The 288,358-nt window shown below is 39.8% G+C and overlaps 23 protein-coding genes, 1 long non-coding RNA gene, 5 other non-coding genes and 5 pseudogenes across 32 annotated transcripts; 17 read left to right on the top strand and 17 right to left on the bottom strand.

Moving 5' to 3' along the window:
• Positions 1-37,768: 37,768 nt before the first annotated feature.
• LOC143669018 (olfactory receptor 2B8-like) lies at positions 37,769-38,707 on the bottom strand (annotated as a pseudogene).
• An 11,139-nt stretch (positions 38,708-49,846) lies between these two features.
• On the top strand, positions 49,847-50,375 carry LOC143668969 (ferritin light chain pseudogene; annotated as a pseudogene).
• Positions 50,376-69,479: 19,104 nt separating this feature from the next.
• LOC143669279 (putative olfactory receptor 2W6) lies at positions 69,480-128,525 on the bottom strand (annotated as a pseudogene). The gene is made up of 2 exons (XR_013168812.1): positions 128,454-128,525; positions 69,480-70,520 (listed from the first exon to the last, which is right to left on the bottom strand). The product of XR_013168812.1 is annotated as a putative olfactory receptor 2W6 (transcript).
• Positions 97,466-98,443, bottom strand: LOC143669021 (olfactory receptor 2B6-like). Its single transcript, XM_077143593.1, has one exon. The coding sequence runs from the start codon at positions 98,405-98,407 to the stop codon at positions 97,466-97,468; it is 942 nt and encodes a 313-aa protein (XP_076999708.1). The 5' UTR covers positions 98,408-98,443.
• On the bottom strand, positions 122,650-164,124 carry LOC143669278 (putative olfactory receptor 2W6). Of its 2 annotated transcripts, none has more exons than XM_077143921.1 (4): positions 163,618-164,124; positions 151,818-151,854; positions 128,454-128,580; positions 122,650-124,168 (listed from the first exon to the last, which is right to left on the bottom strand). In XM_077143921.1, the coding sequence occupies exons 3-4, from the start codon at positions 128,569-128,571 to the stop codon at positions 123,207-123,209; spliced, it is 1,080 nt and encodes a 359-aa protein (XP_077000036.1). In that variant the 5' UTR covers positions 128,572-128,580; positions 151,818-151,854; positions 163,618-164,124; the 3' UTR covers positions 122,650-123,206. The 2 variants fall into 2 exon arrangements, with proteins under 2 accessions (XP_077000036.1, XP_077000037.1); XM_077143922.1 differs by lacking the exon at positions 151,818-151,854 and having other exon boundaries at positions 163,618-163,681; positions 163,786-164,124.
• On the bottom strand, positions 140,554-142,208 carry LOC143669029 (TOM1-like protein 1 pseudogene; annotated as a pseudogene).
• Positions 164,125-164,168: 44 nt separating the features above from the next.
• On the top strand, positions 164,169-171,901 carry LOC143669280 (uncharacterized). 2 transcript variants are annotated; one of them, XR_013168814.1, is made up of 4 exons: positions 164,169-164,180; positions 166,514-166,609; positions 167,728-168,049; positions 171,642-171,901. It is a non-coding gene; the product is annotated as an uncharacterized LOC143669280 (long non-coding RNA). The 2 variants fall into 2 exon arrangements; XR_013168813.1 differs by lacking the exon at positions 164,169-164,180 and having other exon boundaries at positions 166,031-166,609; positions 171,642-171,897.
• Positions 170,895-170,965, top strand: TRNAG-GCC (transfer RNA glycine (anticodon GCC)). The gene has a single exon. It is a non-coding gene; the product is annotated as a tRNA-Gly (tRNA).
• TRNAM-CAU (transfer RNA methionine (anticodon CAU)) lies at positions 171,306-171,377 on the top strand. The gene has a single exon. It is a non-coding gene; the product is annotated as a tRNA-Met (tRNA).
• Positions 171,902-175,565: 3,664 nt separating the features above from the next.
• LOC143669277 (histone H2B type 1-K) lies at positions 175,566-176,068 on the bottom strand. The gene has a single exon (XM_077143920.1). The coding sequence runs from the start codon at positions 176,003-176,005 to the stop codon at positions 175,625-175,627; it is 381 nt and encodes a 126-aa protein (XP_077000035.1). The 5' UTR covers positions 176,006-176,068; the 3' UTR covers positions 175,566-175,624.
• LOC143669276 (histone H2A type 1-D) lies at positions 175,805-176,742 on the top strand. Its single transcript, XM_077143918.1, has one exon. The coding sequence runs from the start codon at positions 176,320-176,322 to the stop codon at positions 176,710-176,712; it is 393 nt and encodes a 130-aa protein (XP_077000033.1). The 5' UTR covers positions 175,805-176,319; the 3' UTR covers positions 176,713-176,742.
• Positions 176,743-177,800: 1,058 nt separating this feature from the next.
• Positions 177,801-178,281, top strand: LOC143669010 (histone H3.1). Its single transcript, XM_077143588.1, has one exon. It carries the CDS (start codon positions 177,806-177,808, stop codon positions 178,214-178,216), a length of 411 nt encoding a protein of 136 aa, XP_076999703.1. The 5' UTR covers positions 177,801-177,805; the 3' UTR covers positions 178,217-178,281.
• Positions 178,282-182,037: 3,756 nt separating this feature from the next.
• LOC143669009 (histone H4) lies at positions 182,038-182,444 on the top strand. The gene has a single exon (XM_077143587.1). It carries the CDS (start codon positions 182,056-182,058, stop codon positions 182,365-182,367), a length of 312 nt encoding a protein of 103 aa, XP_076999702.1. The 5' UTR covers positions 182,038-182,055; the 3' UTR covers positions 182,368-182,444.
• Positions 182,445-183,220: 776 nt separating this feature from the next.
• On the top strand, positions 183,221-184,464 carry LOC143669008 (histone H3.1). The gene has a single exon (XM_077143586.1). It carries the CDS (start codon positions 183,235-183,237, stop codon positions 183,643-183,645), a length of 411 nt encoding a protein of 136 aa, XP_076999701.1. The 5' UTR covers positions 183,221-183,234; the 3' UTR covers positions 183,646-184,464.
• Positions 184,465-186,543: 2,079 nt separating this feature from the next.
• On the top strand, positions 186,544-187,347 carry H1-5 (H1.5 linker histone, cluster member). Its single transcript, XM_077143915.1, has one exon. It carries the CDS (start codon positions 186,607-186,609, stop codon positions 187,285-187,287), a length of 681 nt encoding a protein of 226 aa, XP_077000030.1. The 5' UTR covers positions 186,544-186,606; the 3' UTR covers positions 187,288-187,347.
• A 938-nt stretch (positions 187,348-188,285) lies between these two features.
• Positions 188,286-188,755, bottom strand: LOC143669274 (histone H2A type 1). The gene has a single exon (XM_077143916.1). It carries the CDS (start codon positions 188,712-188,714, stop codon positions 188,322-188,324), a length of 393 nt encoding a protein of 130 aa, XP_077000031.1. The 5' UTR covers positions 188,715-188,755; the 3' UTR covers positions 188,286-188,321.
• Positions 188,756-188,945: 190 nt separating this feature from the next.
• On the top strand, positions 188,946-189,453 carry LOC143669275 (histone H2B type 1-K). The gene has a single exon (XM_077143917.1). The coding sequence runs from the start codon at positions 189,028-189,030 to the stop codon at positions 189,406-189,408; it is 381 nt and encodes a 126-aa protein (XP_077000032.1). The 5' UTR covers positions 188,946-189,027; the 3' UTR covers positions 189,409-189,453.
• Positions 189,454-201,633: 12,180 nt separating this feature from the next.
• On the bottom strand, positions 201,634-203,580 carry LOC143669272 (uncharacterized). Its single transcript, XM_077143914.1, has one exon. It carries the CDS (start codon positions 203,460-203,462, stop codon positions 202,839-202,841), a length of 624 nt encoding a protein of 207 aa, XP_077000029.1. The 5' UTR covers positions 203,463-203,580; the 3' UTR covers positions 201,634-202,838.
• A 6,242-nt stretch (positions 203,581-209,822) lies between these two features.
• On the top strand, positions 209,823-215,687 carry LOC143669270 (uncharacterized). The gene is given in 2 exon segments (XM_077143913.1): positions 209,823-214,280; positions 215,512-215,687. Coding segments are annotated over 2 exon segments (3,792 nt in total). The 5' UTR covers positions 209,823-210,664.
• A 14,916-nt stretch (positions 215,688-230,603) lies between these two features.
• LOC143669007 (histone H2B type 1-K-like) lies at positions 230,604-231,012 on the bottom strand. Its single transcript, XM_077143585.1, has one exon. It carries the CDS (start codon positions 230,994-230,996, stop codon positions 230,616-230,618), a length of 381 nt encoding a protein of 126 aa, XP_076999700.1. The 5' UTR covers positions 230,997-231,012; the 3' UTR covers positions 230,604-230,615.
• A 940-nt stretch (positions 231,013-231,952) lies between these two features.
• On the bottom strand, positions 231,953-232,788 carry LOC143669006 (histone H2A type 1). Its single transcript, XM_077143584.1, has one exon. It carries the CDS (start codon positions 232,760-232,762, stop codon positions 232,370-232,372), a length of 393 nt encoding a protein of 130 aa, XP_076999699.1. The 5' UTR covers positions 232,763-232,788; the 3' UTR covers positions 231,953-232,369.
• A 2,458-nt stretch (positions 232,789-235,246) lies between these two features.
• On the top strand, positions 235,247-235,615 carry LOC143669005 (histone H4). Its single transcript, XM_077143582.1, has one exon. The coding sequence runs from the start codon at positions 235,263-235,265 to the stop codon at positions 235,572-235,574; it is 312 nt and encodes a 103-aa protein (XP_076999697.1). The 5' UTR covers positions 235,247-235,262; the 3' UTR covers positions 235,575-235,615.
• A 5,104-nt stretch (positions 235,616-240,719) lies between these two features.
• LOC143668968 (histone H2A type 1-H-like) lies at positions 240,720-241,575 on the bottom strand. The gene is made up of 2 exons (XM_077143569.1): positions 241,133-241,575; positions 240,720-240,825 (listed from the first exon to the last, which is right to left on the bottom strand). Exons 1-2 carry the CDS (start codon positions 241,573-241,575, stop codon positions 240,720-240,722), a joined length of 549 nt encoding a protein of 182 aa, XP_076999684.1.
• Positions 241,576-248,226: 6,651 nt separating this feature from the next.
• Positions 248,227-248,640, bottom strand: LOC143669269 (histone H4). The gene has a single exon (XM_077143911.1). It carries the CDS (start codon positions 248,587-248,589, stop codon positions 248,278-248,280), a length of 312 nt encoding a protein of 103 aa, XP_077000026.1. The 5' UTR covers positions 248,590-248,640; the 3' UTR covers positions 248,227-248,277.
• Positions 248,641-255,362: 6,722 nt separating this feature from the next.
• LOC143668967 (serine/threonine-protein kinase 3-like) lies at positions 255,363-264,089 on the bottom strand (annotated as a pseudogene).
• Positions 264,090-264,749: 660 nt separating this feature from the next.
• Positions 264,750-266,994, bottom strand: LOC143669268 (histone H2B type 1-K-like). Its single transcript, XM_077143910.1, has one exon. The coding sequence runs from the start codon at positions 266,971-266,973 to the stop codon at positions 266,593-266,595; it is 381 nt and encodes a 126-aa protein (XP_077000025.1). The 5' UTR covers positions 266,974-266,994; the 3' UTR covers positions 264,750-266,592.
• Positions 266,995-267,253: 259 nt separating this feature from the next.
• On the top strand, positions 267,254-268,027 carry LOC143669004 (histone H2A type 1-H-like). Its single transcript, XM_077143581.1, has one exon. It carries the CDS (start codon positions 267,264-267,266, stop codon positions 267,648-267,650), a length of 387 nt encoding a protein of 128 aa, XP_076999696.1. The 5' UTR covers positions 267,254-267,263; the 3' UTR covers positions 267,651-268,027.
• Positions 268,028-269,639: 1,612 nt separating this feature from the next.
• Positions 269,640-270,065, bottom strand: LOC143668966 (histone H3.1-like). Its single transcript, XM_077143568.1, has one exon. The coding sequence runs from the start codon at positions 270,063-270,065 to the stop codon at positions 269,640-269,642; it is 426 nt and encodes a 141-aa protein (XP_076999683.1).
• A 1,212-nt stretch (positions 270,066-271,277) lies between these two features.
• Positions 271,278-271,823, bottom strand: LOC143669003 (histone H2A type 1). Its single transcript, XM_077143580.1, has one exon. It carries the CDS (start codon positions 271,806-271,808, stop codon positions 271,416-271,418), a length of 393 nt encoding a protein of 130 aa, XP_076999695.1. The 5' UTR covers positions 271,809-271,823; the 3' UTR covers positions 271,278-271,415.
• A 263-nt stretch (positions 271,824-272,086) lies between these two features.
• Positions 272,087-272,546, top strand: LOC143669002 (histone H2B type 1-C/E/F/G/I). The gene has a single exon (XM_077143579.1). The coding sequence runs from the start codon at positions 272,122-272,124 to the stop codon at positions 272,500-272,502; it is 381 nt and encodes a 126-aa protein (XP_076999694.1). The 5' UTR covers positions 272,087-272,121; the 3' UTR covers positions 272,503-272,546.
• A 568-nt stretch (positions 272,547-273,114) lies between these two features.
• Positions 273,115-273,525, bottom strand: LOC143669001 (histone H4). Its single transcript, XM_077143578.1, has one exon. The coding sequence runs from the start codon at positions 273,460-273,462 to the stop codon at positions 273,151-273,153; it is 312 nt and encodes a 103-aa protein (XP_076999693.1). The 5' UTR covers positions 273,463-273,525; the 3' UTR covers positions 273,115-273,150.
• A 6,113-nt stretch (positions 273,526-279,638) lies between these two features.
• TRNAQ-UUG (transfer RNA glutamine (anticodon UUG)) lies at positions 279,639-279,710 on the top strand. The gene has a single exon. It is a non-coding gene; the product is annotated as a tRNA-Gln (tRNA).
• Positions 279,711-282,635: 2,925 nt separating this feature from the next.
• On the top strand, positions 282,636-282,707 carry TRNAQ-CUG (transfer RNA glutamine (anticodon CUG)). Its single transcript has one exon. It is a non-coding gene; the product is annotated as a tRNA-Gln (tRNA).
• A 4,904-nt stretch (positions 282,708-287,611) lies between these two features.
• Positions 287,612-287,683, top strand: TRNAQ-UUG (transfer RNA glutamine (anticodon UUG)). The gene has a single exon. It is a non-coding gene; the product is annotated as a tRNA-Gln (tRNA).
• Positions 287,684-288,358: the final 675 nt, after the last annotated feature.

Here is a 288,358-nt window from a genome sequence, read left to right as displayed (position 1 = left end):
AGAACAGGCATTAAAATGAGAGAAGGTAAATGCTCAGTACTGGGATATACTAAGTGGTGGAATACTCAAACTACCCATTTTAAAGACAAAGGTCCCAAGATCAGCGTTCGCTGATGCACTCAACATGCAGACTCTGACTTGTCCAGTTCCTGAATTAATCCTGAAAAAATACTGGCAAAATTTTCATTTTCAGTGCTATGAGTGAATCTGTACTTCTTTTAATAATTCTATCTCTTCTGTCTGGGATGAACTCATTTATATGTAGAAATGGGTCTCTCACCATATTGGAAATGATGGATTGTACTGGATATGGACAGCTTTTCAGGCCAGGCTCTACAGAATCAGGTTTAGAAACCCAAAGAAGGAATCCCATTGTGGGAGGGTTATTGAGGGAGTGCTCTTAGAAAAGAGGGGGTGAGGGAGCAACATAGGGCAGAGACAGAAGCAAAGCAAGGCTGTGGTCTCAGCTGGACCTTACCATAACCCCAACCCATAGGAAGTTGGAACAAAGAAGTCTGATAAGATTTTCTTTGATGATAAAAATATGTTGTATGCACTGTTCAATATAGTGAACATGAGCTACAGGTTTCTTGAACACTTGAAAAGTGGTTAGAAACTGAATTAAAAATTTATTTAATTTTAATTAATTTAAATATTGTCATCAGTGGCAACGTACTAGAGTTTGGGGCAAAAAAGATCAGGAGCATGAATTGCAGCAGATTTAGTCCTATCTTGAAGCAGAGCTGCCTACCACAGAGTTCAGGGAACCTCCTATCCATGCAGCTCCCTCCAGCTGAGGGCAATTCTCCAAGGAAGGACAAGCTGTAGTCTAGAGCCCAGACTCACAGAAGGTCGAGTATGGGTGTGTGCACCAGTCCAGAAACAGGATCTAACTGTGGTACCAATTGTATCCATGCATTTGATGAAAAACAGTCCTTTTGTGAATATGTGCAAGGATGGTCTTATAAGTTATACTAATTCCTACATTAGTTAATTACATTAATTACATTCATTACTAGTTATCATGAATTATCACCCGATTGCAATCCCATAAAATATATTTGTCATATTAATTTCAGTCACTTCTTTTTCTATTTCCTATTTATATGGTATTTTGCACTCAATTGAAGAATAAAAATTTCTTATTAATACTAAAGTAAAAAAAGCACACCAAAACAATATTCATAAAATGGAATATCCTTGTTGTAACTTTCAATATTGCAATTTGGATATTCCATATACATTTTAAATCATGTTGTACCTCTTTAGGAGAGGAAATTAACATTTATAAACTGCAGATATCAACAAGAAATTTTAAACATAGAGAATAAGTATTGTGTAGTTTCACAGTGAATACGGACCCAAAAGGAAAGAATGGGGCATACAGCCTGATGCTTTTACATACATTCATCTATCTTATTATTCTATTGCTGAAGGACATATTTTACTATAGGTAAATATGAAAGTATTTAAATTATTTTCTACATGTATATATTGAAGTATAGTGCATTTATTCAAAATGATGAAGTATTTATGGATGAATTATTGGTGTCCAAAGTCAACCATTAAATTTAATTCTTATATTTTATGAATTTCTAGTCTGTTTCTTTTGCAACTGGACATATATGCAAACTATTTTGACTTTCTATCCATGAACAATTACACCTGAAAATAAACTAACATGTCAATTCCTAAGCAACAGAGATCTAGTTACATTCCACTCACCTTGATTCCTCTTATCTATGGGTCCTCAGCTATTTATGTAATGCCTTTACAACTTACAACCTTTATACAGTGCTGGGGGGTGGAAATAGATAATTTAGAATAAGAAAGCTGGTTGTTTGCGTTAAGTATAATAGTTTGAGAATACCAGTATTGGATTACTCAAAAAGTGGACACTTTCTCATGATGAATTCATATTTCTTCACACGATATAAGAGACCTGCATTCAACCACTGAGTGGTGGGAAGTTAAAATGAAGCAATTTCCAACTCCCTGTATTATTTTCCAAATACAAAGGCTGGTTATATGTCAGAGAGATCCTTATGGGCAATAGGGAGAGGATGATATGAAACTGCTCTGTGACTGGGTTGGCACAGAGAACCAAACCTGTTTCCCTGGCTGGAGTGTCTAGGGAATGTATGTCCCCTACTGCTAATTAGCCCTGGGCAATTATTACATAAAAAATTAAAATAAAAAATGAAAGGGGACTTTACCACCAAACCTACTGGAATAGAAAGGAGTATAAGAGGATACTAAGAGCAAGTGTATGCCAACAAACTAAATAACCTAGATGAAATGGACAAATGTTGAGAAACACACAAACTACCTTCACTGACTGAAGACGACAAAGATCTCATTGAACCAGTAACTAGTAAAGAGACTGAATCAGTGATCCAAAACTTCCCAACAAAGAGAAGCCCAGGATCAGATGGCTTCATGGATCATTTTACCAAATATTCAAGAATAATACCAATCCACCTCAAACTCTTCCAAAAAAATGTAAGAGGAAGGATGCTCCTGATTAATTCTGTGAGGCCAATGTCACCCTCATACCAAAGGCACATAGATATCACAATGAAAGAAAATTGCAGGACAATCTCTAGTATGAAAACAGATGCAAAAATCCTGAACAAAATACTAGCACACAAAAATCGAAGAATTATACACCACGATCAAGTGGGATTTATCCCATGAATGCAAGTGTGGCTCAACATAAACAAATAAATGCATGTAATGCACCACATTACAGAATGAAAGGGAAAAACCACATGAGCAGAGGACGCCGAGCAAGGTGGTGGCATGTGCAATTTAGATCATCCTCCAGAACAGCTAGTAAATAGCCAGGAACTGTAGGGAACCACTGTTGGTGTGATCAGTGACCAGACACACATCAGTCACCAGTATGGAATGGGTGGAATGGCTGAGATCTCACACAGAACTATAAGTTTCCCAAACTGCGGAGACCGGTGCCCCTTCCCACTGTCACAGCAGGCTGTTTCCCCAAGGGGTAAAAGAAACAAACCCTATTAGAATCAAGGAATTAGCTGAACTAAGCTCCAATTGTGGAATTAATAAACAAATTCAGACTGCTGAAAACAGGCCCTGAGCACAGATAAACCTGGGGTACTAAATGAACCCAGAGTTTTGCCCCCAGCTGAGAGGGGGCACAGCTGATGAAGAAAGAAAAACAAAACAAAAACAACAGTGGCTTTTTGAGTTGGACAGCACAAAGTAATGGAACAGGCGTGGGCCCTGAAAAAAGGGGATGCATAGAGCCTGGAAACACATAGAGCCCTTTACCAACCACAGCTCTTGATTGGCAAACCTGGGGAACTGGCTGTAAGAAGACTTTTTCCCTCTCTCTCTCTCTCTCTCTTTTTTTAACTTCTTCCCAGCTCATTAAATAGAACTGCAAGCATTCTCATGCCTTAGCAATGTCCCAGGCAAGGGTAGAAATAAGGCATGTCTGACAGAAAAAGTAACTAGTCGAGTGAATAAGGACAATTCCCTAAAGGGTGTACCTTTCACAGAAAACAGCCACATGGCCCAGCCCAAGTGGCTGCCCTCCGTCAAGGAATTCAGTCCAAAGGGGCAGGAAAACAGAAGTAACATAAGCCCATCTACTACCTCAGCCTATGTTGGATCCACACTTCTGGCAGGGAGAGGCTGCTGAGAATAAAAGACACTGCATCACGTTATGCTGGTGGGAATCCGCAGGCTTACAAGTGGCATATGCTAGACAGGATAGGAAAAGCACAGAGTCTAAGGTTTTTATTGGAAAGTCTGACAACCTGCTGGGTCTCACTCTCATGGAAACTTGATATCGGTTGTACCCTCCTCTTGGGAGGCTGGTTTGTCAAGTCAGGAAAATATGACTGGGGTCAATCATATCTGAGGAAATGCTCCTCAAAAAAATGTTCCATAAGGGCAGGGCAAAAACCAGAAAAACATGAGCTGAAAAAATCAATTGATTAAACAGAAGTTACACTAGAGGTCTAGAATATGTTTAACTGAATTCCAAAGAAAAGATAGAAAACAAAGCCCACTGACAAGAAAACCTTAGGTAAAAACCTCCAGAATAAACTAATTAATAAATCAAATGCCTAGATGCCAGCAAAAAAAAAAAATAATAATAACTATTTACACGAGGAAAATCAAAGATACCAAGTCAAAGGAATGAACTAACATTTCAAATGAGATACAGGAGTTGAAACAACTAATTAAAGATAGAATGAAAAAACATGCAAAAGCACATGAAAAATCAAATCAATTAGGTGAGGAAAGATCTGGCAAGAGAGATGAAGGATATAAAGAAAATACTGGCCAAACATAAAGCAAAACTTTGAAAAACACAGCAGAACTTATGGGAATGAAAGGCACAATAAACAGATGAAAAAAACAATGGAGACTGTACCAGTTTGAAAGGATTGTGGGCCCTAGAAATGACATGTTTTGATCCTGATCCATCTTGTGAAGGAAGCCATTTCTTTTAATAGCTATTTTACACTGTAGTTTGGAAACCTGATTAGATTATGTCCACAAAAATGAGACGTGCAATTGTGGGTATTAACCTTTGATTGGAGGGAGATGTGACTCCACTCATTCCATGTAGGTCTTGATTGGCTTAATGGAATCCCTTTTAAAGAGGAAACATTTTGGAAAAAACTTCAGAGCCATGAGAACTACCAAAGCCCACTCAGCCAGAGACTTTAGGAGATAAAGAAGGAAAATGCCCCTGGGGAAGCTTCATGAAACAAGAAATCTGGAGGGAAAACTAGCAGATTGTGACATGTTTGCTATATGCCTTTCCAGTTGAGAGAGAAACTCTGAACTTCATCAGCCTTTCCTAAGTGAAGGTAACCTCTTGTTGGTGTCTTAATTTGGACATTTTTATAAACTTGCTTTAAGTGGGACATTTGCACACCCTTAGAACTGTAAAATTGCAACTTAATAAATTTCCCCTTTTAAAAGCCATTCTCTTCTGGTGTATCACATTCTGGCAGCTAGCAAACTAGAATAGAGATCTACGACAGCATATTTGAAAAGGCAGGTGTAAGGATCAGTGAACTAGAGTACAGGGCATCTGAAAATCTACACACAAAAGAACAGACAGGGAAAAGAATGGAAAAAATAGGAACAGGGTCTCGGGTAATAGAATGTTCCAACATGAAGCACATTAATGTATGTGCTATGGGTGTCCCAGAAAGAGAAGAGATGGAAAAAGTGGTAGAAAGCTTATGGGGGAAATAATCACTGAAAATCTCCCATCTCAAAGACATAAAATTACAAATTCAAGAAGTGCAGCATACCCCGAACAGAATATATCCAAACAGACAAACTCTAAGACCTTTAATAATCATATTGTCAAATGTAAAAGACAAAGAGAGAATTCTGAGAGCAACAAGAGAAAAGCAATGCATCACATACAAGTGAAGCTCAATAAGACTATGTGTGGATTTCTCAGCAGAAACCACGGAAATGAGAAGGCAGAGGTATTATATATTCAAGACTCTAAAAGAGAAAAACTGCCAACCAAGAGTTCTATGGACAAAAATGTACTTCAAAAATGAGGGGGAGATGGATGGGTGGTTCAGTGGTAGAATGCTCACCTTCTATGCAGGAGACTTGGGTTCAATTCCCAGACTATGCATCCAAAAAAGAAAAATGAGGGAGAGATTAAAATATTTTCAGATAAACATTCACTGAGAGAGTTTGTGACTAAAAGAATGTCTCTACAAGAAATAGAAAAGGGAGCATTATAGGCAGATGGGAAAATACAGGAGAGGGAGCTTTGGAGAAGAGTATAAAAATGGAGACTACAAGTAAAGGTAAAAAGAGAAAAAAATAAATATGACATATAAAATCCAAAAGAAAAAAATGGTAGAAAAAAGTATGGCCTTTACAAAAATAACATTTTATCTTAATGGATTAAATTCCACAATCCAAAGACATAGACTGGCAAAATGGATTTTAAAATAGGACCCATCTATATGCTATGTACAAGAGACTCACTTCATACCCAAAGACAGAAACAGACAGAAAGTAAAAGGGTGAAAATATTTCATGCAAACAAAAAACCAGAAAAGAGTGAGATTAGTCATATTAATATCTGATGAGGTAAACTTCAAATGTAAAACAATTAAAAGAGAGAAAGAAGGATACTGTGCATCAATAAAAAGAATGATTCATCAAGAAGACATAACAATCATAAAAATTTATTCACCAAGCTATAATGCACATAAATACATGAAGCAAACACTGAAGGGAGAAGAGACACCTCTATCATAATAGTTGGAGACTTCAGTTCCCTGCTCTCACCAATGAGTAGAACATCTAGACAGTGGATCAATAAGGAAACAGATTTTGAATAATATAATAAATGAACAAGATTTAACAGACATTTACAGAACATTACACTCCACAATAAGAAATAAACATTTCTCTCAAGTGCTCATGGATCATTCTCAATGGTAGACCATAGGCTAGGTCACAAAACAAGTCCCAATAAATTTAAATTTTTCTTGGATCATAATGGAATGAAGTTGGAAATCGGTAAGAGGCACAGAGATGGAAAATTCACAAATATATTGAGGTCAAATAGTGCACTCAAACAATCAGGGGGCCAAGGAAGAAATTATAAGAGTAATAAGTAAATATCTCAAGGCAAATGAAGATGAAAACACAACATATCAAAACTTAAGGGATGCAGCAAAGGTGGTGCTGGGAGGGAAATTTATTGCTCTACATTCCTATATTAAAAAAGAAAGAGCAAAACGCAAGGAATTAACAGTTTACCTGAAAGAACAAGAGAAAGAACAGAAAACTAACCCCAAAGCAAATAAATAAAAAACAAAGATTAGAGCAGAAATAAATGAAATTGTGAATATGCAAACAATAGACAAAATCAATAAAACCAGAAGTTGGTTCTTCGAGAAAATCAGTAAAATCAATGGACCCTTAGTTAGTTTGCAAAGAAAAAGAGAGAATGCAAATAAATGAAATCAGAAATGGGAGAGAGAATATTTCCACTGACCCTGCAGAAATAAAGGAGTTAGTGAGAGTATACAATGAGCAACTATATGCTAATAAACTAGACAATGTAGATAAAATGGACAATTTCCTAGGAAAGCATGAACAGCTAACATTGACTCGAGAAGCAGTAGATGACCTCGACAAATCAATTACAAGTAAAAAAAAAAATGAACCAGACATCCAGAGTATCCCAAAAAAGAAAAGTCTAGGACCAGATGGCTTCACATGTGAATTTTACCAAGCATTCAAAAAAGAATTAGTGCCAATCCTGCTCAAACTCTTCAAAAAAATTGCAGAGAATAGAAAGCTATCTAATTTATTCTGTGAAGCCAATATCAAACTAATACCAAAACCAGACAAAGATACAACAAGAAAAGAAAATTTAATGAATACAGATGCGAATCTAATGAATATAGTTGCAAAAAATCTTCAACAAAATACTCACATATTGAATACAATAACACATTAAAAGAAGTATGCACCATGACCAAGTGGGATTTATCCCAGGTTTGCAAGACGGGTTCAACACAAGAAAATCGATTAATGTAACATACCATATCAACAAATCAAAGTAGAAAAATCACATAACCATATTAATTAGTGCAGAAAAAGTCATATGACAAAATTCTGTCTTTCTTGATGAAAACATTTCAAAGGAAAGGAGTAGAAAAGAACTTCCTCAACATAATAAGGGAATATATGAAAAAACCCACAGCTAATATCATATGCAGTGGGAGAAGTCTGAAAACATTCCTTCTTTAAGATCAGGAACAAGACAAGGCTGCCCACTGTCACTACTGTTACTCAACATTGTCATTCAATATTGTGCTGGAAGTTCCAGTGCAATTAGGCACAAAAAAGAAATAAAAGGCACCCAAATTGGAAAAGAAGAAGTAAAACTCTCACTGTTTGCAGATGACATGATAGTATATGTCAAAAATCCTGAAAAATCTACAGCAAAACTTCTAGAGCTAATAAATGAGTACAGCAAAGTGGCAGGGTACAAGATCAACATCCAAATATCAGTAGAGTTCGTACACACTAGTAAGGAGCACACTCTGGAGGAAATCAAGGGGAAAAAATCCATTTTCAATAGCAATCAAAAGAATCAAATATTGAGGAATAAATTTAATGAAGTGCAGAAAAGACCTGTACACAGAAACCTCTAAAAAACTGCCAAAAGAAATCAAGGAAGACTTAAATAAATGCAAAGGTATATGTGTTCATGATTTGGAAGACAAAATATTGTTAAGATATCAATTCCACCCAAATTGATTTATAGATTTTATGCAATATCAATTAATATCCCAACAATGTACTTTACAGAAATATAAAAACCAATAACCAAATTTATTTGGAAGGCAGGTTGCCCTAAAGAGCTAAAAATATTTTCAGAAGAACAAAATGAAATGGAAGGTCTTACACTACCCGACTTTAAAACATATTACAAATTTACAGTGGTCAAAACAGCATGGTACTAGCATAAAGATAGACATACTAACCAATGGAATCAAATGGAGTGTTCATATATTAGACCTTAACATCTATAGGCAATTGATCTTTGATAAGGCAGTCAAACCAACCCTACCGGGAGAGAACAGCCTCTTTAATAAATTGTGCTTGGAGAACTGGGTATCCATATGCAAAAGAATGAAAGAGGACTCATATCTCACACCTTATATAAAAATTTACTCAAAATGAATCAAAGACCTAAATACTAGAGCTAAGACCATAAAACTTTTAGAAGAAAATGTAGGGAAATATCTTATAAATTGTGATAGGAGGTGGTTTCCTTGACCATAAATCCAAAGTGTGAGAAATGAAAATATATATATATATATATATATATATATATATAGGATCACTTCAAAATTAAACACTTTGTGCACCAAAGAACTTTGTTAGGAAGCTAAAAAAGGCAGTCTACACAATGGGAGAGAATATTTGGAAACCATATATCAGATAAGGGTTTAATATCCAGAATATATAAATAGAAACTACAACTCAATCACAAAAAGACAAAACAGCCCACTTATAAAATGGGCAAAGGACATGAACAGACACATCTCAGAAGAGGAAATACAAATGGCTGAAAGGTATATAAAAAGATGCTCAATTTCACTGTCTATTAGGGACATGCAAATCAATACCATAGGACATGAAGACATTATTTCACACTTTCTAGAATGGCCATTATAAAAAAGAAAACCAGAAAATGACAAGTGCAGCAGAAGATGTGGAGAAAGAGGAACACTTATTCACTGTTGGTGGGAATGTAGAATGGTGCAACCACTATGGAAGGCAGTTTGACAGTTCCTCAGTAAGCTAAGTATAGAATTGCCATATGATCCAGCAATCCTATTACTAGGTATATATTCAGATGAACTGAAGGCAAGGACACAAATGGACATTTGCAAACCAATATTTATAGTGGCATTATTCACGATTGCCAAGAGATGGAAAAAGCCCAAATGTCCATCAATGAACAAGTGACTAAACAAGCTGTGGTATAGCAATATGATGGGATATTATGCAGCTGTAAGAGACAGAATATGGTCATGAACCATATAACAACGTGGATGAATCTTGAGAACCTTATGCTGTGTGAAATTAGCCAGAAACAAAGGACAAATACTGTATAGTCTCACGAATAGGAACATTGAGTGAAATTTGAGAGCTAAAGTTAAGGACGCAGGTTATCAGGAGATGGAAAATGTAAATACTTGTCATTTGGTGTTGAAGGAGCACAGTGTGTCCAGGACTGATTGTAAAGATTCAGAGATGGGTAGCATAATTCTATTTGATGGTAACACAATAATATAAGCACATTGAATGAAGCTGATTGTAAGTATGGTCAAGGGAGGAGGGCTGGGAGCATGTATGACACCAGAAGGATAGTAAAGGATAAAAAAAGACATGTTATAATTTAGGAATGCCTAGAACTGGCAATGATGGTGAATAAATGTATAAGAATATTTTTGCATGAGAGAGAACAAATGAATGCAACATTTAAGGTATTGAAAATGGGATGGCATATGGGAAAAAATACTATCAATGAAAGCTAGGATCTATAGTTAGCAGTAACACTGTAATATGCTTCCATTGAATGTAACAAAGGCAATATGCAAAAACTAAATGTCAACAAGTGGGAGAGGGGTATGACTTCTTTACAGAACTAAAGGAAATGTCCTCATATAGATTGTGATGGCAAATGCATGCCTATGTGATTATACTGAGAACCATTGATTTTTACTTAGGTTAAATTGTATGATGTGTGAATAAAACTGTTTATAAGTGAACAAAAGATACAAGTGTTGGACAAAAGTTGCAGATGGAAATGTACCTATTCACTGTTGGTAGGGAAGCAGACTGGTGAAGCCCCCATAGAGGGCAGGCTAGGGGTGGGGTTGCCAAGTGATCCTACAATCTCATTGCTAGGTATATACTTGCAGGAATTGAGATTGGAAACATGAATGGACACAAGCACACTGGTGTTTCTAGTGGCATTGTTCATGATTTGCAATGGATGTGAATGGCGGAAGGGTACATTGACAGGAATGGAAGGGAGAACTGTGGTGTATGGATACAAGGGATTAGGCAGTGGCTGCAAGAAGGTATAGAATGCAACCAGGTGAATGAACTTTGAGGGCAGTATGTTCAATGAAATGTCAGAAATGAAAGATAAATATTATCATGCCTCACTCATGTTGGCTAACTATAATATACAAACTTGAAGAATTGAAGTTGAAAGCATGGGCTGTCAGGTTGGGGCTTATTGTAAAAGGTTCTAGATTGTAAACTCTTACAGCAGTCATATTTATTCCAGAGTTGTAACTGTTATATTTAAATGCTGAGATACTGAGTTGTTTGTGTATAACCTAGTCGTTCACTGGATCTTTGGGGATTTGTGTGACACCTGAGACTCAAGAGTTAGAGTTCTGAAGCTATGAAAGTCAGTATTACCCCATGCAGCAACTGTTAACAAAGTTTAAAAAGTGATCAGACATTGACTAGAAAAATGAATGAAGCTGATCTGGATAGGACTAAGGTAAATCAGAATACAGGATAAAGGATGATATGGTCTATATTTGAAACCTTCAACTTCTGTGTGAGACCAAAGGAAGAGATGTTTACATGGAAGCTTGAATAGGGAGTGATATCTTGTTGGTTTGTATATGTTACTGTGATGCCCCAATACATTCCAGAGTAGTTTGGGCAGGGAATAAAAAACTTTTGCAAAGTCTCCTTGAGGAAATGGAGAGAAAGGAGGAAATATTAAATTTCCACATCTAAGGAATTCCTGATACTCTCACAAGCAGTGGGAACAAATTCAAGAGGGTGACCTCTTGGTATTGGGAATTACCCCTATGAACCTTATTCCTGCAAAGGAGGTGCTAAGCCTACTTATAATTATATGAGTCACCCCAGAGAACTTCTTTTGTTGTTCAGATGTAGCCTCTTTCTAAGCTAAATCAGCAGGTGAACTCATTACCCTTCCCTGCTACATGGGACAAGACTTCAAAAGGTGTAAACCTGCCTGGCAACATGGGACATGTCTCCTGGGGATGAGCCAGACAGTATCATGGGACTGAGGAAATTTTCTTGACCAAAAGGGGGAAGAGAAAAATGAGACAATACAAAGTTTCGGTGGCTGAGAGATTTCCAACAATTGAGAGGCTATCCTGGAGATTATTCTTATGCATTATATAGATATCCATTTTTAGTTTATGGTATAATGGAATGGCTACAGTGAAACTGTTAAACTGTACTCCAGTAGCTTTGATTCTTGAAGACAATCATATAACCGTATACATTTTAGAATATGTCAGTGTAATTGTGAAAACCTTATGGCTGATTCTCTCAATACCAGTCTATGGACAAATGAGTAAAAAAAGGTGGGAAGGGCAAAAAGTAAATAATGGAGGGGATAAGAGGTAAAAAAAATAATTTGGGTATATTGTAATACACGTGGTCAATGAGAGGAAGGGGTAAGGGGTATGGGATTATGGGTTTTTTTAATTTCATTTTCTGGAATGATACAAATGTTCTAAAAATAATCAGGGTGTGAATACACAACTATGTGAAAATATTGTGAGCCATTGATTGTATGCTTAGGATGGGCTGGTGCGTGAAGATATCATAATAAATACATTTTAAAGAAACAACATGAGCATCTCAATTGACACACAAAAAAGGCATTTAACAAACTCCTAGCAACACTTCTTGATAAGAGAACACTTAGTGAACTAGAAACGGAAGGGAATTTCTCAACATGACAAAGTGCTTACATGATCCTCTAAAATCAGGATCAAGATGAGGATGCCTACTTCACCACCATAACTCAACATTCTACTGGGAGTTATAGCCAGAGCAATTAGGCAAAAAATAAAAGAAAAGACAAAAAGAAAGAAAAAAAAGACATCCACATTGGATAGGAAGAAATAAAACTTTCATTAATTGCAGGTGATATGATAAAGTCTTTTGAGGAATGCATAAACATAATGTGGTATATTTCACAATAGAATATTATTCAGCCCTAAGGAGGAATGAAATTCTGATACATGTTTAATGGATGAACCTTGAAAGCATCTGTGGAGTGAAATAAGACAGATATAAAAGGACAAAATTATATGATGTCACTGATATGAAATACTCAGAATAACAAGCTCATAATACAGTCAGAATCTATAGCTTAGGTTATCAGGGACCAGAATAGGGGTAGGAAATAGTGTGTTAAAGGTTAAAATGTATGGAGTTTTGTTCAAGAGATCTGTAAATATGGGACTTATAATGCCCTTGTATGTGATGGATTGTATTTCTCTTGCTGCTTTCAAATTTCTCTTTCTCTTTGACATCTGATAATCTGATTAGTAAGTGTCTTAGTGTATGTCTATTTAGATCTACTCTGTTTGGGGTATGCTGCACTTCTTGTATGTATAATTTTATGTCTCTCATAAGAGACAGGAAATTTTCAGTGATAATTTCCTCCATTAGTCTTTCTTCTCCTTTCCCCTCCTCTTCTTCTTCTGGGGCATCCACAACATGTATATTCATGTGTATCATATTGTCATTCCATTCCATGAGACCTAGCTGATATTTTCCCATTCTTTTCCCTATATTTTCTTTTGTGCTTTGGATTTCAGATGTCCATTCCTCTAGTTCACTAATCCTTTCTTCTACCTCTACAAATCTATTGCTCCAAGGTACATGAGGCAAACAATGACAACACTTAGGGGAGAAATAAACACCTCTACCTGGAGACTTCAATTCCCCACGCTCATGAATAGATACAGCATCTAGATAGAAAAGTAAAGAAACAGAAAATTTGAATAATGCAATAAACGAACTAGACTTAACAGACATTTACAGAACATTATACCACTTGACAGCAGGATACACATTTTTCTCAATTACTCATGGCTCATACTCAAGGATAGAGCATACTCTGGGTCACAAAACAAGTCTCAATACATTTAAATGGATTGAAATCAAGTTGGAAATCAATAACAAGCAGAGGGCCAGAAAATTCACAAATATATGGAGGCTAAACAACACACTCTTAAACAAGAAAAGGTGGGTAAAGGAATAAATTATAAGAGAAATCAGTAAATATCTTGAGGCAAATGAAAATGAAACCACAACATATCAAAATTTATAGGATACAGCAAAGAGAGTACTAAGAGGGAAATTTATTTACTTAAATGCCTATATCAAAAAAGAAGAAAGAATAAGAATCAAGGAATTAACTGTTAATTTGGAAGATCTAGAGAAAAACAGCAAATTAACCCCAGAGCAAACAAAAGAAAGAAAATAACAAAGATTAGAGCAGAAATAAATGATATTGAAAACTGTAGAGAAAAACAGAAGTTGTTCTTTGAGGGAAAAAAAAATCAATGGACCCTTAGCTAGGTTGAGGGGGAGAAAAAGAGAGAAGATGGCAAATAAAATCAGAAATGGAAAAGGAGACATAACCACTGACCTCGCAGAAATAAAAAGGAGGTAATGAGAGGATACAATGAGCAACTATATGCTAATAAACTAGACAATGTAGATGAAATGGACAATTTCTTAGAAAGGCATGAACAAAAATATTGGCTCAAGAAGAAATAGATGACCTCTACAGACCAATCACAAGTAAAGAGATTGAATCAGTCATCAAGAAGCTCCCCAAAAAAGAAATGTCCAGAACCAAATGGCTTCACATGTGAATTATACCAAGCATTCAAGAAAGAATCAGTAGCAATCCTGCTCAAACTCTTCAAAAAAATTGAAGAGGGAAAACTATCAAACTTATTCTATGAAGCCAACATCATCCTAACACCAAAGCTACACCAAAGCTGGACAAAGATACTAAAAGAAAGCAAAATTACAGACCAATCTCTCTAATGAATATAGATGCAAAAATCTTTAACAAAATACTTGCAAATTGAATCCAGCAGCACATTAAAAGAATTATACACCATGACCAAATGGGATTTATTCCAGGTATACAAGGATGGCTCAACAGAAGAAAATCAATTACTGTATTAAACTATATCAAACTAATCAAATTAATGTAATAAACTAATCAAAGCATTAAAACAACATGATCATTTCAACTGATGCAGAAAAGGCATTTGACAAAATTCAAAACCTTTCTTGATGAAAACACTTCAAAGGATATGAATAGAAGGGACTTCCTTGACATGATAAAGGGAATATATGAAAAACACACAGCTGACATCAACTCCAGTGGGGAAAAACTGAAAGCTTTCCCTCTAAGATCAGGAAGAAGGCAAGGATGCCCACTGTCACCATTTTTATTCAACATTGTGCTGGAAGTTCTAACCAGGGCAATTACACAACAGAAAGAATAAAAGGCATCCAAATTGGAAAGGAAGAAGTAAAACTCTAACTTTTGCAGATGATATGATAATACATGTTGAAAATCCTGAAAAATCTACAGTAAAGCTACTACAGCTAATAAATGAGTACATTGAAGTGGCAGGATACAAGATTAACACCAAAAAATCAATAGTGTTTCTATATAGTAGTAAAGAGAAATCTGAGGAGGAAATCAAGAAAAAAATTTCATTTGCAATAGTAACCAAAAGAATCAAATATTTAGAAATAAATGTAACTAAGAGTACAAAAGACCAACACACAGAAAACTATAATAAATTGCTAAAAGAAATAATGGAAAACCTAAATAATTGGAGGGGCATAAAGTGTTCGTGGATTGGAAGACTAAATATAGTTAAGATATCAATTCTACCTGTGTTGGTTAGGTTCATGTGTCAACTTGGCCAAGTGATGGTACCTGTTTGTCTGGTTGGGCAAGTGCTGGCCTGTCTGTTGTGATGAGGACATTTCATAGAATTAAATCACGATCATGTCAGCTACATCCACACAGCTGATTACATTTGAATTCAGCCAAAGGGGAGTGTCTTCTGCGATGAGTAATGCTTAATCTGATCACTGGAAGCCTTTTAAGGAGGATTCAGAAGAGACAGGTTCTTCCTGTCTCGGCTGGTGAGCCTCTTCTGTGGAATTCATCCAGACCCTCCATCAGAATCATTGGCTTCACAGCCTGCCCTGAGGATTTTGGACTCTGCATTCCCATGGTTATGTGAGACACTTTTATAAATTTTATATTTGCGAGTGTTCCCTGTTAATTCTGTTTCTGTAGAGAACCCTAACTAATACACTACCCAAATTGATACATAAGTACAATGCAGTACCAAATAAAATCCCAAAAACTTACTTTCCAGAAATAGAAAAACCAATGACCAAATTTATTTGGAAGTGAAGGGTGCCCTGAATAGCTAAAAATATCTTGAGAAAAAAAATTGAGGTGGGAGTTCTCACATTATCTGACTTCAAAGCATATTATGAAGTAACAGTGGTCAAAACAGCATGGTACTGGCATAAAGATAGATATACTGATGATGGAGTAGAACACAGTGTTCAGATATAGACCTGTTCATCTTGACAAGGCAGAAAAGCCAACCCATCAGGGACAGAGAAGCCTCTTCAGTAAATGGTGCTTGGAGAACCGTATATTCACATGCAAAAAAAAAAAGAAAGAAAGAAAGAGGATCCATATCTAACACCCAATATAAAAATAAACTCAAAATGGATCAAAGACCTAAATATTAGAGCTAAGACTATAAAACTTTTAGAAGAAAATGTAGGGAAATATCTTACAAAGCTTGTAATGACTGGGATTTCCTAAAACTTACACTGAAAGCATGAGTGTTGCAGAAAAAAATAGATAAATAGTAACTCTTCAAAATTTAATGCTTTTGTGCATCAAAGAACTTGGTCAAGAAAGTAAAAAGGCAGCGTACACAATGGGAGACAATATTTGGAAACCACATATCAGCTAACGGTTTAGTATCCAGAATATGTAAAGATTTTTTCAACTCAACAACAAAAAGATAAATAGCCCAATTAAAAAATGGGCAAACGACATGAACAGACACTTCTCAGAAGAGGAAATGCAAATGGCTAAAAGGCGCATGAAAAGACATTCAGCTTCAATGGTTATTAGGAAAAAGCAAATAAGAATCACAATAAGATATCATCTGACAACTACCAGAATGGCCATCATTTAAAAAAAAAAAGAGAGAGAGAGAAAGAATAACAAGTGCTGGAGAGGATATAGAGAAAGAGGCACACTTATTCATGGTTGGTGGGAATGTAAAATGGTACAACCACTCTGGAATGCAGTTTGGTGGTTCCTTAGAAAGCTAAGTATAGAGTTGACTTATGTTTCAGCAATCCTGTTACTAGGTATATATTCAGAGGACCTGAGGGCAAGGACACAAGGGGACATTTGCTCACTAATGTTTATAGCAGAATTATGTATGATTGCCAAAGATGGAGACACCCCAAATGTCCATCAACAAAAGAGTGATTAAACAAGCCATGGGCTATACAAACAATGGAATATTACACAGCTGTAAGACTGAGTAACGTCATAAAGCATATATCAATGTGGGTGAAGCTTGAGGACATATGGTGAGTGAAATTAGCCAGAAACAAAAGGACAAATAGTGTATGGTCTCACTAATATGAACTAATATTAATAAGCGAACATAGAGAATTGAAGTTAAGAACTCAGATTATCAGGAGATAGAAATAGGGTAAAGATTGGGCAATTGGTGCAAAAGGAATACAGATGGTGTATGAGATTAATGTACTTTAACACACACAACAGACTACTGACCGACTGACACGACTGAATGTAAAAATTCAGAAATGGATAGCACAATACTAGCTGATTGTAGTACAATAATATAAATTCTGAATGAAGCTGAATGTGAGTATGATAGAGGGAGAAGGGCTGGGGGCATATATGAAACCAGAAAGAAAGAGAAAGGATAAAGCCTGAGAGGGTATAATTTAAGAATGCCTAGAATGGACAATGATGGTGATTAAATGGACAAATAAAAAACTGTTTTTGCATGAGGGAGAGCAAATGAATGTCAATATTATAGGGTGTTGAAAATTGATGGTATATGGGGAAAAGTACAATCAATGCAAGCTAGGGTCTATAGTCAACAGTAGCATTGTAATATGCTTCCACTGAATGTAACAAAGGCATTATGCCAAAAGTAAATGTCAACAGATGGGGGCCATGGGGAAGGGGTATGGATTATTTGTGGAAGAAAAGAAAAGGAAGAAAAGGAAATGTCTTCAGATAGATTTTGGTGATGGAGGCATGTCTATAAACTTAGACTGGATTGTATGATGTGTGAATAAAACTTTCAAAATGAACCGAGAATTAAGTGCTAGAGAAGAAGAAGAGAAAGAGATGTACCTGTTCACTCTTGGTAGGGAAAATGAGAGGTGCAGCCCCTTGGAGGGCAGGTAATGGTTCCATTGGAGGCTAGGGGTGGGGTTGCCATATGATCCTGAAACCCTGTTGCTCAGTATATACTTGGAGGAACTGAATGTGGAGACAGAAATGGACATTTGCACTCTGGTGTCTATTGTGGTAGTGTTCACAATCCATAATGGATGGAGGCATCATAAGAGTACAAAGACTGAGGAATGGAAGGGGAAACTATGGTAAATACATACAATGGGTTACTGACTGACTGCAAGAAGGAACAAAGTAGTTAGGCATGCAAGAACATAAATGAACTTTAAGGACTGTATATTGAATGGAATGTCAGAATCAAAAAGACAAATAACATCATGCCTCACTCACATGGACTAACTCTAATATAAAAACTCAGTGAACTGAAGTTGAAGGCATGGGTTATCAGATTGGGGCCTATTGTAAAGGGTCCTAGATTGTAAACTCTTACAGTAGTCACATATATTGTAACTGCTATTTCTAAATTCTGAGATACTGATTGTTTGTTTATAACCTCGTCATTCCCAGAAACTTTGACTATTTATGTGACACATGAGTCCCAGAATTAGAGCTCTGAACCTATGAAAGTCAGCAGTATCACATACAGGGACTGTTTAAAACATTGAAAAAGGGACCTATTGACTTCCAGTAGAGATATGAATGAAGCTGATCTGGATAGGGCTAAGGTAAATCAGAATACAGGGTAAAGGATGACATCATCTACATTCAATGTCTGTGTGGGACCAAAGAGAGAGAGATTTATTTGGCGCAAAGTTTATATTTTGGGTAATGCATTTCCTAATTTCAATTGTATAGTCAGTTTTAGTTGAACACCTTAAGTATATAGAATCTTGAATAGGGCGTGAGACTTTGTTAGTTTGTCCAGGTTAGTATGAAGCTCTGATATATCCTAGGGTAATTTGGGCAGTGAATAAGGAAGTATTTGCAAAGTGAACTGGGGAGAAAGGAGGAAATATTCAATTTCCCCATTTGGAGAATTTCTGATATTCTCACAAGCAGTGCAGACAACCAAATCAATAGGCCACACCCTCGATTTTGCAGTTCATCTCTATAAAACTTATTCCTGCAAAGGATAGTATAAGCCTACTTAAAATTAGGCCTAAGAGTCACATCCAGAGAAGCTCTTTTGTTGCTCAGATGCGGTGTCTCTCTCTAAGCCAACACAGGAAGTAAACTCACTGCCCTCCACACCTCCCTGCATTGGGACATGACCCCCACAAATCTAAATCTTCCTGGCAACTTGGGAACAGAAACCCTAGGATGAGCTGGGAACTGGTATCAAGGGATTGAAAAAGGCTTCTTGAACAAATGGGGGAAAGAGAGAAATGAGAAAAAATAAAGTTTCAGTGGCTCAGAAATTTCAAACAGAGTTGAGAGATTGTCCAGGAGGTTATTCTTATACATTATAAAAGTAATTCCTTTTTAGTTAATGGTGCATTGGAGGGACAAGAGGGGAGTACCTGAAACTGTAGTGTTGTGTTACAATATTCTTGTTTCTTGCAGATGATTGTATAATGATACGGTTTTTACAATGTGACTGTGTGATTGTGAAAACCTTGTGTCATATGCTCCTTTTATCTAGGGTATGGGCACATGAGTAAAAAATATGGATAAAAATAAACAAATAATGGGGAGACAAAGGTTAAAACAAATTGGGTAGATGGAAATACTAGTGGTCAATGCAAGGGAGGAATAAGGGTTATGGTATGTTTGAGCTTTTCTTTTTCTTTTTTATTTCTTTTTCTGAAGTGGTGCAAATGTTCTAAAAAATGATCATGGTGATGAATACACAACTATGTGATGGTATTGAGAGCCATTGATTGTACACCATGTATGGAATGTTTGTATGTAAGAATGCATGTATGTTTGTATGTTAAGATTTATCAAGAAAATTAAAAAAAAATAAAAACCTTAAATGGAGAGTATTCTTTTGTAGGCTGTACAGCACATCCAGGTTGCTTGAAAGATTGGACAAGTAGATAATGAAAACAAGACTGGGACATAAAATTAAGTGACCTGAATATGCACTAAATACTCTGTAGCAATGCCACTGTTATTCAGCAGATTATGTGAAAGGTTCAAGCATCATACAATCCATATTTGAATTCCACTTATTTCCTGTGCAGCTTGGGTTAAGGTACATTGGCTCTATAAGACAGTGACTCACCATTTAAAACTGGATAGTTATGGATGGGAAGATGGCAGAATAGGAAGCTCCCATAATCAGGCCCTTTAACAAAACAACTATTGAACTGACAGGAACTGTCTGAATCAACTATTTTGAAACTCTGAAGTCTCCAGAGTGGAACACTATACAGCATCCAGGAGGAAATTGAGAAAGAGACTGGGAAATTGTGGTTAATATCAATAAATTCCATCTTCTGAAGAGGTGCTACCATCCCCTATGCCTCAATCACAGGGTAGGCAGCAGTGGGGAAAGCAGTCCATGCTCCTGGTGAAGCTTGATGGTGCCTTTTCCACCAAAATATAGGGCATTGTGGTCTGATTACTGATCACTGCTGTGGATCAACTAATTCAGATCTGGAGTGAGGGGGGCTCTGATTTTAAGGACAAATCAGCAGTGGAATCTTATAGAGATTGTCCTATTGTTCTTATTTCTCTTTCCATTTCCTGATTGAGAGCAAATGTACTTTGGAAATACCCAGAAAGTCGAGTCTTCAACAAAAAATATGAACCACACAAAGAAACAATAAAATATGGCCCATTTACAGGGAAAAAATGGCCAGAACCATCCCTGACAAAGTTCATACATAATAAATATTAGCCAAAGACTTTAAGTCAACAGTGGTAAATATATTCAATGAGATAAAAGATTCCATATACAAAGAACTAAAGGTAATTAGGGAAATGTTTTCTGACTAAAAATGGAAATTATAAAAAGGAATCAAACAAATTTTGAAGATTCAAAGGACAATAATTGAAATGAAGAACTCATTATACAGACTCAACAGAAGATTTGAGCAGGCAAAAAAAAGGGCCAGTGAACATGAAGAAAAGACAATTAAATTGTCAAGTTGTGAGGAACAAAAAGAAAAGATAATGAACAATCTGATTGGTCTATGAGACACCATCAAGTGTACCCATGTATGCATAATTGGAGTCCCAAAAGGACAAGAGAGATAGAAAGGGACAGGAGAAGTGATTGAAGAAATAATGGCTGACAACTTTATAAATCTGGTGAAAGATATGAAGGAGAAGGTCAGCAGACTCCTAGCAAGAGAGACTATTAGAGACCTACACCAAGAAGCATTATAGCAAAATTGTCAAATTCCAAAGAACAAAGAGGTGACCTTGAAAGCATGAAGACAGAATCAATTTGTCACATACAGGGAATCCACGAAGAGAAAAACAGCAGATTTTTCATCCAAAACCATGGAAGCCAGGAGATACTGGGACGACATTTTTAAAGTCCTTTTTTTAAAAAAAACTATCAGTTTCTTGTCAACACAAACGGTTGTGTAAGGTGTCCGCAGGTGCATTCCTCCAGAATATTTGAACAACTAAGCAAAAACTTGTGTAACCATCTTTCTAAAACACAAGAAAACAGTAAAAATGTTGCGATAGCAGAGCAAGTGCTGAGTTAAAAAAAACGCAGCTTATAATATGGTAGGAGAAGCCCCTGGCACCCTTCCTAGTACCCTCCACTTCCTTCCTGATGTGTTGTGAAGCCAGTCTTCACTCTGTTAGTCCCTGATCATGTTCCAGAGGGAGGCATGTAATCCCTATGCACATACATGGGTGCCTGTATGTGGATGCCACACAATTGTGAATAATGCCACTATGAACATCAGTGTGCAAATATCTGTTGAGTCCCATCTTTCAATTCTTTGTGATATATACCTAGTATATTACAAGGAGTTGGATTGCCAGGTCATATAGTTGGCAACAAAAGTTCAATAGTTGGATTTCTGAGGAATCACCAAACCAAATGGTGAATTTTTGTATGAAAAACTTTTTAGGAAACTGTAGCTCCAGGAAGCCCAGTATACAAAAGAAATTTCGTGTTGTTTTGTTTTGAAATCTCATTTCCAACACATATAGTGGAATTTCACAAAACACAAAGAGAAAGAAAACCACTGAAATAAATGGAAATAGAATAAAACATTCTAAAAATTATAGGGAAAAATGGAATAAGAAGAAAAAGCAAAACTCAGAAAAGGAAAGAAGAGAGAACAAAAGCTATAGAAAGCAAAAGGATAACTAGATATCTATATAAATTGATAAAACAAATCTAAATATTGATCATGGAAGCTGCAGAATATAATGCCATGACAACACTGGGCTTTGTTGGGCTACTCAACCATGTACAGACCACAGCACAGAGAATGGCAAGATAACTCTTTTTGTCCTATCCTTTGGGGAAAATGAGTTCTTATCTGGATGGAAAGTTTGAACATGCCGAACAATTCCTTAAGAAGTCAAAGTTACCAGAAGGTCATTCTCATATACCATAGGCTTCCCATTTAGGGAAAATACCACTGGAAAAATTTCCTGTTATCAAAGAAAACAGTGGACCCAGGGGCACAGAACCTACTCAATATGTAGATTGAGGACAAAAAGGATGTTTTATTGACTTTCAAGTCACATACTCTTTTTATGAATAGGTGCATCTGAATTAACTTCTTTTTTATTATTTTATTTCTTACATAGTATAAGGTATCTGATTTCTATAATATGTTTTAAATCTTAAGACACAGGCTGGGTTCAGACCTATATCAAATGTGGGGCAGGATCACCAAAACAACCACTTATCTAAGACCCAGGGACCTGACACTTTCCTGAGCCTGAGGTTTAATCAGAATGGTAGAGACAGTCTCTCACTCCCCTGTCCACTGTCACTGCCAGGCTGACAGTGACACTGTCCACTGCCAGGCTGACAAGTGTTGAATAACAAATAACTGGCAAGCAACAGTGTCTCCTTGTAAATCAAGGGGAAGACATAAGAAGAAAGGTGGTGCAGACACTGGAAAATAATCTGGTAAAACAACGCTCACCTTAAGCATGAAGTATTTCCAAGGGAATTGGAAGTTTGTGTGCACTGAAGCTAACCACAGAAAGAACAAACCCCAAAAACAGCCTAAATTTGATCAGATTAATGGAAACTGTTATGCTAAAGGCCCACCAGAAGAAAAGGTGTACCTGATCTTAGGAGGAAAGAATTCAGTCTTTCCTTAGGTTATCGATGTTACATGTAGGTTTCTTGGAGACACCCTTTATCAGTTAAAGAAACTTACCTGTATTTCTAATTTACTAAGATTTACTCTCTTGAATGGATGTTAAAGTTAATCAGGTGCTTTTTCTGCATGTATTTAGATAATCACAGTTTTTCTTCAATTTGTTCATATGGCAACTTACACTGGTTGGTGTTTTTTTTTTTGTAATGGCTCTATTAGTACATATATCACAAATGTTCACAATATCGATGCATCCTTGTTGGCACAATAGACAGAGGCATTACTTTTAAAAATTTTTTAAAGATATTTTGACTTTTGTTGTCCCCTTACACTTATTTATTTTATTGAAGTGATGAAGCCCTCACTGTAGTGTCAATGCAAGTACATATATAGAAGAAAGAACTGAAATAACAGGATAGCAATTTATTGGGAAGAATTATTTTCTTCCCATGAATATAAACATTATTATATTCATGGGAGGATAAAACACAGCTCTATAACAGGATTATACAGGTTTCAAGCGTGAGGCAAAAGTGGACAAAACTGGCTATGCACACCCAGGCATGTAACAGTGACAAGCAAGGAGGCCACCTAAAGCTCAACAATTGCTTTCATGCTTTTGTCTTCTCATGGACAATAACCAATGTATTTCCTTACATGTCCTAGGCAATCAGAAGAAGGTAGGAAAGAGCCCCAGTAAAAGGAAAACCAAACAAAATGAGATTAAGCTAAAATAACAGATATCTTATCTTTTAAATTTGCTTAGCTATTACATATGGCATTTACTGATCATGTTAAAGGGCTAAAAGGAGCCTCCCAACATGTTTAGGGTACAATGGGGCAGTGATAGTATAACGACCAGTCACCTATGATAAGATACATTGGACAAGTACAGATGAAGGAGCTGGCAAAAGGTCTTGGGATGGGATCCAACAGCACTAGCTGCAGTGGACCTGACTCTACTCTGTTGTGCACAGGGCTTCACAAATGGAATGCTACACATAATACGGGTTGAATAGTGGAGCAGAGGCTATATGGAGTGTCGGCTGCATGCTGGGAGTGGGGGGCATGTAATGGTGCAAGCGCAGGTATATTATGTATTGAGCTCTAACTTTCTTTGGAAGTCTTTCAAAGATTGTTAAAGTTCCTTTTTAAGATAGGTCTCTTACTCCATCGTTCTTGAAAGATTTTGCCTTACACCATTTCACATTTGTTGGCCATGATGAACCAGAGGCCGGCAGGCCAGAGGCATGCCAATCAACCGGGAGAATGTGATTCCAAAAAGCCATGCCAGTAGGGATTCCCATGTTAGTGTCCATGAAACAACTGGTCACCAGGTCATGACAGCTATTCTGGTTAATTTTGGCCTGGCCATGGTCAGGCTGTGTAACTCCAGGTGATTACAATGGGATTCATTCATGCACAATTCTCCTTATTTTCTGTATCATTTGTACTTCTTACCCTGGTTTCTTAAAACGGAAGCCTATATTACTGATTCAAGACATTTCATCATTCCTATATAAGCATTAATGCTCCAAATTTCTCTTCTAGGACGGCCTTAGCTGCATACCGTAAAGTCTGATACAGTGTTTTTTTTTTTATTATTAATTAAAAAAATTAACTAACACAACAATAGAAATCAATCCATTCTACATATGCAATCAGTAATTCTTAATATCATCACATAGGTGTATGGTCATCATTTCTCAGTACATATGCATCGATTTAGAGAAAGAAATAGCACTACAACAGAAAAAGAAATAAAGTGATAACACAGAGAGAAAACACAAATAAAAATAAAAAGTACAAAAATATATGAGAAAAAAAAACAAAACAAACAAAAAAAACTATAGATCAGATGCAGCTTCATTCAGCGTTCCAAGATAATTACATTACAATTAGGCAGTATTGTGCTGACCATTTTTTTTTTTAGACGTCATACCATTCTACATATGCAATCAGTAATTCTTAACATCATCACATAGATGCATGATCATCTTTTCTTAGTACATTTGCATCGGTTTAGAAGAACTAGCATTATAACAGAAAAAGATGTAGACTGTTAATATAGAGAAAAAAATAAAAGTAATAATAATAAGAACAAAACAAACAAAACAAAACAAAACAAAAACCTATAGCTCGGATGCAGCTTCGTTCAGTATTTTAACATGATTACTTTACAATTAGGTATTATTGTACTGTCCATTTTTGAGTTTTTGTATCTAGTCCTATTGCACCGTCTGTATTCCATCAGCTCCGATTACCCATTATCTTATCCTGTTTCTAACTCCTGCTGAACTCTGTTACCACTGACATATTCCAAGTTTATTCTCGAGTGTCGATTCACATCATTGGGACCATACAGTATTTGTCTTTTAGCTTTTGGCTAGACTCACTCAGCATAATGTTTTCTAGGTCCATCCATGTTATTACATGCTTCATAAGTTTATCCTGTCTTAACGCTGCATAATATTCCATCGTACGTATATACCACAGTTTGTTTAGCCACTCGTCTGTTGATGGACATTTTGGCTGTTTCCATCTCTTTGCAATTGTAAATAACGCTGCTATAAACATTGGTGTGCAAATGTCTGTTTGAGTTTTTGCCCTTAATTCCTTTGAGTAGATTCCCAGCAATGGTATTGCTGGATCGTATGGCAATTCTATATTCAGCTTTTTGAGGAACCGCCAAACTGCTTTCCACAGTGGTTGCACCATTTGACATTCCCACCAACAGTGGATAAGTGTGCCTCTTTCTCCGCATCCTCTCCAGCACTTGTCATTTTCTGTTTTGTTGATAATGGTCATTCTGGTGGGTGTGAGATGATATCTCATTGTGGTTTTGATTTGCATTTCTCTAATGGCCAGGGACATTGAGCATCTCTTCATGTGTCTTTTGGCCATTTGTATTTCCTCCTCTGAGAGGTGTCTATTCAAGTCTTTTTCCCATTTTGTAATTGGGTTGGCTATCTTTTTGTTGTTGAGTTGAACAATCTCATTATAAATTCTGGATACTAGACCTTTGTCTGATATGTCGTTTCCAAATATTGATTCCCATTGCGTAGGCTGTCTTTCTACTTTCTTGATGAAGTTCTTTGATGCACGAAAGTGTTTAATTTTGAGGAGTTCCCATTTATTTATTTCCTTCTTCAGTGCTCTTGCTTTAGGTGTAAGGTCCATAAAACCGCCTCCAATTGTAAGATTCATAAGATATCTCCCTACATTTTCCTCTAACTGTTCTATGGTCTTAGACCTAATGTTTAGATCTTTGATCCATTTTTTTTTTTTTTTTTTTTTTTTTTTTTTTTTTTTTTTTTTTTTAAAGGAAAGACAGAGAGAAGGAAGGAAGGATAGAAGGAAGGAAGAGAGGAAGAAAGGGAAACATCTTTTAAACATTTTCTTGTTTTTATTGTATTTTGTTTCTCCGTTTTCGTTACATGGGCTGGGGCCGGGAATCGAACCGAGGTCCTCCGGCATAGCAGGCAAGCACTTTGCCCGCTGAGCCACCGCGGCCCGCCCTCTTTGATCCATTTTGAGTTAACTTTTGTATAGGGTGTGAGATATGGGTCTTCTTTCATTCTTTTGCATATGGATATCCAGTTCTCTAGGCACCATTTATTGAAGAGACTGTTCTGTCCCAGGTGAGTTGGCTTGACTCCCTTATCAAAGATCAAATGTCCATAGATGAGAGGGTCTATATCTGAGCACTCTATTCGATTCCATTGGTTGATATATCTATCTTTATGCCAATACCATGCTGTTTTGACCACTGTGGCTTCATAATATGCCTTAAAGTCTGGCAGCGCAAGACCTCCAGCTTCGTTTTTTTTCCTCAAGATGTTTTTAGCAATTCGGGGCACCCTGCCCTTCCAGATAAATTTGCTTATTGGTTTTTCTATTTCTGAAAAATAAGTTGTTGGGATTTTGATTGGTATTGCATTGAATCTGTAAATCAATTTAGGTAGGATTGACATCTTAACTATATTTAGTCTTCCAATCCATGAACACGGTATGCCCTTCCATCTGTTTAGGTCTTCTGTGATTTCTTTTAGCAGTTTTTTGTAGTTTTCTTTGTATAGGTCTTTTGTCTCTTTAGTTAAATTTATTCCTAGGTATTTTATTCTTTTAGTTGCAATTGTAAATGGGATTCGTTGCTTGATTTCCCCCTCTGCTTGTTCATTGCTAGTGTATAGAAATGCTACAGATTTTTGAATGTTGATCTTGTAACCTGCTACTTTGCTGTACTCATTTATTAGCTCTAGTAGTTTTGTTGTGGATTTTTCCGGGTTTTCGACGTATAGTATCATATCGTCTGCAAACAGTGATAGTTTTACTTCTTCCTTTCCAATTTTGATGCCTTGTATTTCTTTTTCTTGTCTAATTGCTCTGGCTAGAACCTCCAACACAATGTTGAATAATAGTGGTGATAGTGGACATCTTTGTCTTGTTCCTGATCTTAGGGGGAACGTTTTCAATTTTTCCCCATTAAGGATGATATTAGCTGTGGGTTTTTCATATATTCCCTCTATCATTTTAAGGAAGTTCCCTTGTATTCCTATCCTTTGAAGTGTTTTCAACAGGAAAGGATGTTGAATCTTGTCAAATGCCTTCTCTGCATCAATTGAGATGATCATGTGATTTTTCTGCTTTAATTTGTTGATATGGTGTATTACATTAATTGATTTTCTTATGTTGAACCATCCTTGCATACCTGGGATGAATCCTACTTGGTCATGATGAATAATTCTTTTAATGTGTTGTTGGATACGATTTGCTAGAATTTTATTGAGGATTTTTGCATCAATATTCATTAGAGAGATCGGCCTGTAGTTTTCTTTTCTTGTAATATCTTTGCCTGGTTTTGGTATGAGGGTAATGTTGGCTTCATAGAATGAGTTAGGTAGTTTTCCCTCCACTTCGATTTTTTTGAAGAGTTTGAGGAGAGTTGGTACTAATTCTTTCTGGAATGTTTGATAGAATTCACATGTGAAGCCGTCTGGTCCTGGACTTTTCTTTTTAGGAAGCTTTTGAATGACTGCTTCGATTTCTTTACTTGTGATTGGTTTGTTGAGATCATCTATCTCTTCTTGAGTCAGAGTTGGTTGTTCATGTCTTTCCAGGAACCCATCCATTTCCTCTAAATTGTTGTATTTATTAGCGTAAAGTTGTTCATAGTATCCTGTTATTACCTCCTTTATTTCTGTGAGGTCAGTAGTTATGTCTCCTCTTCCATTTCTGATCTTATTTATTTGCATCCTCTCTCTTCTTCTTTTTGTCAGTCTTGCTAAGGGCCCATCAATCTTATTGATTTTCTCATAGAACCAACTTCTGGCCTTATTGATTTTCTCTATTGTTTTCATGTTTTCAATTTCATTTATTTGTGCTCTAATCTTTGTTATTTCTTTCCTTTTGCTTGCTTTGGGGTTAGCTTGTTGTTCTTTCTCCAGTTCTTCCAAATGGATAGTTAATTCCTGAATTTTTGCCTCTTCTTCTTTTCTGATATAGGCATTTAGAGCAATAAATTTCCCTCTTAGCACTGCCTTTGCTGCGTCCCATAAGTTTTGATATGTTGTGTTTTCATTTTCATTCGCCTTGAGGTATTTGCTAATTTCTCTAGCAATTTCTTCTTTGACCCACTCGTTGTTTAGGATTGTGTTGTTGAGCCTCCACGTATTTGTGAATTTTCTGGCACTCTGCCTATTATTGATTTCCAACATCATTCCTTTATGGTCCGAGAAAGTGTTGTGTAAGATTTCAATCTTTTTAAATTTGTTAAGACTTGCTTTGTGACCCAGCATATGGTCTATTTTTGAGAATGATCCATGAGCGCTTGAGAAAAAGGTGTATCCTGCTGTTGTGGGATGTAATGTTCTATAAATGTCTATTAAGTCTAGTTCATTTATAGTAATATTCAGATTCTCTATTTCTTTGTTGATCTTCTGTCTAGATGTTCTGTCCCTTGATGAGAGTGGTGAGTTGAAGTCTCCAACTATTATAGTATATGAGTCTATTTCCCTTTTCAGTGTTTGCAGTGTATTCCTCACGTATTTTGGGGCATTCTGGTTCGGTGCATAAATATTTATGATTGTTATGTCTTCTTGTTTAATTGTTCCTTTTATTAGTATATAGTGTCCTTCTTTGTCTCTTTTAACTGCTTTACATTTGAAGTCTAATTTGTTGGATATTAGTATATCCACTCCTGCTCTTTTCTGGTTGTTATTTGCATGAAATATCTTTTCCCAACCTTTCACTTTCAACCTATGTTTATCTTTGGGTCTAAGATGTGTTTCCTGTAGACAGCATGTAGAAGGATCCTGTTTTTTAATCCATTCTTCCAATCTATGTCTTTTGATTGGGGAATTCAGTCCATTGACATTTAGTGTTATTACTTTTTGGATAATATTTTCCTCTAACATTTTGCCTTTTGTATTATATATATCATATCTGATTTTCCTTCTTTCTACACTCTTTTCCATATCTCTCTCTTCTGTCTTTTTGTATCTGACTCTAATGCTCCCTTTAGTATTTCTTGCAGAGCTGGTCTCTTGGTCACGAATTCTTTCAGTTACTTTTTGTCTGAGAATGTTTTAATTTCTCCCTCATTTTTGAAGGATAATTTTGCTGGATATAGGAGTCTTGGTTGGCAGTTTTTCTCTTTTAGTATTTTAAATATATCATCCACTGTCTTCTAGCTTCCATGGTTTCTGCTGAGAAATCTACACATAGTCTTATTGGGTTTCCCTTGTATGTGATGGACTGTTTTTCTCTTGCTGCTTTCAAGATCCTCTCTTTCTCATTGACCTCTGACATTCTAACTAGTAAGTGTCTTGGAGAACGCCTATTTGGGTCTAATCTCTTTGGGGTGCGCTGCACTTCTTGGATCTGTAATTTTAGGTCTTTCATAAGAGTTGGGAAATTTTCAGTGACAATTTCTTCCATTAGTTTTTCTCCTCCTTTTCCCTTCTCTTCTCCTTCTGGGACACCCACAACACGTATATTTGTGCGGTTCATATTGTCCTTGAGTTCCCTGATACCCTGTTCAAATTTCTCCATTCTTTTCCCTATAGTTTCTGTTTGTTTTTGGAATTCAGATGTTTCATCCTCCAAATCACTAATTCTATCTTCTGTCTCTTTAAATCTATCATTGTAACTATCCATTATTTTTTCTATGTTTGCTACTTTATCCTTCACTTCCATAAGTTCTGCGATTTGTTTTTTCAGTTTTTCTATTTCTTCTTTATGTTCAGCCCATGTCCTCTTCATGTCCTCCCTCAATTTATCGATTTCATTTTTGAAGAGGTTTTCCATTTCTGTTCGTATATTCAGGATTAGTTGTCTCAGCTCTTGTGTCTCATTTGAGCTATTGGTTTGTTCCTTTGACTGGGCCATATTCTCAATCTTTTGAGCGTGGACAGTTATCTTCTGCTGCTGGCGTCTGGGCATTTATTCAGATTTCTCTGGGTGTTGGACCCAGCAAGGTTGTAAGATTTTTCTGTGAAATCTCTGGGATCTGTTTTTCTTATCTTGCCCAGTACGTGGCGCACGTGGCACACGTTTGTCTCAAGTGTTTGGAATGGGTCTCCCCCAGTCACCGATCTCCGTGGCCTGGGGCTTTCGGATCCAAATCTCTCCGTTGGTTCAGGGGCCGCGCGTGGTGGGGGCGTCAGCTGCCGCGGCTTGAGGGGACCCTGTGGCTGGTTGCGGGCCGCAGTGGGCCTGAGGGATTCCCCACTGGACCAGGAAGCCTCCCGTGGGGGGGGGCTTCCGCGGCTTGGATAGCCCTCCTATCTGAGACTCGTATCCGCGGACTCGAAGCAGAGACTCGAAGCCGCCCGCAAAAGAGGGGTGCCACCTGCCTCGGCTTGGGAAACTTGCTTCTCCAATACTCTCAGCTGGCCCGGAAAGGGGGGAGGGAGTAGCTCGGACCACCGCAGCTGCCGCTGATCGGGAGATCGCACGCCGCTCGGGGGTCTCACTGCAGCCGAGTCTTGCAGTCAGTCTAGCCAGCCCAGACTTTGGATAGCCCTCTGATCCGGGACTCGTAGCCGCGGACTTAAAGCCGAGACTCGAAGCCACCCGCAAAAGAAGGGCGCCGCCTGCCTCGGCTTGGGGAACTTACTTCTCCGATACTCTCAGCCGGCCCGGGAAGGAGGGAGGGATTAGCTCGGACCGCCGCAGTACAGTGTGTTTTTATTTTCTTTATGTTCAAAATCTTTTCTGGTTTCCATTGTGACTTTCTCTTTGCCCCATGGATTATTTAGACTTCTACTGTTTAATTTCCAAATATTTCAAAAATTTAGATATCTTTCTTTAATTGATTCCCACTTTAATTTCATTGTGATTCTAAAACCCACTTTATATATCTACTGTTTTAAATTGATTAAGGGTCATTTTATGGCCCACATCATGGTCTGTCTTGGTGAATGTTCCATGTGCACTTAAAAAGGTGTGTATTCTGCTGTTGGGTAGAGTATTCTATAAATGTCCACTAGGTCAAGGTGATTGACAGTGTTTTACGTGGCATTCTGCTTCCTTGTTTTTTCACTTTCTAAGCGAGGAGTGTTGAAGTTTCTCCAACTATAATTGTGGATTTGTCCATTTCATCTTTTAGTTGTATATGCTTCATATTTTTTGTAGCTCTATTGTTAGGTGCATACACATTTAGGATTTTTATGCCGTTTTGGGGAATTGGCCCTCTTTATCACTATGCAACATGCCTCTTTATGCCTGATATTTCTCTTCTGAAGTGTAAGTTTGCTAATATAACTGCCCACTTTTGTTCTTATAGGTCTGCTTCTTGTTTATAGTTTTACATCATTTTATTTTAGACCTCTGATTTATATATTAATGTGGGATTTTGTGTCTAGATTGTTTTTTTAAAAAAGATCCCTTTTGGCAATATCTGTCTTCTAACTTGTGAGCGTAGAACAGTCACATTTAATGTGATCATTGTCAGGGATGGTTAAAGCCTACCATTTTACTAATTTCTCTTTGTTTTATCAATCGTTTGTTACTTTTTTCTCTTTTTCTGCTTTCTCTTGGGCTACTTGTACTCTATAATTCCACTAACCCTTTGTTTACTTATTGTTTATACTTATTAAAAATGTTTAGTGGTTTTCCTAGGGTTTCCATTACAGACCTCAAATTAGGTAGAGTCTACCTTCCAAAAATATTTTACTACTTCATGGCTAGTGCAAGCATCTTACAACATATTGTGTTAGTTTACTAAATGCTGCAGGAATACAATGTACCAGAAAAGGAGTGGCTTTTAAAAAGGGAATTTATTGAGTTCTATGGCCATAAAAATGTTCAAACTAAGGCATCCAAAGAAATATACCTTGACTCAAGAAAGGCAGATGTCCATCACATGGGAAGGCATGTGGCTGGAGCTGCTGGTCCTGTTCCTGGTTCCATTACTTCCAGCTTCTGAAGCCAGTGGCTTCCTCTTTAAAGAGTGCCTATGGGCCCTCACTTAGTACCTCCAGTTCTCATCTCTGGGTTGTTGCTTGCTTTGCTTCTCATCAGAAGGCACATGGCAAAGTCTGCTGGACTCTGCATCTGCAAACGCCCATGTCTAGACATCTGTTCCCTTACTGGCACTCCAAACATCTCTAATCGTCTGCATCTGTCAGCTTTGAAGCAACTGTGTATTCTCCAAAAGGTCTCCCCTGTTAAAGGACTCCAGTAAATGAATCAAGACCCACCTTGAATGGGCGGAGTCACATCTCCATCTAATCAAAAGGCCACACCCACAATTTAGTTGACCTGTCTCCATGGAAATACTCTAACCAAAGTTTCCCGCCCTGCAATATTGAATCAGGATTAAAGGATGGCTTTTCTGGGGTACACAACTCTTTCAAAGCAGCACAGTATTTTCCTAATTTCTCCCCCGCATTTGTTGTTCTATTTTTGTCATACTTTTTACTTTTATTTATGCTATAAATACCTAATACGTATTTTAAAAGCATTAGGCTGTTAGTCCTCTTTTAGAGGATAGAAGCAGATAAAACAAATATTATCATGCCTCACTCATATGGACCAACTATAATATACAAACTTGGGAAACTGAAGTGGAATGCATGGGTTATCAGGTTGGGGCCCATTGTAAAGATTCCTATGTTGTAAGCTCTTACAGCAGTCACATCTTTTCCAGAGTTGTAACCATTATTTATAAATTCTGAGATGCTGAGTTATTTGTCTATAACCCAGTTGTTTTCTGGGTATTTGCTTGACATCTGAGACTCAGAGTTAGAGCTCTAAAACTATGAAAGTCAGTATTAATCCATACAGTGACTTTAAAAAGTTGAAAAAATGATCAGACTTCAACTAGAGATGAGAATGAAACTGATCCAGATAGGACTAAGGTAAACCAGAATACAGGATATAGGATGAGATGGCTTATACTTTAAAACTTCAACTCCTGTGTGAGACCAAAGGAAGAGATGTTTATTTGGTGCAAAATTCGTATTTTTTCATAGCATGTTATAAAATTTAACTTGTATGAGCAGTTTATTCAAACACAATAATTACATGGAATCTTGAAGGAGTGAGACCTTGTTGGTTTGTACATGTTAGTGTGATGCCCTTATATATCCCTGAGTAATTGGACAGAGAATAAAAAGTGTTTGCAAAGTCCACTTGAGGGATTGGAGAGAAGGGAGGAAATATTAAACTTCCACATCTGAGGAATTCCTGATATTCCCACAAGCAGTGGTGACAACCAATTCAATAAGCTGAGCCTTTAATCTTGTGACTCACTCCTCATGAAACTTAGTCCTGCAATGCAGAAGCTAAGCCTAGTTATAATTTTGCCTAAGTGTCACCCCCCAGTGACCCACTTTTGTTTCTCAGATATGGCCTCTCTAAGATACTCAGCAGGTGAACTCACTGTCCTCCCTCCCACATGGGACATGTTTCCCAGGGGTGCACATCTCCCTGATAATGTGGGACATGACTATAAGGGATGAGCCAGGACCCAGCATAATGGGATTGAGAAACCTTCTTTTCCAAAATGGAGAAGAGAGAAATGAGACAAAATGAAGTATCAGTGGCTAAGAGATTTCAAACAGAGTCAAGAGGTTATCTTGGAAGTTCTTCCTATGCATTTTACGGGTATCCCATTTTAGTTTATGATGTATTGGAGTGGCTAGATGCAAGTACCTGAAACTGTTGAACGGTATTCCAGTAGCCTTGATGTTGAAGATAATTGTTTAAACATATAGCTTTTACAATGTGATTGTGTGATTGTGAAAATTTTGTGGCTGATGCTCCCTTTAGTTGGCATATAACAGATGAGTAAAAATAAGGAGAAAAACTAAATAAATAATAGTGGGTATAAGGGGTTAAAAAAAAACAACTTGGGTATATTGCAATACTACTGATCAATGAGAGAGGGGGTAAAGGGATTGAAGTGTATGGTAATTTTCTTTTTGCTCTTTATTTCTTTTTTCTGGAATGATACAAATGCTCTAAAATGATCATGATGATGAATACAAACTATGTGATGATATTGTGAGTCATTGATTGTGTACCTTTGTTGAAATGATGGTGGAAGCAGAGGTCAGAAAGAAAGAGAAATTTAAAGTTGGTAAGCTGTGCTTTGAAGATGGAGAAATGGGCCATGAGCCAAGGAATACAGGCATCATCTAGAAGCTGGAAAAGGCAAAGGAATGGATTCTCCCCTAGAGCTTCCAGAAGGAACATAGCCCTGTGCACACATTGATTCTATGACTTCTGATCTTCAGAACTATAAGGTAATAAATTTGTGTTTTTAAGTCACAATAGGTATACCAGATTCCGGAACGGAGAAGAGCGCTGTGGGATACAAAAACCAAAAAATAATGAAATCTATTTTGGTTTGCTAAAGCTGTAGAGTACTATACTCCAGAAATGGTTTGGCTTGTACAATGGGTATCTATTAATTTACAATTTACAGTTCTTATACCATGAAAGTATCCAAATTAAGACAAGAAGAGGATGAGACGTGGACTGTGAAGACAAGTTGCTAGCATCCCAGACACCTGTGTGACATGGAAAGGCACATGTACTTTCTAATTGCTTTCATCTGGGATTGCATGTTGTTACATTTTCCATTCAAATTTCTAACATATTAAACATGGTTGTTTTACATTCCCTATCAGATACTTCCAACATCTCTGTCATATTTGGTCCTAATGATTCCTTAATCTCCTGAGAGCACAGTGATTGATCCTTTGTATGGCTCAGACTTTTTCTTTGAAAGTTGTGCATCTTCTGTAGAGTCAATAGGGACTGAGATAAATAATCGTAATGCCAGAAAATAGACACAATCTTTTTTTCCTGTTAGGCCTTTAGCGTGGGAGTTTTAATGACTATTATTAAGAGTTGATGGGCTTTGGGGTTTCTTGCTGATATGCTACCCTCAGGGCACCAAGGCTTCAGGGTCCTTTAGTGATACCTTTAACATAGAGTGATAATTGCTTTACTAGATTTTTTTTCCCAATGTCTGTTCTACCCTCAGCCTTATGCACTTCCCTTTTTTGAAAGTCTCTTGCAAGTTATTTGTTAAACAATACTTATTAGACTGACAGTGGAGGCTGAGAGTAAGGAGCATTCTCTCTTGCTCTCATTAGACTTTCATCTTAGGCATGCATCGTGTCCCTGGTCTTTGGAGGGTGGCATCTAAGTGATGATGCTCTTCCTTTGGCATATTTTATAGCCTATACTCTACCTGTCCTACTCTAAGGTGGAATTCTGCCCTTTTCCCCTATCTGAACTGCATTGGGATTGCATCAGTGCCCTAAGGATAACAGTGTGTGTTGCACTTCCTCCACAATTTCAGGTATTCGTTCTGTAGGGGCAATAATTAAGAAGGAACTAGTGAAGTCCTTGCCTCTTTTACAGCAGCTTGTGTTCCCATTCCCCACTTGGAAAGCATGAGGGAGACTAGTTTCTGGACTCTCTCAGTGTCTATTTTGTGTGCCTGGTAAAGATCTTGGAGGAAGCGCCTTTACAAGACCGTGAAAGAGCTGTAAGCTTGCTGCCTCCAGGGGCTTTACCCTCCCTTGCCAGTCATACTCACCAAGCTTCTCCCTATTTGCACTCAAATTTTCTTAGCAATGTCTAGCTGTATCTTTCCTAGGTTGGTGGAAGCCTAGACTTTTATTTCTCCCTGCAGGCTGGATAAGTTCAAGGAAAACACATTCCTTACACAAATGGCTACTTGGAATTCAGCGTCTGTCTCATATAGATTCATGAAATTCCAATAAAATCTCAGAGTTTTACTTTTGGACATTGTTAAAGTTATTTTTAATATATACCCAGTAGGCTAAAATATAGAAATAAATGAGACATATCTGCCAAATTTTAGAATTTGTACTAAAACTATAAAATTTACATCAGTGACATTCTGGCAAATGGGGCAGAGGAGATAATCTAAACCTCAGAAAGAGATAGATATAGAAAATACGGATATTTGAATAAAATCTATTACAATATTTGCACTCAAAAGCATAATTATATACATATAAAGTATACCAGATAGACTGACTAAAGTGTGTTATGAACAGGAAAAAAAAAAACAGAAGGAAAAAGAGATGCATTTCAAAAAATCCCAGAAAGACTAGAGATATACTTTTCTTAACTCTCTTCAGAGAACTTTCTTCATTAAAAAAAAATGAAGAAACAGACCAATAGATATAACTCTATAAAAATTAGATGCAAAACTTATAATAAATAAAATTAAAAGTAAATAAACAAGTTAGAACAAAATAATTGCCATATATTTCATGGACAGTGCCTTATTTCCCTTAAAAGAAAAATGTCTTAGTATGAATGTGAATAATTCAATAGCAAATACACAAGACCATAAAGAGATAGTTTCAAAAGAAAAAAATAATGTTTAGCAAATAGATGAAAGAACACTTGAACTGGGTAACAATAAAACAGAAATGATAAAAATGTCATACTTGTCTTGGCATACAAATGCCTCCTGTAGATGAAGATGCTTTAAATTCAGCAAATTGGTAGTCATATCAATTCGTATAATGTTCTCAAGTTATAAAATTTTTATGATATCTCTAAAAATTACCAATATTTATCACACATTTGGGGGGAAAAGTGTACTTCATTTAATTTCTTATTAGGATGTGATGAGCATTGCAAAATCATTTTCCTAACAGAATTCATTATAAAAATGTTGAGTGAAAATAGTCTACTAAATGTCCAAAGATAAGGCACAGGTGAAAATTACAGTTTCTTAATACAAGTGAATTCCATAGAGTTAAAAATACAAAATCTTTTAAAATAATATTTAAGTATCATTGCAAAATGCTAAGTTGCTAATATTCTTTACACATTTCAAGAAATTCATGACCTTAAAATGTGTGTGCCTTCATCTTTAAGATCTTGCAAGTAATGTCTTCTGGAAATTTGAAATGGAATAATATTCTCAGAATGGGGTGCAAATAAGGAAAACTTGTGGAACTGTTAAAAAAAATAATGCAGATTCTCTAAGAACACTGAATCGGCATAACTGGAGGTTCTACTGAGTCCATGAAATTATTTTGAACATTTGTTTTCCTAAGAGAATTAGATTAGGAAATTCCTTTGAGAGTTGTCAAGGACATTTTGGATAATCTCTGGAGAATACACATATATAAAGGGCTCTGACCTTCAGAGTCTTCCAATGAAGTCATGTGGACACATAGTCCTTCCAAAGCACCTTCTTAACTGCTCCCTTCACATCTTTGTTCCACAGAGTGTATATGAGAGGGTTGATCATGGGTGTAATGATGGTATAGAAGAGAGCTATGAACTTGCCCTGATCCTGAGAGTAGTTGTTGCTGGGCTGGAGATAAGCATAGATGGCCGTACCATAGAACAAGGACACCACTATGAGGTGAGATCCACACGTCCCAAAAGCTTTTCTCTGTCTTGCTGCTGACTTTATCCGTAAGACCGCCCTGACAATCTGACCGTAGGAGAGCAAGATTAATGCAACAGGCACAAGAACAATTATGATACAACAAAGAAAACCACAGATTCATTCACAGTGGTGTCAACACAGGCAAGTTTGAGTAATGGAGGAGTCTCACAGAAAAAGTGGTCTAATTTATTTCTTCCACAAAGTGGTAACAGGAAGATGAGCACCGTCTGCAATAAGGAGTTGGCAAAACCAACAAGCCAGGAAGCAGAAGCCATCAAGGCACAGAGACGAGGGTACTTGATTACTATGTAGTGAAGGGGCCTGAAAACAGTTGCATACCTGTCAAAAGCCATAACCCCCAAGAGAATACATTCTGTACCCCCCCAAGCCTAGAGCCATATACAGCTGAACTACACAACCAACATAAGAGATGGATTTGTCTGTTCCGCTGAAGTTAGCCAGGAGCTGTAGAACAATGCTGATAGTGTAACACAGGTCCAGGAAGCTTAGGTTGGAGAGGAAAAAGTACATAGGGTTGTGAAGATGTGGGTCCAGTTGGGACAATACAATGGTGGTCGTGTTTCCCAGCAAAGTAAAGATAAAGAAGGTGAAAGGAACCACAAGGAGAACTAGTTTCAGTTGCGGTCTAACAGAGAAACCTAACAAAATGAATCCAGTAAAAGAACTTTCATTTTTCTGGTCCATCCTTCATTAGCACATGCCTCCTGTCAAGATCAAAATTTTATAAATTATTTTCTTTCAAAAAATAAAGTTGAACTCTATTGTTATAGTTTGCAAGCTGCCGCAATGCAATCTACCAGAAACAGAATGGTTTTTAAAAAGGGGACTTCATCAGGTTACATGTTTATAGTTCTAAGGCTGTGAAAATGTCCAGATTAAAGCAAGACTATAAAAATGTCCAATCTAAGGCAATGTTGAAAACTGCAATTTAGAACGGTAACCTAAACCCATCATATCAACTACAGTGCTTAATTCTTGCCTCTAATAATTATCATACCAATTTAACAAGAACTCCAAAAATTCTCGGAAGGTACACAGTCATTGGGAATCAGAACTCTAAAACCACCGGCCAGCGCATTCCTTCTCTAAGAACTTCATTTTCACATGTCAACAACTACTGAAATAACTGGAATTCTTGAAAGAGGTGGGATTATTCACTATCAATATTCTAATGATGATAAGCATACTAAAAACGTATCCAATTGTAGGATCTAGGTACAAAGAGTAAGGCTTTACATCACTCCATATAATAAAATAACTATAGACATAAATGCATGAGGCAAAGACATATACATTTTCAAAGAGAATGGCCAATGACAGGCAAAACTAAAACTAACATCAGGAAAAGCATACAGAGAAGAATATTTTGAAATTTTAAAGATTTTTCAACATACATCTGTATTGGGTTCATTTTACATAAACACCTTTCTGGGAACCATCTTAAAGAGTTTGTGTCACTATACCAAGAATGGTAATGGTTCGGAAGGTAAGTGCCTTCAAAAAAACGGGTATCTAATAAAGGAAATGTTCCCCAAACTGAAGGGAAGAAAAACTAAAATGCAAATTCATCCAAGACACACCAAAATAATAATGTACAGTATTATTTAAAAAATAGTATATTTCAACCCAGTTTTAAACTAAACCATTTGCTGTTTTACAGTATAAAATATATTAATTAAAACAAAGAACACTGAATGGCATCCTACCTGATTAGTATAGAAATGAATAAGATTCTAGGTTGAGAAAGTCAGAATAAATTAGGCAAAGTAGGCACTAGAACACAGCAGAGAATGTGATTGTTTCCATCTGTTAAAACTATTTCCAGTGCCACGTCAGAGAGCACACTGGGAGGTAATTAGGATACCAATGTCATATTCTAGATTCTTGTTTTACAAAATTTTCTTCTTTTCAAATCAGGAAAGATGATTATGCCTTACTAACACTGGTTATGGGAAGATCTAGCTGGGAGGTATATTATTAAATTGATTCTCAAAGGTATGTCTTGATCTGGGTCACTTGTCCCTCCCTTCCTGGTAGCAGTCATCCATCCTGAAGCTGTTTGCAGCACCACAAAGGCAACTTTCCAAGAGAGGGAATATGTTTTGATAAGATTAAATGCGATATTTCATTTCATTCAAGCCATATGTAAACACGTTAAAATAATTGTCTAATTTCAATGGAAATTACCATTTTTAAATAAGAGTTAATTGATGTAATGCACTTAGAAAGTTGTTCCTGATTAGACAAAGTATATAGATAAGAATGACTGAAGATGTTACACACATTCACCCCAGATACGGGAACAAAGAATGGTGGCTTTAGTAGCCATTAGCACATGATTTGATACTAGGAAAGTCCTATCATAAAAACTACACTTAAATTATTAATTTGAATATAAAAATAAACAATTGAAAATACTACAAACAGAGATTATATGATTATATACACTGAAAAAAATTAATAGGTAAAGATAGATTCTATAAAACAAAGAAAGGTGACATTCTATGTAACAGGTACCAAGAAAAGAATATAATGGGAACTAATATCTCCCAAGAGCACAATTTTACATTAGCATTTAAGAAAACAGACATTAAATTAAATGAGAAGTTAAATGCGCAGTACTGGCATTTAGGTGGTAGAGGTATAGTGACATAAAATATGCCCTAAAACTTGAATAGAAGAATACACATTTCAATAAAAATGGATATTCAAACTACCCATTTTAAATACAAAAAGGTCCCAAGGTAATGTCCATAAAATATATAACATTCATGGATGTATTCAACATGCAAACTCTGACTAGTCAAATTCTTGAATTAATCCTGAAAAAGTATTTTAAAATTTCCATTCTCAGTGCTATGAGAGAATCAGCATTGCTTTTAATTCTTCTATTGCTTCTGTCTGGGCTGAACTCGGGTATTTGTAGAAATGAGGGAAATGAGTCTCTTAACACATTGGAAATGACAGACAGTAACAGACATGGACAGCATTTCATTTCAGAAAGCAAGTTCTATAGAAGCCCAAAGTAGGAATCTCATTTTGTAAGGCTTACTGAGAGAGTGCTCTTAGGTGAAAGAGGGTGAGGGAAGCAACATAGGGCAGAGAAAGGAGAGCGTCAAGGATGTGGTCTCAGCTGGACCCTAACATGACCATAGAAAGTTGGAACAAAGAAGTCTGATAAGATTTTCTTTGATGATAAAAATATGTTGTCTGCACTGTCCAATACAGTAACAATTAGCTACAGGTTGCTTGAACACTTCAAAAGTGGTTACAAACTGAATTAAAAATTTTATTTAATTTAATTAATTTAAATATACTAAGTGGCAATTCATTACTCTTTTTGGGGAGCAAAATTCAGGAGATTGAATTGCAGCTTATTTAGCCCTACCTTGAAGCAGGACTGACTACCACAAAGTTTAGGGAACCTTCTGTCCATGCAACTCCCTCCAGCTCAGAGCAATTCTCTGAGGAAGGGCAACATTGTAGTCTAGAGCCAACCTCACAGCAGATAGGTTTATGGGTGTGTGCACCAGCCCAGCAAATAGAGTCTGACTGGGGCATCAATAGTGGCCATATATTTGGCGGAAAATCATCCTTTCATGAATATGTTCAAGGATGGTCTTACTAGCTATATTAATTTCTACTTTCACTAATTAATGAGATTAATTACACTAGTTACTAGTTACATGAATTATTGCCCAGTGCAATCCCATAATATATATTTGTCATATTACTTTCAGGTCACTTCTTTTTCTACCTATTTCTTCTTAATACACTATTTTTACTCAATTGGAGAACCATCTGTGGTAGTTAGATTCAGGTGTCAACTTGGCCAGGTGAAGGTGCCTAGTTATATTGCCGTGTACATGATCCGATGGCATGTGAATCTCACCTGTTGCTGATTGCATCTGCAGTCGGCTAGGAGGCATGCTTGCTGCAATGAATGATGTTTGATTTAATTGGCTGATGCTTAAATGAGAGAGCTCAACGTAGCACAGCACAAGCAGCTCAGCATACCTCATCTCAGCACTTGCAGTTCAGCCCAGGCCTTTGGAGATGCAGAAAGGAATCACCCTAGGGAAAATTGTTGGAACCCAGAGGCCTGGAGAGAAGGCCAGCAGAGATTGCCCTGTGCCTTCCCACGTAAGAACCTCAGTTGAAAGTTAACTGCCTTTCCTCTGAAGAACTATACATTAACTAAATGAATCCCCTTTTATTGAAAGCCAATCCATCTCTGGTGTGTTGTATTCCAGCAGGAAGCAAACTAGAACACCATCATTTCTCATTAATAAAGTAAAAAAAAAAATGCATCAAAACAATATTCATAAAATGGAATGTCCCTTTTGTAGCTTTCAATATTGCAATTTGGAGATCCCATACATTTTAAAAATAATTTTATACCTCTTTAGGAGAGGAAATGAATTTATAAACTACAGATATCAACAAGAAATTTTAAGCATAGAGAACAAATATCGTGTCATTTCACAGTGAATAATGAGCCAAAAGGAAAGAATGGTGCATACAGGTTGATGCTTGTACATATACACACATATTCTATTATCTTATTGGTGAGGGACATATTTTACTATAAGTAAATAGACAATATTTAAGTAATTTTCTACATGTATAGTCTGAAGTACAGTGTATTTATTGAGAAGGATGAAATGTCTAAGGACTAATAATTGACCTCAAAAATTAACCATTAATTTTAGTTCTAATATTTTGTGAATTTCTTGTCTGTTCCTTTTGCAATTGGACATACAAACTATTTAAACTTTCTTTCTATGAACACTTCCACCTGAAAAGAAACTAACTTGTCAATTCCTAAGCAACACAGAGATCCAGTTCCATTCCACTCACCTTTATTCCTCTTATCTCTGGGTCCTCAACTATCTCCCTAATGCCTTTACAACTTGCTACCTTTACATAATATTGGGGTGTGGAAATGGAAAATGTGCAATAAGAAACCAGGTTTGTGCAATAAGTTTATACCATTAATAATATCAGCATTGGATTACTCAAAAAGTGGACACTTTCTCATGACGAGTTCACATTTCTTCACATGGAATAAGATCTGCATTCAGCCTCTGGGTGGTAGGAAGATGAAATAAGGCAACATCCAAATATATGTCATTTCCCAAATACAAAGGCTGGCTATATCTCAGAGAGATCCTTATGGGCAACAGGGAGAGGATAATATGAAACTGCCCTGTGACTGGGTTGGCACAGAGAACCAAACCTGTTAACCTGACTGAAGTCTCTGGAAAATCTATGTCTCCTACTGCTAATTAAGCAATATCACCTATTATAGAAATAACTAAAATCAGAAATGAAAAGGAGGACTTTACTACTGACCCCATGAAATAAAAAGAAGTGTATACAACTGTATGTCAACAAATTAAATAGCCTAGATGAAATGGACACATTATTAGAAACACACAAACTACCTTCATTGACTGATGAAGAAATAGAAGATCTCAATGAACCAGTAACTAGTAAAGAGATTGAATCAGTGATCCAAAACTTCCCAGCAAAGAAAAGCCCAAGACCAGGTGGCTTCACTGGGGAATTTTACTAAACATTCTAAGAGGAATTAAGCCAGTCCTACTCAAACTCTTCCAGAAAATTGGAAAGGGAGGATCCTAATTCATTCGATGAGCCCAATATTATCTTTATACCAAAGCCAAATAGATACAATGACAAAAGAAAGTTGCAGGCCTGCAAAAATCTCTCTTACGAATGCAGATGCAAAAATCCTCAACAAAATACTAGCACATTGAATCCAAGAGCACATTAAAAAAACTGTACACCAAGATCAAGTGGGACTTATCCCAGTTATGCAAGAGTGGTTCAGCACAAGAAAATTGACAAATGTAATGCACCACATTAACAGAATGAAGAGGAAAAAACCACACAAGCATTTCAACTGACACAGAAAAGGCATTTGGCAAAATCCTAGCAATGCTTCTTGATTAAAAAAAAAAAACTACTTAGAAAACTAAGAATAAAGGGAAATTTTTAACATAACAAAGGGCATACAATAAAAATTCACAGTCAACATCATACTTAATGGTGAAAGACTGCAAGTTTTTCCTCTAAGGTCAGGATCAGGATGAGGATACCCACTGTCACCAACATTATTCAACATTGTACTAGGAGTTCTAATCAGAGCAATTAAGCCAAAAAAAAAAAAAGAAAGAAAGAAGAAAAGAAATGAAAGACATCCAAACTGGAAAGGAAGAAATAAAACTTTGCTTAATTGCAGATGATATGATCCTATACGGAGAAAATTCTGAAAAATCCAAATTGAATTCCGCATTCAGTTGTGTAAAAGATGAACAGTCTAAAATTAGTACTGTTTCTGTACACTAGCAATGAACAATTTGAAGAAATAATCAAGAAAAAAATTCCATTTATAATAGCAACTAAAAAAAATATCTAGGAATAAATCTCACCAAAGACATAAAAAGCATTTACACAAAATAAAGTACAAAATGTTGCTTAAAAATCAAAGAAGAGCTAAACAAATGGAAAGACATTGCATGTTAATGAATTGGAAGATTAAATATTATTAAGATGTGAATTCCACACAAGGTGATTTAAAGATTCAATGCAACCCCAATTAAATATTTCAACAACTTATTTGTAAAAATGGAAAAGCCAATCATCAAATTTTTATGGTATGTTTAAGGTTCCTGAATATCCAAAGCTATCTTGAAAAAAAAGAATGAAGTTTGAGTACTTACACTTTCCAATATTAAAATTTACTACAGCTAAACTAATCAAAATAGTATGGTGCTGGCACTAAGACAAATATATAGACCAATGGAATCCAATTGAGAGCTCAGAAATCAACTGATTTTTGCAAGTGGGCAGAGAGCACTCAATTGGAAAAATGGTCTCTTCAACAAATGGTGCTGGGAAAACTGGGTTTCAATTTGTGAAAGAATTAAGATATAATCCTGCCTTACACCAAACACTGAAATCAACTCAAAATTGATCAAAGACCTAAACATAAAGCCAGAATTATGAAACTCATAGAAAAAAACAGTGGGAAGTAATTTCAGGACCTTGGCTTAGGCAATAGCTTCTTAAAATGTACAACCAAAGCACAGCCACAAAAGGTAATTTTTAAAATATTAAAATTTTTAAATGGAAAACTTTTGCATCTCAGAGTACTTTATCATGAAAGTAAAACAACAACATGCACAATGGAAGAAAATAGTTGGAAACCACATACCAAATAAGGGCTTAATATTCAGAAAATATAAACAAATCCTTCAACTCAGCAGCAAGAAGATAAGCAACCCAAGTAAAAAAAAATAGGCAAAGTACTTGAATAGACACTTCTCCAAAGAAGATATATAAATGGCCATAAAGCACATGGAAAGATGCTCAACATCTAGGAAAATGCAGATCTAAAACACAATGAGATGTCATTTCATACCCACCTATTAAAAAAAAAAACAGGAAATGACACATATTGGAGAGGATGTGAAGATATAGGAACACTCATTCATTGATGGTGGGAACGTAAATTGGTACAGCTGCTGTGGAAAACAGTTAGCAGTTCCTCAGAAAATTCAGTACAGAATTACCATATGACCCAGAAATCCCACGACTAGGTATGTACCCCCCAAAATTGAAAACAGGCACTCAAACAGACATTTGCATACTGGTACTCATAGCAGCATTACTCACAATTGCCAAAAGATAGAAGTAACCTATGTATCCACCCTTTGATGAACTAATACACATAATGTGGTATATATACACAATGTAATATTATTCAGCTCTAAGAAGGAATAAAATTCTGATACATGTGACATGGATGAATCTTGAAGACATCTGGTGAGTGAAGTTAGACACAAAAGGACAAAATTATATGAGCTCATTGATATGGAATATCTAGAATAAGCAAACTCATAAAGTCAGAATCTGTAATAGATTTTCAGGGGACAGGGTGGAGGTAAGGAATAGTGAGTTAAAGGTTAAAATATATGGAGTTCTATTTGGTACAATGGAAAAGTTTTGGTAATGGATGGTAGTGATGGTAGTATGACATTGTGAATATAATTAACCATACTATATATTTATGTTGTTTATATAGTACCAGAAAAATTTTTTTTAATCCATGGAAATGCACAACTTAAACAGTAAGTCCTCTGTTAAACCACGGACTATAGTTAATAGTACAATTATAATAACACACTTTCATCAACTGTAACAAATGTATCACACAAAAGCAGAGTGTTAATTGTAGGGTGATAAACGGGAATCCTGTATTTTATGCATGATTGTTCTGTAATCCAAAATTTCTGCAATAAAAAGGAACAAATATGGACCAGTAAGCCTGCTTCATTATTATTATCATCCTCACTATCTCCATCTCATTCCATCTTACAGATCTACCTTTTGAAAATATTTCTTTCACCTAGCCTCTCCTATGAACAGAGATATACAGTGTTCTACCTTGTAAGCAAATTGTAACCCAAAGACCAAATACAGCCAGCTGCCTATTTTTATAAGTAAAATTTTATTGGAACACAGTCATGCTCATTTGCTTATATGTTATCTATGACTGCTTTTACACTAAAATGGCATAGCACATTAGGGATGATTAGTTGCAACAGAGACATATGATCCACAAAGCCTAAAATTTTTGCTACCTGGCCCTTTACAGAAAGTTTCCCAAACCCCTGCTCTTAGAGATGAAATCTGAAGATCTAATCATGACATCTGAAGCATTTTACATTATGGGTCTCAAGCTACCTCCCAACATGAGTCCTACACACACAACCAAACATGCCCTGTGCTCAGCTCTTTTCTACTTGGAATGATCTGTCCACTATTCTCTATATAGGCAATATTCTACTTCCTTCAAGATTCACATCAAGTCCTAACCTGATTTGGAAGCCTTTCTAGAGAAATCCAATTGATATCAGGCTACTCTGAATGCAAACACTATGCCTCACTACGTTCATTTAGTTGTCAATCATGGATCACTTTCTCACTGGTTTATTGCATCCATATTTAATTCTCTTATAATGTATTTACCTTTTGCTTTTTATGGGTTTTTTTTGCCAATTAAATCACAAAGCTCCTCTTGGGGTTAGACATATATTCATTTCTTTATATTTCCAACAATACTCAGCAGACACAAGTTCTCAAGCAGTTATGTGTTTAATACCATGTGATTTCATAACCTCTTGACAGGTATAACTGGATGTAGAGTTGGAGGCTACCTTAAGCCTTAATCCTCTACCCATTCATCCTATACAAAAAGGAAACTCTTGCTATATTGTATTTCTCCTCCTCCAACAAAATGAGGCTAACTTTCAATCTTATAGTATTTTATTGTTTATGTGGGGTACATTTCACATGCATCATTTAAACTCAGTGGGAGTGATCAGCAGGAAAGCGCATATAAAAGCCAGGTTCAGAGTCTCCAGCTATATCCATGAATGATTTAAATAAAGCATTTTTCTTTTCATTACAGTGTTCACTAGCCCTGAAAATTCAAAATTCTGATTTCCGCCAAGAAATTGCAAACTTCCCTCCCACTTGCAGTCTAGATTCATCAAACTCTCTCTCCAAATCTTCCAACACAGTCACCATGTCCTCTGTACTCTCAGGATGCTTCCCCCACACCTACTCCTGAATGCCCTTGGGCAAATGAACATTCCTTGGAAATGCACCATCAAGGGCAACTTAGATCTCCTTAGAGCTCAGCATCTTAACCACAGCCACTGATAGCAGAGAACCTTGAGACAGCTCAGAGCCTTTGATGACTCGGAGTCTTATAATGACCAAAATGCCCAAGGAACTGACAAAATCACCTGTCCAAAAAAGCTCTATTTCAAATTTCATTCCTGTCTCCAGTAATTCGTCTCCTTTCTCTTTATTATTAGAAACCACTTTCACTTGGAAGGAAAACAGTGATCTCAAAGTGTTGTGTTCCTTGATTCTAAAGAATGTGTAATCTTGGTTTCTGGGAGGTTCCTTCATGCACTGTTGTTGAGAGACATTCCTAAAGAATACTATAGCATTCTCTTCTTATTTATTATTATTATTTTTGTATGCTGTGTGGTGGGGGTCACATTTCATTCTTTTTCCATGTGAGTATCCCCTTATTGCAACAAGATTTGTTCAAGTTTCCTTTTTTGATTTGGTTTTTCAGTTTGTTTTTGCTTGTTTGTTTGGGAAGTACATGGGCCAAGAATTGAACTTGGCCCATGGACTACTCTCGCACCCCCTACAATGTAGCATTCTTAACATAGAAACATCACAAGCAATATTGTGTTGCTGTATTTGAAAGTTATTTAAGGTCATTCACTGCAGATGGAGTATGACTAAAAGACAACAATAACAGCAAAAGGGGGCAGGTAGTGAAAGGGAACATAAAACCAAGGAAACAACTGTCTTATAAAAAGTTACTAAGGTACAAGTCTCCCAAGGAGTAAAAGGCATAGACTGTGTGGGCCACAGTGGCTCAGGAAGCAGAGTTCTCGCCTGCCATGCGGGAGAACTGTGTTCGATTCCCGGTGCCTGCCCAAGTGAAAAAAAGCAAAAAGGCATAGACTGAGTGAGTAGACTGGACTGGAATTACTGAGCTGAACTAAAGCCCAGCAATAATAAGGGTAAACAACAACAAAAGCACCTAATTAATAGTTGATAAATTGACATAATATTCTGGTAATAAGCAATAGGTTTTTGAAAAATAGCAATCACAACACAACTTCACAAGAGTGCAAATGTAAACAGTAAGTCAGATCATATATTAACCTGATCTGACTGCAGGACCTTTGTCCTGCTTGACCATGACTAGGAAAATCAAACAGAACAGTGTTGCCTTTAGAAAGATCCCAGGATCTCCTTAGAGGTCAGCACGTGGGAGGAGATGGAAAAGGAATATTTCAGGCCAAAGGATTTTGGAGATGTCAGTGAATAAGAGTCATTAGAGAAAATTCTAATTTATTCAGTACGTGTGGTGCCAGATTTCTCCAAACCTCTGAAAAACCTGAATAATTAATAGTGGCCAATTCAACCCAAGGAAATATTCTGGAGTTTTACCAGGAGGAGGAAGGAGAAACAATGATTGAATTTAGGGAAATTCTAGATCTTATTTAAATCTTCTGACTTAGCCAGCCTTCTCACATGCTACTCCAGAGCAAGAAAGGAGGTACTCCCTTATTCCTACTAGTTGGGGGTGGAAATCTAAGTTCCATTCTTGGCCTTCAATGACAGGTAAAAGAATGAGGTGCTCCTCATTACGTCTGCATGGAGCTGGGAGTTCCGGAGCCAACTAAGCCTGCACTAGTATCACCTTGACTAGAAGATGAAGAGGTGCTTCCTTACTGCTCCCCACATGGCTTTCCCTGGAAGAGAGGAGCAGTGGCCTTGTTACTGTTGGGTGATGGTGAAAGCACAGAGTCTCTACTAGGCTTCCACTGATACCACTCAAAGGAAGCGGGTGGAGTCTCCCTCCTAAGCCTTTGCTGAAAGGACTTGGAAGAAGACCACAATTTCCCTGTGCCCCAAATGTCCAGATTTTAATTGAGAATGCACTTATCAAGTTTATGTCTTATAAAAGACATAAATATGGACAGCACACCCATGGTCCAGCAGATATGTCTGTTGCTTCAAGTGTTTGAATGGAACATACCTGGGGACTGTCCCCCCATCTCTCCAGCCTCAACCAGCTTCCAACTGCCTCCCTGGTTGCAACTCTGGGACCAACTTCTGGGCCAGCCCCTGCCTCCAGGATCAGCTAACACTGTTTTTTGTTTTGACTTGTTGTTAGCTCCTCATTGTCGACCAACCATGAGTTACCAAATCCATTAGAATTATACCGCCAATGTGGAGGCTTCTGTTAACCAGCTGGTCAATCTGCATCTGCAGGTCTCCTACACCTACCTCTCTCTGGGCTTCAATTTCAACCCTGACGATGTGGCCCTGAAGGCCCTGGACCACTTTATTCTAAGAGTTGACAAAGGAAAAGCGCGAGGAGGCGGAGCATGCAAAACCAGTGCAGGAGGTCACTGTCTTCCAGGACATGCAGAAGCTGTCTCAAGATAACCTGGATATCCTGAAAGCTACCCTGGTCTTGGAGAAAAGCCTGAACCAGGCCCTTTTGGAACTGCATGCCCTAGGTTCTGCCAACACAGACCCTCATCTTTGTGACTTCTGGGAGAACCATTTCCAAGATGAGAAGGTGAAACTCATCAAGATAGGTGACCCTCTGACCAACTTCTGCAGGTTCGCTAGCCTGCAGGTGGAGTTGGGTGAGTATCTCTTTGAAAGGCATGCCCTCAAGTATGACAAGGAGCCTTTGGAGCCCAGAGGCCTTTAGAGGTCCCCTCTGCATTACTCTGGTAGTCAGGCTTCTGCCTGAGCCCCTCCCTCCAGCCAGGAGGATCTTTCTAACCATTCATCCTATACCTCTAACAAGCCATGAACCAAATGTGAATAAAGTTTTTTGCAGCAAAACAAAAAAGACATAAATATGCAAATCAAAGAAGTCTCACATACTCTAAATACAATAAACCCAAATAGACCCAGTCCAAGACAAATACTAAACAGGCTCTCAGATGCTGAAGAAAAGAAGAGAATCCTTAGAGAAGCAGGAGAAAAGCGATTCACCACATACAAGGGAATTTACATAAGACTAAGGATTGACTACTCATTGGGCACCATAAAGGCAAGAAAGCAGTGGTATGAAATATTTTAGATTCTGAAAGAGAAAAAATGCCAGCCAAGAATTCTTTGTCCAGCAAAGCTGTCCTTCAACAGTAAGGGAAAGTTTAAAATATTTACAGATAAACAAATGCTGAGAGAATGTGTTAACAAGAGACCTGCCCTGCAAAAGATACTAAAGGAAGTTCTACCAGCTCAAAGAAAAAAGGACAGAAGAGTACAGAAATGATGAGTATCAGTAAGGGTAACTAAAAGGATGAGAAGAGAGAAAAATACTGTATTTGACAAATAAAAACCAAGGGATAAAATGGTTGAAGTAAGGATAGCTTTTACAGTAATTACATTGAATTTTAATGGATTAAACTCCCCAATCAAAAGACACAGATTGGCAGAACAAGCAAAAATATGATCCATCTATGTGCTGTTTACAAGGGACTCATTTTAGACCCAAATATGCAAATAGGTTGAATTTTAATGGAAAAAGATATTCCATGCAAGCTATAACAACAAAAACAAAAGCTGGCATAGCTATACTAATATCAGTAAAATAGAGTTTAAATGCAAAAATGTTATAAAAGACAAAGGATGCTATATATTAATAAAATGGGAAATTCACCAAAAAGAAATAACAGTCATAAATATTTATGCACCTAATAAGGGTAATCCAAAATACATGAGGCAAACACTGATAAAACTGATGGGCATAATGAACATTTCTACAGTAATAATGAGAGACTTCAATACACCACTCTCTTCAGTAGATACAATATCTAAACAGATGATAAATAAAGAAATACAGAACTTATAGGATAAATAGATTAGATCTAACAGATATTTATAGACTGCTGCACCCCAAAACGGTAAGATATATATTCTTCTCAAGTGCTCATGGATCATTCTCCAGACCATATTGTGGGCAACAAAATGGGTCTTAATAAATTTAAAAAGATTGAAATTATTCAAAGCACTTTCTCTGATCATAATAGAATGAAGCTGGAAATGATAACCACTGGATACTGGAACTTTCACAAATATGTGGAGGTTAAGCAGCACACTTTTAAACAATCAGTCAGCCAAAGAAGATATTACAAGTGTGATGTTAGTAAATATCTTGAGATGAATGAAAATAAGAATGCAATATACCAAAACTATGGGACGCAGTGAAGGCAGTACTGAGAGAGAAATTTATAGCCCTACACAACTACAATATAAAGGAAGAAAGAACTAAAACAAAAGATGTAACTGAACAACTGAAGAAGCTAATTAGAGAAAAGGCAGCAAATTAATCCCAAAGCAAACAGAGGAAAGAAATAACAAAGATTAAAGAAGAAATAAATGCAATGGTGAACAAAAAGAAAATAGGATCAGGTTGCTTCTTTGAGAAGGCCAATAAGATTGACAAACCCTTAGCTAGAGGATAAAGTCAAAAAGAGAGAAAATACAAATAAATAAAATCAGAAACAAGAGGGGGGTCATTACCACAGACATCAAAGAAATAAAAAAGCTCATAAGAGGCATATGAACAACTGTATGCTAACAAGCTAGACAACTTAGGTGAAATGGGCAATTTCTTAAAAACACACAAGCAAACTATACTGACTCTAGAAGAATAGAAGAATTCAACAAACTGATCACAAGTAATGAAATTGAATCAATTATCAAAAAAACCTCCCTACAAAGAAAAGCCCAATACCAGGTGGCTTCACAGGGGAAGTTTACCAAACATTTCAAGAAGAACTCACATCATTCATGACCAAACTCTTCAAAAAAAAAATGGAATAAACAGGAACACTGCATAACTCATTCTATGAAGCTAACATCACGCTGGTACCAAAACTGATAAAGATACTATAAGAAAGGAAAACCACAGACCAATCTCTGTAATGAATATAAATGCAAATATTCTCAACAAAGTATTTGCAAATCAAATCCAATGGCACATTAAAGGAATTATACATCATAACCAAGTGGATTTTACCCAGGTATGCAAGGGTGGTTAGATGCAAGAAAATAAATTAATGTAATGCAAAATATTAACAAATAAAAGGGAAAAATCACATGATTATCTTGATTAGTGCTGAAAAGGCATTTGATTCAGCATCATTTCTTTATTAAAACACTTCAAAAGATAGCAATTGAAGGAAGCTTCCTCAAGATGATAAAGGGGATTTATGAAAATCTCACAGTTAACATCATACTCAATGGTGAGAGACTGACAGCCATTCTTCTAAGATTGAGACTGAGACAAAGATGCTCACTGTCACCACTATTATTCAACACTGTGCTAGTAGTCCTAGCTAGAGCAAATAGGCATGAAAAAGAAATAAACTCATCTAAATTGAAAAGGAAGAAGTAAAACTGTCATTATTTGCACTTGACATGATCCTATATTTGGAAAAATCTCAAGAAAACTATTACAAAGACACTTGAGCTAATAAACAAATCCAGCAAAGTGGTGGGATACAAGATCACATGCAAAACTTCATAGTTTTTCTGTACACTAGTAATGAGCTATCCAAAGAGGTAATCAAGAAAAAGTCCATTCACAATAGCAACTAAAAGAATCAAGCATCTAGGAATAAAGTTCCCAAGAATATAAAAGACCTGTACACAGAAAACTACAAAACATTGCTAAAAAAAAAACAAAAACCTAAGTAGATGGAAACACAATCCATGTTCATGGATAGGAAGGCTAAATGTCACTAAGATGTCAATTCTACCCGAATTGAGCTACAAATTCAATACTATACCAATCAAAATTTCAGCAACCTACTTTGCAAAACTGGAAAAAGTTATCAAATTTATTTGGAAGAGAAAGGGATCTCAAATAGCCAAATATATCCTGAAAAAGGAAAAATGAAGTATGAGGTCTTACACTTCCTGACTTTAAAGCTAATTATAAAACTACACTGGTCAAAACAGCATGGTGCTGGCATAAAGATAGACATATTGTCCAATGAAATTGAATTGAAGCTTAAAAATAGACCCTCAGACCTATAGTCAATTGATTTTTGACAAGGGCCCCGAATCGAATTAAATGGCTGGGAGAACTGGGTATCCATAGCCAAAGAATGAAAGAGGACCTCTACCTCACACTGTACACAAAAGTTAACTCAATATGGATGAAAGTCCTACGTAAGAGCCAGTACCATAAACTCCTGGAAGAAAATATAGAGCGACATCTTCAAGACCTAGTAATTAGAGATAGCTTCTTAGACCTTACACTCAAAGCACAAACAATGAAAGAAAAAATACACAAATGGTAACTCCTCAGGAATGAACACTTCTGTTCTTCAAAGGACTAGGTCAAAAGCATGAAAAGGCAGCCAATTCAATGGAAAATAATATTTGGTAACTACATATCTAATAAAGGTTAGATATCTAATATGCACAAAGAAATCCTACAACTCAGCAATAAGAAGACAAACAATCCATTATAAAATGGACAAAAGATATGAATAGGCATTTCTCCGAAGAGAAAATACAAATGGCTAAAAAGGACATATAAAGATGCTCGTTTTCCTTAGGTACTAGGGAAATGCAAATCAAAACCACAATGAGATACCATCTCACACCTATAAGAATGGCCACTATTAAACCACAGGAAACCTCAAGTGTTGGAGATGATATGAAGAAATACAAACACTTATTCACTGCTTGTGAGAATATAAAATGGTACAACCACTGTGGAAGACAGTTTGGCATTTCCGTAGAAAACTAAATATTAAGTTGTCCTATGACAGGCAATTCTGCTCCTCGGTATATATACACAAAGACCTGAAAACAGGGATATGAACAGACATTTGCACACTGTTGTTCATAGTAGCATTGTTCATGATTTCTAAAAGGTAGAAACACTCCAAGTGTCCATCAACCAATTAATGGGTAACAAAATGTAATATATACATACAATGGAATATTACTTAGCAGTAAAAAGAATGAAGTCCTGAAGCACACAACAACATAGTTGTACCTTGACAATATAATGCTGAGTGAAATAAGTCAGACAGAAAGGAGAGATATTATATCATTTCAGTATTATGAACTAACCAGAAAATGTAAACTCAGAGTCATAAAGCACAGTATATAGATTACCAAGTAATAGATTGAAACTAGAGTATGGGGAGTTGTTGTCTAATATGTACAGAAATATTAAAAAGGTTGAACTTAAATGTTTGGAAATGGATAGAGGTAAGAGTAGGTCAATATTGGGATTATAAGTAATAGGGCTGAATTGTAGGTAAATTTTGTTGAAAGGACTTGTTTAGAGTCAAGTATGTCATCAGAAGGAAAGCTAGGCATTAAAATAAGGAATTATACAACACAGGGATCCTTGATGTGGATGTGCTTTAAGATTAACACTACATATATAAATAAATTCTTTCATGAACCAATATAAATGTACAACAGTTGTATAAAGATTGATATGTGGGGAAAAAGTGCTATTGCAAACTGCAGCCTATAGCTCAGTAATATCTTAATATTCTTTCATCAACAGTAACAAGTGTGCAAGCAATACTACAGGTGAATAGGGTGTTTTGGGTTTTCTTTTCCTATGTCTATCTGTTACTTTTCTTTATGGAGCAGTGAAAATGGTCTAAAATTGTATGTGATGATTGATGAATGCAAACTAGGTGATAACACTGTGAGATACAGATTGTATTCTTTGGATTGATTATATGAATGTGAATATATCTCGATAAAATTTGCAATTAAAAATACCCCAACAATAAGAAAACAAACAACCCAATTAAGAAAAAATAGGTAAAGTGTTTGAATGGACAGTTCACCAAATTTGATATACACATGGCAAATCAGCACATGTAAGGGTATTCAACACCACTAACCATCAGGGTAATGAAAAGATCATGAAGGAATATCACTCTACACCTATAAAAACAGCTAAAATAAAAAATAGTGATAATCCAAATTATTGCAAGAAAATGGAAGATCTGGATCACTCATATATTGCTGGTGGGAACGTCACTGGAAAATATTGTGTCAATTTCTTAAAAAACAAACCTACACTGGCCATACAACCAAGCAATTGCAGTCTTCCCCTTTGTATTAGTTAGGGTTCTCTAGAGAAACAGAATCAACAGGGAACACTTGCAAATATAAAATTTATAAAAGTGTCTCACGTGACCATAGGAACGCAGAGTCCAAAATCCACAGGGCAGGCTGCGAAGCCGATGACTCCGATGGATGGCCTGGATGAACTCCACAGGAGAGGCTCACCAGCCAAAGCAAGAATGGAACCTGTCTCCTCTGAGTCCTCCTTAAAAGGCTTCCCATGATTAGATTTAGCATCACTAATTGCAGAAGACATTCCCCTTTGGCTGATTACAAATGGAATCAGCTGTGGATGCAGCTGACATGATCATGACCTAATCCTATGAAGTGTCCTCATTGCAACAGACAGGCCAGCGCTTGCCCAATCAGATAAACAGGTATCACAACTTGGCCAAGTTGACACCTGTCCCTAACCATGACACCCTTGTATTCCCAGTAGGACCTGTGAGGCTTGCAATGCAAGCACTGGCAAACAGCCCTTGACAGCTAAGCTGTTGGTGCCTGCAAACTACATGATGGCACGTAGTCTCTACTAGCCTTTGACAAGCCCACTCTTCCTTTGTCTTTCTACAGATACAGCCATGAATGCAATTTTTAGACCCAGTTTCAAAGGATGAATGTAGGCCTGGAGAACATCATAGAGGACATCAATAAGAAATTAATGACAAGAGTCTATCCACAGAGAGATAAGCTATCTTAATTTCAGGGATGTCCTATAATTTTATAATTATTCTCCTTTCTGAGAATTTCATGAAACATGTATCCACCTTCTTAAAGAGATCAGAGCATATAAATGAGGAACTAAGTTGGGGTATTTAAGGTCAGACTGTTGGATCATCAGGTATTTGAATCAAATATAACATTTTTACCACCTTGAATGATTATCTGCAATAATTTGAAAGTCAATTTTGGGCACAATATGTTAATTGTATCTCTAAGTCAGAAAAAAAATATAAAGATGAAAATGTACATTCACAGTCAAAGGTTTTCTGCCCCAGTGCAGTTTGGAATTTGCATATATGTATCCAAATATATGGTGCAATTAATTTGGTCAGTCTGGAAAGAATTAGAGATAGAGATAATTTTTAATATGAGATTCAGGATCCTACCAGTAGTATACATTTAAACTATATTTGAATTACAACCATAATCAATATTCATCAGCAAATGAATACAAAAAATAAAACTTATATTGCCAAAGTATGTAAGGGGACTGTCATGGTCAGGTTCACATGTAAACTTGGCCAGGTGGCGGTGCTTAGTTGTCTGGTCAGGCAAGTGCTGCCCCATCTGTTGCCTTGAGGACATTCCATTGACTTAAATCATGATCACTCTGGCTGCATCCACAACTGACTGCATTTTTAATCAGCTAAGAAGTGTGTCTTCTTCAATGAGTGATGCTTAATCTAATCACCAGAACGCATTTAAGGAGGATTCAGAAGAGACAGGAGCTCTTCCTGCTTCAGCCAGTGGGGTTCTCCTGTGGAGTTCATCCAGATCCTTCATAGGAGCTGCCAGCTTCACAGCCAGCCCTATGGCTTTTGGACTCTTGCATTCCCATGGCTGTCCAGCCAGCCTCTCCTGAGAGTTCATTGAGGACCTTCATCAGAGTTGCCAACTTGCAGCCTGCCCTACACACCTTGGACCCTTACATTCCCACAGTTACCCAGCCTGCTTCTACTGAGAGTTGAGGAACTTCATCAGAGTTGCCAGCTTGTGGCCTACCTTATAGACCTTGGATTCTGCATTTCCATGGTTACATGAGACAGTTTTATAAATTTTGTATCTATTAATATCTCTTGCTGATTTTTTTCTCTAGAGAACCCTAGCTAATACAGTGACAAATTGCATTCAAGCATATAAGAAAAAAACATATCATTTTTGTGCTAGAAATCATCTGATTAAAAATTTAAAATAGAATTCTTTAAGAGATAGGTGATACAATAGAAAAATCAGCAGAGTACTTGAAATAACACTTATGAGGAAAGTTAAACAACCACAAAATATGTGAAGTATCTCAAATCCACTAGTAATCAAAGATATGCAAACTACACTAGTCAGATTGACACTAGTTTAAAAGTCTGTCAAAACTAGGTGTCATGTAAATGAAATAGGACTCTCATGTTTGTGATGGGAGTATAAGTAGGTATAATTACTTCAAGTAACAGTCTGACATTTTCTAATAAGATTGAAGATATGCATGATGTTTGAGCCATGAGTTCCGCTATTAAATATAAAGCTTTGACAAACTCTTCCACATGTGTACCAAGATGCATGCACAAGGCTATTCTTAGCAGTATTATTTGTGATCATCAAAATCTATTATGAAAAAACTCTATTATGAAATAAAAGTGACCACAGGCTCACCAAACATAGAAAGGATAAACTGTAGTATATTCAAGCAATAATGTAAAAGGATGCATCAGAATTACCCACTTCACAGTGAATGAATGTCACACATGTAAGTTGAAGGAAAGAATTCAAGACAAAAAAATGTACCATAAAATTTCATTGATATACATCTTGTTATTCAAGATGTAATGGAGAGGCTGGAGGGAACTGCCTGAAAATGTAGAGCTGTGTTCCAGTAGCCAGGTTTCTTGAGGATGATTGAATGATACAGATGTCACAATTTGACTGTGTGATTGTGAAAACCTTGTGTCTGATGCTCCTTTTATCTACCTTGTCAACAAAGGAGTAGAACATATGGAATAAAAAGAAACAACAGGGGGAACAAATGCTAAAATAAATTTAGTTTAAATGCTAGTGATCAATGAAAGCAAGGGGTAAGTGGTATGGTAGGTATACTTTTTTTTTCTTTCCTGTGTTCGTTTTATTTCTTTTTCTATTGTCTTTTTATTTCTTTTTCTGAATTAATGCAAATGTTCTAAGAAATGATGAATATGCAACTAAGTGATGATACTGTGAATTACTGATTATGTACGTTGTTTTATTTTGTTTCTTTTTTTTAATTAAATAAATTTTAAAAAATTTTTCATTGATATAAACCACAAGTAATCAAATATAACTCAAGTGCTTAGGAAAATTATCACACATGGTAAAAGCATAAAGAAAAGCAAGATCAATGTGACAAAATCAGGAAGTTTCCCCCATAAAGCATTACTTCCAGCTTCTCTTTAAAAGTCAATCTTGGCATGATCGATGGCATTTCCACTAGGTGAACATCAGTGGGTGCCATGTTCTTAATGCATTGCTCCAAAACAGGAAAGAGTGAGAGAGAGATAGGGCATATTATTTGTGGATCTGAAAAAATATTCTCTGTAAGGCTTTCCCTAGTCTTCTTTCCTCCTACCATCATCTGAATACCATTTTCATGTCCCTTTTGTGTCTTTGGACTATTCAGATTTCCCTACCTCTTCCCAAGTAATTTATATTTTTCTATTCTCATTTGAATCATTTCAAATTTCAACTTTATTGCTATACATTTGCATCTATTTTTATTGTCATTGCTATTATTATTCATCTTGAAAGCTCGTCTGAATTTTTTCTTGCTACACTCCCTCTTTTATTCCAAACTTGTCATAAGATAAAAAAAAAAGAATTCAACCTTTTCATTTTGTCAGGTAAGCATGTGTTTTATGTGACAGAATAATTAAAATTCTTATTTACTTTTCTACAATTGTCTTTACAGTGACCTTTAGATACTGTTTTTTTTTAATATTTTTATTGACAAAACAACATACAAACACACTCTTAGCATACAAACATTCCATACATGGTGTACAACCAGTGGCTTGCAGTACCATCAAACAGTAGTCTAGTCATCACCATGATCATTTTTTAGAAAATTTGCATGACTCCAGAAAAAGAAATAAAAAGAAAAAACTCATTCATGCCATAACCCTCACCCCTCCCTCATATTGACCACTAGTGTTTCCATCTACCTAACATTTTAACCCTTGTTCCCCCATTATTTGTTTATTTTTTTATTCACATTTTTTACTCATCTGTCCATACTCTAGATAAAGGGAACATCAGACACATGGTTTCAACAATCACACAGTCACATTGTAATCATTATATCTTTATACAATCATCTTCAAGAAACAAAGCTACTGAAGAACAGCTGTACAGTTTCAGGTACTTCCTTTTAACCACTCAAATACATCATAAACTGAAAAAGGAAATCTATATAATGAATAAGAATAACCTCCAGGATAACCTCTCTACTCTGTTTGAAATCTCTCAGCCACTGACATTTTATTTTGTCTCATTTCTCTCTTTCCCCTTTTGGTCAAGAAGTTTTCTCAGTCGCTTAATGCTGAGTCCCAGCTCATTCTAGGATTTCTGTCCCACATTGCCAAAGAGGTTTATACCCCTGGAAGTCATGTCCAATGTAGAGAGGGGGAGGGCAGTGAGTTCACCTACCATGTTGGTTGAGAGAGAGAGAGGCCTCATCTGAGCAACAAAAGAGGTTCTCTGGGGGTGATTTTCAGGCCTAATTTTAAGTAGGCTTAGCCTATCCTTTGTGGGGATAAGTTTCATAGGAACAAACCCCAAGATCGAGGGCTCAGCTTACTGATTTGGTTGTCCCCACTGCTTATGAGAATATCAAGAATTCTCCAAATGGGAAAGTAAAATTTTCTTCCTTTCTCCCCATTCTCTCAAGGTGGCTTTGCAAATATTTCTTTATTCACTGTTCAAATCACTCTTGGATTTTAGATAATGTTTTTGAAGAAGAACCCCATACTCCCACAACATAGCAGTATGTATGACAATGCTAGTTAATGGTATTAAAAATTGTGGCAGAAAAATTGTGGTAGAGATAGCTTTTTATTTTTCAGATGGCCAATAAATTTTTGAAATTTTAGAAATGATTACGTACACAAAGTTTATAAAAATTTACATTTTTCTTCATAATCACAAAGAAGTAATTTGGTATTTTTAACAAAAAAACCAGGAGAAAAAATCATTTATTATTCTTAAAAAGTAAATGCACTTTTTATTTAAATTTCCTCATCAATTATAATTATAATGTTAATTTAACACAGGGTGTATGTGAGTAGCTGTTTGTGGGAGTTTTGTGAGCCCTCCTACCCTGGAAAACTGATATATGTTAAGAAGCCTCATAATATTGCCTAAATTCTCATATTATGGATTCATTTCTTTGAGTGACAGTTTAAGCAAAATATTTCCCTCAGGTAGACCTTGCTACTTATCATAACCTGCCAACCCCCAACCAGGACTGTTCCAGCCAATCCTAAAGAACACATAGGGCAATTTATAAGATTCCGTAAGGATTCCAGGCACTAGAGAAACTTTCTAGAAACCTGTAACCTCCAGATGGGTCCCTGGTCCAGACAAGTCCTAAAACCTAGCCCAGCCTCTCCAGAACATCAGATAGTTCCATCTTCCTACCCCATATTAGTGACAGATCCTTCTAACATAAAAAATTTAGAATTGTCATAGTCCAAACAACCCCAAAGAGAGATGTGGAAAGATTAAAGGTGATGGTAGAATTATACATAGAAGATAGGACTTAACAAATGAATATGAATGCTGAATCATTAAATTGATATCTCTTTTAGTCTTCAGTATTTTAGAGCAACTAGAAATAAAATCTAAAGTTGTGAAATTGTAACCCATGAGAAAGTCTGAAATATGTTCTACAACTAATTGTGGTGCTGTGCTTTGAAATTTATAGCTTTTTTGTATATGTGTTATTGTTCACAAAAAAAGGAAAAAAATTGATTGTGTTGATAAAAAAGCATTTACGCCATCTAGCCTCCTATATTCTGGAGCAGCTAGAAGAAAAATATGAGGATCATATGGTAGCCCATGATAAACTTGGGGATCTGTTCTGTAACCACTTGTTGAAGAGTGCTTTGAAAACTATTGCTTTTTCATTTCTTTGCTTTGTATATATGTTATGCTATACAATAAAAATGTTCAAAAAAAATTTCCCTAATACAATAAAGTACTCTGATGGAAGAAAGTTTAAATTCGTTTATCCTATTCTGTTAGCTCTACTACAGATATTGACAATTTCTGAGGCACAACAGTATTATCTGAAAGAGTAGATAGATTTATTGTGAAAAATCCTGAGCATCTCTACATCAGGAAAAAAAAGGGGAGATCATAAAGGATCAACATCCAATAATTTATTCTATAGCACAGCAGTCCTCCCATATTCATGTTTGTTCTGGTTTACATTCATAAATTATTTTAGCTGGATATTAGGCTTCTCATAGCAAAGTAACATTTAGTTTATTCAGAGTCTTAAGAATATTTCCAATAAATTCTTTAAAGACAAATAGTCTGTATAATACGGAATATGCTAAAGTAATGTGCCTTTCTCAGATATTAGATTAATGTTAATATTTCATAAGCAAATTCAAAAAAATCATAAATTGAAGCTTCATTACGAATTACCAGATCTATATCAGATATTATAAGGATTCACATAATCACAAGAGAAGAATTCTAGATGTCGTCTAATGTAAATGTCTTTTGCCTTGAGGAATGATATCTTTAACTCTGCACCAGACACAAAAGTAATGTACATTCAAAGTACTTTCCTCACCTGCACATCACAATATATTCATTAAAAATAATTTTCATTTTTGGTATGAAATATAGGATTATATAAATATGATGGCTTCCAATGAGCTTCACAAATGTAATTTTCCAGCTATCTATGGTTTGCAAACATATAATAGTCCACTGGGTTTGAGGAAGATTATTTTGAAAACATTTTTGCCATTTTTAATTAACAATGGTGTATTAGTCAGGGATCTCTACAGAAACAGAATCAAAAGGAGATATCTGTAAATATGAGATTTATAAAGAGGTCTCACACAACTGCCTGAATTGAAGTGTCCAAAATCCAAAGGGCAGGTTGTCAAGCTGGCAGCTCCAATGAAAAGTCTGGACAAACTCCACAGGAGGGGCTCGCTGAAGAAGCAGAGAGAAAAAATCTCTTTTCTTCCTTAAAAGCCTTCAACTGAATGGATTACCCTATTGGTGGGAGGCATGCCATAGTTGATCACAAATGTAGTCAGCCAGAGATGCAATCAACTAGCTGATGATTTAATACACCAGACTTCCAGTTTATCAATAGCCATGAAATATCCTTGCAGCAATGGTCAGGCCAGTGCTTGCCTGACCAGACAACCAGACATCATCACCTGGCTACGTTGACATCAGTGTCTAACCATCACAGTCCACCCTTTGTCAACTTGGCAGCTGTGCACATCGCCTTGAAACATGATTAATTTCCACGTAAAACACAATAACAGACATATGTTTCACCTAACAATACTCAACTGTCCTATGTAAACCAGAAACACACTACATTTCTCCAGAATAAGGTGCAAGTCCTTAGGTAACATTCACTCTTAAATTTCATATCTTATGACTTAAATACTATAATATGAACAATACAACTTATGTCATATGATATGAGGAAACCAAGATATTTGCTTATGTACAAATGCAAGCATACTCATAACAAAACAGGGAGAAAATATCCATATAATCACTGTCCTTGTTTCTGTAACTGGTCACATGGTCGTAGTTCATATTTATCACTACCTTCTTCTACTATCCATTCCATGCTCCCTTTACCCTCAGCAAGCACTTCATCTGCCCATGGTTCTTTGTCAGGTGAGGTGAGCCAAACCTTCATTCCTGAAGTTTCTGGGGCATTGGTAGTTCTGTCTGGATTGGGTTGTTGCAGTTTTCCATTGACTTTAACCACAGGTAGTACTAAGAGATGCCCTCAGGAATCTCTTGTACTCCGGGACAACTCTTCTTTACCTCCACTGAGTAGCTGCAGTCCTATTCCCCATGACAGTCAGGATCGATAACCCCAGACAGAACAGTTATTCTCTTTCATGCCTGTTGATTCAATGAGAAGCCCAACATGGCCAGGCAGCAGTCTTAATTTCCAGTTCAATGAAATCATTGTTGTGTCTCCTAGTAGGAACATTTATTTTGGAACTAAGGTCTGTAAACAGGCAAAACTTAAGGTTTCAGGGACAGGAAGCAAGTATTTTTCTAGTGGATCACTAGGGGTGATAGTGAGTGGTGCCACTCCCATTTCCACCCTTTGATTCCTAGAACCATGAATCCTGACTATGAGAGAAACAGCACCATACAGGAGATATCTGTAAATATGAGATTTATAAAGGTGTCTTATGCAACCATGGGAATGGAAGAGTCCAAAATCCGTAGGGCAAACTGTGAAGCTAGCAGCTCCAATGAAGGGTCTGGATGAACTCCACAAGAGTGCCACTTTGATACTATTATGTACCCCAGTAAAGGTATGTTTTAACCTCAATCTAATTTTGTGAGGAGCAGCTGTTTCTTTTCATCCTGATTCAATACTGTAGGGAGGAAATGTTTCATTAGATTATTTCCATGGAGATATGACACTCTCAACTGTGGCTGTGATTTTTTGATTAGATGGCGATGCAACTCCACTCATTCAATATGGGCCTTGATTAGTTTACTAGAGTCCTTTAAAAGGTGAGAGATTTTGAAGAAACCTCAGAGCTGATGCACAAACTTGGAGAACAGTTGCTTCAGAGCTGACAGATACAACACAAGACCCAGACATTTGGAGATGCAGGGCCCATCAGCTGTCACCATGTGCCTTCCCATGAGATGCTAAGCAAACCAGAACCCAGAGTTGTGTCCAGAGGGAGCTAAGTGAAGGCTCATCAATGTCAAGTGAGGAACCCCCACAGGAAGCAAAGCTGAAAGCAATGGAGCCCAGGTGTAAGGGACCTGAAGATGCCAGCTATGTGCCATTCCAGCTGACTGAGGCATTCCAGATGTTACCTTCTCAAGTGAAGGTAACCTCTTGCTGGCACCTTAGTTTGGACATTCTTTTTGCACTAGAACTGTAAACTTGTAATTTATTAAATTCCCTTTTTAGGGTTGGCAATGGTGGCTTGGTGGCAGAGTTCATGCCTGCCATGCCAGAGACCCGGGTTCAGTTCTGGGTACCTGCCCATGTAAAAAAAGTTAAATAAATAAAATTTTAAAAGGAAGAAAAAAAATTTTCCTTTTTAAAAGAAAATTTCTGGTATATTGCATTCCGGCAGCTTAGCAAACTAATACGTGGGAAAATTCCTAAGGACATGAGCAAGCACAAGCCCAGGACAAGATGCAGGAGCAGAAAAGACAGAGAGGACCCTGCATTTCACATTTGTCCCAAGATGACTTTGAAAGGAAGGCTAAACTTTGAAGGAGAGCACCAACCAACACAGAGCAAATTTGCAAGGACTGTGAAAGGGATTTTTATCCATTGGTTTGTATGTTTTTGTTAGCTCCTGCCACTCAAGCAAATCTCTGCCCTATCACTTTCTGCTTACAAACTTAAGGAACAGACAGCCCATGAACTAAATCTCAGAGTTAACACTTTAAAATACTATAACGTAAAGTATGCAACATAAGATTACAAGACAAATAAAGAAGCAGGAAATGATGGCCCATCCAAAAGAACAAGATAAAAATCCTGAACCATAAACAGAGACCAGACTTTGGACATACCAGAAAAAAAATTTCTTAATAATCTTCAGTATGCTCAAGGTGATGAAAGAAAACACAGAGAAAGAACTATAGAATAAAAGGAAAACAATGAATGAACTTTATGAGAGTCTCAATAAAAAGAAATTTTAGAAAGGAATCAAAAGAAATAATGATGTGAAAACCGCAGTAACTGAAATGGAAAATTCCCTAGATGGTTTCAACAGCTGATTGGAGCTGATGGAAGAAAGAGTCAGTGAACTTGAAGACAAGACAATTGAAATGATTCAGGCTGAGGAGCAGAAAGTAAAAATAATTTTAAAAAGCAAACAGCCTAAGAGACCTGAGGGACATCATCAAGTATACCATGTATGCATTATGGAAGAAAAAGATGATTCAACATTAATACCCTTTTCAATAATGAATGGAACATTTAGGTAGCACCTCTATAAGGAAACAGAAGGCTTAAATGATACTATAAACCAACTAGACCTAATAGACATATATAGAACAGTCCATTCAATAGCGGCAGAATATTCATTCTTTTCTGGTGCACATGGATCATTCTTCAGGTTAGACCATATATTAAGTCACAAAACAAGCCCCAATAATTTTTAAAATATTGATATCATACGATGTGTCTTCTCTGACAACAATAGAATGAAGCTAGAAATTAATAACACAGGGAGAATTAGAAAATTCACAAATATATAAAAATTAAACTATGTACTCTTACATAACCAATGGAGCAAAGGAAATTAGGAAATATCTGGGGGTGAATGAAAATGAAAATATAACATACCAGAACTTATGTAATATAACAAAGGCAGTGCTGAGAGGGAAATTTATAGCTCTGAATGCTTATATTAAAAAAGGAGAAATATTTCATTCCCCTATTCTTTAGTGTGTACACCCCTTTTCAACATGAAAAAGTCAGAATGGGCATTGCCCAAAGATCCCTACAGATTGGTAGAAGGATTAAAGAAGGAAAAGGTATAACAGTGAAAATGGAATTTGATAAATGAATACGGCTGCTGAATCACTATATTAATATTCCTTCTAGCCTCCAGTGTTTTGGAGTTGATAGAAGGAAAAGTCTGAGATGGTAGAATGGTAACCCATAATAAACTCTGGGATCTGTTCTGTAACTCATTGTTGAAGTCTGCTATGAAAATTATTTCTTTTTTCTTTCTTTGCTTATATTTTACAATTGTAAAACATTTTTAAAAACTCATTACAGGTAGAAAAAAAGAAGAAAGATATCAAATCAGAAACCTAACCTCACGACTGGAGGATCTTGAAAAAGATCAAACTAAATCCAAAGCAAGAAGAAGGAAGGTAATAAAAGAGTGGAGATAAATGAAATTGAGAACAAAAGCCAACAGAATCCATGAAACCACAAGTTGATTCTTTGAAAAGTTGAATGAAACCAACAAACTTTTGGGTAGACTGACAAACAAAAAAGAAAGAAGAGAAGACACAGATAATTAAATCAAAAATGAAGGAAGGACATTACTACTGGTCCCACAGAAATAAAAAGGATCATAAGAGGATAAAATGAACAACTGTATACCAACAAATTAGGTAACCTAGATGAAATGGAAAATTTCTAGTAACACATAACCCACCTATACTGACTCAAGAAGAAAATCTCAACAGAGCAATAACAAGTAAAGAAATCGAATCAGTCATCAAAACCTTCCCAAAAAGAAAAGCCCAGGACTAGATGGCTTCATTGGTGAACTTTACTGAACTTTCCAAGAAGAATTAACACTGCTATTGCTCAAATGCCTCCCAAAAAATTGAACAGGAGGGAGCACTTCCTAACTCATTCTATGAATCCAATATTACCCTAATAATACCACAGTCAGATAATGATACCAAAAGAAAAGAAAATTATAGACCAATATCCATTAAGAATGTAGATGCAAAATTCTCAACAAAATACTAACTAATCAAATCCAACAGCACATTAAAAAGATTATACACCATAATCAAGTGGGATTTGTTCCAGGTATGCCAGCATGTTTCATCACAAGAAAATTTATTAATGCAATGTAGTATCACATTAATAGAATGAAGAATAATTACATAGTCTTCTCAAATGCTGCAGAAAAAGCACTTGATAAAACCCATCCCCCTTCTTAAAAATTAGGTATAAAAGGAAACTTCTTCAACATGATAAACAGCATGTATGAAAAGCCCACATCTAACATTATACTTAATGGAAAAAGGTGGAAAGTCTTCTCTCTAAGATTAGGAAATAATATAAGTGTACTGGAAGTTCTGGCCAGAGCAATTAGGCAAGAAAAAAATGAAAAGGATCTAAATTGAAAAAAAAAGAAGTAAAATTTTCCCTATTTGCAGAGACATGATCCTGTCTATGGAAAATATATAGGTAACTTCAAAATATAGAGAAAGAGAAAGAAAAAAAGGGAGTCAAAATGGTACACTACAAAAAGCAACGAAATACAAAAAAGGCAGTAAAGGAGTATTTGTAATGGATTTTTATACACAAAGCGCAAGCAAAAACAGCAAAAAACAATAGATTAAAAAGATTTCATAAAAATTAAAAACATTTCTGAGTAAAACCCATTATCAAAAAAAGTGAAAAGGCAACCTATAGAATGGAGCAAAATATTTGGAAACTGGTTAAGGTAATATTTGATAAGGTCTTCATATCCAGAATATATAAAATACTCCTACAACTTAATAGCAAAAAGACAACTGAATTTAAAATAAGCCAAAAATTTGAATAGACATTTCTCCAAAGAAAAAATTCAAATGGCCAATTTATTAAAAGGTGAATAACATCATTAGCCACTGAAGAAATGCAAATCAAAACTACAATGAGATACCACTTCACACTCACTAGAATGGCTATTATTACATTTAAAAAAAACAGAACATAATAAGTGCTGACAAGGATGTGGAGATATATGAACATTCTTATAGTGTCAGTGAAAATGTAAAATAGTGTAGCACTATGGAAAACAGTTTGGCAGTTCCTCAGAAAGCAAAACATAGAATTATCGTATAACCTGGCAATCTTACTTCTAGTTGTGTACCTAAAAGAATTGAAAGTATGAACTCAGACAGATACTTGTACACCATATTCATCACAGCATTATTCACAATAGCCACAAGTGGAAACAACCCAAGTGTTTATCGAAAAATGAATAAACAAAATGTGGTATATCCACACAATGGAGTATTATTCAGCTGTGAAAAGAAATGAAGTGCTGGTACATGTTACAACATGGATGCACCTTGAAAACATAATGTTGAGTGAAATAGCAGACATAAAAGGACAAATATTATATGATTTCTCTTTTATGAAATTTTGAATAAGCAAATTCATAGTAACAGAAAGCAGAATAGCGGTTACCAAGGGTGTGGGGAGTGACAAATGGAAAGTTGCTGCTAAATAAGTATGAGCTTGGCTTGAGATTATGAAAATAGTCTGGAAATAACGGTGAAGTTACACAGTTTTGCCAATGTACATAATACAAAAAAAAATGCCCACTTAGTATGGTTATAATGATATTATGTTATGTATATTTTACAACTACAAATAAATCAATTATTAAAGAAAATCCCTTTATAAAGAGGCTTGAGACTATGTGCTTAGTTTTAATACAAATAAGACATATGGTTTAATTTGTAGGGAAAATTTGTGCTTCAGTAAGAGTTGATTCATTGTCAATACTTTAGAGGATACCCCTCTAGGTTATCTGATTCTCATTCTGTGACACATATTTTACAAGTTTTTAAATAATACATAACTGATAGCAATGCAAAGGAATTCCTATCTATAACATGCAAATTCTGTTCTGCTAGATAGAAGTTGAATTTGACTACCTCACAGTGGAAGAAGCTAGTTTTGCCTTCATTTGCACTTTCAACAGTCCTTTACTTCACATAAATTTGTGCTTTTATAACTTTTTTTAACTGATTATTACTTCTTCCTCACTCCCACATTGATCTTTAACACATGAGACAGTAATTATTTTACCCTCCTTCTGGGACTTAATTCTTTTTACTAAATATTCTGTTAAGATTCATCCACATTATATAGAATTATGGTTGATTCCTGTTGACTCTGAATGTAATTATTCTATGTAAATATATTTCAGTGTATTTGTCCATATTTTTTAAAAAAAAACCTAAGAATGTTTGATACATTGGCTGGATTTATTATAAGCGCAAAAAAATGATAAGGTTTTAAAACAGTGTATGTTACCAAGGCCCTTCATAACTTGTCACAACTCTCCTGTTTATTGTTGCCGCCCCAAAACCTTCCTCAATGCCCCTTTCATCTCTTTATTCCTTAAGGTGTAGATGAGGGGATCTAACATGGGAGTCACCAAGTTGTAGAAGAGAGTGAGAAACTTGCCTTGGTCTTGGGAAGAGCTGTTTCCTGGCTGCATCTACATGTAGATGCTGCTCCCATAGAACAAGGACACTACTGTGAGGTGGGAGCTACAAGTATTGAAGGCTTTCTGTCTCCCGGCATCTAACCTGATCCTTAGCACTGCTGTGGCTATGTAGCCATAGGAGACAAGAATAAGAGTTAGGGGCAGTAGGACAATGAGAATGGCAAAGGTAAAGGCCAGCATTTCCACTGCTCGAGCATCCACACAAGCCATCTTGATCAGTGCTGGCATTTCACAGAGGGAATGGTTAATCTGGCGCTGGCCACATCTAGGAAGAGTCATTGTTAATGGGGTCATGACGATGGCATTAACCAGTCCACTCCCCCAGGCCACAGCCACCAGTCGTAAACACAGCTGGGGATGCATTATGACCATATAGTGCAAGGGTTTACAGACTGCAGCATAGCGGTCATATACCATGATAGCCAAAAGATGCACTCAATTCCCCCAACAGAAAGGAAAGAGAAAAGTTGGACAACACAACCAGCATAGCTGATATTCTTATTAGGGCCCCAGACGTTTACCAGCATCTGTGGGATACAACTAGTACTGAAGCAGAGATCCAGAAAGGAAAGATTTGCTAAAAAGAAGTACATTGGGGTATGAAGTCGAGGATCTAATATACATACAAGGATTATCGTTGAATTTCCCAACACAGCCACCAAATACAGAGTAAAATTTACTATGAAGAGGACCATCTCCAGCTTGGGACGATCAGAGAAACCCACCAAGATAAAACCATACTCTGAACTTCCATTGGATTTTTCCATTGCCTTCCTTTCATATCATCTGTATATCTGCAAAGAACAAAAAGATTACTTATTCTACATTTTTTGAAAACCATTGAAAAATCAAGATTTTTAGGAAGAATTCAAGCAATCAACTCCAACAACCCATCCATTACCAGGATATCTTCTGTCCCAGCTACATAAATTGCTCATCATTTGCTCAAGCATCCCAATGCTACTTAATAGCAACTATATTATTGTTGGAAAATTCTGAATTATAATGTTCATATTTTTATTCAGTAAAAGTTTTCTCCCTACAATTCATAGGTACTTTAACATTATTGAATACACATCACATCCATTCCCTCTTCATATGATAAACATAAAATATTTTAAAACAATTACCATATCTCAATTCACTTTTCCTTAAGCCAAGACATTTAATTTATTTTAATTTGTCTTCTTGTAACAAGGTAATCAGGTGTTTATCACTCATAGCTATCTCCCACGGATCCTTAACGTTAACAATGACTTTCTGAAAATGTGACAACTGGCACTGAGCTCAGTGCACAAGACAGGATTTGAAAAACGCAATATATGGGGGAAACTACAATTTATCATGAGCTGCGCTATTATATTCTTATGAACGTGGCATAATTATGCATCTACTTCATAGTACCAATATCTCTTTTTATAATTGCGTCAACTACGTACCTCAGTTCTTTTTTCCATGAATTGCTGTCAACTCAGATCTCTACCATTCATTTCTTTGTAAATAATAGAATTCATCAGCCTACATTGCTAGGGATAAGGAAGATTTATGGTTTGGTAATAAAACGGCCACACTGGATATATTTTATGCTCTGTTTGTCTTTTAGAAACATCAAAACAATGTGATTAGTTTGCAGAAGAACAGTGCATGAACAGAGAGAAAGGGGAGACGAATGTGCTGAGTATAGAGTATTTTTAAAAAGAAAATAGCAAAGATCAGCCCTAATACGGCTGAATGCATATAATTATATTCATAATTAGAATAAAAGATACCAGTATAATAATGAAATAACAAAGAAAGGGAGACATAAAAACAGCAGAAGATCAAGCAGTCACACCCTTGGTCATGTTGATTCTTTGGTAATTTAGCAATAGATAACAAGACTAACTGTTAAATGGATATTACAAAATACCTAGACTTCTTTGAGAGAGAATTTGGAGCCACTTCTAATAGTATCTTTGATTAATAAGCTAAGAGCAAAATAAGGCAAAATGGAATTTAAATTGTCATAGCTATTATGGTTTTCAAATAGAACATGTTTTTTACCTGTGCTGAGAATTTCTTGAATTTGAAATTCTTGTTGTAAATTCATTTTCCACAGTCAAATACTGTATATCAAAGTAAAAGAAAGAAAAATTCCTCTATTGTCTCTAGTCATTTCTGTTTATCTGTTTTCAGCTTTCACAAAGGGCATAGGGAGAACACATACTGATTTTTTCCCTGTGGTTTGGACTTGTAGCTCAGATTTTGTGGGAGATTGTACAGTTATTCTAGGTAGAAAGTAACAATAAGGTAATAAGAGGTTAAAGCACTAGAAATAAAAATTCATTACAAAAATCTCAACTTGTCAAGAAAATGTCTGGTAATCAAGCTCCAAACTCTCTTCCATGAATGATTCTAGTTTCTTCTTGAAGATAAAAGAGTTATAAAAACTAAGTGATTCCTTTTTCTTATCATTTGATCAAGATAATAGAATAATAGTATAGCAATACCTTAGAGAAAGTGCAAAATTGCACAATGCCATAGGGTATTTAAATGGAGACAGGAGGCAATTGCGATAGAAAATAACATTACCACACTATCTCTGTCTACCTGCCATTTGGGCCAAATAACCAGCGTTCAAGAGGCTTTCAGAAGACTGGCAACCAAAGCCCCAAAGCAAGGACTTCCTCCTAACCCCAGAAGACACCAATGCAGATATGGACGCTCTTGTAGACCTAGATGTAAAAACCAGAGGTCTAATTTCTTAGCATCAAAGATAGTGCTTAGAAGTTGCATAACATGTTTTTGTTGAAGTTACAGCACTGCAGCTCCTTTGGGTAATTAACTAGGGCTACATCAGAGAATAGAGGATTGTACACTTAGGGGAAATCATGAAATAACTTCAGATGCTTAGTAATTAGAATTCTTGGGTTCTTTTCTTGGTTTCTGTCTGGAGCCACTACTGTTTTTATCCTCAAGATGAACTTTCTAATCCTATGGTAAAATATTCCTGGTGTTTGGTGGAACAAACAAGGTCAAGTTTGGCAACATAATACAAATCTGAACAGGTTTTCAATGCCCTTTTAACCTTGAATTAAATTAAATTTAGTCAGCTTTATGAGGAAAGAATTTTAGTCTAATTTTATCTATTTTAATGACTCTTCTAAATAACACAAAAGAGTATGTTTTTTATCTTTGTCACTTGATTCATAACATTTATTTTCAGTTTTGGTGAATAAAATTACTAGAATGTAGTAAATATCAAGTAAATACATGGAATTTGATTGGCTGAAGTTCTTTAAAATTGTATTCAAACAAAAATTGAAGCACACTGATTGTCTTTTGGAGAAGATAAAATTGACCCCAAACTACCTCTAAAATTATAAGATCATCTCTGCGAACTGGTGAAATTAAGGCCTAGGGAGAATCCTCTAAGAGTAGTGCATAGTCTAAGAATAAATATCAATCACTGATGTGAGACACTGTAGCTTACAACATGTTTTCTCTAACTTGATACATTTGAAACTCATGACTGAAGCATGAAATTTTAGAAGCAGGATGTGTATGTGGATGAGTATGTGTGTGTGTGTGTGTGAAATGTGGAACACAGAGCAAATATTTTTAGTGATTAAAGAGCTTTTCCAACAAATAAGATTTTTAAAGCAAATACTGTTCAAGCCCAGAGTAAGCATAGGCAGAGCACAGGAGGGTGCAGCAGCTAGACTGAAAAACACACCAGGCACAGAAGCAGACATGGGTTTTTTGGGACTTACAAACAGGAGAATTTTTCCAGTGGCAGCCATCATTAGCACCCCATGAAGAGAACAGAAATATAAAAGGCAATATATGATTTCAGAGAAGACATTCCATATAGCATAAGGGCTCCAGATCTCTAGTATAATCATTAAAGGGGCCCAAGATCTGATGTTTAGTAAGGTTAGAGTTTAAGACTAAGATACAATCAGTGCTGTTTTTACATCCATAGTTACATGCTACCCCTCTGGGGATGTTTAGTTTCTTGACCATTAGCTTTGTCTGAAGCAGGTCTGTTATGGGCTGCTTTTAGGAGAGGGCCCAGGCATTGGGCCACCACATTCCACTCCCCAACCCTACCCCATCACAGACTGCGTTGACCGTAGGACAGACACTGCATCCATACATCACCCACAACAATATAAAAGACAACAGAAAAATAATAATCAAACATATAAGGCAGATAATCCTATTAAAAATGCCACCAAGGCTGAGTACGAGAATTAAACTAAGTAGAAAGGGGGTCCGTAGATAATGTGATCTATACTGTGTGTGTGCTCTTACATATGATTTACAGCTTGTGAAATGTGTGAATGATTAGGAATATATATACATGACATTGTATGTTTATAAGGGCACAGTTTCTGCCTTGCGCCACAGTTAAAATGTCTGAAGTCATTCTATTTTGTAAGACTACTTTCCATAATTGGGTGGTCTCATCATTTAACAATGATATTACTAATTTAAATTTATTAAGCACCTGAGCTGTGTGGTTGGCTAAGGCTGTCAGATGCTTTTCAGTACATGACAGCTCTCCCTGGGACAAGAATAGCTAAAGGATAAAACCACCACGGGGTTCATTTCACTCAATATCTAGATTTAACCATTTCCCAGTTGCTAGGAGTATGTGGTAAAGAATCATACAACGTGGGCAGGGACATACTTCTGCCCCCATGTACTGTGTCCTGTCCAATCGTAAGGTAATAGGGCTATCCATATTGCTCTCAGATCCATAGCCATCTGTTCTAGTTTGCTAGTTCTAGTTGCTGGAATGCAACACACCAGAGACGGATTGGCTTTCAATAAAAGGGAATTTATTCAGTTGACATTTAATTTTTCAGAGGAAAGGCAGCTAACTTTCAACTGAGGTTCTTTCTTACGTGGGAAGGCACAAGGCGATCTCTATTGGCCTTCCCTCCAGGCCTCTGGATTCCAACATATTTCCCCAGGGTGATTCCTTTCTGCATCTCCAAAGGCCTGGACTGAGCTGCGAGTGCCGAGATGAGGTATGCTGAGCTGTTTGGGCTGTGCTACATTGAGCTCTTTCATTTAAGCACCAGCCAATTAAATCAAAATCATTCATTACAGCAGGCACGCCTCCTAGCCGACTCCAGATGTAATGAGCAACAGATGAGGTTCACTTATCATTGGCTCATGTCCACCGCAACAGAACTAGGTACTTTCACCTGGCCAAGTTAACAACTGAATCTAACTACCGCACCATCCAACAGAGGAGGCATATGTTCTGTGTCTGTTGTAGGCTCTTTGCTGTTGGGAAAAGCTATCATTTTGTAGCTTAAAGATAAAATTATGCAGTTTTGGGGGTAACCACCTCATATTTCTGTTCCCATTAAGATGTTCCATGCAGATAGGGCCAATATGGTCTTAGGTTACTGCTTCCACTGGTAGCCATCCTATTCCATCACGTACAGCATACCCCAATACAGACTGAGGCTTACTTACTTGTTCCCTCACAAGGGAAAAAATAAAAGCCCAAGTCTCATTATAAGGTGGTAATTGGATTTCAGTCTTAAAAGAGAAAGTCTCACTCCAGATTTGTCAGTGTGTCAAATTCTTTCATGTCAAAGGGAATTCCACATAGTTCAGTTAGCAGGAGCTACAGTCCAAGGAAGGCCAGTAGCACCGAAAGATGGCAAGTCTGTGCAAACCCAACATTGGGTTTGATTGTGGGCGTGGATTACAGCTGAAGTCAGTTGTAAAAAGGTGTTTGTAGGGCGCCATGGGCAAAAAGAAAGATGTTTATGGAGAACAATAAGGGGTAAATCTTGTTGATCTAGTAATATACATACAGGAGTTCCATTGGTAGATAGTAAGATACCAGGCAGAGGGACATTGTGGGGAGGTTTTAAATATCAGATATCCTCCCCCTATAAATCTTTGAGAGTCCTCCACAATGATATCAATTACTAGTCTAGGCATAAGAAGGATGCGTATAGTTATTCATAAGGTTCCTGGGAGACTACGTGGCACCGGATTGATGACTAAAATGTTAACAAGCATCTTTTGTACAAATTGTTGTCAGATTACAATATTTGTAGTGACTCTCCTATTTCCCATGGGCTTAATATTCCCATCTAGCATGGTTGCACACAGTAGCACCAAGACTAAAGGATCTCATTTTCCCCTGTTTGTATGGTAAAACAGGGGGAAAATAAGGCAAAAATAAGCTATTTCATTTCCCCTTCTAGGCTGTAAAGCAGCTGACCCTTTAATTTGTATTCTCAGTGACTGCATGGGTCTTTTCGTTAGCATTTCAATAGGATCTGGGGCTGCACTGCAGCTAATGGTATAGAGTTTAGGTGGGTTAGGACCTAATAAAGCCTTTTAGTCCATTGTTTTTTGGGATTTCTTATCATCTTTCAACTGTTCCTTTTAGAGTCTATTCATTCTTTCTAAAACACCTGCACCTGTGAGGTTATAGTGTAGATGAAAAATTCACATTACATCGTAGTCCATACCCCATTCTTGGGTCATTTGTCTGGTGAAAAGCATTCCCCAATCACTGTCTATTTGTGTAGGTATTCTGTAAAGAGCACTTAGCTTTTCTAGGCAGTATATGGTGATTCACTGATTAGCTTTACTGGTAGGAAAGAAGTCCTGTGGTGGTATCTACCACAGTGAATGCATGCCTTGCCTCTTCTGAGAACAGAAGGGGGCTGATGTAATCCACTTACCACTTGGTCACTGGAGGTTGTGATGTGTCCCATCTGGTGGGGCAATTGGCATGGTCATCACAGGGAGCATGATGGGCATGCCCCTGTGATAGCTGTAAGTGTTGGTATTTTCCCAAGCTGGAACTAAACACTATAAAGTTTGATACGCTCAGTTTCTGCTCTTTCAATGAAGCCACTTGGCAGCTTCTCAGGTTTAAGGAGTGTGGCTCTAGACTCAATTGAGGACATCTGCCTCAACGTTCCCAGGTAGCATGTTGGGAGTGTGGGTGAGGACTTGATAAACAGTTACCTTTCATCACTGGCAAGCATCCCAGATGTCTTCCTATAACTGTCCATTGTTCTTGTTTCCAGGTCATGAGGCCTTTGAAAACAGCCCAGTTGCTGATATAGACAGTTAGCACATCTCCTGATTCATGTACTATTACCATCCATAATTCAACCTATGACTGCTTTGCATAACATATGGTGTCAGTACTGGGTTGTACCACCACAGCTGTCTATGTAGGAAGCTACCCATTAATGGATCCATCAGCATACCAAGCAGATTCTGGAATTGTTCCTGTTCCCTCTATAGCGGATATTTCAACGGCAATTCAGATGCAGCAATTTTAGCTGTTGAATCTTCTACATGAGACACCAGTTCTAAAATGTTGTGCATATCAGCACTGAGAAGATGGTATTGAAAACACTGCATTGCAACAAGCTTTCAACTTTGTTAAGGTACTTAATTGTGCACTGCCAGAGTGCGGTTTATTGGTCATGTCCACAATCTACCCCTGTATAAGGGGGCAGACCTCCAGGTGACAGGACATTTCTACATCAGATTTTCTGCTTGTAGTAGAGCATTATATGTAGCACACAGTTGCTTTTCTAAGGGGTTATATCTTAATTCTTCCCCTTTCCATACTAGTGACCAGAACCCTAGGAATACTCGCTAAGAAGGTTGCCTCTGTCACAAACTCTGCTGAGAGCCAATGTTGGTGCTAGCCACATCCAATTCACAGGGTTAGTCAGGATCTAGACCCTTCAGCGATTGTGCCTGTGCTATTGCCCTTTTAGCTTTTTCAAAAGCAGCATGCTGAGGGTCATTCCATTCCTAAGTATGACCTTTTCTAAGTAGCATATTCAATGGCTTTAATATTTGAGCTAAATGGAGAATGGAAGGTCTCCATTATCCCAGTAGTCCTAGAAAGGCCATTAATTTCTTTGGTGTAGGTGGTATAGGAAAACATTGTATCTTACCAATTGCTGAAGAAGGAATTATTTTTGTCTTACCCAGCCATACACCACTAAGAATTTGACAGAGCAACCAGAGCCTTACAGCTGTTGCAACTGATTGCCCGTCTCTGGCTCTCAAGATGGGCTATTAATGTTTCTGACATCTATTTTAGTTCTGAAAGAGAATTGACAGTTAACATAATATCATCAACGAATGAAATAAAGGCCCAGATTTAGTCTTCTCCCAATTAGCCAAATTTCTTCCTTAGTTTGTTGCAAATGGCCAGGCTATGCAAATAGCCTTGAAAGTGAAAGCCCTTCCCAGGTGAAGGTGAAAGGTTGATTTATCTAAGGGAATACTGAAGAAAGCATTAGCTAAATCAAAAACAAAGTGATAATGACATAATTGAGTGCTCATTTCATTTAGTAAAGAAGCTTCTGCATATAAAGGTGGCATCACTTTGATTTGTGATAATCCATAGTCATGTGCCAGATTCCGTCAGGTTTCTTTACTGGCTACACTAGGCAATTACAGGGGTCATAAGTTGGTATTAATATCCCCATTCTTTCTAGTACCTTAATGGTTGCAGAAATCTCTTGATGTTCCCCCTGGAAGCTTATATTATTTCGTGGTTACAGTCCTCCCAGGTTTTGGTACTCTGACAGGGGACCATTCTACCTGCTTCTTTAAAACCACTTTCATTACTCTACCCCAGAGGTGAAATTTTCCTATGATAGTTTGTAATGTGGAATTTAAGAGCAGATCAATTTCTAATATACATTCATGTATAGGAGATATATATACAATGTATTCCCAGGGGGTGGGGCAATCTCCCAATTTTCAAGATTAAATTATGCCATTTGGCTCTGATTGCTTTCCCCCATAGCCATGCATTAAATTGGACTACATTTCCATAAATTAGAGCAGATTCAGACTCTGTGTCCAGTACTGCCAACACTCTCTGTTAGTAGGGGACCTGTAAATAGTTAATTCTACATGTGTCTCTGAAACCCAGGTTCCTGGTTATTGTTTCTATCTGGGAGACTTGACCCCTCCCATAGGGGAGGGGAAGGAAAATTGCCAAGTCACCTCTAGGTGCCTGCAAATTTTTCAGAATATGTTGTGTTTCATCCCAAGACCCCACAAAACAGTTCTTCCATAGATTACCAATGGGAAGTGGTATATGGAATATCTCCCCCGCTGGACCAGGTTACCTTGCAGACAGCTATTAGCCTAATAAAGGTACAGTTTCTACTTGATTTAGGGCAGCAAACAGGTGCTAGCATAGGGATGGGTGTGGTGCAATAGAAGCTAACTCACTCATTTCCATCCCAATTAATTTTACACCCTCAGTTTCTGTGTCCCATAATCGTAAAAGGCGATCAGGTAATGATTCCGTGGCTTTCTGCCTATTATACTAGCCAGTTCACCTAATTCTGCTGTGATATAATCTATCATGGTAACATGGAGTTTCTGTGCAAGAGGTTGTGAATTCTGAGGGTCCATTCTGGCAGTTCACTCCTGTGCAGTTTTTACTTTTTACTGTAGCACTGGACATACTTGCCAGCATTCTCCTCTTCCTCTGGTCCCCAAACCTCTCCCTTTTCCTCCTCTTCACATAACATGAAGAATCTATAGATTCCAAGCTTTTGGGTGTCACCCTGGATTAGCTAGTATTCTCTGAATGTGAACTTGGATTAGTTTCCTGCCATGGGCTTGAGCATATCTACAGGCTAACGTTTCTAACTGATTATCTGAGCAAGTGCTCAGTTACGGCATCTTTCATCCACTTGAATGAGCCCTCTTTAATTTTAATTCTTCTTCTAGGTGACAGGTTGTTACTTTTGTCACCTGTCCTGCCTCTGTGGTTATAAGTAAGGTTCCTAAAAGGAACCATGCAATGGCCTCTATTACTTGGCTTTTTTTTTTTCTGATAAGATTCAGTTTTCCTGCTATCTGTTACAAAACACCAATTCTTCAGAAGTTTTCAAGGCATCCCCACATTCTCGTAATGGTCCCCATTCATCCAGGAGAGGGCCACCCCTCACCAAATGGACAATATGGGCCAACTTGGGATTTCCCTCACAAATCCTCCCTTCCCCAGACCCATTCCTACTGCTGCTGGTGATGTCTTAGTCTCTAGGATGGCTCACCAATTGTTTAGACCCAGGGGGAGCTCATGCAGAACATAGGAGGGTATGGCTGCAAGAGCAAAAAATAAACAAGGCACTGAAGTGAGCATGGGTTTATTGGGAGTTGTGGACAGAAGAAGTTCTCTCGTGGCAGCCATCCAGACATTTAGTGCTCCACAAGGGATGGGGGAGTACAAAGAGTAAAATATGATTTCAGAACAAAAACATTCCATATACTGTGAGGACATTGGGTCTCTAGTAAAATCATTAAAGGGGCCTAAGATCTGATGTTTTATTAAGGTTAGTGTTTAAGACTAAAATACAATCAGTGCTGTTTAGTTATAGTCTTCTCCCTCTGGAGAGATTCTTTATTTTCTTGACCTTTGTCCTTGGCTAAAGCAAGTCTATTAAGAGCTTTTAGGAGGGAGCTTGGGTATCAGGCTGCTACAATAAAGATTGCACTTCCCTGGACAATTCAAATAAACAAAGGATTACAAAATAAATTTACTGAAACAATAATACATATGGCTTAAAGTACTTAAAATTTTTCAACCTCAAAAATTAAATAAATACAAAGTTTAATAACAGTGAGATATATTTTTCCTATCACAATGAAAAATATTTTAAAGTTTGATAATATGCAAAGTCTGTAAGGATATAAGGGAATAGGCACTCTTATACATTGTGTGTAGTAAAGTGAATGCCTTAAACTTTTGGAAATTTGGTAAAGGCACAAGTCTTTGACCATCAATTTCATATCTAGGGATTTGTCATTCTGAATATTTGCATAAGTACATGAAAATACATGATAGCACAGTTACAATGTGAATAAAATGGAAGCAACATAAATGTTCATTGGCTAAATAATTATTTACTTATAAAATGAATAACATGAAATCACAAAAAAGAATGTGGTATATGTGTTAATATGGAAGCAAAACCAAAATATATTATTAAACTTTTGAAAAAAGATGTTCAAAATTCCAGCTATAGTACATTCCCATTTCTGAAGTATATATATATATATATATATATATATATACATTGTGATTTGTATAAATATGTAAAAATCACTGACATTTAAAGGAAGGGCACTTTCAATTTTTACTTTTTATTCTTCCAAAATTTTAAAAAATATTAACATATAACCACATAAAAACATAACATGTAACCATAATTATATGTTACTTTAACATTCAAAAGAGTTAAATAAAGTTTCAGAAATAAATAAAAATTATGTAGCTTGATTTTAATATTTAGGTTTACCTGGCCCTGGAACAATCTTAACAAAGAACACATCTTTGCAATTCATTCTTAGGGCATAAAAATTATCATAATTAATTATATATGTGCCAGTTTGAAAGGATTATGTGCCCTAGAAAAGCCACACTTCAATCCTGATCCATATTGTGGAGGCAGCCATTTCTTTTAATCCCTATTCAGTACTATAGGTTGGAAACTTAATTAGATATCTCCACAGATAAGTGACAGGCCCAATTGTGGGCATTAACCTCTGATTAGAGAGATATGTTCCTCCACTCATTTCAGGTGGGTCTTGATCAGTTTACTAGAATTCTTTAAAAGAGGAAATATTTTTTGGGGAAAAAAGCTTGAGAACCATGAGAACCCATGCAGGCAGAGACCTATGGAGATGAAGAAGGAAAATGCCCCTGGAGGAACTTCATGAAACAGGAAACCTGGAGAGAAAGCCAGCAGACATGCCATGTTTGCCATGTACCTTTCCAGTTGAGAAACTGTACTTCATCAGCCTTTCTTGAGTGAAGGTAACCTCTTCTTTGTGCATTAATTTGGATATTTTTATAGACAAGCTTTAATTGGGACATTTTCATGGCCTTAGAACTATAAACTTGCAAGTTAATAAATTCCCCCTTTTAATAGCTGTTCTGTTTCTGGTATATTGATGGTTTAATAGCTGTTCTGGTATTTCACATTCTGGCAGCTAGCAAACTGGAAGAGATTTTGGTTCCAGAGAAGTGGGGTCTGCTGCAGTTTGTGAATACCAAACATGTTAGAATGGCTTTTTAAATGGATCAGAGGAGGATTTTGAAAGAATAGTGAAGAGCTGGGTAGAGAAGGCCTAGAATGCTTTGAAGAGGTTGTTGATAGAAATATGGACTCTAAAGATACCTCAGATGAGGCTCTTGACAGAAATGAGGGCTGGGTTACTGCAAACAGGAAAAAAAGCAATCCTTGTTTTAAAATGGCAGGTTATCTGGCGAAATTGACTAGTGGCTTGGGCTGGAAGGCAAATTCTAAAAGTTATAGTCTTGGATATTTAGCAGATTTCCAAATTAAATTTGGAAAGTACAGCCTGGTTTCTCCTTGCAGCTTAAGTGAAATGTGACAGGAAAGAGATAAGCTAAGAACTGAACTCTTTGGTACAAAGAAACCAGAAGCTGAAGGTTTGGAAAATTCTGGGCTTCCAGAAAGGGAGACCACAGAGGATGGTGCCCCACATGAGGATTTGGCCAAATGTAGAACCAGTCAGCCATTGCAGAAAAGCCAGGATTGGAGATAGAGTATTCCAGGAGGAATTTGTGGAAACTCCTGTCTGATGGGCACAATCATTGTTTACTACATAGAAAGCCAACCACAGTGCTGTGGGATCTGTTTAAATGGGACCATTGCCAGTATGGACAAAGTGAAAGTAGGATGTCTTCAGAGGAAGAACCACAGAGGCTAAGGTCTGAAGTCAGGAAACCTTGGGCTAGGAGAGTGGACCCACCAAAGTACTTGGAGAGGGTGAATTTGCCTAGAAGTCAGAGGACGGGCCTTTCACCTCATTGCAGTAGAAGAGTTGTGCCATCTCAGGCCTTGGAGAGGATGGAGCACATGAAGAGCTTGAGCATGTGCCCTGGAGATGGTGCGAGCCTGGGTGTGGCCCCAATACCTGGAGAAAGTGGAGCTGATAAAAAGGTGCTCTCCTCAATGTCCCCCAAGTTTGCATTCAGAGAGAGGTGGGCCTCAACATAGGCCTTTGCAAAGGGTGTGACTGCTGCTTTCTAAAACTACAACGACAAATGACTCTCAGACTTGGAAATCTTAAGTGCTTTGCCCTGCAGGTTTTCAAGACTGCTTTGGTGTGGTGACCCTGTGTTCCTTCCAATTTCTCCCTTTGGAAAAGGGGGTATTTATACTATGACTGTCCCTCATTTGAATGTTGGCAGCAAATGACTTTTGAGTTCTACGGGTCCAGAGCCTGAGGAGAACTCTGCCTTAGAACAGACCATACCTCAAAGAGGCTTTGATGAGACTTTGTATTGTATTTGCATTGTTACTGAAATAGTTTAAGGTTTTTATGATATTGTGTTGGAGTGAATTTATTTTGTATATGGGGAAAACAGGTAATTTTTTAAGGTCCAGAGGGCAGAATGTATTGGTTTGAAAGGATTATGTACCCTAGAAAAGCCATGTTTTAATCCTGATCCTTGTTGTGGAGGCAGCCATTTCTTTTAATCCCCATTCAGCACTGTAGGTTGGAAACTTGATTAGATTATCTCCATGGAGATGTGGCACACCCCATTGTGGATATTAACCTTTGATTAGAGAGAGATGTAACTCCATCCATTCCAGGTGGGTCTTCATCAATATACTGGAATCCTTTAAAAGAAGAAACATTTTTGGAAAAAAGCTTGAGAGCCACAAGAACCACAAGAATCCATGCAGCCAGAGACCATTGAAAATGAAGAAGAAAAATGCCCCTGGTGGAGCTTCATGAAACAAGAAGCCTGGAGAGAAAGCTAGAGATGTTTCCATGGTCACCCCTGCCTTTCCCTTTGAAACAGAAACCCTGACCTTCATTGGCCTTTCTTGCGTGAAGGTAGCCTCTTGTTGGTACCTTAATTTGGACATATTTATAGACTTGCTTTAATTGGGACATTTTCATGGTCTTAGAACTGTAAAACTGCAAGTAAATGAATCCCCCCTTTTAAAAGCTGTCTGTTTCTGGTATGTCACATTCCAGTAGTTAACAAACCAGAACAACATACATGTTACAAAACCCTGGATTCTCTCTTTGATTGTCACGCAGAATCACTTTAAGAGCTCTCCAGCTGCACAGTTTTCTGATCCCATATTAATACAACTACATAATTTATTTAATCATTTCATTATTTCCTCACGACCCCCAGGAATTTAGTAAGAAACAAATAGTTTTGCCTCTTTCACAGATTGACATTTAGTAGCTTTAATAATTATTTTCAAAGTCAAAGCAGAAAATCTATTTGTAGACTTGAGACCAGGTCACAATTCTTGTGAGAAAATCTAACATTGTTTCCTCTAGATATTTGCATGTTCCTGTAAATTAAACTCACCTTGATTTGCGGGGCTCCAATGTAACCTGTAAACTCAGCACTACCAAATGTATTTGTTAACATGCTATTAGTTTATTAACAATTTAACTTGTCTTTCTTCTTGCCATTTTTCAAGATAATGCTGTGAATACATATGGAAGAGCAGATATAAAGTACATTGTTTTCTACCTTTAAATATTTTGCAACTCTTTATTTGAGCATAAAATTAATAAATCTAAGAAAATTCAAGATTTTGAGTCATTTGGGTTTTTTCCTACATTTTCTTTTAAGTGAATAGAAAATATAGTCTTGCTTTTTAATTCATTGAATGATTAACTTATTTTCCCTGATAGTTATATTATGAAAGGGATAAGAAAGGAAAGATGGAATTACACACTGAGAATACTGAAGAATGAAAAATGTTTGGATCTATTGATTAAAGCAGTTTTTCTTAGGCCTTCTCTGCTTTCTGGTAAAATTAAAACATTGCTACGTTTAGGTGATTCCCTTTGGATGACTGGAAAATCTTAAGGGGTTCAGAATGATGAGGTCTGTGGGTAATATTTAAAATTAGGGCAAGAGAGAATGATTTTCCCCTTTTGTAGTTCTTTATAAAAGTTGAAAGAGCAAAACCCTATAGATCTCATTATAATGATTATTAGTGTGGAGCCGCTGATAACAAGGATCTTGTTTTCTCATGTCCACAGGGATCCAGCTCTTGGAAGAGTAGAACTAATCAACATGTTCTCCCCATGCTGCAGGCAGCTATTAAAAAGTTTTGAATGAACTTCATTATAATTCACAAAATGGAGCAATCTCTAGGGCTATCTGTCTTGGAGGAGAAGCAGTGAATTAAGGAATGATTACAGTGAAGACCTAAAGGAAGTAAGCTCTTGTCATAGTGGTGTTTTATTTGCTTTACAATTGCCTTTCAGAGCCACTCAGGAACTGCAGGAATTTGCTCAACAATATCATTCTCACCATCAAATCCCAAATATTTCCAATGTAACTGGGATAATCATCACCTTACTTCTGAAAGGCGTTTTGCTGAGTAGAAATTTAATGGGTCTACCCGTGAGGGCTATTCTGTCAGTGACTTTCTTTCCATTTTCCCTTTTCCATTTCCTTCCTTTCTTCTTCCTTCTTCCTTCCTTCCTTCTTTCCTGTCTTCTTCTTCTTCTTCTTTTTTTTTACACTTACCCTTCAGCAACAATTCCCACAAAAACTTCTAATGTAGTATTACTCTGGGAATGCAATAAACTTTTATTCATCAAAACATATTTACAGACACTGTAAAGAATACTTGATATATAAATAAATATTACATGTCTGCTCTTAAGGATTCACAGTCCAGAGGAAGGTATGAAAGAAGTTACAACATTAAGTTAAAATTATCATCCTATCTCAGAAAGATAAAAAGATAAATTGGATTATTGATTCTTTTTGTGTTTGTTAATGGCTCATAATTGTCACTCTGAGATGTTTATACTATTCATTAAATTTTTTGTTCTCTGATGCATTCTTTACACCTAGCACAGTGTTAGTATATAGTCCTTAATAAATATTTGTTGATTGCATTAATCCATAAGTGACAGTAAACAAAATATATTTTGAAGATTTACCTCTTTAACAATGAAAATTTTGCAAAAAAAAAAGCATAGGCACTGACAATAAAAAGGTGGCTGTCTGTAACTTATTTCTTCTATATATATCTCTATTTACCACAAATTAAATATTTCTTAGATGATTGACCACTACAATACATTGTACATGTATTTTATAGTATATAAAAAGAATAAATAAAATAACAGCGGAAACAGGGTAATAGAGTAAAATTGATGATTCACCTACATTATGTCCCAGAAATTTCACACCTATAGGAAAATTCTCACACATGTTCCAAGAGACAGATACATGAACATTGGCAACAGTTTTAATCATAGTAGAATAAAACTGAAACTATCTAAATGAATATCAGTTGGGGAGCTGATTAATAATACACCATGGCTCATTCATACAAAGGAATAATAAAAAAATGAATCAAAATGGATGAATCTCACTCATACAATTTCGAGTGAAAAAAGCAACAGCAGAATGCTAACAATATGACATTAAACACATTCCATTTTTTTTAACTTTTTTATTGTAGAGTATAACATATATACAAAGCAAAGAAATAAAAAAGCAATAGTTTGCAAAGCACTCTTCAACAAGTAGTTACAGGACAGATCCTAGAGTTTGTGATGGGCTACCATACTAACCTCTCAGATTTTTCCTTTTAGCTGCTCCAGAGTATAGGAGGCTAGAAGGCTTAAATATTTTTTTATCATCACAATAGACCGTTTTTCTTGAAAAATAACATATATACAAAAAAACTATAAATTTCAAAGCACAGCACCACAATTAGTTGTAGAACATATTTCAGAGTTTGACATGGGTTACATTCCACAATTTTAGGTTTACATTCAATTTTAAAACTTGCAAAACAGTATAATTTTTCTTTGGGTGTGTTACATATAAAGAAAAATTATGAAGAAATCAATTTTAAATTATAAACCCACTGTTAGGATATTGTATAACTATGGGCAGAGGGAGGGGTTTGAGATGAGAGTTTGATATACAGGAAATGTTTACTGTATTTTAAGACTTTATTCCTTATTCTGGAGAACCGGTGTGTAAGTGTACATTGCATTATTCCTTACTCATTTTTATATGTCAAATATTTTATAATATTTTTAAAGGAGAAAATGGAAATAAAATCAACATCATTATATTCATAAATTGTATAAAATGACCCTTATGTTGAAAAATGAAAAACAATGTGGATCATTGATATATTGGGATATTTTCTTGAATATGGGAATAACAGGATGCTATATAAGCACATTTATATTAGTATAAGGATTGTGGTATATACTATACATACACCATACCATTTAATTCTGATTAATTTTAAGGTTGGTACCAATAAAGAATTGAATAATAGAAAGGTTCTATGACTACCATAACCTAACCTTGAGGAGTTAGGAGAGGAGAGATACCTAAATTGTTCCCTATAATGCTTACAGAAATGGGCCATCTGAAGAGGACAAATAAGGATGTGAGATTTAGCAAATATAAAATTAGACTTCCCAGTTAAATTTGAATAATAAATGAGCAACAATTTTTTTAAATATAAGTATATCCCACACAATATTTGGGATATTCTCATACTATGAAAGTATTCGTCATTTATCTCAAATTCAAATTTAAATGGGAATCTTTAACTTATATGGCAAAACTACAAAAAAAGCAAATTCCATGTTTTTCAGATGAAAACATGAGCAAAAGATCAGAGTTGAGAGAATATGATATTAAACAAAAAGTGAAGGAATGTTTGCACTGGCTGGAGTGATCATGCAGGGATTTAAAAGCCATGTTTATAGTCTAAACTTAACCATAAATGCAATGGAGGGCTTGGGGCACAGGGAAGGTACTGCCATGATTTAATCCAGAGCATGTCATAAACAGACTTGCATTTTAGTATATGCATTATCACTGGAATGTGGAGTACATTTGAGGGGAAACAAGGCTAGAAGTTGAGAGAAATTAAGAAACTGTTGTAGTATATTCAAAACAAATTCAAGACATATGGAGGCAGCAAGGAGGATAAACTAATAAGATTACTGATTTAATGCAAAAAAATGGGAAAAAGGAAGCACCCATGGGTGATTCTTGAGCTTTTGGCTTGGACAACTAAATCTTCTCCATAATCACAATTTCAAGCATATCTCTCTCTCAAGAAGCATCTCTTATTTTTTCTGGCTGACTTCCTCTTGAAACTTGACCTTAATTATCCCTCACTCCAATCCATTGAATCTACTACTTTTCACTGTCACTTGCCTCCTCCTAATTCTTCTCTTTCCACTTTGGCTAAAATTTGCAATGTCACAAGTTTAGTTAAATCTGTCTACAAACTGCATTTCCCTCCTAATGCTGCTTAACAAATCTGAAGAAAACCATATGACCATCCTCGATAGTTTTATTTCAAATCCACAGCCACAGACTTCTAGTAAACCCTAAATATTGCCAGGCAATTTTATTATACTTTCTTAGTCCTTTCACCTTCTCGCTTTCACAGGTTAATATTTCACACCGTTCTTTTCTCCTCAAATCACCAAAACCTCCTGCCTTACTCCCATTCTTACCTGATGAAGTTTCTGCCTAATTTCACTGAGAAAGTCGAGGCAGTCAGAAGAGAACTTCAAACTCCGCTTCTACCTCTCTCATCCACCAGCACACCGTACACAAACTCTTTCTTCCTGCCTGGTTATTACAGGTGAATCACGCAAGCTCATAAGAAAATCTCCTCCCTCTACTCATCCATTATATCCCACTCAATCTGATTTTCTCATGGGATCACTCCAGATATTCTCCCTTTTCTCTAGTACATCACCAATTTCCCTCTTTTGACTAGATCATTCCCAGAAAATTTGACACCTTCTTTTAGAACAACTTTTCTTAATCGATTTACCCCATCAGATACACATCTAACCATTTGTTCCCCTTCACAGAAAAGTTTCTCTGAAATGAATTATACTTCTTCCATTCTCTTTAAATGTACTCTGCTATGACATTTGATTCACACTATATGGAAATTGTCTTTATCAATGTCACAAATTACCTACAATTTGCTAAATACGAATAGCCAATTTTTAATCCTTATCTTACTTGATCTACCAAAAGCATTTGACACAACTGGTCACTCCTTCCTCCTTACTACACTTTCTTCATTTGACTATTCCCATCAATGAATAGTAGGCCATTTATGGGGGATAGAAAATTTGTCTTCTAATTCATAGGACTCTAATAAAGAGGATTCTCATAAAAAAAAAAACTAATGCACATTACATGGAGTTCCTAGATGGATGTCATAAATGATTAGGAGTTTAGGATGTTTTTTCCTTGGAGGAGCTAAGCAAATTTTTGCATGGGCACAGAAAAGAAAATAAACCAGTATTTGGTGACAAGAAAGATAGCCATTGCAAGTGCTGTTCACCAAAGATTTTGATTTCTCATCCCTTCTGTGTACATATCAGGACTGCCTTTGCCTGTCCCCTTTAATTTAGGTGTGACTTATTTTGACCAATGAAATGTGGATGGAGGTATCATTTGTCTCTTCCGGGCAGAAGCTTCAAGACCCAGGGGTCAAGTTCCTACTGCTTGGTAATCATGAAAACACAAGTCAACATGAAATCTCTGCTGGATCTTGTCCCTGTGTGACTTCAATAAACAGAGCCCCCATAAGAACCCTCACTGGACCCAGCATGAGAGAAATACATTTTTCTTATGCTAAGCTACTAAAATTTTGAGTTTGTTACTTCAGCACAACATGATCCATCTTAACCGGAAAACCTACATTCACTCTGTTTCAGCCATTCTGGTCATATTGTTGTTCCTCAACAAGCTAGACAAAATTCTACTTGTTCTTCCCCCAAGGTATGTCCTTGGCTAACTCAGGAAACTCTTTCAGATCTTGGCTAAAGTCTCACTTTGGGAATATAAGCTTACCTTAGGCATGCCATTTCGTATTGAAACTTTCCCATCAGCGTTCCCAAATCCTCTTAACATGCTCTACTTCTTCATATATGTTACTTATTTATCATATTTAATGCTTCCTTTAAGTATCGTCTGCTAGAATGTAAGCTCCTTGAAGGCAGGGATTTTTCTCTATTTTCTTTACTGATGTATGTCAAGTTCCAGAATAGTCTATGGAATTTTGCAAGAACCCAATAAATATTTGTTAAATACATTGAAAAATGAACATAAGATGTGCATGCTAACTCATAAATATTATTTCCATGTAAGCTAAGTAAAATTTGATCTAATGAAGTCCATCAAAAGCAGAAAAAATAGAATAAGACATGCATATAGTCATCAAGTAAAGATCTGAACTAAAGACATAAGTATGTAATCTCCTGTATCAACTGGCTTTTCATTGTCATGCTCATCAATCACATCAACAGCATCACCACTACCATTTTCAGAATGTTCCATGTCTTTGAACTTGCATACTTGATTCATTCTTGTAAACCATTAAATTTCAAAAATTATTGAGAACAAAATACTTAGGTATTTTTAAGACAAGTGAATAAAGTAGTTAAATGACAAAAGTATTATCTGGCTTCATGGAACTTACAGTGTGGAAGAGAACGGAGGATACATTTATTCTTTTAATTCAGCTTAATTATATAAATAAATTAGTCAATATAAGACAATATGTAAAAGTATGGAGTTTAGTTAATAATACAGTATCAATATTGTTTCATTAATTTTAGCAAATATACCATACTAAAATAAGAAGTTACAATGGAAACTGTTATAAGACATATGGGAACCATTTGCACTAGGTTCCCAGTTTTTGTTTTAAAATTGAAAGTTTGTTTTATAAAAAATAAAAACAAACAAATGAAAGATTACATAGAACAGATCAGGAATGAAAATGACATTAAATTTCTGTGTTAGTTCAGGTCTACTGAGAAGCAGATGTCATGATGTGATTAGACATATAGGATTGGGGAAAACTCCTAAGAGGGATAATGAGGAAGAAGTGAGCTGGAAGCTAGGAGAGACATCAGATCATAATAGATACTGTTACGGTGGCGGAGAGCGAGAAGGAAGGATGGCTGGGTAGGAAATGCCTTAGACTTCAGTGCAGTTCATTAAAAAGTTTGGGCAAGGCCAACGGGGAGTCCTGGACAAAGTTGTCTATCCAAATAGTTCCATGGCTTCCAAGGATAGGCCTGCCTCTATATCTCTGCCGTGCTCAGTCACTGTCTGGGAGAAGCCCATGGGATGCATGGCCTCAGCATGTATGCAGTGATGGATTTCAGAACACAACTACTGGGGCTATCAGTCAATGACACTCCCACAGAGAGTGTCATTGAGAGGCACAATTTCATGGTCTGCAAAGTTCATTCCACGGCCCTCACAGATATTTTTCTTCACACATTTGAAGAGTAGCTACCCGATATTACTCCAAGTAGCTACTTCTATGTCTGAGAGGAAACCCAGAAGAGAATGGTTAGTGGGAGAAATTACAGCCTCCGTTGTTGCAATTGGTCTCAGGGACACAACTGATTTTCATCCTCTCCTTCCTCCACTATCCATTCTAAACTCTTCCCACTCTCATCTAGCACTTTGAAAGGTCTTTATGGCTGACCTGGGAATGAGACCCAACCCTTCTTCATTCCTAAAGTTTGAAACTTCTTGTAATAATATTCTTCACAGCCTGAAGTTGCAGCACCTGTCCATTGACAGTTATGACAAAGCAAAGAATTATCAGGATTTGGGTAAGCGGATTACCTGTGTTCCACTCATATTCCTCCCTGGCCTGATTCTATAAAATCAACTCTACCTCCTCCTACTGATCAGAATGAGGGTCAGTTACCCCTGTACTGTATAGTGTGGTAGGTTATCTATTGCCCCTAACAAATTATCAAAACTTAGCAACTTAAAACAAAAACACGTATTATTTTATTATTGCTTTGGGTGAGAAATCTCTGTACAATTGAGTTGGGCTCCTCTGCCTCAGGGTCCCTCACAAAACTGAGATCAAAGCATCAGGTACAGCTGTAACCATCTTAAGGCTTAACTGGAAAAGGATTTATTCCCAAGCTCACATGGCTGTTGGTAGGCCTCAGATCTACCTGCAAGATAACTCATTTGGGCCGCTCCACAGGGCTGTCCCATGACATGGCAGTTTGGATTCCTCCATAGCAAATGATCAACAAAAGAGAGCAAGAGAGTACCCAAAATGGAAACCAGTCTTTTTAGAACCTAATCTCAGAAATGATGTCACATTATGGCTGCTATATTCTATCTCTTAGAAGCAACTCAGTAAGTCCAGCTCACACTCAAGGGAAGGGGGTTGTACAAAGGGATGAATACCAAGAAGTGGGGATAGCCATGGGCCATCTTAAAGGTTACCTACCACATACGGTGACTCCTCTTCTCACCTGCTGATCTCTGGACAAAAGGACACTGAAGTTTCTGATTTAATTCCAGGAGACTGAATAAACAAATGGACAATGGCCAGACCATATATGAAAACAGAGCTCTAATCCACAATCTGGGCAATAACCAGCCTAAAAAGCCAAACTTCAATCTCTTTAGTAATCACCTCAAAATGGTCAGGAATTGGTCAAAAAACAGTTAGTGTCCTTAATTTTTGTCTCCTCCCCCTTCTCTATTTGCAGCTCAGAATAAACTAGAGAAAGTTAAATATGGTCCCCGAACCAATCACACAAGATGCCCTGCTTTTAGTTGGCCTGCCTCCATTTTCCTCATACCAACAACCTTCCATCAGAGCATCCCAGAAACTTTCCCTTTTGTTCACTATAACTTTCCTACTCCCTGACTTTAAGCCTCTGTCAAATGCAAGTGATGGCGGCTGACTCCCTTGCTATAGCAAGTTCTGAATAAATTGCCTCTTTTACTTCCACAATGAGTATACTACATCTTTAAGGATGGATCCTTTCAAGGTGTTGCCTCTGAACAGGTCCTCCAATTGTGCTCTTAGAAGGCCATTCCAGTGTTCTGTGAAGCCAATTACTTTTGAATGGAGAAATTAGTAGTAGAACCAGTGGAATCCATTGTCTTGAGCTCATTCCCTTACCTGCTTTGATGTAGTCAGATCCAAAGCTATGCGGGATCAAAGCTGTGGATCAAACATTCTGTAAGACCCCATTGCTGGTTGAGGCATTTCAGGCAGGGGAGGCAAAAAAAAAAAAAAAAACCTCTAAAAGAACTATGTATCTCTGTGAGGATGAACTACTGACACTTCCTGGGTGGAAGAGAGCGAATGTAGTTGACTTGCCACCAAGTGATAAGTTTTTCTTCTCAAAGAAAACTTCCATCTCAGCAACTCAGCATTGGTCTCTTGCTTACAGGTCACACAGTAGCTAGATCAGCCTTGGTAAACGGAAGTCCATGTTATGCCTCCATGTGCTCATTGTGCCAGTTCTAGGGTGGTTAGTGATGAAGTCAAGTTATTGTCAAACGGCTGAGTCATTTTCATTAGTTAGCTGTTTTGAAGTACTTCTGTGGTGGTTGCTTTCTGGTGGAAGTTAGCATGTTTGCACTTGATGCCCAGATGTCTTTCTTGGATTATATCCCACTCTCTGGAGTTCATGTGTCTTACAGGGGTCTCCAGTGATCTAGTTATCTCTTGCTTTTTCCCTCCCACTCAACATGATGTCATAAATATAATGGATCATTGTGCTGTTCTGGGATGGCAAGTGGGCCAGATGAATTAACATAGCCTGAACACAAGACTGAAATGAATATGGTCCAGCCCAGATGAATGCAAACTCTTCCCTAAGCCTCTTTCCTGATGGAATGGAAAAGAACATATTTGCCAGATCAGTGGTTGCATATCATGTACCTAAGGCCTTATTAATTCAATCTAGCAAAGATATTATATTCAGCACAGCAGCTGTGATTGGGGCTAGTACTTGGCTAAGCCTGCAGTAGCTTATAGCCATTCTCCAGGATCTATCCAGGTTCTGTAAGGGTCGAATTGGTGAAATAAATGAAAATATTGTTACAATCATTTCTGCATCCTCTAGGTTTTTAGTTTGGTGCTAATCTCTGCCATTAGGGATGCGATGATGCTTTTTATTTAATATTCTGCGACTTTGGATTGAGGGGAGTGATGACAATTTCAGACATAGCCACTTGGTCTTTCCACTATATGAGCTCTTACCTTGAAGGCTGAGGACCCAATGCGGGAATTACTTGTCAAGTATGTCAATTCCAATTATGCACTTGATGCCTGAAGAAATGATCAGGCATCATTGATCCATGGTAAGCCAGACTTTAGCCAGGACTCCATTTATTACCTTGCTCCCCAGTCCTGCAATCTAACAACGGGGCCAAGATGATACTTTGGGTCTCTAGGTATCAATGCCAACTCAGACTCTGTGTCCTATAATCCTTAAACCACCTGATATTCTCCTTTACCTTGTTTATAGTTATCCAAGTAAAGGGCTGTTTGGGCCCAGACTGAGTTCATGCAAAGCACAAGCTGGTGCTGCTGAAAACCAAAAACATGCCAGGCACAGAAATAGACATAGGGTTATTAGGACTTATAAACAGGAGAGATTCTTTGGTGGCAGCCAGTCTGAACAGATAATCCCGTGAGGGGATGGGAGATACAAGGGGCCAATAGAAGGTCTTAGAAAAAAGACATTCCATATAGTTTGAGGACATTGGGCCTCTAGTATAATCATTAAAGGAGCTTAAGATCTGATGTTTTATTAAGATTAATGTTTAAGACTAAGGTACAATCAGTACTGTTTTACTTCCGTGGTTTCATTCTTCACCCTCTGGAGAGATTGCTTACTTTCTTGACATTTGTTCGTGGCTGAAGCAGGCCTGGTATGTGCTGTTTAGGTGGGGGCCGAGGCTCTGCACTGCCACGAGGGCCATGGATCTCTTTGGGGAAAGATTGTGGGATCATTACAGTATATACTTGCCACAGTGTTGCCGGGTCTTTTATAAAGTGTATTTCAAGAATAGATTTATTGGGGAAAACACCTGTGTGTGAAAATGGGTAGGAAGGTGGAGAAGTCTGGGAAAGCTTCCAGAGTAAACAGTTCTGATCTCTGTGGAGGGGAGAGGGAAGAAAGGAAGGTTATGAGGAAAGTCTCAGATTTTAGAAGGTATCCGTGCTGAAGCATAGAAAGCAAAAATGAATGGAAAAAATTAATGGAAAACAGAAAAAGTAGAAGAAACATGATGCTTGCAATAAAAAAGTTCTAACATACTATTAATTAGAGACCTAGTGGATAATGAGAAAAGGATAACTATCCCTGTTATCACATTGTCTTAAAAAAATGCATCAGTGTTTGTATAATATTTTGTTAAATGTATGTACTTTTTTAGAGATTTTTCTAAATATTTTTGTAATGTCTATGTTCTTTATTATGTGTTATGCTTTGATATACTCTATTAGAATTTTTCTTTCATTTACTCTTTTAATGATAATTGTTTCTGATAAAAGAAGAGAACTGAAATTCAAACTCAGCAGAACAGATTTATTTTTCTTATCTGTTGGCATTGTATTATAGCAAAAGTACATATTGTTACTCTAGGTTTTAAGGAGAAACATGACAAGTGTATTTCTCAACTATTATACTTCTATATGTCTAATGAATTAGCAGAAGAAAACAACCCAGAAAGAAGAGTAGCAAGGCAAGTAAATAATCATAATGTGAATGAATCATTTCAACTATCAAAAGATCCAACTAATAGTGCCAACACTTGTGACTCCCTCAGCACCTTGATAAGCTTTGAAGGTGTTACTCTCTCAAGGAGATTAAAATGTAATGCATCTGCTGTAACACAAGAAAAGGTTATTAAGCAAGATTGAACATTGCAAATCATTGAACAATGTGCTATTTAAAAATCTAGACTATAAATAGTTTCAGGTTTAAGAGACTAGTGATCATACTGATGGTTGGAAGAATTATGAAAACAAATTTCAAAGAAGCAAGAATTGAACTAGGCCAGGTAAGTAGGTAGGATTTGATCTGTAAAGAGAATAAAGGGGACACATATTTAGGACAAAAGCATGAGTACAGAAATATGGCAAGAGAATGGAAAATCTAGGTAAAATTCAAGAAGATAAATCATTGTGGAGTTCTTGAGCAAAGTTGCCTATCTGTTTAGGCCTTCTGGATTAATCATTGTGGATTTTAGTATTGTGCTGATACAGGATCAGTGTTGACAATTGAAAACTAGGATTCTGAATCTCAGATCCAAAATTAAAGTGGTTGGTTTTCCGGATTTCTGTAAAACTGTGTTTTATATATGTGTGAACACATGTGACATTACTGGAGAGAGGATTTCTCACTTTTATCCTATCCTCAGAAAGGCCTAAGTTACATTAAAGAGTATTAGTAGTGTTGTAAAGCTTGAAAAATCTTGAAGATGTTGAGCTAATAGTTTTCGGTAAACTGTAAGATCAGTTCTGGAGACTTATGCAATGAATGTATTTAGGCAACAGAAAACTAACATAGCACTGTTTTTTTAAATTTATTTATTAATTTAAAAAATAAAGAAAATAAAACATACTTAATCATTAATTCACAATATCATCACTTAGTTGCATATTCATCATTTCTTAGAACATTTGCATTAATTCAGAAAAGAAATAAAACGAACACAGGAAAGAAAAAAAAAGATTATACCTACCATACCCCTTACCTCTCGTTTTCATTGATCACTAGCATTTCAAACTAAATTTATTTTAGCATTTGTTCCCCCTATTATTTATTTTTATTCCTTATGTTCTACTCCTTTGTTGACAAGGTAGATAAAGGAGCATCAGACACAAGGTTTTCACAATCACACAGTCACATTGTAAAAGCTATATCATTATACAATCATCTTCAAGAAACATGGCTACTGGAACACAGCTCTACATTTTCAGGCAGTTCCCTCCAGCCTCTCCATTACATCTTGAATAACAAGATGATATCTACTTGATGCATAAGAATAACCTCCAAGATTACCTCTCGACTCTGTTTGGAATCTCTCAGCCATTGATACTTAGTCTCATTTCCCTCTTCCCCCTTTTGGTCGAGAAGGTTTTCTCAATCCCTTGATGCTAAGTCTCAGCTCATTCTAGGGTTTTTCTCAATCCCTTGATGCTGAGTCTCCATTCATTCCAAGATCTCTGTCCCACATTGTCAGGAAGGTCCACACCCTGGGAGTCATGTCCCACATAGAAAGGGGGAGGGTGGTGAGACTGCTCATTGTATTGGCTGGAGAGAGAGGCCACATCTGAGCAACAAAAGAGGCTATCTTGGGGGTGACTCTTAGGCCTAAATTTTAAGTAGACTTGACCTATCCTTTGCGGGGTTAAATTTCATATGAACAACCCCCAAGACTGGGGGCTCTGCTTATAACTTTGGTTGTCCACACTGCTTGTGAGAATATCAAGAATTCAACTTGGGGAAGTTGAATTTCTCCCCGTTCTCACCACTCCCCGAAAGGGGCTTTGCAGATACTTTTCCACTCACTGATCGAATCACTCTGGGATTCATTGGGGCATCACTCTGGACAAACCAGCAAAATCTTATGTCCTACCTGAGATTCCAAGTACTTATGTCGTTCAATCAAACTATCTACATAAGTTATATTAGGAAATGCACTAGTTAAAATATAAATTTTAACATAGCACTGTTAATGAAATTTTATTTGAGTGAGGTCATCATAATAGTTCCCTATAGGAATGATGAAAATAGAGCAGCTTAAAGACAAGAAAGTTTATAAGCTAAGTAAACATTACTCCTTTAATAAAACTTGTGATTTGCATATTTCCTATTCCTTGATTAAGAAGACTATTGCAGCCAACCTTTTAAAGGCCTCCTTTACTTCTTTGTTCCTAAGTGAGTATATAAAGGGGTTCATCATAGGTGCAATGATTCCATAGAAAAGAGAAACCATCTTTTCCCTATCCTTGGAGTTGGGTGATGGTGGGTGAAAGTACATGGAGACAGCTGTGCCATAAAATAGTGACAGTACAATTAGGTGAGAGCCACATGTCCCAAATGCCTTTTGTCTACCTTCAGCAGACTGAATTCTAAACACTGCTTGAACGATAAAAGCATATGAAATAAGGATGAGTGTCAGGGGTATTAGACGGACTAGCACACTTACAAAGAACAATTCAGCTTCATTTGCTGTTGTGTCAACACATGACAACTTAAGTAGAGCAGGGACTTCACAGAGAAAGTGATCTACCATGTAAGGACCACACAGTGGCAGCTGGAGAGTCAGAGTAGACAACCAAACTGAGTTGCTGAAGCCAGTCACCCAGGATGCAGCTGCCAACTGGAAGCAGAGCCTTTGGCACATGATAACTGAATAATGGAGAGGCCGACAAACAGCTACAAATCTATCAAAGGACATGACAGCCAGAAGAACACATTCAGTGGCCCCTAAGGCTGGGAACATGAAAAGCTGAGCCACACAGCCACCATAACTCATTACTTTCCTAGTACTACATAAATTTACCAGCGTTTGTGGAGCAGTGCTCGTGATATAGCAAAGATCTAGGAATGACAGATTGGCAAGAAAGAAATACATGGGGGTATGGAGTTTGGAGTCCAACCGTGACACTAGAATAATGGTCAGATTGCCAAAAATGGTCACAATATAAGAAATGAAGAAGACTATAAGGAGTGGAAACTCCAGCCATGGTCGATCTGAGAAACCTAACAGGATGAACTCCTGTGGGATGGTCCCATTTACCCAATTCATGATCAGTGTTTCAATACTTGCTTTCCTGAAACATAAAAATTCAGGAATTCAGTTAACACTTAATTTATTGGCTATTTCAATTACTTCCAATCATTTTGTAATTTCATTTACTTACAATCATTACCTGTTTTAAGACATTTACAGAACTGAAATTGTTTGTACCATGAAAATTATATAGTTAAAAAAATTCTTAATTATGATTCCAACTGTTTCTAAAATTTAAAGTCTCTACATTTCAGAAGTGAAAACAAAAATGTAAAAAGTAAATTTCTTATTTAAACAGCTTTCATAAAATTCATTCTTTGGTTCTTATTTGGATAATTTTTTTACTGTACATTCCCTAGATAGCTCTTATTAAGAAGGTTCAGTCACAATTCTTGCTATATTACTTTTCATTCTAATTTTTTCTCGATGCAAAGGAGATTGCCTTATCATCTGAATCAATAAAAATTGTTTAGCCCACCCCCGAAAACTATGTAAGTAGGTTCTAGTAAGCAATCAAGCACATTTCAAAGAATGTCTTTTGCCTTTTAGGACCTCATAGAATCACAGTAAAAAGATATTAGGAGCATAGAGTTTGGAGCCAGGCACTTCTGGATTCAAGGTATGACCATGTAGGTCATTAGTTATAACACCCTGGGGATGTTTCCTATCATCCAGTAGCTTCATCCCCCTCATCTATAAATCTGCAGATGAGAATGCCTTCCTAATTGGTGGTAGTGGTGTAAAGTGTAGATGAAATGAGCTATAGTGATCCAAGGCGCTCAGAGATGGATTACTTATGATTATGAAAGCTCTAAATTTCCTAAGGTTGCCAATGGAAAATGACTCTGGTAGTCAGAAATATAGCTTGACACTCCCGCCACAACTCTAAAACTATTAACCTCAAAATATAGGTCATAGCTAGTATCTGACATGAAGTGTAAATGTGATCTTGAAAATAAATTGCCTGGCACTGTGTCACACAACAATGTGAATGAAAGCCTCTTAATGATGCAGGGATACTGACATTCTCAGGGCAGAAGCTGTTTGGAGTCCCAGATTTTCTGGAGTCAAAGCCATCAGCTGAAAAATGTATCCTTTCCACAGTCACCTACCTTACCAGCACTACCCTCAATCATTTTATTATTATTTACTGGTATAGAAATGCAAATTCGATGACAGAAACATGATTTCTGAATTATTAGTCAATGTCTATTTAAACTTTTCCCACCAATTCTGCAAGTTTCAGGACAGAGTAGTGGGGAAGGCCCTCAGAAAAATCCTCTTCCTCATAGAGTCAGCACCCAGAATATAGGTTACCAAAGGATGGAGAGGAGAGAGAGAGTTGGAAGTTAAGCCTCGAACTGTTCAGTGTTCCTATTTGGAAGGATGGAAATGTTTTGGCAACGGATGTTAGTGACAGTCAGACACATTGTGAACATAATTAACAGTGCTGCAATATATATCTGAATATGATTAAAAGGGGAAATGTTAGATAATTAAAAAATAAAAAGTTAAAATAATTTTAAAAATAATTTTAATAAAATTATTTTTAATAAAATTTTTAATAAAATAAAAATTTTTTAAAAATCTGTTTAACAGGGCAGGACACAGTGGCTCAATGGCAGAGTTCTGCCATACCAAAGACCCGGGTTTGATTCCCGGTGCCTACCCATGCAAAAAAAAAAAATCTATTGAACTACACACACAAACAGTGAACTTAAGTTAAACCATGGACTATAGTTAATAGTACAATTATGAAACTGTGCTACCATCAAGTGTAAGAAATGTTCCAAACCAATGCAAGGTGTTAATAATAATAGGATGGTAAATAGGAATTTTGTGTTTTATGCATGATTGTTCTGTAAACCCATAACTTCTCTAATGAAGAAAAAAGTCCTCTTGCTATGCAACTGTTAATACAAATGACAGGAGATATAAATATAAATTCAGATATAGGTATGAATTTGCAAAAATATTCAAGTGTGTCTTCAAGGTGAAAAAGAAAGTTTCTGAAATTTATCATGCTTCCATTGTTTACATAAAGGAAAATAATATATATCAGTATTTAAATACATAGAAGAATTTCCCAGAAGCATACAGAATTGCTAAAAGTGGTTAACCTCTGGGATGTAGGAATAGGAAGGAAGTAAATCAGACCATAATATTTAACCTTACTAATTTTTAATAAGTGAGTTTGTTCTCATTTTTAATAAGCCTTATATGTCTTATTTGATCCTTAAAACTGAGTCTTAATGAACAATCTGCATGGATTTCCAATGGTTGAAATATGGGAACATCGGGCATCTTTGCTGCAAACAAAAAGGTGCAAGTGATTATAGGAATCATGAAAAGTATCAATAAAGAAAGATTTCGCATACCTGAGTGACTCAAAAAGGGTTGAACAGATTCCCTCAAGTCCACACAACTGGGCAACCGTATGTCTCAGTTCACTCTGCAGACCCAGGAATGCCAAATTTACTCTCACTGTCCTGACATACTGTTTAGTAGAAAAAAAAAGCATTCCTTTTTTTGGATGATGTTATAAGGTCATTCTTTCTGGGTGATAAGTTGTAATATTGAACAGTGAAACAATTTTTGAATTATTGCTCAGAAGGTATCTCATCATTGAGGATACTGCATGTACCTTTTCCTCTCACCTGAGCCCATGGCCTTTCCTCACTGGCCCTCATCTGGCATTTCTCCACTACAACTCAGCCAAAAGACTGCCTCCGCAAGGAGCCCTCTGTGTTGAAGATTACCGAAGAGGAATTCAATTAACTTCTTTCTAATTGACCCTTTCACATTGAGCTTCAGTAATTATAAAAGTAATAAACTTGCTTTGGATATCCAAACAAAGCATTGGCCAGTGTGTATTGTCATAGGATACGTCCCTCCATGGCTCACAGCAGTGAGGATATGAGGAAGAGAATAAAAGTATCCACACTGGAGAAGACAGGAGGGGATAACAGCGATGGGGCCAAAAGGTGATACAAGAGAACAAAAGTAATGGGGAGATTGCTGTGCATCTAATTCTTATATTCCACTTTTCTCACTTTGGGGACAAAATTTCCCCCATCTTTCAAATCCCCAGGAACCTCAAAATGTACCCACTTAAAAAAGAGAGCTTTTAATTACGGTGTTGAAATACAATTTTGTTTTTCAGAAAATTCAAGTAATTTGAAAATTTGAATTGTGATTCTTATTGCCAATATTATGATGGAAGGATTTGTTAACAACTCAGACAAACCAGGAAGCACTCATCTGTATCTCGGAAATTATAGGAGATAATCTAACTGATTATTTACCTGTTAACATTGCAAGTTATGGCTGAGGCCTCAAAAAGGCACCCAATCTATTCCTCTGTTCTGAGTTGAATTTCTCTGTAGCATCTCCAGAAAACATTATTCTCATTTTAAGTAGCAAGTGTTGCCTTGATTAACATAGGTACACGTTCTAACAATGTGAGCCAAGACACACAGCAACTGGATCATAGCAGCAGGTAAAGAAAAGGGAGTATTTTAAAAAGAAATAGTTGAAAGGGGCTATTTGAAACTTTAGAACATTTATCTATATGTAACATAGAATATCTCCATTTATATTGCCTAGTAAATACAAACTATCATCATCCTTTGCCTATTAAACATCGATCAGTTATATACAGGATTTTCTCACTCCATGGCTGAGATTCAAGGATTCAGAATGAAGAAGTTCAACATAGTCCTGGAAACTTCTTTTTAAGCAGTTACTATGGAAAGAGCATCGAGATAAGAGAGATGATAAGAGCTGTAATTCCCATCCTGCCATGAAATTGCTGCACAACTGCGTTACTCAATCGTTTGGGAAAGCAGTTTAATCTTCTGTAGCATTGATTGGTTTTCTGTTTTTCATTCAAAATACAAAATTGTTTGCTCTGAGTTTTCTCAAATTACCATACATCTGTGAATGTACAGAAAAGTTGAAAATACCACACTAAATGCCTGTCTTCCTGCTGGGGTATAAGGATAAAATAATGGAGTTAATTTATTCATGCAATATTGCAATTTGGCTTAGGAAATAAAGAGGGAGTGTTATCAATATTTCTTTTCCATTTTGCAAGAGACTAATTTTGTAGACAGAAACTTGAATTTAGTGACTAAAAAAGGTTAAATTATTTTTCCAAGTTAATATGCAAGAGACTAAAGATTAGAATCCCAAACTGCTCTACTATACCAGTAGTGATAACATATACATGCAAAGTAGTACTATATACAAACAAACGTAATAAAGGAACTGAGGCTGAGTCAAAATTGTTTAAGCAGATAGGAATGATAAAACAATCTATAAGATAAGTGATCAGAACATGCAAATTTCAGTTTGTTTTATGTGGTAATTTTCAGAAAAGTGTTCTACATACCTCAATTTTAAGCATTAGGAATAATATGGTTTGAGTCTGTGTGGGTTTGTCCAAGAAGTTCTGCATTCAAATGGGAGAGATTAGAAGCTTGCAGATTCAACAAACTTTCATAAGCTATTCAATTGCAAAACTGATATGGTGAAGTTTTCAATTTCCCTTGCTTTACAATTTAAGTAACAAATTATGAGATCCCCCTTTAGGATTAACTCAGAAAATATGAGAATAAGGAACACAGTATTGCAGGTGACCAGAATGTATTTTTCTAGCATCACATTGCAAAGTATTAAGGATATCAACTGTTTTTTTCCAAATTCTTCTCATCAGATTTGCAAAATAAATAAGACCAAGGTTGCTGTGTACCTGACCTACAGGGAAATAACAATTCTCACTGCGATTTACGGTAATTGGCCATGATATCCAATGAAAAGAGAGAGGAAGAAAATCCATGTGAAGTAATATTTCATTTTTAGTTTAGATTTCCTTGGAAAGGGTATTCCCTTTCTCTGGAGACTTACTCCTCAACCTGTTCCAAGACAAAAGGAATGATAATTGGGACTAAAATGCCATAGCAAATAAAGTTTGAATTTTGTGCTATTAAACCAGGAGTTAGCTTCTTTTCGTAAGCTACCAAGTAAGTTCTGTAAAGCTACGTAGAAAAGAAAACTGCCCATTTGCTCTGAAATTCTAACTTAGTTCAATTTTTATGCCATAAAATAGACTTCCATTTAATTTACCTTAGAAATGTTTTTATTACCTTGGTTTATATAAAGCAGTTTTATTTATCATATGGCCACATATTTATCTTTTCTTTCATAGATTTTACATTTCTAGCCTTTCGATGAATATAGTTTCTTAGATGTTTTGGCAAGATTTTTAAAAAATTTTAAATGATTCATATTTCCTAATGTATCTTCTATCCAGGATTTATATTTTTATATTTAATATGTAATTTCACACTAATTTTTCCAGGATAGTAGATCTAGGAAAAATATGTTTATAATTAAGAAAAATGCTACTATCTATAATATGAAAACATCCACACAAAATTCAATAAAACATAAATAGCAAGATAGAAAAAAATGCCAAATAATATAGAAAACTCAGAATAGCAAATCTAATATATGAAAGGTCTAGGGGTCAATAAAAATTATGGCATAAGATGCTCCAGAATTCTGTTTCCCCACAGAATCTTTGAACAACTGGCACAAACTGACAGAGCCATGCTTCTCATAGCTATAGAAAACAGTTCAAAAGATTCACCAATGGGATGAGTGCTAAACAAAGAAAAAAAAAGCAACTTAAAACTGGTAGGAGGGCCCATGGTGAATGTGCCAGCCTCTCTGTAACACTCCCCCCAGCAGGATGTGGAGCCGGCATACGCTCTCTTTGCGGATCCTGGCCCTTTCCACAGGGAACAGAGTGGGCTCTACATGCCCTACTGGAGTGCCTGTATGTCTTTGCAAATCCTTCTGGTGTGGCATGAAGAAATGAGTCAGGACACTCGTTTCTGGTTTGTTGCCCCATAACTTGCCCTCCACACTGAAGCTGCTTGTGGACAGCTACAAAAATATCAGAAACAATAAAATCAAAGCACCCTGGGGTAGATGATTACCAGATCCAAGACAAACAATAGAGTTCCTTGGAAGAGGGAACGTCTATTCCGTAGGGAGAAGAGGGGCATTGAGGTCTGTTTTAATGGGGAAATTCCTAAGACCATGAAAGCTTACCCAGGGCAAGACACATGCTTAGTGAAGATCAGAGAGGACCCACTGACTTCAGGCCTGTATTCTTGATGAGATGGCCAAACTCTGAAGAAGAGTACCAGCTGACACAGAGCCAATTAGCAAGGACTGTGAAAGGTGGTTTTGGTGGTGTTAAATTTCTTTGCATTGGTGTGTTTCTTTTCTTAGCTCCTACATACTAAAGGAAATCTCTGTCATATCACTAACTCAGAACAAACTTATAGAACAGACAGCTCAGGGCCTAAATTCCAGAGTTAATGCATCAAAATATTAAAATGTATAATGTGAAGCAAAAGATTGCAAGACAAGCAAAGAAACAGGAAAAGATGACCCATTGAAATGAATGAGAAAAATATGATAGAAACCATCGATGAAGAACATTAGACTTTGGAAATACTAGATGAAGACTTTCAAAAAATGATCTCAGATATGCTCAAAGAAATAAAAGAAAACACAAAGAAAGAGTCAAAGGATATCAGGAAAATAATATATAAACAAAATGAGACTCTTGATAAAGACATAAAAATTATAAAAAAGAACCAAACAGAAATGCTGGAGTTGAAATCCATAATAACTAAAATAAAAAATTCTCTACAGGGTTTTAGCAGATTAGACCTGGCAGAAGAAATAATCAGATAAATTGAAGATAAGATAATTGAAAGTATTTAGGGTGAGGAGCAGAAAGATAAAAGAATGAGGAAAAATGAACAAAGCCTAAGAGGGCTGTGGGACACCATTAAGCATATCGATATACACATTACCAGAGCCCAGGAGGAGAAGAAAGAGAGAAAGAAACAGAAGGAATATTCAAATAAATAACAGCAGAAAACTTCCCAAATTTATTGAAAGATATGGCTATACACATTCAAGAAACCCAATGAACCTCAAGCAGGATAAATCTGAAGAGATCTAGTCCCAGGCAAATTTTAATAAAACTGTCATAGGCCAAAGACAAAGAGAGAATTCTGAAAGCTGCAGGATTAAAGCAATGTGTCATGTAAAAGAGAACATATAAGATTAGGTGCCAATTTTGTCATCAGATATTACGAAGATAAAAAGACAGAGTGATGAGGTATTTAAAATGCTGAAAGAAAATAGTTACCAACCAAGAATTTTATATTCAGCATGACCATCTTTCAAAAACGAAGGAGAGATTAAAATATTCTGTGACAAACAGAAGCTGAGGGAGTTTACCACAATTAGACCTGCCCTAGGCAATGCTAAAGAGACTTCTTCAGATTGAAAGAAAGGACACTAGGCAGAAGATCAAAGTGATGCATAGAAGTAATGACCTCTGGTAAAGGTAACCACACAGGGAAATTATAAATACCAGTGCTATTGTACTGTTTTGGGGGGTATGTATCGCTTTACTTCTCACAGGTTATAAATGCAAATGCATATAAAGTAATGGTAACACTTTGGTTTGGACATGCAATGTACAAGACATAATTTATAAGAAATATAACAAAAACGTTGGGGGATGGAGAGAAGTAGAAACATAGTTTGCATATGCTATTAAGGTAAACTTGGTATCAAATCAAACAAAAATGTTACAGATTCAGGGTGTTAAATTTAAGCCCTGTGGTAACCACAAGAAAATATCTGAAAAATATACACAGAAGGAATTGAGAAAGGACTCAAAATGATTCACTGCACAAGATCAAATAAATATGAACGTAGGCAGTAAATGAGGGACAAAAAACAGTATGAGTTGCAAAGACCAGGTAGGAAAATGGCAGAAGTTCTGCATTATCATTAGTTACTTTAAATTCAAATGGATTAAATTCTCCAGTCAAAAGGCGAGGTAGACAGAACGGATAGAAAAGCATAACTCAATGATACCGTGTTTACAAAAGCACCCACGTTAAATTCAAAGACCCAAGCAGCCTGAAAGTGAAATGATGAAAAAAGATACTCCATGCAAAGTTACCAAAAGAGAGCTGGGGTAACTATACTAATATTAGATAAACTACACTTAAAGTTTAAAACTTTTACAAGGGACAAAGAAGAACCGTATACTGGTAAAGGAATCAATTCAACAAGAAGATATAAAAATTTTAAATATATATGCATCTAAGAGCAAAACCTCAAAATATATGAAGCAAATACTGAAATATTTGAAGGGAGAAATAGATAGCTCTATTTTAATAGTAGGAGATTTCAATACATCTCTTTCAATAACGGGTGGAAATTCTAGATATAAGATCATTAGGAAAATAGAAGATTTGCATGATACTATAAACTAACCAACGGACATGTATAGAATACTTTACCCAACAATAGCAGAATACACATTCTTTTCTAGTGCATATGGGTCATTCTTTAGGGTAAACATTTGCTAGATCACCAAACAAGTCTCAATAAATTAAAAAATACTAACTGAAATCCTACAATATATCTTCTCTAACCACAATGGATTGGAGCTAGAGATTAATAACAGAGGGAGAACTGGAAAATTCACAAATACCTGGAAATTAAACAGCACACTCTTAAACAACAATTATTTATTTGAATATTCCTTCTGTTCCTTTCTCTCTTTCTTCTCCTCAAAGCTCTGGTCAAAGAAGAAATCACAAAGGGAATTTAGGAAGTATTTTGAAGCAAATGAAGACAAAAACAATATACCAAAACTTATGGGATGCAGAAAAGACAGTGCTAAAAAGGAAACCTATAGCTCTAAATGTTTACACTAAAAAAGAAGACAGCTCTCAAATTAGAGTCCTAACTTCACTCCTGGAGAGGAATTTCATAAACTAGGAAGAGTTTATGAAAGCATTTACCATACAAAGAGAGCTTTGCAAATTTTTCTCCAAGAAATTGCAGATCCATGATTCTGGTGACCACCATGATGCTTCTATATTCTCTTGTGTCTTTAAGCTAATCTTTACTCTACTACAAAAGGCAACAGTGACTGAGAAGGGATTCATGGTACGCTGTGAGTTTCACTAAAATAAGAGATACACTGGCATGACACTGACCCTGGTCACGCCATGAAATATATTAATTAATAGTGTTGCTTTGTAGCCATTAGTGCAAGGAGTTTCAGGGAGGTTTGTATACCTTGTTAGGACTGTTTATTCATATAAGTGAGATTGATTATTTGTGCCTCATCTCTGTGAAATCCCTGGAAGACTCTGTAGTTGGCTCAGCTTGTATAGCCGGAGTACAGTTTTGTGAGTGTCAGCATATAGGAAACCCCAGCTGAGACTTCATTTTCCACTTCCTGTTTTTGAGGTGTTTCAACCACACGTCTGGTTTCTGATCCGAGATAGAAAGTGGATCTGCATGGCTTTTACAGAGACAAAACAATTGGAGCTCACTTCTGTCCTCTCTGAACCTCTTGCCTAGAAGCAACCTTCAATTATGATGCATATCCTTTCTTTAATGTAGTTGCTAATTTTGTATCATTTTTCTGCAATAAACTAGATTCTTAAGTGCAGTCATTGTGCATCCCATGAGTCTTTTCTAGCAATGAGACTCCACTGAACTGCCACTGTTGGTGCAGATGGTATTGGTTTTAAAATTGAAAATGGAGGAATTTTCAGGATGGGCTTAATTAAAGGGTGGCTTTTTGCAGAAGTAAATTTTCAACCAAACTTTAACAGATAATACTTATCCAATTAATACATAGGGAGTACATGCTGTATGCCGGAAATTTTGCTGCATATTTTCACATATTGCATATTATTTAATAAATAGGAGAACAGTGAAGCAAAAGAGAGTAAGGAAATGCAGGAAAGAACATTTTAGTAGAAATGGTAAACAAATACAATAAAGTGATAAATAATAAAGAAAATAGGCAATCAATGGTCATCTTAAATCAAAGAGAGGAAGATTAATTTGCAACAGCAGGTCCCAAATATGCCTTCATATACTCTTTCAGGTGTTAAAGTAGCAGTATGTTTATTCCACTGTTTTAACATATTTGAAGTATAAATAATAAAATTTCAATACCTTCTTCCTATTCCACAGTAAAAAGAAAATAATTTGCACAAATTCACACTCATAGCTACTTGCCCAACAGCATCTGTGCCATATATTTCGCTTTCCCTCTTAGTATATGAGCTCTGTACTCCTATTCAAAGTTAAATTTTTTCCTCAGAAACCAAATCTTATTCCTTTTCACCTACTCAAAATCGTCACTATGACCATTTTTTTTTCTCTTTTCTGCATTATCTTTTGCAGAACTAGGCCCATGATCCATGATCCTTATTAATTGAACCATTCCCTTACCTTCAGTATAAAAATGCTATAATTTCTCTCATCTCAAAAAATATGTATTCTTTTTTGATCTACCGTTCTTCTACCACTACCACCCCATTTTCTACTCCTCTTTACAATAAATACCTCAAAAGATTTTATTTTATTCATTGCCTCTATTTCAGATCCATCCTTTCTCTTTTATACACCCTCCCATCAGGATTTCACCCTACTGCTCTACTGAAAAAGCTTTTTGCAAATTCACCAGTGGCACCCACATGACTAAATCTAATGGTTAATATTCAATCCTAATCTCACTTGATCTATTAGCAGCATTTTGGACAGTTTTTTTTTTTCAATTTTAGACAGTTTTTAATTCCTTTCTTCTAAAAGCATTGTCTGCTCCTCACTTCTAGGATAACCCATGCTCTTGGACTTCTTCCAATCACTTCCTCAGGTTTCTCCTCAACTTCCTTATGAAAATATTTATGTTTGCTTGACTCTCTGCTAGGAGCATCCACTATGATATCTGTTTAGATTATTTCCTTGCCTCCCATGGGTCTCTGCTTGAACATACTTTCTAAGGCCTTCCTTGATCCCTTCTATTTAAAATCGCAGCCCTTCCGTATCCCTTACCACCCTTCCTTGTCATGTTTATCTTCGTCACACTTACAAAGATGTTACTATCATAAATTTTTTACTATCATAAGTTTTTTCTTTCTCTTTGTTTATTTACTGGCTTCTTCACTAGACTGCAAACTGAATGCAGTGATTTTTTTGTGTGTATTTTTGTACCTGAGGCATCCGAGTGTGTAGAAGAGTTTCTGGCTCATAAGAGATATTCAATACATATTTGAAGAATGAGTGAATGAGGATGAGAAACTTGAACCTAGAAAAAATGTAAAATAGGTGAAGGTTGTCTTCAGAGCCCTTGTACCATCAAGACAACAAGGTACCCTTCCTGCTTTCTCTGCCAGCCACCCGAGCACCAACCACGATCTGAGCTGCTCCTGGGATGCCGCCCCCACAGCCAGACGAGTAGCTGCCGCTGCAGTCAGCACCAAATTCAGAGGGAGGAAAGAAGGAAAAAGGAAAGGGGGGCCGAGCTACCAAGAGGGAGATGGTGAATGGGCTAGTGGTGACTTCTTCCCCTCATCCGCTCCACTACCCTCACCCCCAGTTAAAGCTGCCGCCCAAGAGGCCTGACCATTGTCGTAGGGAGTGCCACCACCTCTGCCATGGAGGTGATCACCATCCTCGAGAAGACCTGTCTCCCAATAGACTTGAACTGGGAGCGGCGCAGTTCCTGGAGCTTGTGCCTGTAGAGAAGCTGTCCACGTTCCTGCTGGAACTGTCCAGAGTGCTGACAAATCCAGGAAAGAGTCAGGTTGTCAGAGTCGTAGCTGGTCTACAAATCAAGAACTCGCTGACATCTAAGTATCCAAATATCAAGTCGCAGTATCAGCAGAGATAGCTTGCTATTTATGCTAATGCTTGACATGAGGTCAAGAGTTATGTTTTGCAAACTTTGGGCACAAGAAACCTGGCTTAGTTCTGCCTTACAGCACAGAGATCCCAGTGAACCAGTAGCCAGAACTAATTCTTCAGTTGGTTGCCGATGTCACAACACCTTTTCAATGTGTATGAGTAGGTCTGCCCTCCTGGCCCAAAGTGTCTTAGTTCCAGACCTTGCTTTCCATTGTTCTGCCTTTGAAGTCATTTTTCTTTCAGTGTGTCACTTTTCTGTCCCTTTTAGTCCAGATTGGCACCTAAAAGGGACAGAAAAGTGACACATTGAAAAGGTGAACTTGCCCTGAGATTCACAGAGGATGGGCCTTCTGTCTTATTGTTCAGGAATAGTGTAATTCACAAATTTATGGAAGTTAAACAACACACTCTTAAACAATCAATAGGTCAAGAAGAAATCACAAGAGAAATAAGTAAATATATTGAAACAAATTAAAATAAGGAGACAACATACCAAGACTTATAGGATGCAGAGAAGGCAGTGTTGAGAGGGAAATTTAAAGCCCTAAATATCTATATTAAAAAGGAAGAGGGCAGTATGATGGTGATGGGCAGTGCAACAGTGGCTCAGTGGCAAAATTCTTGCCTGCCATGCTGGAGACCCAGGTTCGTTTTCCAGTGCCTGCCCCTCCCCAAAAAAAAGAAAAGAAAGAAAGTAAGAGCTGAAATCAAAGAACTAACCTGTAGGAACTAGAAAAAGAACAGCAAAGTAATCCCAAAGGAAGCAGAGGGAAAGAAATAACAAAGAATACAGCAGAAATAAATTAAACTGAGAACAAGTAAAACAATAGAGAGCATCAGCAAAACCAAAAGTTGATTCTTCGAGAATATTGACAAAATTGATCATCCCTTAGCTAGACTGACAAAGAAAGAAAGAGAGGGGATGCAAATAAATAACATTAGAAATGAGAGGGGGAATGTTATTACAGACTTCCCCCCCCCCAAAAAAAAGATAATAAAAGGGCATTATGGACATCTATATGCTAACAAATTTGACAACTGAGATGAAATGGACTACTTTCTACAAACACAGGAATAACCTGTATTGTCTATAGAAGAAATAAAACACCTCAACAAGCCAATCGCAAGAGATTGAATTAGTCATCAAAAACTTCCCAGCAAAGAAAATCTCAGGACCAACTGTGTTCACAGATGAATTATACCAATCATTCCAGGAAGAGTAAATACCAATTCTACTCAAAATCTTGCAAAAAAATTGAAGAAGGCTGGACACTACTTAATTCATTCTATGAAGCTAACATCAGCTAAAATCAGATAAGGATATTACAAGAAAAGAAAATTACAGACCAATATGTCTAATGAATAAACATGCAAAAATTCTCAACAAATACTTGCAAATTGAATCCAACAGCACATTAAAAGAATCATACACTATGATCAAGTGGGTTTTATTCTAGGTATGCAAGGGTGGTTCAACACAAGAAAATCAATCAATGTAATACACCACATTAACAAATCAAAGAAAAAAATCATATTATCATATTGATTGATGCAGCAAAAGCACCTGACAAAATCCAATATCCTTTCTTAATAAAAACACTTCAAAAGATAGGAAATTCAAAGAAAGGAAAGTTCCTCAAAATGACAAAAAGCATATATAAAAACCCACAGCTAGCATCATATTCAATGGTGAGAGACTGAAAACTTTCCCTTAAAGATTGGAACACACACTTACTCAACATTGTACTAGAAGGCCTAGCTAGAACAATTAGACAAGGAAAAGAAATAAAAGGCATCCAAATAGTAAAGCAAGAAGTAGAACTTTCACTATTTGCAGGTGACATGATCTCATACATGAAAGTACCAAAAAAAGCTATGACAAAGTTACTAGAGCTAGTAAACAAGTACAGCAAAGTGGCAGGATACAAGATCAACATGTAAAAACCAGGAGTGTTTCTAAACACTAGTAATGAACACCCTCAGGAGGAAATTAAGGAAAAAATCCATTTGCAATAACAACTTAAAGAACCAAATATCTAGGAATAAATTTAACAAAGGATATAAAGGACCAATATTCAGAATATTACAAAACATTACTAAAAGAAATCAAAGAAAACCAAAATAAAAGGAAGGATATTCCTTGTTCATGGATTGGAAGATTAAATATACTTAAGACGTCAATTCTACACAAAGTGATTTACAGATTCAATGCAATCCCAATCAAAATTCCAACAGTCTGCTTTGAAGTAATGTAAAAGCAAATCATCAAATTTATCTGGAAAGGCTATGGGCCCCAAATAGCCAAAAATATCTTGAAAAAGAAGATGAAGTTGGAGGATTCACGGTGTCTGACTAAAGCATATTACAAAACTACAATGGTCAAAACAGTACTGGCATAAAGGTAGACATATTGACCAACAGAATCAAATTGAGAGTTCAGAAATAGACCCACCTGTATATGATCAATTGATTTTGACAAGGCAGCCAAAAACATTTAATTGTTACAGAATAGTCTCTTCAACATATGCTGCTGGGAGAACTGGATAGCCATATCCAAAAAAATAATTCAAGAACTTCTAAGTCCCTATCTCATACCTTATATGAAAATTAACTCAAAATGGTCAAAGACCTAAATATAAGCACCAGGACTATAAAATTTCTAGAAGTAAATGAGGGAAGTATTTCAAAATCTTGTGGTAGGGAGCCCAGAATAAGAATGAGGGCTTTTAATCCTGTGTAGTTTAATATAATGCCTGGATGCATCCTAGAATATAGTAAGCAGATAATCAAAAAGTATTGCTAAGTCCCTTGAGGTATGGGAAGAAAAATAGGGAGCTATTAAACTTTACCATCAGGGAATCCCCTGATACCATGTCAAACATTAGGGACACCCAAATCAAACCAATTTGAGCTCTCTCAGTGGCTGAGAGAGTTCAAATAGAGTCAAAAGTTTGGCCAAATCAATAGGCCAAGCCCTTGATGTTGAGGCTTTCTCTTGTGAAGCTGATGTAGGTAGCAGGGAATCTTAAACTCCCTATAGGTATGCCTAAGAGTTACTTCTGGAGGACCTCTTTTGTTGCTCAGTTGTGGCCTCATTCTCTCTAAGCTCAACTCTGTAAAAGAAATCATAGCCCTACCTGCTGCATGGGACATGACACCCCAGGGATGAAAGTCTCCCTGGTGGTGTGGGAGATGACTACCAGGGATGAGTCCGGCCCTGGCACCAATTCCATCCTGACTAAAAGGAAGAAAAGATGTGTAACAAATAAAGTATCAGTGGCTGAGAGAGTTCAAACAATGTCAAGAGACTACTCCGAAGCTCACTCTTACTCAAGCTGCAGTTAGACATTGCTACCTACCATAACTTGTCAAATCCAAACCAAAACCATTCGTGCCAATCCTGAAGAATGCCTAGGACAATATATAAGATTCTACAAAGGTTCCATGCACTACAGCAACTTTCCAGAAATCTACAACCTCCAAATAGGTCCCTGAACCAAAGAAGTCCTGACACCTAGAGGCCCAGCCTCTCCAGAACATCAGCTGCTTCCATTTCCCTACCCCATATTATCGACAGTCCCTTCCAACATGAAAAAGTTAGAATGACCATAGCCCACACATCCCAAAAGAGTGGGATAGAAAGATCAAAGGTGATGGTGGAGTTACACAGAGAAGGTAGGGTTTAATAGATGAATATGATTGCTAAATCATTAAATTGATATTTCTTTTAGTCTCCAGTGTCTTAGAGCAGCTAGAAGTAAAAACCTAAAATTGTGGAATTGTAACCTATACCAAACTTTGAAATCTGTTTCACAACTAATTATTTTGTTGTGTTTTAAAATCTGTTGCTTATTCATATATATGTTATTTTTCACAAAAAAGAAAAAAAGTTAATTGTGATGATAAAAAAATATTTATCTTTTGAGCCTCCTATATTCTGGAGCAACTAGAAGGAAAAATCTGAGAGCAGCTAGAAGGAAAAATGGTAAGGTTGCCCATGACAAACTGTGGGATCTGTCCTGTAACTACTTGTTGAAGAGGGCTGCGGTTTGGCCCAACCGCTAAACTATCGGGGAACCCTTGCGGTTTGGCCCAACTGCTAAGCTATCGGGGAACCTCTACTCCTCAGCTTCTCACTGCTTGCTAGACGACACTGCCGCACGCAGAAAAGGGGCTTGAGCCGGGGGTCTGGGTCCAAGGGGCGCGCGCAGGAGACCTCGCTACGGGTCTAAAGGACTGAAGGCCGAGCCAATTAAGGCATGAAGCGAGGTAGCTTTATTGTTATTGTTGGTAGACGCTTATGCCAGGGCCGCCAGTAGCTAAAGACCACGAGGCTCGGCGAGCCCTGGATTATATACAGTTTGAGGAGAGGCGGAGTTAGGGCGTGGCCTCCAGGGGAGGGTAGCCAATCACACAGGGAGGATGGATGAGTGACTGTGACCATAGAGATGCTGCTCCTGAGTGTACTTGTAGCAGTGGATGTTGGGCAGGTGGAGGACCTAGGAGAAGGCCAATAAGGTTAAAGAGACAAGACTGCATCATCACTAGTCGCCGGTGAGGCTTGTAATTCAGAGGTCTAGAAGAACCGGACGTGCCAAAATGGCGAGGAAGGGAGAGAAAAAGACTAAGCTACCAGGCCAAGAATAAAAGTATGCCACAATTCCTCTTTTTTTCTTTTTTAAAGAACACACTTGTGTAACAAGCGGTGGGCATGAACCTTTGCTGGGAGGGGCAGTGATAAGATTCCCCTTGTGTGCAAGGCTCAGGGTTTCAGGGGAAGGGTATGTGCTGAGCCGACCCTTATGCAAATCTCATGTGCCCCAGAAGAGCCAGAGGAGGTCTGTTAGAGTGACCCTCTTCTGCGATTCTTGCGTCGCACCCAGCGGTGCCCATCTGGTGGACCCAGATGCATGTACTCTGGCAACATGCAGCCCCCGTGGGGGAGTGTGAGGAATGTGGGCAGGCGATGACTGTTATAGCCTAGGGGAAGCAGGAGAGACCGGTCCTCATCTGTCCCCAGCTTGAGGGTGATCAGTCCTCAGGCGAGGCTAGGCCTGCGAGTCAAACCTGGGCTTGTCTGCGTTCCTCCATAGAACAGTCCGGGCGAGTAGGCTGAGCATAACAGCAGCCAAAACTGGGCCTCAGCTCGAGACCGGCAACAGAGAATGAGCAGCTAGAAATGAGAAATGTTGAGGAGCAATAATGAGAATTTTATAGGAAAGGTAGTGCTATAAGTTGTGAGGGCGAGCAATGCTAGCTAACTATACCTGCACTTGCTGCCGGTTGTCTGCATAAGAGAAAGGGTTTAGAGTTGCTAAAGCAAGAAGTTTTTAGGTATGCGGTGAAGAGTTAGTCTCGCAAGGTGAGACGGGGCATAGAATGGTTAGCCGGGATAGGAGTAACACAGATTTTAGTGAAGGGGTACCGTCCATTGCAAACAGAGGAGGCAAGTTTACAAGCAGCTTTTACATTTAGAACAATTAAGTCTCTTTGCTGTTGTAAATTGAACACAGCGCTATGCATCAGATGGTTGATATTTTCTTGCGTTTCCAAAGCTTGAGAGGTCGTTTGGGTCACGTTGAGGAGGGTCTCCGCAGTGACAGAGGCTTGAGTGAAGGTCACGGCGGCAACAGTACCAGCTGCCGGCGGCGATGGGCTACGTGTCGCGCTGGGCAAGTTGTTACTGGATTCCTAGAAACAAGACTTAAAAGGAGAACTTATTTTATGCAATCACGGGGGGCTCAAACGAGTTCCCTTTTTAAACGCATGTAATGAATGTGAGCGATCTCCGTATCCACTCTGTGTATTTGCTGCTTCATAAATTCCATTACTCTTGATAAAACGCATGGCCCAAAGGTTAATACTAATAAAAGCACCAGCAAAGGCCCTGCTATAGTAGAGATTAAGGTGGTTAGCCATGGCGACTGGGCAAACAAATTTTCAAACCAGCTTTGGTGTTCTCTTAATCTTTTCTCCCTGGCTTCTAATCTCTCTCCTAATTTCCTCATGGAATCTCTGACTACCCCTGTGTGATCTGCATAAAAACAGCACTCTTCCTTCAAGGCTGCACACAGCCCTCCTTCCTTTAAAAACAACAAGTCTAGGCCCCTTCTATTTTGAAGCACAACTTCTGACAAAGATGTTAAAGATTTCTCCAGAGCCTCCATGGCTTGCTTTATAGACACTAGGTCCTTATTAACAGCAGACTCTAAAAGAGCCATCTGTTGATTCCCCTGGACTATGGCTGCAGTGCCTGTGCCCACCCCGGCCATCACTCCGGCAGCCAATAGTACTGCCAAGGTTACAGAGACCACTTCTCTTTTGTGATGGTGCATTATTTCTATGGCTTCCTCAAAATCATCGGCAGACTGGTAGATAACTCTCGGCAAAACCTGTACTAGGATACAAAACTGTGAGTTGCTGAAAACAGTAGTACTGACACAGGGTGTTAGACCCATGCTACATGCCCATTTAAGTCCTGGCGAAGGAATTAGGTAAGTGTTTCCTGAGGAATTGAACTCATTGGATGCATTTCTACTACAAAGTCCCTGGAAGCCTGCCGGTGGCGTGCCAATGCAAGTGCCCCTACCCGATACTTCAGGGAGGGTAAGTCCTAGGCCACTATGCCAATCACAAGAATTTGAGGACTTGCTGACATTAAAGGTACCATTGACAGCGATCCCCTCATAATATGGAGGACTAGACTGCAAGCATAACCAACATTCTTTAGTAAAATTTGGATTGGTGTTGTTCAATGCTTCATAACTTCCCAGAATTAAGTTAAACATTCTGTTGTCTAAGGGGGTTCTGGTACCAGTGAGAGGAGAAGCACTAGAACTTAAGGATAAAGTAAAGATATGGGATGCCACAGTAGGCTGGGCTGGTATAGCAGTGGTTCGTCTGGTAGGTATGGAAGGAGACTGATATTTGGGTTTTACTGCCGAATTCGGTCCTACTGCTTTGGTGATTTGCTCTGGTCTGGAGGCTGAACAACTACGGAAGGCCCGCATGGCTACTTCTCGTAACTGAACCCAAAACCCATACGGGGCAGCGGCATAGACCGCTGGGTCGAAGTACCGACCGCTCCCGAGGAAAGACTCGAGAGGGATGCCGAGGCCCGGGGGCCCTCCTGGGTAATCTATTTGTCGAGCAGCCCGCTCGGCCTCTGAGTTGAAGTGCACCTTCCAATCAACATACTGGCCTGGGGTGAGAATAGCTCTGGCTAGAGTTGTCCAGTCATGAGGTGTGTTAAGCTGCGTGGACATTTCCTCTAGCAGGTGGGTCACGTATGGACTCGCAAACCCGTCTTCCTTGACCGCTTTGCGCAGTTGCTTGATTGCCTCTGCACTGTGAGGATACCAAGCAAGTGGGCGCTGCTGCGTCGGCTGGAGATTCATAGGGAAGCATCCAACCACGGGCGGTGGGAGGGGCCGCTGGGGCTCAGTAGGCCATGCCGCTGGAGTGGACTGAACAGGTGGGCTACCAGGCCAGACTGGGCCGGCGGTCGTGGCCCCGGAGTCACAAAATGGTGGACGGGTTTCACAAAATGGCGGATTAGGCTCCTCCCCCTTAGAAAATGGCAGAGGAGGGGCATAAGATGGCGGACCAGGCTCCTCCCCTGTGAGAGGAGGGGTCGAGGAAGTGTCGTTCCGCTTTTTTAACTCCGGAGGAGGCGGAAGTGGGTTGGGAGGGAGTGAGTTACAAGATGGCTCCTGGCCACTCCCTTTAGGGAGGGCGGGGTAGAGGTCCTTCCTGTTGCTTTGTTCTTTACTCGAGGAAGAAGCCGGAAGGCCGCCATTTGTATCCCTCGGAGGATCTACCTCTAGCCGATTATTAAGCTGATCGAGCAGTGACTCGGCGACCGAGTCTGACTCAGAATTGGAGCCGTCAGTCTCCGCGGCCCTCGCTCGGGCCGGGCGGCCGTCTGTCGGCGGCGAGGAGCCCTGAAGGTAGGAGCGAATGGCAATGAGAGTGGGGAGCAACCCCGGAGGGAAACGCTTACCCTCGTGCTCCATTTTGTCCATTACTCCAGCAATTAGCTGATCATAAGTATCTGTACTCCACAGGTGGCAAGTCACTAGCCACGGGTTAAAAGGAAGCAGGAGATCCCAATAAACCTGCAGCTGCTTAACAGAGACTTTACACTTATGAGTGTCTAAAAGTGCCGCTAGGGCACGGACCTGTGGTGCCTGCTGCCGAGTAATTCTGCTACCCATGTTCACCAAAATTTAGGGAGACAACTAGCCACTCCGATCAGGGCCTAGGACTTCCTTGGGAGTTTATTTGGGTGGCTAGTGCCGAGGGCGCTTACCTTGGACGAGGTCCTAGGGTGCCGTGGGAGTTCGCCGGGTGAGGAGAGAGGTGCCCCACGTTGGGCGCCACTTGCGGTTTGGCCCAACCGCTAAACTATCGGGGAACCCTTGCGGTTTGGCCCAACTGCTAAGCTATCGGGGAACCTCTACTCCTCAGCTTCTCACTGCTTGCGAGACGACACTGCCGCATGCAGAAAAGGGGCTCGAGCCGGGGGTCTGGGTCCAAGGGGCGCACACAGGAGACCTCGCTGCGGGTCTAAAGGACTGAAGGCCGAGCCAATTAAGGCATGAAGCGAGATAGCTTTATCGTTATTGTTGGTAGACGCTTATGCCAGGGCCGCCAGTAGCTAAAGACCACGAGGCTCGGTGAGCCCTGGATTATATACAGTTTGAGGAGAGGCGGAGTTAGGGCGTGGCCTCCAGGGGAGGGTAGCCAATCACACAGGGAGGACGGATGAGTGACTGTGACCATAGAGATGCTGTTCCTGAGTGTACTTGTAGCAGTGGATGTTGGGCAGGTGGAGGACTAAGGAGAAGGCCAATAGGGTTAAAGAGACAAGACTGCATCATCACTAGTCGCCGGTGAGGCCTGTAATTCAGAGGCCTAGAAGAACAGGACGTGCCAAAATGGCGAGGAAGGGAGAGAAAAAGACTAAGTTACCAGGCCAAGAATAAAAGTATGCCACAGAGGGCTCTGAAAAGTATTGATTTCTTTCTGTCTTTGCTTTGTATATATGTTATATTATGCAATAAAAAAGTTTTTAAAAAATCCTGTGGTAGGCAGATGCTTCTTAAACTTGACACCGAAAGCAAAAGCAATGAAAGGAAAAATAGGTAAATAGAGCCTCCTCAAAATTAGACACTTTAGTGCATAAAAGGACTTTGTCAAAAAAGTGAGAAGGTACCCTATTCAATGAGAGAAAATGTTTGGAAACCACACATCTGATAAAAGTTTAATACCCAGAATACATTAAGAAATGCTACAATTCAGCAAAAAAAGAAACTACCCAATTTAAAAATGTGCAAAAGACCTGAATGTCTATTTTTCCAAAGAGGAAAAACAAAAGGCTAAAAACCACATGAAAATATGCTCAACATTCCTAGATATCAGGGTGTGTTAGTCAGTGTTCTCTAGAGAAATAGTACCAACTGGAGAGGCATTCAGGTTTTTTGCACATTTTTATGATTTCATACACCAGAGTCTTCCTGTTTATCAACCAGCCATGAAATATCCTTGCAGCAATGGTCAGGCCAGTGCTTGCCTGACCAGACAGCTGGGCATCATCACTTGGCCAAGTTGACACCAGAACTTAACCATCACACAAGGAAATGCAAATCAAAACCACAATGAGATATTACACTGGCCATTATAAAAAATAAAATAAAATAAACTACAAGTGTTGGAGAGAATATGGAGAAATAGGAATACTCATTCACTGCTGGTGGGAATATCAAATGATATAGCCACTTTGGATAACAGTTTGGTGGCTCCTCAAGGAAGCTAAGTATAGAACCACCATATGATCCAACAATCCTGTTGCCTCAGAACTGAAAGCAAGATGCAAGCAGACATTAGCATACCAATGCTGATAGCAGCACTATTCACAATTCCCCAAAGATGGAAACAACCCAAGTATCCATCAACTGATGAATAAAGAAATGTGGTATATATTTGTATTACTACTTAGCAATAAGAAGAAATGATGTCCTGACCCATGCAACAATATGTGTGAACCTTGAGGACATTATGCTGAATGAAATGTTCAACACAAATGGACAAATATTGTATGCTCTCCCTAATATGAGCTAATCATAATAAGTAAACTCATAGAGTTAACATCTAGAACATAGGTTACTAGGAAATAGAATCAAGAATACCAGGAAAGGGAAACAGATGCTTAATGTGTGCATTTTAAACTAAGTTGAATTTAAATGTTTAGAAATGGATAGAGGTGATGGTAGCACAATATGGTGGTATAGGGTGTGAGATACGGGTCCTCTTTCATTCTTTTGCATATGGATATCCAGTTCTCTGGATATCACCATATTGTGATATCAATATGATATCAATATTCATAGATATCTTATGAATCTTACAATTGGAGGCGGTTTTATGGACCTTAAACTTAAAGCAAGAGCACTGAAGAAAGAAAGAAAGAAATGGGAGCTCCTCAAAATTAAACACTTCTGTGCATCAAAGAACTTCATCAAGAAAGTAGAAAGACAGCCTACACAATGAGAGACAATATTTGAAAACGACATATCAGATAAAGGTCTTGTATCCAGAATTTATAAAGAGATTGTTCAACTCAACAACAAAAAGACAGCCAACCCAATTACAAAATGGGAAAAAGACTTGAACAAACACCTCTCAGAAGAGGAAATACAAATGGCCAAAAGGCACATGAAGAGATGCTCAATGTCCCTGGCCATTAGAGAAATGCAAATCAAAACCACAATGAGATATCATCTCACACCCACCAGAATGGCCATTATCAACAAAACAAAAAATGACAAGTGCTGGAGAGGATGTGGAGAAAGAGGCACACTTATCCACTGTTGGTGGGAAGGTCAAATGGTGCAACCACTGTGGAAGGCAGTTTGGCGGTTCCTCAAAAAGCTGAATATAGAATTGCCATACGACCCAGCAATACCATTGCTAGGTATCTACTCAAAGGACTTAAAGGCAAAGACACAAATGGACATTTGCACACCAATGTTTATAGCAGCATTATTTATAATTGCAAAGAGATGGAAACAGCCAAAATGTCCATCAACAGACGAGTGGCTAAACAAACTGTGGTATATACATACGATGGAATATTATGCAGCTTTAAGACAGGATAAACTTATGAAGCATGTAATAACATGGATGGACCTAGAGAACATTATGATGAGTGAGACTAGCCAAAAACTAAAGGACAAATACTGTATGGTCCCACTGATGTGAACCGACATTAGAGAATAAACTTGGAATATGTCCTTGGTAACAGAGACCATCAGGAGTTAGAAATAGGGTAAGATAATGGGTAATTGGAGCTGAAGGGATACAGACTATGCAACAGGACTGGATACAAAAACTCAAAAATGGACAGCACAATACTACCTAATTGTAATGTAATTATGTTAAAACACTGAATGAAGCTGCATCTGAGCTACAGTTTTTTTGTTTTTTCTTTCTTTTTTTATATATTTTTTAATTTTTTTCTCTATTATCATTTTATTTCTTTTTCTGTTGTCTTGCTATTTCTTTTTCTAAATCAATGCAAATGTACTAAGAAATGATGATCATACATCTATGTGATGATATTAAGAATTACTGATTGTATATGTAGAATGGAATGATTTTTAAATGTTGTGTTAGTTAAATTTTTTTAATTAATAAAAAAAAAAAAACTAAACCAAGACCCATCCTCACAAACCCTAAATAATCTAAAACAAAATTTAATCTATCTGGAAGACATATGGGATAGCACTCAAAAGTAGGAAAACACACACATTATGTCTGACAATGCTATATTTTGAGAAAAAGTTATTATTTTTCTGGAGCCTCTGGATCAGCCTAAACTTTCACAAAGGTTTTGCGGAAGCTTATATGAGAAATTTCTAAACCCATTCTTCAGCCAATTCCCAATGATGCCAGTAACAATACTCCCAAACCTTTAAATCCTTATTTACTTGCAGAAATTCTAAATTAATATAAATTTTCGCAAGTTATAAGATAGTATTCATCCAACTGATAAATAAGTTCTGAAGAAATGTATGGACATTCATTTATTTGACAGGAACCATTCAAAACAATTTCGACTACAATGACTTGCAAGAAACTGCAATCATTATTAAGTGTGAAGAAATCAATGTCCTTAGAACTTCCAATCATAAAGATTCTAACAGTTTCCTAGAGTTCATCTCATTCCTCTTTGCCTTTCCTCCAAGTTATGCTGATAGAATATTGAAGAGACAGAGACTAAATTATCTTGAAAAATATTAAGCAATAAGACCCTTTAGCCTCCTTGAGTCATTAACAAGTATTAACAAGTATCGAGTATTAACAAGAAATTCTTCTATCTAAAGCAAAAACTTCATGATCTTGCTTTATATCCTTTCTTCATCTTCTATAGCCTTAGAAAGTCAACTTCAATAAACTCAATTATATAAATGACTCAAAATATGCAGAATTCTTTATCAGTTATGGTGTTGGTAGTTCTAAGAGCTAGATAATTGAGCAATTTATTTTGGCCCTTATTCAGGCATTTGGCACTATTAACACACATTTGAACTTTCCAGGAAAAAAATTATTTCTCCTGCACTACTTCTAATTTCATTGTTTTCAAATTTGTTGAGGACCTACTAGGTTCAGACCACTGTGATAGAAGCTGGCACAGATACAAAAAAGTCTGGTGTTTGCACGCATTGCTGGCATTTTTCAAATCTGAAATCACTATTTTATCCTTCTCTGGAGCCTTCCCAGAGAAGAACGCATGATTTTGAGGGACTTGAGTGGAGCATGAGTGACTATCAATTCAAGAATATTGCATATTTCAGTCTCTCTAAACCACTGAATTCCCATCTCTTTAAGTATCTCTTTATTCTATTATACCAGAAAATTCCTTTATTTTCTAGGTTGCACAACATGTATTGAGTATGGATAAAAACTAATCCGCAAATTTGATCACCCCTTACTGTACTTCTGCACCGCCTTTCCCTAACACCTTCTTGATGGCCTCCTTAATATCTTTGTTTCTTAGGGTATAGATCAGAGGATTAACACTGGGAGTAACAATTGTATAGAAAAGAGTAAGGAACTTGCCCTGGTCCTGGGAATAAGTGTTTGCGGGCTGGAGGTACATGTATATGATTGTACCATAGAAGAGGGCAACAACAATTAAATGGGAGCTACAAGTGTTGAAAGCTTCCTTTCGCCCAGCAACTGACTTGATCCTAAACACTGCCTGTGCAATGTAACCATAGGAGATGAGGATGAGAATGAGTGGTACCAGGATGATAAAGATCGCCAAAGCAAAAGCCAGTGCCTCAAGGGTCATGGTATCTACACAGGCCATGCCAATCAGTGCTGGCATTTCACAAAGAAAATGGTCCACCCTCGTGTGCCCACAGCGGGGTAGCATCAATGTCTGGGGTGCCATTATGAGAGAATTGCCAAAGCCACTCAACCATGCCACTGAAGCCAGTTGCCTGCAGAGATGTGGATGCATAATAATGGTGTAGTGCAGGGGTTTGCAAACTGCAGCATAGCGGTCATATGCCATGACAGCCAGGAGAACACACTCCACCCCTCCCAGGGCCAGGACAAAGTACAGCTGGATAGCACAACCCAGATAGCTGATGGTCTTATCTGAGCTCCAAAGGTTGTAGAGCATCTGAGGGACGGAGCCTGTCGTGAAACACATGTCTAGGAATGAAAGATTGGCCAAAAAGAAATACATTGGTGTGTGCAGACGGGAATCCAGAGCAGAAAGCAAGACAATGGTCATGTTGCCAAGAAGAGTTAACAGATAAAAAGTGAGAACGACCACGAAGAGGATCAGTTCCAGGTGGGGACGGTCAGAGAAGCCCACCAGGATGAAGCCTTCAAAAGAACTTGTATTGTCTTTTTCCATCACCTGTGGCCAAACATTACCTGTTGAGAGAAAGATGAATAACTGTGAAGAAGATAGGTGTAACGCCTCAAAAATGGAATGACTTTGAAATTGTAGAATGGAGCTGTATTAGTTTGTTAATGCTGCCAGAAAGCAATATACCAGAAATGGAACAACTCTTAAAAAGAAAATTTAGTAAGTCACAAGTTACAGTTCTAATCCATGAATATGTCCTAACTAACTAAGAAATCAGAGAAAGATACCTCAGCTAGAGGAAGGCCGGTCTGAGAAGGCATGTAGCTGGCATCCGCTGGTCCTTGCTTCCAGTTCGTTGCTTTCAGCTTCTGATGACAGTGGTTTCCTCTTAAGTGTCTGTGGACCTTCACTTAGTTCCTCTGGGACAGGACACTGGGTTCTGGCTTACTTAGCATCTCATGGGAAGGCACATGGCGACATCTGCTGAGCTTTACCTGTGTCTAGGCATTTGCTTTCACTGTTGGCACTTCAGGCATCTCCAAACTTCCTTGTCTCTCTCAACTCTGAAGCAGCTGCTCCCCAAGCAGCTGCATCTGAGGTTTTTTCAAAATATTTTCCCTTTTAAAGGACCCCAGTAAACTTATCAAGACCCAGCATGAGTGGGCAGAGTCACATCTCCATCTAATCAAAAGGTCACACCTACAATTGGGCATGCCATGTCTGTGGAAAAAAATCTAATCAAAAGTTTCCTGCCTATGGTATTGAATCAGGATTAAAAGAAATGGTTGCCTCCACAAGATTAGCTCTGGATTAAAACATGGCTTTTCTGGGGTACATAATAGTTTCAAACTGGCACAGGAGCCTCCCTTGGAAATGCTGAAGGCTTAACTCAGACTTTCAGTAGGTACTGATTAAGTCATTACTTGTTCTGAGGAGCATACAGTTATTTTTTTGGGGGGGGGAATGGGGGAATTTTGTGCTCTGATTACTTTGAGCAACATTTTGCATTGCTCTTTTCAATTTGGCAAGATACAAAAAAAAATCTGTCTGAAGTTGATTATCTTAGGAATAATCACCCTACATTTACATTTTTTACTCTTTATGGGGTGAAATCAGTTTCTCCTGATCATATATGATCTGTGAATAGGCTCAATGATCTTTCTGTCTGGTTCAGGGATCCAAGCTTGCTGTTAGGTGAAACCTAATTCTAAATACTATCTCATCGATGCTGGGAAACCTAGAAACATATCCAAGTCAACAGGTTACAAGCAATCAAGCAAAATTTTAGGGAGAAGATGACCTCATTATTGATTATATCCATACCTCTGATTCCATCCATTATTTTTGCTGGAGCATTACCTTAACATTCCCCACATGTGTTAGGCAAGATAATAATTAATAGCTTCATCATCACCTCAATATCCCCTCTACCCATAACTATCTTAAACCTCTGTGATAAAATGTTTTACATTGCTGAAGTGTATTTTAACTTGGGGATTGGATGACTTTTCTGAAGTTGAAAAGGTTCTTCTATAAAGTTGAGGTACATACAAATAAAAAAATTTCCAGAATTCAATCCCAATGGAACTAATATCCAGCATGCTTTTAACATCCTTTCCCTTCCTCTTATTCACATTTCATTCTCACAAATCACTCCACTTCAAGGAAGCCTATACAGGTTATTTTATTCCGTCTCTTATAATCCCATAGAACTGAAAGCTTTTATGTGTTCTATGGTAGTCTGCACTTGCAATTAAGTTATTTGGCAATGGTTTTACATCTTAGGTGAGAATGCTGTACAGTGTAAATTACCCAAGGACAGAGTCCATGTTTACTAATATTTTTGCGTATTTTCCAAAAAATTAATAAAAAGTAATAGGGTTGTGACTCACTTTTATTAAAAGGAGTATTTATTTCTCAGATGCATTGGAGCACAAAATAGGTTTCAAATCCACAGCTCTAAAAATGCTTGGTCATAATTAAATCATGATGTGGCATGTGTTCCCAACAAAAGCTTTAAAATTTTTTACAAAAGCACTTTGACATTTATTGGTATTTAAAGTATTGTCAAGGTCATCACTACAGAGGCTACAACAAGCTTCTTTGGTGGTTATGAATTGATGTGATGAATATATCCTTCAGGCAGATAGACAATCCCCAGATTTAATAACTGAAGACTATCACTTATTATCAAGCCAGCATTGTTGGCAAGGGCTTTCCCTTCACCTCCTGTAAAATGGAAATTTTAAAAAGTGATATTACGCAATGACTAAAAAAGAACACACATGTATATACAAGTTAAAATGAACTAGGGCTTGAAACACAAAACTGATGACAGTGGTTGCCTCTGGAGAGGAAACTGGATCAAAAGCTGGGATTTTTCTCTATATCTATATTTTATTTCTTTAAAAGCAGCTGGAAAGAAATATCACCAATACCTATTAATTGTGAATGATGGGCATATTTTTTTTTCCTATTAGCCTGTAAATTTGTACAAGTTTAAAATATCTCAACATATAAAAGAAAGCATAATAAACTGAATATTACTGCTAATTAATATTTATGAATTTGTTATGAACTAGGCACTGATGTTAACAATTTGATATAGTTTACCTCATTTCATTCACAAAACAGCCCTAGGAGGTGTGTAGTTTTTCTCTTCTTTATTACAAAATAAGCCACTGAGGCTAAGAGAGTAATGAAATTGCTTGTCCCACATTACATGGCTGCTAAAAGGAACCATGATTGGAATTCTGCAGTCCATTCCAGAGATGACTCCATTAATTAGAACTCTAATTAAAGAGTTAGGCAGCACAATGTAAAGAAACTAAATATGTTGTAAAATTGAAACAGCATTTCAAAGTTTACTATGAAGAGTATTATTACCCATAAATTGATTAAAGCAAATAGCTGTTATGGTATTACAAGCAAAGATATAGATAGTCATTTTTATTCAGAAAAGAAGAAAAACAATTAAAACTTACCTAGTATGATATTAATACTAAGTACACTAGCAACAAAACTCTGCCAACATGACCTTAGCCCTGGTGTCATCTGGCCGTACTGGGAAGGAGTGCCGGGCAATTCTGATTGGCAGTCGAGTGACCATGCCTGTGATTGTCTCATTTCATAGGTAACGCACTCATCCTGATGACTGTATGTAAATATTTTTGTGTGTATGTTTGTATGTATCTATGTACATGAATGTTTATTAACCATAAAGTAGAGTACAAATCCAAGTTATTTTTTTCCTTATTTCTTAAATCAACCAAAGAACCCACAAAGCATGAGATCACTCAAGCAGGATTGTCTCATGAATTTCTCATTCAGATTCAAGATGTTCCTGGTAGTTAACCCATCTGTTTAATGTCTGCTTTTCTCCTCATTTTATCACATCAATAATTAATCACTTCTCTTCTTTACCAAGCCTTCTCTTGTATTTCTGCCAGTGATTGCACTTGATATAACTAATGACCAATCCCCTTGTTTGCCAAGAATATTATTTTAAATGGTGTGTGTGTTTATCCTTATTTGAGGTTAATAGAATGACTTCTAAACATAACGATATGACAGTTTCCTCAGAAGAGCCATAAACATTAATTATTTAATTGTAGTGGCCCAATGTATGGCTGTGGCAATTAAACGTTTTCATGTTCTGGAAAACTAATTTGTACATCCTCTTTGACTTCTAAAACCTTGACCAGATAATGTCATATCACAAGATATTTTTAATAATTGAATCAAATATTGCCCAATATCAACTATTGCCTAATTTGATTTCCAAAATGCTAGAATAAGGATTTATTGCTTAGAATGGCTAGAAGGATGAATTTTCAAGTCCCAGGATTAGAAGATGGGTGGGGACTTCATAACTAGATAATTCGCTTATCCTTTGCCAAATGGAACATGAAGTAAATGCAAAGCCATAGGAAATCCAGGAGACCATTTTATGTTTCCTTTATTGACTAAGTTGCAGTTCAAAAACCCCTGTATCAATAATTGACTCTCACAATTAGAGTTCATTATTCAATGTACTCTTTTATGATGCAGTGCTATAATATTTTTATTCTTAAGATTTTCCAATTCAGTAGATTCCACTGCTTTCTAAATTCATTTTTCGAATCAGTTAGCTCAAAGTGTCTCGAGGTTCATTATGGAATGAGTGATATTAAAACACAATCTTTAAAATTACTCAAGACTATATAAATAAAATGTGTAAACATTTAGACTGAGAAGTATTGACATAATAGCCCATGATTCAGTCATAGTCTAGATTTGAAAAAAAAATAGATAATAGGATAATTTAGAGTCCTAAGCCACATTTCTGCTGACACAGAATCTTTAACTCACCAAATTTGACTGCAACCTCAGAAATGCAATGTCCACGATTCCTTCTCTTTCTCGCAACTTCACTTAGAAGTCCAAGTGGGATGACCAGAGTGAATCCAGGAGAGGATAAAGATGACATTTAGGAAATCTATGAGAAATGACAGAAGATAAAGGGGCAACAGGATTCCACAGAGGTGAATCTGGATCAACAAAGAGAGAACGTAGATGAGCACACAATACGTTCTCTTATACCATCTGAGGGCCCCAAACACCCACATACCCCACCTTCCAGCCCCAGACAAGGAAGGGACTGGGGGTTTCTCTGCATTACACTTAGCACAGGGAACACTTAAAGATCAAAGGATCCAAGTTTGAAAAGGAAGAACTTATGGGTTTCAGGCTTGATGTAGAATTGAATACTTCCTTTTCTGCTTCACCCTATGGAATTAAACTTTATTTTCAAAAATTCCCTTAACTAATTATCTCTAACAAGGGTTTGGAGAGTGTATCATCCCAGAAGAAATATCGCTCTTCCCAACACACACACAGAATACAGATTCACCCTAGAGAGACTGAGAGGGAGCACCAAATCTCCCTTCCTGTCTATTTCCATCATGTAGACCAGAATTTGGTAAGCATTAAGAAAGGAAAACATTTACCTCATACTCAGAGTTCATAATAGAACCTAGAGTCAGGGAAGAGCTGTTCCAGCATCTATGTGTGCCTTGGTTTCCTGTTAGGATATATATCTTTACTACTTGCATAGAGCATGCAGTACAAATCATTCTATTTTTATTCTCCTTGCATGCCTCCAAAAAAAAAATTCCCCATAGAGTTTTGTTTGTTTTATTACATATCAATGAATATATTGGTCTGATGAGACGTAGAATCTTTTACATCTAGGCAGATTACTCAGATGGTTAAAAACCTTTTAAAGCTTCTCACTAAGAGTAAACAAATAATCCAAAAGAGCATTGTTATTTTAACGAAGTGAAAACCAAAATTCTTGTTCTGCATTAAGATACATCTGATAAGAAAACTATTAAAAATCTTGTAAAAGTATAAAATCTTAACCACAACCAATAAAATTCACTTCCTACAAGACTTCTGCAACTTTCTTTATCCATCCATTTTGTTCTATACATTCCTGTTTCTCATTCGGCAACAATCAGTTATTTTACGTTAGGGGAAAAAGTACTCTTGTTTTACTTAACAAAAACACTTCCTGCATACCTTGATTTTTAAATTACCAAATAAGACCTTTAAATCAATCTTCAAGCCAACATCCTACAAAACACAATTCTTTTTTTTCTTCCCTGTGAAAAATGGCATATATACAAAAAGGTAATAAATTTCAAAGCACAACACAACAATTAATTGTAGAACAGATTTCAGAGTTTGGTATGGGTTACAATTCCACAACTTTAGGTTTTTACTTCTAGCTGCTCTAAAATACTGGAGACTAAAAGAGATATCAATATAATGATTCAGCAATCATACTCATTTGTTAAACCCTACATTTTCTGTATAATTCCATCATCACCTTTGATCTTTCTCCAACTCTTTAGGGGTATTTGGGCTATGGCCATTCTAACTTTTTCATGTTGGAAGGGGCTGTCAAAAATATGGGACAGGAGTGTGGAACTAGGCGATATTCTAGAGAGGCTGGACCCTCTAGGTGTCAGGACTTAAATGGTCCAGGGACCCATATGGAGGGCGTAGGTTTCTGGGAAATTATTTTAGCCTTTGTAGACTCTTATATAATTCCCTAGTGTTCTTTAGGCTTGGTAGGAATGGTTTGGGTTGGGGTTTGGCAAGTTATGGTAGGTAGAAATGTCTAACTGAAGCTTGCATAAGAGTGACCTACGAGTAGCCCTTCTTTATCATATTTTTTTTTTACATTGGATTAATTTTCTAAGCAATTGTAGGGTCCACAACAATAAAACTTAACTTGAAATTTTCTACTTATGAGAGGTATATATCAAGAGAAGGAAAACAAATGAAGGGAAGGAAAAAATTGGTTTTAACTTTTAAGGTTAATTCAAAACCAAAATTAGTTCCAAAATATTAAGATAACTTAATTTCCATTTGCCCAGTTTGGTGTAAAATCATTTAAATTATCTAAAAAAAAAAATGTTACTATCCATCTGACTGACAAATGATTTAAACTAAGTCATTAGTATAAATTAATAGGTTTGGGTTTTAAAAAAGACAAACAACAGTATGCATGTTCTGTCTCAGATCACTTTATAATGAACACAATAGAAGTGTCTTCATCCCAAGAGCATATTTTCTATATTTAGCTATCAAAGACTTTTAAGGGAGATGAATCTCACATTTCACCTCTACAGTCAAATATTTTGATACATATATTATGAAGGTGCTTTTTATACTTAAAATATTATCCAAATTTTAATGATAATAATTTTTATATTCTATAGTCTATTAACTTCAATGACCATTTCAAGGCATTTTGTCAATTTAAAGCAGAAAAAATTTAGATATTCCTTTGTCAAATGCTAAGTTTTAAATATAAATGCTATTAAAGTCATGAAGTGTATTCTCAATACCACTAAATGCACTGGTGTATATGCCATACATAAGCTAGTGTCAATAATATTATCATCTTTAATTCATAAACAAATGACATACAATGATTTTTTTCTGTCAACAGATATTGAAATAGTCAAAACTATATCAATGTTCATATTTCATTCCAACAAACTTTTTGGCATTGTCAGATGAGCCATTCCCCTGAGAGTTGCTTCTTGTACTATGTGAGATTTAATTATTAGCTTGTATTACTATCTCTGAACCTAATATTTTTCTCATGGAAACTAAGGAGAAATGCCTAGAGACTTTGATACACTCAAGAATTTCCTATCTGAGCTAATGAGTCCTCCTGAGAAATCAAAGAGATGAGGTCTTCATGGGTACTGAATTCGATTAAAGTTGAGGGGTTCTTAGCCAAAGAAGAAAATTTAAAAGAAATCTTCAAAAAAAACTTTTTTGCCATGTCACATCTGTCCTTCTTACTCACACTTGACCCATTAATATACCTAACATTACAAATTCATTCAAAGCCTTAAATCTAAAACTTGAAATGCATATAATTGTAAAAGAGCTATTTTCTGTGAAATAAAAATATGATCCAGGAGCCTGTTCATGCCAAAAAAAATTTTTAAATAGAGAAAAATATGATCCAAAGGTTATAAATGATTACGAGAACTTCTTCCCAGCATATTACCATATGACATCTGTATCTGTATCAGTAACATGACATCATAGACTGTGTTAAGAAAAAGAAATGAACTCTGTCAGCCATCTTTCCAAAAAAAATGGAATTTCATTTAAGTAAATTATATTTTACTGCAATTTAATCTAATTTATTATCACTATAGCTTTTGGGGAAGTGAAGAGTATATTATTGACAATACTTTCATCACACGTATTCATAAAATTCTATGTCAAATGTCCATCACTCCTTTGAAATTTATTTTCCAAATTTGCTTTTCTTGATTTTTACTTCTTTATAATCTGTCCAGTCACCAGGTCCTATAACATCAGTTTTCTTGGTCTGTCCCTTTCTTGAATACTTATATTCAGTCTTTCACATCTGCCCCTTCTTCCCAATTTCTAGTTTTCTTACCCTAGTCCAGTACCTTCTTAACTCTTGCCTGGTTTGTTGCAAAAGGCTGCTTATTTATTAATCTCTAGCATCTTTCTACTCCAAATTATCTCTCACTTTGCTACAAAAGGAGCTTTTTGAACATATATGTCATAGTATATCTGTACTTCAAATCCTGAAGTAACCTTATTACCTAGAGAAATATACACGTGTTCTTTAATATTGCTGTTGGTTCTGCAACAACTTACTTTTCCTGCTCTATCTAAAGTGCTCCTATTTATTTTATGCTCCAAGTGCATTGAAAGACTCACCATTTTCCATACAAATCAAAACATTGAATCATTTACTGTGGTGGTCTGAAGCTGTGCGTACCCAGAAGAACATGATCTTAAAGTTAATTCAGGCCTTTGGGTGTGGATCCTTTGTAAGGAGGACTTTTTGATGAGACTAATTCAGGATGGGTCTCAATCCTATTACTAGAGTCCTTTATCAATGGAATAAATTCAAAGAGAGAGGGAAAATAGCCAAGGAAACGAGTAGCTGAAATCAACAAAATCAGAAGAGAGGGGAGAGGCCATCAGATGCCACCACGTTCCTTGCCATCAGACAGAGGAGCCAAGGATCCCTGGCAGCTGGTCCTCAGGAGGAAAGTATCACCCTGGTGATGCCTTGATTTGGACATTTTTTCTGACCTCAAACTGCAAGCTAATAAATTCCTATTGTTTAAGTCTTCACATTTCATGGTATCTACTTTCAGCAGCTGAGGAAACTAAAATATCTCTGGAAAATAATTTGGAATAAAGAGAAAAGAGGAATAGCCTTTAAAGTTAGAATGTCTCAAACTCCAGTCCAGAAACAATTCGTTCAGTCTTAAAAAAAAAACAAAAAAAATTTTAATTCTTATTGTGTGGGGTGAAAAATTGCTGTCCCAGTTTGCTAGCTGCCAGGATGCAATAAATGAGAACCAGAATGGCTTTTTTTTTCCCACATGTCAGTCACTTTAATATAAAATGTAATTAAAACCTTCGATTACAAGAGTTCAAAAAGGAATAGAAAAACCATTGTGCTTTAATTTTATTATAAGTTTTTAATCTGGGAAAATTCAGTTTGAAAAAAGAACTAATATGCTAATTTCAGCCCAGGGTTAATTTTTTTACAACCAAACTAAGACCTGCTACATGGAAACAGCAATACAACAAACAAGCAAAATTTGCAAACTCAAATCACAAACTTCAGAGTTAATTGTCAGGGCAAGGGCCAATCACACATACCCTCTAGAATAATTGATGCCTCAGTTAAGTTTGAAAGACAATCCTGCCTCCTGTCAGGGCAGAGAAGAAATGTGCAAACAATTCTGCTTCAAGAAATTTCCATAGAAATAGAAAATGCTATAGCCTTTATCACAAATGAAATTGCAAAGCTTCAACATATTCGATTCAATCCAAGGAGTACCGAATGTCAAATTGGAGCCAATATTGGACTTGCACATTTAATTACCAGCTATGCAACTAGCGGATCACAAGAAGCTCAGCTGTAGTGAGCTCTCTAGAAACATGAATATTATGTACCATGATTATAGAGCAATGAAGACATTTCTGCAGAATTGTTTATAAGTTTTTAAATGGGCAATATAAGGAATCAGGGTGTCTTTTCAAGGCCACTCTTAAGCACTCTTTTCTGGCAATGATATCTTTACAGTCTCATTAACAACGTTCACATCTGTAGTTTCTATTCAGAGGCAACAATATCAACAGAAAATAAAACAGTTTTACCCCCCAATGCCTTGCAAGAACACTTTCAGTTTGGTTCTTTTTTTTTTTTTTTAATTTTTTTATTAATCAAAAAAAAGAAAAGAAATTAACACAACATTTAGAAATCATTCCATTCTACACATGCACTCAGTAATTCTTAGTATCATCACATAGATGTATGATCATCATTTCTTAGTACATTTGCATCGATTTAGGAAAAGAACTAGCAAAACAGCAGAAAAAGATATAGAATGTTAATATAGAGAAGAGAATTAAAATAATAATACTAATAATATATATATATATATAAAAAGGAAAAAGAAAAAAAACAAAAACAAAAGATGCAAACACACAAACAAACAAACAAAAAACCATATTTCAGGTGCAGCTTCATTCAGTGTTCCAACCTAGTTACATTACACTTAGGTATTATTGTGCTGTCCATTTTTGAGTTTTTGTATCTAGTCCTGTTGCACAGTCTGTATCCCTTCTGCTCCAATTACCCATTATCTTACCCTGTTTCTAACTCCTGCTGGTCTCTGTTACCAATGATATATTCCAAGCTGATTCTCGAATGTCGGTTCACATCAGTGGGACCTTACAGTATTTGTCCTTTAGTTTTGGGCTAGACTCACTCAGCATAATGTTCTCTAGGTCCATCCATGTTATTACATGCTTCATAAATTTAGTCTGTCTTAAAGCTGCATAATATTCCATCGTAGGCATACGCCACAGTTTGTTTAGCCACCCGTCTGCCGATGGACATTTTGGCTGTTTCCATCTCTTTGCAATTGTAGATAATGCTGCTATAAACACTGGTGTGCAAATGTCCGTCTGTGTCTTTGCCCTTAAGTCCCTTGAGTAGATACCTAGCAGTGGTATTGCTGGGTCGTAATCCATTCTGCCATTCTATGTCTTTTGATTGGGAAATTCAGTCCATTAACTTTTAGTATTATTACTGTTTGGATAATATTTTCCTCTACCATTTTGGCTTTTGTATTATATATATCATATCTGATTTTCCTTCTTTCTACACTTTACTCCATACCTCTCTCTTCTGTCTTTTCGTATCTGACTCTAGTGCTCCCTTTAGTATTTCTTGCAGAGCTGGTCTCTTGGTCACAAATTCTCTCAGTGACTTTTTGTCTATAAATGTTTTAATTTCTCCTTCATTTTTGAAGGACAATTTTGCTGGATATAGGAGTCTTGGTTGGCAGTTTTTCTCTTTTAGTAATTTAAATATATCATCCCACTGTCTTCTAGCTTCCATGGTTTCTGCTGAGAAATCTACACATAGTCTTATTGGGTTTCCCTTGTATGTGACAGATTGTTTTTCTCTTGCTGCTTTCAAGATCTTCTCTTTCTCTTTGACCTCTGACATTCTAACTAGTAAGTGTCTTGGAGAACGCCTATTTGGGTCTATTCTCTTTGGGGTGCGCTGCACTTCTTGGATCTGCAAATTTAGGTCTTTCATAAGAGTTGGGAAATTTTCAGTGATAATTTCTTCCATTAGTTTTTCTCCTCCTTTTCCCTTCTCTTCTCCTTCTGGGACACCCACAACACGTATATTTGTGCGCTTCATATTGTCATTCAGTTCCCTGATCCCCTGCTCAAGTTTTTCCATTCTTTTCCCTATAGTTTCTGTTTCTTTTTGGGATTCAGATGTTCCATCCTCCAGTTCACTAATTGTAGCTTCTGTCTCTTTAGATCTACCATTGTAGGTATCCATTGTTTTTTCCATTTTTTCTTCTTTGTCCTTCACTCCCATAAGTTCTGTGATTTGTTTTTTCAGATTTTCTATTTCTTCTTTTTGTTCAGCCCATGTCTTCTTCATGTCCTCCCTCAATTTATTGATTTGGTTTTTGAAGAGTTTTTCCATTTCTGTTCGTATATTCAGCATTAGTTGTCTCAGCTCCTGTATCTCATTTGAACTATTGGTTTGTTCCTTTGACTGGGCCATATCTTCAATTTTCCGAGCGTCATCCATTATTTTCTGCTGGTGTCTGGGCATTTGATCAGATTTCCCTGGGTGTGGGACCCAGCTGGTTGAAAGCTTTTTCTGTGAAATCTCTGGGCTCTGTTTTTCTTTTCCTGCCCAGTAGGTGGCGCTCGTGGCGCTCGTCTGTCTGCACGGCAGTCGGCCCGGGAAACCGCACATGGAGGCGGGGGTCGCTGGCCGCTGTGGCTTGGGAGAGTGCCGGTCCTAATTGCCCAGCTGGCCCGAAACGCCAAGCGTGATGGGAGGGCCCCGCTATCCAACGTTCCCAGTCAGACCGGGGAGCCACGTGCGTGGAGGGGACCCCAGTCGCCAGCCGCCCCGGCCGGGAAAACACGCGCCCCTCGGGTATCTCACCGCAGCAGATTCTCCCTGCCCGTTCAGCTTTTCCAGAATGGGGTACGCTGTCTTTTTGGTCTCTGTCGTGACTCCGGGAGCTGTTTCGTATTGTTTCTGTTTCTTTAGTTGCTTTTCTGGAGGAGGAACTAAGACCCGTGCGTCTTACTAAGCCGCCATCTTCTCCGGAAGTCTCAGTTTGGTTCTTTACATTAATTTGCAGCATCATTTTTGACATTCAAACCGGTCATGGCTTAAATGGTGTGGAAGCAACTATTTTCTGGAATCTTAAAATTTCTTTCAAAGGTCCCAAACATGAATTGTTTCCCAATAGCTTCTCTTCCATGCCTCACCCTCAAAGAAAAGATTCCCAAACTCTCAGCACCAAAGAACCCCCATCACTTTGAGACAATCAGCCCTCCACATCTGTGAGGTCAGCTCCTCATCTCTGTTTGTTACAAAGCCAGGACTCACAGAAAGTGATTATTTACCAATTCATTTTTGTACAGAAATTTAATTTAAAACCTGGGACTCTGACAATCATTCTCTAAACTCTTTTCTGAAAAGTAGAATAGGTAGCCATTCTAAGAGACCATATCTTATTTCTATAGGAGGAAAAAGTTCTAACATACTTAATAGTATTAAGAGTAATTTGTAATTTAGGAAAAGATAAATGCCCAGACACCTGCATTTTTAAAATTGATACTGCCATTTTCTCACTAAAAGAACCTCAGACTCTGTGGTTCTCATACCTCTCCCATCATTCCCAAGCTTTCTCAAGATCTCAGTAAACTAATCAAAGCCTACCTGGACTGGGTAGAGCCACATCCTCTAATCAAAGGTTAATAACAAAAATTGGGTGAGTCACATTTCCATGGAGATAATCTAAGCAAATTCCCAACCTATAGTACTGAATAGGGATTAAAAGAATGGCTGCCTCCACAAAATGGATCAGGATTAAAACATGGCTTTTCTAGGGTGCTGTGCTGGTTTGAAAGAATGTATGCCCCCTAGAAAAGCCATGTTTTAATCAAAATTTCATTTCATAATGGTAGAATACTCCCTATTCAATACTGTGTGTTTGAAACTTTAATCAGATCATCTCCCTGGATGATGTGATTTAGTCAAGAGTGGTTGTTAAACTGGATTAGGTGATGACATGTCTTCACCCATTTGGGTGGGTCTTGAGTAAAAGCCATTCCATTTCTGGTATATTGCATTCTGGCAGCTAGCAAACTAGAACAGCCTTGCTATCTGACAAAGGAACCCTGGATGCCAGCAGCCTTTCTTTAGAGAAAATATCCTATTGATACTTTAATTTGGACATGTGCATGTCCTTGAAGGCTTAAGTAAACTAATAAATCCCCATTGTAAAAGCCAATCCATTTCTGGTATATTGCATCCCAGCAGCTTTAGCAAACTGAAGCAGCACATATTATCTTCCATATTAAAGTATAGTTTACTTTTGGGGGAGGTATGCTGTATGTCAGGGTCACATTTCATTCTTTTTCAATGTGAATATCCCATTATTACAGCACCATTTGCTAAATTTTATTCATTTGTTTTTGTGGGTTTCTTTTGGTTTTTTTTGTTTCTTTGTTTGTTTACTGATAATGTATATTTTATTTAAAACAAGTAGTGCCAGGAAAGACTGCATTGGCATTTTATAAAGCCAAAAATCCTACTGACAAACCAGTAATCAGAATTTCTACATGTGGCTTGTGCCATTTGAGGGTGGACAATATTTCCACAAAATACAGTACCAAATCAACTGCAGCATTTCAGCAGATATTCATAATTCCTGACAAACCATTTCTTCTAAACTTTGAGCTGCTTTTATTTTCTTTGTTCGTACCAGGTCTGCAGAGAGGCAATCAAATGGATATCAGCTTTTAAGATTAGAACTAATTTGTTGATTCTCAATCCTTAAAAGCAAAGCTCAGTCTGAGATAAAAAATGCCATTAGTCCATCACAGAACTTAGATATTTTAACAATACACTTTTATTAAAGCCAAGAAATGAGCTATCTTCTTGGTTTCTGTTACAGCTAATGGAATAGAAATCTTACTAAAAAAATACCATTCTTTAATTTCTAGTGCTTCTGTTTTGACGAACAGCGGCTTAATCCACAAGAGAAAGTAGATATGCTGCTGTTTTTCCACATTGATCCTAAATTTCCTGAAGAGCCAAGAATGGCGAATGTTGATCTCATCACACTTTCTTATACTTTTTCGAAGCAAAAGAAGGGCAAAATTTGCCAGTTCCAGGCTATAATTGAAGTTAATAGCTAAGTCTGGCTTCAAATTTGTGATTTTTGAAATATCATGTTTTTTGCCTTCTCAGAGGAGAAATATTCTACTATAATATGAAACCTATTTTAAATATTATGTAGGGATAATTCTTCCCCCCCCATTAATTTATCCCACATAAAACTAAGAGAATGTTCCATTTTTAACATAAGGAATCCACAGTGCCTATTTAGAATGTGTGACTGTTCAGTAATGTACTTAAGAGTTTGATAGTAGCACTAAAACAAGGTGTTTCTTAAATATGCAGATATGGGTCTTATGGTACAACTGTTTCAGCAGTTCCCTTACAAATTATTGGTCTCTCATGCTTGAAGTAGTGGATCTGTGAATTTTTTAGAAATTTATGCCCAGGGTTACTTATTTTTAGGCTACAGTCCAGAACTTCTGACCATTTTTATTATTATCTCTAATATAGTTGGTCTTTCAGTGTGAAGAGTCAACTCCCTTAAAAACTCGAAGTGAAAGGGACCATTTCTAAATGGTAAAATGTAAGGATGAGATTGTGCACATTTACTGACATCAGAAGTTCTTCTGTGAACAAATTCTGTAAAAAGATATATTAAATTGTTTAATAGTAATTTGTGTCATTGAAATTTATGTAAATCAATCCACAATTTATTCTGAACAATCTCCTATAAAGTCTTTGTTCCAAATGAAAAAGTAAAATTATGGTAAAAAGAAAAACAAAAAGAACATTTAGTATATTATAAAGAATCATACTTAAAATGCACCTCAATGTACAACCCAGTAACCTGTTCAAGACACTTAAAATATAACTAAACTACAATCATCAGGACTTTCACAATTCATATTCTAAACAGGAGTATTATTTTTAAAGACGTGCAAATTGACTTTTACACTGAAGTTAAATGAAGGCACTCAGTGTTCTGGTTTGCTAGCTGCTGGAATGCAATATACCAGAAACAGAACAGATTTTAAAAGGGGAATTTAATAAGTTGCTAGTTTGCAGTTCTAAGGCCAAGAAAATGTCCAGTTAAAACAAGTCTATAGAAATGTCCAATCAAAGGCATCTGGGGAAAGATACCTTGGTTCAAGAAGGCCGACAACGTTCAACATTTCTCTCAGCTGGAAGGGCACATGGTGAACATGGTGGCACCTGCTGGCTTTCACGTGGCTCTACCAAAAAGGGACTCTCTCCAAAATATTTCCTCTTTTAAAAGATTCCCGCAAGCAACTCCACCTTCAGTGGGTGGAGACACACATCCATGGAAATCATCTAATCAAAAGCTACCACCCACAATTGGGTGGGTCACATCTTGCTCCCACCAGCAATATTGAATGAGGATCAAAGGACATGGCTTTTCTGGGGTTCGCCATAGATTCAGACCAGCATACTCAGTATTCTTCCTGAATAATACCTTTAATTCCTCACATTTCATACTTATATCTATTCAGACTTTTTTGTAATGAAATAATCTTCATCTACTCTTATCACAGCTATGTGATTTTCTTTTCTAAATGTAGGAAGGCCATGAAACACAAGCATTGTAATTAAACTGGTGGCCTAAGAATAACAGATTTTTCTTCTGCTGAAGTTTTAAGTAACTATGTGTTACAAACCAGGTCTTTTGAGGCAAATCCTGAGCTGTTGTCAGGAACCACAAATGCTACCCTGAGACTGTTAACTCTTAAAATATTGCAGAGGAGAAATGTTCCAGGATTCACCATGGCTGTGGTAGTTAGATTCAGTTGTCAACTTGGTCAGATGAAGGCACCTAGTTCTGTTGCTGTGGACTTGAGCCAATGGTATGTGAACCTCATCTGTTGCTGATTACATCTGTAGTCAGCTAGGAGGCATGCCTGCTACAATGAATGACGTTTGACTTAATTGGCTGGTGCTTAAATGAGAGAGCACAACATAGCACAGCCTAAGCAGCTCGGCATTCCTCATCTCGGCATTCACAGCTCAGCCCAGGTCTTTGGAGATGCAGAAAGAAGTCACCCCGGGGATAGTTGTTGGAACCCAGGGGCCTGGAGAGAAGGCCAGCAGAGACCATCCTGTGCCTTCCTGCATAAGAAAGAACCTCAGTGGAAAGCTAGCTGCCTTTCCTCTGAAGAACTAACAAAATAAATCCCCTTTTATTAAAAGCCAATTCGTCTCTGGTGTGTTGCATTCCGGCAGCTAGCAAACTAGAACAATGGCTTTGATGTGTTGGTAGCTCTTGTCTCCTAAGCCTCAAAGCTGGACAGGGTCTAGCATTTTGAGAGTGGGCACTCTTTCTAGTGAGCTGGTCATCCACTTTCACCTTAATAATCGGTATGGTTTTGAGTTCCTCTGTGGTGATGAACATCAATTTCTTCATAAATAGCTTCAGTGGTAACAGTGGGAGCTAAGGGATCAAACTCCATTTACTTCATAGTAATTGGGCAGCTGAAGATCATTTTTTGTCACCCCTGGTTGATTACTGGGCAAGGATGGCAGACTCCGATTTGAAGGTATTGCTGGAATGGTCCCTTGACTAACAAGTTGCAGTACAACTGAATTTGATTATTCTGGAAAATTGTGATATGTATAACTTGAGGCAAAGTTTTGGCTGGTCCTTTGGGAAAACAGGGATATTTCTGTATTTTCTAAAGCTAGCAAACCCTCCAGTGGATGAAGACTGGGTTTCAAGTTGTTTGTTACAACAGGACTTAGCTGAAATTTAGGTCTGAAAGCTGAGCATTCATGGCACTAATTTCTTGCAGAGTGACTGTAGGAGTTGGGGGGCTGGGCCTTAAGTCAAGGAGATCACAGGATAGGGCAGAAGGCTCACTGGCAGTATTGGTGGCTTCCTCCCAGTTCTTATTTGCTCCAAAATCCCTTGTTGGTTTCTAGTAAACCTCTCATATCCAAGGAGGGCATTATTCAAATTCTCATTCACTTGAAGTAGCACAACAGTCATGTCTTCATTTTCTACCACCACCGGGAGGTCCATGATTCTCTCCTACATCTCCCGACGTGTCTTATAAAGTTTCTGCAGAAGTTCTATGTCTTCATGGTTTTGAGAACCAGGAGTATTCTCCATTAATATGGTGGGCCTCACTCTCACATTCATTTACACCATATCCAATTCGCCATGCAATTTTCCAGTCTATTCTAGGGCCAATGTAATGGTCGAGTTCCTGAGAGCAAATATGGAAGGAAAAGTTTGTGCAGTAGGAACAGATATTGATGGATTAGATATCTCTTTTCTTGCTGTCTCAGCCTCTACATCTGAAGGAGGAAACTGAATGCCTTTCTTGGGAAGTCAAGGTAGACTTCTTTCACTTCACTTATATCCACACCTCCTGAGAAACCCTGTAACCAGCTCTTAATAAAATTTAAGATTTTATTCTGAATGTCTAATGGCAAAGTATATCTGGGATTCAACAGCTTAACTAGACTATATTTAATGTATTCCTTCTTCACAGTTAGAGATTGGAAACTTGGGCCACAGTTCTTCATGTACATGCCAATAAGTAACAAGGTAAGTTGGATTTGTTTATGATTATAGTTTTTGGAAATTCTTTTCTTCAAAGCTTTTACTGCATCTTTTGGCCCATTGGAGGCAGTGTTAATTATGTTACAGATGTGCATGAAGTGGCCCTAATTTCAGTCTGAACTCCAGCAAATATAGCCTTTTCTATGAGGTAGCCTGCAGAGATCATGTAGGGATCCCAGTGACTCTTCCTAAACACCTTGGTAGCCTCAGGGAGCCATGCCAGGAAATCCGCCTCCACCGCTCTTGGGCTCTGTATTCGGTTTCTTTTGCTTATTGCTTGTTTTTTGGGAAGTACATGGGCCTGGAATTGAACCCAGGTCTCCCACATGGCAGGCAAGAATTCAACCACTGAACTACCCTCACACCCCCTATAGTTTACTTTTATATTATGTATTTTTATAAATGCATAAGAAAATTTAAATTTATATTATTATAGAGTGAATTCTTAATTACAAAAGAAAATCTTTTGTAATTAAGAATTCACTCTTTTGTAATTAAGAATTCACTCTATAATAATGTAACTTTAAATATAGAGAAAGAAAGGGAAAAATTTGAAGAGTTTAGCAAAATCAAAATGTTATATATGTTATAACCCCACAACATATTATCATTGCTAAATAGTTATATATTGAAAGTTTTATGAGATAAAAAAATTATATTTATCCACATATTTGCTCTTTTCAGTGATCTTCATTCCATTGAATAGATTAAAATTCTACCTTCTATAATTTTCCTTCTACCTGAAGAACTTCCTTTAATGTCTCTTATCATCAGGTTTTTGGGCAATTAATTGTCTCATTTTTTTCTTTTCTGAAAAATCTTTATTTCACCTTCATTAAAAAATATTTCATTTGGAAATAATTTCAAATGTACAACAAGTTGCAAAAAAAGGTTTTAAATAGTGCAGAGACCAGCCATCTGCCCTTAACCAGAATTCATCTGTTGTTAATATTTTACCCCATCTGCTATCTATCTGTTTTAATAACAATTTTATGTGTTCCTCGTACATTCACTTGTTTAATCAATCTTTTGTGCTTGGGTGTTTAGGTAGTTTCTAATATTTTGCAATTATAAATAATGCTACAATGAATAACTTTGTCAATATATATTTTCATATTGTTAGAGGTGCATCTTTGGAATTCTTACCGGTTATATGAGAGGGTCAAAACAAACGACTATGCATTTTGTTACATATTGCCGTATTCTCCTCCATGGAGGTTGTACCATTTGCCTTTCTCCCAGAAATGTATGAGTGCCTGCTTCTCCACAGCCTCACCAGTAGAGGGTGTGATCAAAAAGAAGGTGAAGATCTTTTCATATGCTTGAGAGCCATTTTTCTATGTCTTTTGGGGGACTGTTTCTTCATGTCTTTGATCTACTGATCTATAGTAAAACTAAAAAGAAACTCTAAGTTTCTTTTCCGTCAATTATTTAATTATTTATTTATTTTGCATAAGCAGGCACCAGGAATTGAACCCAGGTTTCCTGGCACAGCAGGTAAGAACTTCACCACTGAGCCACCATTGCCTGCTTTCTTTCCCCTCAATTTTTAAAAGTTCTTTATAAATTGAAGATATTAGCTGATTCTGTGTGATTTATGTTTAGAAATCAGTTCTCCAGTTTGTTATTTGCCTTTTTACTTTGTTTAGCATGTTTCTTGCCATGTGATTTTTTTTTATTTTAATACAGTCAAATTTGCCTATCTTTTCATTTATTGCCTCTGGATTTTTAGTTATACTTATAAAGCATCTCCCTATACCCAGATTATAGTGGGATTTACCTGTATGCTCTATATGGCCTTTAAAAGTTTTATGTTTTATGGTGATGATTTTTGACCCATTTTGAATTTATTCTTACTTGTGAGGAATGAATTTAATTTTATCTTTTTCAAAATGACTAATTGTCTCAACATCATGTATTAAAAAGACTACTTTCACCCTAGTATTTTGAGACATTATCTTTTCATGTAATAAATTTTCACGTGTAGTTTGAGTCTAATCTTGGATTTTCTATTTGATTTGTATGTCTGTTTTTCCATGCGCCCACTGGGAATAAAACCCAGGTCCCCGGCATGGCAGGCAAGAACTCTGCCTGCTGAGCCACCATGGCCAGCCCCATACTATGCTGTTTTAATTATAAAGTTTTGTAATATGTTTTAATATCTGGCTGGGGCTACTCTTCTTTGTCACTCTTTTCTTAGCTGTTCTTGTGTGATTATTTTTCTATATAAAGTTTAGGATCAACTCATGCAGCTTGATCAAAAATCTAATTAGCATTTATGTTTACATATTATTGGAAGTTGTTGACACACCACTCTCAGTATGAGAAATATCAAGTAGACAAAAATAAGTAAGGGTAAAAAAAAGGTTGAAATAATATGATCAATGACAAAACTTTTGGATATGTTTTGTACACACTGATAATAGAGACTATACCATCTTCTCAAGGGAACATGGAACATTAAAAAGTGATCATATGCTAGGGCACAAAGAGAATATTAAGCTCCATAAGGTAGAAATACTACAAACAACATCCATGGTAACACTGAAATAAAACTAAGTATTATAAATGAAGTCTAAAAGCAAATAGGACCATCCACATGGAAATTTAAAAGACCTTCTACTGAAAAATTCTTGCATGAAAAGGGAAGTCGGAACAAAAATTACAGAATTTCAAAAATGTACTGATAGTGAAAATACTGCATATCAGAATATATGGGACACATTTAAAACAATGATCAGAGGAAAATTCACAGCCTTAAGTTTATATATTTCAAAAAGGGGAAAAAGTAAATGAATTAAATTCCCAACCAAAAACCTTAGAAAAAGAATAATTAAATCAACCAAAAAGAAAGCACAAAGAAGAATAATAAAGATAAAAGTAGACATTAAAGGTGGTGCAACAGTGGCTCATTAGCAGAATTCTCGCCTGCCATGCTGGAGACCCAGGTTCAACTCCCAGAGCCTGCCCAGGCAAAAAATAAAAAAATTTAAAAAGTAGACATTAATAAGGTAAAGAGTAAAAAAAAAAAAAAAAAAGGTTGAACAAATTAATATATAGAAATTCTGGCTCCCTGAAAGAATAAACAAAATGGGCAACCACTAATTTAATTAGAACAAATAGGGATAAAGTTCAAACATGCAAATTAAGAAATGACATGAGAAAATAACTATTGATAGAGGGAAATTTAAAATAATTATGAGACTAGCTTGCTCATTTCATTTGGAAACTAGATGCACACTTTGCACTGTATATGAGAATATATTCCAACCTGAAAAAGGAAAACCATAGAAGTACTAGAAGAAAACATGCCTAAATTGGTTTTCTAGTTATGACTCAAAATCCAGAGGAACTATAAGAAAAGAATGATAAATTTGACCACGTTTTTAAAAATTGCATGTCATAATATACCAGAAGCAAAATTAAAAAAAAAAATTTAACTGGCAAACTGGGAGAAAATATTTGCAACATAGATCACAAAGGAATAATATCACTAATGTGTGGAAAGCTCTTAAAAATTGAGGAACATAGGAGGAAAACCTAACAGAAAAATACATGAGCAGGCAATTTATCAAAAACAGTGATATAAATGTCCCTCAAATATAAGGAAAAAAGTTTAAAATCACTTATAATAGAGAAATACAAATTAAAACCACAATGGCATTCTATTTCTGACCTATTTATGTTGACAAAATTGAGGATGCTTGACAAGGTGAGAATGGACACAGTACCTTCTGGGAAAGAATTTTGGCAATATCTATTTATCCATATATATCTAATATATTTATCTATAAATATATTAGATATAATATATTTATAGATAATAGATATATAGATCTATTATATAGATAATATCTATATATATCTATAAATATAATAGATATATTTATCTATATATCTAATATACATAAAAATGTATATATGGGTTACTTTTTTTTTTTTGTATGGACAGGCACCAAGAATCTATTGTGTGTCTCCGGCATGGCAGGGGAGAATTTTGCCTTGCTAAGCCACCGTGGCCCACTCTGCATGGGTTACTTTTTGACCAAGAAATCCCACTTCTAAGAATTTTCCCTGAAAATACAAAATTACATATGTACAAGGTTACTCATTGCAGTGTTGTTTATAATTGAAAAATATTGGAAATAATCAAAATATCTAGATATAAGAGATTGAAGAAACTATTGTGCACCCAGTCAATGTACTAAGTAGCTGTCAAATGTGTCCGTAATATGTAGCTGTAAAATAGAATAACAATTTTTTCAAGAAATAGTGTTGAAGGAAACACCAGAAGCAAAAAAAAAAAAGCCTCAACTTTAACTGATACCTTAAATAAAAATGAACCAATAACACATCATAGATTTAAAAGCAAAATTTAAACTATATAACTTTTAGAAGAAAACACAGGAGAAAATCTTTAAGACATAAGATAGGTGGAGAGTACTTAGACATGATGCCAAAAATCTGATCCATAAAAGTAAAAAAAAGAAATAAATTTGAAGTTATCAAAATTAAATATATTTTCTCTGTGAAAGACCCTATTAAGAGGATGAGAGACCAGCTACAGAATGAGAGGAAATATTTGCAAACTATATTTCTGGCAGAAGACTCATAACTTGAATATATAAAGAACTTTTATAGCACAACAATATAAATAATGACATGAATTGACATTTAACTAAAGAGGATAAACTTATAGCAGATAAGAATATGAAACTATGTTCAACATCATTAACCACTAGGGAAATGCAACTTAAAGCCACAATGAGATAACATTATTCACCTATTAGTATGGCTAAAGTGTAAAAATTAGCAATAACCCCAAATGCTGACAAGAATGCAGACAAACAGGATCTCTCACAAACTGCTGGTAGGAGTGTAAATAGTACAACTACTCTAGGATATAGCATCTTTAAAAACTAAGCATAATTTGCTATCTGGCCAAGCAATCACGCCCTTGGGTATTTATTTCAGAAAAATGAAAACTTACGTCCATAAAAAAATGTAGATGTTATTGTCCTTAGCAGTTTTATTTGTAATAGCCAACACGTGAAACAACATAAATGTTCTCAAATGGGTAAATGGTTAAACAAATCATGGTACGTGTAGAAATTATGAAATACCACTCAGCACTAAAAAAAAAAAGGAAATTCTTGACATGCACAACAGTTTGGATGTATCTCAAGGGAATTATGCTGAGTGAAAAGTGCCAATCTCAATCAGTTACATTTGATATGATTCCATTTATGTAACATTCGTGAAATAACAAAATTACAGAGATGGAGAGTAGATTAATGGTTGCCAGGGATTAGGGATGGAGTTGAAGAAAGAGCAGAGTATGCCTATAAATGGGTGGCACAAGGAATGTTTTGGTGATGGGATGAACCCTGTAGTATTCTATTGGAAGTGAAGGTAACAGTATGAACTCATGGTAATACACACACACATAGATACAGAAATAATGATATTTCTAAACTGTGTTCACTGAGGGGGCCTAGAGGCAATAACACCCTGAGATAGGGTTAGGATTAAGGCGGTGACCTAACTGAGCAAAAGGCAAATTCCCAGAAGGAGTCAGGCCTCAAGGAAAAAGATATGTTTGAGGAGAACAGCAATAAACAGGACCTTGTGGCCAAAGGACCCCCACCTGAGTGAGTCATCTACAAAGAAAGGTGGAGCCAAACCACTGACCTAAATGTACTACCTACCATCAGGCACCACCCTGGAAGAAGGGAGGGTAGGACAAAGAGCCCCAAACAAGGAGGCTGGAGTAAGTAAAGCTAACCTGTGAAAGCAAATTGCCCCACATTGCCCAAGCCTCCTGCCCCTATCATTTTGCCAGAGCGTCTACATGCTCCCTCTCTGCATACGTACTCAGTACATTTTCTATCTACTTTCTCTATCTGTGCTGTGCCCTTGTAATCTTTCTCACATTACAGCAGGACCTGGAAGACCAATCTAGCAACAACCCCAGTAGGTACACCTAGTGACCAAATCTTGATTTCTAAATGCATTCTTCAATCAAGAGAATAAAAGGATACCTGGAGAAATGATTGATTCCAAGGCCCGGGCAGTAAAAGCACAAGTTTATCCTAAAATACAGTAAGGAAATGCAGAGAAAATATGTGTCAAAATGACACAGGAATCAACTTGAAGAAACTCCAAAAGACCAAATTTGGGACAATTTGAGCAGCAAAATAAATAATAATATTAATTAATGATCAACTATAGAATTAAACAGAAAATGAACCTGAGATATCTTGTGGTCACAAATAAGTGCTCATAAAGTGACCAGGGCATATTTAAGGGACACAAGAGTGAATATGAAGGGGTTCCCAAAGGCTAAATCTAGGACCATTCCTGCAGCAAAATAACAAATGATAATGTCGGACTATAACAAATAGAATAAAATAAAGATCCATGAGTTCATATTGATTTAAATAAATGATTAGATAAATAAAGAAGTGATCGCTCCTCTTCACAGTAGTTCAAGGTTTTAAGTTACCAGCTTAAGTCATGGTCAGAGGACCAATATAAGTCTATTTTTTATATCTACCCTAAGCTAATATTTATTTCTTGTAATTTTAAGGCTAAAAAATTAAAAAAATAAGTTGCATAGCAGGATTCTATATAAAGTAAATTTAAAGCTCTGAATAGTTTATTTTTTTATAAAACTTTGGATATTAATTGGGAGAGAATGAGACCTCCAAGAATTAGAATGAGGGCGTTTGGGTGATGTTCCAGTTTGCTAAATCTGCCGGAATGCAATATACCAGAAATGGATTGGCTTTTATAAAGGGTTTTATTAGACAACAAATTTACCGTTCTTAGGCCATGAAAATGTCCAGATTAAGGTGTCAAGAAGAAGGTAGCTTCTCTGGGAAAAGACTGCTGGTATCCAGGGTTCCTCTGTCACATGACAAGGTACATGGTGGCATCTGCTGGTCTTTCTCTCCAAAAATGTCTCTGGGCTTCTGTGGGTCATTGCTTGTTTCTCCTGGGGCATTTCTGTCTCTGATCTATCTTCAAAATGTCTTTGCCTTTTATATACTCATAGAGGACTTCAATAAAGGGATTAAGACCCACCTTGAATTGGTCACATCTCCATGGAAACAACATAAGCAAAAGGTCCTACCCTCCATAGGTCTGCACTCACAGGGATGGATTAAGAGAATAGGCTTTTCTGGGGTACATAACAGCTTTAAACCAGCACAGGTGGTTTTATATGACTCTCAGAATCTAGATCCTTAAAATCAATGCAGACTTTCATGACAGAAGCAGCTCTTCCCTCTCCGTATATTGAAGCAATCATTTGAACAGATCTCAATGGAAGCAGTGACTTCTCAAAGGCATGACAATTTTTCTTACTTTCTACTCCTAAAGCCCTTTCATTGCCTTCAGATCAATGATCAGATTGCTTGTGTGCCTGGGGAAGTAACTACGTGTCAAGTTTTGGAGGAAAAGGATTTCACACTTGAAAAAAACTGTAGGAGCTTGCTAATTTTTGTCATTAGAAACTTATTGAATATGTATAGAAATGGATTCTGAGGGTGATAGACCATAAAGAAAGAAAAATATTTCACAATGGGCTGATTTTATCAATATAGACTTATTACTACAGATTTGGAAGTGATTACTAGTTTGAATAGTTGAGTGCACTCCTAGAAATTGCATAATCCTACAATTAGTATTTAATGAAGTTAAGTAGGTCTGTTTAAGCACTAGCCAGTGTACTCCGTAAGTATAGCAAGAGTTTATTGCTTATTGGTTAATCAGTGTGTTAAGTATTAAAGGTCTATTTAATTTTTAGTTGGTGTGTTCAATCTAGTTATTAATTACTGTGTTATTTAAATATAATAAATGTTAAGTGTCTATTTAAATTTATTGTTGGTATGTTCCTGCATTTGTATTGATCAAATGTTCCTAATTGGTTACTGATTATGAAAATTATTTTACAAAAAGGGAACTTTTGGGCTGTATTGAAAATTGTGAAGATGTTAGTTATGAGTCTATAAAAAAAGTGCTTATTTCTGGAACATAATCTGAGCTCAAATGATTTAAAATGAAAATACTACCATTATAGTTAAAGTTATTACAGTTAAAATTGTTCTTCAAAAAAGTAGAAATGGGAAGAGATAATATATTCAATCCTTTAGTTGTCCCTCTCTGAAGCATTTCTGTGTTTGTTTCTTGTGTAACTAACTTCCTATTTGTGTCTGTCTAACTGTTCAACATATATTCTCATATATTATTATGAGAATACGTTATACAAAGTTATTACTTTGATGGTATTAACAAAGTAACAAAAATTCTTTTTAAAAAGTTCTATTGGAATTGCTTAAGAAATAGGTAGCTTTATATAAATTTTACATAAATTGGTACTTCTGAAATAAGAGTAAAAAAGAGAGAAAAAAACTCCCTGAACAGCAAGATTCAAAACCTTAGTTTTATTGTAAACAAACCTGGACATTAGAAAGAAACCCCCCTAGAATTTCCCTAAGACAACAGAAAATTGCCAAAGGGTTGCTTCTGGAGAAAGCAAAGACCTTTTCCAATGGTCTTGGTCACAGTTTTAGTAAAATAAATCTAATAATTGGAAATAGTTAAATGGCATAGAAACTTCTCAAAATTCCATAAGCCCTCAACTAAAACTTCAAATCCCAGTTGAAAAAGACTTTTTTTTCTGTCCAGCCTATGCCGACCTAAAGCAGTTATGGGGGGAGGGCTAGGTGCAGAAATACAGGGGAGATGTGGTTTAGAATTCTGTTTTTTTAACTAGGCCTCAAATTAGAAATGGTAAGCATAAAAATATGTTACAAAATAGATTATGTTTGTTAATATTATTTTTGCTATAATACCATTACATGGTAACAGTAGTAATCAGATCATTATTAAAATATAAATAGCCTTAGGATAGGAGTAACTGACAAAATCTAATTACCAAATTTCAATAAGTTTAATGAAAGTTCTTTGAGAAATATGAAAAAGTTTCCTGGATTTAGGCTTAGAACAAATTAAACAATTGAGGCTTAGAACAAATTAAACAATTGCAGTACATTTTCCAGAACTTGATAGTCAACGTACTTTTAAACTTATTTGTAATATAAAGATTTTATGAAGACAAAAAGATATTTTCAACCTCTGATACATGGAATTTTATAATAAAATTTTGAATTGAATAAATGCAATTTTATTCTACTTAGGTATGTTCTCAAATTAATATAAGCTTGCTAATAAAATAAGCTAGTATTACAAGTATAATCTCAATATTCCTTCTAAAAATATCCTAACTAGACAAGCTAGGTTACATGAACCAAGCATGAATATACCTGGTAATGACATTTATATAAAGTATATTAAAATTTTAAATATTTTAATGCTTCAAATATATTCTATTTTAAGAAATCAATTAAGTTTAGTAAGAAGCAAAAATGGATTTTTTAATAACCTTGATTACCTGGATTTCAAGGAATCTGGCTTTTGCTTACTTGGCCATTTGTCACCTCAGTATGTGGAAGAATCTGAATTTGTAGTGGCTTTGTTAATGTCAGTCAGTATATTTTTGTTAGTAAAGGCAGTCATAAATAGAGAAAACCTAATTCTTAGCGTCAAAGAGTTTATATTCTAGTTAGAATATACATGTACTTGGTCTTGGTATAAGACAGTCGTAAATAAAGGAATAAAAATGCTGGAAGAGTTTAAAAAGCAGATAAAGAGCAACCTGTGGGCCACAGTGGCTCAGCAGGCAAGAATGCTTCCCTGCCATGCCAGAGGATCCGGGTTCGATTCCTGGTGCCTGCCCATGTAAATTAAAAAAAAAAAAAAAGAAAGAAAGAACTTATGGGCGGGCCACGGTGACTCAGCAGGCAGGAATGCTTACCTGCTATGCCAGAGGACCCGGGTTCGATTCCTGGTGCCTGTCCATGTTAAAAAAAAAAGAAAGAGCAACCTAAGAAGATGACTCTTGTAAGACCCTTAAATAAGACAGTAAGTATTTAAATAAATAGAGCTCTGATTTAGTTTCTTTAGAAGCCATAACTTAATTTTGTAAACTAACATATCCTGGCATGATTTGACATTTTGGAATAATGTTGAGAAAAAAATTGAGTTTTTTTCTGGATATAAATCCCTTAAATATATATATATATATATATATATAAAGAGCTATCTTTCAAACTGGGAGCTTTTCTGAACACTGAAAGTAGTTGGGCTTCTTTGAGTCTGTTATGTACTCCAGAAAAAAAAACACGTTTAAATCCTGATTCAATCTTGTGGGGGCAGGCATTTTTTTAATCCTGACTTAATATTGTAGGGCAGAAACTTTTGGAGAGGGTAGACACAGCCCATTTGAGGAACATCCCCATACTTAAAGTGCAATAATAAAGACAAGGGGGCAAAGGATATATATTTTTGTATATATAGAATATTCGGAGCAATCCTTTTATGGAATATTTGATTACACCCAGGAAGGAGTTCTAAAATGACTATTTTAATCAGATGGGCACAGCATGTTTCAGGTCATCCCCAGATGTTGCCTAACCTTGTAAATTAGTTTAAGGACAATCAGTCCTTTCAAACATACACTGCCAACCCTAAATCACCCTTTCATACACCAAGTTCGGTCTTTCGCATCCCTACATGGTGATGTAGGGAGGGCTTGAAGAAGTGATGGAAAAGCTACACAGAAAATATTCATAATATCCTAACTTTTAAAGCTGTATTCATTATTGTGCACAGTTTTGGGGAAATCCATTAGTGCTTTTACATTTAATTCAGGGTGAATTAATTTCCATTGATCCTAAACATTTTTTGATAGGAAAATTGCATTTCTGCAGATAAAAGTTTTTACATGTATAGGACTGTTGGTTTTCTCTTTTGTGTTTTGGTTTGAAGAGTCTACACAATCAGCTCAAGCTCTGTGATATGCAATATTTAATGGTACCATTTTACATTATAATGTACATTATAATGTACCACTTCTACATTAAGGTAGAAAATGTCAAAAAAATTTTAAATGAGAAATTTCTCTTCATTATTACTTTTAGTCTACAAAAGCAGTTTATTCACACATCAGAATTCATTGAGAATCCTCACTTGCCAAAAACAGTGCTGGACCACAAAGGTGAGAATGGCCTTTTCATCCTCAAGGAGCTCCCAGTCCAGGGGCTGAGACAGATATAGGATGCAAAGATCAGTAAATGCGCCAGTCTTCTACTTCTGTGTAGCAAAACTGGCAGCATAAACTACAGCCACTTTATTATGCTTGTGAATTCTGTGGATAACGAATTTACAGACAGGGCACACAGCAGATGATTTGTCTCTCCTTCACATCTGGGGTCTCATATGGGAGGACTCGAAGAGCTGGGCATTGGGATTTTGGGGCGGGATACTAATTCACTTGCATGCCTGGCACCTGGTTCAGGCTGGTTTGAAGGTTCAGCCATGAATGTTCACCAGGACACCTGCTAGTGGCCTTCCCACAGAGTCTGAGCTTTCTCACAGCAGGATGGCCTTAGGGTAATCAGATTTCTTAATATGGTGGCTCAGAACTCAAAGAGCAAGTTCTAACAAGGTGAAAGGCACATATCCTTTTAAGACCTAGCTTCTGATGTCATATAGTGTCACTTCTGTCATACGCAATTGGTTGAAGAAGTCAAAAGTCCTGCTAAGATTCAAAGAAAGTGATATAAACCCATGTTCTCAATGGCAATCCTTTTCATCAGCATGGATTTGGATAAGGAAAAGATGGGAGGCTCTGAAAGCCTTCAGACAATAACAGCCATTTCTCCCTGGCTGTTCCCACTCTCATGATCTTCCCCTTTCTCTTCCTTAAGCTACAGTAACAAATGCAAATTTCAACTCCCAGTAATAGCTGAAGAGAAAGATTAAGCTTTAGAACAGGTATACAACTTGTCCTCTCTTTCACAGACTCTAATATGGCAAACCAAGGTGTAGTGCCCAAAGTTTTCACAGTAGGAGACAGGAAACATGCCATACTTCTTAATACAGTGTCTTTAGTCAAAACTTTTAATCACTTGTCAAAACAGGATTAAAAAGACTATTTTTACTCAACTCACTCAATAAAGGACAAAAATGAAGTATACTTTGGAAAGTTCCTTTATGACCAAAGATTCTATTTTATCTGTTGCTATGATTTTACATTTCTTTGAATCTCTGCTCAGTTCCAATGGTCACTTAGAGAGGCTTAGATCTTTCAATTATTACACAGTTTTGTAGCTTGGACATCTTTGCTCATGTGGATGACAGATATCTTTCTTTATGGCTTTTATGATCCAGTTCTAATAGTTGGGTGATTTATTTTGTTTTGTTCCTTGCTTCTTTTTCTTCTCCTCAGTTTGTAATTAAAATTCCTATTCCTATTTCTGCTTTCATTTTTTAAACTTTTTTTTTTTGCTATTTAGAAAACCTCCACTTGTGGTAATATATATGATAAGATTTGCATAGCTAAATGGACTTGTTTACATTTGATGGAAAAATTCCGGCTTTAGTTTTCAAAACTATATCTTATATTCATTTTTACAAGAATAGAAAATTCCTACAAAAGTGTAGGAATGGAAACAAGATTTTTTTAAAATGTGATGAGAAGAAATTGGCCAAAGAATAGTTCTTATAGAAGGTATTAAAAGAGAACAAGCAGAAAAGGCAAAAATTGCCTAGAATAAAAAATACTTTAAAAGAAGCCTTATGGACGGGTCGTGGTGGCTCGGTGGCAGAGTTCTCACCTGCCATGCCAGAGACCAGGGTTCAATTCCTGGTGCCCACCCAAGTTAAAAAAAAAAAAAAAGAGGCCTGGCAAAATTTGTAGTGTGTGTAGGGTAGTGATTATTTTCACTCTAGTGGAGTAATTACATTTCTTTTAAATATTTTTATTGAGAAATATCCACACACATACAGTCCAACCATCTTGTACAATCAATGGCTCACAATATCATCGGAGTTGTTATATTGTATTCTTCATTAGAAGTATCTGACGTAACTTCTCAGACACAGAACAAACATTATTACTTCTATTTACCACTAGGAAGGATCAGGGTATCTTTCCATCATGGTGGACATTTAGGACATCTAGAATGAGTAGAAAGGGCTAATTCCTCTCAACAAACTGCTGTGACAAGAAAACAGTTCACAATGCAGGCTTTGGGTAGGAATCTAGACTCCACAGTCACAATTTCACATGCTATTCAGCAACTCACCTAACCTGTGGTGCCTCAGCTTCCCCATCAGGAAGAAGATAGCAATAGGATCCACTTCACAGGATTGTTGTGAAGATCAAATAAGATAATATGAGAACCATGCTTAGCCTGGAGTCTCTACCAGATTATGAGCTACTACCTTGAGAATGTATAATGCACCACTGTCATCTTTTCATATCATTTGTGCAGCACTATGACAAGCTGGAGGTGTGCAGTCAATACCTGATGAACCATGGAAAGAATTCGTAACTAGCAGAAGGTGGTCACAACTCAAATTTTTCTCTATTGCACACCAGGCAAACAAAGCTTACCTGGTTCAAAACAAAGTAATTTAGCCTTCAGGGTCATTTTACCAATAAAAGCCTATTTCAAGATCAGGCTTAGCAAATACCAGCCAGTTCACAACTTTCCAGTAATGTACGGTCTACCAGTATTTTTCTCGAGGTCTGCCAAGTACCCAGCACTATCCGAGGTGCTTTGGCTAATTCAAAAGAATCAAAGAATAGAAAACACGACGACATATTTGAGGAATCTGAGTCTGTGTTTTGCATATCTAACAACATAAAAGTAACAAGTCCACAGTGAAAGTTTCAAACCCAGGGATATTGACTCCCAGTTCAAGGTTCTGTCCACTGTGAAAATTTGTTTGAGCATAAGTTTTCATTTCAAAGAAAAGAGAAATGTGAACTTTATCATACCTGACTGTACCGAGAAATCAGGATTTAAGGGATGATTTTGATATAAATATTCCTTTTTGCTTTCTGGTGTATTGGAGTAAACAGGAAAGTACCTGAAATCTCTGAATTGTAATGCAACTGCCTTGATTCTGATAATGGTTGTATAGCCCTTATCTTCTGTCCCTGTGATTGCAAAAATCTTGTAATCTTCATCTGTATCTAATTATCCAGTTTTTCAACTTCAGAGTTTTATAATCACTTAAGATAGCCCCTAATGGTTGTTAATGGTCTTGGGTCTGCCTGGTACTAACTCATCCCAAGTCCCAAATTATCTTGATAGCCAAGACTGGATTTAACCTAAGTGGGCCCACCTGACATGCACAGTAGCTTAGAATTTGACCTACAAGTCACCTAGACCTCACTCCACCATTTTCTTACGGTCTGTGACTAAGCATGTGATCAATCTGCGTATGCTCAATAATCAGATCCCCTCTAATTACATCATCTGGATCCACTGTGCTCATTATCCTAAACCCTGCCCACATTTTCTCTAATAAAATTACCCAAATTACTACAGTTTGAGAAGACAAATTTTGGGTCGTTAAGCTGTCTGATCTCCTACTTACTAATAAACTCTCTCTTTGGAAACCTGATGTCTCAGGAATTGGTTACTGTGCACGTTGGGCAGAAAAATCCACGGCCTTTGGAAACATAACCTGCCAGACTTACTTAGTGTAGAGTAAACCCTGCCTGCTGCTAATTCTTAGGTAGTGTGGTTTTTTTGAAAGACACACAGCAAATGAAGCTTAAGTCCAATATTTGAGGTCCTTTTCTGGGAGGTCGCAGCTTTGATCCAGCCTAAGATCCAAGTTAGTGGAAATTCAGATTCACTTGGCCCAGCTGGCTCTCCAGGAAGCCCAGAAGCCCTACTGCCCGTGCTGTGAGGAGCTCCACTGCTCCCACCGCTGCCCTCTTTTCGCTTCTGAATTCAAACTGTAGAATGGAGGCTACATTTGACATCTAAATTTACAATTTAAGAGGAAGAAAAAACTTTTAGAAAACTTGAAAGTGCGTCCATATGTCGGAAGAGAATACAAGACAACAAACTCAAGATGTTCTGTTAGCAGGAAGGAGTTAAGGCAGAGTGTTGAGTATTAAACAGTAAAGAGGCTTTTAATTAAGATTCATTGTTCATTAACTCTTGCAGGCCATCAGGGTATCAAATTAGGACATTAAGGATTAATTTAGCAAGTAGTTCCTTACAATGTTTAATACATAAGGCAGTACCAAGCAAAAATACAGTAATTAGAAATATTTAACTTAAGCTTATGGCACGAGAACAGTACTATCTCAACTCATGTGTTTAAATTATTTTGTAAGTCCACTCCTTTTCTTTCCCAATTCTAAATAAGGAACGTAATCTAAGCCTTTAAAAGAAAGTTCACATTCTATTAGTTGTGAGAAATTTCTGTCTAGATAAAACATCCACAATAATTTGTTTAAAAATAACACATCCAATTTGACTTTTATAAAGAAATTGAAACTCTAATTTTATGAAGTGTGATCATTATGGATATGTTTTACTAATTATCTTCTGATAATGGCCCAGTGCCAGAATGTTTTTTTCCTACTATACATAAATAAGTAAAGACTATCTAGGTTCACATTGAAAAATTATTCAATATTTTTAAAAAGTGTTTCCTTAAGCCAATTTTTAAAGCATTCTAGGTAATAATTTGATGGTAAAATAATCTTTTAGCCAAGATAAACTTTTACTGTCAAAATATAGGGCGTCACAACAAAAAGCATATTGAAAAATTGAAAGGTTATTTTTCATGTTACCAGGAAAAATTATCCCTAATGCCTTTCTGACAATGTTCCTTATTATTACTGCATTTCATTAACAAGCAGATGTTAACTTCATAACCAAAACATTTATGTAACTAAGAAGTATTTTGACTCAATGGGGAAAAATTGAAAACTTTCCCCCTAAGATCAGGAACAAGACAAGGATGTCCACTATCACCACTATTATTCAACATTGTGTTGGAAGTTCTAGCCAGAGCAATTAGGCAAGAAAAAGAAATACAAGGCATCAAAATTGGAAAGGAAGAAGTAAAACTATCACTGTTTGCAGACGATATGATACTATATGTAGAAAACCCAGAAAAATCCACAACAAAATTACTAGAGCTAATAAATGAGTACAGCAAAGTAGCAGGCTACAAGATCAACATTCAAAAATCTGTAGCTTTTCTATACACTAGTAATGAACAAGCTGAGGTAGAAATCAAGAAACGAATCCCATTTACAATCGCAACTAAAAGAATAAAATACCTAGGAATAAATTTAACCAAAGAGACAAAAAACCTATATAAAGAAAACTACAAAAAACTGTTAAAAGAAATCACAGAAGACCTAAATAGATGGAAGGGCGTACCGTGTTCATGGATTGGAAGACTAAATATAGTTAAGATGTCAATCCTACCTAAATTGATTTACAGATTCAATGCAATACCAATCAAAATCCCAACAACATATTTTTCAGAAATAGAAAAACCAATAAGCAAATTTATCTGGAAGGGCAGGGTACCCCGAATTGCTAAAAACATCTTGAGGAAAAAAAACGAAGCTGGAGGTCTCGCGCTGCCAGACTTTAAGGCATATTATGAAGCCACAGTGGTCAAAACAGCATGGTATTGGCATAAAGATAGATATATCGACCAATGGAATCGAATAGAGTGCTCAGATATAGACCCTCTCATCTATGGACATTTGATCTTTGATAAGGCAGTCAAGCCAACTCACCTGGGACAGAACAGTCTCTTCAATAAATGGTGCCTAGAGAACTGGATATCCATATGCAAAAGAATGAAAGAAGACCCATCTCTCACACCCTATACAAAAGTTAACTCAAAATGGATCAAAGATCTAAACATTAGGTCTAAGACCATAAAACAGTTAGAGGAAAATGTTGGGAGATATCTTATGGATCTTACAACTGGAGGTGGTTTTATGGACCTTAAACCTAAAGCAAGAACACTGAAGAAGGAAATAAATAAATGGGAGCTTCTCAAAATTAAACACTTTTGTGCATCAGAGAACTTCATCAAGAAAGTAGAAAGACAGCCTACACAATGGGAGACAATATTTGGAAATGACATATCAGATAAGGGTCTAGTATCCAGAATTTATAAAGAGATTATTCAACTCAACAACAAAAAGACAGCCAACCCAATTACAAAATGGGAAAAAGACTTAAACAGACACCTACCAGAAGAAGAAATACGGATGGCCAAGAGGCACATGAAGAGATGCTCAATGTCCCTGGCCATTAGAGAAATGCAAATCAAAACCACAATGAGATATCATCTCACACCCACCAGAATGGCCATTATCAACAAAACAGAAAACGACAAGTGCTGGAGAGGATGCGGAGAAAGAGGCACACTTATTCACTGTTGGTGGGAATGTCAAAGGGTGCAACCACTGTGGAAGGCAGTTTGGCGGTTCCTCAAAAAGCTGAATATAGAATTGCCATACGACCCAGCAATACCATTGCTAGGTATCTACTCAAAGGACTTAAGGGCAAAGACACAAACGGACATTTGCACACCAATGCTTATAGCAGCGTTATTTACAATTGCAAAGAGATGGAAACAGCCAAAATCTCCATCAACAGAAGAGTGGCTAAACAAACTGTGGTATATACATACGATGGAATATTATGCAGCTTTAAGACAAGATAAACTTGTGAACCATGTAATAACATGGATGGACCTAGAGAATATTATGCTGAGTGAATCCAGCCAAAAACTAAAGGACAAATACTGTATGGTCCCACTGTTGTGAACGGACATTCGAGAATAAACTTGAAATATGTCATTGGTAACAGAGTTCAGCAGGAGTTAGAAACAGGGTAAGACAATGGGTAATTGAAGCTGAAGGGATACAGATTGTGCAACAGGACTAGATACAAAAACTCAAAAATGGACAGCACAATAATACCTAATTGTAAAGTAATCATGTTAAAATACTGAATGAAGCTGCATCTGAGCTATAGGGTTTTTTTTTGTTTTTGTTTGCTTGTTGGTTTGTTTGTTGTTGTTGTTTTTTACTATTACTACTACTTTTATTTCTTTTCTTTATATTAACATTTTATATCTTTTTCTGTTGTGTTGCTAGTTCCTCTAAACTGATGCAAATGTACTAAGAAACAATGATCATGCATCTATGTGATGATGTTAAGAATTACTGAGTACATATGTAGAATGGTATGATTTCTAAATGTTGTGTTAATTTCTTTTTTTTCTTTCCGTTAATAAAAAAAAAAAAAAAAAAAAAGAAGTATTTTGAGCTGTTTATATAAAATATCGGGCCTGCTCATTTAAAATGCCTTAAATACTTACAGCTAGAAGACATTGTCATGGTTATTAAGAAAATTCAGATATGCTTACATCCCTACATCAAAAGTCTGAGGTAGATATTATTTAATTTCATTTTCCTTCATTTTCTCCTTTCTAACTGAACCAGCAAAAACTTTTTCACAGAAAACTTCTGTCATGGTTAGGGACAGGTGTCAACTTGGCCAAGTTGTGGTACCTGTTCATCTGATTGGGCAAGTGCTGGCCTGTCTGTTGCAATAAGGACATTTCATAGGATTAGGTCATGATCACGTCAGCTACATCCACAGCTGATTCCATTTGTAATCAGCCAAAGGGGAGTGTCTTCTGCAATTAGTGATGCTAAATCCAATCATGGGAAGCCTTTTAAGGAGGACTCAGAGGAAGACAGGTTGCATTCCTGCTTTGGCTGGTGAGCCTCTCCTGTGGAGTTCATCCAGGCCATCCATTGGAGTCGTCGGCTTCGCAGCCTGCCCTGTGGATTTTGGACTCTGCATTCCTACGGTCACGTGAGACACTTTCATAAATTTTATATTTGCAAGTGTTCCCTGTTGATTCTGTTTCTCTAGAGAACCCTAACTAATACAACTTCTGACATTGGTAATTGTCTGAGAACTGCCATCTATTTGAGAACCACTCATCTGCCAGAAAGCAAAGGTTTACAAAGTGTACATATTTTTCTGATTATCTTCTGATAAGGTGCCAATATCAGTTTGGGTTTTTCCAAGCATATATACACAGCTGAAGGCTATAGAGCTAGGCGCACACGCATAGAGGCCTACGTGTATACATGTGATGAAAAGGTCAAAATCACCAAAACTGTACCAGTAGTTATCTCTGGGTGATGAGATTCCATTTGACTTTTTTCTTCTTTGTACATTTTTGTATTTCCCACAATGTCTGCAGTGACCATAACTTAAAAAGTAGGTCACCTAAGTCTCTGTACTCCAATGCCAGGGCTGAGTCTACTAGCTACGTGACTTGTGGAAATCACCCAACTTCTCTCATATTTGATTTGTTTACCTGTAATTAAAACCTTCCCTACTACAGAAGATGATGGTATTCACTTATAAAACAGCAACTACTTACATTATTTAAATTCTGATGAGGTAAACATCTCAAAAAATGGCTAAAAGTTGCCACCATGCAAAATGAAAAAAAATTTTTCTGATCTTCCAGGCATGTGGCTCTGATAAAACCTCATTGCACTGAATCTTAGAACATACAATTTTATCCACCATGTTGGCAGAAAGCACAAGGAAATACTCTGAACTTGCCAATTCAAAGTCTGATAGAAAAAAAAAATTAGAATCTATTTTCTATCCAGAGACATTCAAAAAATCCTCCATGCATGCAACAATTTTTACAAAGTGCTAACCGAGTCATTGGTAAATGCAGTGCGAAGATTAGAACTGAAAGGCCTTGGAGCAGTGCCAAAATACCGCAATCTTGATGACCTTATCAGGGGGCTGAGGAAATCCGTTTACCAGGTAAAGCCACCACAATCACTTCCCCACGAGTTGAGTTTCTCCAGTACCTCTGTCTCCACACCATGTTTCTTGTCCCCAAGCTCTTCTCTTCCATGCTCCCCTCCTCCCAACCTTTCTGCTTCACCTTGCTGGATGCTGTTATAAAGTCTTTTGTGACAGAAGCAAAACATACGTGATTGTTTGTAGCCTTTTATTCCCCCTCCCACTGATTGCTGAAGAGGATCCTGACTTTATTGGCTCAGATTCTGCGTCTCTGATTTTCTCTTCAATGGAATGGTTCATTTAGTTATTGCTAACACAGAATCCAAAGAGTGAGAAAAGAATGAGAAAGAGGATTCTCAGAAGAAATGAATTAAGTCCTTTGTACTCTCCTGGGAGCCTCTGGTGGAGAGAAGATGTAACACATGCTAAGATTATGGGGGGTGGGGAGGGGGGTAGACCAGTACTAAATAACTCAATAGGCACCCTAAGAAACAAACAGGCAGACCCCTCCATTCTTCTATACTTCTGTCCCTACAAACAGCCTCATGCTCTTCCCAGCAGCCCCTGTAAAAGTTAACCTTCATTGCCTTTTGCAATTTGATGTTGAAACAGTTTGTTTTAAATGTTTGGTCTATTTTGACTGGCTGCCTCTTTATTCCATGAATTTCTTCCTTCTGGAGTCAACGCCAGAGGATATTAGGAACATAAGCAAATTTCTTGCAGGATCAATAAAAAGGGATATAAGAAATAATCCATAGTCTAGATCCTAGATCAAATTCCAGTCTTTACAGTCAAGGGAGCCAGATTCAAAAGGGGGAAATAATACTGCTCAAAAGAGAAAAAAGTACTCAAAAGCACCCAGCATCACCAGTTAGAATCCGTATGATCTAGACAAGTTGCCAAACATTAGGAAATCAATTTTTTGTCACCTGAAAAATGGAGATAATACTTGTTTCAAGGTTGTTGTGAGGATCTCATGAGGAAATTACCATATATTTGCATATAGGAGCTTACAAGAAAAGTCTAGAAGACAAAATAAAATAACTGTAGTCATAGTGACATATCCAGTCTTTTTTTGTCCTTTCATCTTATTAAAATATTTTTTCTATAATCAATATACATTACTTATGTAATAAAAGATGAAACTCAAAAAAAAAAATCAAACAATTCTCAGATTTTAAAACGTTTCCTGAAAGACAAGGAAAATGTTTAAGAGCAAGGAAATGCAAACAACGAAATCCTAGTTTTTAAAGTTTATGTGAAACCCTGTTGTAGAACTGCTCTGATTTCATTACCAAGAAAGTGCTGATGGTGACTTTAAAAAGATACATCCTTTCTCATTCAAAATAAAATGCCCACTCAGATCCCATTTATATTAAAAACAAGCAAAACACCCACAAACCTGCATTTATATTGGAAAGTTCTTTAATGTTCATCATTGATTTCCCTACCTCTATAAAATCTTGTTGCTCCATCTTTGCCCACATGTGGGGATCCCTCAATCCTTAAAACTGTGTCTTCAACCACTGCTCTGCACCCTTAGTCATCTGTCCCCAGGAATCCCTTTTCCTAAAAGCTACTTAAAGTTTGGGATGGATTTTTCTTCATTTTGTCATTCCTCCTTGCCTTGTATAGGGCCTCAGACACCCTGTTGTCTTGTGATAACGATATGCATTTTTGTATCTATAAGGTGTAGCTAGCTATTCCTGTATTTGATTCCTGATTTTCTTCACTATCAGCTAAGTAACTAATTGAGGACAAGTGGCTTACTCTCTACGCCCTCAACTGGAAAATTAGGACAGTAATCCCACCCTCCCAGCTTTTTCTAAGAGGCTCAGGGAAGTAAGACACTCAGCAGATGGTCTAGTTTTGTGAATTGATAGGAGTCTTTCAAAGCCCTTCAATATACATTACCTGATAAAGAGAAATGGCCATTGCCATTACTTCAATCCCCTTCACTGGGCCTCCGTTTCTCCTCCTTCAAAATGAGGGATGTTAGGCCACCTCTCATCCATCCCTGAGAGCCTTCCCCCCAAGAAATCGCTCCTCGTGTGCTGCAAGGTGACCTCCCCTTTTATCCACCTGGCTTGTGGCTAGAAGACAAGTCCAGTCGCCCACCTCCCAGGACTTGAGGACCCAAAACTTCAGAAAGCCCCAGGGAAGACCCTAGCCCTCCACCCGCAAGGCTCCAACGGCCGCCGCTGACGCGCTTCAGTCCGGCTCCCTCCGCCTCTCCAACTCCAACCTCAGACCTGCGGGTTGGCATGAAACGGTCTTTCCAGGGAATCTAACGGTCCTCGCAGTCGTTGGTGCGACGCGGGTCGCGGGTCATCGTAGCAAGTGGCAAGTCACAGCGTGGGGACAAAGCGCTCGTTTGGCAGTTGCGCGCCCTATCTGGAGCCAGGCCGCCGCCTGCGGCGCCCCTCCTGGTTCAGTGCCGCTTCTCCTGCCACTGCCCGTGCGTGCCACTGCTACCAGTAAGTCTCCCCTCGAGGGAGCGGGTCTTCCCCAGAAACAGCAGGTCACCCCTGCTACCAGCAGGGCTCCCCCTGGTAGTAGCTGGTCTCTACTAGTACCTGCAGGTCTCCCCCGATGCCGGCACGTCTCTCCTGGCGCCTCTGACAGAAGTCCCCTGTTCTAGTTTGCTAGCTGCCAGAATGCAACACACCAGAGATGGATTGGCTTTTAATAAAGGGGGATTTATTTTGTTAGTTCTTCAGAGGAAAGGCAGCTAACTTTCCACTGAGGTTCTTTCTTAAGTGGGAAGGCACAGGATGGTCTCTGTGGCCTTACTCTCCAGGCCCCTGGGTTCCAACAATTTTCCCCGGGGTGACTTCTTTCTGCATCTCCAAAGGCCTGGGCTGAGCTGCGAGTGCTGAGACGGGGAATGCCAAGCTGCTTAGGCTGTGCTATCTTGCCCTCTCTCTTTTAAGCACCAGCCAATTAAGTCAACCGTCCCTCATTGCAGCAGACACGCCTCCTAGCCGACTGCAGACGTAATTAGCAACAAATGAGGTTCACGTACCATTGGCTTATGTCTAACACACCCCCCTTGGTTCCTGTTCCTCTCGCCCACTACCTTGGACCTTCCCTCCGGCCTAGCCACCGCGCACAGGCTCCTGCAGGCGGAACTTTGTATTGGCCGCTGTTCCTTTCCCCACCCCCACCGCACCCCCCCCTCCCCTATGAAGTATTTAGGTATATGGGAGCCGGTCTGTGCTTTCTATTCTGTTTAATTCCTCCATAGACCTTGCGCCGGTTTGAATCTGTTGTGAACCCCAGAAAAGCCAAGTTAATTAATCCTCATTCAGGAATGCTGGCTAGGAGCATTTGAATTGTTACCATGGAGATGTGTCTTCACCCATTCAAGGTGGGGTTGCTTCCTGGAGGCCTTTAAGAGGGAAACATTTTAGAAAAACTTTGGAGCAATGAAAGCCCACGCAGCCAGAGACGTTTGGAGAAGAAAGAGAATGCCTCTGGGGGAGTGTCAGGAAACAAGAAGCCGGGAGAGAAAGTTAGACTTGGCCATGTGCCCCTCCAGCTGAGAGAGAAACCCCAAATTAATCGGCCTTTCCTAAATGAAAGTAACCTCTTGTTGGTGCCTTAATTTGGACATTTTCATAGCCTTGCCTTAATTTGGACACTTTCACAGCCTTAGAATTGTAACCTTGCAACTTAACAAATCCCCCTGGTATATTGCATTCCAGCAGTTGCAAACTAAAGCAAGCTTATTCCCGAGCAACACACCATTTTATTTACCATAATTTAATAAGAAATCTTAGAAGCAGGTCAGTCAAGAACAGTTTTTTCCTTTTTTTTTTTTTTTTGGTCAAAATTTTCTTATTCTTTCTGTTCACATTTCCCTATGAATTTCAGCTCCCCTTGTCAAATCTTTCTGAATTAATCTATAAATTGAATACAATTTCAATGAAAATTCGAATGTGATCTTTTTATGCAATAAATAATTAACGGTAGATTTTATAACTTTTAACCAACTTCTCATTTCCAACTTGGTCATGATGTACTGTGTTTTCAGTATATTCCTCATTTCCATTTTTGACATTTTTAAAGTTTTGGATCTATATTCATTACTGATATCAATCTGAGAGCAGTCATCTGTCAGAGGTAAACTGACTCCAAACTTTGGAGTCAAATCGTTTAGATTTTTTATTTTTGTTTTGGCTTTTTTTTCAAGCCAGTAACCAAAAAACACTATTCATCTTGAGTTTCATTTACTTTTCTTTGATAGTGGTGATGTTGGGTCTATTTTCATTTTAATTGTCCATTCCTGTTTCCTTTTTTCTGTAATGTCTATTCATGTAATCAATTTTTCTAGTTTGATCACTGCTTTAAAAAATAAAACTCTTAATTTGAAATAATTTTAGACTCATAGAAGAGTTGCAAAGATGGTACAGAGTATTCCCATAGAGCAGTGGTTCTTGACCAGGGTCAATTTTGGCCTCCAGTGGACATTAGGCAAAGACATTTTTGTTGCCACTATAGCGGGGTGTTATGGCATTAAGACCTTTTTGCTACTAGTTCTAATTACTTGAATTTCCAGACTTACAAACTTTCCCAGAGAACATCCCTAAGTCATTGTAGAAGGCTTGATACCAAAGTCCAGAAGAAAGAAGCTTTAAATCCTTTTTATCTTTCCCCAAACCACTGAAATGTCAATTTCTATTTCCTCTTCTACTGATAGCAGGTATTTCCCTCTGTCTATTCCAATATAACAGAAAGCAAACAGGAATATCTATATAATGATTCAGTACTCAAAACCATCCCTCAAATCTTAATTTCTCATTTACAGGACTACAGAAAGTATGACAGGAAAAAGGTCCCTGTGGATCAAGTTAAAGGTTTTTTAAGTCTTTATCCTAAAAGGACGGGGGAACTGTACTAAAGGGTAAGAGATTTTCTTTTAGATAGGATTACCCTATCTATTTTTGTAGGACTATTTTGGTTGAAGGCAGATCAATTGCAGGTGTTTTTGTTTCTTACTATTATTATTATTGGCTAACAAGTACTGGGTTTCCTCTCTATGACAGACACTGGGAAAAATACTTATAATGCATTTCATCATTTAATTGTCACAGAGACTCTATAAAATAGACAGTTATGATATAAAATAGACAGTTATGATATGTCACAGAGACTCTATAAAATAAACAGTTATGATAGGCAAACCATGGCAGCAGCTTGCCCAAGTACATTCAACAATTAAATTGTTAGTCAAGATTCTCCATTCCTTGCTATGCATGCTAAATCCCTTTGAGAACTCAGTTTGCCCAGCAGAGATCTGCAGAGCTACACAGCCAAGCCCACACTACCTGGTCTGCCTGTCCTTGGGAGTGAACAATTGTTTTAAGCCACCACATGTTGGGGTGGATTGTCACATTGAATTTTTATGGCAGTAGTTAACTGGTAAAACACCAAATCAAGCTGGATTCTTTGAAATAGCTGTGTGAGGTAGAGTGGTCTGTCCGTCTCTAAAGCTGCATATCTATCCTTCAGCTTTGAGGTCATGTAAACCGTGAAGACTTCCATTTTTAATGTTAGGCTCTGGAAACTCATTAGCGTACATTTGGAATTATGGTTGGGGGATAGAGAAAGGACTAAAGGGAATTGACTTGACAATATTTATTTTCTTTTAAAAGTCCACATTTTTCTATATACATTATTATAGTGAGTTATTTTAAATACAGTCAACAAAAGCAGATGTGCATACTTTATTTTGCTGTGAGGAAAAAGCCTCAATTATTTGGGCACTTTTCCAAGACCAGGCCTCAACACCATTTGGCACCTTTTGGCATGCAGGTGTGTAGTTTGCTAGCTGCCGGAATGCAATATACCAGAAACGGAATGGCTTTTAAAAGGGGGAATTTAATAAGTTGCTAGTTTACAGTTCTAAGGCCGAGAAAACGTCCCAATCAAAACAGGTCTATAGAAATGTCCAATTTAAGGCATCCAGAGAAAGATACCTTGGTTCTAGAAGACCGATGATGTTCAATGTTTCTCTCTCAGCTGGAAGGGCACATGGCGAACATGGTGGTATCTTCTGGCTTTCTCGTGGCTCTACCAAAAGGGACTCTCCAAAATGTTTCCTCTTTTAAAGGATTCCAGCACGCAACTCCACCTTCAGTGGGTGGAGACACACCTCCATGGAAATCATCTAATCAAAAGTTACCACCCACAATTGGGTGGGTCACATCTTCATGGAAACAATCAAAATGCTTCCACCCAGCAATATTGAATGAGAATCAAAGGGCATGGCTTTTCTGGGGTCCACCACAGATTCAGACCGGCACAAGGTGAAAGGTCTGTGGAGAGAACGCCAGTCTCCAGGGTAAGTGTTTATTGACTGCTGTACAACTCATTTCTGCAAATAACACATACTTCATTCTCCTTCTCAATAGGGACAGAGACTAAATTAAAGTAACCTAAAAGTAGCATGTCTGCTATTCCCTATCTACCCCAGGGGGAGAGTTTGTACTATAACCATCAAGTGATTGCACAGGGGGTTGGATAAGCTCCATGCTTTTATGGTTTAAAGAATATCTTTCTAGGAGTTTCTCTTGCAGAGGCAACTCAGATTTTTTTTTCCTTCCTAATTTGCCAAGCTTTTAATTTGCACTGAACCTGGGCCATTTTGTAGAGTTACCTCATCGTTTGCAAATTCACTTTTGGAAATGTAGGTGGTTTCTGTCAGGTTGCCAGTGTAAATGAGATTCCGTGGTGGAGCACATAACAGTCTCTGGCACACAGCAGCTCATTCAGTGTTAGTTTCCATATCCTTGAGATAGTCTTGATTTCCAGTTCGCTATTTTATCATCCCCAACACTACTTAACTACTATATATAATTTTGTTTTTATTTTATCTTTTGCTTTTTGTAGCTCATAACACAAGCCTGAAATTTATAAATAGTAAGTCCAGAGATGAGTTGGTTAGGGTTGCCTGGCTCAGCAGCTCAACCATATCATCCAGAAACCTCTGCAGTCCTTAACTACTGCTACTACAGGAGCCTTCGACGTTAACTGCATCATGGCTCGTGTGCAGTAGGAGAATGTTGGGGAAATATAACTCACATCAGTATCTTTTCCCAACCCATTAAACCTCTTCCACTAAAGTAGAAGAAAAATAATTTTACTATTTTATAACCAGAATGTGATGTGTCATAGGCAATCTGCAGAGAGATTACAAAAACAGAAAGAGAGCTAACCCTTTTTATGTGGTCAAGGGGATGCATTACATGCACATTCTCAAGATATTTCAAAAGTCAGTTTGCAATGTTCTAATAAATGATGAATATGCAACTATGTTATATTAAGAATTACTGATTATATATGTAGAATGGAATGATATCTTATTGTTTTGTTTGTTTGTTGTTAATTTTTTTTTAATTAATAACAAAACAAAACAAAAAGTCAGTTTGCAATTTGGGGCTAAGGGTCCCCCTGGAAGTTATGCTAATCTCTTTTAGAAACTGGAAGTTAGGGATGATAGCTTCCTCGATTATACTGTTACCCAGTAAAGGGGTTGGACTGACAGAGGCCAAAACTATGACACCAGGATTTTGAAAAAAGAGAGCGTTTTATTGCCAGGTCAACCGGCAATAAGGGCAGGAGGCAAGACTCAAATCTGTCTCTCTGATCTGAGAGCTAAGGAAGATTTTATGGGAACTGGGGATGGTTGTAGAGGTGGGGAGGTCTGATTTGTCCTAATTGGTTAAGTAGAATATACAACAGAGTAGATTTTTGGCCGGATCTTCCCTTACTGATGGTTCTCCAGCATTTGATTTGCTTCCATGTTTCTCCATCTTGGTAGTTCTGGTTTCGAGGGAGGTGATTTTTGTGGCTGGCATTTCTGCACGCGTTCCAGTTATATACACCTTATGGTTAAGCTTGGCTGCTTGCAAAACAAGTTCAGGAAAAATTGTTAGATAAGAAGTTCTGTTAAAGTACTTGTAGCCTGCACACAGTTTCAGGTCCAGATCTTATATCTCGTCCTCGCAGGGATCTATGCACCCACATGTTCAGAACACCCACTCCAGATCTTAGGGAAGGTAGTCCCAGACAGCACACTAGCATCCTTGCATTGAAGAGGGGTGAATTTGGAAAGACATGTTTAACTTTTCTTTGGGGCCTTTTTGTTTACAAAAAAAGGTAGCCGAACAGGAAACTACCTTAAAAAGTAAAGGACTTTAAGGGGAAAAAATATGCTACATAGAAAAACTAAAGCATGCTCTTTTGCACCTGATTTCAATTCTCTGGGAGCCATTGCACAGCTCTGTAAATTGCAGAATTGTAGATAACGAACAATACAAAATAATTCATGGCCATAAACATGCAAATTCATTTGTCTGGTGATTGAACAACCACGTACCCCCAACCACTCACCCCCTCCTGTGGGAAAAAGTTTGTCCTCATCTACACATTCATTTCAATATTCCTGATCTATATATGCATCAGTTCTTTTGCGTCTTCTTTTAACTGGCAATAATATCTCAATTAATTAAATAAAATATTTTAACACGGGCTCATTTTTATACCTGCACGACGGTCATGATTTTCTCTTTTATTGAAAATTATCTTTTAACGAGAACTTTGCCCTTGATTGCACAGGAAGGAGACTCTAGCGCCACCTCCACAACCTAGCAGCTGAAGCATAAGGCAAACCTGTAGCCTGTGTCTCCGTCCCTCCCTTCTCCCTAGGCTGAGCAGCAGAGAAGAACAGCACGGGGTTCCTGTCCCCGGCACTTGCTCTCTGTCTCCTCCTGGTTCCCCCATCCTCTCCGTCCTCCTGCTTCTTCCTTCTTCCCTTATTTCCCCTTTGCTTACCCTCCTCCCCTTCCCTTTAGAACCCAATAAGGCGCGAAGCTCTCGAACAGACAAATTACTCCCAATTCTGAACAAACCAGGGAACTAAACTTCCTCCATGGCGCTTCTGGGGAGCCGGCGTCTCGATACCGCGGGCCCGCGGGGGGACGCTAAGGCCGGAGCCCGCGAGCCGTGCCGGGTGATCCCGCCGACAGGGCTAGCCGGGGCTGGGGCCCACAGGAGAGGCAGGAAAAGAAGAAATAGTGCGAGGTTCTATTCAGTAAGAGCGAAAAGCCGCCTACCAGTCTGTTCAAAAAGAAACAGATTAGTAGCGTGACCATCTCTATCGCCAGTGACAGCATTTCGTCAGTAGGGCATTGGTGGTTCAGTGGTAGAATTCTCGCCTGCCACGCGGGAGGCCCGGGTTCGATTCCCGGCCAATGCACGCAGTATCCTTTTTGATGAGTCTAATTTGGAAAGCCTCATTTTCTGAACCCGATGTAACTGATTCAGTTTTTGTTTACTAATAACATTTTGCGACGATATAACAGGCTCCTGGGATCCCCTCTGCTAAGTAAAAATAAGAGGGTGATTTTTCTATACATTCGTGGGGTTTGTTCTCATTCAAAATATTTGGAATTAGTGTATTTGAATTCATTTTTTAATTTCAAACCTGAGTAGAGTCGATAGACTTTGGGAAGAAACACGAAACAAAATAGACGTACAGAACAGCTTTGGGGGTAAAATGTAATAAAGGACTTATTTGAAAGCCCAGCTTCCAGCTTAGCAGAGTGGCGCAGCGGAAGCGTGCTGGGCCCATAACCCAGAGGTCGATGGATCGAAACCATCCTCTGCTAAGGGTTTTACTTTTTTTTTTTCTCTTCTCTCTCCCCTGAAAGACTCAGGTGGCATTAAAAAAGAAATTCACCTTCTGCTGTATTTGTCTCCTTTTACTCACCCAGCAAAACGTAGGCAACGCACGTCGAGAATACTCACCTCTCCGGGTAGTCATTAGACCAAAATAATTTACAAATCTAAGAGCAACTTCCAGTTAAGAAACAGCGTATGTTCTATCTCAAATAACAGAGAGTTAATTTTTTTTTTCTCTTTGGCATGGGCAGGTTCCGGAAAACGAACCCGGTTCTCCAGCATGACAGACAAGAATCCTGCCACTAAGCCACCACTGCACCGCCAAAGAACTAATTTTAGAGCCATCATTTGAAAGGTCACCATCTCTTTCACTACCATATTGTAAAGAAGAAAATAAATTAAGAGTTCAAAAAGACTTATATAGTTAGTTTCATTTTTAGAGCTTCAGTTAAAAGCAGTTGGCGTACTCTTAGAATTACACGTCTCCCAACGTCTCCTTCCAGCTCCGTTTTCTTCCTCAATGTTGATCACTATGCAGCATATAGTGTATTTTAATTATTTACTTAATGTTTTTCTACTCCATGGTATATAATTTCAGCAAGGCAGGATTTTTTTTTTTTTTTTTCTGTTTTATAACTGTGGCTGCTTGTAGCACTTAGAACACGGCCTGGAACATTTTAGCACTGGTGAATTTGTATATATTCGTGAATTAAAAGCTACAATTTCTAAGCCACCAAACACCAGTTTTGACATTTTTCTGTGCCTTCTTTCAACTTTTGAAAAATCACAGAGCAATACAAAAATGATCACACAGACTTTATCTACTCTTTACTACAAATCTTCTTTTATATTTAAAACATACACTGGCATAAAATTGAAGTACTTTTCTACCCCGTTTCTTAGGGCAGCTCTGTCATGAAATGAATGTGCCTCACATTCCATTTTCACTTGTGCCTGTATATATGCCCTTGACAATACCTTTCCTTCTAAGGTGAATTTAAAACACTATTCTCAGTAACAGATATCCCAATCTCAGACTATATGGACGCACATGTGATTTAACTAAAAGGAGAAAATCTAAAAGAAAGAAAGAAAGTTTGAGTGTTACTTTCTGTCAGGCATCATATAATAGACCTGGCCAGTGATAGGTCTAGAGGATTTTCAAAGACATCCAGACTTCAGAGATTGTTACTGTGACCTAAAACCAGAAGTTTCTAATTCTAATTGTGTCTTCTTTTTTAAATATGTTTCACTAGTAGTTAGATGCAAACTGCATCTCCTTTTATCCCCCAAGATTTTAATCTTTGTGATGTTACTTTCTTAAGCAAGAAGAGGACAATTTGTTTTTCCTACTTCTCTCATTTGCATGAAAGTGAAGTAAAAAAATAAATAAATAAATTAGTGATTCACTAGGTAGAGAGATAGCTGATTTAAACGAAGTTTGAGAGTCTGTGCCTCATTTAGATAGACTATACGAAAGTAGGGGCTAAAAGAGAGAAAAACTGGGTTCAGAAAACAAGGACCCAAGGGTGGTCCATTTGCAGGAGGGAGCAACACTAGGAAAAGAGGCTGAGCTTCAGCTTAAAATTCCTGTAGCCTCATTACCTTCTTCCTTTTTTTCTCATTGTAAGATAGAGAGATAAAAGCAATCACTAAAGAAAAGAGGGGACATTTTAGAATCAGGACCAAAGAAAAGCAGGTAGATGAGAGAGGATCATAGTAAGATAAATGTAACATAATTAGAAGGGAATGGATTTATCTACCCAAATAACCATTCAGTCCATATTAAACTATCATCAACCACCCTAAACACCTTTCATTACCTCATTGCTGGTAGCAAGCTAAAAGAAGAATTTTTAACTTTTCTTTTGGTTCTCCACTATATCCATTTAGTCACCTGGCAACTCATTCTTTTATTTTATTTTTTAATATTTGTATTGATAAATATCCACACATGTCCAACCATACTATACAATCAATGACTCACAATATCATCACATTGTTGTGTATTCTTCCCTATGATCATTTTTAGAACATTTGGCAACTCATTCTTAAATGCCAGCTCTGTGAGAGGTCCTGTGCTTTGCCTGGAGGGGCCAGGTGAGGAGTGGATTCTTTTCAGCTGAGGATTGAGGAAAGCAGGAAAGTGGGATATTTGATCTGGGCCTTGGTGGCTGGGAGAGTGGAGAAATCTCTTTATCATCAGAGATCTGCGACTGTGAGATCAAGAGCTTGATGAAGCCTGCAGACATTTTTTCCAGTCTGTGCCAGGTTATATATTTCTTATAAGTTGCCAAGATAAAAAAATTTAGAATATTTCACATTAAAATGCACATTCTCTTGAAAAATGAGACTTGCTGTCCCTGGGCCTGTATTCACACACAGAGGCAAGCAGGGAAATTGCATTGCAGGTCCCCACTGGTCCTGTTTCCAGATGTCAGCATGAATTTATCAACTGCTTGTGCTGTGGTTTTTCTTATAACAGACCTAAGAGAACAGTGAAATATGTTTCAGTCCATATCTCTATGAAAAGCAGAAAAAATGAAATGTAGACTCAGAACTCTGCACGTTTCAAGAAAAAAAAACAGCAAAGAACACATTTCTTTGTGGACATGAAGCCAGGCCCTTGCTGCTTTTAACTTCTGATTCAGCCAATATTACAACCGTCCCATTAACTAGTTTAAGCAAAATGTAGGCATTTTGTGAAACAAACTTTGGAAAAGCAGATTGGGATCACCCTATTTTTTCTTTATTTGGGGTTGCAAAAATATTTTGGTTACTTATCTATTATCTATTTATGAGTGCTCTGAGCAGACCACAACATGTGAACACACTACCAGCTCTGCAGGTTCTTCTACACAGACGAGCGCGTGTAGCCGTTAGAGCGGGACAGAGTGGTAACCCTGCCCTAACGCCCTGGTGGTCAGTAGAAACCTGAGGTTAAGAATGAAGCTCTTAAACCGAGTTTGCAAAGCTGGCCTTGGATTTATGCTTCGGCCTTTTGGCCCAAGGCAGCAGACGTGGGCAATACACACCCCATCCGCCCCGAGATCGCCTCAGTCTGTACCTCTAGGATGAGGGAAAATCAATCTCGGAGAGCGATCAAAGAAAAATAAACGGAGAGAACGAATGCGATGCCGAGATGAGAAACAAGATAAAATTAGGGTCGGAATTATGGGACCGCTCAGTGTCTCCCAGCCCAAAGTCCCGGAGCCGCGGGGACAGGGGCGGAGGGACTGAGGAAGAGTATCTCAATTTAGGGAAGTGAAACTCAGATCTGCATATTTTGCAGGACCGCGAACCTGCTGGTGTGGCTTCGGGGTGCTTGTTTCCTGAGACGGGGACAAGACTTTCCTCCGAGTTGGGAAGTCCCCACCCCCAACATTAAGGGAAGTAACAATAGGGAAAGGCGGAAAAGAAAAGGAGGCCTAGGCTTTTGCTTCGCTTCCAACCTTTGTAGCCTTTTCTGGGGTCTGCTGCGCCTTAACAAACTGGGCACTCTCCTTCTCTCGCAGAATTTCGAATCACCTACTCTCCAATCATCTCCCGGGGCCCGCGAATCCCGGCGTAACTCCCTCCCCAACGCTGAATACACTTAAAGCGGCTTTCCCGGGTTTCTGGGTTCTCGGTTTAGAATTTTATCCCTCGGGAACTCCACTGACCTTTATTGCTCACGTCGCGCTTTGACATAAATCATTTCAACTCGTCCTAATAACCCCGTGGGGAAGGCAGGGCTAAGGTTACACTGCCCTTTGTTTAATGTGGGGGGAAGGGGACACCGGCAGTTAACTCCAGGCACCCGACCACACACACACACAGAAAAGAAACCATTCACTTACGGTTTCTGACTCAGCGCCACAAGCGGCTTTGTTCCCGGAGATCAGATGACAAAGTATCCGGCAAATTGCAGGCCCTGGCGGGCTTTTCAAATGATGCCGCGGCCGATCCAGACAAGGGGCGGGAGTTGTAATTTGCAACCTAAAGGGAAATTATGACTCTCATAGTTGAGAACAGAACCGTAAGCTTCTGAAGTGACAAAAGGGAGTCAAAGAACCAATATCAACACACATGCAAAGATGTGGGCAAAGGATTTTACACCTTACCATTCCTCCCTATTATTTCCTTCCAACTGCCCAAAAGAAACGAAGGGACATATGTACAGCTATTTTCAGAAAATAGTGTGTGGCTCTGAAAAGAGCCTTTGGGTTAGATGTAAAGATGTTTACTTCCAAGTTTACTTAGCGCTGGTGTACTTGGTGACGGCCTTGGTGCCCTCGGACACGGCGTGCTTGGCCAGCTCCCCGGGAAGCAGCAGGCGCACGGCCGTCTGGATCTCCCTGGAGGTGATGGTCGAGCGCTTGTTGTAATGCGCCAGGCGCGACGCCTCGCCGGCGATGCGCTCGAAGATGTCATTGACGAACGAGTTCATGATGCCCATGGCCTTGGACGAGATGCCGGTGTCGGGGTGGACCTGCTTCAGCACCTTGTACACGTACACCGAGTAGCTCTCCTTGCGGCTGCGCTTGCGCTTCTTGCCGTCCTTCTTCTGCGCCTTGGTCACCGCCTTCTTGGAGCCCTTCTTCGGGGCCGGAGCGGACTTGGCGGGCTCAGGCATGGTAAAACACCGGCTGAAAAACAGATCTAAACCAACAGAGGAAGAATGAACTCAAAACGCTTTCCTGTCCCTTGTATCTACAGCTTCATATGCAAATGAAGGCGAGTGAAGTCCTTTCTCTGACTGGCAGCTATCTGGAATGACGTCAACGAGAATTGTCCAATCAGAACACGGATTTTAAAGAACTTTGTTTAAACTGGAACGATACTCTTAGCCAACGACCTAGCTTCTTTTTCGCGCCCATCAAGGGCTATAAAAAGGTGAATTTTTCTACCTTGACTTTCTCTATTGCAGACCATAACTCTTCCATCGTGATGTCTGGACGCGGCAAGCAGGGCGGCAAGGCGCGCGCCAAGGCCAAGACGCGCTCTTCCCGGGCGGGCCTGCAGTTCCCGGTGGGCCGAGTGCACCGCCTGCTCCGCAAGGGCAACTACTCCGAGCGCGTCGGGGCCGGCGCCCCGGTGTACCTGGCGGCGGTGCTGGAGTACCTGACGGCCGAGATCCTGGAGCTGGCGGGCAACGCGGCCCGCGACAACAAGAAGACGCGCATCATCCCGCGCCACCTGCAGCTGGCCATCCGCAACGACGAGGAACTCAACAAACTGCTGGGCAAGGTGACCATCGCGCAGGGCGGCGTCCTGCCCAACATCCAGGCCGTGCTGCTGCCCAAGAAGACCGAGAGCCACCACAAGGCCAAGGGCAAATAGAGTCTAGATTTAAAGCTAACTGTAAACCAAAGGCTCTTTTCAGAGCCACCCACCGTTTCTGCGGAAGAGCTGTGCGCCATGAAGTCGTGTTACGTACACCTCAGTTTGAAGCACAAGAAGTAAAACATCTTAGTTTCGAGGGGTCCAATAGCAGCCATCCAACTGGTAGTTTACGGCATTGGATCTCGAACCTCCCCGCCTTCATTTGTCCCTCCTCACAAAAGCAATGTTGTGATGACTTTGCTACAAGGAAAATTAAATGTTTAATCCAACTTTTTCTGGATCCTTTCCGTTAGCAGACCCTGAAGGTTCGTTGGTCAAAAACATGTCATTTAAAGCTGACTAAAACCAAAAGCTTTTTTCAGAGTTATACACACTTACGGGAAAAGAACTAACCCCTGATTAGTGTAAATCTCGTCTTTCCACTAAGCAAGTGCTGTTTAATTAAGCACCCAATTTGCATGTGAAATACTTCAGTTTAGCTGTTCGTTAGCAACTTCTCACGAGGACGTCAAGTTTGTGACATTTAGCACATTTGGTCAAGAACTTTAATACCTTTTCCCCTACACCACGCCAAGCAAAGCGAAGCCCTGGTTTTCCGGGGCCATGTGCTAGATTCTTTAAAGCTGTTTCTCTTCTGGGTCTCACCACAGTCGAGTCTAAGCTTGGTACTTAAAAAAAAAAAATGATGAAATTAAACTTTAAGTTAGAGACTAAATACACTATTTTCCTGGAATTTTTTCACATATGAAAGGAAGAAAGGTTCTGATGAAAAAACTTTAACAGATTTGACGCTGACTTCCACAAATTCCGGGTCAGTTTTCAGTGGTGAAATCTTAATGTAATTGGTCATAAATAGTAAATTCGAACAGAATAGTGAACAGCAGTACTTTTACCTGTGAAAACAAAATAAAACTAAAATTAATATGGAAGACAAACCTTTCAGAGAGGGTGGGGAGGAACGAAATAAAGACTGAACTAAGAACCAATCAAGTTACCGCTGCGACAGTTCTAGCCAATCAGGATCGAAGCATCAGTATAAATTCAGGTCGAGGTACCAGATTTCCATTCTCTTGTTTTCTGAGTTTAAGTCATGGCTCGTACGAAGCAGACAGCGCGCAAGTCCACGGGTGGCAAGGCGCCGCGCAAGCAGCTGGCCACCAAGGCTGCCCGTAAGAGCGCCCCCGCCACGGGCGGCGTGAAGAAGCCGCACCGCTACCGGCCCGGCACCGTGGCGCTGCGCGAGATCCGCCGCTACCAGAAGTCCACGGAGCTGCTGATCCGTAAGCTGCCGTTCCAGCGGCTGGTCCGCGAGATCGCTCAGGACTTTAAGACCGACCTGCGCTTCCAGAGTTCGGCCGTGATGGCGCTGCAGGAAGCGTGCGAGGCCTACCTGGTGGGGCTTTTCGAGGACACCAACCTGTGCGCCATCCACGCCAAGCGCGTCACCATCATGCCCAAGGACATCCAGCTCGCTCGCCGCATCCGAGGGGAACGTGCATAAACTCCGTTTTGACTCTGGCTTGTTAATTCGCCTTTCAACTCAAAGGCTCTTTTCAGAGCCACTTCTGTTCTCAGTGAAAGCGACTGTGCACTTAGCCTTTTCTTTGAAGTAGAGCCTTAAGTTTCAGGGTAAGCAATGGGAAAAGCACTGTAAATTGGGATTTTTCTCTCCGTACAAAGTGGTCAAAATTGAAGGCAATAGAAGTATTACATTAACTTATGTGAAGAGACAAGGTCTCGGTAATCAGCTTTTAAAGCCAGCGTTCTCACAGGTGGCCTCAAGCCACTGCAAATAGATGAGGCTTCCAAGTCCACTTCTGGGCTGATTGGATAACCCAAATAATAGGACAAAACTATCGGCAGGAGGGAAGTTAACTAGCCGGTTTAAATGGGATGCAAAGCATACATATCTCCATTTTAGCCCATTTCCAATGTAATGCCCCTTTGAGCACAGTTTTTGTCTGCTTGGGTCCCACAGTACACAGAAGTACCTTTGTACACCGTCCTTGCACTTTATGGTCTTGTGCTATCTAGGGTCTCGGGATGGAATACTTTAAGTGAATCCTGGCAATTTGGGTGTTATGTCTAGAAAAGCAAATAACGTACCTCAAGTTTTCTTGTCCAGGTAATTGTTTAAACTTAACTCCAAGAAGCATCTGAATTTGGCTAACACTGTAGCTGTCTACAGTGTTAAGAATGGAGAATTTTCTTGTGAAATTTTCTCTCGCTGTCTGGCTGTTTATGTTCTGGTAGCCTTATAGAATAAAATTGAAATTTTTATTTTCCTTCACATCCACTCCAAGATTGCAACACAGCAAAATCAGTAAATTCGCCTTCAGATTTTTGTTTGCCAGCTTCCAGGTGCCTGGTAATCCTGGTTATGCTGAAGGATCAATGCACATACACTATGCTACCGAAATCTGGTCAGGCTGATCAACTGACCTTATACTGGTAGCTTCATTAAGGTAGAAACTGGATCATTTGGGGCAACAATCTCCACCCCACCTGAGGGCTTCCCTGTGACTCTATCCCTTATATAACAGTACACTCACAGATCTAAAACACTATCTCCAGGAGACAAAGCATTGGCCAAAATCCATGAGAACCAAAATTTAAAAAATCAAATAAAGCTTACTTGATCTTCCCTTATAGAATATATAATACCTCATAAGGCCCAATTTATTTTTTTTACTGTTTTCTGTAAATATCTCTATAATAGAAATATCCCAACACCTGGCAGGTACCCAATAAATACTTATAAAATGAATAAGTTTGCTAGTTAAGTATGCATTCCTTGCTTTAAATTTTGCATATATTAGTTTTTTTGTTCCTCAGATAAATTCAGAAAGAATGGATAATGTTATTTTGCAAAGGAGGCTAAAAGAGACTCAGTCCAGTTTTCATGCCTAAAATATGCTTCATAAATGAGTATCAGTTTTATCCCAAAGAGATTAAGTTGTTTTTTTTTCTCCTATTTAATAATTCCTCAGATTATCTCATTTGAAAATTTCATTACTCCTTTTAATCTGCTTCCTCTTTTAGATAGGAGACAGCTCCCATTCAGTCAGTCCGGAGATTCATGTCCTGCAACACACATTATATCCCAGATGTCTTTGGTCACTCCAACTTTTATTCCCATGGTAAGTAGATAAAATCAGGCAACAACAGATATATAAAGTTTTACATTTTCCAAAATATTTTTTACATGTGTTTCTGTATGTGGCACTCATGATAACACTTATTGCTTAGATAAGGCATATGTTATTCCCTTAATAGCTCTTAAAAGTTTGTTGTTGTTGTTTTCCCAGTATGTCTTTGCCAAGATGGTGGCGACAAATACCATAGATTAGTTGTTTTAAAGGTTAAATGTGGTAATATATTAAACTGCCTTGGACAGTGCCCCAGAAACACACTAGGAGCTTAATAAATGCTCATTCACCTAACTTCATTTCTGCATCTCAGTTTGGTATGCCTTCATAGAATTGAGGAAGTACATCCAAACCCTTTGATAAGATTGAATCATATCAGGGTTTGTCACTCCTGTCACTGGTGGAGACTTGGGAAACAATCTAATTTAATTAGAATACACCATCTTATTATTTTAATGATGTCACATCTGCTAATAGCCAATCTTATTTCTGTTGGTTTCCTCTCACAAGGTGAAAATTTCCCATCTCTGTCTTCTATTTCTTGGCACCACCCATGCCACACACATAAACCACAATGGTTTTATAGTCCTGAAGGCTATAAAATAGGAGAGCCAACAAAATCATCAAGAATGCCCTATACATAAAGCTTAGGGACATTTCCTCTCCATAGCAGGATCTTCTGCCAAAAGACCTTCCCACTGATATGGCTCTCATTATGAAAGAGATTCTAAAATTGTCAAGATTGACCTTTTGTAAATCTCTGCCAATAGTAATAAGGTTTCGCTTAAATCTCTGGACAAGATAATAGGCAAACCATTGCCTAGGCAACCAAACCAAATCACAGATCTTTCAGAGAATTTTATCCTAAGATAAATTAACACTAATAAGATTTCTGTGTTTCAAGATTTCTTTGTTAAAATAACATTCAAGAACAGTTGCTATTTAATGAGGCAGAATGCTGCCTAGTTTTTCTGTACTTGCAGATTACATTTACTCTTTGGATTGCTGAAATTATTTCACCAGTAGATACAGGGTTTACACCTTCAGGGTAAAGCACTGAAATTCCATTATGTAGAGGAAAAGGACAAGAAGTTCAATAAGAAATGAATTATTAATTGATAGAGCAGGAAGACATAATGTTTTCCAATACACTAATCAGAGGAATTTATAACACCCTTGGAAAACTGACTTCCTAGAAAGATTAGATAATTGCTCATTAAGTAGTCAATCACAGGTATTTGAAACAAAAAAAAAGGTAAATATAAATTGTTGCTTGGAAAGAGGGAAGGGTGAATATAGGCTGGGGAAGGCTGTCAAAGTTTCAAGGGGTAAATGAAATCATATCTGGAAGGCAAGCAGGGGACGGGGGTCGAGGAGGGGGGACAGAGAAAGGTAATCTCAGATAGCTGCCTTCTTGGAAACCACGGAATACTGCCTCCTGAAATGTTTGATTTTTCCTAGGATAAAGTCATCCTTTGCAGCTGTATGCTGCATTTTATTTATAAATTTAAGGGGCGAAGGTTCAACAGGGGAGAAGAGGGGAAGAAGCGGGCAGCCCTTTACAACCGCTCCTTGACTCGCCAATGAAATAGAGGGTAAAAGCAGTTCGTTCTCCTGACAACTTCCTAAACTGTTTCTTAAAAGGGATAAAGAAAAAAGAAAAAAAGCAAGCCCTAGCTCCTAAGAGTGGAGGGGTTGGGGTCTAGGGGAGAAGAGAAGGGAAAGTGACCAGAGAGGAAATAGTAAGGAAATGAGCAGAGAACCAAATTTGAGAAAGCTGAACTCCATCTTGAAGCTATAAATAGTTGATTTTCATTGCAGCCACTTCCCAGGCTGATTAAATAATTATAGGGAAAACAATTTGCCTAGGAGACGGTTTCACAAATAACCAAAATGACTGCGATCATCCCTCTCGAATCGGAAGGTCACAGAAGAAAGTGCGAAGGATGCTAAACTGCAAGGCAATGGAAAGGCTTTGCAAGGGTAGACTGGCTCAAGATAATGTGGGAGGAGGAGTTACACTCCAGGCCTTGAAGTACCGCCCTTTCCGTGGGTCTTGGAAAAGTGGGCAGGGCTCCAGGTCTGGAAACTGAGTAGATACAGTGAGCTAGGGAGTTGTCAAACAGGTCCGACTCACCACCATATAAACCGCCTCTACGCCCGGGCGCTTACTGCAAACTTCTGAATAACCATGTCTGGTCGAGGCAAGGGAGGAAAGGGACTGGGAAAAGGCGGCGCCAAGCGCCACCGCAAGGTGCTGCGAGACAACATCCAGGGCATCACCAAGCCCGCCATCCGCCGTCTGGCTCGGCGCGGCGGCGTGAAGCGCATCTCCGGCCTCATCTACGAGGAGACCCGCGGGGTGCTGAAGGTGTTCCTGGAGAACGTGATCCGCGACGCCGTCACCTACACCGAGCACGCCAAGCGCAAGACCGTCACCGCCATGGACGTGGTCTATGCGCTCAAGCGCCAGGGCCGAACCCTCTATGGCTTCGGTGGCTAGGCTACAGCCCTTAAATAAGTCTTAACAAAACTAAAGGCCCTTTTTAGGGCCCCCCACGAAATCTGTGAAAAGAGTTACGTGCACTTTTTAAACTCTATACCTGATTGCGTTGGTTTAATACGGGATTTTACATAAAACCCAAGGTAATGGAGAAGTCAACTATGGTTTTCCCGGTCAAAATCAAGCACTTAGACGATTTCAGGGGTAAATTCTACCGGCGGGCAAGTTGGGTCGACGACAGCCAAATCCACTGTCACGTTTTATTCACATAGCCGGGGGGCATTTATGTTGTGTTTTTAAGTTCTATCACTCTATAAAGTCAAACGTAAATACGTGGCAACAGCTTCAAAGCCAATGAAGTCCCCTTTTACAGGAAAGTTGGCTGGCCGTGGCTTTAACAGTGCCTTGGGGTGGTTCTTAAGTACGCTTAAAATTTAATACTATAGGTATAGCGCTTAGCGACTCGGATTTCAAAGTACTTGAACCCCCTAATTAAACTGATCTCGTTTCCTTAACACGTTACTCAATAATGTTTTGTGGCAGGAAATCATTCAGGTCACTTTCTATTTAAAAAAAGCGCTAGGCGCTTTTAGATTCTCAAACCAACAACACACGTAATTCTGACGCGTTAAAAAAAAAAAAACCTACAGGCTTTGTTAAGAGGTAGGTAACTTTCTTTGTAGACTTTACCAGACTGAAATGGAAGTGGGAAATATTTCCCATTCATTAAGGGATTGAACAGAGAACCAATCAGGTGGGTGAGCTAGGTCAGTAGAAATCTGTCGAATCAGAACGCGACAGTCGCTATAAATACTGGGACTAACATCCTTCAGTCTCACTTCTGTGCGACTGTTACTCTTCTCCGTTATGGCTCGTACTAAGCAGACAGCTCGCAAGTCCACGGGCGGCAAGGCGCCGCGCAAGCAGCTGGCTACCAAGGCAGCCCGCAAGAGCGCCCCCGCCACGGGCGGCGTGAAGAAGCCGCACCGCTACCGGCCCGGCACCGTGGCGCTGCGCGAGATCCGCCGCTACCAAAAGTCCACCGAGCTGTTGATCCGCAAGCTGCCGTTCCAGCGGCTGGTGCGCGAGATCGCGCAGGACTTCAAGACCGACCTGCGCTTCCAGAGTTCGGCCGTGATGGCGCTGCAGGAGGCGTGCGAGGCCTACCTGGTGGGGCTGTTCGAGGACACCAACCTGTGCGCCATCCACGCCAAGCGCGTCACCATCATGCCCAAGGACATCCAGCTCGCCCGCCGTATCCGTGGCGAGAGGGCTTAAGTATACGCAGTGTTTCACTATAGTGCCGTCCAAAAGGCTCTTTTAAGAGCCCCTCAATTGTCAAGAAAGGAGTTGTTTATACCTTGTCACTACAAGCTGGACTCAACACCCAGTGCCACGTGGATTAAACTAAGAGGCTGAGTACCGATCAAACGTTGACATGGCTATTTCCGGCAGGGCAATTGGCACCAAGTCTGTAAATGGATAAATGCGTTCTGCATTCATGAGGTGGTATTAGGTTTTTTTTTTAACGCCTTAGCAAACTGAAAGGCTCCCATCCCTTCCTTAGTTTTATCTTGCCTATCCTTTACCGTTAACTCCCTCTCCTACGTTCCATTGTCCAGGTGTAGTTAAATTTAAATACTCGCTCCAGTCTTTCACAATACTCTTGTGATTGCTGTGACTCTCAAGTAGCAGCAGACAAGCAAAGATTGCATTTGAAAGCAGTTACTGGTCTCAGTAATCTCAACACTTAACCTAACACATTAGGACCTGCTTATTAGCCTGACTCAATATTTTTAGTTGTCTTGAAAGTTTCTATGTTCTTAACATATGATTATTAATTACCTAATTGTGTGCTACTTTCCTTTTAGGGTACACCCTTTTAACTCCAGGAGGTGGCAGTTAATGTCAGTGCAATTTTTTCTTGAGTGTTCTCTGGTAGGTTAATCTTCTAGGCCTTTGTTTTAACCCTAGTTCATACATCAGCCTAACAAAGGAGGCTTGTATTCCACCCACTGGCTCACTCAAGGTTTTTTTGGAATATGGAAATTGATTCTGCAAAAAGAAATAGATAGGACCAGCCAGCAGCATCTTCCTATAGATTCTTTAGAACTTAGAGCTCCTTTAGGGGCTGTCAGTTAGTTGTATGGTCAGCTTGATGCTGCTTCTTCCAAAGTTCATATATGGTCCCCCTCCCTAACCGCCCCCCCCCTATATTTTTCTACCATAATAGATCTGGAGCCTAGTAATCTAGACTCCAGCCCCATTGCTGCCAGCTGCTAGCTAAATATCTCTGGAAAAGTCACTCATTCTCTCTGTGTGTCTCATCTTATAAAGCCGTAAAATGTGCAAATGAATTAAAACCTGTAGAACATAGTTCATAGCACTTAGCAAATACTCATTAAATGTTAGCTGTTATTGTTGTTCCCAAACCCACCCCTGGGAGCATGGAGTTTTGAGATTTTTTTTTTCCTACCCCCGGATCCTTTGAAAATATTGTGATTGAACAGTGAAAAATACTTGATAAGAAAATTTCTTGCTTCGATTCCCTTTTCCTTAATTCTTGATTTGCATGGTCCTGAAAAAGGCCTGCAGCAATATACTATGATCTGTCTCTGTGTGGAGTTTGAAACAGCACAAAGACCAGTTAGCAAATATTTTAGGTTTTACAAGTCACACATGGTCTGTGTCGCTTATTCTTTCGGTTTGTGTGTGTGTTTAATGAGACTTTTAAAATGTAAAAACCATTCTTAGCTTGAGGGCCACATGAAAATGGGTCACTGCCTGGATTTGGCCCCAAAACCATAGTTTGCTATCTGCTCCTGGAGTTCCTGGAAAGAAGAAAAGGGGGATTGACCATTCAGCCATTCTTCCACAGTCGTACAGTTTTTCACTGGCAAGAACTAAGTGACTGTCAATTGCATTAGAGATCTAAATTATCATCTGATCTTCCTCATCAACCGAAATCAAAATCCTGTCCATTTTTCTCCCAAATATATATCAGACTCTTGCACCATCCATTGCAACCTCATAATCATTGCATCCATTCCTTTGGGGGGGGGGCGGGGAGATGCTTTCATGAATTATCCTGAACTTCTATAACTTCTAGTCCCTCAATATCCAAACCACCCTTCTCTCAGTAGTCAGATACTTTTCCATAATACAAGTCTATCCCTGATTAAATAGACAGAAATATCCCACTGGAGTCTCCTGGCTGCTTGGACAAGAGCTTTAAGACTCATTAAGTTTTGAGCTAAGGAGTCAGTGTCTGAGCACTGGGAAAAAAATGTCTTGTGAGCCTGACAGGGTCCAAGGTCATCTAAACAGTTGGTGCTTTATTCTGAGACTACTGCGAGCCCTTGAATAGTTTTCAGCAGGTTTGAGGGTTTTTGCTTAAAGCAAATCATCTGGCTATGCATTTTTTGTCATGGTAATGGCTTTGGTCAACTAAAGAGAAAGCATCTCAGCCAGTTCACATACCAAATTCAAAAGCAATTTGAATCCAGGTTTTTGGACTCTGAAGCCAGAGCTATGTGCACTCATCCTACTGCAATATGGAAGATGTCATTCTGGCAACTGACCTTTTTCAAGCTCCTAAGTTTCATTCTCGAAGGACACCAGCACATGGACACTCCTAGGAGGCAGAACCAAGTTTTAAAGAAGGGTCTAATGCAGTTAATTTGGGACTATAGGCAACCAGCTGCCCTGGCCTGTGTTACTTGGTACACTTGGAAACAAAGTTTCTCCCCAAACTAAGGAACACTGTGTCTTTCCTCCCGCAAAAATCAAAGGCCAAACCTATGGAAAAATTATCTTAGATAACTTTTGCTGGATACTTGGTAGAAATTTCTTGCAACATGCCACTAACTAGCAACTTGTGTTCAGCCACGTGGGTTCATATGAAAACCTGAAAGGATTTTCAGAAATATCTTTTATCAGTTGCGCACGGTTCATGAAAACAAAAACAAGTGTGTGAATCTTGAGGCTGTTTTCTTCCTTTGGAACTTAAAAGCGTCAAATTCTGTACTGCTGTTTTCAGCATTTAATAAAATTTTGGAGACTAACAAACACAACTTGGGAGTCCAACCCCGAGCGGCGAGAGCCCGAGGGCGGCGGATTGGACGCTCCACCAATCACACGGCAGCGTCGGCTTATATAAGCCCTGGGCAGGCCTGGGCCAGCATTGCTGAACTTGTTCGTTCTCGGTATAGAATCTCTTCTTTAGTTCATCCTCTCGCCATGTCGGAAACAGCTCCTGCTGAGACCGCCGCCCCGGCGCCGGTGGAGAAGTCTCCTGCTAAGAAAAAGGCGACTAAGAAGGCGGCAGGCGGCGGCGCTGCTAAACGCAAAGCGACCGGCCCCCCGGTGTCTGAGCTGATCACTAAGGCGGTAGCCGCTTCCAAAGAGCGCAATGGTCTCTCCTTGGCCGCGCTCAAGAAGGCGCTGGCGGCCGGCGGCTACGATGTGGAGAAGAACAACAGCCGCATCAAGTTGGGACTCAAGAGCCTGGTGAGTAAGGGCACGCTGGTGCAGACCAAGGGCACCGGCGCCTCCGGTTCCTTCAAACTCAACAAAAAGGCGGCCTCTGGAGAAGCCAAACCTAAGGCCAAGAAGGCCGGTGCGGCTAAGGCTAAGAAGCCCGCCGGAACCACGCCTAAGAAGCCCAAAAAGGCTGCGGGCGCGAAGAAGGCGGTGAAGAAGACACCGAAGAAGGCCAAGAAGCCGGCGGCGTCAGGCGTCAAGAAAGTAGCCAAGAGTCCTAAGAAGGCCAAAGCTGCCGCCAAGCCGAAGAAGGCGGCCAAGAGCCCAGCCAAGCCTAAGGCCGTGAAGCCGAAAGCGGCTAAACCTAAGGCCCCTAAGCCCAAGGCTGCCAAACCCAAAGCTGCAAAGGCTAAGAAGGCGGCTCCCAAGAAGAAGTAGGAACCTGGTGTGATAGAAAGTGAATAAAGCCCCAAAGGCTCTTTTCAGAGCCACCCAAAGGTCTCATGAAAAAGCTGTGCACTATAATACCAATCCTCAAACCTCCTGTCTACCTCCTTGATGAATAAACCTTCATCAGTGAGTACCAGCTCCTAGGGGGGCTTGTGTGAACAATAGTAACCCTGCAGCTCTGTCCACATGACATTTCTTTTAAGATTGTGGGACAGTACCCCTTCCGGCTACTTCCAAATATTTATTTGGTTCTCTTAATATTTGTTACATCCTATGTCAGAGGTGCAAATTTGGTCATTTAGTAAAACAGCCTGCCTGTTTATAATAAATTGGTTTAGGCAGAGCAAAGCGCCCCGTACGGTAAGGAGTTAGCAGTTTACTACACTGTTTCCCTGCAAAAAATTCTCTTAATGTAAATTGTCTGCAACCTACTTTCGACCTGATGCTCTTTACGGGGCAGCTACGAAAAGAGAAACTAATTTTAAAAACCCGCGCCATACTTTTTGATTGGTCGAGTGTTATTCTGGCAGTTGACGACTCACTTGTATGATTTTGATATGCCGAATGCGTCTATATACATCTAAGACCCATAGAGGGTGGGCATTCACAATTGACAAGTTCGGATTTGGGTGTGTAGGTATGTGCTGGAGCGTCTACCCTTTAATCCACAGGAGGAATTTCAGATTACAAGAGCTGCAAATACTTGTGCTTCTGAAATACACGCTCTTCTCTTGCAAAATTAAAGGATGACATGCTTGGAGTGTACTCTAGGGGTCGCCTTAAGAATTAGGTATTGCTATGATGTGCTTGTTTCGTCTTTTCTGACCCTGACGTTTTTGCTAACAAGGACCTTAAAACCGCTCAAGTGGAAACTGGCTCCCGTGCTCCCTAAAGCTGACTATCAGTGTAGTTCACAGGGATATGCATTACCCGCTAAGCAGACATAGTAAAGTGTCATAACTCTTCCTCAGTAGTGGGTGGCTCTGAGAAGAGCCTTTGGGTTGGAAGGCATTGATGTGTCCTCACTTGCCCTTGGCTTTGTGGTGGCTCTCGGTTTTCTTGGGCAGCAGCACGGCCTGGATGTTGGGCAGGACGCCGCCTTGCGCGATAGTCACCTTGCCCAGCAGCTTGTTGAGTTCCTCGTCGTTGCGGATGGCCAGCTGCAGGTGGCGCGGGATGATGCGCGTCTTCTTGTTGTCGCGGGCCGCGTTCCCCGCGAGCTCCAGGATCTCGGCCGTCAGGTACTCCAGCACCGCCGCCAGGTACACCGGGGCGCCGGCCCCGACGCGCTCGGCGTAGTTGCCCTTGCGGAGCAGGCGGTGCACTCGGCCCACTGGGAACTGCAGGCCCGCCCGGGAAGAGCGCGTCTTGGCTTTAGCGCGGGCCTTGCCGCCCTGCTTACCGCGTCCAGACATCCTTTTTGAATAAACTTTGCAGAGAAAAGAGAGGAAAATGAGGCCGCCAGAGCAGCATATCTTATAGCCACTAATTGGCGCGAAAATAAAACTGTGCCATTGGCTAACGGTACGGTTTCACTTAAGCCAATAGAATCGTAATTTTGAAATACGTTTATTTTGATTGGACAGTTAATATATGATGTCATCCACTGTTCATCACCAATCACATATTTGACTATTCACCACTTTATTTGAATAAGCAGCTTTACATAAAGAAGACCGAGAAATCTTCCGCTCATTTTCCTCGGCATCTCTGCAGTCTTTCTTGACCATGCCTGAGCCCGCCAAGTCCGCCCCGGCCCCGAAGAAGGGCTCCAAGAAGGCGGTGACCAAGGCGCAGAAGAAGGACGGCAAGAAGCGCAAGCGCAGCCGCAAGGAGAGCTACTCCGTGTACGTGTACAAAGTGCTGAAGCAGGTCCACCCCGACACCGGCATCTCGTCCAAGGCCATGGGCATCATGAACTCGTTCGTCAATGACATCTTCGAGCGCATCGCGGGCGAGGCGTCGCGCCTGGCGCATTACAACAAGCGCTCGACCATCACCTCCAGGGAGATCCAGACGGCCGTGCGCCTGCTGCTGCCCGGGGAGCTGGCCAAGCACGCCGTGTCCGAGGGCACCAAGGCCGTCACCAAGTACACCAGCGCCAAGTGAGCCCGCCCGCCGCAGCCCACAACCCAAAGGCTCTTTTCAGAGCCATCTACTCTTTCCGAACAGAACTGGCACTCTTTCTTTTACAGGCAAGTGTAGATTTAACTTTAGGCCTTGGATAAATGCTTCTTTTCACCTTACTTGGTGCAAGTGTTAAAATGTGGCCTAAACTGGTATTTCAAACATTATCTGCTACCAGGCTTTTTGTAAATACCCCAAATAGAAATTTTACTACTTAACTGATGGGAATCCAGATTCAAACTAATGCTGAAACTCAACACTTTGAATAATTCCTTTGGTAGCAAACTCTAAATAACAAATTCTCTTTAGAACCAAAATCTACCAACTGAGTGAAAATTATGTTAGCTGAATGTTTATACCTGTTGTCCAGTGCTGTAAAGTTTCTGTCCATCCACTATCCAAATTTTTGTTAGTCCTTCAACGTCAATCCTGGGATTTACTCCTGAAACCTTCGGGGATTATTCTATCAAGTATTGTATTTCCTTCTTGAAGTCTCTCCAGATCTGCATAATTTCCTTCTCTCACCCCTGTCCCCAACACTGCCTATGTACAAGCTGGGGCCTCCCTATCCTTCCAGTAGCTTTCACAAACTGTTCTTTCAGCTCATTTAGACCCAAGAATATGAGAAGTGTAATTGCTTTTCTAGAAAATCTTATTTTAGAATTTAACATTTTTGTTTTATTTTCCATTTCTAACCAATAGGACCTGCCTCATCAATTGTGGTTGGCCTAGCAGACTTACACTGGTACCCAGCTTTGAAGTTAGGAGTCCACTTTCTGTTGGGCACTAACTTCAAGAGCACATATTAGTTATATATTAATTACATGTAATATATAAATTGTGTATATGTTAAATGTGAATGTTCTACATTTATTTGGCATTTGAAAAGTTTAGGACATTCTCACCTTGTCAAACTGATTCTCAAAATGCAGTTCATACAGTATTGACAGTTGTTTTCCAGCTCATTTTTTTCTTCCAATAGATATTTGTTGAACTCTTATGTGCTAGGCACCATTCTACGTGTCAGTGATCAGTTTTATATTTCCAGTTTCTCATTCCTCTTGCTTCCAGTGGTTCTCAGATTTAATCATACATCAGAATCATCTCCAGAGGTTCTGATTTAATTGTTTGGGAGTGGGGATATAGGCTTGGGCATATGGAATATTTGAAACTCACCAAATGATGCTGATGACTGTATGGTTATGAAGGTTGAACAGTGCTCTGATTTGTGCCAACTACGAGAAGCAGCTTTCAAGATGGCATGCTGCCTTTTGGCATTTGAACCCTTGTAGAGCCACTCTCATTTCAGGATTGGTCAATAGACTGTGGCAAAAGTGATGATGCATTACTTCCAAGATTAGGTTATAAAAGACATAGAGGCTTCTGGCTTGATCACTCACCCTTTCTTGGATCACTTGCTCCAGAGGAAGGCGCTCTTGTGAGTAGCCTATGGAGAGACCCACGTGGAAAGGAACTGAAGCCTCTAGCCATCTGAGGGAGCCTGCTTGGTAGCTTCAGTTTCCTTCACCTGAAGCTTGGAGTCCCTCCCAGTCAAGCCTTTAGATAACTGCAGTCCTTGACTACAACTTCATGAGAGATTCTGAGCCAGGACCGGCTGGTTAAACTGCACCCAAATTCCTGACCCTCAGAAACTGTGTGAGATAATAATCAGTTGCTGTCTTAAGCTGCTAAATTTGGGGGAAATTTGCTATACAGAAATAGATAACTAATAGATCAACTGAAATTTTAGCAACCCTTTCTTCCAAGTTGGAAGCTTGTTACCTCTTCTAAGGAATTTTCTCAGACTGCTACATTCCAGGGTAATATTTGCCCCCTCTAAATTCCTCCAGAAGTTATTATTAATATAACCATAATATCATTTAGCCATTTGCTGTTTTATGACATTGCTTATATTATTTTATTCATTATATATAATTCATTATATATTATTATTTTATATTGTGTTTTTTCTGTATCTCGGTACAATCACTACTATTAATACTTTTCTTTAAATAATAATCATAAAATGAAATCAATCTTCTTTAAAATACATCTTTTATATCACTACCTAGAGAAAAACAGCTCTCTGACCATAAACAGATGGTAACTATAAAACAATATAAAATAAAACAATATTATTCAAGTTTTAACAGATATTAAAGATCTGCCAGCATCTCACTGATTCTCCCAGTTCTATAATCAGGAAGATATAAACAGAGCGGGAAAGGGAATGACAGTCTCACTCTGTGTTTCTACATTCTAGTCCATATACTACTTAAAATCATCTCGGGTATCCCCAGTGGTTATGTGATATAGATCTGTGAAAGCATTGGTTTAATTAATGTATTATTTAGTGGAGGAACTATTATATGCACAACTCAGGAAAGACAAAAATATACGACCTAGAGAATCTCACATTGTGGAGGAACATTTACACAATTATACAATTATACTTATTTTTATATCTCAATCTATTCAATAATTACTTATTTTGTTGAAAGGAAAAAATCCGTACAATGTTCTTCATATTAGCTCTCCTATATACAGGTTATCCAGGTTCCAAGTGCGTGCTTGGAAATACTGTACCTCATCCAAGAAAGTCTCTCTAAGAAAATTGGGACCTTATTTTTAGTCTCCATTTTTCAGACACTCAAGGGACTCACAGTCTCATTAAGCTGCTGTTTTCAACAGTTTCAAACCATCACAAGTGCCAACTTACCCAGCTCTCAAGCTTGAAGTAGGAGGTCAGTCTCCAAAGGATTCCCAGAGCTTGTGCTGTTTTCACCTACCTGCAACTACCTGCTTGGGTAGTTTCTTAAAATAGAAAGTCAGAATGGCCCGCTCTGGTTCCCCATCCCGTTTTTCTATTTTCAGTGTTTTATTCACTTTTATAAATTTCATGTATTTGTTTTGCTTATCTCTCTGCACAATTGGAGGTTCCTAATTTAGTTTGCTGTAATTTTCTGTCATTTGTGGGCCTACTGAATGTCAAAAATAAATAAATAACATTAGTTATTCCAGCTGTCATTTGTTGATTGTGTGCTATGTTCGGGACACTGCATTATAGGTACAAGTGATACCTTTGATCTACAAATAAGGAGACTGAAGATTGGACATGTAACATTATATTAATGTATTCTCTGCCTTCTTTTATGGAGAAGATCCCACGGAAATCAGTGGTACATGACAACCTTCTCTGGACTAGAGGCCTACTTTGAGTTCTTTGACAATAAGCAATGAGGCAGACAAAAGCAAACTACGAATTCGTTCATTTTTTAAAGTGCTACCTTTAAGAAATCTCTTTCCAAACACTTAAACAGCATTCGAATCTCTTCCACAATAATCTTTTCCAGCCCTTCAATTTGGGCAGATCTGGACAGCCCACACTTTGGGGAGGGAGCAGAGAAGGTCTTCCCAGCAGAGTGAGGATCCAGAGATGGGTTTACAACCCATTTCATTACAGCCTTCAAGGCAGAAACAATCGGCAGGTGTGAGATCTCCTAATAACTCCTTATAACTGCCTTATCCAGATGAGGCAGATTCAGTGGGCAGGTTTCTCTTTGTTCTTTGGTAGCCTTGTTTAGCTGCAAATGATGCATATTCTAGACAAATGACATATAAAGTATCTATAAGCATTACGTGATCTACAAGTCTCAATTTTTTAACATTATCTTTCAGAAAGATATGTACAGATCTTAATGTATCTTAATTTCAGTACAGTAGTCACCAGGCAGCCTTTGCCGTGCATTCTTGCTTCTCACAGGAAAGGAAATTGTTGTTAATTATGTGGCAGAGATGAGAGTGCACCTGTTTGACCCAGAAGGGAATTTAACCAGTGTTCCCCAAGAGCAAATTTCCACCTTAATTTTTCCCATCATTTGAGAAAGAGATTTTTCTTAAGCATAAAATGGCATTCCATTTATGCTATTGAAACGAAATATGGAAAACTGATCCCCATAATAATATGGAGGAATAACTTAGTTCTGTGATAAGAAAGGACCATAGAATGAGTCTATCATTTCGGATGAGGCCACATGACCCAGACGTTCATAAACTGACTCTGCCATAGATTTTCTGGGAAACCTAGTTTAAACAGAAGATTTCTCTTCTCTGCATATCAGTTTGTTTATTGTCTTAGTTTTCCAGGGTTGCATAGCAAATAAATACCACACACTCGTTGGCTTAGACAACAGGAAATTATTCTTTCACAGTTTGGCAGGGTAGAAGTCCACAATCAGGGTATTGGCTGGATCATGCTTTCTTTGATATCAGTACACTCTGGCTTTAGCTTGCCAGCAATCCATAGCTCAATCTTTACCTTCGGTGACACGGCCATCTAACTCCTACTGTCTCCTCCTCCCGCCAATGTCCTCTGCTTATAAGGACTCCAGTTTTATTGGATGAAGGCACACCTTGATTCAGTTTGGCCTCACCTTAACCAATACCATCATCAAAGGTCACATTTACAAATAGGTTCACATCCAAAGGACGGGGTTAGGATCTGAACATGTCTTTGTGACAAACATGATTTATTTCCTAACACTCAGCTATAAAATAGCTATGGAATAATAGTGACCTCATGTTGCTTCTGTTGAAACAGAGCTCGAAGGATATTAAGGAATGATGAGAAAGAAAGGAAGAAAAGAAGACAGACACAAATGGGTTCAGGGGGTCTGAAGCTTAACTCTACATCAGACATCAGACAACTTTATTCTCAACCAGATCCTGGTTATATACCACAGGATGTCAATAGATATGCAGGCATTTCCTAAGGGAGCAAAGTTCTTATCTTTCAGTGTTCTTCATACTTAACATAACCATTTGGGGTAAACCTTCTCTTCCTCCCAGACTGCTCTGCATAACAATCTCCACAGTATACTGCCGCCATCCTGAGGCCAGCTGCTCCCAACAAATTCTGCAGGTCTTGTTTTAACCCTTGGCTCCTACATTTCCCCCTTTTTATTTTATAATCCGAGGAAAACAAGAATCACATTTTTAGGGTGGCTAGAAGCAGAGGTGACCCCCGCCTGTCTTAGGTTGCCCTTAGGCTCTGAAGGAAAAGTCTTACCCGTCATTGGCTGCCAGTCAAGCTCTCTGACTTTGATTATTTGTTGTTAAACACAGCTGAGAAGGAAGCGAAGAAGTATCAACAGCCCCAAACCTAAGATTTTTTAACTTTTGGGTAAGTGATTGTGTAACATTACCTCCATAGGTTACATGTAAATTATTCTGAGATAATTCTAATACCCCTTTTTTGTAATTCTAAGATATCAGGATTTAAACTATCTGAAAGCCCTAAAAGATGCCTTTTTACTTTTTCCCATTCTATTTCAGATAGGTTATATGTTAAAAGGGGGTAATACAAAAACTGCTCTCATTCCATTTACACTTTAAACTTTGTAAAAAATTTAAATTATACATTTGATTTCTAATATGAACCAATGTCATTTCTATATCATTTAGTCTATTATTAATTTGCTCATCAATGAGATTGTCTATGCCACAGTTCACTGGTGTTTTTCTAACAATGCTGCATCTGTATAGTTCGTTGCAATGTGGTTCCAGCGACTGCAGCCACTGTGATGCTTCCAATGATTCCAATGACAGCTGCAATAATGAGTCCAATTAGTCTATTAGTCCTTTTTAGATATTCTTTTGCCAAATGGATCAGTATATGTGTTTTTGGAGAGGATTGTAAAGATCTTGACATCTGCACCGGCAGCCAAATACCTCTTCTCCTTGCTGCTATAATCGTCTCATTTTCCTGCAACATAAATGCTTGGGGACAAGTGAATAGAGAACAAGTCCCACAATTAGAAGTTTGATTTCTTATATGCATATGAACTTTAACAAATATATATGGATCTCTAATACATATTTGTATATGTTTATGGCTGTATATGTTTATTAGAGAAACATATGTATCTCTAATACATATGTTTATGGCTGCTATTTAAAGAGAAGTTGTAGTTACTAGAATTCACTACGAAAATTGTATTTATCATCCCAAATCTTGGCACAAATCATCCTCTATGTAATAACTGGTTTAGCTTGCCTATCCATATAGTCTCAGTCATCTTCAACCCCACAGGGGAATCTTACAATTCCATAGGAATCATTAATTATAACTGCTCGATCCATATGACATGACTGCCATCCATTCCAACTTTCTTTCCCATCTAACAGGCAAGTATTCTTTGTATCCATAGAGTTATGCATACAAGTCTTTCTAAAAATGGAATTAAATTTGACACCAGTTTTCTTCTTACTGGACCTGGGAATCCTAAACTTGTATTTAGGTTATTTTGGTAAAGTTGGATTGGCCCATGTTAGGGCTCACAGATAAACCCAGTAAGTATAAATATGTCCCTGTCCTTCAGCAATCAAAATTTTATGTCCTATAGTATACATTACCCATTTAGTTATTTTTGTCCAGGTTGATATGTCTGGGTTTTATTCTCTTCGAGGGAATCCAAACTGAGGTTCCGTCATCTGCAATGACAAGAGCTGTAAGAATTTGAGAGTTTTGCCACGCAAAGGAGGACTCCAAGAGACGTTCTCTCATGCAACACGCAAGGGGTTTATTTACCACACATGCGTGGGGCTCACTGAACACGCAGGAACAGAGAGCCCCGAGCCTGGTTTTGGGAAGCCTTTTGAGGGCCAGGATAAGGGTGTGGGGTTTGAGGGTTGAACATGAGTTACAGGTTCTGCTTTATGCAGGAAGTAGATAACGAACATTTTGCAAGAAGCAGATAACAAACATTTTTCGCGCATGAGTCATGGAAGCTGCTTCATGCAAGAAGCAGCTGTCTCGTGCAAAACTCCCTTACTCAACCTTCTCAGTTGCATTCTTAGATAAACTTTCTCTGGCAGTTACAACCTTGCATAACCAAGGCAGTAGAAAACCTTGCATAACAAAGGCAGCAGATAACTGCCCCTGGGAAGTCCCGGGTTGTTTTTCTTAGCCTGATGGGGCCCATAGCTCTTTTCTTTATAAAATCCTTCTTTACATAAGAAAAGTTAGCTACTGTTAAGTTTTATAAAATCCTTCTTTACATTCCCCACTCCTTTTTGTACATACCTCTAATCTTAGAGATTTTTTGGGATATTTAATACTGAGTACTGTTGTCTGATGAGCATTAATTTGACATTTCCAATCTGCCTTTGTAAAAACTGTATAATTTTATTTAGAATATATGGTCCTATAGTTATTATTAAAAGTAACACAATTAAAGGCCCAGCGAGAGCAGATAATAGCGTTGTCAACCAGGGGGACTTAGTAAACCAAGATTCAAACCACCCCTGTTGCGCCTCTCATTCTTTTTGTCTTTCACAAAGGCGCTCTCTGAGTTTTGTCATGGACTCTAACAACACCAGAGTGATCCGCATAGAAACAGCACTGTTCTTTTAAAGCTGCACATAGTCCCCCCTCTTTAAGGAAAAGTAAGTCAAGTCCTCGCCTATTTTGCAGAACTACTTCTGAAAGGGAGGTTAGAGAGTTCTGAAGGGCTGAGACACATCTTTTTATTTCGTTTAAGTCTTGATCTATCGTGGCCTGTAATTGACTGGTTTGTTGATTGCTATGTACAATGGCGGCAGTCCCTGTGCCTATACCGGCAGCGGCGGTTACCCCCATAAGAATTGCCAGGGTTATTGAGATTGGTTTCCTTCTGTATCTGGTTTGGCTTTAATAGTATAGTTTCTAATTCTGTCCCTGAATGAGAGAATTCGGGGGTATATAGAACCCAACACACAATAGTTGACAGAGTTGTTAAAAACCTTTGTAGATACACAAGGGGTAATTCCAGTGTTACATGCCCACTTTAAACCTGGGGGAGGTTGAAGGAATTTATCATTATCTTGGGTTTGATTAATGGTGGCACATAAGATTTTAACGTGGGGAGGAGGGTTACCTATACAAGTTCCTTGTCCCGTAACCTCAGACAGGGTGAGTTTATGGTCGCTGTCCCAGTCTCAAGACGTGCCATTAGGGAGGATGGTATATGACTTATTTATAGCTATTCCTTCATAATAGGGCGGCGAAGCTGACAGGCAAAGCCAGCATGACTGGGTGAGATTAGCTCGGGAGTGATTGAGGGCAGAAAAGGCTCCTAGAATTAGGTTGTATAATCGGTCGCCAGGAGTCTCTGGATTGTAGGGAGAAGTACTATTGGGGGGAAGGGGGGAAGAAGTGGGAATTAGGGAGCTATCGTTAGGCCTTCCTGGGGGCGTAGGCTTCGCACGAGGCCCTGGGTTTTTTATAGTCAGAACAGGGTTGGGGCCTACCCTGATAGCTTTTTGGGGAATTTCTTCCTTTTTAATTAGTATTAGCCTCCCCCTGTCTGTGCCGGTTTCGTATAATCTGGCTCCCCAGGTTTTTCCAGTTATCCAACTATTATCTGAGGGGTTAGTGATATTAAGCCAAATTTTAGCACAAGGGTTTTGTGAGAAATCTGTTGTAGGCCTACCGCCGGTCATGAATGTTCCATGGTGGGCCCCGGGCCATCCATCAGACCCACAGCTTCCAGGATTAGAACAGATTTTCTGGTACCCTATTTTGAGGAAGGGGTCGCCTAAGGTTGTCCATTTTAAAGCTAAAGTCTCACAGCCCCAGTAGGCACAATAATAGTGTCCTGGGCTGTTACAGTAACTTTTTCCCTGATTGGATGCAGGACATAGGTAGATGGGGGTCAGGTCGCAACAGGGCTCGTTCCCCAGAGTGGTAAGATTACAAGGGGTCACTAGAAAAGAAGGCTCCCCTGCTCCCTCCCAAGTTTTAATAGTCTTCCCATCATCCCATCTGGTTATTGTCCATTTCCAAGGCTTATGCGGGTTGGAATTGGGTTCCCCTAGGGGAAGGAGGAGAAGGAGTAGTAACCCTACGAACCCGCAGCTTGAGAGGATTGTCAGTCCTTTCCAGTTTCCATTGGGACTCAGAGGGCGAAGGCGCAGGTTTGAGATGAGACGCATGGATCCAGGATGCGATGCCATCGACCTTGACTGCGGTGGGGGTGGTCAAGAGTACCTGATACGGTCCTTTCCAGCGAGGTTCAAGAGTCTGTACCTGGTGGCGGCGGACGTAGACGAAGTCTCCCACTTGATATTGATGCGGAGTTCTGTTATCTCCTGGCTGGTAGGAGGTGGAGAGCTGCTGCCATAGGAACCGCTGGGCTTTTTCCAAGGCTCGCAGCCTGTCAAGCAAGGGGGTATGGAGGGAACTATTAATCTCTAGAATGGAGGACATGTCTTTGACTGGAGGTGGCGCTCCATACAAGATTTCATAAGGGGTTAGATTACACATGAGAGCAGAGGGGGTATTCCGGGCCCTGAACAGGGCATAAGGCAGGAGCATGGTCCAATCCTTCAAGCCAGTCTCTATAGCTAATTTGGTTAGGGTCTCTTTAATTGTCCTGTTCATTCTTTCTACCTGCCCTGAACTTTGGGGTCTGTATGCGCAATGCAATTTCCAATCAATCCCCAATATCCTGGCCACACCCTGACTTACCTGGGCTACAAATGCGGGTCCGTTAGCTGACCCTATTACCTTTGGTAGACCGAACCGGGGAAAAATTTCTTCCATAATCTTCTTGACTACGACCTGGGCCGTTTCTCTCTTAGTTGGGTAGGCTTCAACCCATCCTGAAAAGGTGTCTATAAAAACTAGTTAAGTATTTAAGTCCATATTTTGCAGGTTTAATTTCAGTAAAGTCGACTTCCCAGAACTGCCCAGGTCGAGTTCCCCTTAGTCTTTTTCCGTTAGGAGCTTTGGTGGGGTAGGCGTTCACAATTTGACACGCCTGGCATTCTCTAGCTACGCGATCCGCCAGTTCTCTTCTTTTTGAGGCTGCCAGAGGGTACAATTCCCTCTGGTCTTGCAGGAGCTGCTGTAGTTTCCCTGTCCCCAGGTGAGTGAGCTGGTGGACCTGCTGTATGTAAGCTAGGGCTCCCGATTCTCCTTGGGGTGTAACCTCAGATAGTGTTTCAGGGGGTTGCTGGTTTTCTTTGGTTATTAGGACCAAGTTTACAGGGTCCCTTAATGCTGCCGCTTTTGCTTCTTCATCTGCTCGCTTATTACCCAGGGTTATTGGGTCCAAGCCTCTTTGGTGGCTAGCACAGTGGACAATGGCTAGTTCTTTGGGAAACATGACTGCTGCCAGGAGTTTAAGAATTTCCTCTTTGTGTTTGATTTCTTTACCAGCTGAGGTTAATAGCCCTCTTTGTTGGTAAATTGCCCCATGTACGTGGGCAGTAGCAAAGGCATAACGGCTATCTGTATAGATAGTCGCTCGTTTTTCTTTTGCTAATTCTAGAGCTTTTGTGAGGGCAATTAGTTCAGCTTTTTGGGCAGATGTTCCCTCCGGGAGGCTAGAAGACCAAATAACTTTTGTCCCACTGACTACCGCTGCTCCCGCTCGCCTCTTACCGTGTTGGAGAAAGCTGCTTCCATCCGAAAACCAGGTTACCTCCGAGTTAGGTAATGGTTGGTCTTTTAAGTCTCTGCGGATTCCGGTCTCTTCAGCTAATATCTCTTGGCAAGTGTGCAGCACAGGTCCCGTGGTCTCGTCCGGGAGCAGGGTAGCCGGGTTTAAAGCTGATGGGGCCCCGAAAGTCACCCTGTCTTTGTCTAGGAGGATGCTCTGATAGTGGGTAATTCTGGCATTTGACATCCATCTATCTGGAGGCTGGCGGATTATGCTCTCCAGGGCGTGAGGGGCTATTATGGTCAGCTTCTGTCCTAGAGTGAGTTTGTCTGCGTCTTTTGCCAGGAGGGCAGCTGCCGCGATGGCCTTGAGACAGCATGGCCATCCGCTGGCAACTGAATCTAATCGCTTGGACAGATAGGCCACCGGTCTCCTCCAGGGGCCTAAAGCCTGTGTTAGGACCCCTCTAGCCACGCCTCTCCTTTCTTCTATGTAGAGCGTGAAAGGTTTATTCACGTCTGGGAGGGTTAAAGCTGGAGCTGACAGAAGCGCTTTCTTAATGCTGTCGAAGGCTTCCTGCTGTTCTATTCCCCACTGGAAATCAGCGCTCCCTTTGAGCAAGGGGAATAATGGGGCAGCAAGGGCTGCAAACCCTGGGATCCACAACCGGCAGAATCCCGCTGTCCCTAAGAACTCTCGTAGCTGCTTTCGGGTTGTGGGCGGGGGTATCTGTGTTACAGTTTTCTTTCTAGCCTCGGTGAGCCATCGCTTTCCATTCTTAAGAGTATATCCCAGGAAGATTACTTCCCTTTTACAGATTTGGGCCTTTTTGGCCGAGGCTCAGTACCCCAGTGCGGCTAGCTCACTTAACAGTTTTCGGGTTCCATACTCACAGTCCTCCTTAGTGTCTGCTGCCAACAGTAAGTCATCCACATATTGTAGCAAGGTGACTCTGGGATGCTGAATTCTGAAGGAGCTTAAGTCTTTATGAAGAGCTTCGTCAAAAATGGTGGGGGAGTTTTTGAACCCCTGGGGCAAGCGTGTCCAAGTCAGTTGGTTCGAGGATTCCGTCTCTGGATCGATCCACTCGAAAGCGAACAAGGGTTGACTGTCCTTATGCAAGGGCAGGCAGAAGAAAGCATCTTTTAGATCAAGCACAGTATACCAAGTCTTTTCAGGATGGAGAGTGCTGAGCAGGTTATAGGGATTTGGCACCGTAGGATGTATATCCTGCACTCTGCTATTTACTTCCCGTAAGTCTTGCACCGGTCTATAGTCTCTAGTCCCTGGCTTTTTGACCGGCAATAAGGGAGTGTTCCAGGCTGATTGACAGGGCTTAAGTACTCCCAAGCCAAGGAATTTCTCTATATGGGGCTTGATTCCTTCCCGGGCTTCCTTGCTTAAGTAGTATTGTTTTACCCGAATTGGAGAGGCGGTGGGCTTTAGGGTCACTACTACTGGGGGCTGATTGACTGCCAACCCTAACCCGGCAACTTCTGCCCAGGAATTAGGGAATTCTTCAAGCCAGGCCTGAGGAATAGAACTGTAGAGCTGTTCTGGTTTTACGTACAGCTGATATTCTTCTTCGACTGGCAAGGTGAGGGCAGTTATTACAGGTTGGCTTACTAGCGGGTTTAAAAATTCCACCTTTGGCCCCTTAGGATTTAAGGTGATTCTCGCCCTTAGTTTAGTTAACAAGTCTCTTCCCATAAGCGGGGCAGGGCACTCAGGGATAACTAGGAAGGAGTGTTGAACCTTCCCCTTCCCCAGGTCCATGGTTCTTTTGGTAGTCCAGGCACTGTAGCGACTGCCATTTGCTCTAAGGACCTTTTTGTAGAGAGCGGGCCTATAGGTTTTTGGAGGGCCGACACTACTGCTCCTGTGTCGACTTCAAAATTAATTGGTACCCCCTCCACATTAAATTTTACCCTGAGCTCGGGGAGGGGTGCCGAGCCCTGACTCCCCTAGCCCTTACTTTCTAGAGCCAACGTGGCCGGTTGTTGCCAATTTGGGGGCCTAGTACCCCTCCGTTTTTTCGGACAGTTTTTGGCCCAGTGCCCAGTTTCTTTGCAGTAGGCACACTGGTCTGGACTAAGAGGGGTATGATAACGCCGGCCCGAGGGATTTTCTCCAGCTCGTCCTCTACCTTCAGTGTTTCTTTCAACTACTGTGGCCAGGATCTTTGTTAATTCTTTCGTTCTCCTTTTCTCTCTTACCAACTCTTTTTCCTCTCTCTCTCTCTCTCTCTCCTTTGTTCTTTTTCCTCCTCTGTTTCTCTCTTATAAAACACTTTTTCAGCTTCTTTGACTAAATCTCGCAAGGCTAGGTCCTGCAACCCATCTAAGCGCTGCAGCTTGCGTCTAATGTCTGGAGCTGATTGGCCGATAAAGGCCATGGCCACTGAGGCTCTTTGATCCTCTGATTGAGGGTCAAAGGGAGTATACCTACGGTATGCTTCCATTAGTTTTTCTAAAAAGACTGAGGGCGATTCGTCCGCTCCCTGAATAATCCCTCTTACCTTGGCCAAATTGGTGGGCCGGCGTGCGGCTGCTCGGAGACCCGCTACTAGAGTCTGGCGATAAATGGACAGATGCTCCCTACCTTCAGAGGTGTTCGGGTCCCAATTAGGGCGGCGCAGCGGGAACCGATCATCAATGACATGCTGGAGTTGGGTGGGTCTCCCGTCTTGTCCAGGAACTTGCTTCCTGGCTTCCAGTAGGATCCGATCTCGCTCCTCCGTGGTGAAGGGAGTCCCCAGGAGTTGTTGACAATCATCCCAAGTGGGCTGGTGAGAGAACATAAGGGACTCCACCAACCCAGTCAGCCTAGTGGGAGCCTCGGAAAAAGGAGGGTTATTATTTTTCCAGTTATATAAGTCAGAGGAGGAAAAGGGCCAGTATTGCAGAGCGGGCATTTCTCCTCCGTGTCTATCATCCACTGGAGGCCCGTACGGTCTGAGGGGGAAAGTGACCGCCACATCAGATGGGCTTAGTGCTCGTCTGCTTCGTGTACTATGTGCCGGTCCTGGTTCATCTGGGATCGTCTGTTGGTGAACCTGCGAAGAGGGAATGGAAGAGGGCGGAGAGAGAGAACTAGAGGGGGGAGAAGGTGAGCTAAGAGAAGGGGGTCCTGTACCGGAGCTGAAGGGTAGGGAGGAGGGGAAGAAGGACCTGCGTCGAAGAGGAGTAGATCCGATTGGGATTCCGGTAGGACTGCAGGAGGCAAAGAAGGATAGTGTTTTGGAGCTTGAGAAGGACCCGGCACCTTGATTGGGAGTACAGAGGGAGAGTCATGTTGACCAAGAGGAGTAAGAAATGGCTTTACCCACGGAGGTGGGTTTTCACACAGGTCCTGCCAAACCATGATGTAGGGCTGCTGGTCCGGGTGGCCATACGGGTCAGGGCGGAAGATGACTGACTTGACGGCCCGAATCAAGGGTAGATGAAAAGTTCCTTCACGAGGCCATTCCACGTTAAAGGAGGGCCACTCGGCCGAGCAGAAGGTCTGCCATTTGCCTTTCTTTACAATAAGAGATAGATTCTGACCTCTTTCCCTGACCTCCGACCAGTGTCTTAAGGTCAGAGAAAGTGGAGTCGACATTCCCTGACCCATCTTCAGTGAAACAAAAACAATTCCTAACACACAAATACAGACAGACACACACAGAGCCGGCACACCACGTTTACACAGTTTCAGAGACACAGCTCAGACTGGCCCGATGACTGTGATCGAGTCTCCCCCGTCAGAAAGGAAACAGAATCAGAGTCGGCCCTGTAGGAAGCCTCCAGGTGTCCCCGGAGGTCCCCAAATCCCGAGGCGTCCCTCGGGAGAATGACCTGCAACCCCCGGACACGTCTGTCGGTTGCGGTTGGGGAGTGCTCACATGACTCCCCGACAGTCACTGCCAGTCTGACAGACTAAGCGATCGCACCTCAGACAAAAAGGCCTCACTTACCCCGAGAGAGAGGGCTGTTGGAGCCTTCCCTTATGAAGAGCCGATCTCGGTGGGACCTCCAAATGTAAGAATTTGAGTTTTGCCACGCAAAGGAGGACTCCAAGAGACGTTCTCTCATGCAACACGCAAGGGGTTTATTTACCACACATGCGTGGGGCTCACTGAACACGCAGGAACAGAGAGCCCCGAGCCTGGTTTTGGGAAGCCTTTTGAGGGCCAGGATAAGGGTGTGGGGTTTGAGGGTTGAACATGAGTTACAGGTTCTGCTTTATGCAGGAAGTAGATAACGAACATTTTGCAAGAAGCAGATAAACATTTTTCGCGCATGAGTCATGGAAGCTGCTTCATGCAAGAAGCAGCTGTCTCGTGCAAAACTCCCTTACTCAACCTTCTCAGTTGCATTCTTAGATAAACTTTCTCTGGCAGTTACAACCTTGCATAACCAAGGCAGCAGAAAACCTTGCATAACAAAGGCAGCAGATAACTGCCCCTGGGAAGTCCCGGGTTGTTTTTCTTAGCCTGATGGGGCCCATAACTCTTTTCTTTACAATCCTTCTTTACATAAGAAAAGTTAGCTACTGTTAACTTTTATAAAGTTTTATAAGTTTTATAAAATCCTTCTTTACAGAGCAAATCCCCTACCCCACACCTTTATTATTCCTGGTTTTCATAAATCATCTTTAACATCTTTCCAATAGATTGGCTGCAGCTGCAGTTTTGTTTGGGATATATCATTTTTCTTTTCCAAATTGCTAAAATGTTGTTCTGCAGGAGTCTGTGATGAATTATCATAAATGTTTAAAAAATTTAGAGTAAACAATGCCTTTGCTAATTGATCTTTAGCTGTGCTTATTTTCATGCATCATCCTGATCATCATCTCCCCCTTTTTGTTTTAAGAGCATAGACTTTGGTGTCCGGTTTGCTCGTTCAATAATTCCTTGCCCTGAGGGATTATGTGGAATTCCTGTGATGAGTAATATTAAAAGTAGTACAAAATTTATGAAATTGTTTTCCTGTATAAGCAGGACCATTGTCCGTTTTAATAGATTGAGGGCATCCCATAACAGCAAAAGCATTAAGTAAATGTGATCGAACATGGCAGAAATGCTCTCCAGATTGTGCAGTAGCCCAGATGAAATGAGAACAAGTGTCTATAACATGTACATATTGCATTTTACCAAAATATGAAATATGAGTAACATCCGTTTGCCATAATTCATTTGCTTTTTGACCTCAAGGATTAACCCCTGATGCAAATGGGTGCATTTAAAGGTCCACAGGTTGGACAAGTCCTAACAATGTCCTGAGCTTGCTCTTTAGATAAAGATGGAAATTTCTTTTGCAGCCCTTTGCTATTGATATGGGTCTGTTTGTGAAGCGTTGTGGGATCTTGCAGTACCCCCACAAGAGTATCTGCTTGCTGATTTTGTAATGACAAAGAACCCGGAAGATTGGTATGAGCTCTTATATGCATGATAAAAAGAGGATTAATTCGACTTCTGATTAATGTTTGTAAATGTAAAAACATTCGGGACAATTCATCTCTTTCAAACAAAGAAGCTGTCTTAATGTGAGTAACTGTTTGGCAAACATATTCAGAATCAGAAACAATATTAAGAGATTGTGGAAAACTTTGTAAAACTTGAATTACAGCTGCTAATTCAGTACGCTGGGCTGAGGTATAAAGCGTTTTTCAACTTTTGTTTTTCCCTGGGGTGACATATGCGGCCTGTCCATTGCTACTACCATAAGTAAAGACAGTAATGACTCCCTCCAACGGGGAAGCCCGAACTATTTTAGGCAAGATCCATTGTGTTCTTTTTAGAAATTGCAAAATTTTGACATAGGCAAATGATTATCAATTTGTCCTTTGAAGTCGCTTAATGCTATTTGCCAAGAGGTATTGAAAGTATATAGACTTTGAACCTCTTCCTTTGTGAGATCACACTGTGCGATTAGGATCACGACCTCTTAATTGAAAATATCTTTGGCGACCTCTGGCTATTAAAGAAACGATTTTTTGCAGATATGTATGTAAGCGTTTTTGTTTATTGTTTGGTAAAAAAATCCATTCTAATCCATTCTAAAACACTATCTTGCCAAAATAGGCCTGTAGGATATTGTATAGAACAGGCTTTTCTATATCTATTTGAACAAGCTGTCCTTCTTGAATGCGTTGTTCAATTAATTGCAACTCTCGTTTAGCTGCATCTGTTAATTGCCTTTTGCTTAATAAATCAGAATCTCCTTATAAAATATTAAATAAGTTCTGTAACATATAATTAGGAATCCCTAAAGTGGGTCTAATCTAATTAATATCTCCTAAGTTTTTGAAAATCATTTAAAGTTTGTAAATTATCCCATCTTAATTGTATTTTTTGAGGAATTATTTTATTTGCAGCTATTTGCATTCATAAGTATAGATAAGGCTCAGTCTTTTGAATCTTTTCTGGAGCTATTTGCAGCCCATATTGAGGAAAATTTTTATAATAGCACTGAAAACCTTTTCCAAAGAGTCATCATTGTCACATGCAATTAAAACATCATCCATATAGTGAATAACAAGGGCCTCTGGAAATTTATTTCTTATTTCTTGTAAGGGTTGATACACAAATAGTTGACATATGGTGGGACTGTTCATCATCCCTTGGGGTAAGACACACCATTGATATTTTTGCATCGAAGCCTGATTATTCAGTGCCGGAACGGAAAACGCAAACTTTTCTTTATCTGCTGGATGCAGAGGGATATTAAAAAAACAATCTTTTAAATCAGTAATAACCAGTTTCCAAAATTGAGGAATCATAGAGGGTTGAGGAACCCCCGGCTGAGGTGCACCCATAGGGCTCCTGGCTTTATTTACTCCTCTTAAATCAGTCAGCATTCTCCATTTCCCAGATTTCTTTTTAATAACAAAAACTGGACTTCCGGAGAAGATGGCGGCTTAGTAAGACGCGCGGGTCTTAGATCCTCCTCCAGAAAAGCAACTAAAGAAACAGAAACAATACGAAACAGCTCCCGGAGTCACGACAGAGACCAAAAAAGACAGCGTACCCCATTCTGGAACGGCTGAACGGGTAGGGAGAATCCACTGCTGTGAGATACCCGAGGGGTGCACGTTTTCCCGGCTGGGGTGGCTGGCGTCTGGGGTCCCCTCCACGCACGTGGCTCCCCGGTCTGACTGGGAACATTGGATAGCGGGGCCCTCCCGTCACGCTTGGCGTCTCGGGCCAGCTGGGCAATTTGGACCGGCACTCCCCCAAGCCACGGCCAGCGACCCCCGCCTCCACGCGCGGTTTCCCGGGCCCACTGCCCCGCAGACAAACGACCGCCACGAGCGCCACCTACTGGGCAGGAAAAGAAAAACAGAGCCCAGAGATTCCACAGAAAAACCTTTCAACCAGCTGGGTCCCACACCCAGGGAGATCTGATCAAATGCCCAGACACCAGCAGAAAATAATGGATGACGCTCGGAAAATTGAAGATATGGCCCAATCAAAGGAACAAACCAATAGTTCAAATGAGATACAGGAGCTGAGACAACTAATGCTGAATATACGAACAGAAATGGAAAAACTCTTCAAAAACCAAATCAATAAATTGAGGGAGGACATGAAGAAGATATGGGCTGAACAAAAAGAAGAAATAGAAAATCTGAAAAAACAAATCACAGAACTTGTGGGAGTGAAGGACAAAGAAGAAAAAATGGAAAAAACAATGGATACCTACAATGGTAGATCTAAAGAGACAGAAGCTACAATTAGTGAACTGGAAGATGGAACAACTGAATTCCAAAAAGAAACAGAAACTATAGGGAAAAGAATGGAAAAACTTGAGCAGGGAATCAGGGAACTGAATGACAATATGAAGCGCACAAATATACATGTTGTGGGTGTCCCAGAAGGAGAAGAGAAGGGAAAAGGAGGAGAAAAACTAATGGAAGAAATTATCACTGAATATTTCCCAACTCTTATGAAAGACCTAAATATACAGATCCAAGAAGTGCAGCGCACCCCAAAGAGAATAGACCCAAATAGGCGTTCTCCAAGACATTTACTAGTTAGAATGTCAGAGGTCAAAGAGAAAGAGAGGATCTTGAAAGCAGCAAGAGAAAAACAATCTGTCACATACAAGGGAAACCCAATAAGACTATGTGTAGATTTCTCAGCAGAAACCATGGAAGCTAGAAGACAGTGGGATGATATATTTAAATCACTAAAAGAGAAAAACTGCCAACCAAGACTCCTATATCCAGCAAAATTGTCCTTCAAAAATGAAGGAGAAATTAAAACATTTATAGACAAAAAGTCACTGAGAGAATTTGTGACCAAGAGACCAGCTCTGCACGAAATACTAAAGGGAGCACTAGAGTCAGATACGAAAAGACAGAAGAGAGAGGTATGGAGTAAAGTGTAGAAAGAAGGAAAATCCGATATGATATATATAATACAAAAGCCAAAATGGTAGAGGAAAATATTATCCAAACAGTAATAACACTAAAAGTTAATGGACTGAATTTCCCAATCAAAAGACATAGAATGGCAGAATGGATTACGACCCAGCAATACCACTGCTAGGTATCTACTCAAAGGACTTAAGGGCAAAGACACAGACGGACATTTGCACACCAGTGTTTATAGCAGCATTATCTACAACTTCAAAGAGATGGAAATAGCCAAAATGCCCATCAACAGACGAGTGGCTAAACAAACTGTGGCGTATACCTACGATGGAATATTATGCAGCTTTAAGACAGACTAAACTTATGAAGCATGTAATAACATAGATGGACCTAGAGAACATTATGCTGAGTGAGTCTAGCCAAAAACTAAAGGACAAATACTGTATGGTCCCACTGATGTGAACCGACATTCGAGAATCAGCTTGGACTATATCATTGGTAACAGAGACCAGCAGGAGTTAGAAACAGGGTAAGATAATGGGTAATTGGAGCTGAAGGGATACAGACTGTGCAACAGGACTAGATACAAAAACTCAAAAATGGACAGCACAATAATACCTAAGTGTAATGTAACTAGGTTGGAACACTAAATGAAGCTGCACCTGAAATATGGTTTTTTGTTTGTTTGTGTGTGTGTTTGTATCTTTTGTTTTTGTTTTTTTCTTTTTCCTTTTTATATATATATATTATTAGTATTATTATTTTAATTCTCTTCTCTATATTAACATTCTATATCTTTTTCTGCTGTTTTGCTAGTTCTTTTCCTAAATCGATGCAAATGTACTAAGAAATGATGATCATACATCTATGTGATGATACTAAGAATTACTGAGTGCATGTGTAGAATGGAATGATTTCTAAATGTTGTGTTAATTTCTTTTCTTTTTTTTTGATTAATAAAAAAAAAAAATAACAAAAACTGGAGAATTCCATGGGCTTTGGGGAGGTTCAATATGTTGTAATTGCAATTGCTCTTGGACAAGATTATGAAGGGCATTCAATCTTTCTTGAGGAAGGGGCCATTGATCCACCCATATTGGCGTAGTAATAAGCCATGTTATTGGGGTAATGATGCCCTTTGTTTCAATGGCCCCCATTATAAATTTGTTTGCTCCTTAAAATATCCTAAACCTTGATAATCCGTTGTTTGTCTAGTGCTTTGAAATTGCATTTTTAAGTATAGTAGTTCTGCCTTATCTGATAAGTGAGGGATATGCAAATATGCTCCCCACTGCGAAAGCAGGTCTCTGCCCCAGAAATTCAAACCGGCATCTGCCACAAAAGGTTGTAATGTTGATTTTTGTCCTTCTCGGCCAATTACTTCAAATATTTCAGTACTTTGATAAATATCAGTCATGGTACCTATGCCGGTGAAAACAGTAGGTACCCTTTTTAATGTTCAATTTTGGGGCCAATATCTTTTAGCTATGATAGTTACATTGTAAAGAAGGATTTTATAAAACTTAACAGTAGCTAACTTTTCTTATGTAAAGAAGGATTTTATAAAGAAAAGAGTTATGGGCCCCATCAGGCTAAAACAACCCGGGACTTCCCAGGGGCGGTTATCTGCTGCCTTTGTTATGCAAGGTTTTCTGCTGCCTTGGTTATGCAAGGTTGTAACTGCCGGAGAAAGTTTATCTAAGAATGCAACTGAGAAGGTTGAGTAAGGGAGTTTTGCACGAGACAGCTGCTTCTTGCAAGAAGCAGCTCCCATGACTCATGCGCGAAAAATGTTTGTTATCTGCTTCTTGCAAAATGTTCGTTATCTACTTCCTGCATAAAGCAGAACCTGTAACTAATGTTCAACCCTCAAACCCCACACCCTTATCCTGGCCCTCAAAAGGCTTCCCAAAACCCAGGTTCGGGGCTCTCTGTTCCTGCGTGTTCAGTGAGCCCCACGCATGTGTGGTAAATAAACCCCTTGCATGTTGCATGAGAGAACGTCTCTTGGAGTCCTCCTTTGCGCGGCAAAACTCTCAAATTCTTACATTTGGAGGCCCCAGCGAGATCGGCTCTTCGTAGGGGAAGGCTCCAACAGCTCTTTCTCTCGGGGTAAGTAAGGCCTTTTTTGTCTGAGGTGCGATCGCTTAGTCTGTCAGACTGGCAGTGACTGTCGGGGAGTCGCGTGAGCACTCCCCGACTGCAACCGACAGACGTGTCCGGGGTTGCAGGTCACTCTCCCGAGGGACGCCTCGGGATTGGGGGACCTCCGGGGATGCCTGGAGGCTTCCTACAGGGCCGACTCTGATTCTGTTTCCCTTCTGACGGGGGGAGACTCGATCACAGTCATCGGGCCAGTCTGAGCTGTGTCTCTGAAACTGTGTAAACGTGGTGTGCCGGCTCTGTGTGTGTCTGTCTGTATTTGTGTGTTAGGAATTGTTTTTGTTTTACCAAAGATGGGTCAGGGAATGTCGACTCCACTTTCTCTGACCTTAAGACACTGGTCGGAGGTCAGGGAAAGAGGTCAGAATCTATCTCTTATTGTAAAGAAAGGCAAATGGCAGACCTTCTGCTCGGCCGAGTGGCCCTCCTTTAACGTGGAATGGCCTCGTGAAGGAACTTTTCATCTACCCTTGATTCGGGCCGTCAAGTCAGTCATCTTCCGCCCTGACCCGTATGGCCACCCGGACCAGCAGCCCTACATCATGGTTTGGCAGGACCTGTGTGAAAACCCACCTCCATGGGTAAAGCCATTTCTTACTCCTCTTGGTCAACATGACTCTCACTCTGTACTCCCAATCAAGGTGCCGGGTCCTTCTCAAGCTCCGAAACTCTATCCTTCTTTGTCTCCTGCAGTCCTACCGGAATCCCAATCGGATCTAATCCTCTTCGATGCAGGTCCTTCTTCCCCTCCTCCCTACCCTTCAGCTCCGGTACAGGACCCCCCCTCTCTTAGCTCACCTTCTCCCTCCTCTAGTTCTCTCTCCCCGCCCTCTTCCATTTCCTCTCCGCAGGTTCACCAACAGACGATCCCAGATGAACCAGGACCGGCACATAGTACACGAAGCAGACGAGCACTAAGCCCATCTGATGTGGCGGTCACTCTCCCCCTCAGACCGTACGGGCCTCCAGTGGATGACGGACACGGGGGAGAAATGCCCGCTCTACAATACTGGCCCTTTTCCTCCTCTGACTTATATAATTGGAAAAATAATAACCCTCCTTTTTCCGAGGCTCCCACTAGGCTGACTGGATTGGTGGAGTCCCTTATGTTCTCTCACCAGCCCACTTGGGATGATTGTCAACAACTCCTGGGGACTCTCTTCACCACGGAGGAGCGAGATCGGATCCTACTGGAAGCCAGGAAGCAAGTTCCTGGACAAGACGGGAGACCCACCCAACTCCAGCATGTCATCGACGATCGGTTCCCGCTGCGCCGCCCTAATTGGGACCCGAACACCTCTGAAGGTAGGGAGCATCTGTCCATCTATCGCCAGACTCTAGTAGCGGGTCTCCGAGCAGCCGCACGCCGGCCCACCAATTTGGCCAAGGTAAGAGAGGTTATTCAGGGAGCGGACGAATCGCCCTCAGTCTTTTTAGAAAAACTAATGGAAGCATACCGTAGGTATACTCCCTTTGACCCTCAATCGGAGGATCAAAGAGCCTCAGTGGCCATGGCCTTTATCGGCCAATCAGCTCCAGATATTAGACGCAAGCTGCAGCGCTTAGAGGGGTTGCAGGACCTAGCCTTGCGAGATTTAGTCAAAGAAGCTGAAAAAGTGTTTTATAAGAGAGAAACAGAGGAGGAAAAAGAACAAAGGAGAGAGAGAGAGAGAGAGGAAAAAGAGTTGGTAAGAGAGAAAAGGAGAACAAAAGAATTAACAAAGATCCTGGCCACAGTAGTTGAAAGAAACACTGAAGGTAGAGGACGAGCTGGAGAAAATCCCTCGGGCCGGCGTTATTGTACCCCTCTTAGTCCAGACCAGTGCGCCTACTGCAAAGAAACTGGGCACTGGGCCAAAAACTGTCCGAAAAAACGGAGGGGTACTAGGCCCCCAAATTGGCAACAACCGGCCACATTGGCTCTAGAAAGTGAGGACTAGGGGAGTCAGGGCTCGGCACCCCTCCCCGAGCTCAGGGTAAAATTTAATGTGGAGGGGGTACCAATTAATTTTGAAGTCGACACAGGAGCAGTAGTGTCGGCCCTCCAAGAACCTATAGGCCCACTCTCTACAAAAAGGTCCTTAGTGCGGGGAGCAAATGGCAGTCGCTACCGCGCCTGGACTACTAAAAGAACCATGGACCTGGGGAAGGGGAGGGTTCAACACTCCTTCCTAGTCATTCCTGAGTGCCCTGCCCCGCTTATGGGAAGAGACTTGTTAACTAAACTAAGGGCGAGAATCACCTTCAATCCTAAGGGGCCAAAGGTGGAATTTTTAAACCCACTAGTAAGCCAACCTGTAATAACTGCCCTCACCTTGCCAGTCGAAGAAGAATATCAGCTGTACATAAAACCAGAACAGCTCCACAGTTCAATTCCTCAGGCCTGGCTTGAAGAATTCCCTAATTCCTGGGCAGAAGTTGCCGGGTTAGGGTTGGCAGTCAATCAGCCCCCAGTAGTAGTGACCCTAAAGCCCACCGCCTCTCCAATTCGGGTAAAACAATACTACTTAAGCAAGGAAGCCCGGGAAGGAATCAAGCCCCATATAGAGAAATTCCTTGGCTTGGGAGTACTTAAGCCCTGTCAATCAGCCTGGAACACTCCCTTATTGCCGGTCAAAAAGCCAGGGACTAGAGACTATAGACCGGTGCAAGACTTACGGGAAGTAAATAGCAGAGTGCAGGATATACATCCTACGGTGCCAAATCCCTATAACCTGCTCAGCACTCTCCATCCTGAAAAGACTTGGTATACTGTGCTTGATCTAAAAGATGCTTTCTTCTGCCTGCCCTTGCATAAGGACAGTCAACCCTTGTTCGCTTTCGAGTGGATCGATCCAGAGACGGGATCCTCGAACCAACTGACTTGGACACGCTTGCCCCAGGGGTTCAAAAACTCCCCCACCATTTTTGACGAAGCTCTTCATAAAGACTTAAGCTCCTTCAGAATTCAGCATCCCAGAGTCACCTTGCTACAATATGTGGACGACTTACTGTTGGCAGCAGACACTAAGGAGGACTGTGAGTATGGAACCCGAAAACTGTTAAGTGAGCTAGCCGCACTGGGGTACCGAGCCTCGGCCAAAAAGGCCCAAATCTGTAAAAGGGAAGTAATCTTCCTGGGATATACTCTTAAGAATGGAAAGCGATGGCTCACTGAGGCTAGAAAGAAAACTGTAACACAGATACCCCCGCCCACGACCCGAAAGCAGCTACGAGAGTTCTTAGGGACAGCGGGATTCTGCCGGTTGTGGATCCCAGGGTTTGCAGCCCTTGCTGCCCCATTATTCCCCTTGCTCAAAGGGAGTGCTGATTTCCAGTGGGGAATAGAACAGCAGGAAGCTTTCGACAGCATTAAGAAAGCGCTCCTGTCAGCTCCAGCTTTAACCCTCCCAGACGTGAATAAACCTTTCACGCTCTACATAGAAGAAAGGAGAGGCGTGGCTAGAGGGGTCCTAACACAGGCTTTAGGCCCCTGGAGGAGACCGGTGGCCTATCTGTCCAAGCGATTAGACTCAGTTGCCAGCGGATGGCCACGCTGTCTCAAGGCCATCGCGGCAGCTGCCCTCCTGGCAAAAGACGCAGACAAACTCACTCTAGGACAGAAGCTGACCATAATAGCCCCTCACGCCCTGGAGAGCATAATCCGCCAACCTCCAGATAGATGGATGTCAAATGCCAGAATTACCCACTATCAGAGCATCCTCCTAGACAAAGACAGGGTGACTTTTGGGGCCCCATCAGCTTTAAACCCGGCTACCCTGCTCCCGGACGAGACCGCGGGACCTGTGCTGCACACTTGCCAAGAGATATTAGCTGAAGAGACCGGAATCCGCAGAGACTTAAAAGACCAACCATTACCTAACTCGGAGGTAACCTGGTTTTCGGATGGAAGCAGCTTTCTCCAACACGGTAAGAGGCGAGCGGGAGCAGCGGTAGTCAGTGGGACAAAAGTTATTTGGTCTTCTAGCCTCCCGGAGGGAACATCTGCCCAAAAAGCTGAACTAATTGCCCTCACAAAAGCTCTAGAATTAGCAAAAGAAAAACGAGCGACTATCTATACAGATAGCCGTTATGCCTTTGCTACTGCCCACGTACATGGGGCAATTTACCAACAAAGAGGGCTATTAACCTCAGCTGGTAAAGAAATCAAACACAAGGAGGAAATTCTTAAACTCCTGGCAGCAGTCATGTTTCCCAAAGAACTAGCCATTGTCCACTGTGCTAGCCACCAAAGAGGTTCAGACCCAATAACCATGGGTAATAAGCGAGCAGATGAAGAAGCAAAAGCGGCAGCATTAAGGGACCCTGTAAACTTGGTCCTAATAACCAAAGAAAACCAGCAACCCCCTGAAACACTATCTGAGGTTACACCCCAAGGAGAATCGGAAGCCCTAGCTTACATACAGCAGGTCCATCAGCTCACCCACCTGGGGACAGGGAAACTACAGCAGCTCCTGCAAGACCAGAGGGAATTGTACCCTCTGGCAGCCTCAAAAAGGAAAGAACTGGCAGATCGCGTAGCCAGAGAATGTCAGGCATGTCAAATTGTGAACGCCTACCCCACCAAAGCTCCTAACGGAAAAAGACTAAGGGGAACTCGACCTGGGCAGTTCTGGGAAGTCGACTTTACTGAAATTAAACCTGCAAAGTATGGACTTAAATACTTACTAGTTTTTGTAGACACCTTTTCAGGATGGGTTGAAGCCTACCCAACTAAGAGAGAAACGGCCCAGGTCGTAGTCAAGAAGATTATGGAAGAAATTTTTCCCCGGTTCGGTCTACCAAAGGTAATAGGGTCAGATAACGGACCCGCATTTGTAGCCCAGGTAAGTCAGGGTGTGGCCAGGATATTGGGGATTGATTGGAAATTGCATTGCGCATACAGACCCCAAAGCTCAGGACAGGTAGAAAGAATGAACAGGACAATTAAAGAGACCCTAACCAAATTAGCTATAGAGACTGGCTTGAAGGATTGGACCATGCTCCTGCCTTATGCCCTGTTCAGGGCCCGGAATACCCCCTCTGCTCTCATGTGTAATCTAACCCCTTATGAAATCTTATATGGGGCACCACCTCCAGTCAAGGACATGTCTTCCATTCTAGAGATTAATAGTTCCCTTCATACCCCCTTGCTTGACAGGCTGCGAGCCTTGGAAAAAGCCCAGCGGTTCCTGTGGCGGCAGCTCTCCACCTCCTACCAGCCAGGAGACAACAGGACTCCGCATCAATATCAGGTGGGAGACTTTGTCTACGTCCGCCGCCACCAGGTACAGACTCTTGAACCTCGCTGGAAAGGACCGTATCAAGTACTCTTGACCACCCCCACCGCAGTCAAGGTCGATGGCATCGCATCCTGGATCCATGCGTCTCATCTCAAACCTGCGCCTTCGCCCTCTGAGTCCCAGTGGAAACTGGAAAGGACTGACAATCCTCTCAAGCTGCGGGTTCGTAGGGTTACTACTTCTTCTCCTCCTTCCCCCAGGGGAACCCAATTCCAACCCGCATAAGCCTTGGAAATGGACAATATCCAGATGGGAAAATGGGAAGACTATAAAAACTTGGGAGGGAGCAGGGGGGCCTTCGTTCCTGGTACCCCCTTGTAAACTTACCACTCTGGGGAATGAACCCTGTTGTGACCTGACCCCCATTTATCTATGCCCTGCATCCAATCCGGGTAGAAGTTATTGTAACAGCCCAGGACATTATTATTGTGCCTACTGGGGCTGTGAAACCTTAGCAACAAAATGGACAACCTCAGGTGACCCCTTCCTCAAAATAGGATTCCAATGGAACTGTACTAACCGCGGAGGCTGTGGGTCTGAAGGGTGGCTCAGGGAGCGTCTCAGGGCCCACGCCACAGGTGCTAGTCTTAAAACAGATTACTCATACAACCCTTATGATAAAGTTTGGCTTAATATCACTAACCCTTCAGACGATAGTTGGATAACTGGAAAGACCTGGGGAACCAGATTCTACGAAGCCGGCACAGACAGGGGGGGACTGATGTTCATTAAGAAGGAAGAGATTCCCCAAAAAGCTATCCGGATAGGCCCCAACCCTGTTCTGACTATGAAAAACTCAGGGCCTCGTACAGAACCTGCACCCTCACGAAGGCCTAGCCATACTCCCCAGGACCCCACGAGTTCCATAATTCCCACTTCTTCCCCCCTTCCAACTCCCAATAGTACTTCTCCCTACAATCCAGAGACTCCTGGTGACCGATTATACAACCTAATTCTAGGAGCCTTTTCTGCCCTCAATCACTCCCGAGCTAATCTCACCCAGTCATGCTGGCTTTGCCTGTCGGCTTCGCCGCCCTATTATGAAGGAATAGCTATAAATAAGTCATATACCATCCTCCCTAATGGCACATCTTGCGACTGGGACAGCGACCATAAACTCACCTTGTCTGAAGTTACGGGACAAGGAACTTGTATAGGTAACCCTCCTCCCCACGTTAAAATCTTATGTGCCACCATTAACCAAACCCAAGATAATGATAAATTCCTTCAACCTCCCCCAGGTTTAAAGTGGGCATGTGACACCGGAATTACCCCTTGTGTATCTACAAAGGTTTTTAACAACTCTGTCAACTATTGTGTATTAGTTTCTATATACCCCCGAATTCTCTATCATTCAGAGACAGAATTAGAAACTACACTAATAAGCCAAATCAGATACAAAAGAGAACCAATCTCAATAACTCTAGCAGTCCTTATGGGGGTAACTGTCGCTGCCGGTATAGGCACGGGGACTGCTGCCATTGTACATAGCAATCAACAAACCAGTCAATTACAGGCCGCGATAGATCAAGACTTAAAAGAAATAGAAAGATCTGTCTCAGCCCTTCAGAACTCTCTAACCTCCCTTTCAGAAGTAGTTCTGCAGAATAGGCGGGGACTTGACTTACTTTTCCTCAAAGAGGGGGGACTATGTGCAGCTTTAAAAGAACAGTGCTGTTTCTATGCGGATCACTCTGGTGTTGTTAAAGAGTCCATGACAAAACTCAGAGAGCGCCTTCGTGAAAGACAAAAAGAACGAGAGGCGCAACAGGGGTGGTTTGAATCTTGGTTTACTAAGTCCCCCTGGTTGACAACGCTATTATCTGCTCTCGCTGGGCCCTTAACTGTGTTACTTTTAATAATGACTATAGGACCATGTATTCTAAATAAAATTATACAGTTTTTACAGGGGCAGATTGGAAATGTCAAACTAATGCTCATCAGACAACAGTACTCAGTATTAAATAACCCAGAAAATCTCTAAGATTAGAGATATGTACAAAAAGGAGTGGGGAATGTAAAGAAGGATTTTATAAAACTTAACAGTAGCTAACTTTTCTTATGTAAAGAAGGATTTTATAAAGAAAAGAGTTATGGGCCCCATCAGGCTAAAACAACCCGGGACTTCCCAGGGGCGGTTATCTGCTGCCTTTGTTATGCAAGGTTTTCTGCTGCCTTGGTTATGCAAGGTTGTAACTGCCGGAGAAAGTTTATCTAAGAATGCAACTGAGAAGGTTGAGTAAGGGAGTTTTGCACGAGACAGCTGCTTCTTGCAAGAAGCAGCTCCCATGACTCATGCGCGAAAAATGTTTGTTATCTGCTTCTTGCAAAATGTTCGTTATCTACTTCCTGCATAAAGCAGAACCTGTAACTAATGTTCAACCCTCAAACCCCACACCCTTATCCTGGCCCTCAAAAGGCTTCCCAAAACCCAGGTTCGGGGCTCTCTGTTCCTGCGTGTTCAGTGAGCCCCACGCATGTGTGGTAAATAAACCCCTTGCATGTTGCATGAGAGAACGTCTCTTGGAGTCCTCCTTTGCGCGGCAAAACTCTCAAATTCTTACAACATCAGCTCCAGTATCAATCAAACCCAGAAAAATTTTATCTTTAATAGTAATAGTTATTTCTGGGCGGTTGTCCCCAATAAATGTTTGCCAATAAATTTCATTTCCAGTTGAACCAAAACCTCCTTGACGGTTGAAGGGCAGAGAAGGAGGAACATGATAAGATAAGAGTAGTAATTGAGCAATGCATTGCCCAGTTTTAATTTGAAAAGGCTGTAAAGATTGAGCCATGAAGATTCTTCAATTCCTCTTTGTAGTCACTGTCAATTAAACCAATTTGTATTAATAGACCCTGCTTAGTTAAACTACTCCTTCCAATTATTAAACTAACAGTATGGTTGGGCAGAAGGCCAGAAACTCCAGTGCTAATTAATTGAATTTCAGGTTGAAGTAAAATATCCTCAGCTGCAGGTAGATCTATTGCAGCACTACCGTGAGTTGCAGCTTTTAACTCTAAGATTGGAATGTAAGTTTTTTGCCGTTGCTGACAGGATACTGTGTCTGTGGAGCTCGGCTCATGTTGTTTGTCCTGGGGCCCTGAGCTAAACCCGCAAGGCAGTTTCCCGACCTTTTCAATAGAGCACCATTTTTATGTGTTCTAGAACGACATTCATTAGCCCAATGAAAGCCCCTCTGGCAAATATGACATAATCTGGATGGCTGTTTTTTAGTTGGGGTGGAATTATTATCATGAAAAGATTTACAGTTTATTTGAAAGTGCCCAAATTTTCCACATTTAAAACAATTTCCTTTCTTTAGATTCAAGTTAGACTTCATGGTAGCTGCCAATACTGCCATTTGATGAGACGTAGACCCAATGTCCTGACAGGCTTTTATATAGTCCTGTATGGAACCACGGGCAGTTTTAATGGGTCGAATAGCCTTTTTACACTTATTGTTAGCATTATCAAAGGCTAATGTCATTAAAATTAAATCATGGGCTTCAGATGCTTGCACGGTTTTTTGAATTGCATCTGTTAGACGTGCCACAAATTCGACATATGGCTCATTATGTCCTTGAATTACTTTAGCAAAAGTTAAAGCAGGCTGTCCTGGTGTAGAAATTCTCTGCCAAGCTGCAAGGCAGGCCATTCTGACTTGGTTGATAGCGCTATCATCATATTGTAACTGTCTTTCAATACCTGCCCATTGTCCAGTGCCCATGATTTTTTCTGCTGTTATTAACACCGGAGGTTGCTCATTAGCATTCCTTCTAGCCGACTGATTAGCTTCATCAGTCCACCATGTTTTAAATTGTAGAAATTCAGCTGTACTTAAAATAGTTCTGGCTAACATCTCCCAATCCCAAGGAATTAATCTATCAACATGAGCCATGCCTTGGACTAGACAGACCTGTACTATATGGAGAATTCACTCCATACTGGGCACAAGCTTGTTTCAACTCTTTTAACAATTTAAAAGGAATGGACTCATGATGAATTTCTACAATGCCCTGAGGATTATTTTGATCAGGAGGCAAGTGATTAACTGTCACAGGAAAAGCTGATAGAAGTTGTACTGCCTCCAGGTCCCCTTGCTGAGATCCCTGTAGTAAACATTTCATTATGGATGTTTTGGGTGTAGGCTTTGGTGCTATTACACGATTTACATATTTAGCTGAATCGCCAGTATCTGTAAAAAATGGATTCTGAGGAGGCTGTGGACTGGAAATAGGGGCAGAAGGTGGATTGCAAATTCGTGCAGGGAGTATGGAATTTTGCTGATATAAAGTAGGTTTTGTTTGATAAGAATCTGGGAAGTCTTGAGGGCAAGTGAAGCTTGCCTTCTTTGAAAAAGGGGTGGTATAGGCGAGAACACTGCGAGCACATAGATTTAACATCTTCCTCATCTGTACTTACACCCTCCTTATCTCTAAGTTTCACTCCCTTTTCATCTATATCTGCTGTCACAGTCATGCTTTTTCAGGAAAAATTCTCAGTTTCCCCATCTTCACTTTCTGACTGTAAAGGATCTAAGGCTGCCACTATTTGATGACACAATGTCCACGCTGATAATGGGACAGTCTCCCCCTTTCGATAGGCCCTCTGAAGAGCCTTCATAACTAAATGCCATTGTTTTAAATTTAAAATATTATGACTCTCAGGACGAAACCATTGACAATGTTTTTGAATGAGATCAAATAAGCTTATTAATTCAGATGTTTTAACAAGCACCCCATTAGCTTCTAACAGTGTTTTCAATACACACACATACTTCTTCAGCCGCCCATTGTGATTACCCATTACCCTGATGATCCAAGGAAAATGCTTACTTACAAATACGACTCGAGTCCTCTTCTATAGGCTGGACACACGTGCCTCTGATGAGACTTTTCCTTGGTTCCTTAATATTGATTTGGAGTCTTCTTCTTCAAGCCCCACGTTGGGTGCCAAATGTTGCTTCCTGTTGAAACAGAGCTCGAAGGATATTAAGGAATGATGAGAAAGAGAGAGAGAAAGGAAGAAAAGAAAGACAGACACAAATGGGTTCGGGGGTCTGAAGCTTAACTCTACATCAGACATCAGACAACTTTATTCTCAACCAGATCCTGGTTATATACCACAGGATGTCAATAGATATGCAGGCATTTCCTGAGGGAGCAAAGTTCTTATCTTTCAGTGTTCTTCATACTTAACATAACCATTTGGGGTAAACCTTCTCTTCCTCCCAGACTGCTCTACATAACAATCTCCACAGTATACTGGCCATCCTGAGGCCAGCTGCTTCCAACAAATTCTGCAGGTCTTATTTTAATCCTTGACTCCTACAACCTCAGTGGGCTATACTGCATGTGAGTGAGCACCTTTTTACCAAGCATAGCATGAGGGCACGGCCAAGAGGAGACTACCTGGTGATCTGCCTGGGAAGGTGAAACTTTTTCTTAGCAGTGAATGGTCTATATTAGACTTTTTTTTTCCTTAATGCCATCAAATTACAACTGAACACGTATTGAAAGTCATGGCTTACAGTTTGTAAAAATCTGTGGCCACTGCTATTTTAACACCAGGATCAAGGAAATAGCAACCACATTAAAAGACATTGCAAAGTTGCAACCGATGGAGATAAACACCCCACCTTAAGCAGTCAGGTTGGTGTTCAGGGATTTCCCTTCGTCAAGATTTTTAGATCAAACAAAAGTAGATCAGAGGACAACGAAGGTGTCAAAAGTGGTGAAGCCATTGTAAATGACTCTCTTAGTGCTCCCAAGGCTTGAGAAAGATCAGCTTATTGTAAGAGGTTGTTTGTGGGTATAGTGCTGGAAGATAGGGCAGAAGTGAAAGTATGAGAAAGATGTGATTGAACAGATGACAGCTTTGAATAAAATGTCCTAGATGATGAAAATGGTAGAATGCTATGCTCCTCAGCGTGGACCCTGAAGAAATCTTTAGGCCGAGTGAAATACCTGGACTTTAAGAAATTTGACTCAAGTACAACCTAAACACCTTTTTTTAGGTACATCATATTTCCTTTTTCAACAAGGCGGTAGAATTAATCTTTGCGGATTGCTTTGTATTATGTGAATTTCACAGACACTTGAACTATAAAATTTGATTTGTTTAAATGTACACATATAATGTCTTGACCTGACAATAGTGGTTAATCTTTTTCTGTCCTCTGTTACTGTGCAGGTCATTTATAATTATCTAGATATTATTCATATTCACTTTACCACTATACTTTGGTCATGCACAACTTGTCAGGCGGGCTGACCTACTACGTGACTGAGTTGTTGATTTGGGCATTCTCAGCTCAAATTATTACATGGGAATGATCCCTAGGCCAGAGAATGCATTTGCATTGACCTGAATCAATTTTATGTAACCATACTATATAGATCCTAAGAACTGAAAGTCTTAGAGTAAGTAGATATTGACATTTAAAAAACAATTTAACAAAAACTACACTATTGATTCTGTTTCCAGTAATAGTAGACAACTCAGATCAACTGGATGCTAAGAAACTAGAAAATCTGGACAAAATATTTTAAAAACCATCTGATTGAAGGTATCAGGCAACTATCAAGAATCAAGTATTACAGAACCAAAAAACCAGGAAAAAAAGAAAACCCAGATTATTATGCAGCTGGAAAATAAGAAAATAAGAAACACTCCACATATTATTATGGAATGATCTCCAGAATACATTCTTAGGTTAAAAATAAATAAATAAATAAATAAATAAATAAATAAATAAATAAGCAAGGTAGAGAAAATTGCATGTAGTGTGTTACTGTTTATCTACTAGAGGATGGATAACAATAGATACATATATGCTTAGGCTTTTTAAAAACAAACAATGGAAGGATAATTCATAACATTAAAATGAAGTTAACTATAACGTGAGAGAAGCTACACCATGAAAAAGACAGATCTCTTTGAATAATCTTTGATTTGATTTTAAAACCACGTAAAAATATTTTACATAATGATGAAACCAAAAAAAAAATTTTAAAGCCTAAACATCAACAAAATGAAGCAAATGGAGATGTGCTATCCAGATGGTAGTATAAACACATAGAAAGGAATACTCAAATACTCTTTGAAAAAGAGTAATCTGAATATTCCAGTGTGATACAGCCTAAAGCAGCAGTTCTCAAATGTTTTTGTCTCCAGATTCCTTTACACTCTCAAAAACTACGGAGGATCCAAAGAGTTTGTGTTTATATAGGTTATAACTATTGACATTTACCATGTTATACATTAAAATAGAAAAAAATGAACTTTTTGTTTTATTAACTCATTTAAAATAACCATAAGTCTATTTCATATTAACATAACATTTTGTGAAAACTAGCTATGTTTCAAAATGACAAAACCTTTAGTGAGAAGACTGGCATCGTTTTACATTTTTGCAAATCTCTTTAAAGTCTGACTTAATAGAAGACAACTGATTTTGTACATTTGTTTCTTCAATCAGTCTGTTGCAATTTAACAGTCATGTAAAGATGAGCAAAAAAGACAAAGAAATTTTATGATTATGATGAGAAGTTTAATATCACATACCTGCTGTCAGAGTCTCAGGAACACCTAGACATGCCCATACCAAACTTTGAGAATTGCTGCCCAAAGACAAAAAGAAAAATAGACTTTTTTATTTATTAAGTAGCCCTAGTTTTGGAGGTACTGTCGGGAGTGGTGGTGGCACAGGCTCAGGTAAGTGATAACTTGATAATGCTTTGGGAATTGGAGAATTTGAATTCCCAGCAATGGCAGTCATTAAAACAAATTTTCCTCTTCTGAAATGACATTTCAGTGTAGAAGGCATCAATGAGTTGCTCAGAGAGCTCTCTTTTGGATCCTGATCTATAGTGCTATAGGAGATAGAGCCCTTTCTCATATATAAACAAAACATGCAAGGATGGAGAGCTGGGCTCAATGATTTGGAGTAAGATAACTTGTGAGACATCAGGTGTAAACTTCAGACGTATTTCTTTTCTTGGGAGCAAATTTTTTCAGCAATGAAGGAAAATACAATCAAATGGATTCTCCAGATACCTTTTAAATAAAAAAATAACACTTGACTGATGATTCAAAAACACTGTGACAGTGAATTATTTTCATCTCAAGAAAAATTTTTTTTAAAAATTTCAATCCATGAATTGTGGTAGCCAGTGAACTTCATTATAGTTTGTCAGGTAATATTTGAAGAAAACAGATGATCTTATTAACATTTTCTCCATCTCTCTAAGGGTGCTGTTTGAATGTTCTAGGTGTTGTTACATCCTTGAGTTTTAAAATATGTTTCCTTTATCAGAACATTAATAGCTTTTATTCCAGTTAATAACAACAATACTGGAAGTAGGGTGAGATTATGAAGATTAAGTGATTTAATACATATGAAGTCCTATGAGTAGGGCCTGGCATATAGGAAATAAGCATGTAGTTATCAATAATCAGTATCTATATTGGCAATAATTTGGTATATTTGCCTTATTAGGTTTTTTTTTCCATTTTATGGCCTTCCATACCGTTTCCATATTGTATTTATGACTTTTCTACTATATGTTATAAAAATGTTGAATTAAATTTCATCCAGGCAAAGATAATAAATTAGGATAAAAGGATGTAATCTTAATATATAAAGTCAAAATTGATAAAATTAAAAGGAGAAATAAAGAAATCAGCAATCGTAGAAGACTGTAACACACCCTTTCAGTAACTGATAAAAAAGGCTCATGTAATTGCATAAAGATCCTTCTCTTCTTTTAAAATTAGCTGGTAACTAAACTTAATACCATCTGCAAAATCCCTTTTGTCATGTGAAGTAACAACCATAAGCATGACTCCAGGGGCAAAGGTCAGGAGATCCAAAATTTTGCCTACCACAAGGATATTGACCAAATTTGTGTTTAATTTAGCACTTTTATTTCAGCATTCCTTTAGCCACTACTTAACATAATTCCCAGCTTTCCATACCTGTTGGAATCAGCTTTTTCTATCTACTGATTCTCTCATTAGTGAGGGAAATAAGATTTTAACATATGCTCGCTATTTATGTGAAATTACAATTTTAACAATTTTAGAAGCTTGCTCTGATAACAAAATACTTGTTTTTGAATTGAGTCACTGGTGTTTTCAAACCACATATATTAAAGTTGTTTCTCTGAAAACACTAGAAATGTGGTGAATTCTTGATGACAGTGAGAAAAAAAAAAGACACACACACAACAAAAGGAATGGAAAAGAGGACAACCTTACAGATCCAGAATATGTTTTAATGTTCATATAAAGATATTGTGAACATTATTACGCCAATGAATTTAATTTTGTTTTGCTTGATCAGTCATCGGGATTCAAACTGGGGTCTGCAGTATGGCAGGCAACAATTCTGCGTGCTGAGCCACTGTGGCCCACCCTGTGCCAATGAATTTAAAGACTTAGGTGAAATGTACAAAATTTCTAGAAAACTACAGTTTGTCAGACCTGAATGCAGTAGGTTTGTTCTCTCATGAAATATGTTGCAGTCCCGACATCCTGAGGCTGCATATGTGATGCTGTTTGGAAGCAGAGTCTTTGAGATGGTACCACGTGAAGATGGGGTCACAATGGATTAGGTGGGTCCTAAATCCAACGACTGGCATCTTTATGAGAGAACAGAATAGGGGCATGTGCATGTCCTCTGGGATAGCTTGCCTGTGGTGTACTCAGAGGCCCCACAGCACCAAGGTAACTTCTCACACGACCCGGCTAAAGGACCTCCTCTCTAACAATACATGAGTGTGACATTGGAACAAGGACTCACAGGGAGTGAGGAGGGTGGGGGAAGAGCATTTCTGTCCATGGGAAAGTTAGGTGCAAAGGCTCCCAGTGGCACTGTGAAGCTTATGTGAGGAGTATCAAGAGGGCCAGATAGCTGGAGTAGAGCAAGCAAGTGGGATATCCTTAAGTGACAAGGCCCAAGACAATGGATCAGAGCATGGGGAACCCTATAGGCATGGAAGGGCTTTGGAAATTCTTGAGCTGAGGAGCAGATGCTCTGACTCAAAGCTTTTAAAGGATTTCTGGGTTGCTGAGGGGAGTGTAAACTGAGGAACACAGGGATGGGAGCAGGCACAGCTGTTAGAGATCAGAACACTAATCTGAGACAGGAGGTGGCATTTTAGGCCAGGACCGAGGTGGTCCTGGAAAGAATGGGAATGCCTTTGATCTAGATCCACTTATTATGAATTACTGCCAAAGGGGCCTTCTTTGCTAATCTCTGTGTACTTCTACCGAATTAACATCCCTGAAGCATCACTTTCTTTGTCAAAAAATCCTTTTCAAAGTAATCCTTTAACTGTGGGATTATTGAATCTAGTGAATCCAGACTAGTCAACCTGGGTACTTTGTCTGTTTTAAAGAATTAACACGCCTGAGATCCCACTGTTCCCTTATAGCTTTTCCTAATTTTCCCACCAAATATCATTGCTTGTTTTAGTGTAATCACAGAACCGTAGCTGAGGCACTTTTTCTGTTCTTCCTCTTACTAGTGAGTGTTCTTATATGCTTGAAGGGTTGGGGTAATTTATCCTTGCTTATCCCATCCAGTTCCTAGAACTATTCTTTGAACTCTTCAAGGCCCTTCATAAATATTTATTAAATTGAATCCCTCATATTCATTGATCCCTAGAAACACATGCATATATATATTCAACTCTGTAAGAGTTGTTGGAGAAATTTTTTATCACTATTCAAATCTGAGAAATTCCTATGTGTGATTATTTTTGAACCACACATCTGCCTTTACCCCATGCAGCCTCCAAATACATGCTCACATACAAAAGGTGCAGTAGATGGTAAAAGGTATTAGTAACTGATCATTAGTCATCTGCAGAAGTAACGCACAGCTGAGTTGGTTTGCACCACTATGAATAAGGAGATCCAGGTGTTTTCTGTATCAAGTAATTTAAAACATAACTAAGGGGCGGGCCATGGTGGCTCAGCAAACAGAGTTCTTACCTGCCATGCCGGAGACCTGGGTTCAATTCCCAGTGCCTGCCCATGAAAAAAAAAAATCTAACTAAGACAAGTTATAAACAAATTAATTTAGTATGTACAATACAATGTCATGGCTGAAAGATGATAAACTGCATGAACTCTAGACATGAGTTAAGCTTTGCAGTATGTTTCTTGCAATCTCCATGGAAGAGAGCACTCTGATCGCAAAGAGAAAAACAAAATTTCTCTAAGCTGTCATAAAGTCATTGACTCGGGTGATAAAGCATGAAAAAAATGTCCTTTAGGATATTGGATTCAATCTTCAATTCTGTGCATCAATCTGTTCCTTTCTTCTATATACACTGTTCTTTAGAGGAAAAAAAAATAGTGACAGAAGAAAAATTAGTTTGGGCAAATTATGTGAATTCTTCAAGCTACTGAATACAAGTTCCAGTTTAAAACAATACAGTAGCATTCCATTTTGCATTACTTTAAATCAAATTTTCCCAAGACTGAAAACAATGGCAAATTGATCAAGATCATTTCCACAACAGAGCATCGACCTTCACCAAGGTGCAACTGAGCATATTATCTAACCGTGAGTTCTTTTTTTCTTCTTTCTTCTAGGAATTTTACCTTTTTAAATAATGGAGAGTTAGCTGGGCCCTGTTATGTGAACCTTATATAGAAAGGCCACAAATTCCTTCTGCTATGCTTCCCTCCATTCTGAGTTCAGATTTTAGACACAACTTTCCTTCCTTGCCTACCCCCCCCACACCGCCACCACCACCACCATATTTTTCTAAACTCCTTCCCTGCTGGGAATTTCAAGTCATTCAACTATTCCTGGTAGTCAAAGGTGTACATTTAATTTATATTCTTACAAATATACATATTTGTGTGTGCATGTGTGTTTTATGTATTTTTTAATAAGCAGTAGCCTCTGTAGTCTTTATCCTGGGCCTGGAGAATGTGTTTGGGTAACTTCATCCCTCTAAATCCTCTTCCCATTTCCTCTTGGATTTTTCTGCTGTTTCCTTCATTCTGTAAAAGAAAGCAATGCTAGAACTTGCTGGTGATTATCTACATTAATGGAGAGGATCAGAGGCACCTGTGCTGAGGTACAGTGATGGAAAATCCCAAATGAATGGTTACTGTACTACCCTCAAATATCTTGAGGATGAGATAATGGAAGGAGAAAAGATGATAAATGGAAAAAGTATAATCACTGTCCTAACAGAATTGAAGGAGGGATATATACACAGACATAAATTGAAATCTATAATAGATAAACAAAACGTATGCATGCACACACGTCCAGCATAGAGCAGTCACACAGATGGTGAGAGTAGCTGAGTGGGCATGAGGTTTGTTCCAAGTAAGGCAAGGGACTGTGTGCTAGGACAGCCTCCATCCAACTGCAAGGGGCACACAGACCGGACAGTGACTCGGGCAAATCCAGCTTGGTGAGTAAGATGGAGCATTTCTTGGGGGGTTACCTGGGTTTCTTGCCCTTGTGAGGGTGGAAAGACAGCAATTCCTTGCCAAGATCATCTGCAGTGCTTGGACTTTTACAGCGGGAATACACAAAGCAGGCACAGAGCCAAAAGGGGACGTGCACATGTTGCTAATAAAGATAACTGTTTCTTAATGTTTGTCTCTCTGGGAGCAACTTTCAATGGAGTCAACCTTGGGGAAAGATAATGAAGGCACAGAGCTGAGAAAGGATGTGCAGGAATGTACATAGTTGCTGATAAAGTTGGAAGAATTGGGGGGATATTGAAAAATGCAGAAAAATTGCCATGTGACAAAGTTTTCAAGAGCTGGGAGAAATGAGAGGATTCAAAGGTCAGCCAGGTTGGAATAGTCAGGGAGGACTTCAGAGAGTAGCAGAGACTTGAGTGGGAGTTGGAGAAAAAGCTAGGCTATAGATAGAATGGGAAGGGGAGCAGGGCATTTAATTAAGTGGATCTCATGAAGTATGAATTCTAGCAATTCTGTGCTGAACGCAGGTTTAGTCATATCAAATGTGGTGAAGAAATGACAGACGTGAAGTCCCCTCAGCATCCTCCAAACACTTGCTGGGAATCAGTCCTCTTGCTCCGGTGGCCTCAGCCGGCTCCGGGGCAGGGCTGTGTGGAGACTGGCTGCTAATAAGGTGTAGCTCAACCTCCTCCTCCTCCTCTCTAAAAGAAGGCAGTATCTAGAGAAACACTGTTCGGTTTTGTGTTCTCTGTATTCATTCTCCTTTGTGTCATAATGATGCTTGGAACTTGTTTTTACACAAGTATTCTTCCCCTTTCTATAGTTTTCAAAACCATGTTTGATATATAAAAGGAATATAGGTCACATATATTTAAAGTATAAAGGAAATTATGTCAAATAACCATGACTCGACTTCTAATCCTAAACTAGAATACTGCCAACAACTTGTATTTCCCTCTGTGCTTTTTCCCATCCCCTTGCTCTGACTTTATCATGACATGATTTTTGTATTACGCTTTCTTTGTAAAGAAGGTTTTGTAATCACATACTTTTTAATATGCTTAAATGGTAGTAAACTTGGTTTTATTGTGGGGCTTTAACAATGGCATATTTGAACCGCCGGACATTTATGTTTCTGAAATTCAACCATGTACTGAAACTGGTTCAATCATTTTCTCTGTTGTGTGATAGTCCTTTGTGTGAATATACCCCAATACATGTATTTGTTCTTTTGGCCATGAACATGTGGTTGTTTCTGGTGCTTTCCTATTAACAACAGCACTGGTTGGGATATTTTTTAATGTCTCCTGTTGCCTGAGTGCTGAATATTCTCTCATGTACACATAAGAGAATGCTGGGTACTGGAATACCCTAACTGAATAAAGGGTAGCTTCAAACATCTTCTGCACATATGACTCAAGATGGAAGCATCCCCATACCACCTGGCATAGGACAAAATAGTTTTAAATATGCCATTGCTAAAATTGGGAGACATTTTGATTTCCGGAGGTAAAGGTGACAGCAGGGAATAGCCCTTCCCCCGCTCTATTTTCTAATGTTCTTTTGAAATTTCTTTCAATTAAAAAACACTAAATGCAATAGTGACAGTGCAAAAGAAAACGTGAAGCAGAACCTGAAGGGAAAGTGATCTTTTAAGACCTTTCCTGGCAAACTAGTATTCCTTCTCAAATGAACTTCCAGGACGGTGTAGTGTATTGAAAAGGCGGGCGGGGTGGGGGTTAGTAAGAAATCCAGCCCCTCTGTGAGGAATTTCATTCGCAGATGGGCAGGGTTTTCCAGTGCTACACGGAACTCTCAATCGCAAACCCAGAGCACCACAGAGAACCCGACAGCCAAATGTGAACCTCCCGTGCAGCGCCGGGCTTGGCTATCGATAAGGACTCCTCACCTGGCTGACCGGGTGAGGGATTCGAATCCGGTCCCGCCTTCCTTTCCTTTTCTTCTCCGTTTCTAAAAATCTTGCTGCTCGGGCAGCGGGTAGGAGCCAGTACGGACCCAAAACTGAATGTTCAGAAGCCTAAGTGAAGAGGGCCTCGACCCGTTTTCTTACTATTTTACTGGTATGTGTCCAGTACTTACCACTAGGGCACAAATGAGAAGGACGGTAGAAACCCCAAGGTACTGCTAAAGAGACATTTTGAAAAGTTCACATGTTTAAAGGCAGATGAGTTTTCTTGGGGGATAAAGGGTTTTGAAATTTCCCCTTGCTAAATTTGCCTAGTGTTAAAAATCTGATTGTCCGTCATGAGCCTACTTTAAACCGTCTCCAGCATGGCTACAACATTCACTATTACTATAGTGCAACGTCATTTCCGGACAAGATTAATATAAGGAAATGCTACAAATTGTTTTGGGATCAAAACACACGCACACACACTTACCCGCAGTGAGGAAAGAAAAGTGAGTACCAGTTCTCTTTGGAAGAGTGAGTGGCTCTGAAAAGAGCCTTTGGGTTGTGGGCTGCGGCGGGCGGGCTCACTTGGCGCTGGTGTGCTTGGTGACGGCCTTGGTGCCCTCGGACACGGCGTGCTTGGCCAGCTCCCCGGGCAGCAGCAGGCGCACGGCCGTCTGGATCTCCCTGGAGGTGATGGTCGAGCGCTTGTTGTAATGCGCCAGGCGCGACGCCTCGCCCGCGATGCGCTCGAAGATGTCGTTGACGAACGAGTTCATGATGCCCATGGCCTTGGACGAGATGCCGGTGTCGGGGTGGACCTGCTTCAGCACCTTGTACACGTACACCGAATAGCTCTCCTTGCGGCTGCGCTTGCGCTTCTTGCCGTCCTTCTTCTGCGCCTTGGTCACCGCCTTCTTGGAGCCCTTCTTTGGGGCCGGAGCGGACTTGGCGGGCTCAGGCATGTTGGTGAGCAGCGGGTGCAAAGGACTTAGAAAGTAACAGGAAGAAAGGCTCCGTGTTCTTTACGTTTCACAACTTCTTAAGTAAGAGGGTAAGAGTCTAGTCATGTATCTCATTGGTGGTAAATCCTCCACTTTCAAATACCAAGTTCAAAGCAGAGAAGGTGACAGTGTTATCAGTATCATTTCAACAAGAGAACATAAGCTGCAAGGAGGGAAGGCAGAGCTATCACTTCAGTTTTAAAGGTGTAAACCAAAAGGAAGGGAAACAAGTTATCTTTCGATAGCAGAGTGATCTACGAATGTCTGGGGCTGAGGCTAGTTAACGGCTAACTTCAAATTCTTCGTCAGCAGTAGGGACTTTTTGCTACAGAAATATGACCAGGTACAGGGCGTAACAGCTCTAACAGTCACAAAGGTACAAGATATCAGGACAACTGAATTATAGTTTAAGGATTTCAGGCATTCCCCTTCTATCTACTCCAACATCTGAGAAAGCAATATGATTCAGTAACCAAAATCATCCCTAAAACCCTAATATCTTGTTACAATATTATTTGCATGGGATTGTGGTAGAGACTGAGAAACAGATAATACAAATATTTGAAGAGACTCAGAAAATTCACCGATTCCAATGGGATAGAAATGCCACAGTAATTCAAGAGAGAAACTAGAATAAGAGACGGAAACCATCTCTGGTACAAAAAACTGGACATCAGTTGATATTTACTTTAGCTGGAGAAGAATTGAAGGCCTGGGCCAGGGTGATGTGAACTGAGGACATGGTGAGGCTGATACTGAGGAGGCAGTTGAAGTAATTGACAGGATGAGGACTAGAAGACATTAGGTAGATGATTAAATATTCTTTAGCTAATATGGTTAAGGTAGAGAATTGCTTCGCATACCGACTTTTATGACATTTGTTATTAGGTAACAACTTCTTCTACCCAATGCAGTTCCATACCACAGAACAGGGCTAGCTGTACCACCACTGTATTTAAACAGGGTGCCCTGCACACTGTAGGCAGTGAGTCAACGAACAAGGGAAGGCAGGCAGATGTTGTTTCCTTAAGCTGCCCCAAGTGGACATTTAGTTGTATAGGGATCAGCGACCCAAACTTATCACTGAAGGCTTTAACACTGCACAAAAATAGCCGGGACTTCCTTAATAATGTGTGCAACTTTCAATTGGGCTTCTGGAATCCAAGGATTATAAAGAAAAAAAACAAAGCACCGGTTTTGAACCACTGCAAATACTGCTGGAAACTACCTGGCTAGTGGGTATAATTGTGTAGCACATCTCTTGTTGATAAAGTGGGTGGCTCTGAAAAGAGCCTTTGGTTTAGACAGGTTTAAGCCTGCACTCTTGCAAACCTTTACTTGCCCTTGGCCTTGTGGTGGCTCTCGGTCTTCTTGGGCAGCAGCACGGCCTGGATATTGGGCAGGACGCCGCCCTGCGCGATGGTCACCTTGCCCAGCAGCTTGTTGAGCTCCTCGTCATTGCGGATGGCCAGCTGCAGGTGGCGCGGGATGATGCGCGTCTTCTTGTTGTCGCGGGCCGCGTTGCCCGCCAGCTCCAGGATCTCGGCGGTCAGGTACTCCAGCACCGCCGCCAGGTACACCGGGGCGCCGGCCCCAACTCGCTCGGCGTAGTTGCCCTTGCGGAGCAGGCGGTGCACACGGCCCACCGGGAACTGCAGGCCCGCCCGGGAAGACCGCGTCTTGGCCTTGGCGCGCGCTTTGCCGCCCTGCTTGCCGCGTCCAGACATGATGACGTATGAACAGCAGTCAGAGCATAGCGGGAACACAGCCTGTTGTGCCAGAGCGGCGCTTCTTATAGACACTGCTGGGCGCGAAAATGAAGCTATGCCATTGGCTGAAATTGTAACTTAATTTTCGCCAATGGAATTTTGATTCCGAAATCTTCCAATCCTGGTTGGGTAAAATTTACATGCTACCTATGACCTAATGAATGCAAATTATTGCATTTAATCCCATGCAAATAATATTGTAACAAGATATTAGGATTTAAGGGATGATTTTGGTTACTGAATCATATTGCTTTTTTGCTTTCTCAGATGTTGGAGTAGATAGAAGGGGAGTGCCTGAAATCCTTAAACTATAATTCAATTGTCCTGATATCTTGTGCCTTTGTGACTGTTAGAGCTGTTACGCCCTGTACCTGGTCATATTTCTGTAGCGAAAGTCCCTACTGCTGACGAAGAATTTAAAGTTAGCCGTTAACTAGCCTCAGCTCCAGACATTTGTAGATCACTCTGCTGTCGAAAGATAACATGTTTCCCTTCCTTTTGGTTTACACCTTTAAAACTGAAGTGATAGCTCTGCCTCCCCTCCTTTCAGCCTATGTTCTCTTGTTGAAATGATAATGATAACACTCACCTTCTCTGCTTTGAACTTGGTATTTGAAATTACCTCATCTCCCCTTGCTAAAATCCTTTTAAAAATCCTTGAACCCCCTAAACTCAGGAAGACAGATTTTGGGCCGCTAGGCCATCTGCTCTCCTACTTTGCGCATAGTAATAAACTCTTTCTCTTTGAAACCCCCATGTCTCAGGAATTGGTTACTGAGTGCGTTGAGCAAAAGAAATCCATGGCCTTTATCCTGTATCAGTATTTCCTGGATATAAATAGGGATCACAGCAAACACAACTGAAGAATATATTATTCTTTTGTCTTTTTACCTTATGATTATCTGATGTCGGAGGAACTAAATTCTGATTAAGACAAATTTTGCCTCAGTGTTAAATGATAGTAAATGTTAAAAATAAATATTGTTTATATTAAAAATGTACTATGAGCTGCATTTTGTGCTAAGCGTTTTGCTTAAATTATCTCCATTAATTAAACAGTACCCCTTTAAGATAAGTGCTGTTACTAGCCATACCACTACAGCGAGGAGCAAAGACTTAGAAAACATAGGTGATATCAGATAACTGGTAGGTAGAGAAAATTTATTTTAAAACCAAGTTTTTCAAAATCCACAGTTTCAGCTCTTAACCATTCTGCAAAAACAAACCCTTGAAGAACAAGGGGTTATGCCAGAATAGTTATAGGAGTTTTTAAAAACTTCATGCATGTTAAATGAATTTCACTTCTACTTGTGAAAAAGAAGTTAAAATTTAAAATTGCAAAGAAAATTATTTCATGTGCAAATGATATATTTATTGTACTGTTAATAGGGATTATTTGGGATCATGCAACTACAGATGGTTTTACTCCCCTAATCAGAATTTTAAAAAATCTTCAAGACTGAACATGATTGTGTTTGTAGTAAATAAATGACACTGTATTAACTGTATGAGAACCGCACACTTTAATTAGGTCATTAAAAAAAAAGATGTAATACAATAGACACACCAAGTTTCTGGATCTAAGAACTTGGTCTTTTAAGGATTTTAATACTACCCAGTTATTTTATTTTATAAGGTTAAGGCAATTATGATTAAAATCTTAAGGGAGTTTTTTTAAACGTCATAAAATGATTCTAAAGTTCCCCAGAAAAGGAATCTTGGGAAACTAGAGTAGGAAGTTTTTAAATGAAAAATAATGAGATTTCTGCAGTACCAAATCATGAAACCTGTAATACAGCTAAAATTTAAAACTCTGATGCAATAAAAGAGAATAGAAATTTCAGTAATGTTTCCAAGTATAGTGAAGAAATAAACTTATAAGTACGGTAAAGTTCAATTATTTTTTTAAAAAAACCTCTCATTAACGATTGTTAGGGAATTGGATAAAAGTGAATTATGTAGAATTCATAGAAAAGAATTGAGCCGACCTTAAGTCATTTTTTGAAAAATTTTTAAATAGAAGAAATTAACATATAATCAATGTAAGAAGAGATTACAAAACACTATGCACAGCATTATATAAATTTTCCTAGAAAAAAAAAATTGTGTCTCTGTTCACCAAACATTAGCAGTACTAATCCCTGAGTGGTAAGATAACGGGTTTTTTTTTATTGTATTCTTTTGTATTTTTCACAATAATAGTGTTTTACTTTTGAATCCCAAAGCAATATTAGAAAATCTTAAAGCAGAGCCATAGTAACAAAACAGTTACCAAGTTTCAAAATACAGAACAAGAGCAAGGCTTCCATTTTTCTTTCCTGGCTAGGTTTCCCTCCCCCTTGGGGCGGGACTTCCCGCCTCTTCTCTTGTGGTTCTCAGTTAGGTCCGCCAGCGGACGTATAAAAGCCTGCCTCGGCCTAGGGCATGTAAAGCGCAGTCTCGCTTTCTTTATTGGAACATGTCTGGTCGAGGCAAGGGCGGAAAGGGCCTGGGCAAGGGTGGAGCTAAGCGCCACCGTAAGGTCCTCCGCGACAACATCCAGGGCATTACCAAGCCCGCCATCCGCCGTCTGGCCCGGCGCGGCGGCGTGAAGCGCATCTCCGGCCTCATCTACGAGGAGACCCGCGGGGTGCTGAAGGTGTTCCTGGAGAACGTGATCCGCGACGCCGTCACCTACACCGAGCACGCCAAGCGCAAGACGGTCACCGCCATGGACGTGGTGTACGCGCTCAAGCGCCAGGGCCGCACCCTCTACGGTTTCGGGGGCTGAAAACTGCATCCTTCAACTCGCTGTTAAAGGCCCTTTTCAGGGCCCCCCATCCATCCACCTAGAGAGCCGTGATGCTGATTTGGCAGTGTACCGCGGGATACAATTTAATGCATTTGTCACTAGGTGTTTACATACGTCAGCTTGTGTTGCTGTCTATTGACTTCCTAGCCTGCTGGGTTTCTTTCAGCGAAAATAAGTTTGCACGAGAGCCAAGAATGGGAATCAGCAATTTCTAGCTGGTAGGCAGAGCATACTTTAAGTAAGGATTAAAGCTTAATACTTCAGTAGCAAGGAACATAGTGAGGAGTCCTATATTCACATGGCATAATCTTCCCCTGGCAGAAAAAATTTGCCGAGTGGAGACCAGGGGTCTACCCTTTCCTGACCTTGTGAAACTCAGGGCACGCAGCACTTAACTGATCTGTCAATTCTGTTTAAGGCAGCTTCCCTAATAAGGAGGGATATGCAAATGTCATTGTATGCAAGGCTCCAGACCCCTCTCTCTACATAGGATGTTCAGCAACACTCTACTCCTTCCCACAGTCCTTTAGTTACCAAGTTTACTGCTACTACAAAGTAGCCTACAATTCCCCCTGCGTTCCCTGACAAGCTTTCCCTGTGTCAGGAGACCCCCTACTCTGCCCATCTCATACTCCATAGAATGTCTGTCTCAAGGCCTTTGTAATTGGTCATGCAGAGTCCCGTTGATTGTTGGTCATGGAGCACTTTCACCTTCTTGATTGGCTTTGTTTCCTCTAAATTACCGTAATAAAGTTCATGTCTCAGTCCTACCTAGTGTTTTCTTTGGTCTCACTGGCTGGACAGGCCTCTGCCGACAGGAACAGTGTCCTTGCCAGTATTTGGAAAAAGTCTTTTTGAAAGCCTCAAAGCACCAATATTATGTCATAAAATTACAATAGACATTTGTCTCAACTTGTAAGGTTGACTATAATAAGTACTTGTTTTCCTAGTCTGAGGGTCATTTACATGTTTTTGCATTTGCCAACAATTAAAGAGCGCGTGGATTATCCCCAACTCTTATTTTCCAGAAAGAGTGTGAGAAAGATTTTCTAATTTAAATTACATTAGTAGGATCATAGGGAGCAAATCTATTTTTATGGCAAGCCGCATAATCCCTACTCAGCTTCTTTATAATAATGAAAAGGATAACTGATGGACAGTATCAAAAATCCACGAGCGGCAGTGATATAACAACATTGATTCAAATGCAACAAAAGTGAAAAACTTGTGACTCTCATTGGAGTGCAGATGTGTTTTATGTAGATGGTTCATCTAGTATGTCTAATTTTTTGTTTTAATTGTCAATAATTATGAAAATGAGATATTTTATAAGCGTATGTTCTCTACAATTTCTGTAATTACTAAACATTGATATTAATAGCATTTTACCTAATTAATTTAGGGACATATAGTTTCCCCTTTTGATTTGCCCCCTTTTTTATATTATAGAACATGTAACATGAAAGGTCTCACAACTGTATAGTGCTAATTAAAAATATAAAGTGTCTTTCTTCTTGCAAAATGAAGGAATAAATGTTTTATTTATTGGGAATCTCCAAAGATAGTTAAGATACAAATAACACCTTGGTGCTTTCATTATTCAAAATTTAAGGGCTTATTTGGAAAAGGTAATATCAAACATATCATTACACCAGGATATGAACATAAGTCATAGGCTTCTAAAGACAAGAATAATTAAAATATTACCTACAAAAAAATTACATTTAAATTTGCACCAGCATTGAGCCCTTTTTCTTTATAACTGAGAGATGTTTGTCAAAAATTATCAATAAATCAAGGCCAAGCCACCAATAGAAAACAGACTTTTTGGAGATGAACTCTTGGTGAGATGAGGAAATTTCTGTTCTCCAAACAAGATACAAAACAATGCTTGTCTTTTTTTTTTTTCTTTTTCTTTTCCTTTCTGTTAAGAGCCAACTAAATAGTTAGGGATCAACTTTCTGATTTTTCCCCAAAAACTATTGTTTGTTTTCCTTGTTTTAGTCATAAGAGTTAAGTTAATAACTTTAACATACTCTTATATGCTTTTAAGCATGTACGAGTATCTCTTTATAGTTAGGTGTATTCATTTGCAAGCTGCCAGAATGTTATATACCAGACCTGAAATGGCTTTTATAAAAGGAAATTTCTTAAGTTGCAAGTTTACAGTTCTAAGGAAGTGAAAGTTCCAAATTAAGGCACCAGCAAGAGGTTACCTTCCCTGAAGAAAGACCGATGGATCTAGAACACTTCTGTCAGCTGGGATTTCACATGTGACTGGCATCTGTCCCTTGCTCCTGGGTTCCTTCGCTTTCAGCCTCTGTTCCTGTGGGGGCACCTCACTTTACTTCTCTGGGGCTGGCTTTCATCTCTTGGCTTCTCTTGGCTCTCTCCATGTTCTGGCTTGCTTAACTTCTCATGGCAATGTCTGCCATCTCAGGGCATACCTATATCTAATCTTCACACGCCTGCATCTGTTTAAGCTCTGCTGTGAAGTTTCTGTAGGCTCTGAGGCTTCTCCAAAATGTTTCCTCTTTTAAAGGAGTCCAGTAAACTAATCAAGACCCACCTGGAATAGGAGGAGTCACATCTCCACCTAATCAAAAGGTCGTGTGCCACATCTCTGTGGAGATAACCTAATAAAAAGTTCCATGCTACTATGTTGACTCAGGATTAAAAGAGATGCTGCCCCCATAAGATTGGATGGGAATTAAAACATGGCTTTTCTGGGGTATATAACACTTTCAAACTGGCACATTAGGTAAAAAGTTTTTTACTTCAGCTTTAAAATATATTTGTCTTATCAATGTGTTATATGCATATATATACTTATACATTATATATATATGCATGTATGTTTACATACATGTCATCAAATAGATTCTTAATTGAAATTTGGCAAAGAAATATTTTTTGTACAGTGGCCTACTACTTTCACAATCTCCATTTTTATGAATTTAATCATTTTAGTAATTACTTAGATAACAAAATATTTCAAGTGACTACATTTTACCAATTTGTTAATTTAGTATTATTCAGAAGTCTTAAAGTCAATTAAGGATCTTAGAAACTATATTTAAATTGTAACACAATCACTGTTGCAATTCAGTGTCAGAAGGTTAACATCTTAAAATTTTCATACAGTCAGCATAGGTGAAGTAACTGAATCAAAATAAATTTGCAGTATTGTCTGAGATCGATAAGAACCAATTCATTCTAAAGGAATTAGCAATTACTATTTAACTAAATTAACTATTTACATTTCCATAATATTACACATATTTTGTCGAAAGAATAAAATGACCATAAAATCAGCATAGGGATTCAGAAATTTAAAATCTAATGAGTCCTTTTATGAATAAACAACTCATATAACATAAAAATGTACATATTTAAAACTGTGGCAGGATGAAGAGAGGCAGCTATTCAGGTAATTCTTTGGGATATCAGTCTAGATGCAGCCCTGTGGTGACGTGTCTTTGAAAACAATAAACTTGGAGGGTCTTAAGCTCCTAATGCTTCCTCTGGAGAAGGCCTCACCATTCAAAATGTTATTAGCTTCCCAAAGGCCCCTTTTAAGGGAAGCTCTGTCTTCATGCAGGTATGGCATACCTGATTCGGTGACTCTGAGGCACCTCCTCCGTTCTACCTGAGAACGGGCTGGGGCAGTCTGGTGGAAGATGAGTATGGCCCCCTGAAGTACAGGTGGAAGTAGTTGAATTCCTGTTACTTAGATTGCTATGATACCTAATGTACTGTCAGATCAAATTTTTCTATCTTAGATTCAGATTTGTATAGTTTTTTAGTTCAAAAGTTCATGGGACAATGGGTAGCAGGCATCTAGAAGCATGGACAGCCAGTGTATTGACTCCACACTTAGAGTCAAGGTCTGTAGAGGTGGAGATTAATGGAATGAGGTTGTGACATATTGATTAGGTGTGTAAATAAATGCAGCAGGCTGGCGGCCGGTCTCTGCCTCATCCTCCTGCTGTTGCGGTTGGACTTAGCAGCCCGGTGCACAGTGTGTGGCTTTTGCAGAAAGACCCCGCCGGCTGTGGCAGGAGGGTGGGGCAGCTGCTGATGGGGTAGGGGATGCAATGAGATAGTTGAAGTGTTGATAACACCAAGGAAATCCATCACAATTTGAAAAGATAAGCAAAAATTTATTTCCAGACACTACAGAAAAAGAAGTAAAAATATGTCCAATGGGAATGTCTGTGAATGATGATCTCCATGTGATGGCAAAACATTCTTCCATTTATCCAACCCAGGAGGAGCTGGAGGCTGTCAAGGACTTGATGTCCCACACAGAGCAGGCTCTCAAAGCTGTGTCCGACTGGATAGATAAGCAGGAAAAAGGCTTTGGCGAGCATGCCAAGTCCGAGAACAGGGATGTACTCCCCAGGATGAGACAAAAGAAGGGGCTGAGGAGCAGAAGACGAAGCACATGACCAGAAGCTTGCTGGGTGTGAAGTGTGTTGGCTTCGTGGCAAAGGGCTTTCTGCTCAAGGGAGACTTGGATCTGGAGCTGCTGTTATGTAAGGAGAAGCCCACAGCTGCCCTCCTGGACGAGGTGGTTGACAACCTGGGCACCCAGCTTGCTGCTGTTACAGAAGACAAGTATGAAATACTACAATCTGCTGATGATGCTGCGATTGTGATAAAAACACACACACACACACACACACACACACACACAAGAGCTCCCATTGTTCCTGACCATCCACCTGACATCCCCTGTTGTCAGAGAGGAAATGGAGAAAGTATTAGCAGGAGAAACACTATCAGTCAATGACCCCCTGGATGTTCTGGACAGGCAGAAAGGCCTTGCCACCTTGGCATCCCTCTCACTTGCCAAGCAGTTCCAGGCCAGAGCCAAAGGGCTGAAGTCCTGTGTCATTGTCATCCAGGTTCTGAGAGACCTGTGTGCCTGAGTCCCTGGAGTCCTCTCAGAGGATGGCCGCTGGAGCTTTTCTGTGAGAAGTCCGCACATCTAACAGGCACATGGGGGCAGACAAGGCCCTCTAAGGAGTGCTGGAGAGCCTGGTGACTGGGATGGTGATGCCAGATGGGTCTGGCATTTATGACTCATGTGAAAAAGAAGCCACTGATGCTATTGGGCATCTAGACAGACAGCAACTGGAAGATATCACACCAAATGTGCTGCCTGGAATGCAACTCGCTGGTTTTGGCCACCTCCTTAAAGTCCCGGGGAAGGGCCCTCTGCTTTCTAAGATGCCCCCCCCAAAAAAGAATGAGAATCCAATGAACTATACAGTCCAAATTCTCCCCAGTACTGCCTATGCCATCACGCCCTTGAAACGCAGATGGAGGAAGATGGCAAGGAAAAATCTACCAGCAAAAAGAAGATCCAGAAGAAAGAGAAGAAAAAACCTCCCCATGCTATGAATGCTCTGAGGCCATTGAGCAGCTGAAACCCGGCCTGCATTTTAGACAGTTTCCCAGACCACCAGACCCACGCCCCCATCCCATCATGTCTGTGGAGGTAGAGACCAACTCATTCCATACCTCTGTACCTTTGAAAAAGACTGCCAACCTGCATGTGGCTGTCAGGTGTTATGGCCATGGGCCTGCCTACAGGAGCCACCGAGCTCTCCATTTTCTTGGGCAGCAGCACGGCCTGGATGTTGGGCAGGACGCCGCCCTGCGTGATGGTCACCTTGCCCAGCAGCTTGTTGAGCTCCTCGTCGTTGCGGATGGCCAGATGCAGGTGGCGCGTGATGATGCGCCTCTTCTTCTTGTCGCGAGCCGCGTTGCCCGCCAGCTCCAGGATCTCGGCCGCCAGGTACTCCAGCACCGCCGCCAGGTACACCGGGGCGCCGGCCCCGACCCGCTCAGCGTAGTTACCCTTGCGGAGCAGGCGGTGCACTCGGCCCACCGGGAACTGCAGGCCCGCCCGGGAAGAGCACGTCTTGGCCTTGGCGCGTGCTTTGCCGCCCTGCTTGCCGCGGCCTGACATGACGACGTAGGAACAGCAGTGAGAACGGAGCTTGAACACGTGTGGGAGATGTCGGGGGGTAGCCACGCAAGCGCTTCGTCCTGGAGGTGGAGGTGGATGAGCGGAAGTTCCAAGGGGCCCGCTCCAAGCAGGTGGCAAAGCCATATGCTGTCCTCGCTGCAGTAGAAAAGCTGTTCTCCCACGCCCTCTTGCCCTTGAAGCGAATAAAAAGAAGGAAGCGCCATTACCCGTCGTCGGTGGACCTAAATTGGCCGCTAAGCCTCACAAAGCTGGTTTTGGAATGGGGTGCCCCATGCACAGTGAAGTGCCTTGGCCCCCAAATCTCTGAGGCCGGGGAGAGGCGGGGGATTTGGTGGCGCGGACCACGGAGGCATCATGAACGCGGGCGCTGGATAGGCGAGCTGTTGGCCTGGGGTGGGGGGGCGGGCAGCTCGGCGGCAGCGGGCTACGGACAGTTCTGCAGCAACCGAGGGCGCTCGGGGCTGCTGCTGGCGGCAGGGTGGGGGCGACAGCCAGGACTCACTGGTACCCCGAAACATGTGCCGCCGCTCCGAGGCCAGCAGATGCCTTCCTATGGCTCCGGAAACCAGTGTCACCAGGACATTTGCCGCGGACCCCGGGGCACACGGCGATCACAGGACACCCATGAGAGCAAGTTCAACCACAGAGGTAGTGGGGGCACTCAGGCCCAGGCGTTTGGGCCTACAAGCCAGGGCTGGGCTAGGGCGGAGGTTCTGGGGCTGCTCTTCCCACTACAGGAGCAAAAAGGCAACTGTCACAGTCCAACAACAACTCCCCAGGGTCCGGACAGAGTGACAGGTGGCCTCCCAGCTCCCACCAGTGCTCAGAGGGCGGCTGTGTCAGAAACAACAGACCACAGATGACCCAGCAACACAGAATAGCCCCTCCCTCGAGCTGAAGCCTGATGCATTCCGCATCTGCTCCCCATCAGAAGAGGCGCTTTTGTGCATCAGTTAACGTGACATCCAGCCCCTCCAGGCCCTCTCGTCCCCCACCCGGGTTCCACATTGCTGTGTGCTGAGGTGCGGCCAGTCAGGCCCCGACCAGTCCTGTGACCCATATGTCACTGTTAGGTACTCTGTGCCTGCAGTGGTTTAATTGCCATCACAACTTTGTCTGAGTAGAGTTTTTTTGTTCCTGCAGTTAAGTTCCCCTCTGTTTATTCACAATTGTTGTTCATGTTAACTCAGTTTGTCTTTAAACAGCTACAGAAGGGATGTGTCATCTGATGCATTTGTGAAGTGTGTTAAGCTTTCTGTATTTAAAAACAAAACATGCAGCAATAGGATCTCATTCACAGTCCTTAGATTTTCTAATCAGCTCAGAGAGAGGGCTTATCTATCCCCTATGCCCAAATGTACCTATTAACTTTTCTGTGGTATTTGTATTGCAGGAGAGTGTGCTGGTTTGAAAGGATGCATGTCCCCTAGAAAAGCCATGGTTTAATCAAAATCCCATTTTGTAAAGGCAGAATAATCCCTATTCAGTACTGTATGTAATTAGATCATCTCCCTGGAGATGTAACCAAATCAAGAGTGGGTGTTAAACTGGATTACGTGAAGACATGTCTCCACCCATTTAGGTGGGTCTTGATTAGTTTCTGAAGTCCTATCAAAGAGGAAACATTTTGGAGAAAGGGAGATTCAGAAGGAGCAAAGAATGCTGTAGCACTACAAAGCAGAGAGTCCATCAGCCAGCACTTTGGAGATGAAGAAGGAAAATGCCTCCCGGGATGCTTCATGAAACAGGAAGCCAGGAGAAGATAGCAGATGACTCCATGTTTGCCATGTGCCCTTCCAGCTAAGAGAGAAGCCCTGACTGTGTTCGCCATGTGCCTTCTCACTTGAGAGAGAAACACTGGACTTCATCAGCCTTCTTGAACCAAAGTATCTTTCCCTGAATGCCTTTAACCAGACATTTCTATAGACTTGCTTTAATTGGGACATTTTCTTGGCCTTAGAACTATAAACTAGCAACTTATTCAATTTCCCTTTTTAAAAGCCATTCTGTTCCTGATGTATTGCATTCTGGCAGCTAGCAAACTAGACCAGATTTTGGTACCAGAGAGTGGGGTGCTGCTTCTGCAGTTTGCAATTACCAAACATGTTGGAACAGCTTTTTAAATGGATAAGGAGAAGATTCTGGAAGAGTTGTGAGAAGCTTGACAGAGAAGGCCTAGAATGCTTTGAAGAGACTATTGGTAGAAATGTGGATTCTAAAGACACTTCTGATAAAGCCTTAGAGAGAAATGAGGCGTCTGTTATTACAGACTGGAAGGAAGACGAGCTTTGTTTTAAAATGGCAGATAATCTGGCAAAACTGACTAGTGGCTTTGGCTGGAGGGCAGATTTTAAAAGCCATGAACTTGGATATTTAGCAGAAGAGATCTCCAAATTGATGGTCAAAAGTGCAGCCTGGTTTCTCCTCATAGCTTATAGTGTAATGTGACAGGAGAGAGATAAGCTGAGAACTGAACTCTTGGGTATAAAGAAACCAGAAGTTGATGTTCTGGAAAATTTTGGGCTTCAGGAAGGAAGACCGCAGAGAATAGTGCTCCATGTGAGGACTTGACCAAATGTGGAGCCAGTCAGCCACTTCAGAGAAAGCCAGGTTTGGACATGGAGTTATACAGGAAGAATTTGTGGAAACTCCTTATGTCTGAGGGGCATGATCCAAGGCCACTGCACAGAAAGCCAATGTGAGTGTTGTGGGACCTGTATAAAGAGAACCACTGCCAGTCGAGACTGAGAGGGACAGGGAAGAGACACACTGGAGGAAAAATAACTTCAGAGGCAAAGCCATGGAGGCTGAGGTCTAAAGTCAAGAAGCCTCGGGCCAGGAGATCGGACCCACCCAAGCCCATGAAGAGGGTGAGTTTGCACCGAAGGCAGAGGATGGGCCTTCCATCTCACCTGGTTGCAGTCGAAGAGTCATGCTGCCTCAGACCTTGGAGAGGGTAAAGCACATTCCTTGGGGTTTGGGGAGAGCCTGGTTGCCACCACATGGTGGGGTTGAGCGTGTGCCCCAGAGATGGCAGAGGGCTCAGGTGCAGCCCCAATGCTCGGAGAGGGTGGAGCTAAGAAAAAGGTGGTCTCCCCAATGTCTCTTAAGCTTGCATTTGGAGCAAGGCAGGCCTCTTCATAGGCCTTTGGAAAGGGTGGGACTGCTGCTTTCAAAAACCCCAAAGACAAATGATTCTCAGACTTTGAAATCTAATGGACTTTACCCTGTGGGTTTTCAAGACTGTATGGGTCCTGTGATCCCTGTGTTCTTTCCTCCCTGTGGAAATGTGTATATGTATCCTATGTCTGTTCCTCCTTTGTATGTTGGCAGCAAATAACTTGTTATGAATTTTCAAAGGTCCAAAGCCAGAGGATAATTTTGTGTTAGAACAGACCATGTCTGTAACTAACTTTGATAGGAGTTTGTACGTTTCTAACTTTGTATTTCATGTATATTGATACTAAAATAATTTAAGTTTCTCTGATATTGTTATGGAATGAATGTATTTTGTATATGGGGAAACATGTCTTTTTTAGGGTCCAGAGGGTGGAATGTGCTGGTTCGAAGGGATGTGCGTCCCCTAGAAAAGCCATGGTTTAATCAAAATCCCATTTCATAAAGGCACAATAATCCCTGTTCAGTACTGTATGTAATTAGATCATCTCCCTGTAGATGTAACCAAATCAAGAGTGGGTGTTAAACTGGATTATGTGAAGACATGTCTCCACCCATTTAGGTGGGTCTTGATTAGTTTCTGAAGTCCTATCAAAGAGGAAACATTTTGGAGAAAGGGAGATTCAGAGAGAGCAGAGAATGCTGTAGCACTACAAAGCAGAGAGTCCATCAGCCAGCACTTTGGAGATGAAGAAGGAAAATGCCTCCCGGGATGCTTCATGAAACAGGAAGCCAGGAGAAGATAGCAGATGACTCCGTGTTTGCCATGTGCCCTTCCAGCTAAGAGAGAAGCCCTGACTGTGTTCACCATGTGCCTTCTCACTTGAGAGAGAAACACTGGACTTCATCAGCCTTCTTGAACCAAAGTATCTTTCCCTGGATGCCTTTGATTGGACATTTCTATAGACTTGCTTTAATTGGGACATTTTCTCGGCCTGAGAACTATAAACTAGCAACTTATTAAATTCCCATTTCTAAAAGCTGTTCTGTTTCTGGTATATTGTACTTTGGCAGCTAGCAAACTGGAACAGAGAGAAACTAATTATTATCTTTGTTTAGTTCTTTTAGCTTTCCCACAATAGCATCTAGTAATCAAAGCCTCTCCTGATCGCGTGATGCCTAACCTAAAATTTTTTTGCTCTTTCAGCTATTTGGGTATTCTTCTCATCAAATTTTCAACTTTTTTTTTTCAATTGTGTAATAATTTTGTGGGTTGCTTCTTTTGCCTCTTTTTTAATACTAGATTTTTTACTTTTGGGGAAATATAACTAAAAACACAATCTCCCTATCCAGAAAAATTCTCCACAAAGGTAAAAGAAAAAGAAAAGCAATTTAATTATTCAATAAAGATTAAACCAGTATGTGATGCATCACAGGCAATTTGCAAGGAGATTTCACACTTTTAATGTGGCAACCCATTACACACACATTCTCAAGGTTTTTTCAAAATAGGTTTTACATTTTGGAGTCAAGAGCCCCTTGGTTGCTGTTCCAGTTTTCTTAAGCTGCTGGAATGCAATATACCAGAACTGGGTTGGCTTTTACAAAAGGGATTTACTAAATTACAAATTTATAGTTCTAAGGCCATGAAAAAGTCCAAATTAAGGCATCAACAAGAGGATACCCTCACCCAAGAATAGCTGATCACAACCAAGGTTTCCATGTCACGTGGGAAGGCACAAGGTGATGTCTGCTGGCCCTTTGCACTTGAGTTTCATTGCTTTCAGCAGTAGCCTCCTCTCTGAGCTTCTGTTTTATGTTCCAGCATCTCCAAACACCTGTATCTCTCTGCACTCTGTATTGGTTCTGAGTTTTCTTTATATTTCCTGCCTTTTTTTCCCTTCATACAGGGCTCCAGTGAAAGGATTAAGCCTCATCTTGAACAAGCAGGGTCACACCTCCATCTAATCAAAAGGTTCCACTCAAACAATAGGTCTGCCCCCACAAAATTGGATTAGGATTAAAAGAACATGACTTTTCTGGGGTACATAACAGTTTCAAACCAGTCCTCCTGGGTTGGAGGGTGGCCTATTAAATATTTTTTTGATAAAGAAAACATTTCTGTATTGCACCCTCCTTTCCCTTATAAGACTAAAATAAAGTAAGGGGGCCAATGACACACTGTGAAAGAAGACATGAGGGGACAGCATGCCTGACCCCACCTGTAGCTTGCCACAAGGTTTTGTTTCTTGAGCAGAGGACCCATGAAGCCAGAATCGGTGACACCAACATATGGTTGAATTTTAAGGCGTCACAGGGTAATAGAATTTGTTTCCAGGTTCTTGCTCATACCACGAGAAAGAATTCAAGGGCACAGCACGGAAAGTAAGCAGGCAGTAGATTTATCGCCTAGAGAAACGGCGGGGGGGGGGGGGGGTGTGTGTGTTCCCCTAACTTGATTTGGCTTTCCCTCTCCTGGACCATAGCTCCCAGATTCCCAGAGATATGGAAGCTAAATGACTGGGGTAGTCTCAAGAACTGAGGAGGGAGGGAGGGAAAGAAACAGAGACAGAGTTGCCTGAGGACATGCAGAGGAGAGCAATGAGCCAAGTGAAAACGAGAAGTGAAAACTGCAGTCAAAGCTTCCCGGTTACTTTCTGTAACTTCCCAGTCCTGAAGTATTTCTTAGCTGGCTTGCCAAAAGGATGTTACCGGACTCTGCCAGTACCAAAGCCAAGCCCTTTTCCAGGTTTTCCAGGTTTTACCGCCAGAGGAATTAAAGGATGAGTGAGTACAGGGAAGGGAAGCAGCAAGCTTTAGTAAAGTGAAAGTGCGCGCTAGAGCCGTTAACGCGGGTGTGCGCCAAAGGGAGTCACATGCTGGGGAAGGTAGATTTGAATAATTCTATAGGGGCTTCTGCCTACTTTTTCTTTGTGACTGTCAGGGATTCGTGAAGTTTCGTGCTCGTGGTCTCGTCACGCAATGATTACATTGTTGCCAAGAGTTAAGTGCTGGCGGCCTCCTGCCTACACGCCAATTAACCTGTTGCAAGAGTTACACGCAGTAAACCCTGGGAGATTAGTTCTGCATACTTTGGAAACTTCGCCTAGTGCTGAGAGTGCTTCAGTTTCTGGAGCTTTGGCGGTGAAGCTCTTAACTCTTTGGTGTCCGGATGGAGGACCCGTGACGTGGCCCCGATACCCCATTCTAGCCCACCTCAGTAGGGCACCGAATACGTCACGTAACAGCACAAAACCTGCCTCCGAGGGGGCCTAAGTGGGGTAGTTAGAAGTTAACGCAGAACGATCTGGCATCTAAAAGCTCCAAACAGACGCCAAAGGGGACCCCTAAGCTACAAAGCAGTAAGGACTGTCCTTTAGAACTGGGACATCTTTGCTGCAGGCTAACCGGGGACGCATGCGCAATTGCCTGCGCCATCTTACGCGAAAACTGAGCGACAACCAGGGAAACACCCGACCTAATGACAAGAGTCGCAGCTCCCCGAAGTGAAGGAATGGTGGGCCCTGAAAAGGGCCTTTTACGGTAAGCAGAGAGACGTGTTCCTCAGCCGCCGAAGCCATAGAGAGTGCGGCCCTGGCGCTTGAGCGCATAGACCACGTCCATGGCGGTGACCGTCTTGCGCTTGGCGTGCTCGGTGTAGGTGACGGCGTCGCGGATCACGTTCTCCAGGAACACCTTCAGCACCCCGCGGGTCTCCTCGTAGATGAGGCCGGAGATGCGCTTCACGCCGCCACGCCGTGCCAGACGGCGGATGGCGGGCTTGGTGATGCCCTGGATGTTGTCGCGGAGGACTTTACGGTGGCGCTTAGCACCACCCTTTCCCAAGCCCTTCCCGCCCTTACCCCGACCAGACATGGCGAGAAAGCGAACAGTGCACAGAGTCAGAAACAGAGGGTGAAGAGCCTGCTTTTAAGAGGGCCGTTCGCGGACCTAACTGAGAACCGCAAGGGAGGAGCGGGTTGTCCCGCCCGAATGAGGGCGGGAAACCTAACCAAAAAAGAAAAAATAGGCCTTGCTTCCTTGTCCTGTATTTTGTAACTTGGTAGCTATTTTGTAACCAAGGTTTTGCTTTATGGATTTCTGAAAAAAAAATTTTTTTTTTTTTTTTTTAAAGGAAAGACAGAGAGAAGGAAGGAAGGATAGAAGGAAGGTAGAGAGGAAGAAAGGGAAACATCTTTTAAACATTTTCTTGTTTTATTGTATTTTGTTTCTCCGTTTTCGTTACATGGGCTGGGGCCGGGAATCGAACCGAGGTCCTCCGGCATAGCAGGCAAGCACTTTGCCCGCTGAGCCACCGCGGCCCGCCCCTGAAAAAAAAATTTGAATGCAAAAGCAAAACATTAAAATTTTTTAATGTTAAAAATGAAAAAAAAATTCATTCAAGTAAATAACATATTATTCCGCCACTCAGAGATCGCATATTCCAAATAAGAATTTACTATGAAACATTTTAACCAAATCTTTGGTATTTGAGAATAATGTACTCTTTGTTTCTTACTAGAAAGGAGACGTGTACAGAAATGTATTTCCTGATGATAACCTTCTAGAATTGTAATACTTTGTCATACAGTTTGCAGAATTTAGGGTATTTGATTATGATGACTACATTTTCCTCAAAAGTTTTATCGATTTCCTTTGTGCTGGTAGTAACCTGTAAAAGTGTAACTTTAGCATCACTGATTATAACCGTTTTAAAACCTATTTGTTACATTCAGAATTTATTTCTGATATAGATAATTCTGTTTTTGTCTTTAATCAACTGATCAACCAGCAAGATTTATTGATTTATTTCCCAATGGTAAAGTACTGTCCTTAAGATAAATTAACTTCTTTAATGTTCTGGGAGTCATTACTGGGCTTCCTATTCTGTTTCAATTGAAAAGTGTTTTAAGAATTTAACTTAATAACATTTCAAATGGAAGAAAATAAAAGGAAATTGCTATGGGTTTTTGATCATAATTGCATTGTGTTTATTCATTAATTTGGACAGACAGATTGACATCTTTAAAAGACAGAGTTCTTCAGCTCTGTACACTCTATCTAAAATAATTTTCAGAGGAATTGAAAGATGAATTTTGGTGGCAAAATATCCAGATTTTTCCTTTATTTATTTTTCCATATGTAAACCAAGAAATTAGGATTTAAGGGATGATTTTGATTGCTGCATCATGATATAGATATTTCATTTTGCTTTCTGGTCTTTTGGAGTAGACAGACAGAAATACCTGAAATCTTTGAATTGTAATCCAGCTGCCTTGATCTCTGATAATGGTTGTGTAGCCTTTATCTTGTGGCCTTGTAATTGTAAAAACTTTGTGACTAAACTTCATTGTACCCATTTATCCAGTTTTCTGTTTGTTTGTTTTTGTTTCTTTGTTTGTTTTTTGGCTTTTAAAAGGAGAATATAAGAAGTTATAAGTTTACAGTTCTAAGTCGTGTTTTTTGTTTGTTTTTTGCAGAAACAGAAACTGGGAATTGAACCCGGATCTCCAACATGGCAGGCAAGAACTTTACCACTGAGCCATTGTCACATTGCCCTGTTCTAAGCTTATTTATCCAGTTTTTTTACTTTAGAGTTTCTTATCACTAAAGAGAGCCCGTAAAGTTTGTTAATGAAGGGTCTTGGGTCAGCCCAGAACTAATCCTGCGCAAGTCCAAAATTATCTTGATAACCAAGACTGGATCTAACCAAAATGGGCTGGCTTGGCAGCGTAGTAGCTTAGACTTTAACCCGTAAGTCACCTATACTTCATTATATACTAAAAATCATGTTGCACATCAAATTAAGGTCACCATTTTCTTACATATATTCTATGATTAACCATATAATCCATCTGTGTACGTTCAATAATTAAGTTACCTCTAATTATATCAACTGGGGCCATTGTACTAGTTATATTAAACCTGCCCATCTTTTTGATGCTATAAAACAATCAGAATGCTGCAGTTCCAGGAGACAGTTTCAGACAGTACTGAAACTGGCCATCCGATCTCCTGCTATGTGCTGCATAATAAACTTTTTATCTCTTTGAAACTACAATGTCTAGGAATTGGTCATTTGAACACACGGGCCAAAAGAATCCATTGCCTTTGTCCAGTAACACATATGCATAATTTCTCTCTTCCCATTCTCTTAGAGAACTCTAAAATGGTAAAGCAGCTTCCTTATCCTGATCCTAAATTAGAACCATGATATATAACTTGCTGCATCTTTCGATGAATCCAGATCTTCCTTTTTTCTTACCCATATAAGTTGTTGTCACTCAGACAATTTTCATATAAATATAAATATATGCACATACATGAATTATATATATAATACATTTTCTACTACAAAGCAATTCCTGTAAATGGCTAAAAATTTAGAAAATTCATATTAGGAAAAATGAAAATACCTATAATTTCACAGTTCAATGATCTCCCTATTAATATATTATCTATTTAAATGTTTCATATATTTAATGATTTTTACAAACTTGGGGTATACTGTGAATGTCTTTTAACTCCAAATACATTATAATAAGTTCTTCCACCATTAAAATTGTAATTTCTTGTTTTTCAATGTTTTATGTAGACATTTGCTTTGCAGAGCAGTTAAGAGTTCAAGCTTTGCAACTACACAAGCCTGAGCTTAAATTGTGGATTCAATGCAGGCAATTTTGCTCTCTGTATTAGTTTTCTCATTTGTATAATAAGGAAAATGAGGACAATTATGCTCACCTCCTAGGGATATTGAAACCATAGGCAAGATAACCAGAGATCCTAACTAAGCATTCTGATTCAGGCCAAAACATTGTGCTCAGAATTCCTTCCTCTCCCATTACTAAAATTCTTTCCTAAGTTTTCCTCACAGGCAGTCAAATTTAACCACAAACTCAGCTACCCAAAGAGTTTGCACAGACACAGACAAATTGTGCCTTTACCCTTGAACGACCCCCTGAGGCTTGAGGAACAAAAATTACTTTCTGGGAACGAAGATTACAGAGATTAGGAGACTTAAGAAGAAAATAAAATGCAAGGGGTCCCTCAAGAGGAAAATAAGATGTGGCCCTTGACATATTTCTACCATATAAAGTTCTATAAAGAACCAATCAGAACTTGCCAACCTGAATCCCCATCACTATCCCACCTCCCTTTGTTTCCATCCTAGAAATCTGTCTTAGTTCTGAGATCAAGGAGATGGATTTGAGCTTGGCCCGTTTCTCTACCAGTTGACCTCACAATAAAACTCTTTTTCAAAATCCTGGTATCATGGTATTCGCATGTGAACTCATGGCTCAGTAACAATAGTCAAAGAATTAATGGAAATAATTGAGTAAAATGGTTAGACTAGCTATTTATATTATGATCTTGTTGGAAATATCATAACAAAATTTATTTTATCATTTATTAGTATTTTATTGGCATTAAAATATATTGACTTTACATAAATTTTAATCCATATTTATTTCATTTGTATTTATGAGCTCAAATATATTACTTATAGCAATAATTGTTTTGTTTAATTTTTAATATATTTATGTAAATCTTTACCTAGAATTGTGTGTTTTGGAACAACTTCTAAACAGTATCCTCATAGCTAAAATAAGTAGGTTATAATCACTTCAGGACTCTCCTTGAGACTTCCTCTCCCCATTTATATTCATGAAACCTAACTGCTTTTCAATGAAAAAAATTTTATATATGCTGAGGTAGTTCATAAGAGTGGCCCCAGAATTGTTGCTGCATTTCCTTACTAAAATTAGTTTATGAATTTGTATGTTCTCAAGAATGTGTAAAAATATGCTTTCTGACAAAGGTAGTAAAACAAAATGTCTGCTTCATCTGCCTAGTTATGCCCAGGCATGCCCAGGCCCACCTGTGTAGCAAAATGAAATGTCTACTTTGCAGGTAAGAGAAATCAGCTAAGAGCCAGAGCTTATACCACTGCCCTGTCCATTCCCATGGCAACTGCTGCCCTGCAAATGGGCCTATTAATCTGAAGACAAAGAATATTGGTGACTCTGACTTGGACAGACGTCCTCTGAGTCTCCCAGCAATAAAAAAGCTTGTCCACTTCTCAGAGGCTTCAGTGGCTTCTTGTGTGGTGTTCGAAGTTTTCTCTCTCCTTCAATACAGTTAGAAACAAGTTAGAGTGAGCATAAAGAAAAGAAATAAGAGAAGAAAAGTATAAAACTAAGGAGCAGCTTCAGAAGAGGGAAATTTGTTAAAGTTTGTCCTTATTTCTATGAGGAAAAAAATACTGATTTGCCTGGAAGCCTTAGAAAAAGTGTTTTTGTCTTTAGGCACAGAGCCTCCTTCACTTACAAATGGACACTTTGCATTAGCCCTTAATCACAGCCTTTCTCCAAAATGTGGGACCCCAAAATTATTCAAAGCATTGTTCTTAATTATTCCATAAGAAATTGATGTCCACTAGCCACCTCTCATAGGAATTGATCTTTCTGAGATGCTTCAGGTCCTCAGAAGCTTAACAGTAGAAAACTTTTTTTGGTTGTAGTATGCGTTTTGTTTTGCTTTGCTTCAGAAAAATCAGCTGTGAGATTTTACTAAAATGTGAGGTTGGAAACACAACACACTCGGGTATAATCCCCCAACCTGAGGACATGAAGATGAACCTCTAGTTGGTCTAATTTGACAGCACACAGTAATAGTCTCCCCATTTCCCCGCAAACCCAGAGACTTCTATGCAATCTCAGCCTTACTTAACTTTCACCTTCTTTTTTCACTTTTATTTTATATCACTATTTTTACTTCATAAGGGTTTATGTTTCTCTTTATTTGACCCATTTTATTGAACTTAATTTGTGGGGTCATCATTTATCAAGACTGTATGGGGACAAAAAAGATGACTAAAACCTGGTTTCCACCCTATATGACTTTCCACCTTGTGAAAAGAAAGACAGCCATCCATACCTCTAATATTGACTCACATAGTTCCAAGCTATAGTTGTGGGATAGAGTCCTCCAGGTGTATGGAGAAAAGAAAATAAACCCAAATTTGAATAAAGCAACTCAAGAAAAGCTTAAATAATGTTTTCTGTGATTAAATTATATGTATTTTACTTCTAAAATGATTGTACATATATAGAGTTAAAATTCCCTCACATTTTATTTACAATTAAAAGTAGCAAATAAGTTATTCAAGGTTTTGTAAAACTTTTGTTCTCTCCTTTTTAAAACAAAATTTTTTCTAATATTTTAAAAAATATACACCCATTTTTCAAGAATGATAGATACCGTATCTAATGAAAGTATATCAGTAGTCAGTTAATCAAAAGTAAAAGTTAAAGTGGCGAATTATAAATATCTATCACAGTTTGAACATTTTATTCTTACTTAAACAATGAAATGTTATATTCCTTTGTCAATTTTTTACATTAATTTATCCAATGGAGTCCTAAATTGCAACTTCTTAGGATAAATCCCACACACAAGTGCTACGAAATGGTTTTAAATTGAACTTCTTTAAAGGGTGAGCATTTGAAGACACTTGCAAAGCAATCTAAGTGTAGATTTCCTTTTGAAGCCTTCTATGTAATTTGAGTTTTCCGACAAATTTTTATCTATTCAAACCTAATTAGAATATTTTTGCAATTCAACTATGAAAATGTCTGTAGATCATTCACCATGTTCACAATAATGGCAAATTCTTTTTCCCAACTCATTTTCTTTTTGTTTTTTTTTTCAGCTTAGAAATGAGTTTCTTTTTAATGGTTTAATTTTTTTTTTGTTCAGTTCCCAAAGCTTGTACAGTTGAGTATAAATGTTTTTTTTACTTTGTTATCATCAGACACATGATGTTACCAATTCTCAGGAAATAAATGAAAACCAGCAAAAAAAATGACCACAGAGCATATTTTCATAGAACCAAATTTGAGAGGTTTATTACAGTTTGATACAGTTTAGTTTTCAGACCTACACATGAAACAATACTAGTAAACTGTATTTGTCTTAAGGTTTAATGTCTTTTTAAGTAATAACCACTTTTTTTGTGCAAAGGTTTCATTGAATTCTTTGGTTTTAAACATTATACCTCTATTTAACCTAAATAATATAGTTGTATTGTACCAAATATAAAAAATAATAGATAAAATTTTAAAACATAAAAATGCCATCATTGCTTCAGCATGAAAAATGTCTGGCCCAGGTAGGTGCTACTGCTATTATCACTTTGTTTCTGTAAGAAAACCATCCTGGAAATCAAGGGCTGTACCCCTATCTCCTGGCTGAAAGTGTGATTTGTCAGGTATTAATATGTCCCCTTCCTTCACAAAATTTACCCTGATCTTGTCCTTTAAAAAGAAAACAAAATGAAATAGCATAAATAAATAAGTTTATCTAAGGGGATACAATAAATAGACTACTAGATAGGAATGAGGAGTAACAGAAAGTTTCAGTGCTGTCTTTGGATTTTCAAGGTTTTTGGACACAGCCTTCATTTCATAATCCAATTTTCTTGCTGGTATGCAGCTAAGAGGTGAAGGGAAGAATACATTTCTGCTGTTTTTATCACTTCCTTTTAAATGATTACATAGTGGGTGGTGTGATGGTGGCTCAGTGGCAGGATTCTCGCCTGCCATGCTGGAGACCCAGGTTTGATTCTCAGTGCCTGCCCATGCAAAAAAAAAAGAAGAAGAATATATAGTGGTAACAGCTGTAAATTCTACCTTTGGGAATTCGTCTGGGTATGTGCCATCAGTTTCTAATCTTTGCCCAGTTGTATAGCTCCAATTCTTAAGGATTAATAATAAAAACAAAACATGATATTCCTTCAATTCTTAGTGGTTTCTTGGTCTCTAGAATAGCTATACAAAACAAAACAGAACACCCAGAGAAGAAATTACACTAAAAACTTTTGCCATCTTGTTTTTTATTTTTTTTTTTTGCGTCCATTGCATCCAGAATAGGTTGTCTTTTTGCGGTGTATTTTTGATGAAGCTCTTCTATTTCTCATTCCATCATGGGGTCCAATGCTTTTAACCACATCTGTAGTTCTTCTAAACTTAGATTTTTTAAGAAGTCAAAGTCTCCATCTTGAAGAACTTTACAGTTATCAGGAAAAAGATTTTTGGACGTAGCGAAGGGTTCATGCATGTTTTGATGACAGTTTTCATGACTCCTGTTCTTGAAGTCCTGTTTATGAAAGTGGTCCATAAAAGATGGTCTTTGTACTTGTTGTGAAGTTGCATTTCTTTTTATAGTTCCATCTTCTTCTTCTTCATCCTCGCTGTTTATAACCATGGTCCCCAGGTCTGATTCTAACATCGTGCTGTTACATTCAATCATGGTCTGGGCCCCTTCACTCATCCTGCTTGTGGCCCACATAGTACCCACACTTTCCAAACTGGTTTTCACCACGGTGTGGGAATCTAGCTCATCTTCATCTGAATCTTCTTCCTCTTCTTCGGATTCTTGCTGTTGTTTTTCATGTCTTCTAACTTTGATCTCCACAGCGTCTGTAATCAAGTCTCCTAAAATAGATACAGGTTTTGCATTCTTGATAAAAGGATGCTGTAAAAGTTGTGTTGCAGTAACTCTCTACTCAGGCTCCTTCACTAGGCACAAAATCAGTGAAATCATCAGACCAAAGTTCTGCATGTTGGTTGTCCGCGACTTCTCGCTCAGCGTCAAGCCCCCGGCCGGCGGGTGAGACAATGAGGAGAGACAGAGAGACGCAGACAAATCCGCGCTGGTGAGAAACACAGATCCAAGACACGTAGCAGTTGTAAGCACAGACCTTTACTGGAGTTAAGCTTGCATTCTCTGTTACAGGTTCCGCGCGGGACAAGATACCCCGCGGGGGAACAACCTCTATGCGGCCGTCAGGTACGGCTCCCTGTGGGTCGTCTCCACCCACCCTGTCCGGGTAACCTCTTATATACTGTGCCCAAACCCAATAGGTTAGTGCCACGTATACAGAGGTGATTGGAAGATAGGGTTGGTGGGCGCGTACGTCATACGCGGAAACAGGATGCGGGCGCCATCTTGACTCACTCGATGGGCGGGGGGAACTCTAGAGCAGGCTGCAGCGCGACCACTAGGCCTGACCCGGGAGGCGGCTCTCCACATCTCCCCCTTTTTTATTATTTTTGGTCCGTAGACCCTTTCTTAGACCCAGTGTCTCCATTGATGAGTGAGCTCCCGTGAGCTTGATTAGCCCACTACTTGTTTTGGTGCTTTGGGGAGTCTGGACTAGGCTTGCTAGGCACCAACCAGAATGCCTCCTCATATAGAGACCGGAGAGCCCGTGAACTGGAAACCACGTGACTCTCCCTGCAGTGCTTCGCCTCGCAACTGGGCTAAGCGGGGCTCAGGAGAGCGGCAACCAGAGTCGAGAGTGTCACTAGATGTCTCTGTGCAATGGCCGGAGTCTAGTCTGGCCAGGACCGTGACTCTGCCTTAGAGATCATCCTTTAGACAAAAATTATGACTTCTGGTGCCGCCTTTTACACCCGGGACACGGCCATGGGCTTTGCAGCAGATCCTGTTTTCGAGCGCCCCGCCCTGAGTGGCCGGGATGGACCGTCCGGTGAGGGGGAGGACCGGGCAGCGGGACGGTCGTTGCCAGGAGCATCAGGGGCGAGTGACATAGCCAACATGGTAGTGACACGTAATTGCTGCTGTGTCTGGAACAAGCGTTCTAACAAACATTTAACAGTGACTAATCCCACTAATAGTCCCACCGCTACGAGAATCCAAGTAGTCAAATTGGGCCAAGAGAACCAAGAGGTGACTCGGTTCCACAGACTTTGTACAGTCTCGCCCAGTTTGGAAAGGTCGAAGGCAACGGGGGTTAACTTGATCTTCCCAAGCACTTTAAGGTCTGATTCCACCTGTTGGGAGAGTGGGGGGTATTAAAACTGGTCCCCCTTCTAAACAATCGAAGGGTGACCGGCGTTTTCGTTGCCATCTCGTCAGTCGCCGCCGTCATCAGCAGAGTTGGAGACCGGATCTGGTGGCTCTGGTTGGAGGCTTATCAATTTTCTGGGCAACAGTTCCTTGGCGTCCTCGGGCGACGTCACGGTTCTCACCAGTCTTTCCGGAACCCACACAGGTTGACGTCCTGGTTCCTGGGGAAAAACACAAACAGAGCCTCTGGCCCAGCTGAGCACTGGGTCAGGGCCTTGCCATTGTCCTGACAGGACATCCTTCCAACGGACTAGACCTCTATGTGGAGGACTCGGAGTAGTGTGCTGAAGAGCAGGTGTCATTCCTAGTGAATTTTCATTTAAAAAATTATATGTAAATAAGGCTACAGACAGTTGAGCCTTCGGGGACAGGCCGTGGCCTATTCCTCTAATGGTTTCCTCCGCCTTGCACGTCGGCCAGGCGGAGGGCCATTCCTGTTGTCTTATGATCGACTGATTGGCCCCGGTATCTAGCAGGCCCATGAAGGGTCTGCCTTGTACCTTAATAGTTAGCATGGGTCGAGACTCCAGGGACATATGGAGGCCTTCAAAAACTTCTCCAGTAGATCCAAACCCTTTATTTCCTCTCTGTCTGGTTCTACTCGGGAAGGATGCATGTAAGCTGGGCAAGAGCAGGAGCTGTGCCAGCTTATCACCCTCTGCAATGACTAGGGTGCCTTGCTGAGACTGAACCATAACCTGGGCAAAGCCTGTGAAATCCGAATCTACAATGCCTGGTATAACTGTTAGTCCTTTCAGGGCTGTGGATGCTCTCCCTAATATGAGCCCAACAGTCTTCGTTGGTAAGGGCCCTTTAAAGGAGGTCCCCACCAATTGGACTCCCATGGAGGGGGTCAGTACAAGCCTGGAGGTGGCACAGAGGTCCAGTCCTGCTGATCCAGGGGATGCGCGAATTTGGACGGGTGTTGTGTCGCCGGATGGCATGCAGGGGGGTCCACCGAAAGGGTGGACCCCCTCTGCCCGTTTTTTGGGTCCTGTTCAGGGCGGCCAGAAAGGCGCACACCCTGCGCATTGAAGGTTGACCTACAGTCTTCTGCGCGATGGGGTCCCTTGTGGCAACGGCCACATAGCCTGGTTGCCGCATATGGTCTACCAAACTGTTGAGTGGCAGGTGGTTGGCCTTTATTGGGACAGTTTCTCTTAATGTGTCCCAACTGGCCACAATGATAACATCCTCTTGGCTTTGTTCCTAGGTCTTTGGATTTCTTTGCAGCTACTTGTAAGGAGCTGGCTAGCATGGCAGCTAGACCTGCATTAGTTAACGGGCTACCAGCATCTCTGCAGAGCCGAACCCATTCCGTCAGGTTTTTTCCTCTGTTTTGTGCTAGGATAACTTTACATTCCTTGTTGCACTGCTCAAATATCATTTGTTTAACTACAGTCTCTGCCACTCCTGGATCTGAGAAAATTCTCTCAGCCGCAGTTTGCATTTTGGCTACAAAATCCACGAAGGGTTCTGTGGGGCCCTGATGTATGTTGCTGAGTGAGGCTTGAGCCTCTCCCTCACCTGTCAGCTTTTTCCAGGCTCCTATGAAACAACGGAAAATCTGGGTGTAGACTTCTTGAGGGAACCCTGTTTGATTCTGGGAGTGGGCACCTTTCCCCAATAGCATATCTGCATTCCACCCGCCACATCTCCCCGCTGCGTTTTTTGCAGCTTGTTCCTCAGCTAGCTCCTCAAACCATGCTTTCCAATCTATATATCGGCCCTGTGGTAAACAAGCACGGGCCAGCTGAAAAATATCTGCGGGTGTATGATTCAGGGCGGAAAGGTTTTCAACCATATTCAGGGTAAAAGGGGCATTGGGGCCATACTGATGGACGGCCTGCCTCAATTCCTTTAAAATTTTGTAATCATATGGCTCATGCTGATTGTTACCTTGGGGATTGATTTCTGAGGCTGGCTGTGGCTCAAGTGGTTGGTAACCACCCAGCATGCCAAAAGGTCTAAAGGCTGAAAAGGGGTTCCATTTCCAGAAATGTCTCCCTCCATCACTTGGTGACGTAAGGTCTCGAGGGCTCGCGTACGCAGGCGGGGGGTACGGCTGTAACTGCCCCTCCCCCGACCAGCCTGTAAGGGGTTCCGGGTCTCGCAAAGGAGGGCCACTGTCATTACCTGATTCGGCCACCAGAGGGAGCCCGTGGTGAGGGTTTTTGGCGAGATCACCAAAACCATTCACCGGAAGCCGCCGCGTCCCTGCAGCAGGCGCTGGCGGGGCGGAAGGCTGTGTGGGTGAGACAGGGGGCCTCCCCCAATCGATCAGCGGAGGCGCGTCTGCACCCTCGGTCTCATCACCATCTGACTCTGAGTCAGAGGTGTCTGAACTAGCGCCAGACTCTGGCGGCTTACAAGTGGGCGGCTCACTTTCACAGGAGCCGTCCGCTAAAAGGGTCTTTAAGGGAGCTAACAAAGGTAAACTTCCGGACTGCCCCATGTTTGCAGTCGGCACTGTACTTTAATCACTCGGAGAGCTCTTCCGAGTCCCCGGGGCTACCTGAAAGCCCGCGGGCCTTAACTCTCACGTAATAAGAAGTACTCACCTTCTCGCGGTGATCAGGCGCGGGAAGTCCGCTGCGAACTCAAGAAGCACGTCCTCACCAGCTCGGGGAAAGGCAGCAGAAGGGTTCCCCGTACGGGCCACCACTTGTCCGCGACTTCTCGCTCAGCGTCAAGCCCCCGGCCGGCGGGTGAGACAATGAGGAGAGACAGAGAGACGCAGACAAATCCGCGCTGGTGAGAAACACAGATCCAAGACACGTAGCAGTTGTAAGCACAGACCTTTACTGGAGTTAAGCTTGCATTCTCTGTTACAGGTTCCGCGCGGGACAAGATACCCCGCGGGGGAACAACCTCTATGCGGCCGTCAGGTACGGCTCCCTGTGGGTCGTCTCCACCCACCCTGTCCGGGTAACCTCTTATATACTGTGCCCAAACCCAATAGGTTAGTGCCACGTATACAGAGGTGATTGGAAGATAGGGTTGGTGGGCACGTACGTCATACGCGGAAACAGGATGCGGGCGCCATCTTGACTCACTCGATGGGCGGGGGGAACTCTAGAGCAGGCTGCAGCGCGACCACTAGGCCTGACCCGGGAGGCGGCTCTCCACAGTTGGTGGTGGATTTGTGGGAATCATAAAAATAGCCCTCATTGAATGTATAAGGAGGTTTTCCTTCAGCCATTTCTATAGAAGTAATGCCAAGGGACCAGATGTCTAGTTACAGCCTATTTCTCGAATTACCTCAGAAGCCATCCAAAATGGAGTTCCTATCACAGTACTGTGCTTTGCCATTGTATCTGTTAACTCACCAGCCACTCCAAAATCTGCCAACTTTGTATGTCCTTCTGTATTGAGGAGAATACTTCCAGCTTTTATCTCTATGTATTTTTCTCATTAAGTTGCAAATATTCTAGTCCTTTCAATGTAGACCTAAGAATGGTTGCAATTTCATCTTCTGTTAATATCTCATTTTGTAATCTAATTATGTCTGAGACAGAGGCAGCTCCACAGTTCTCTATAACCACCCAGAGGTCTGTGTTTTTTAAGTAACTGCCATAGTGCTTTACAACATATGGACTGTCACATTGCAGCATTATGGAAATTTCTTTGATTATTTTCTGAAGATCTGGTTCGACAGGTACTTGTTTAATTGCCACAACTTAACCAGCTTAAAATGCAGTTATATAAGACCCCTCTCCAAGTTTCTCTAACACATCAAAAACTTCTTCAGGCTGTTTAGTCAAACTGTCTTCATTCAGCTTTTTTAGCTTACTCTTGGGTGCCGGTGGCCGCTCCCTGGCACTGTGGGACAGAAGAAGGGAGCTGGCAGGCAGTGAAGGCTGGAAGGAGGAAAGAAGCTAGAACACCTGCTGGTTGGGCCCAGGGAGCCAAGGAGCCTTTTTATTTGCTTTATATTTAGTTTTGTACAATTATAATAATAAAAGTGGCAAGATTTTGAGGGAATAAATATAGCTGACTCAAGGTTAACATGCAGTTTAACTCTTGCAAAAGTATATGAGCTTACAAGAGGGATGTGCAAGGAGCTTTCAGTGCCAAGGGGCAGCACTCAGCATACTTTACAAAGTCACTGGGATGTACTGACTAAGGCAGCAATTTCCATGAGTGAAGGTCATGTAAGAAAGAGAGTTTTCCACCACCACCTAGAAGCAACCATTTTAAACATTTTGATGGCTATTTCTTTATGAACACCTAATTTTCTATACTATTCATTGTTGCTTTTTTTTTTTTTTTGCTTAGGTAGACACCAGGAATCAAAGCCGGGTTTCCAGCATGGCAGGCAAGAACTCTGCCTGCTGAACCAGTGTGGCCCACCCTCATGTTCCTTCTCATATACCACCTCATATGGCAAGATGTTGGGCAGATACTTCCCTGTCAATGCCTAATGATGTACACAGTCTTATTTGGGAGGAATGGTGCACTGGCTCAGAGCACACACTCTAGAAACTAGACAGCCTGATAGAGCTGGTTCCTCTTGGTGTGATATTTAGGCGAGTTACTAAGTTCTCTGTGTTCGGTCTTTTCTTCATGAGATTGGTTTAATAAAGTGGGTGGACGAGTAAATGATTTACTGTATGTGAAGCTCTTAAAAGAGTGCTTACAATTTTCAGTGAGTGCTAGCTATTATTACTAGTAGGTACATACAAAAATTGAGCCATTTTGCAAATTTTCTAAATTGCTATTTTTATAAACAGTGTTGCAATACACATCTCTGTGTTTATCTCTGATGACTTGATATGTTATTTTATTGGGCTCTCTTCCTAGAGGTGAAATTCTCTCACTCTGTGGAGAAATTTGTCGTCTACTTTCCACTGGAAAAAGAAAAAAGAAAATCACAAGGACTTTGATAGTGATTTGTTAAACAATGGAGGAGGTCTTTTTCAAAGTATAGAAACAATGCAATTAAAGCAATTATTAATATCAGCAGCATCTGTCAGTAATAATAATTATTAATAATTAATATTATTGAACTGAAAACAACACAAACTTTCCAGGAGTTCAGTCATTTACTTCTAGTAATAAAAATGCCAAAGACTTTTTAAAAGAGGAAGTAATTAAGCTAACAAGTCGAATGCTACTTTTTGGTTACTCCAGGAACACATGATACTCTCATGTCTGATGACTCTCCCACATTATCTCAAGCCCAACTTGCAGCCTAAGCCTCCAGCATCAGTATAGAAACCCAGGGCCTGGGCTTCCCTCCAAATTGAGAATAAGTTACTGCATGTAGCCACCTACAATGACAGGGACAGAAGTTAAAATCATCAGACCTCCTGTGAGGGAGAGAGGGAGGGTCCAGAGAAAATGTCCAGATAGTATCATAAACAAAGCATTAAAACTCCCCTCCTTCAGTCACTGTTAATAACACATCTCCAGATCCTTGTGTTACAAAACTCTATTCTCACACCCTATGGAATGTGTTTGTCCTAAACCTTTATAAGCTGTCCCCTGCATTCCCCACCCTTCTGCAGCACACTGATTTCCATTTTCCAGAAAATCACCACTGGGAAAGATCTCTGTTTTAAGTCCTAATAAACTAATGCCTAACTTTCTGCCAAGCATGTTCTTTGGTATTGGAGCTGTGCTGGGTTGTAAAAATCAGCACCATCCAACTGTGCTTAGGACCCTTTCTCTTTTCAGCCCTGTCCTTTCCTTACCCAGGTCTCTGACTTCAAAAAGTCATTGTTAATAATCGAGGGGGCAATGTATTTCTTAGTTTCCTCATGCTTCCCCTCAGAAGTTTTCTTTTCTCGTTAGTTTGGTGCGTGCCTTGGGGCTCTGCACATCATCCTTCAACTAAAGAGGCAAATGAGTTTAGGATTTCTTGCTTGTGAAGCTTCTGAATATTCAGTCTATACCCATCTCTCTTCTTAACTCTCCTTTTTCTTGGCTGCCTGGGCCTCTCTCTGCCTTTCTTCCACTTCAAGCTGCCATTTAGTTTACATTCTGTGTACCTTACTGACCCTCCATTCCCTCATCTATAAAACGGGAATAACGGTAGTACCTACCACCTAAGACTGTTGAGACAATGAGTTATTCCAACTAAAAGACTTCAAATAGTACACTCAATAAATGTTACCAGCGATAGTCCAGTACAGAAGCAGCTCTACCAAGCAGGGCTTATGTGTCGGTCACAAAGTGCAAGCTCCTGAAGCATGAAGCCTCAGTCTAGAGCCTTATCATCTTTTTTTCCTCCACTATCACATGATTCTCACTACAAAGCCAGCAACTTTACTGATACATTGAAACATATGAACCTCCCATTTTTGTTCAGTACACCCCTGAACAGGTCAAAAACAGTCAATTATTGGTAATGTTGTGTGTTCGGAAACAGTCAATTATTTGTGTTTACTGAATGTTTTAGTCACTGCCATTTTGCCAGGACTTAACAGTACCTGGGTCATAGTAGATGCTCAATAAATATTGGTTGAATAAATGAACCATGGTGAATCCTCTTTCCTCCCAAACCTACCTTCTGAAACCCTTCTTAGGGAATGGTAATTGTGCTGGTTTGAATCTGTTGAATCTACCCCAGAGAAGCCTATGTTCCTCTAATCCAAAATTTTGGGATCAGACCTATTGTTGAGAAGGACCTTTTGATTAGGTTGTTTCCATGGATATGTGACCCACCCATTCAAGGTGGGTTTTAATCCTTTATGAGTCCTTTGTGAGAAAGCCAAGAGAAACTAAGAGAGAAAAAAATGCTCACAGAGACATCTTGGAGAGAAGGGCTAGCAAACATCACCATGTAAGGAATCCCAGATGCCATTGGCCTTTCTTCAGAGTCCATATATCTTCCTCTGGATGCCTTATTTTGAACATTTGCATGGCCTTAGAACCATACATCCCCTCTACAAAGACCGACCCATTCTGGCATTTTGCATTCTGGCAGCTGTAGCAAACTGAAAGTAATATTGAGTACTGTTACCCAAGCTGAAACCTTGGCATCGCTCCATGTGTGTCCTTTCTCACCTTCCCCTACAAGAGAATCTGCAGCAAGCCCTATCCCTTTTCCCTCCTTTATCCCTTAAATCCCTACCCCCCTCCTCCTCCTCTTCCACTGTTGTCCTGCCTTAGTTCCAGCTCTTGCTTCTGAGTGGTATGACCAGCCTCTGGGCCTCAAATCTCACCCCTTACAATCTACTCTCAACCACATCACTGGAATAATGGCATTTAATAATAGATTTTTAACAAGGTTTACAAGATTTGTTAATTCTGCATCAAACCCACCTTCCCCTGGTAAATAAAACTTCATATCCCTTTTCAAGTTATACAAAGTCCCCCAATTTATCTTTCCAGGTTATCTGCAGCCATTCCAGCCTCTAGCAACTCTAAAGGACTCCTCTAACCTACTCTTGGCTTAGAACTCTCTGCTTACTCATCTTCCCTCACCCCCTCATACTGCACAGGATCCTGCCAAATTGGGCAGGCCCCATTTTGCTCCCTTCCTTTTTTGGAGTCCTTATTGTCTTATCTTGGTCAGGACACTGTGGACTTTCCCATATCAGGGGCCTTTCTTAGCACATGTTAGACACTCACGACTAGCTTGTTGATTAAATGTGAAAGAATGGTGAATGGATTGAACAAGCAAATCTTAAGGTTTGCCTTAAGAACAAGAAAATTTGGCACACTTGTACTCTTTCCTGTAACCCGCACTTTCCAGTTCTTCACATTTGAACAAAAATCTAATAGTAGCCCTTCCCTGGATTTCCTCCAACCAGTGATCCTGTACAGCCCCCAAACCAGACACAATTTAATGCAGGCTTCCCCTATCATCAGAGGCACTAGGCATTCCTGTCTACATGGAATAGAAAAGACAAATGCTCTAATGGGAACATATTTTAAAGGAAGTTGAAATGGTGGAGAAGCAAGTCTTAAATTTTTCAACCCTTCACTCTCAGCCCGATAAAGATAAATAACTCAGGTTTATTTATCAAACCCTGACTGTTACAAGGCCACTCAAAACTATTTAATCCTTCTAACAGTTTTTTAAGTCTTACATTTATAGTTACAAGGTAAAAACCAGGGTGTAGGTAAATTGCAAGGAGAAGTAACCAGCTGAGGAGTTAGATAACGTCTGCTTGATCAAAACGCCGTCTATTCTCCTAAAGCTTGTTTTTGGGTTATTCCAAGAGATGCCAATAATTGAGATCTTGCTGCTGTTTGAAAACAGGCGAACGCTTACCCACGCGTTGAAGTTCTCTGCCGCCCTCCTGAGCTGAAGCACTTCTTCCGGATATTGCGCCAAAGTCGTTATCGGATTAGTCTATAATGGTCATGTACCTCTTTAGAGATAATTTGATAGACAACCCTCTATTGAAACAGTCTGCGTACTTGCGGGACACCTGATTCTCAAATGTGGCCGCAGTCCAGTAAGTGCCTGGGCATCATTTGCATTAGCCCTTAACACAACGTCCATTCCTGTTATTAGATGGGGAATTGTACCTTAAAGATGCATTATACAGCCCAGCCGCGAGTGCGAAGGATGCGTGCAAACAGCCCAAATACCTTACCTAAAATTGTGTTTACATACCTAGAGTAATAGTTTCTACTTGAACGAGACATTAACTAATCAGAGAGCAAGCACTTTGAAAACATGGGTCGCTGTTGGAGTGTGAGCCGGGAAAAACGCAGTTCCTGCCCAATAGAGCCGCTCACCTACAAAACAGAATACTTATGACCAAAACCTGAAAACAAATCAGTGTAAATCTAAACCAAGCTATTGGCTAAAGTGCACTTAGTCAAGATTTGAGAATTTAGTTAAGGCTTGAGAGTAAAACTGCTTTCTCTTAAGCAGGACCTCTAAAACAAGTGCCAGCTGTCTTTTGAAAGAGTGGATGGCTCTGAAAAGAGCCTTTGAGGTGGTGGTCTGAATCAGCCGAATCACTTGTCTCGCGGGGGAAGAACTCACTTAGCGCTGGTGTACTTGGTGACGGCCTTGGTGCCCTCGGACACGGCGTGCTTGGCCAGCTCCCCGGGCAGCAGCAAGCGCACGGCCGTCTGGATCTCCCTGGAGGTAATGGTCGAGCGCTTGTTGTAATGCGCCAGGCGCGACGCCTCGCCCGCGATGCGCTCGAAGATGTCGTTGACGAACGAGTTCATGATGCCCATGGCCTTGGACGAGATGCCGGTGTCGGGGTGGACCTGCTTCAGCACCTTGTACACGTACACCGAGTAGCTCTCCTTGCGGCTGCGCTTGCGCTTCTTGCCGTCCTTCTTTGGCGCTTTAGTGATAGCTTTCTTGGAGCCCTTCTTCGGGGCCGGAGCGGATTTTGCCGGCTCAGGCATGGTGGGTTAAACAATGAAAATTCTTTCGAGGGTGTCCGCCTTATTTACAAGTTCTTATGCAAATGAAGGAGAAAAAAGTACTCTGATCATTGGTGGTTATCCTAGAATGACGTAGAATACCAATTCCAGGCAATCAAAACAAACATCCTGCAATATCGCGTTTCCATTGGTCCAAATGTTAAGTAAAATATTAGCCAATGGCGCAGCTTTCTTTTCGCGCCCAGCAATGGCTATAAATAACGCTTTTGCTGCCTAGGCTTCATTCAGTTCTCATCTGCTAGGCTTGCAGCATGTCAGGCCGCGGTAAGCAGGGCGGCAAAACGCGCGCCAAGGCCAAAACTCGCTCTTCCCGGGCGGGCCTGCAGTTCCCGGTGGGCCGAGTGCACCGCCTGCTCCGCAAGGGTAACTACGCCGAGCGCGTCGGGGCCGGTGCCCCGGTGTACCTGGCGGCGGTGCTGGAGTACCTGACGGCTGAGATCCTAGAGCTGGCGGGCAACGCGGCCCGCGACAACAAGAAGACCCGCATCATCCCGCGCCATCTGCAGCTGGCCATCCGCAACGACGAGGAACTCAACAAACTGCTGGGCAAGGTGACCATCGCGCAGGGCGGCGTCCTTCCCAATATCCAGGCCGTGCTGCTGCCCAAGAAGACCGAGAGTCACCACAAGGCTAAATAATGGTTAAGCATGACTGCCTACAAAAATAACGGCTCTTTTCAGAGCCACTTCTATAGTCAAAAAAAGGTGACACGAACTATTGGATTCTCAACTTTTCACTAGCCACCTGTAAAGGGGAAGGGGCTCGTTCAGAGGGGTTCAGTAGAGTATTGGCTTCCATTGATAGTACAAGGAAACCCATTAGGGAGCCAGGAATGTAAAAGGGATGCCTATTACATAACACCTGTGATTTTTCAAGTACTTAGAATCTTTGCAGATTGGCAGATTGCCAAGCAAAATACATGGCCAAGCTTGGAGGGGATGTCCCTGAGTGCTATTAGATTCATTCCAAGATTTACAATTTGAAAAAGCATCTCAAAATATAAGAAGATCCTGAAGTGTTACTATCCATACAGAAGCAATGCAAGTTGATTTTACACTGCTTTGGAAAGGATTGAAGTATGCTAGCTTTCAGTTTTTCTTTATACATGAGGAACCTGGATCCTCACACTACAGGTGAGAATCCTGCTCCTGTGCCACCACTGCACCACCCCTTTTTATTAAGTTTCAATATACTTAGCTTTTCTAATTAAAAATATTTAGCACTTACTTGCCATGTATCAAAGACACAGCATGTTTGTTATATTAGTATTAGTATTATATATTGATCGGTTTAATGGGGAGAAACAATAGCAAATAAGACACAACATAACAAAAGTAACCAAGGAAATAAGGGCAGGGTATTAGAGTAACATAAGGAGTAATGTTGAAATAAACAGAAGTTAAAGAAAATTTGAATTTGGAATTCCAGCAGATAAAAAATTACCAAAGACAACTTGTAATGTGTGCAGGGAAAGGACAAGTATTATCAAGGGGGTTGCAAAAGACAGGAGCCAAAATGTGTATATGTCTCTTCTTTGGTTTTAAATATTTCTTAGTGTACTAATGTCTCCCACATCATTATCTCCATTTCACACTTGCTTCCTGGATTCCAGACATGCATTTTCATTTATCTTCTGAAATGCTTTGATCTGCCAGGAAATTCAAAATACATATCCCAGACTGAACTTACCATCACCCTTTGTCTTTAGTAAATGGCATTCCACTCTACCAATTAGCATGCACCAAAATGACTTGGCCTCATTGAGCATTCATTTTTGTATGTTGTTCCTATATCAAATTCAATCTCTTGAATGATAAGTGTTGAAAGTCTAGAATGAATTTAGCTATAAAGCTATCAGTCTATCACAGTTAAGCACATGGCGTTTTGAGGTAAGTATTCATACACACGATTAGAATTGTCCATATCGCTAGAACTATTCACTGCCCCCCCCAAAAAAAATTCTTCATATAATTAGAACCTTAATATGAGGAAGTTTATTGGCTGCATATACCCAAAGGCTTTAGAACTCTACCCAGTCAGCAAGAATACTAGCCTGCATGTTCAAGGAAATGTGTGGACCCGTTCCAATTTATAAATAGCTCTTAAATTTCCCAGCTTAGAAGACAACATGCTTTTACAAACTCAAGAGCAATCTGTTGGGCAATCTACCCTGGATGCCAATGGCTTGAGTGGTTTAGAGGGCACTGCTTCCCTTCAAAATACCTTATTTTCCTCCCCAGCAGGCTCATTCCTGAGAAGGGACACTCACTATTTACCTTAAGATGTTGATTCCTCTAGATATTAGGTGAAATTTGCAAAATATCTATCTGAATTTCCATATTTGGAAATTCTGGGTGCTACTTTCCACTGACAATAAAGTTCTTTCATTTCTAAGGGACTAATGTAACCAACTTTGATAATTGAACAGTAAATACAGCCAGTAGAGCAAGGCTTTAAATTTTCTGCAGTAGGAAAAATGGGTAATATACACCACCACAACAATCAGGAATTAAAGCAGGATACCACCTGTCCAAAACAAGCCGGAAAACCTTGCAAAAACGTAGGTAAACAGCCCTTCTCAGTGCGCAATGCGGCGGCCGTGATAAGAGCCTTTAGCGATTTGAAACTCATATCTTCAAGTCTTTCGCTCTCTCCCAGCGGATGCGGCGGGCGAGCTGGATGTCCTTGGGCATGATGGTGACGCCCTTGGCGTGGATGGCGCACAGGTTGGTGTCCTCGAACAGCCCCACCAGGTAGGCCTCGCACGCCTCCTGCAGCGCCATCACGGCAGAACTCTGGAAGCGCAGGTCGGTCTTGAAGTCCTGCGCGATCTCGCGCACCAGCCGCTGGAACGGCAGCTTGCGGATCAGCAGTTCGGTGGACTTCTGGTAGCGGCGGATCTCGCGCAGTGCCACGGTGCCGGGCCGGTAGCGGTGCGGCTTCTTCACGCCGCCCGTGGCCAGCGCGCTCTTGCGGGCAGCCTTGGTGGCCAGCTGCTTGCGCGGCGCCTTGCCGCCCGTGGACTTGCGAGCCGTCTGCTTAGTGCGAGCCATCGACTCCCGCAGGAAAAAAGTGAACGGGAGGCGCAGGGCCCCCTATTTATAGTGAGAGGCAGAACTAAGCTGACAAAAGTCAGTACAACCCACCCCGTAACCGCATTGGTTATGCACTCGAAATTTTTTTTGTTCTGCTCCAAAACCTCTGGTAGTCGTAGTTATCCACAGCATCGGTATTGTTTTCCCATTTTCCCTGCAAAATAGTTAGTTCTATACCAGTGCTTTCCAATAGAAATAGATGAGAGCTACATAAATTTAAAAATTTCTAGTACCTGTATTAAACAATAATAAGACCAAGTAAAATTTATGTCAATATTTTGTTTAATCCAAAATTTTGGTTAATATCTATAACTACCATTTCAACACGTAATCAATATAAAAATCAATGAACTATTTTATTCCTTTTTTTTGCACTATCTTCCAAATCCGATGTGAGTTTTGTTAATGGACATCTTATGTTGTACTAGTCCACACACTGGACAGAGCACCTCTATGGCCTCTCTTCTCAATTGCTGTTTTCAGAATACTTAGAATTCTTCTGGCAGCAAAATTCTGACTTGGTATGTGTAAATTCATAGGGAAACATCCAGGAGCCAACTTTTCACTTTCACATATTGTAAAATTATTCTAGGCACGTAATCCCTTTGCTTCTAAAAAATCGATTTTATTAGTGTATCGACAAGATCTGATCTGATCCCATTAGTGCATCAAAATATGATTTTTAAAGAAATCAGAAGAAACCAGGCCAACAACCCTGTCATGTTTTATTCTAAAGGGATAATGCTCACAATTTTTATTAAAAGAATGAATTTGTGCAGAGGTAAGGAAATTTGAAATATATGAGAATAACCAGAGTGGTTACCTCACACCTCACCCAACTGTTTTGCCCATTAATACTGACTAAACCCAGCTGTGAGTTAGCAGTTTACACTGACACCAAGATTAGGTAGGTCTGTTTCAAAAACCAGTCAACACTCAAGCGAAGATTCCCCACAAAATGGTATCTGCCCTGGTATAATTTGAATTTCCCCACCAGAATCTGTACTTAAAATCTTAATTCGTAAGAACTGGAAACTAATGACGGCTTAGAAATACAGGAGGGTATGTTTGTCACTAAAGCAAGTGGCCACACCACCAAAACTTGTGGACCCACCATTATCTGTGCAAGAAGACTGGCAAATAAAACTTTACTTAACTCTCAGGTTAATGCTTGCTGACTTACCTACTCAAGGACTGCTTTCTTGAAAGACTTCGAAAGGTTTTAGAAGTGGTAAAGCTCTTCACAGTAAGCAGTGTATGGCTCTGAAAAGAGCCTTTGGTTCCGTAGGGTGGTTAAACACAAGACTTCTACTTGCCCTTGGCCTTGTGGTGGCTCTCGGTCTTCTTGGGCAGCAGCACGGCCTGGATGTTGGGCAGGACGCCGCCCTGCGCGATGGTCACCTTGCCCAGCAGCTTGTTGAGCTCCTCGTCGTTGCGGATGGCCAGCTGCAGGTGGCGCGGGATGATGCGGGTCTTCTTGTTGTCGCGGGCCGCATTGCCCGCCAGCTCCAGGATCTCGGCCGTCAGGTACTCCAGCACCGCCGCCAGGTACACGGGGGCGCCGGCCCCGACGCGCTCGGCGTAGTTTCCCTTGCGGAGCAGGCGGTGTACACGGCCCACTGGGAACTGCAGGCCCGCCCGGGAAGAGCGCGTCTTGGCTTTAGCGCGGGCCTTGCCGCCCTGCTTACCGCGTCCAGACATCTTTTTTGAATAAACTCTGTGGAGAAAAGAGAAGAAAATAAGGCCGCCTGAGCAGCATATCTTATAGCCACTACTTGGCGCGAAAATAAAACTGTACCATTGGCTAACGGTACAGTTTCACTTAAGCCAATAGAATCGTAATTTTGAAATACGTTTATTTTGATTGGACAGTTAATACATGATGTCATCCACAGTTCATCACCAATCACATATTTGACTATTCACCACTTCATTTGAATAAGCAGCTTTACATAAAGAAGACCGAGAAATCTTCCGCTCATTTTCTTCGACATCGCTGCAGTTTTTCTTGACCATGCCTGAGCCCGCCAAGTCCGCCCCGGCCCCGAAGAAGGGCTCCAAGAAGGCGGTGACCAAGGCGCAGAAGAAGGACGGCAAGAAGCGCAAGCGCAGCCGCAAGGAGAGCTACTCGGTGTACGTGTACAAGGTGCTGAAGCAGGTCCACCCCGACACCGGCATCTCGTCCAAGGCCATGGGCATCATGAACTCGTTCGTCAACGACATCTTCGAGCGCATCGCGGGCGAGGCGTCGCGCCTGGCGCATTACAACAAGCGCTCGACCATCACCTCCAGGGAGATCCAGACGGCCGTGCGCCTGCTGCTGCCCGGGGAGCTGGCCAAGCACGCCGTGTCCGAGGGCACCAAGGCCGTCACCAAGTACACCAGCTCCAAGTAAATTGTTATAATCTCCGTCAAACCCAAAGGCTCTTTTCAGAGCCACTCATACTTTCAAGAAAGAGCAGATACTTTTTGTCATACGTAATTCCTGGAGCAAATGTATTGTTCCGGAATTTGCGTGGTGTCAAGCTTGTGGAGATTAAGGGTTGTCATTTTACATGCGGAGGGCCTTATTAGTAGTAAGTATATTTTATACATCAAGATGGCCTATAATATAGTGTTCTCTATTGGGTGTAACTTCCCTCCGTTTTTCCACGTTTTTTACAGTAAGTTTTTGCACCTCAATCAAATGGCTTCTAAGACGTTAAGTACCTCGTGTAATGAATGTTGGCTACAAAGATGCCCTGATCTAATAAAGAAATCGCTTGTCCCACTTAAGTGCCTTCTCAGTGAAGAGCTATAAATGTGGGACAACTTGCATTCTGCAAATGTTCATGAGGGCGAGGGCCTGCAATCCAGAACCATCTCCATGGCCTGCCTAGTTACCTTCAGCTTCAAACCCCGTAGTGAAACGCAAAAACTAGTACACGTACGTCTGAACACATCCTTGAAACATTCTAACAGCTTTCCAGCTCTTTAAAGGAAATGGTGGGTGGCCCTAAAAAGGGCCTTTTTGATTTGGCAACAAAACTGCAATGCCAGGAGCTTAGCCGCCGAAGCCGTAGAGGGTGCGGCCCTGGCGCTTGAGCGCGTACACCACGTCCATGGCGGTGACCGTCTTGCGCTTGGCGTGCTCGGTGTAGGTGACGGCGTCGCGGATCACGTTCTCCAGGAACACCTTCAGCACCCCGCGGGTCTCCTCGTAGATGAGGCCGGAGATACGCTTCACGCCGCCGCGCCGGGCCAGACGGCGGATGGCGGGCTTGGTGATGCCCTGGATGTTGTCGCGCAGCACTTTACGGTGGCGCTTAGCGCCGCCCTTTCCTAAACCTTTTCCTCCTTTACCACGACCAGACATTGTTCCAGCAACTGCCACAAGCTGCGAAAGAATTCGGAACTACAAGCTGAGCACAATGGCTGGGCTTTTATTTTAATATGACGGACCAAATTGAAAACTAGGCGCGCTTGGGCGGGAAAGTTTATCGTTCTAGCTCCGCCCATTTCCTTTGTTCCAAACAAAGGCGGAGCCGGAGATTCCAGCCCCAGCTGCCCCAGACCCTCTGAAGCCGCATGTGAGGTAAGCTGTTCGGTGAAAAACCCAGAGAGAAGGAATGGACTGCTGACTCGGAGATCGTCGGGGCGAGGACCGGAGAGTCATCAGTGAGGGGCATCTCCACTTGCAACTTGGGAAACTGCCAACTTAGGCACCATGCGCTAACGAAACTTGCGGCCCAGGTTGTGTCGGAAGAGGACTGGCCTCCGGCCCGAGTTAAAACCCCTTGCTCTCCGGTCCTAAAGAAGTTACTTAACTACTCTGGGTATTTGTTTACCTTTAAAATTTGTTTACCTTTAAAATGAGCGCCCTGTTAACAAATACTTGTGGCTCACCATGCAGCATGTTGTAGTGTTCAAAGTGTGTTAACTGGTTGAAAGGCCTTTGAAGTAGGTACTGTAAGACAATTAAGTTTCTCTTTCACACAAGATGGCGCAGGAAAGGTCTGCAAGACAGCTCAAACCAGTCTAGCAAGCAGAGAAGGAGAGCGCCTCTGATGTAAGCCAAGAACTGGCACCAAATAGGTAGAAGCAAAGTTTAAATAAGTAACAGCCAGGGTCATTGAAATGTAAAGCATAACCAAAAGCGGCCACCTTCCACATGAAATCTGAATTAGAATATCCAGATAAGCTATAGCCTCTGGAGTATCCAATCAGCAGGGAAATGGGAGGGGCCTGTTTGCTAGGCTCAGGCTATAAATACCTATGGCATTCTATTATTTGGTGCAGCCAACCACCGTTTTTTGCCTAGTCCTATGCTTTTGTAAGATCCTGAGTAAATTTTTTTCTTCTCCACAATCGGGTGAGCGTTTATTCTCTTTCAGGTATGGCGCTCTTCCTAACAGTATTTTCATCACTATTGTTTCTCATGTGAGGAGAAAGAGAAGTTAACTTACTCTGGGCCCACACACGACAAGAAATAGAATGAAATGGAACTTAAGCAGTCAAACTGCAGAGTCCATGCTTTTGCCATTAGGCTTTAATACCTGTTTTAGGTGTTAATACCCACCTCAGAGGCTTCTTGTGAAAATGAGAAAAGATGTGCAAATGAAGCTCTGAAACAGTCTCCCTTGTAAACTCTTCATTTATTCAAGGTTTATTGAGTCTTTACTATTTCCTAGCCTTGTGTTATAATCTCGTTACATAACTTTTCTTGGTACCCATATCTTTCTTAAATAGTAGTAACTTGAAGATTACAGTGATAAATGCAGCTGTTAGCCACTCAGTTTTCTTTTTTCCTTTCACATTTTCACATATGTATCAGAAAAACATGAGATAATATGTATGGAGACATGTTATTATCATTAGCACTTCTCTCCAGGAGAGCCTTTAAAACAACAGGGCTCTGGCCAGATTTGTGTTAATAACCTGCTGCTTTCGTTGCATTATGGCATTAACAAAACTTTAACGATGCTTTTTATCACCTTTCTCTGTTCTACAAGAAAGCTCTGCAACAGTAGAGCAGTTCAGTGAGCAGTAAATTTAACTATGTCCACCCTGTCTTATAATTTTCATTGACTTCACTACAAAAGAGGATGCTGCAAAAGTAGGTTTTAAAATGTTTTTCTTTTTACCACCAAACCCAACTGCATTTCCTCAACCATCCTTCCATGCGGTTACTTGACACTCTTTCAGACTGTACTAGCCACTATAGGCCAAACATTGTATACTAGGATCAGAATGGAAAAATTCTGAATAAGACTCTGACCTTAGTGCTCAGTCACTGATGGTAGGCCTGCAAATTGGTTGGGCCTCCATGGAGGGAAATTTGGCAATATCTATCAAAGTGGAAAGTATGGATATCACTACACCTAACAATCCCACCTCTAGGAATTTACCATTCTTGAAGATGTGTAAAATAATACATGTACAAGGTTTTCAGAGACATGATTATAGTTCAAAGGTCTAGAAACACTATGACGTGTTGTGATCAACAGTAAAGCAATAAATTACAGTACATCATTCTACTTGGTGGTAAAAACAAATGAGACAGCTCTTTTTCATAATAACAGATTATTGCTTATGATGTGTCAGATAATGTCCTAAAAACTTCTTTACATATATTAAACCATTTCATCTTCATAACAACCTTATGAGATAAATTATTATTAGCATGCCTGTTTTACAGATGATACAATGGGAGCTCAGAGAAGTTGAGGAAATTGCCTGAGTTTGTATAACTAATAAGTAATGAAACCATGATTCTAAAATAGGGAGTCCAGCTTCAGAATCCACATTGGTAACCACTATACAGTCTCCACAAGAATCACTGCCTGAAATATTGGTAAAACATGTAATGATAATATAACAAATGTTTCAGTAGGCATGTGTGAAAAACTCCAGGAGCACAGGATAAATATTGCCGTAGGGGAAGAGTATAAAATATCATTCTAGGCAGATGAAGTAAGAAAGTGGGTATCACATTCAAGAAATCAGAAATGGAGGGCAGCTAAAATCTGCAGGGTCAGCAGAAGGTAGCACCACAAAACTAGGCATGTCATCTGAGATTGAATGCTACACCAGGGTCTTTGTTCTATATTAGGAACTGTCTTACCAAAATGGTGACAGAGTTTCAGAATAAAACAACTAGCTATGAACAATAAAGAGCTTATGATGCCACAACCTGAAATATGCACAACTATAGAGGCCAATTGAACATTGTTCTCCATATGATTTTTAAATGAAACACAGACTTTCAAATTATTTGTTAAATCCATCTAGCAGTCACATAATTTTCATTGTTCCTCTGAGCGTGGGGCAAAAAAAAAGTATCATTGTCCCCTTTGGAATTAAGAGAGGCATCTTATGCATACTGATACCACGTTTTTTGCTTTCATAGCATATGATCAAATAAGACTATGGGTCAGAATTGTGCACTGCATAGATATAACTGAATGGGCTTTGCAACAATGTATAATGTATGGTCTTCTTAGGAGACCCCTTATAAAGCCAGTGACACTCCCACATTTATATTAACTAAGAGTTTTGAATATTCGCAGAGAACTCCATTTTGAACAAGAGGGAAAGTCTAATTATGCAACAGATCACCTTCTTTGACTATTCTTATGAAGAAGATTGTAACTCCTAGTTATAGGGGAGAGCTCTAGACACCTTCTCAGTTTTTGAGAATTACCTCGGTTATTATAAAATCATTTTTTTAATTGTTACCTGATTTTTTGTTGTCTCACTTCCTGTTTTTTTAAAGTAATTTTATTGAGATATATTCACACAGCATAAAAATCATCTGAAGTATACCATCACTGATTCACAGCATCATCACATAGTCATATAGACTCATTTTTGAGGCTAGGTTCTGCAATGTTATTAGTCAATATCATAAGAAAGAAAGAGCAGACTTGAGTTCCTACTTTACATGCAGAGAGGCCAAAGAAGGCTAAAGATTTTATTTAATAAAAAAGAGAATAGGAGCCATACGATGTCCTTTAACAGGGCTTTATCTTCCATCTTGCAGGAGATCATTCACATGTACAAATTGGTCTAATGTCAATAATGAAGTTTTGTTATTTTGAGATATTCACTGTAGGTACATTCTCCAACCTCTTTCCTGCTAAGTTTTTTCTCAGTTATTTTTATCTTCACTATAACCTCACATTTTCCTATTAGAACTTACTCTTCATTCTGTCTCAGAATATGTTTACAAAGTACAATACAAGCTATAGCAAAAATCTGAATAAGAAAACAGTCAGTTCTGCAACCCTGACATACAGAAGTATGTATGTCATACTTCCAGAAACATGCAATGTTTCTGTAGCCTTCATAGTTTCTCCACCAGAGAGAAGAGAAGAAACCAAAACTCGATTAAAGAGCTTTATTATGAGGCTATGCGCAGGTGGGCTCTGACCTTTTAGATGGCAACAGCCTCGAGCAGGGAAAGGGGTACCGCTTATATAGGACGTTAGTGGGAAAATAGCGAAAGGGGGGATGGATTTTCATTGTCTACTTTGGGCGCAGGAAATTGGCAGGTGTTCATTGTGGGTTTAGAAGCAGGGAGGGGGGAGCTGAGCGAGGCGTTTATCACAAGATTCTACCTGCCGCGCCTGTAACTGCTGGAGGGTTGATGTTGGATTAGGGGAGTTATAACAGGAATGCAGTTGCCAGAGGGGGATGCAAGGACTCTCATGCAACTGCCCTCTGGGCTGGGGCAGGTTTGGTTTGCAAGGGGCCTCCTGGACATTATGAGTGGGGGAATTTTCCTGGAATGCTTGCTAAGGGCCGGTTTCTTCGGGGGCGGGGAGCGGTTTAGCCTAACAAGCCTCAGTTGTTGGAACTGGATATGGTGATAGAATGTTCCAGAAGGGTCTTTGCTAGGATCTTTGCCTCTGGGAAGAATATTCATGATAACAAAACTCACTAGAAATAGTCATCAAACTAGAATTCATTGTGATAATTATACTGGAGTCGCACCTAGCCTGAGAATTGACTACAGACTGTTTAGTGAGCAAAGAGGCAAAGTAAAGGAAATAGCCTTATTCCTAAGGAATATTCCCATAAATCTGTAATGGAACTGTAATTTGTCATACCACAAAGACATGGAAGCCATTTAGGTGACTGTAATCACAAGCAAATCTATAGAATCCATATTCACTTTCCTTATCTGCAAAACAGCAGAAAATCAGCCCAATTTCATAAGGAAGTTGTTTGAATCAAATGAGACAATATAGGTAACAAGGAAATGAACACCAGAGAAGTGTCATGGGAGGATTTATTTAATTTTGATTTCTTATATTTTGTCCTAGCACTAAAGTAGGTACGTCTTAAACTAAGTTTTCCCCTTATGTTAGCTTTCTGCACAGATGTTTTCATTCATTTCAGAGTGGGGGAGATATGTCATTGTACTTCCCTACCAACTTCTGGCTTGTTCCCTGTGCCTTTTCTCTCTGTGGTCTTCTCTAAAAACCTCCAGTATTAGAATTGAGACCCATCCTGATTGGGTTGGACCCACCCTAACTGAAGTAACTTAATCAGAAGGTCCCATTTACAGTGGGATTAAACCCAAATGAATAGATTAAAATTAAGAACATGTTTTTCTGGAGTATATAACTCTAAGCTACCACACTGCCCAAGGTCAATGCCAATGAGAACAAATTCATGCCTGCCCTGGCCCACAAATTTGGCACCCTGGGTTTGTCTCCCAAAGGAAAAACAAGGTTAGTGATGAGATCACCAAGACAACTGGTGACTGGAATTGTCTAAGGAATACTGTGGAACTGACCATTACTGTGAAACTGTCAGAAAAGACAGACCCAGATTGAAATGGTACTTTCTGCTCCCACTCTTATCATCACAGATCTTAGAACCACCCAGAGACTGTTAGAAACAGATAATTATTTAGTGCAATGAAAATGACAGTTTTGATGAGGTTCTCAAAACTGCCTGACAGACATGGACCAGTGAACTCTCTAGAAGCCTTAAAGAGATTCTGGGGACTGCCCAGGCTGGTGGGCTGCAACATTGATGACCTCCACCCAGGTGTGTCATACATGACATCGATATAGGTGATTGGAATGCCTAGTTAAGAACTACAAAGGGAAATATATCAATAAAGGATAAAAACAAAACAACAACAAAAAGCCCTTGTAAAGTCCTTCAAAGCTTTGCCAACTGTATGTGAGAGGATGACAGTAGGAGGGAATGCTCAAGGGTGGAAGCAAGGAGTTGACTGGTAGGAAAGGCCCCTGAAAATCCAGATGTAAAATGCAAGGTCATTTTACAAAACTCCTGCAGACCTAAAGATAATTCATTGTATGATAGTCCTGAGCATTGCAGAACTTCCAATGTCTCTGACTCCTGACCTGTAAAGGCCAGCTGTGTGCTGAGTTTGAGACAACCAAAATACCCACACATTCACAAAACCCTTCTGGAGAGGACAGCAGGATTTGTAGAAAACCACTGCTTAAAGCTTGGAAGGTGAGGTTCTTTTACTCAGAGATGAACTTTAATCAAAGAGGTTATAACTGCTTAGGCCCCATGGTGTAATGGTTAGCACTCTGGACTTTGAATCCAGCGATCCGAGTTCAAATCTCGGTGGGACCTCTTCACCTTTTTCATTTCTCCCTGCCATCAATCTCAACATAAATCCCGATTGACAGGCAGATGGCAGAAATCAAACTCCACTTTCTCAAGCCAGGTCACATGCACAAACAAGTGGTTGTTTGCAAGGAGCAACTACTGACTCTGTAGTCTATGCCCCAGGTACAAGTGGAAATTAGTGTCTCTGATCTTCTCTCTGGGCTTAATTTCCACAGAGGTTTATATGTGTGCCTTGAAAAGGAAAACCCGTGTGGTAGAATACGACCATGTTTCCCTGTGACTAGGAAAGTAAATCTCAGCTGAGGAGTGATGAATAGCTGGTTTGAGGGTGATCAACTTGCACTGGTAACACTTTGAATATCAGTGAGGATGAGGTGCAAGCAGAGCACACATGCAAAGCACAAAGGATTAGAAGTCCAACACGTAAAACACTCTCAGACCTCCTAATCCCACCAGAGCCCCGAGTTTCTCAACTTGTTCTTGGGCTTCCTTTTGCTAAAGCTGCTGCCCTTTCATCATGTAAACGCTCTTCCAACTGAAAACCAATGAGCAGGCCTTGCTGCAACCTCAGGGAATTCTCACACAAGATAAGGCCTTTCCACGTCCCTCAGGCAGCTTTTTACATTTTCATGATTGCTGCCCTAACCAGCTTCTTCTGTCACCGATCCTGCTACCCTCATACCCCAAAACTCGCTTCTAGCTACCAGCTTCTGTAAAACTATTTCTCTTTTTATCTGTTTTTCTCCCTGCTCATTTTAGAACTGCAGAACATTTTTGCCCTCCCCTCCGCCTTCACAGTAGGAACCCTAGTTCTCTGCTCATTCCTCAAATCTGAGCTCAGCCCCTCCAGCCCTCTGACTGGGGCCTTTGCTTATGCTCTCTGTCTGAGCTTAGGTGACCCCTCTGTGTTTCCCCAGCACCTTGAGTTCAGCTACCCACAGCACTGTGGATTTTAATTGCTTACTATGCTCCCAGGGCAGGGACCAGTTCTGTGACCTCGTTCATCTTTCCCACAGTGCCCCGCTCATGTAGGGAATGCAGGAACTTTCACCTGATCCGGTTTGATCATCCTAGATCCCAGGATAATTCACACCCATGTCTGCTTTCAAATCTATGTGGTCCACTTCGTCCCAGATTTCTTCAAGGTCTTCTTCATTCCCTGATTCCAAGTCTACACCCACTCTAAGAAAAATCTTTATCCAAGACTGGAGCAGATGTCTCCCTGAAGAGATGGTGATTCACCATCTGCCTTGATGAGGCCACTCAGCAGCTACGGCTGCAGAAGGGGGGATGGGATTGAACTGCAGCATTTTGCATATTTTTAGATGAGATTTTACATCAGAGAAGACCTTTCTTCTTTTTCCATACAATCCTGGCCCGTCGTCCTGGAAGTCTGTGTGCCAAAGTTTGGTGACCTATTGGTTGCAGGGCTGCCTGTACCCGACACAGCACTAGCTACACATTTGTGACTGAGTTGAGTTTTGATCCCCACACAGGTAGCAAGGATTAGGCTAAAGGTGCTCCTGTTTCCCCCCAGAGGGTGCGGGGAGGGGACAGCTTGCCCACGCTGCTCATAGTCTTGGCCTAGCTGGGAGGGTTTCCCTCTGACCTCGTCACCGCTGCCTGTGGATGCGGGTCTGACCAAGCTGTAGGGAGGAGGCCCTGAAAGAGCACGTGCGTGTCCTCTGCTAGCCTGGGAGCCGCTGCCCTACTCACAGCACCTTCCTGCACGGGTGCGCTGCTGAGAACCTGTCCAGAACCTCGCAGGGTTTACGGAATCTTTGGTTATTTGCAGAATGTTGTTTTGTTTTGCCTTCTGTAGTCCACGAGAGGGCGCTGTGGTTGACGCCCACCACCGGCCTCGCTCCCAATCGGAAATCAGGAAACGCAGCCTCGCTGCGCAGACCCGGAAGCTCAGCCTTCCCCAGGCCGGCCTCCGCGGGAAGGGCCCTGACGAGCCCCTGCAAGCCGGTCCCCAGGCCACTAAGGAAGTGGCAGCAGCGCTCGTCGCTTTCTGCTGGACCCCGTTGCGCTCCCGCCGGCGTGAGGACGTCACCAAGATGTTCACCAAGACGCGACTCTTAGACACCGAGAACTCCACGCGGAAACTGATTGTTTCATCGATTTTCATAGTGTGCGCGCCTGCGTCTGTGCGGGAAAGGACAGGCGGGGCAGAAGCGGGGACCGTCCTCGAGCGCATTTGGGCGTCTCCCCGCACGTATTTCCAGGAGGTGGAAGCGGATTCCGAGGGCCGTGGGCCGCGCTCCGTCCTGGGACTCTCCCGAGGGGATCCCTCTCCCCTGCGCCCCCTGAGCTGCGCTCCCAAGCCTGCTTTGCTCTCCTTCCAGCCCCGTCGTCCAAACACACTCATCTCCGTTTTCCATAAAGCATTTCCACCAGCATCTCCCTCTGGCTTTGGCAAAATCCCTCCATATCGCGTCCGCAAAACGCCAGGTACCACCTCGAGGTAAAGACGATTTTCATGAAAGCAGAACGAAGCGCAATGCAGGGTCTCCAGTGTCTGCCTCAGTTTCCTCACCTGTAAAGTAGCCATCATGGTCCCCACCTCACAGGGTTGCTGCGAGCCCTCGGTGAGACACTGGCTATGAAACACTTGTCATAAAACCTGGCACACGGCTCAGTCTTGGTGAACGACCTCACTCGTTTTTCAATTAAGAAACAGAGGATCGGGGCGCCGAGTTCCTGAGTCACCTGGAAAAAAGGCCTGGGCGCGGGGAAGAAGGAACTCCTGACGTTTGGAACTCATTGTTCTCCATTAAGGATGGAAAGGATGATCTAAAGATGTTGCGTGCAGGCTTGTGACAGGCAAACTTCCGTGACTAACTCCTAGAGCAGAAAAAGCAGAATAGGGGGGCTGGGTAAGGAGAATTAGATCATCAGTGGTATAATGAGAGATGAGCTTATCGGGGCCCCATGGTGTAATGGTTAGCACTCTGGACTCTGAATCCAGCGATCCGAGTTCGAATCTCGGTGGGACCTAGGGTTTTACCTTGCATTTCACATCCATTTCCTTTCATAAAACCTTGAGGTTTATTTGCCCATTAATTTCTACCAAATCCTTCCATTCTGTTCGCAGGAAGTTTTCATCTGCCAACGGGTATTACTGATTGTAAGAGAGATATGGGATACTTCATTAAGTAGTACATTTCCAACACAGCATTTTCTTATGAGTTTATACTACTATTACTTTAAAGACATCGCAAACCTGAGGTAAAATGCTTAAAACACTTAGAGACTTTATAGTCACTAAACATAATATTTCAAGTTTTATATACATTTTCTGTTGCAGAGTAATGTGCCAGGGTGATCGATAATAGCCTTTAAGCATAAAATCATCTATATTGAGTTAAAATTCTGTGGCAATTCTTTGTTTCTCATTTTTCTCATAACATTCCCACAAATCTAGTTTATGTAAATGTGCAAGTGGAGTACAAAAGATTATTGTAACATAGATTGCTTTAGAGAAGAACGTCACCATTAACTTGATCTGAAGTTAGCATACATGAATAGGAATGAATAAAGGAGAGAAAGGAGCAGGAGATTCCACCCAAATAAAAACACAATATAGATTTACAATAACTTTGTTTCATGCAAAATTCAGTAACAACATTTTTCCTTTGAGTGAAATAAAATGTGTGTGAATATATAAAACCATAAACTTATTGCAAGGTTGATTCTATTTGCTGGAAAACAGAACATTGATTTGTAGGAAATAAAGAGAGTATTTGTCACCTCCTCTTCCGAAGTAAAAATGATTTGGCTCTTTTGAAGTGAGAGAAGGGTTTGGGGCAGGGGAGTAGGGAGGAAAAACTACCATTTTAGGCTAAGTTCTTAAAATATCAAATTCACTCTCCCAAAACCTGAGCCCAGAGACTCTAAGCAGAGGACAGATTTCATCCACCAACCTCTGGATTTCCAGCCCAGCCCTAAACTGGAAACAAACCTAATATCAGGGAATCGGGGGTGCTGGCTCTGTTAAATTCTTAAAACATTCTTTTAAATAAGGAGAAGAAATGGAAGCTTTCCTTAAAAGTACTTCCAGAATCCCTTTTCTCTTCTTATTCTTATATCAATTCCAGGAACTTGATTAAGAGGACAAAAATAATGCATGGACATTCATTTTTTTAAAAGCATAGTCTCAAGTTTTTCCTGCCTAGGATCTTATTATTCCAACCAGATGTCATGGTGACTAGATATGCATCCAAGAATCCAATTCAGTAGTTTTGTAAAGGACCGTTTTCAAATACAGGTGAAAATCCAAAACCACCCATTTTTAATTTTTTAGTTGCAGACTATCGTATACACTATCTTTACTGCATGAACAGTTTTTCTTTTAAATATCACTTTAGCCTTTAAATTGGTTTCATCCGCTTTTGATCTTGTTGATCTTACATTGTTCTCTGCTTTATATATTTCTGGTTTCATCAACATATCATAGAGATATGTATAGCATGGGCTAATCCCAGCTGGTCTGATTGGATACAGACTGGATTATCTAAAGATAATTGACATTCTAGAACTATGGAATCTTGAGTTGTTTGGAGCAGGATGTATTTGCCTATCCAGATTATATCACCTGATAATAATACCTGATTTATGATAGCCACCTGCTTTCAATGGGAACTGGGGGGCAGGGAGAGAGAATGTCAATGATTAAGGTCCAGTAGCTAGAATGTGCCCACATGAGCAGCTCACTATGAAACCCCCCACCAGGAGCTGACTTTGGCTTCCTGTACCAACATGCTTCTCGTGATGTCTTACGGCCTAAGATAACACATATCCTGCATTATCCAACCCAGTGGTGGAGGGACACAAATGATGATGTCCCTGAGACCTCTGGCCCCTTTCAATGCACACTCTCTCCTGCTGTTGCTGTTCTGTCTCCTTTGCCTATAATAAAGTTGTTCCATAAGTAAAAACTGTTTGATCTTTGCGAGTTCTTTCTGCAATCGAACACTTAGGTGATTAATGTATGATTAATACAATAAATTTTAACATATAATGCAGGTATCCAACAGCTGTTAGAAAGCATACATCTAAAAATTATGTCACTCATTCTTTCCATCACTAAAAAATTAAATTCAAATACACTTTTATTTTTCAGTGTGGCAGATAAAATTTGGAATCAATTCATCACTGAAACAAAAGCTGACAAGCAGGGTGGTGTGATGGTGGCTCAGTGGCAAAATTCTTGTCTGCTGTGCTGGGGACACAGTTTTGATTTCCAGAGCCTGCCCATGCAAAAAATAATAATAATAATAAAAATAATAATAATAAAAAAGGAAAGGCTGACAGCAAATACAGGCCTAGAGAACTCCGTCTTTGACCTTTGCCAAATAAGCCTTTAAGGTTTTTTTTTTCCTTCTATTCAGAAAGGCCCCCTTGTCTGAATGCCTCCCAGACCTTTTAACTGAGACATTTTAAGACCAGGATGCCCTCTCTACATTTATGCTTGGAACCCAGTCTATTTTTCCCCAGCAGTGCAAAGTGCCAGCTTCTGACTCTTCACTTGGGTGTGACTGGGTAAGTGGGGGTGTCCTGCTCATCCCTGAAGATCTCCCTTCCCCTTGTGCACTGTCCCCATCCAGGTAATACAGGAAACCTGGTAGCAAAGTACCGGGTAAAAAGGTAAAGAGTGAGAAACATTCGTTCATTCATCCAACAAATATTTACTGAGCAATCACTCTGTGCCAGACACTATTCAAGGCCGTGAGTATGAGCAGTGAACAAAACAGACAAAAATCCCTACTCTCCAGGAGCTTACAGTCCTTTAAGACCATCAGTCAGGCCTCCACTCAGGAGGGGTTCCACCTGGCTTTGCACAATGAGTGAATGAGCACTGATTCCTCTAAGGAAAAGTCATTCTCTGAAACAGAAGACACAAGTACTCTCTCCTGATGATGTCCTGATTGGCTGATAAAGAGTCTTATAAAAATCTTGTGCTGAATTCCAGAGAGAATGTGCAAGTCTGTGGAATCACAGGGCTCAAGTAAACATCAGTCCCACTTTCCTTGCAATCCCAAATTCTTTTTTCACCTCTGCAACATGCTGGGATCTCCACTAGGCAGTGGAAGGGGAGGAGGTGAACACATGTCTGTCCTCACCAACCCTCCAACATGGAAGAGATACCAATACCAACATCGAGCTGGGTTCCTAGGGAGACATGCACAGGGTGCCACCAGAATGGCACACGGAGTGAGTTTTGTCCAAATGGAATAATCAGGGAAGCCACCAAGGCCAGAAGGCACTGAAACTGGTCCCTAAAGAAGTACTACTATAACATTGCACTTTTTGCTTCCTGAGTCTCAGATCTTGTTTTTAGGTCTTGGCCATAAGACAGAGAGTTGCTACTTAAATAGATTTTGCCCCTCTTGGAAAACTGCCAAAGATGATGAGAATATCAAAGAAGTACTTATATAGGGTAGAATGGGGAAAGCCTGCATTTCAGTCTTATTCCACTGCCAGGATGCCAGGTGCAGTGCAGGCAGAGTAAGACACAGACTCCATCTTTCTGTCCCTAGGCCCATGTACAGCTTCTGTCCCCAGAGATAGGGTGCATCTTGGGTTTGCTGGCTTAGTCAGTGTGGGCCTGTTCACTCTTGGCCAAGTGCCCACGGAGTGTCTAGAGGCCAGCAATCTGCCCCAAGCCCTCACTGCAGGAGGGGGTGTGGGACAGAAAACATTCCAGATGAATCACAAGGTAATGCGAGTCTCAACTCCATGATCTTTCAGCATGGCATGACTTATTTTTTCTCCAACCATATCTTCATACATGTTCCGTTAAAATCTCTCACTCTTGTGCCATGGGAAAATTCCATACTTTTGAAAGCATATTTGGTTATTAAAACCCACTGAAAGTTAAAAACTTTCAACTAGAACTCTATTGCGGTCTCCTCACCTCTATTCCATGCATTTATAAGCCAGTAGGGTTGGGATACAGTGTGAGATTCCCCCCCCCCCCCCATTTCAAGACCCAGTTCATCCACTGTTGGGGACACTATAAGAGGAAAATAGACATTTGTCTTCTCTTTTGGTTGTTGCTGCTTGTCTTTCTAACATGAACTGGCTGGAGACCCCTTCCATGAGAGACGCACCTGTGTACAACCACTCACCACAAACACTGCTTCCCTATGAAGACAATAACACTGACCCCTCTTCTATCCCTCCCTAGTTTTCCTGTAGAGAACAGGTATTTTGAGGTGGTGGCAGATTTTTGGCAGCTTCTTTTAGAGTATGGGGTACTCTTCCTAATCTCAGAGCAACAGAAAATTTCCACTCAATATCAAGTTAACTGCAATACTGTGTGATACACATAGTATCTCCTACAAGAGAGACTGGCCTCCCCCCTACCCCCCATCCCCATCCCCAGACATCTGGGGACTTCCCAGTCTTGGGCTGCGATGATGACGACCACCACCCATGTGCCATACCTGACATCGACAAAGATTAAGGGGATGCCCAGCTAGTTAAGAACGACAAAGGGAAACATATCAATAAAGGATCAAAACACAAAACAACCAAAAACCCTGGGAAAGTTCTTCACAGCTTTGCCATCTGTATGTGAAAGCATGATCCAGTAGGAGGGAACACTCAAGAGTGGGAGCAGGGGTTTAACTGGTAGAAAATGTCCTTGAAAGTCCAGATGGAAAAGTTGGGCTGGTCTGTGCTGACAGTCCTGACCATTGCAGAACTTCTGACATCTCTGGGCCCTGTACTGTAAATGCCAGTTGTGCACCGAGTTTGAGACAACCAAAACAGCCACACATTCAATAACCACTCTGGAGGGGACTGTTGAGTTTGTAGAAAATCACTGCTTTAAAGCTTGAAAGGTGAAGTTCATCTTACCAGGGATGAATGATTGTCACAGATATCCCAGCCAGGTAGGCCCCATGGTGTAATGGTTAGCACTCTGGACTTTGAATCCAGCAATCCGAGTTCAAATCTCGGTGGGACCTTTCCAAATTTTTCACTTATTCCTGTCTTCAGCCTCACCTTAAATTCTAATCAATAAGCAGGCACCAGAAGTCAGAGCTCAACTACCCAACAAGCAGGCACCAGAAGTCAGAGCTCAACTACCCAAACCAGGCGACATGCACAAACAAGCACTGCAAGGAGAAGCCGCTAATCCTGTAAACTGTGCCCTATATACAAGGGGAAGGAAATCCTGTTTGGTAGAAATGATCATGTTTCCCTGTGACTGGAAAAGCAAGTCTCAGCTGAGGAGTGAGGAACAGCCGGTTTGGGGGAGATAAACTTGCATTGGCACCGCTTTGCATCTCAGTGAGGACACAGAGCACAGTGGGTTAGAAGCCCAGCACTTTAACCACCCTTGGACCTCCCATCCCACCAAAGCAGTGAGTTCTCAGCTTCTTCTTGGGCTTCCGTTTGCTAAAGGTGCTGCCCTTTCATCATGTGAGGTGTGTGTTTGTCCAACTGCAAACTAGTGAGCAGGCCTTGCTGCAACCTCAGGGAATTCTCACACAGGATTAGGCCTTTCCACATCCCTCAGGCAGCTCTTTACACTTCCATGATTGCTGCCCTAACCGGCCTCTTCTGTCACCGATCCTGCTACCCTCATACCCCAAAACTCACTTCTAGCTACCAGCTTCTGCAAAACTATTTCTTTCTTT

Source organism: Tamandua tetradactyla, chromosome 25 (assembly GCF_023851605.1).
Source record: "Tamandua tetradactyla isolate mTamTet1 chromosome 25, mTamTet1.pri, whole genome shotgun sequence".
In the NCBI taxonomy this organism is placed as follows: domain Eukaryota; kingdom Metazoa; phylum Chordata; class Mammalia; order Pilosa; family Myrmecophagidae; genus Tamandua; species Tamandua tetradactyla.
Note: the sequence above shows the minus strand (reverse complement) of the source record. Positions and strands in the feature narration are given on the sequence as shown.

Bases quoted from the DNA above. Each gene is read 5' to 3' on its own strand.
- LOC143669021 (XM_077143593.1), bottom strand. From the start codon at position 98,407: ATGAATTGGGTAAATGGGACCATCCCACAGGAGTTCATCCTGTTAGGT.
- LOC143669278 (XM_077143921.1), bottom strand. From the start codon at position 128,571: ATGTCATCTTTATCCTCTCCTGGATTCACTCTGGTCATCCCACTTGGA. The intron at 124,169-128,453 runs GTGAGTTAAAGA...TTCTCTCAACAG, and splicing joins TGAGGTTGCAGTCAAATTTG to GTAATGTTTGGCCACAGGTG.
- LOC143669277 (XM_077143920.1), bottom strand. From the start codon at position 176,005: ATGCCTGAGCCCGCCAAGTCCGCTCCGGCCCCGAAGAAGGGCTCCAAG.
- LOC143669276 (XM_077143918.1), top strand. From the start codon at position 176,320: ATGTCTGGACGCGGCAAGCAGGGCGGCAAGGCGCGCGCCAAGGCCAAG.
- LOC143669010 (XM_077143588.1), top strand. From the start codon at position 177,806: ATGGCTCGTACGAAGCAGACAGCGCGCAAGTCCACGGGTGGCAAGGCG.
- LOC143669009 (XM_077143587.1), top strand. From the start codon at position 182,056: ATGTCTGGTCGAGGCAAGGGAGGAAAGGGACTGGGAAAAGGCGGCGCC.
- LOC143669008 (XM_077143586.1), top strand. From the start codon at position 183,235: ATGGCTCGTACTAAGCAGACAGCTCGCAAGTCCACGGGCGGCAAGGCG.
- H1-5 (XM_077143915.1), top strand. From the start codon at position 186,607: ATGTCGGAAACAGCTCCTGCTGAGACCGCCGCCCCGGCGCCGGTGGAG.
- LOC143669274 (XM_077143916.1), bottom strand. From the start codon at position 188,714: ATGTCTGGACGCGGTAAGCAGGGCGGCAAGGCCCGCGCTAAAGCCAAG.
- LOC143669275 (XM_077143917.1), top strand. From the start codon at position 189,028: ATGCCTGAGCCCGCCAAGTCCGCCCCGGCCCCGAAGAAGGGCTCCAAG.
- LOC143669272 (XM_077143914.1), bottom strand. From the start codon at position 203,462: ATGGGTCAGGGAATGTCGACTCCACTTTCTCTGACCTTAAGACACTGG.
- LOC143669007 (XM_077143585.1), bottom strand. From the start codon at position 230,996: ATGCCTGAGCCCGCCAAGTCCGCTCCGGCCCCAAAGAAGGGCTCCAAG.
- LOC143669006 (XM_077143584.1), bottom strand. From the start codon at position 232,762: ATGTCTGGACGCGGCAAGCAGGGCGGCAAAGCGCGCGCCAAGGCCAAG.
- LOC143669005 (XM_077143582.1), top strand. From the start codon at position 235,263: ATGTCTGGTCGAGGCAAGGGCGGAAAGGGCCTGGGCAAGGGTGGAGCT.
- LOC143668968 (XM_077143569.1), bottom strand. From the start codon at position 241,575: ATGTCAGGCCGCGGCAAGCAGGGCGGCAAAGCACGCGCCAAGGCCAAG. The intron at 240,826-241,132 runs GTACAGAGGTAT...GGGGCATCTTAG, and splicing joins GTTGGCAGTCTTTTTCAAAG to AAAGCAGAGGGCCCTTCCCC.
- LOC143669269 (XM_077143911.1), bottom strand. From the start codon at position 248,589: ATGTCTGGTCGGGGTAAGGGCGGGAAGGGCTTGGGAAAGGGTGGTGCT.
- LOC143669268 (XM_077143910.1), bottom strand. From the start codon at position 266,973: ATGCCTGAGCCGGCAAAATCCGCTCCGGCCCCGAAGAAGGGCTCCAAG.
- LOC143669004 (XM_077143581.1), top strand. From the start codon at position 267,264: ATGTCAGGCCGCGGTAAGCAGGGCGGCAAAACGCGCGCCAAGGCCAAA.
- LOC143668966 (XM_077143568.1), bottom strand. From the start codon at position 270,065: ATGGCTCGCACTAAGCAGACGGCTCGCAAGTCCACGGGCGGCAAGGCG.
- LOC143669003 (XM_077143580.1), bottom strand. From the start codon at position 271,808: ATGTCTGGACGCGGTAAGCAGGGCGGCAAGGCCCGCGCTAAAGCCAAG.
- LOC143669002 (XM_077143579.1), top strand. From the start codon at position 272,122: ATGCCTGAGCCCGCCAAGTCCGCCCCGGCCCCGAAGAAGGGCTCCAAG.
- LOC143669001 (XM_077143578.1), bottom strand. From the start codon at position 273,462: ATGTCTGGTCGTGGTAAAGGAGGAAAAGGTTTAGGAAAGGGCGGCGCT.